Source organism: Hesperophylax consimilis, chromosome 1 (assembly GCF_061612785.1).
Source record: "Hesperophylax consimilis isolate HC1 chromosome 1, BYU_Hcon_1.0, whole genome shotgun sequence".
Classification (NCBI taxonomy): Eukaryota; Metazoa; Arthropoda; class Insecta; order Trichoptera; family Limnephilidae; genus Hesperophylax; species Hesperophylax consimilis.
The window spans coordinates 40,097,805-40,386,162 of NC_142836.1; the positions used below are offsets into that span (position 1 = coordinate 40,097,805).

Below are 288,358 nucleotides of genomic sequence, written 5' to 3' on the forward strand. Positions count from 1 at the left end.
AGTTCATTGTTAAACCTGTTTATCACCTGTGTTGAGGTGTTCTGTATAGAACTAGGTAGGTAACAATAATATCCGCGTTATAATCATTATTCCGCCATGCATCGCCGCCCAAGATGCGCCCGCCCACCCCGCCCTAGCAACTGCCGCCCCACTAACAATAAACACAACCGTCACTAGCAATCACCAGAACAAATGTTGACACAACACCCGCCGCCTACCGCCAGGACTATTGCCGGCTCCGCACACTACAGACACATACTCAGTACCTGAATAGAATACACACAGTAGGTAGATACACAAAACACACTACACACAATACACACGGCTGATGTTATTCGAATGGAAAATCGCAACGACGAATAGTTGTGTCAATAGTGCGGAAGGAAAATTCAATAAACGCTGCCCGTTTCACATCACTGATGAAATAATTCCATAAAGAATGTCCGATATTGTACTCATAAAGGTCCGTCTACACGCTCATCTTACTTGCACCCACTTTAATTTGCACAAGTAAGTATGTATTTTAAGACGGCAAAACGGCTTGCACTAACTTAATCTGGTCAAATTAAATTTGCTTCAATTTGCATAAGTAAGAGAATACGTCAAGACATCAAAACTGCATAATGCGCAAACAGCTTGTACATGCTTCAAATTATTGCGACTTTTGTACACGCTGCATAGTGCACCGTATTTTTGCCCATAATTTTGCACAAACTGGTTGCGCATGCATGTCGTTTTATGAAAAGGGACCATCCAAAGTTCTTTACGAACCTATAAAGTTTTTTGTTAGCTCAAAAACTCAAAAATCAAAATAATGCATGTAAATCTCCCTGTGTGATTTTTAATATTACAATCATATAATGTATTGAAACAATTTTAAACTTTTTTCTACACGGAGAAAATTCACGATATAAAATTTTGTTAATTTATTAAATATTTGTTCAAATTATTCGTTTTCCCGTATTGACTTCGTATTGACTCGAAGCCTATAACGAATAATTTGACCAATTCCATAACAAACTATCAGTAAAACACAAATATGTTATGAGGAACACGTGTTCTTCAAAATAATAATATTTTCGCATCTCGTCTCTTGTATTTATTCGGACAAGGCGACCTGCATGACCACGTGTTCAGATATATTCTGAATGACTACTAATTTACTAGGAAATTGTCATGAAGTTATATTTTAACTGTATCTTGATAGAAAAGCCGTACTAATTTTTCTCCGTGTACTTAATGCATTTCTAACCATTTTCAACTTATTATAGCCATTTTAATTTTGGTACAATTATTCCTTAAACCATGGTTTAAAAACAACCTAAAATAGGGGAGGGGGTAGGGATAAACAGGGATGGTATACGGTATACAAAGATTTTATTACAATTATATTTCTATCTTAGTTGTTATGTAGTGTTTCACAGCCGAATTTCAAATTATTTATTTATTAAACGCCCGTAGGCTTTTACAGACATAATACAGTTAAAATAACAAATAAATTTAATACCTAAGTAAATCATTTCAACTACATTTTGCACATCAGTCTTAACTCTGCTTGGTCTATATTGGTTTACATTTCACCAAATGAAACAGTCCTATTTGACGTCATAAAATGTATTAAATCGAACTTATATTGTAATATTGTAGAGCTAAATATATCTACAGCAGCTGAGTATGTGTGTGGATTTTAAATTTTGGATTCGTCTGATAGACGCGTAATACTGCGAAGTTGTAGAAGAATTGCTACAATAGTAAGGTAGGTATTGTCTTGTAACTGTCCTTCCAGGAACAGGGAACGAAATTAAATGACGCAACTCAGGGGTATTCAATGACGAATTAATAATTTTAAACAAATACATTAAAACGCAAATAATTCCAATACATATTTATTTAAATATTCTCTTAATAAATATACATATGAATAAAGACTGGTTAAGAAGAAGTTAAGGCTTGAAGAGAGTAAACATTTGTTCCAAAACCTGCAATTTTTTTACACACGCTAAGCCTTCCCGTCACATAAGACATTATGTATGTATCCACAGTTACCTTCGCAATATATGTATACATATTTGTGTAGTACAACTACTCCTTCCAGCGAGCACAAAGCCACCGTCAGCAAACCATTGTCCCGACAAACAAGCACGGCACCGACACACAACCAGTGGCGGCCGGTGGTCAAAATATATGGGGGTTCACCGGATTACATAAAATAAATTAAATAAAGGTACATACCTATTTATAAAGAAGTTCTATTCTCTGCTCCTTTTGTTTAGCGAAGACCTCTATCAATGCTAAACACTGATAGTGAGTTCAGTCTGTCCTGGCTCAACGTGTTTAAAAAAGATTTTATTCTTTTTAACGTTGAGAAACATCTTTAGCTTTCAACTGAGGTCATTCCAAAGGTCATGAATGGTGCACAAAAGTTTTAGTAATTTCAGTCTCGGGAAAGTCTTCTAATAAACAAGTACTATAAAAAATTTGTAAAATTGATAAAGGGCCGTTAGCTTTTGAAAAATCGTCGCGGGCGTAAATTCTAAAGAGTTCACTTTTACTGAACTTTATTTAGGAAGTCATACGTTTTAAACGTAACATTGAAATCATGTTCTGGGAAATTTGACCTGTATCGATTTTTATTAAATAGCTCATTATGGTGTTTAACTTAGGCACGGTAGCCAGAATCTAATTGCATTCTGATGTCAACTTTTCCTAAAACCTTTAAGCTCAAAACTTTTTGTAAATGTAAATGACAAGAATTATGTTTTTTGATTTTTTCAGAAAGGTGAGATACATCAGTAACACCGCTGATTGTCCAAACTGAATCAACTTCGTAAATTAAACACGTAAAACAAAATAAACTATCACATTCTTCGATCCAGATTTTCACTCTTGTTTTATTATCAGTTCAGGTTTTAGGTGGACCGGCATTTTTTATTATCACTTTGTTTTCAAAACTCGACCTATTGTTCTTAATGTATTCCACATTCAAACTCATTCTTAATTTATACTTTGAACAAACACAAAAGTAATCATAAATTAGTATAACCTGCAATTGATATGCCTTATTAATAATTGATATACAAGATCGATATAACCTGCAATTAAACTTCAAAACTTTCGCAGAGTAAGAAAAGTTTTAAATTCAACAGACAATACAATGCCCAGCAACGGCGAGTACTGACTGAACTGATAATAAGTAATCTGACCATCACTCATCTCTTAATGACAAATTTTATCTTAAATGCTTGTATCCAAGAAGCGAAACATTCGCTGAAAATAGCAGATGGTAAATTGAAACCACGATATCGACAATAACATTAAACATACGCGTTTTAGTTTAACTTTCTACTGAATAAACCGTTCCTTCTGATGTGGTGGTAAAACCCCGAACGCCGTCCATGATATGGTATTATTTGCAAAGAATAGTATGAACTGGTATGTACCCACGCTTTCGACTGTTCCACAGAATATGCGACAAAGCAGTTAAATTTTGGATCGCAATCGAAAACGAACTGCTACGAACATAGGCACAAGTCAAAGTCGGTCTGCAAGTTAAGCGCGCTTAATAAGTATGTACCTTTTGAATGAGATATTATAACCGAACCGAGTTTCGTATTGTGATTAGCCATGTCGGAAACCTTGTTGGTTGTTCGGCGCTCGGGAGCACATATTAGCTGGCCGCCACTGCACACAACACAGAGCTCACGGCAGTACGGTAGTAGGTAGTAGGTGGTAGGTAAGGCACTCGCGTGATGAATGCAAACGACAAAGGTTGATAAATTTTTAATCGCATCCCTCGAACTTGAACCGGCGCTCTTGTGCGGGCATAATGGTCCGTGTACGGGAAATGTTTTCCTCGATCAACTATTGTTGGAAAACGGATCTGACGAAAATTGCAGCGGATGAAAACAAAATTTATAAGAATTTTTGCTATCTGCATTCAGGGTGTCCAGGGGTAAAATTCACAAATTCCGGCAGATAATTAATTCTACATGATCGAAGTAAAAAAAGATAACTTTTTAGAAATTCCCTTATATTTTTTTCCAAACAAAAATATTATTTTCTCCTTGCAAACAATTCAACTTTTGTAAATGAAAACTTCCTTTAAATTGAATTTTTGAAAAAAATTATTTACCTTTTTTACTTATACTATCATGTAGAATTACCTCACAAAGTTTATGCACTTCACCCCCGGACAACCTGAATGTTTAAAAACTCCATAAGTAACGCATAGCCCTTATGGTGGGGAATGGAGTTAGCAAGGCAAATGGGTGTATTACACGATGATTTTTTTCAAACCGATCACCATATGGAAATTAAATTGGGACCCATATTAAAAATCGTTACTTTACACCATCATTGTGGTGCCATTAGAAGAGAAATAATATTTTGTACTCAAAATATGGCAACACCTTGAACATAACCGTAGATGATAATATGAAACATATGTCATTTGTCTTTATGGTATTCATTAACAAATCATCAAAACTACAAGCGAAATTCAAAATGATTAAATAAATATATAAATTACAGTATTTTTTTATTCATATTTTACATATTATGAAATGTAATAATGTGATATAATATTCATTTTTAACTATGAATTTTGTTCTGTGTTTTTTGTAAGCTTTTTTTCACTATTCTGTTGTGTTTTTCATTGTTCATATGTATTTTGTTTTGTATTTTTTGCAACCTTTTTTGTCATTATCTTTACATTTTTCTTTATTGTATTAATTTTGAAGTGTTTACTTTGAGCTTGTAATTTTTTAGAAAAGCCCACTGGGAGGTGTAATAAATAAATAAATAATATTTCATACTAAATTTCATCGTTGGGGATATTGTGTGAAACGTCCACAAGAAAGGGATTGTGGAAATATCCACTACCAATTCGTAATAATATACCTATCTATATTGTGCCCAAATCTTCAAAAGTCACTAAATACATGGACGTATGTGCATTAGGTACAAATAACGTCATAGTAGTTGTCATTTTATGAAACATTAAATAAAAAATAAATCAGTTTGAAAGAAAAATACATAGTTTTTAAAAAACTTTTGGAGACGGGTCTACGCATCGACATAAATTAAACGACATTAAACATCTCAAATTAGAGACCATTTTTTTTTCAAATTTGATCTATGAAAATTTCAAATTCGGAAGCGATTTACTTGAAAGGGAAACCTCAAATAAAAAAAATTGTATAACAAAACGACTCAAAGTGTGATGTAGATTCACAAATTTCTTGATTGTCTTGTGTTAACACTTATCTAAAATTAATATTGTATTATGTAAATCTTATATAATTACCATTGTACAGCGATACCTAATTCATGGATCGATGTGCACAACCACCGCCATCTTTTATTAACACATGCCGTGCTGTAGTATATGAACTGACAGTTAAAGAGACCTGTTTTCGGACCTTTGCACTGGTACAGGGCTTGGTACTAATCTGTGCCAATTACCTATACTAACTATAGGTACTACATATTAAAAATATACATAAAAAAAACCCAGTGCAAAAGTCCGAAAACAGGACTTTTTAACTGTCAGCTAATTTTCTACAGCACGGCCTGTATTAATAAAGACGGCGGTGGCATAACCCATAGTGATTCCAGAAATAACGTGAACATCGGAAATAGTAGTTGCCAATATAAAATCTGGAGGAAGGGCCTAGAATATTCGACTGTCGAACCCCCAATCTGACAATACACTCGCCTAAAGATGTTTTCAAATAAAAGTGAGAAATATGAATTCCTTTGTGGAGAAAGCGGAGAGATATTCGGAAGGGTGGGCTAACCTTATATCCCGTGGAGAATGCACGGTAAATTTTCAATACACGACTTTATTAGGTGAGGACACCCCGCGGATATTAGACGTTGTTCCACCCCTACTCCGGGCCTCCCGCCTTGCCGTGCGCGTGCTCAACACCAGGGACGTATTTAAGCCGAAGCCATATAGGCAGCTGCTTAGGGCGGCAAATTCAGGGGGTGGCATTTAGCCAAATTTCTAAAGACTATATAATTATCAAATTTTGCATTTGATTGCAAGTCATTCTAAATTGCAAAACATCTTGCTACCTTGTACTACGAAATATTTTGACCAAGAATATTAGGTACTTACCACTATTTATAGTTCTGATTTATACATATGATTATACTTTATTTGTGAAACAGGCAATTTATTTTGTTTATCTATTTATATTTTTGATACAGAAAATTATAAGTTACAGAATTAAGCCAAATAATTCAGACATGGATATTAGATATATGCATAATAGATTCACAATGATATACTTAATACAATTTGCATCGAGGATAAACAGCAATACACTTGTCAATATATAATGACCTAGTCAACATGAATTTCAAATTCTTTATTTTTATCTCTCTGCCGAGTGTCAGCTCGATCAGATGCTGGGAAGTTGGTTAATTTCCACTTCCAAAATTTGCATTAATTCATTCATTCCTGAAAACAAAAGTGAAGTTCAAATAGACGTATTTAAAAATTATCTAGAGTGCGCCTATTTTTGCAAGGGTTGTTCTGTTATTGATTTTTGTGAAAATTTTAAACGTGATAATTTAATATTTACCACCAGTGTATTTACATTTAAATCGACCTGCATATGTTAATACTTATATTTAAAACTTAATTCATATCTATGTGAGAGTGGAATATAATGTGTTTACGGTGTGTATGAGAATCTTTCAACACCTTTATTATATTTGAGACACCTTGCGATTAAAAATTGAATTATTATCCGGGTGACGCCGGGTACGCTCGCATGTACCTGCGGCCTGATGCGATTTTCAACTGGTATACAAGATAACTCAAAATCTACTTCTACCGATCTAACGATTTTGTTAAAATTTACAACACATGTATTTTTTAATAATATTATCTAACATGTAGAATAGGATTTTTAAGAGGGTTTGAACTTTTTAAACTCAAAATTTCGATAAAAATAGAGTCTTTCTTTCAAATACCTTTCATTTCTACAAAAAAATGTTTAATGTGAAATTCTAACTGTTTCGATTAAAGGGTTAGCACTCTTGCGTTTCAATCTCACAAATTATAAAATAACTATTTGGGTGTTGGCAAAATTAAACACGGCTTGGGCTACTTGAAACCTAAACCCGGTTCTGCCAATATCCAGTCAGCCGTGTGCCCGGGCTCGTAAAAATATGATAGGCCTTTAAGGAAACTCCGCCGGGCGAGGTGGTGAGGGAGGATAGGGGAGGAGTGATTGGAAAACGGTCACAGGAGTCAAAATCGGGTGGGAAAATTGAACTGAAAATTTGCACGTTTATTGTTATCGCATGTGACGTTATTGAACGACCAATGTTTTTGTCGTTTGGGATATATTCGACGTGTGCGTGCGTGCGAGTACTAACTGCGATATTAAAAAACTGATATTGATCGCAACTGGATTTGGAAGACAATTTCAGTATATTTGTATATTTTTCGCTTTACAACAAATTCAAAATCAGGGATTAGCTTCCACTCTCTCGGTATCGCCCTGGTGTAAGACCACCATTCAGAATTGAAACTTTGTCGTTAGCCGTGTTATGCCATAGTGTCACTGGCTCCGGGACACTCCAGGTTCATGTAAAAAAAATATTTATTCGAATTTTAAATGTATACTTCTATTTTTGTGTGATTACGCAAAAAAAAACCAACTGCCCGGAGTCAGACAAATTATTACTTCCCAATTCAAGGAATATTTGAATGGTGCTGTGAATGAATTTAAATTTGATTAATCTTTTTGCATTCTTTATTTTATACAGCATATTTTAATGCACATAAATTATGTTTTGTGAGGTTAGTCGCAAGTGCTTAATCCTTTTTACAGGATATTATATCTTTTTAGTAATCTTGATCTTAAATTTCAAAACGATTCAAAATTTTCTACTTATGTTTTAATTTTTTGTACAATTAATAAGCAACCATTTTCCATACACTAAAGGTTTTTTATCAGTTGTGTAAAATTTAAAAAAAAAATTATTATTTTGGCCCTTTAGCAATACAACCACTGTTAATGTCTGATAACAAAATAGTTTTTTCTTTACATTAGCTCCACATAGGAGGTTCAGAGAAAAAAAAATTCTCAGGGCCTATGTCATCTTTGGGGATGCTGTTTGGATGGTATAAGGGGTGGGTAGAAATCTTTTGGTCAATGTATCCAGTAGTGACGGACGTACGAATCTATCCCTCCCACTGCGGTGTAAGACGATGGGTTGAGAGAGAGTCCGACTGGAGAGGTCAAACTATCTGCTTCAACCAGTCTCTCCCGATCCGACCCGCCACGCAGTTGGTGAGAAAACGCATCCGCCTGCCAAGACTTAGACAAACCTTAAACTGGTTCCCGGGGGCGGCGGTACCTATACCCGCCTCCCAAATTGAAAACGTTTAGTAACTACCTATATACTTTACATGCAAGAACTGACTGAACGCAAAAAATATTACAATACCGATATTATGTACCTACTCCAAAACGTTTTCCCCGTATGCCACGTAGGGAAATGTGTCACGCAGCAGAGAAAATATTTGGAATTCGGAAGGGGTAGTTACATAGGTGCCATCAAGTAGCTAGTAGTGGCAAGTGGCAAGTGGCAAGAGGCAGGTGGCAGGTGAGGGTTAATCCTATATCCTGTACACTATAGACCCTACACCGTACAACGTACGCTGAATACGCTATACGGCTGTCGCAATCGCGATGGAAGTACTGGGTATTGGTAGCGGAAAGACTGAATGAGGGGGACCGAGTATAGTTTCCTTCCTGGGGATAACTTCACAGCTCCTCTGGGACCGCCTTTAGAGAAAGTCAGTGGTGTCAACCAATCAATGTAACTACGGGTTTCCAACTAAAATCTATCAATGATTAAACACACAAAATGAAGACTTTAAATAATGTTTATTTTTCATTTTATGACTAAATTTTCCCGTCAACATGATTGACTTTTCATGATCGGCTTCTATTTATCATGATTTAAAACCAGTGAATCATTCAATTTCTGTAACAACGGGTTTTCATCACATATTTGTAGTGACGAAAATCATTTGCAATCATTTAAAGACGATAAATTTAATGTGTAACTTGTTTTTTCCACGGAGCGAAGTGTATCTTATCAGTTTCAATATTTTTTTATAAATCTGTGGATCCATTATGTATGCATAGAAATTACCACAACGGAAGTTTTTCGATTGAAAAAACAGACCGAATTGAAACTGAAGAACATGCTTATACACTTAGCTTACATTTACCTTTTCTCGACAATAACGTAACTCTAATAAATTAATAACATTGCTAGCAAGCTAAAACTTACTACGAGTACAATAGGTTTTACAATATAGGTTTCCGGCAACTGGGTTACACTGTAACAGCACTAATTAAAACCTACCTCGTAATGTGTAGATTTAACCATTAAAACACTATTTCCGTAATTTTTCAGTCATATACACAGCATAAGATTTCCCGAAAGAATGGGTCTAATAATTTCACGAATCTTAAATTGATTCGGATGAACGTAGAACACTTGACTACATATTATTGCCAGTGATTTTTAATAAACTTAATGCTAGATAAATGGAGGAAAATGACAAGCCCTGCGCTAAAACAACAAAGTTGTGGATAATACATTAACAATCTAATTAACATTAAATATTTATCCATACCTAGGTAGGTACTTATAATAAATTTAAATATATTTTATTATAATACTAAGATAAGTTTATCATTAAAAACTAGATGTAAGAAGAAATATAAATGTACCTACATGTTATTACATATTAAGATATGATGTTTTGGTATAACCTTCTGACAAATTGTCATGTGACAGATTTGTAGGATTACCTATTGTAAACACAACAAATGATTCTAATATTTATATGTATGCAAACAATTTATTTATTGAAAAATTAATTTATGAGTTCCCAATGGGTGAATGAGGAATCAGGAAAAATTGTATGGTTGGTGTTAGCGAAATGATCATGTTAAGAAAGGGATGCTTTGTTGGTCTACTCAAGTGGGGAGGATGGTGGGAGAGAGAATATCGCAGGTTAAGTGATGTGCAAGTAGATGGAAGTAGAAGTCTAGGATGTTATATCAATTTTGAATCTAGTCGTGTAAAAAGTCGGAAAACGAAAATGTAGGAGTAAAGCGATGTATGAATTTGGATGCAGCAGCGTGTACCAAGATAGATTAGATAATAATTATTATGTTTCCATTAGCCAGTCGAACTTTTTAATTTTTTTATGAGAGTACCGCACAAGAGTCCCAACTACTCTCGCTGGAGCCAGTGAGATTATGGCATCCCCAACTGGTGAGGAAGGAGATGAGAAAGAGGAGGGCAGGGAGGTATTAAGGTCATTGACATCTGATCACCAAACACGGCTAAACCCTTTTTTACATTAGCTCTACACAGGAGTCTGCGAGGAAAATAATTTCCTAAAGGCCTATGTCGTCTTTGGGGATGCTGTGCAGAGGGTCTTTTAAAATGGTTTGAGAGGTGGGTAGGAATCTGAGGGTCAGCATATCCAGGAGTGACGAACGTATGAATCCATCCCTCTGAGGTAAAAATAATGGTTTACCTCAACCGGCCATTAAGACCTAGACAAACCTCACCCCATGAACATGAGCACTCCTGCTAAAGCACTCAACGTTGCGAACCACTTGGGTTGACCCATGGCAGAGGTGTAAGTTATCCATATTACATGATAACTCAACACAATTATATTACCTATTTAACCTAGTTTTTATTTCATCGAATCACCGCCGGAAATAAACTACATATTATTTTTAATTGTGAAATAACACAAATTAATCATATAAAATTTGCTTGCGAGATTCGAAGCTGCGACCCCCAGATTTGTAGCCGAGGATCGAAATCACTCAACCACGTTTGGACAAACTGTTTCTAGATTATTAGTTAATCATCAAATTTCAAAGTTGATTTTAAAGTTCTGTAAAGGTTTTATTCAAGTTCTGTTATTATATCATTATTGGCCAGTTGTTTTACAAAACTGAAATTATGAAAGAACTAGAATTTAACCTTCACAGAACTTTGATGAATTATTAAAATTCTTTGAAACTACCCGTCCTGAATGTTTTTATGAGAACTTTTATTTCATAATTCAAATATAATAACATATTCTTTTCAGCACAGTGCCTCTTCGTGTAATGGATGGTTTGAATTTCAGAACATATTTTATATTCAGGGCACATCCGTTCCCCTTCATCTTTTATTTCAAGTGGCGATATAGGATATAGGACATAGGTGTATCCCCGACTTTGAGTATGTACCTTCAGATTCTCCTTCTAAAATTCTGCCAACTCTTCGAACCTAGGCAATATACATGGATACCTAATATAATTCTTTTGTACAAGTAGTTCTGTGAACAGAACAACTTGCTTCCAAAAAAGCATGTTTCTAATTTTCACTTATTTAATAAATCAGCATCACAATTTCCTCTCAAATCATAAGATTTGGTAATAGGTACATAAATACCTACCTACTTAATTACAAAACATGTATTTTTTAAGTTATAACACAATTTGTCCAAAGAAACATCTCAATTACTATTATTTTTCAAACATTCTTCGGGTCGGTAGCTACCTACCACAATATTGATTTCTCCGATCTGACAGTTGGTAGTAGAAATCACGACCTCTGGCGGGATAAAAGGGTAGTATCCAACACGGACACCATCTTGAACCGGAACCGGAACGTGACAATTAATATGATCGAGTTTAAGCAGGACTTCACTATGCGCTCAGTCACTAAAAGAAAATAATCAAAAGAAATTTTCCACGAAACAACTAAGATTCTACATTCCCATGACTCAAATGAAGCTAAATTATCAAATGCTCCAATCCTCTGATGCAAATAGTAATTGTCAGGGTTCACGTCCGACTGCACACTTTGTGGAGATTGCAAGTGGAAGTAGAGGAGAGTGGAGGTCCTGGGGTCCCATGTGCCAGTCCAAAGGCCAGGTGGAGTGGGGAGGGGGTGAATGGGGGTCGCACCCCCAAGGAGAGACTATTAGATTTACAGAGGATGTCCTGTGCTGGTCGCCTCGGTACACTGGTGTCGGACAGGGGTGTATGGTATATGGTTTTTAGGAAGAACGCTGTCATGGTAAAATTTTAGTTTATCCACTGGAGCGGTACTACTAAGATATTGCGCAATACTTGCAAAAAATTGTCGCAAAGCACTCCAGTCAGAGGCGGATTTGCCCTTAGGCCTATGTAGGCCCGGGCCTAGGGCGGCCAGATATTAGGGGCGGCCAATCGTGACTAAAAAGTCACAGATGATAACAAGAAATGACTTCCTAAGTACCTAAATATTCTACGTACGAAATAGCGATATGCAAGAGCGTGTTCACACACAGCACACAGGGCGCCCCCACGCCCCGCAGCCGCCCTCGCCACACCTATCATGCTCCGTCGCTCGCCCGCTCGCGTATTTCCAATCCCTACCGTGTTTCAGTTGCGCTAGTGACTGAACCGCGTTAGGTATTGTTATGCATAATAGCGTGTTCACACACAGAGCTATAATATGCGTGGGATGGCGTATTTCAGCATATCGCTCGCCATACTTTCCAATTTGGAATGTACGGCGAGCGATATGCCGAAATACGCCATCCGACGCATATTATAGATCTAAGAGCGTGTTCACACAGAGCTATAATATGCGATAATACCTTACAAAAGCTATAATAAATAAATAAATCAGAGATCATAAAATAATACAATAATAAGATGTTATTTATGCCAATTATGAACTTTCCACTGATGATAGTGATTAATAAAGTGTGACATTATAAAGGTATTTTCTTTAAAAAATAAAAATGTATATATTTTTAGTTAAAATCTATGAAAAAGGGGGGGGGGGGGTGGAGGAACGTAAGAATAGGATTAAGAGGCAAAGGATTTTTATTTCTTTTTAGCATTGTTCTAAAGTAGCGAATGTTTTACGAATGGTAGGAAACGTGGTCCATTTTTGGACCGAAATCAATCGCAGAAAAATAAAAGTGGCCCGTTGTCCATTTTTTGACCGAAATCGTTCCAGAGGAACAAACCCGCGTAGGGATTGGAAATACGCACCCGCTCGCGACAGGCGACAGCAGTCAGTGCCGGCAGTGGTCAGTATGCCAGTGTGCGTACAGCAATTGCAACGAGTTGACGAGCGTTTTTCTAATTTCTCAAAGGTATTCGCGACGCGACGTGTATGTACTGCAATATTAACAAAAATCAAAATATTTTACAGGACGTGGATGATACCTCACGTAAAAAGTGTTATTTCGCATAATTAGATATGGATGGAAAGAAAAGTTTAAGTGGGGCTGAGTATCGCAAGCGAGCTAAAGAAAAAGATAATAAACATCAGGATGTAATTAAAAAAACGCGGAAATTAGATATTAGATTATTATTAAAGATTTCGATAAAAGTTGTCAATAAAGTAAATTCATTATGCAGTCTATAGTCTATATCAGGGATCTCCAAACAACGGCCCGCCAATGTCATCAATCCGGCCTGCGACAATCGACAATTATACAGTAATTGAACTAGCGAATTTAGCAAGCGTATTTTTTTACATTAATTCCACACAGGAGGCTTTCAGGAAAATATTTTCCCTCACGACCTATGTCATCTTAGGTGATGCTGTGTGGAGGGTCTTTTTAAGGAAGGGAAGGATAGGAAGTTCTGAAAAGGAAAATGTATGAGGGGTGGGTAGGAATCTGGGGATTAGTGTGTCCAGGAGTGACATACGTATGAATACATCCCTCCAACTGCGGTGCAAGGCGATGGGTCAAGATAGTCCGGCTGGAAAGGTCAAAAGGCCTCCATCACCCAGTCTCTCTCGATCCGGCCCGCCACGCAGCAAGTGGGCAGACGTATCCGCCGCCAAGACCTGGACAAATCTCACCCCATGAACCATGAATGATAATGGCAGGAAAATTAAAACTGTTTTGACCCTAGGAACTTACTGAAAAGTTTGGATACTCCTGGTCAATGTGATGGGTACTGAGAAAGGGGCGGCTACATGGTCTGGGGCCTAGGGCGGCCAAGACTGCAAATCCGCCTCTGACTCCAGTGGCTATATTTATTTATTGTTTTTTGTGAAAAACAGTGATTCCAGTAATATAAATTGCATATAACCATAATAACCCTTTAGGTTTTTAAATATTTTTACCAAGAAGTCCCAACGACATGGCGAATTTTCTTTGAATTGCGGAATGCTCCCTAAATATCCAAAATGTTCTATATATTACTATTGTTGAAGTTGTCGTTAAAAGAAATACTATTTTAGAAACTAGATAAAATTATCTTTGAAATATTTGCATTTTAAAAAATCATTGATCGTTCTGAAAAATATTTTTTTTAATATCAAATATGAAAATGTTACAAAAAAACTTACCACGACATTTTGACTCGGAACGACCATAATTTTGAAATAATTCGATATTTATAAAACATATTCCTTTTTTGTAGGTAATAAGTAATAAAACTGTCACTTCTCTTTTTATACCGTTTGCACAGTAAAAAAATATTATTATTTTTTTAACTTTCAACTGTCAAAGAAAAAATGCCGAAATCAGTAATCATGCACTTTGACAATTTTTTTAAAATTTTATCTATATTATAATGTATAAATATTTGATGCAAACTGTGAAGAATAATTATTTATCTTTCCAGTGACGAATATATCATATATCTACGCATTATAGAAAAAATAGATAAAAATACTTTTGTAAAGTATTGACGCCCCGGTCAGATCTGTCCTTCAGAGGCTATAATGGAATATGATGTTTGTGGCTAGTAATGTCCTTATGATGCCTGAAGGGTTAATTGTTTCAGTTGCGATGCAGTCTCATGTTAAGTTTGACTGAAAAATGTTTATCTCGGAAGAAAGGTGGTTTAATAGTGTAGTCATTCTCCCATGAGGCATGATCATTGGTAGGTTGATCTTGCCACTAGAAAAATAAAAAGCCTGTGATGCCTAACTCCGGTGAAGTTATCGGGGACATAAAACGCAAAACGTTCCAAAATATCAGAATTGCAAATATGTCCATTGAGCAGCTTATGTGCTACTAACCTTAACCCAGTGAAATACTTGAGTCCAGTCACGCTAAGAGTCACGAAAATGACATAAATAACAGAGGAATATGTTCGAGACAATGTTTTATACTAGAGCTGTGTGCTTTGCAGCTTCCATCCTCTCTGCATAAACCAATTAGTTAGTTAATTTTAAAAGATCAAACCCCCTACATAAGTACCGAATAGGAACCCAACACAAAACGTAACATTTTTTCTGCAACACGTATGTATACACAACCAATCAGATCACTCACTAACCAATATGCACGATCTAGGCAACAAGTTTATGATTACTATTGATTGGATTTACTGACTCTAGATATAGATGTGATGTATTCTGTTGGCGAGCCAATAAATAAAAAAAATAAAGCAGAATCTATACCAGCACTTTGATGAATCCTACTAATTATAGTAGCTTAATTGATGTAGTTCTAATGATTTATCTTATATTATTGTTTTAGTTTCTTTTTTATTATATGTTACTGTTACATGTTTTAGTAATATTTTTTCATATTTAGTTAATATGTTTTGCATTACTTTAAGCTTTAAAAACGTGTTTGTATAATTTTTGATAGCTCATTACGTACGAGTATGCAGATATGTAAAACCCCAGTTAGGTTTAAATAAAAAAAATCTATACTTATCAACTTTGGCATCCGATTTTTCCGCTCGCGATCGACATTTTTGTAAAGTTCCTTTTTCGAAATTAAAAAAAATGTTGCATAAATTATTTATGAATTATAATAATTAAGTAGGTGGGTATTTAAAATCTTATAATTTTAGAGGAAATTCTGCTTTTGATTTATAAGAAAATTAGAAACATACTTTTTTAAAGGCGAGGTCTACGCAAGTTCATCGAACTGCTAGTAATATAATGATCATAAATAAACCACTGATTATACAATATTAGACATCTAACTATGATTCACTTAACTTTTTAGGTGCGTGTATTGTTTTGTTCGTGGTATCGAGTGTCAATAATACATGGAAAAGTAAAATACCTTCCTACATACTTAATGATGTTTATTATTTTTAAAACTGTTTCCTTATATGCTTGGACCAAAACTTGCTAAATAAACAAGTTATTTCCAATTGCGAATGAACAAGTAACATGGACACGTGTCCCCCATGCGGTATTATTTTTTTTAAATTGATAACTGATATTATATTGAGCCTATATGTCTGCATATAAAGTGTCATACCGATGTCTAGACATATAATACATGATTTAAATGATATTAGGTTTTTCTGAAATGAAATAGTTTTCCCAATGCGGCCCTGTATGCCCAGTGTCCAGTAGCAGTTTCCCAGCATCTGCGCACCACCCATTTCAGGTTGTTAAAAACACTCTTAAAGGAATGGAAATGTATCGCTTTACATGGCAGACTTTCCATCTGAACATCCCTGTAGCTACAGGGTGCGCAGGAAATAATCAATAATAATACACTTATATGTTATTTATTTTTCATGGTCTTCACAAAACGGTTATACGCCAACGTGTCACAAACATTACAAATTTGAGGTACATGTAAGTATAAAAAGGTTATGGAGGAAGTGCATCAAAAGAGAGTTGCTAAACTATCTGTAAGTGACGTTAAAAATGTCGATGGTCAATACAGAATCTCCGTTGATTGGCGCGTTCTAATGCTACGTATACTCGTACATACGCAAGCCGAACTGCTGAACTGAACCTCAACTTACGGGAAAGGAACAAAGCAATCGCAAATGGCGCGAAACGACGCTCGCAGTTGCTTCGTTCCTTTCATTTAATTCGTGGCTCAGTTTAGGTTCGCAAATTTATACGTACCATAATAGGCAGAACTCGCTTTCGGAGTATAAAAAGTGCATGAGATCTCCCTCTAGTACCTATACTTGTAAAGCACATATAAGTTAAGGCGATGCACTACGTCGTGTAATATTTTAAATTGAGCCGCTATCAATAACAACCCTTACGTAGATGGCGATAAGGTTTAAATTCCCGCTTAGCACCATCCGCCAGTTTTGATTTATGTAAGAAAAACACATGGCCAAAAAGTGCCTTTTATTTTATTTTGTGGATGTTCAGGTATAAATATTAAATTTTTTTCGATCATTTTATAAATAACTTAATTTGCCACATTATAAAATAAAATCATAACCGAAAATGGGTTCGTAAGTAAGATTTTTAACTTTAAAGCAGTTTTCATAGGCCTTATAAATTATTTTTTTCTGGGCTTGTAAAAAGACTTATCTAAAAAATACTCGATAATTTCAAAGGCCAAGATGTATTCTACTCGCAGTATTAAATTAAAGCATCTGAAACATTTCTAGGCGACCAAATTTTCAAAACCAAAAACACATTATTTTGCATTACTACGTATGGCATCGCCTTAACCTCTTTCAACATAGCTGGATTAAGTACAGTTCCGTCAATGTTTGCCTAAAAATATTTTTCATTATTAATGTTTATTTAAATATGTTTATCGGCGGGATTGAAATCGAGGATTCCTGCTGAGAACAAGGATGGATACAAGAATTGGTAGTATGTATATTCCCGTATATACAGGTAACGAATAAACCTATTTTGTACTCTTTTTATTCAGGTTTTGTTCAGAAGGGGCCCAAATGATGGAGCTTGTTGATGAAACAAGTGCTTTATATTTGTTTATGGAAATTATAGGTAGGTCCTAAACACATTACGATATCAGACTGGTAATAAACCTTTTTAATTATTAATATTGTAGTTTTTTAATTTATTTAATTTTTTATTTAGTTTCAACACAAGAGCCTAAAAACAAATTATAAAGTTAAAAAAATATTTACAAAAATAATATTTTCTTGATTTAATTAACTATAGATCCGGGGTTTACTTTGATTTTCATAATTGCAGTTGATTGTGGGAACGATTTAGACAATCGATAAAGCAGACTCATGTTTTATTAAAACTTCATTAATATTTCTTTACTTGAAATATGTATTTCTTTTGTTAAAATTTTTGACAGATTGATGTCGTAATTTTTCAAGTTTACTAGCGGTGTTCATACGAAAGGTAAATTTATGATCGTCTTTTGAAAGGCAGGAGTGATCCTGAGGCAAATATTTTCAGCTTCACAAATCCTACAATTATAATATTTTGTGATTTTGCATGTGTCTGCACCAGTTCATAATTTCTTTCTTTTTTCTCCTGACTAAAGGTTTCTGTGCTGAGGTGGACTATATTTTAATAAAATACTGGTTGTTTTTTTTTCAAATTATATAATTTATTTATTTATTTACATGCTCTCCTTTGATTATTTCTTCAATCCAAGTTTTCATTTTTATTTTTATTTTATTTATCTTTTGCATTGTCCGTTTTCTTTATTGGATGAAAGTGAATTATAGAGCTAACTTCGGAAGATTGTTTTAAAAAAAATTTCATAACCTCTCAACTTTTGACTCTTTCTTCGAAGTAAATCAAAAATTTGTCAATAATATAATTTGTGAACCTTATCGTGTCCATCGTTTTTATCAAGTTTAATTTTATGAGATCCATTATTCTCAGCAGAACGTATAAAACAAAACGAAAACTCTGGGATAAAGAAAACACATCTATTTTTTATTATTTTTCGTATGATTTATTTAAATATTTGTTTTGATTTCATCCAATAAACAAATATTAAGAATCGTGTGTTTGTAAATTTGATTTGCTAAATAGCGGGTTAAGACGTTTCAATTTTAGTTCATCAACTTTTTTGTTTTTTGTCGAGTTGATCAACTAAAATTAAAAAGTCTGAACCCGATGAAAGTGATTAATTTTTTTGAGGGTGAAGATACACCAGATTGTGTGCGAATTAATTTTGTATGCTTTATTCATTCCAAAAGCGAGAACTTTATTTAAATAGGGTTGACCTATTATATAGGGAGGAGATCCTACGGAAGTTGCAGGTAAACCCTGTCTTATTATATTATGTATTAGCTGACGTGTACCCGGCGTTACTGGGGGTTATTCTTAGGAGATAGACATATAGGTACCATCGCAGACTTTTCTGTAGGCCTGTTAAAGATATACTATTCCTTAGTACATTTTTTGCTGTATCTTTTAAGGTTTATCCAGCGTTAGCAATGTAAGCGCCCGAAAATACTTTTTTTACGACTTGATTACAAAACATCGAATTTCTCTACTTTCTATAAATATAATTTACATGAATTATATTTATAAACCTTCTGGAAGAAATTCTATAAAGGATTGTGAAAACCCTATCTAAATCCGTAGCGTAGTTTAGAAAAACGAAGCGCACAAACAGACTGTCAAAATTCGATTGTTGCTTGTTTTGAAAACCCACAGATGGTGCTCATTTTTTTAAGTTACACTAATCCTGGTTCACGGAATATGAGTGATAAAATTGTCCACTTATAATTTTTGTAATTAAACAATTTTTATTATTTTCGGTCAATAATGCCTTTATGGCAAAGTCATTCATATTGTATTTAGATAATTTATAATTATTTTTAAATTTAATATAGTACATTGACATCTATTGACATAATGCCCAACTAATTAATAGGAATGCATCTCATGACAATGAATCAAACCTTTTCATATTATAAATTTTTTGGCAGGATCAAGGATGTCAATATTTTAGTACTGCGGTATTGTTATTAGTTTCTTCTACCGCTCACCAGAGGCTCAGCGCACCTTTGCTTTCCTCGGTTACCAAGCAATCTGCCCAATATCTATTGAGGTTAGGTTATGTTGTAGCTTTGTGTCAAAACGTAACGAAATATTATAAACATGTTCAGTTGATTTTAATTTGTTTGTGCTTCTAATTATTATAACCCCACGATGGCTGTGGTGATTGAAACTACCCTCGGTGATGTGACGGTGGACCTTTTCACCGAACAACGGCCTCTGACGTGTCTAAACTTTCTAAAGCTTTGTAAACTGAAATATTACAATTTTAATTTATTTCATACCGTTCAACATGGATTCATCGCTCAAACCGGAGATCCAACTGGAGAAGGAACCGGTGGACAATCCATTTGGGGCGTTGTGGACGGGCCTGACAAGCGGTACTTCGAGGGCGAAAAGATGCCCAGAATTAAACATACTGAACCCGGATTACTATCGATGGTGGCGACCGAAGAAGGTATGATAGGCTCACAGTTCTTTTTCACTCTGGCCTCTGATTTGAACTCTCTCGACGCACAGCATTGTGTGATCGGAGCAGTGACGGAAGGGCATGATGTGCTCCGGCAAATGAATGAAACTATCTGCGATGGCGGCCACCGGCCATACCAAGATGTTCGTATCACGCATACAGTTGTCTTGGAGGATCCCTTCAGTGATCCGAAAGGCTTGAGAGAGCCGTCCAGGTCCCCTTCACCATCAGCTGAAAGACTAACGGGGGGTCGAATTGCTCCCGATGAAGAATTGGATGAAACTTTAGGAAAAAGTGAACAAGAAGTTGCCGAAATGATTCAAGAAAAGGAAGCAAAAGCGAGAGCAACCATTTTGGAGATTGTGGGTGACCTTCCCGATGCTGAAATGGCTCCGCCTGAAAATGTCTTATTCGTCTGTAAATTGAATCCAGTCACGACGGATGACGATTTAGAGATTATCTTCAGTCGCTTTGGTAAAATAGTTTGCTGTGAAGTTATTAGAGACAAAAAGAGCGGAGACTCTTTGCAATATGCCTTTATTGAGTTTGACAATAAAAAGGCATGTGAAGATGCCTATTTCAAGATGGATAATGTTCTCATAGATGACAGAAGGATACATGTTGATTTCTCTCAGTCTGTATCTAAAATTAAATGGCAAGGTAAAGGAAGAGGAGTCATTATCTCCGACGGCGATGGTAACATGAGGAATAGTGACAACCATTTTCCTAAGAAAGCATTTAATAATGATAACCATATTCGTGATCATAAAAACAATGATGGACACCAACAACGAAGAGGGGGCGTGGAAGAAAAACGAGAGAATTACAGAAGAAATGACACACATTCCAACGATAGACAAAATCATCATGATTCAAGAAATAATCGAGATAGAGATACACATAATGCAAATCATTCATATGACGAAAATAGTAAGTTTGAAGAACCAAGAATGGAAAGACGTCGATCGAGGGAAACAAATACCTCATCCTGTACTGCAAAAAAAACAGATAGACCGAGAGAACGAGAAAGAAGTCCCGCAAGGCCTAGAGAACGAGAGCAGACTCCCGGTAAATCCAGGGGACGAGAACCCGCAAGATCCAAAGGACGGGATGCTGACAGACCTCGAGAAGAAGACAGGATTAGGGGACGAGATTCTGATAAGTTATCCAGGGAAGTTAATTCTGATAGAATCAGGGTACAAGACTCTGGAAGATCTAGAAATATAGACAGAAATGCTGATAGATTCAACAAACAAGATCCCGATAAGTCTAGAGATGGTGATAGATCTAATAGGCAAGATCCTGATAAATCTAGAGATGGTGATAGATCCAATAGACAGGATCCCGATAAATCTAGAGATGGTGATAGATCCAATAGACAGGATCCCGATAAATCTAGAGATGGTGATAGATCCAATAGACAAGATCCCGATAAATCTAGAGATGGTGATAGATTCAATAGACAAGATCCCGATAAATCTAGAGATGGAGATAGATCCAATAGACAAGATCCTGATAAATCTAGAGATAGTGATAGATCATCGTATAGACAAAAAGAACAAGAAATATCTTCAGATCGAAATAGAGATCGTAAAAATTCTCCTGTTAAATCTAGAAAACAGGAAAGAACTCCCGATAGAACAAGAGAGAAAGAGAGGTCTCCCAATAGGAAAAGGGAAACACCTCAAAACTCAGAAATTAAAAGTCATAGGAGTTCAGACTACAGAAAAGCCGCGTCTCATGAAGCTTCACTTGACATAAATGGATCCAAAAATGATAGATCTAGTAGAGAAGTTAAAGATTCCCATTATTCTAAAGCGAATGAAAACAACTATAGAGGTAACTCTTCTAAACAAGATAAAAAGGAATCATCGAACAGCACTCAACGATCCAAAGAGTCAAATAACGTTGCTTCAGATTGTGCCATAGAAAAATCACTTGATTCTGTGCGACATTCAAGGAAGGCATCTCACTATGATGCTCAATCATCTGAAATAGATAATAACAAAAATCTTTCAAATAAAAAGAGAAAAGATAGTTCCGAAGACGATGAAGTTGTTCATAAAGATGAACCAGCGAAAAAGAAGAAAAAGACGTCAAATGACAAAGAAAAAAAAATCAATAAAAATAAACAACCCAAGAATTCTTCAGATGACAGTGAAGGTACATCGAAATCTAAAAAGTCTGCTAAGAAAAAGAGAAGTGCCCCAAAAAAGAAGAAAGATTCCTCATCCAGTTCTTCTAGTTCATCATCATCAGAAAGCTCCGATAGTAGTGACGATTCCTCGGACAGTTCAGAATCCGATAGAAAGAAGAAGAAAAGCAAACGATCAAAGCGCTCCAAGAAGGTTGTCAAGAAGAAACGCAGTAAAAAGGATAGTTCTTCTAGTAGTTCTTCTGATAGTAGTTCCTCCAGCTCCGAGGATTCGTCTTCATCCTCAGATTCAAGTGACAGTGGCCATGAACGCTCCAGGAAGAAATCTAAAAACAAGAAATCTGTTAGGGAAAAGTTGATTAAGAAAAAAGCCAAAAAATGACGTCATGTGCTTTGAAAATTATTGTTAACCTTATATTATTTAGGTACTAATGTGTAAGATAATCGTACTTTGTTTACCTGATTCATTTTTCATCACATGTTTTGCATTCAATTATCAATGAGTAATTATTGTATAATGTAACTAATTTCTCAAGGAAGTCATGGAAATTAATAATTTCAAAATTTTTTCACATTATTTACATGTTATAATATGATGTACAATATTATTATCATACATTTCTTCAATTAATTTCTGCATCAAGCCTATTATGTATCCTACCCCATTAACGGAGATATTTCCCGCTGTGAAATTAGGAAGTACAGTTTATTTGGTAGTAAAATTTGTAAATTACATAAAGGAACAGTGACATTATTTGTAGTTCCTGATTTCACCATTGATAATCTCATCATCCTGGCACTATACACATATAAAGCCATACTTTGCCCACCTAATGTGTTTATTAACTCATGTGTGTGTATAGTTTTACAAAGTGTTGACTGTTTGTTACAGCATTCTCACAAAGTTTTCAATTTAACCGGTAGGGGCGGACGAGAAATTTCAATAAATAAAAATATATTTTTGACAGACAGGTAGACAATACCATATTTGATGAAGTGACATTTTTATTTTTGTCTCTAACCCAGTAAATGTAATATCCGAAACCAAAATGAGTGCATAAAGTTAACACTGCAATTGCAGTGCTTTGAACCCATACATTGTCAAATACAAATATCATCGCTATACAAATCATCCAATAAATAAATTGTCACAGTTCTTCAACACTGTAAATGCAGGGGTCCGGCCCGTACGGGTTAAAATTGGATTTTTAAATTTTCTTCTATATATAATTATTAAGTAAGTGTTTTTGTAAATATTTGTGACTAATGGAGTGAGAAATAAAATAAAGGCACTAATAATTATTATTGAGTTCATGAAATAAGAAATAAATAATATTATGATGTATTAAATTTACAATTATGTCAATAACTTCATCATATCGACGGTCCCGAAGAACAATGTCGGTTGTGCAAATTTGTAGTTTTGCAGCAGAGCTGTTTAAAGTTTTGTTTCTGCAGTTTTACTGTTTTTGATAATATATTTCTCCAATTAAATAAATAGGTGTTAATGCAAAATATCAAACAGTAAAATTTCTTGATCTCAAAAACAGTAAAAATGCAGAAACGAAACTTCAAACAGCTCTCTCTACTGCAAAACTAAAATACAATATTTGTACATCCAACATTTTTCTTCAGAACCATTAATATTATTATTATTATTTTATGACAGGTTACACTATAAGTTCAAAGCATTTTACATAACTCAGTATTGCTCGCCATACAATCCAACACAGACCTGTCACACCTAAAAAGATGATTTTTTATAAGTGTGAGCGTGGTGACGATTTGCGCTACGATCTGTTAGCCAGGCGATATTTGAAGATTATGTGTCAGATCAATTTACAGAGCGCCGTAATTACGCGGCTGTCATCTGTCAAAGTGACAGATCCCATACAAAGAAATGATATTCATCGGCAGTTCCCCAATTGATCTGACCCCCCTCTCCTGAGAAAGATTATAGCGTAGTGTGTCACCCCAACATATAATATGTATATGCCACGCCCAAATTATGCACGCATAATAAAGTGTAACGTGTCTTAAGGCTTAAAATATTTGAAGCACTAAACTAGGTAGGAGTGTTTCAAATCTGTCACATTTGATTGACGATCATTAGTGTTATTTTGTACATTTTACATTTGAACAGTCGTGCTGTTACGCTTGATGACTGACCACACCTTCATAAAAAGGTGAAACAGGCGAGAATTCGCATTTAATGAAAAAATTCAAAATGGCCCTGATCCTCGATTTGATCATCAATCATACGTGACAGAGTTTGGAACACCCCAACTTGAGTAATTTTAATAATAAGACTTCCTTCTTGATAATTTACATGTCAGATAAATTTTATAACAGTAAGTTCTTCCTCATAAGCCTTCTGGCTTCCAGCTTTGGACAGGCCTCCCTTAAATGTCTCCAGTTTTGCCGTTCCTTAGCCACTCGTCTATCTGATGCCGGCATTTCTCTTTTGGTCGTCAGCGCATTTCATCTGTGAATACCACCTTAGTGTTATTTAAAATCTTCCTATCATGTATCTATCTCGCAAGGAGATAGATAACCTAGCAAGGTTCTTTGCTACCTTGTTTTAGTTTCATGTTAATTGAATTGTATTGGTACATTTGTATCTACATAATGATTGTTTTATTTCTTAGTATTTAGGCAACATTCGTTATAATGTACCTACACTAAATTTAGCGATCTTTAGAATTCTATAAATTATTATCCCTCCTGATAGGTGCGGCTACATCACATTCGAGGTTTTGAAGACTTGCCCTTGTCTATTTTAAATATGAACAATTTTTACAGTCGTTAAGTCAGAATTCTTTGGCCGTAGTGAAAATCTAACTTGATTTGTTCATTTCATCACGCTAGCGACAACTCCATGTTTATATTTGTAATAATTGCTGAGAGAAGATGGTGGCTCAAAGGAGAGTTTGTGTATATGAATGTTTATTTTCATTCTGTTATGATAAATATCTAATATGTTTTGAACGCTTATGAATAACACAAACGATCTTTGTCCATACTATATCATATTCAATGGCTAAGATTATTTGAAATGTGGTATTTATATCTACTCTAATATCAATTAAAAACAGCTGCTTAGATCAAACTGATGAAGTTAAGCATTGGTGTCATAAATCATATTTCAATTACTCATTCCTCAAGTCATAGTTCATTATATTTTATGTACATTGAAATACATAATCAGCCACAGTATCCACTCACTTGTACAATCTAATCTGTTCAACCTAATTTTATTGATAAAATTGATAAAAATACAATCTCCTATGAAATTGTCTTCCATGCCATTTGATAGACCCTTTTTGATGGAGGTATTTCCACCATTAAATGAATTCTTGGCAAAAAAAACAACATTCATTTGCATGCTCTAAATTAGTGTTAAAATAAGGTATTGCCCTATGTAATGTTTTATCTATAATAAAGATGTTAGGATGTTACATAAAATGCAAATGGATGAAAGAAACATTGTTTTTTTGTATTGTTTCTAGGTGAGATATCTCTTGAGGTTTGCCAAAAAGCTTCCATGACTTTTCAATGCATCATTCAAGTACATACATAGAATAGATTCATTTGAGTACTTATTTCAAGATCGTTATTTATTTCAAGTTCAAGCTGTCCTTGAAGTAACTGTTTACTGTTTTATAATGTTACACATATAAATACAGTGGAGTTATTTTTATGAGATTCTTGGTTGTGTAGTGGTGTACTATATCGTAGGACTACTAGGAGGACTGCACGCAATGCAGGCGAATCAATTTGAACCACTATCGGTATGAACAAATACATCCAAATGTGCACCCTTTAAAATGATTTGCCTGTACATACTACTTTGTATTGTTTATAATAGATACTAGGTTACCTAAAACTTCTGCAGACAGCCGTAATAATATAAAATTTATTTTGTTGTACTTTTGTACTTGTAATGTAAATGTGTTCATTATTTTCTTTTTAAAATAAACTTATTTACAAATAGCAGTTTTCATTCTTGCCTCTCTGTGTTTATTTCTGTTGTTTTTTTATTGATACATTAGCAGTAATGATATGAATCTGTCTGCTCTGTGGGAATATTTTCATATCATGGGCTCCTTTGGTCCAATTTTATTGAAAATGTGTCAAAGGACAGGTTTTAGTTACAGCTTCATAATTTGACTAACACTTTTGGGATTGCATTGTTGATAGTGGTAAAAATGAAAAGGTTTTTTTTAATTTTTTTATTTGGTACAATATTTTTTTACATTTCAAAGTTTTCCAGTAATGTTGGCCTCACTGGGTGGCTTGCCCGTGCTGAGGCCTTCATTTTATAATATGAAAATATAATCTAAATACAATCTACAATATAAGATAAAATAATACATTTAATATATAATCTTGTGTGTTTGTGAGTGATATGTGTTTATATTGGTTTTGTGTGTTACATGTAGGTTTTATTTTATGCTATGACATTTTGGTAATATTGTCTTTTTTGTTCTTTAATCCATTTTGTAATTTTGTGTGTGAATTTATTTTTATTTTCCTCAATTTTTACACTGTTGAAAGCTTTTATAGCATGGTATTGGTAGTGTCTTTGTCCAAAGCTTGAATTTACTGTCGGAGTTTTTATGTTTTCTTTGTAAGCTTGTCTAACTGGTCTGTTAGTGTTATTTTGTGTATGTTGAAATTTATTTTTTTTGTTAAAAATGTAGTTAAGTAGTGAATTTGAATTTGCAAGTGAATTCGAGTGAAGTCAGCTTTTGACAAGAGGAATGACATCAAAGAGACACACACAAAACAAGATCTCATCTATTGACTTTTGTTAACGTTTTGATTACAACAATACCATTTGTTTATTATTTTTTAATGGTAAACTAATGTTTATAAGACAAGGTTTTTATGCATAGCACAAAGGATAACAAATTATCATAAGCGTTAATTACTCGCCTGAAATATCCATACAAATTGAAAATATCTCCCAAGTAAAAATAAATGCCGCCAACGGGAATTGAACCTATTGAAAATATAATAAGCAGTAATTGTCGATTGAAGTACTTGTACAATATTGAATTTTTTGGCGGGTTGGGAATAAGCCGACGTAGCTCAGTGGTCCAGAGCACCTGACCGGACATCAGAAGGTGCGGGATCAATTCCCGTCAGTGGCATTTTATTTTTACTTGGGAGATATTTTCAATTTGTATGGATATTTCAGGCGAGTAATTAATGCTTATAATTTTTTTTTTATTTTTTTTTTTTAGTCGGTTTTATTCATTACACTTCAGAGGAGTGTCCCTTATTCCTACATGTAATTTGTGTACATATAAGATATTTTAATTTCTTAGCTAGGTTTTTATTTTGTTGTGGTATTTCACGGATACTAGAAGAGTAGAAGAGGCAAGAAGAAGAAGTCGGGTTATATCGGAAGCCGTTACTACTGGGAAAAAATAATGAGACAGTGTATGTGTGTGAGGGGTGCGGGCTGTGTGCGGGACGAAGTGGTATAACGGCCCACTACGGGAGGATTAGTTAGTAAGATCCAACGAGATTCAGGAAGGCGGAAGAAGATGCAAGAAACAAGCTAGTCGAGCTAGCTAGAAGTCGAACACTGATTTTGAATACTTATTGAATAAAATCGGACCCTTCCATTGCAAAATAAGATACAAACTGGAGAATTTCAATACCTACCAAAGTGTGTATGTAAGATTTTTGGCAACTGGAGCTTGCAGCTACAAAAGTCAACATTTTTTATTTCATTTCATTCATTCAATGGAATCTTTTATGTGGAAATTAACCCATTTCCCAACATCCAATTGAGCTGAAACTCTGCAGATATACTCGTTGACGATGACAATGCATTCTATCAACTTTTGGTGGCACTCATGCACACATTCCTGAACAGAAGCATTTTTTTAAATTAGGTGACATTTAACAAATAAAAATTTACAACAGTTGTTAATAAATGTCAGTACTATCGAATTAGAATTTGGCTTAGCATTAGCTTTGTTGACTCCAGTCCCTGGGGAGGAAGGTTCAAGGTTCACGGCTCAGTCAAACCAAAAATTTATTATAATTTTAAAAAAACTTTGTTTTTTACTGGGTTGAGTTTTTATTCAAAATATCAAACCAAGCAATTTTATTTATTTTACCCAAAGTTTGAATGGCGATAAATGAAGTATTAAAGGATGCAAAGGTAATAACAACATTTATTTAATTATTGAAGAAAATATTAGCAATTCCTAAACGAAAATCTGAAACAGATACATCAGAAAAAAATACTGTCACATCTAGGACTCGAACCCAGGACCCTTGCCTTGCCGGGGCACCGCTCTACCAACTGAGCTAATGGGACCCTATCTGCTTCGGTCATATTTAACTGTATCGTACTTCGAATCATACATAAAGATAAATGTGCGGTGAAAAAAATGAAGGCAATGTCGGTAGTTCTTATTGTGACCCGTTTTTATCGGGGTTTGGCAGTTGTTGAACGCTACCACTGCCATTGTCACGGGTACAATTCCTGGAAGTGAATGCGACCGAGCAGAACGTGATGACGGTGTGCGGCCGGTTGGCTTACTCTCAAAAACCTGTCAGATTGCTTCCTCACTCCGACGTTTTATTTATTTACTTTTTACAAATACCACACAAAAATTCAGTTTTACAATGACAATAACAATGTTGAAACATAATTGGGAACCGAGCCTCGAGAGATGGTTCCCACTAGGCCGCCTTGGGGTCGCATTCCTTTATGTGACCATGCCATACATGCTGACATGGTCTTGTAGTCAGCACGTCCGTTACAAATTGTGTCATTGGCTTACAAGATCGTGGCCGACGATACAAAAAGCGAAACTTTTGCACACGACGAATCAGGGTCGCGGTCGACAAGGAGTGGGGGGTCCGAAATAAATACAGGTGCTCTTTATAATAATAATGCCCTTTGCAAATCAATCTCCAACTCACTCTTTTCACTAGAAAAAATCATCTAATTAATATAAGATTACTAATTTGACAAACTTTTTTACTATTTTTTTATTAATTAACCTTATAAATGTTCCGCGGAGAATAAATTAATAAATTTCATGGCCCCAGAAATCACCGTTTAAGAATTTTCACTGCCTGAAACAAACTTTATTTTTACATACTTAACTCTTTCCCAGTTGTTCCTCATTTATATGAGAAAAAATTGGTTCTATTTTTACCTCCCATTAGTCCAATTTGGCCTCCATCGCTCTAACGCCGAATGACCGAAACCTACCGAATCTGGTCCCCGCGCACATGATTCAATAGTAGATAATAGTATTCGTGAGATAATAGTATACAGGGTGTATCGGCACTAACCCGACAAACTTTAACCAGCTATTCCTTAGCACATTTGGACTAAAAAATGTTATGGGCACTTTGCTGTCCGGTAGCATTTTTTTTTCAATTAAAAACAAAAAAATTAAAAATTTCCACACTACATCACTGTCATTGGCATTGCTTTTCGTGTTCAACAGCTGTTATAAGCAAGTATGTCGAAAAGCGTCTTCGCTCTTTCGCACACACTAAATAATAATAGTTAAAAATGAGACGAATGGTGCCGTGCCATTTCGTTATGATTGTAAAAGTGCGCCAATATAGGTACACACGTGCATTATTCAACGGAATTCGAATAAAATATTGCCAGATGGGTTTTCAAACTTTGACAAACGATAAAACAGTGGTGACATGTGGTGAAAATATGAATAGTAAATTTTTTATTAAAAAAAAACGTTACCGGACAGCAAAGTGCACATAAGATTTTTTACTCCAAATATGCTAAGGAATAGCTGGTTAAAGTTTGTCGGGTACGTGCCGATACACCCTGTATAATAGCGCCTCTATGACTAACTCGTAACTTTTCAAGGATCTGCGCTAGTTAATAATAATGGTCATGTAAATGTAGTGAAACATTGATGTCGAAATGTAAAGCTTGCTTGTTCATTAAAAGTACCTACTTAACCCTTCAGGCCTCAAAGGGACATTACCAGCCACTACCCACCGCTCTTCTTCACGACCCTACGCCCTTTCCAACTGCTTACTACCTGCTCTACCCTGGACCTTGTTTGATTCTGCTGTTCCTTGGACCCCGACTTCTCTAGCTCTAAATACTTTAAATACCTGACGGTAGCAGTGAACTCGCACCCCAGGACTAGGCCCATTATAAGCACAAATGTAGTGGCAATTCCAGGACTGATCGCCGTCCTATGTTACAGTCTGTGTGATACAGGATGCCCATTAAAATATGTATAAGTAAAATTAAGTTAAAAGTAAAAGAAAAACAAAAACATAACTTTAAATATATGACATTATTACTTTAAACAATAATCACGCATGGGTTTTAATATTTATTTTAAAAAAATACATTAGTACATACACTTATGTCTTCAAGTGTCTTTTATGTAGCATATAAACATTCTGAACCCAATAGAACTTATCTTTGGAGTGTAATTAATACAGGTGATCTGGGCGGGCATGTTAATATTTCAAGGACATGCATTTAAACCTACCAAGGTAAAACCTTTCAACTGTGGTGCGGATGCTGTCGCGTTTGACTGGATATATGAAATATAGACGCACATTTAAAAAGGGTCTTGTAATAATAAAACTGCACTTAAATTTGCATAAATAATGAAAGAAATATTATTACTATTATTGTTAATAAAAGTACTGTTATAAAATTTATTGATGATTTTGAAACAGTTCTCAATATGCACAACAGCAAATTGCACTCTATGCAGATACATTTTGTGAGTTTCTCATTTTGGGTTTAAGTGTTGAAGTGGCGCAAAAATGACATCTTCACAAGGATTCGTGTTTTTTTTCTGAAGGGGGAAAAAATTATTGGAAACAATTTTTGATGATGCACGCATCGGGTTATGGCTTGTGTGACGTAAAATAATCGGCAAAGTTTCATAATATTACTCTACTAATTGACCAATCACAGCCGTAGACATCCAAATCAATAGACTTGTCCTAACATGAAATCTGGATACCATTTCAGAGAGCTGGAGGCACGTGACCATATTGCTGGCACCAGGATGGTTCAAGAATGCTTCGAATAAACTATGACATCAGTCGTACATTAATCACAGAAGAGCGCACATTGAAATAACCGGACCCTGCGCAGAAAAGTAGAGTTCGCTCAAGGCAAAGGTTTGCAGCGCTGCCCATCGTGGGACTTTTCTGCACATGATCATTCTTAAACGAATCACTTGTCGAAGCAATGTTAAAATTGAGTGAGATGGACATTTATAAATTTATAAATAATATTCGGGGAAAAATCAAATTTGTCCGTTTTTTACTTTTTGCAGATGATATTAAACTGTTCTTAAGAATAAGATCATTAGAAGACTGTAAAAAGCTCCAGGAAGATATAAATGCAATTATTGACTGGAGTATTGACAGCAAACTCGGTTTCAACTTCCAAAAATGCTCAGTTATGTGTTTTACGAGGTCACAAAAGATCGTATATTTTAATTACAAAATGAAAGACACATCACTGAAGCATACGGTGACTTATAAGGACTTAGGAATTGTGTATGATGCTCGCTTAATTGAATTTCACGCTCACATTGAAAAGATCTGTAAATCAGCTACAAGAATGTTAGGTTTTGTCATACACAATTCAAAGGAACTGACAAACCTTGCAATCATTAGGCTGCTTTACTTTAGCTTAGTGCGTAGCATTCTCGAGAGTGGATCTCAGGTATGGGGGCCAGAGGACACTGTCTACGTACTAATGGTCGAGAAAATACAAAAAAAAAATTTACGATACCTCTGTATGAGAGAGTTTGGTTTTTACCCATGGCTGTTTCCAACAGCATTTATCTCGGGAATGCTGAATATCTGCAGCCTTAGTTCCAGACGGGACGTCGCATTATTGTTGATGGCTTACAAGCTTCTGAATGGTTTACTATCAATTCCAGACATTCTGTCAAAAATAGGACTTTATGCCCCGGATAATTTCACGAGAGGCCGCCAACACAGGCTTTTAATTCTTCCCAGGTCCAGAACTAACTTACCAATGGTGATGCCCCTGGGAAGACTCACTAGGTTAATTAACTCCCTTCCAGCTAACTTGGATATTTTCCATATGTCCTACAATGACTTTAAGCGCGAAATATTGTATTTGTTCTAACTGTATACTTATGTATAAATTTTTTTTCCATATTTTGTTTACCGCTTTTGCATATGTTTTAACTGTATACTTATGCATAAAATTTTCTTCCATAATTTGTTTACCGCTTTTGCAATGTATTGGTTTTTGTACTGTTTTTGCAAATAAATAAATAAAAGTGTCTAACTAAATAGTGTAACAAAATATAAAATTTTGGAAACAAGCACAAACTTTTGTTTATCCGATTTGGGATATGTAGTTAACTTTTTTACGCAGCCAGCAATTTGTGCTCCATTGTAAAAAAAAAAGTTTTTCATAAGCAGATTTTAGTTTCGACAACTGAATGGTGATATTACAATGCGAGTTGCCTGTATACTGTCAGATACATTTATTGACAAATCACCGAAAGTGGGACCGTCATACTGTCTCCCGTGCTCCGGGCATGTTGGTTTGTTGCCTTTTCTCTGATTGGCTTGTCTATTCATTTGAATATTTAAAATCACAGCCATTGACTTTTTGATATATTATGTGTGTATTTAATAAATTATTTTGTATGGGAACCAACATATATTATGAAAAACTTCATTGGGCAAGAGAGCAAATGAGCGAAGAAAGAAGTGTAAGGAGAATATATGATGCAAATGTGAATGGTAGTAGAAGTCGGGGACGCCTGAGGAAGACATGGCACAACCAAGTGAATCAAATACTTGAGTTGGACCATGTCAAGAGAATAACAGAAGAGTATTATGAGAAGACGTATGAATTTGAATGAGGCAAGGAGTGTGTGGCAAGACCGAGTTGTTTGGCAGTCCGTCCTCTCTGCCTACCCCTGCGGAAAAACGGTGTGATGGTTAGTTAGTTAGTTAGTCTGATGAAAACTATATATTGTGGGCAAGAAATTGCGTTGAACGATCTTGAGGTTGGGCTAACTCAAGTAAGTATTGGCGATGATGATGGACTTTGATTTACTCTGGTACTCAAATGATGTACTAGTTATTTCATTTTGAGAATGATATCCTTTCTCTTGTTCTGGTATTTTTGAAGTGAAACTTCTTTAGGCGCGTAATGGATTTTCGGGGACGGAGTAAAACCGAGTCAGGATCGACACGAAAATGCGGGTACCCCCACCACCGCTCACCGTTCACTGTCCCTCTCTCACCATATGCGCTTGTTGAGGTGGGGGAGCCGCTCACGAACGTTCTCTCTCTTCTCTTCTTTCCTCTCTCTCAGACACCAGCGAACTGCGCCACGCCAAGCATCAGCTGCTTGGTTAGTATACTGCGTCGTGAGTGTAATACGAGTGAAATACGTAATTGATTGTGGTTCATACGGTTAATTTGAAAATAGAGAGAGAGGAATAAATTAAATTTGAAAATAGAGAGAGAGGAATACTAGAAGTTTCACTTCTGTCTTGCGTAGGCTTGACACACCCACTTTTTTTTGTAATTTGCTGGTCATAAATTTGACATACAAATCTCAATCCTCATTTTCTGCACTCTTACTCAAAACATTATTTAAAGTTGTTTATTAATGTTGTTTATTGTTTCTTTACACTGTATAATTTTTACGTTAGAATGTTTAACCTCACTAGGCCAAGCCTGTGTTGAGGTTAATAATTTTACAAAGTTATAAAAATAACACAAAGATTATATGTTGAGAGAACAATATTTTTACATTAATGTTTTTACAAATTAAGTACCTACATGGTACCTATTAAGTTAATTCCAGCCAATTCATTACAGTATAGTGTAGTAAACATGTAGGGTCACCATATCGAGCCATAATCGGCAGAACAGCGTAAGGGACAATTTGTAAATTATACAGGAGAAGGTTTTTTTTAATTAACTTTCTTAATTGATTCCAAAAAGGATTTAGGTTAATCAAGATTAATAATCTTTGGTTACTGCCTGTATGAAATGAAAATACTTTTTATTTGAATGCCTCCAGTTGTCGAGATAGTGGTGGTAACGCTGTTTTGCCTGTAAACCTAACAGATTTTTTCCCTCTGAAATGTCGCTTACGCTATTTTGAGTAGATTTTTTTAAATTTTTTATCATGCAATAGGCCATAAGTAACTACTAATAAAAAACATATATATTTTTAAAGTAATATTTTTTTTATTATCTTGCTTGTACTTTACAGGTAAAATTAAGATTAAATGTTATTTTCTAAAAACAATAAAAATAAAAATGTTATTTCCAAAACAATAAAAATAAAACAAAAATATTTTAACAAATAATAAACATAATAGATACAACGTATATATTTTTTTAATAATAGCCCTTATATCGGAAATTTTTCAAAACTTTGTTGGTTTGAGCCACATTTTTCAAAACTATTCACATGTCTTCCTGGTCGGATTCAGGTAAGGTATCTTCCACTGTGGATCCATGTGGCAGTTCCAAAAATTCATGCCTCATCCTCTCAGGAATAATATTTTTCTCGCAGAGACCTTTAAGATCGTTATATAGTTAGCACGATAGTTAGCACCTTCTCGAGGTCAAAACTTGCGCCCAAAATAACATTATCATTTTTGCTTTTAGCCTGATCATTAATGAAGATCTCTTTGCATTTTTCCTTTTCGCTGAGGTAACTTTTGTAAATATCCATTTCAGTTTGCTGAAGCTTTCCGTCGCCGGACAAATTTTTCACTTTCTCACATAAAGAACACTTGTCCTTTTTAGGTAAATGAAAACCCAAGTTGAAATTCGTATTAAATATATTTCTAAAAATATTTAGACTCACAATGTTACTATGCCCAGATTCATCTCTTGAATTAACATTTTCAATGTATATTTTATACACAGTTTTCACATTACGCAAATCGGCAGGAAGATATCTTTTCGAAGATTTATTTCGACAGTAGTGAGATGGAACAGCGGGCAATTGTGTAATAAACTTTATTACCATGTCCTTTTTTTCTTAGTCCGTTTTATTGGATGGTTCGTGCTTTCCTCTCATATCGGCTTTAGAAAAATTATTTTCTAAAATATTATTGCATGCATGCCTGATAGTCATTTGCCCGATGTCAAGAGTTTTCAAAATAAATTGCTGACAGACTTGAACTCTTTTCCTGTTCCAATTTATGAAATATTTATAAGATGTGTTTCTTCTGCTATCATTTTTAGCCCTTTTTCTTTTGATTGGCTGTTTGTTTATACACAAAAGAAGCCAGTCCCTCTGCCGCTGGTTGCTGGCCTTGCCCCAATAAAATGCATGTATGTTAAGGCGATCTTCTTCACTGAATTGAATGGCACAGTTGTTGCCACATTTTTTATAGACACGGATTTGGTTTAACATTTTTGTGCTGTCCAGTACATTTTTCTCCTCTCCTTCGCACTCTCTTTGGGACTAATTTTGATTTCCTTAACCCAGCATATCCAACAGATAAATGTGGATCACTAACACTGCCAATAAGTAAGCTTTCATCGCTCATTTCTGCATCTGCATCATCTGATCAGGCTTCCAAGACTCTTCAGATGGTTCGAAATCTAAACATAATTCAGTATGGGAGAATTGAACAATTGGACTTAAATGTGCTGTTGCTGAAGTGTTCCCATCACAAACATCTATTTTCTGATTATGGGGCTCCTCGTCAATACATAAAATTGTTCTTAAATTATTATCGGGGGGGTTCCAGAATGTCCATCGAATCACTTTCGCTATCAGTGTAATCTACTAGACGGACAGTAGTCAAAGGTTTCAGTAATGTAGGTGACATTCTTGAATCACTATCTATCTTTGGCAGAATAATCGGTGAACCTGAAGAGGTATTGGCTATAGACTGTAATGCTATTTCTACCATCTTACGCGTTCGAGTTTGTGGAGCCATCTGCACAAGAAAAGTATTTTGTATTAGTTTACTTCATAACACAATGACATTTTACCCCTTAAACGCACAGTGCGTAGTAGGTAACAGTAATTATACTAATATTATATAACTAATTATGCTAATATTTAAATACGTAACGTTAAATTAAACAGATTTACCGTGTAGAATTTCTGCTGACACGTTCGCACTGGTCATCCGATGGACGTTAACTGACAAAACTGGAACATTCTCTACCGTTCGGCGTAAGAACGTAACCGATCATATTGTCGCTTACGCTATCAAATGACGTCGGTTGCGCTGTTTTGCTCGCCCACAAGATTTTTAAGGAAGGTCATACGCTAAAAGGCACAGGTACCAAAAAAGCGTCAGGCGTATAAGATAGAACTGTTATATTTTTGTCGCATACCTATTAGGTAACATTGAACTGCTTTCGTTAAAAATCGTAATTTGACAAAAAACGTCGCTTACGCTGTTCTGCCGATTATGGCTCGATATGTTGATATTTGATTGTAAAAAAACATAATAAACCATTAATTTTAAAAGGACCAGAGAGAAGAAAAAAAGAATTACATTATAAAAGGACAATTATGTATAAAAAAATATACATTTACAACATATTATGCCATTAATCTAAAAGGACAAAGATGAAAAAAATGTGTTGGCAATCCTCGGCTAGCACAAATAATTTAACATTCTTTTTAAAAGTACACAGGGAATTAGATGACTTAGGACGGGTTATTTCACGGAATTTGAACAATTCATAAAGTTGATTTCCAAGTTCTGTGAAGGTTCTATTTCTATATCATTATTGGCCAGGGGCATAACAAAACTGAAATAATATTAGAACTTGAATAGAACCTTCACCGAACTTGAAAATCAACTTTTAAATTTGGTGAAAAAACCCGTCCATAATGTTCGGTATATTTTTGTTTAGTATATTATTGTATGAAAAAATCAGTGTTAAAAATACTTGTAAAATATTTTATTTATTTTCGCAATATCTAGCCGATAAACATCTGTTATTCTGTATACATATGTTCATAATTTCAAATTTTATATGTATGGTAGTGTTCCCAAAATGAAAGAAATTGTTACAAACTTAAAACGACACTCCCTCCTTAAACTCGAGTTGTTCTCAATCAGGGAAGTGTTAATTAAATAAATAAAAAATGTGTTCTGGGAGGCTATTAAATAGAAGTGGAGCCTTATACAAATAATTTCTTTGACCAAATGAAGATTTAGTGTGAATCATGTGTCACCAAGCTCAGACCAGGGTAGCGACTCTTCAAACCCTGCCGCTCGAAAGTACATAATTGGTCGACTTCCGTATTCGTGAGTCTAGTCGAAGGTACATACTTAGATGCTCAACATCAAGTCATTCCACTCAAACAACAAGTGGGTCGAACCAGTCGATACCGTCTTATCTTCGACAGCTGTCAAAATCTATTATATTGCATCCTAACCTAAGATCGTTTCCTGCGCGCTCATCGAAGGACAATCATCGTACATTTTTACAAAGTTGTTTTAAGGTCCCATATAACGGCTGATTTACTGGCTGTGTTGGCTGCAATACATAATGTAGAGCATAAATAAACCACTCACATGATGTAGAGAAAACAAATGATGTAGAGCAAGCTGAATCAGCTGCTTTGAGACCAACAAGAACGTTTTGCCAGAGGGTCGATTCTTTCGCTAATTTTCTTGGTCAGGAATTTTAGGCTTATCAAAGCCTTAGTATGTCGGCTTGTAGTAACTGTTTTAAAAATGAGATTCCGGTGCCTTTGTAAACACAGAGTTCTTCATTATACTCCCAACAAGGCATCCAAAATTATCAATGCATGCATAGTAGTTCACCTGATTGATCGTAATCTAGATTTAGGACTGATTGCTGGTGGAATGGCTGCTGAGCATGGGCCTGAGGCTGTTAACGGAACCAGATTTAGTAGCTGGTAGAGCTGTTCAAAATAGGTTCATTCAAAATTATTTCCGTTAGAATTTTAAAATAGTCTTTTTTTCCTTTTGTTATTCTGTTCACTTTACATTATTTACATTATTTATATACTTTAGTGTTTAATGATGACGAATTAGTCACTCACAAATGTTGAGTGGTAAAGTGAGGCTGCCAAAACACTTAAAATATAATATGTGCATATGATTATAATTGGTAACTTTGTAAGCACCACCTTAGATGTTGGAGTTTGTTTATCCTTTGGGGGCTTATCAAACAAAAAGTTATCATGAACAGAACTGTGATCCGCGTAACAATTAATTGGTGCACACGATAAAAGGTCATTGATGTACAAAAAATACAGACAGAACCGATCCCTGCATTTCGACGCCAGAATTTATCGAGCGTGAGAAAGAGGCGAAACAAACGGCAACTATCTGAATCAACCTTTCTCTCAAAAAGTCGGCAATCTACGTACACATGGATGCGGGAAGTCCTATCTATGTATTTTAGGTCTTATACATGCCACAAAGAAGGTTGTATTGGAAACTACAATTTTTTCATTATTTTTTAATCCAGTTGCTATGCAAATGGCAAGACTTGTCGCAAACAACCAATCTGTACAGACTCTTTTTTGTGGATCTCACCCCATAATTTGTATAATTTTCGAAGAGAATTTCAAGGACTTATATATTTGTCATAATGTAAAATTCAAAGCATAAGACAAATTTGTGTTTAAGAAAATAATGGTGTGATCATAAAAAAATGTATTTAACATTAAAAACATTGCAACTTACTAAATACAGAAAGCAACACAGTTGTCAACAGGGTCCAAGATGGAGGAAGGAACAGGGGCCGGGGTCTGTCTACAGGGATCTAAGAGGGAACTCAGTATACCTCTAGGAATGCACTGCACTGTGTTTCAAGCTGAGATGAAAGCCATCTTAGCCTGCGCACAGGAGAATATGAGTATCGGGTACAGAAATAAGAACATAAATATATGTTCAGATAGCCAGGCGGCCTTAATGGCACTGGAAAGTAACCGATGCGACTCCAGACTGGTGATGGAATGCAGGACTATCCTTATAGAACTGGCGACCATCAATAAAGTAACCCTGCTCTGGGTACCAGGACATAAAGGTATTGAGGGCAACGAGCGGGCTGACGAACTAGCAAGGAAAGGGGCGAAAGCACCACTTGCGGGATCCGAGCCGGCCGTAGGAGTAGCAGCTTGCCACACCAAACTACATATCAAGAGGTGGGTCAAATCCCAACACTGGAAGGAATGGAAGAAGGCACCCGGAATGAGGCAATCTAAAGTACTCATAAACGGACCGGACCCTAACCGAACCAGGCAACTACTCGATATGGACAGAAACTCACTGAGGGAACTGGTAGGACTATTAACGGGACACTGCCATCTCAGGAGACACATGCAACTGTTGGGAGTGGAAAACACCAACATCTGTAGGAAATGTGAAGAGGAGGAAGAGACTCCAATTCACCTATGGTGCCAATGTCCCGCTCTGCTGGGAATAAGGCTCAGATACCTGGGAAGACACAGTGTGGAACCAGAAGACATCGCCACATATCCAATGACAGCCCTGGTGAACTTCATTAAAGGGACCGGGTTACTGGCAAGGGAATGAGGTAAAATGGGAGATAGTACAATGGGCCTATGGCCTAAGTGCTCGCGGGGAACGTAAGTAAACCGCCTCCGACTTAAAAAAAAAAAAAAAAAAAAAAAAAATGCAAATGGCAAGACTTGTCGCAAACAACCAATCTGTACAGACTCTTTTTTGTGGATCTCACCCCATAATTTGTATAATTTTCGAAGAGAATTTCAAGGACTTATATATTTGTCATAATGTAAAATTCAAAGCATAAGACAAATTTGTGTTTAAGAAAATAATGGTGTGATCATAAAAAAATGTATTTAACATTAAAAACATTGCAACTTACTAAATACAGAAAGCAACACAGTTTTCAGTTGCACAATTTCAATACATTTTGTATTAAAAGCTCAAGAATGAATACACTGATAAGCAAGTCTGATATTTTCTAGTAACATAATTTAGAACATTATATTTATCCATAATAAAAATAAAACAATTACATTATTTTTTACGCTGAACAATATGACACTTTTATCAATGTATCAGTATTTGAACCAAAACATTTTTTTAAACAATATGTCGAACAATATCGCAATTCTTATATAATAGAGAAAATAATGTTTGCTTATAAAAAATGTAACATACATTGAATACGAGCTAAATACTAGGCACATGTTAACCACCATATTAGTATACATACCATACCATGGTTTGCATAACATTCTGATATATGATTGCATCACGTGGACATAATCACTATGCAAGTTTGCCCACGCAGACATAATCTCTATATAAGTTTGCTCACGCAGACATAATCACTATGTAAGTTTGGTCACGCAGACATAATCACTATGTAAGTTTGGTCACACAGACATAATCACTATGTAAGTTTGCTCACGCAAGCGTACACCTCACCATTGAACTGGAACCTTCGTTAGAATATTATCATTTAAAAAAAATAAAAAAATGTGCAAATAATGTGCTACTTGCTTTAATGACGAGGCTAGTAGACGAGACATTAAATTATTACTTAGATTTGGCTTTTAATTCTTCTAAAAGTTTTATTATTAAATTTAATTACTCAATTTAAATTAAATTGTGTACTTCAATTGAATCTGTTAGCATCGTCATTAAAGCCAGTAGCTCGTTAAAAAAAATTGACTGATTTAAAATTATCCCATCCGCAAATGTGTTGGATGCGTTTAAGGAATCGACAACTCTACGAGATGTTTGTTGCCTCCAAGAGTGGTGGTGCCTCCAAGAGTGGTAGGCCTCCAAGAGCCTCAACTGCTGCAGCCAGCAACAGGTAGTGATCCTCCGAGGGAAAAAAAGTTGAAGCTCATCTCTGATTTTGCAACTCCCATATAGCCCGTTATCAAAACCGACTTGTAGAATCATTTCGTCAGTTGCATTAAGGTTGGCTGCTGGCGCCAGTGGTTCACCTCCAGTCCTGACCACATGCCGCCTCAACGCGGAGTTCTTTAATTTGGCCTTTGACCTTAAATCTTGCAAAGTCTGAAAGCAATTTTGAATAATATTCATTATTTTCAGTAAATAGTAAAGTAAAGTAGAAGGAAAATAGTAACTACTATTACTATTTTCTTTTTTGTTTCTTTATTCATAAAAATTTAAATGATTATAGTTTTTTTTGTTGTCTTTTTGTTACTAGGCTCATGCCCATATTATGGTAGCCATAATTCTTTAGATTACAATGTTAAGATGTACAGAAATAAGAGAGAGAAAAAAAAGAGATAAAAAGAAAACATATGAATAGAATGGAATAAAAGAGCAGTTAATTTAATTTAATGACACGAGACATTCTTTGAAATAGTTCCGTCACTTTACCAATAGCCAATTCTGGATATTTTTTATATAAAGATGTTCAGTTTCAGATTTTCTGGTAATGGATTGTAAGTTTATGATAGTTTTGAGGGAGTTTGGGCTTACGTACGGAAAAAAGTAGGTATTTTGTTTTACCAATATTGAGAGTGAGGAGGTTGGCATCTAGCCATTGTTTTACGTAATTTATGCCATAGTTTGCTTTTTCAATGGTTGATTTCCAATTTTCATCTTCAAACACGATAACCGTATCATCGGCAAATGATAGTATAGTGCCACCAGTATCTAAATTGCATAGCGTGTTAATATATATATCAGAAAGAGAAGTGGGCCTAGAACAATGCCTTGGGGATCACCATAGGTGATTAGTAAACTAGTACTTCTGTGCTCTTTGGCGGAGTTGATGATAGTTGACTAGGACCTTTTTGTTAGATAGCTCTCAAACCATTTAAGGTTAAACGCAACGCTCGTTGTATTCTACGTGTTCACAGATGGCGTTAATTAATTAATTTTGTTTAAATACGCTTTTGCAAGGTATTGCTTTACAGTATTAAGACAAATTATTTGTTTGCGCCCTCATATACGCAATATGAATATGAATAAATAGTTTTGTCCATATAAAAACTCAATTCTATCGAGAAAGGCATACAAATACAATATTGGATTGAATCATCGGTAAAATATTGTATTTGTGTGCCTTTCTCGAAAGAATTAAGTCTTTAAACGAACAAAACTATTGATTCATATTCATATTGCGTATATACGGGCGCAAACAAATGATTTGCCTTAATATTGTAAAGCAATACCTTGGAAAAGCGTATTTAAACAAAATTAATTAATTAACGCCATCTGTGAACACGTAGAATACAACGAGCGTTGCGTTTAACCTTAAGGGGAATGAATACCTTTAATTCCTATCTGCAAGAGTTTTTTCAGAAGTATGCAGTGAGATACAGTACCTATCAAAAGCTTTAGCAAGATCCAAGAAAACAGCAAGGGTTTTGCGGCCTTTATCAAGATTATCAGAGACTAATTTAGTAAAAGGTGCAATTGCATCTGAGGCACTACGACCTTTACGGAAGCCGTACTGACTACTTGACAGGATTTCATTATCTTCAAGAAACTTATAGTGCCTTCTTTTAGCCGTTTTTTCAATTATTTTTGAGATCGGATTCAGCAAGGATATTGGTCTATAGTTATTCACGGATGATCTATCCTCTGATTTAAAGATAGGAATAATCATTGAATGTTTTAATGTGTTTGGAAAAAGGCCAGTTTGTAAACTTAGATTTGTGATATGTTCCAGAGGTTTAGCGATGATTGGTTTGAGATGTTTGATTAGTTTTGTGGGTATGTTGACAATTCCCGTGGAGTGTGTGTTTTTGACGGACGTGATGATTTCAGTAATTTCTTGTTCTGTTGTTGGAGTAAGTTTAAAAGATTTATATCTGAGATTAACGAGTGAGATATTATTTGCAAGATTATTTTCAGACATTCTATTTCTTTAAATATTATTTGCTAGGTCTGATCCGATTGTGGCATTGATGTATTGATTGTGGAGAAGAATTAGTTGAAGTGATTTGCGATTTTTTCTGGATTTTCAGTTGCATTTAGTGTTTTATTTGCAATGGTGATTTTATTTCTGGGTGTGGTAATTTTTTCGGTATAGCATATTTCTTTGGCTGTATTCCAAATTTGTTTATTGTCATCAGCAGCTTCCTCTATTTGCTTCCTATAGTAATATTCTATGGATGTGCAAGTTATTTTTTTACAAGCATTTCTGTATCATTTATAGAATAGGAGAGCTTTGTGATCATTGGGATTTTTTTTAACAATATTTGTGAAGCTTGTCATGCTTACGGATACAGTGTAAAATTCCAGTAGTTATCCAAGGTTTAAGTTTGATTTTACGACTACTTTGTTTATTGTTTGTGTTGGTTGTTATTATTGGTTGTGGCATTTTTCAGATGCTTATGAAGGGTTTCGATATGAGATTTGCACGCTAAGTTCGGGTCACTAAGTTTACAGAAATTTTACCAGTTTTCCTTGGAAACCAGTTTGAAGAGAGTGTCATACGAAATTTTATTTAGAGGTAGGGTAGGTGATGGTTTTTTTTTTTATTTCTTGTGAAAGATATGTGATAGTAGCGTAGTGGTCTGTAACAGTGCATTGATATATGAGAGATTTGATGTTTAACTTACATTTTGTAAATAAGTGATCTATGCAACTGACGGATGACTCAGATACACGAGTAATGGCTGTAATAGCTGGGAGAAAACCTTGCAGAGTTAGTAGATATATGGTGATGTATTGTGTTTATGATATTGATATTAAGGGCCAGCCTTGTAACACCCACAAAAGAAACAATATTTAATTTTAAAAGAATCCGAAAGAGGTGTCACTGTCTGAATTCGTGTTAGGAATAATTTTGGGATTAATTAATAATTAAAATGACGGAATTAAATTACAGACATCTATCGCAATTTTATAAAAACAAAACCATTTTTAGTTTTAGCACCGAGCAGATTAGCACGAAGGTCGAAATGAAAGAGATTCTCAAGATATGGGTTTTATTACGTATTTAATTAATTAAATATATATTTTTTAATTTTACATAAAATGTAATGAAAGTAATTTGTAGATATAGGTATACAAATTCCTACTTTACTTTATAAATTTTTAGAATTTCCATTTTTTTTCCACAAAAATTTATTTTCCGTAGAAGAAATTGCTTTTTCTATACAAAATAATAAACTTTTTTACTCGAAAACTATCTTAAAATGTTGGAATTCCAAAAAAGTTTTTATTTCGTTTTTACTTGTACTATCGTGTAGAATCACCTCCCGAAGTTTGTTAACTTTACCCCTGACATCTTGTGTAATATGCGCAATATAATATTTATACAGGGTGTCCGGAAACTCGTAGTACAAGCGGGAAACTGTTGAATCTACATCACATTTGGAGTCGATTTTGTAGTATATTTTTTTTTTATTTGAGCTTTCGTTATCGAGTAAATCGAGTTTGAAGTTGATTTTTTTTTTTTTTTTTTTTATTTTTTTAATCAAATTCTTATAAATTATTACTGAAGATCAAAGTACCCAACTAATTAAAACTATTTGAAAGTAAAACAAATGAAGAAACTCGGATTTGAAGCATTATTTTGAAATCACCCTTCATTTAACCCCGTGTAATCATAAAATATTTCTGCTCTGCAGGGTTAAAACATCTGTTATTCAACCCTAAACACCAGAAAAAACTTTAACCCTAAAATAGCCGAAAAATATTTTTTTTTGGTTTTTTTTTTTTTTTGAAAATGCTCAAATCAAAAAACTTTATGTTTTTTTGGGTTTCCCATGTGGTGTAGATTCTCCAGTTTCCCGCTTGTACTACGAGTTTCCGGACACCGTGTATACATGTAATATCTACTTTTGTATATTTATATAAATTATTTACATGTTTATATTTTATTTATTTATTTAACGCCCAGAGGGCTTTTACATGGTTGGTAGTATAATTTTAATTTGACAAATACTTTCAAACATAAAAAATAAGAATAAAATTACATTTGATAAAAGCTATGTAACAAGTCATACAATGTTAAGATGTATGTAATATTATATTTTTATGCTTATCAAATTTATTATATTATAAAGATAGATAGAAAGACCCTAAGTGCCTCCTAAGGACTTAACAATATAATATTTATATACATGTAATATCTACTTTGTATATTTATATAAATTTATTATCAAATTTATTATATTATAAAGATAGATAGAAAGACCCTAAGTGCCTCCTAAGGACTTATAAATCAGAAGACTTTTTTGTAATTATTTATTTATTCATTTAAACAATTCAACAATTATAAAGATTAATAAAACATGCATGCAACATAAAATCATATTCTAAAATGTATTTTTGTTTTTATAATTTCCTCTCATAAAAAGCAGTGTCTGTATGTTTGTGTGAAGGGGGCTTTATTTATTTACATTTTTAAGAAATTACTATTTTTAATAGTTTAAGCATTCAATTTTATTTTTAACTTCTCTAAATATTATTTGTTTAAATTCTCAAATATAATTTAAGCACAAACATAATACAAGATTCACTCAAAATGAAGTATTGGTGGTTCCGAAATGTCCAAATAAATACGTTGAAAGAACCCTAAACTATAAACTTATTACCCTAAACATGTTTCGAGCGAAATGCGGATCTGGAAACCTTATTGTCAATCTGAGAGTTGGCCTAATTTCAAAAAAATAGTGTTGGAGTGTGACATGTGTCGCATCAAATTTACAGTCAACACATGAGACCGAAAATCTAAACATACCATGGACTTCAATATAGCAACAGCCGTTGTTCTGCCGCAGTTTCATTAAATGCTGAGAGATCCGTTTACAGTCTCCAAAAATCAAAAAAAGTATTAAGGACAATCCTAAATGATTGGAATACAGAAAGATAAAAACACCCCATTGTCAAAAATATCTTCGCCGTAAATGATTAAATTAAAGTAGATTTATTCAGGAAGGCAAGCAATATGGTGATCGATGTTAAAAATCTAACATAGCCCAGAATAACTCCAGTATCTTTAAGAAACCTTTTTCTAAAACCTCTGAAAAAAACTTTTCATGACAGTTAGATATACCATTCTACAACAAGACCGCGTATGGCTGGAATTGTGATATCACTTCATAACCGTCTCAAACTTTGGAAATATTGTAAAAACAAAAATAAACAACTGGACTTTCAATCGTTAAAACTTTATAACACAAACATGACCTTTTTAAATGTACAATCCATGATACATGGTTTCGATAATGAAATGAAAGCTCTTAATCAGTTGTTATTGCATCTTGGTATTACCACGCCAAGTGGCTTATGTATTGATTGATAATATAATTATTATTGATATTCCATATTTGGCTTAGATGACGACGGTAAAATTGTTAAAACTAAGTGTCCATTTATAGCATAAAATTAGAGATCAATTGAAGAGTTAATACACCAAAAGAAATTTAACTTCTTTTAACTCAAAGGAGAAGAATTGTATTCTTACATATGTTCAAATGTAAGAATACAATCAGTCGCTTCCAAAATTTGAGATGATATCGTAGGTTTACTCCTTTTATCTTTACTTTCTGAAATAACTGTAGGGAAAAGTTCAGATGTTTTGTTTTTTATGACTGGTGGTTTGCAAATTGGTAAATTCCTCACGAGGCGAGGGTCTACCAACTGAGGCAAAACATATTCCATATAAAAAAACTTGGAGCTTAACAACCATAGTTTTCCTCCAAAATTCATCGTCCCGTTGAATCATCTCTACTTTGAGATGGTTTTTCTCACCTGACCATATTCCGAAAATAGAATTCTAAATATATATAAAGAAAACAATTTTAAACTTTTTCCACTTGTTTTTATTTGACCGTGACCGGTTTCAGCCTGTTAGGGCCATCTCCAGACTGGTACAATTTTTTCTTAAACTAGGGCTTATATACATAGGCAAATTACATTGAGGGGAGGGGTTAACATAATAGGTTGGTTTGAATTATGTGGGATTTTCGTGAAATATGATATTTCTCAAATAAGTATTGTATGTACTATCAATTTAAGGATTTGCCCAACATAAGGATTTACCCAACATAAGGTTATCAGCTAATTGTTAACTATTAAAATCAAATGAATTTATCTATAGAACTATGATAATTATGCCTATTAGGAATCTATTGTGTGGTTAGGTAAAAATATTTTAATGGATTTTATATAATTCAAATACATATTTAGGATAGGTGACATACCGATTATAATGGATATAGCAGCGGAGATTTAGCAACTGATTCTAATTTTGTGTTCATTACATTGTTGGAGTTTACTTTTTTAGTTAGACGGGTTATCTCTAATGACTCTAGCCTATCTAATTTATGACCTTTGTCGCAGGTATGTAAAAATTTTACGTCTCTATCCTTGTCAAACGAGTGTTTATTCTCAAGTAAGTGTGCCGCAACATTCGACATTTCGCCTTTGTCATTTACCCAGCTTGAAAAATGTTCTTTTATGCGGGTTTTCAATGATCTACCTGTTTGGCCTATATAGTAAGACGGGCAATTGGCACAGTTGATTTGGTAAACTCCTGAGTTTTCCATTTTATCCCTTTTATCTTTATTATTTATTAGGATTTTACCTAATGAATTTACATTATAAAATGCTGTTTTACAATTGTCCTCATTGGTTATCCTTGATATTTTTGTGGATATATCACCAATATAAGGTATTTTAACCCATTGTTTTTTTGTGACGTCATTTTCATTGTTGATTGTAAGACCCTGTGATATGATTGCCAGTGTGAGTTTTTTATCCTTTTTCTTTAATAATCTATCAATAAGTTCACTACTATATCCATTATTATTTGCTATGGTTTTAATAACATTGAGTTCATTATTATAATTTATACAATTCAGGGGTATATGTAAGAGTCTGTGAATGAGTGAGTTAAATACTGATAACTTGTGAGATATGTGGTGTCTAGATGTGTTATGTATAATGTTGTCGCTGTATGTTGGTTTTCTGTAAATTGTAAATTCTAATTTTTTATTAATTATTTCGATACCTATGTCTAAAAAATTAATTTTATTTCCCCCCATTTCCATTGTAAATTGGATGGCTTTGTTGATTTTATTAATTTCTTTTAGAAAATTATCTAATTGTCTGTGAGTTCCCGCCCAGATAATTAAAATGTCATCTACGTATCTACGATAGAAGGTAACATTTTTAAATGATTTTAATTTTTCTATATGTTCTTCCATGTGATCCATGAAATATTCGGCCAAACTAAATTGTTTTCTTTATATATATTTATAATGGAATTCCACCACGAAATAACAGTTACAAATATTAAAATATTAATACAATTCTCTCTTTTGGTAACGCGAAGTTGACCTTGGACCTGAAAAAAGAACAAATTTGTTACAATTAAAAATAATAATGTTTTAACTTCTGCATACTGTAATCATTATGAATGTTTGTCTTCAACTATTTACAAAAAAACGAATTTATTAAATATAGAAGTTATTGCTGAACTACACCACCCACCTGAAAGTACCAATCGTGATTCTTGTTGATAACCAATTCTTCTCCTTTGAGTTTATAGAAGTTAAATTTATTTTGCTGAACCAACTCTTTTATTGGTCTTGAATTGAATGCTATAAATGGACACTTAATCTTGACAATTTTGCCGTCGTCAACTAAGCCATCAGGCGTAGCACCTAAATATGGAATATCACAATCAATAAATAAGCCACACTGCCATATGGTAATTCCAAGTTGCAATGACAACTGGTTTAATGCTTTCATTTCATTATTCACACCATGTCTGATGGATTGCACATTAGAACGGTCTTGTTTGTATAGTAAAGCTTTAACGATTGAAGGTCCAGTTGTTTCTCTTTTTTTAATAATCTTTCCGAAGTTTGAGGCGGATATGAAATTTCTTCGTAATTCCAGCCATTCACTACAATCGCGTTGTAGAATGGTGTCTCTTTCTGTTTTTTTTCCTTTCTTCTTCAGTTTTTTTAAAATTTTTCAAAAACGTTTCTTTTAACTGCTGGAGTTGTTCAGGAGCCAAGTCAGGTTTTTGACATTGATCGCCATAATGTTTGTCATATTGAACAGACCGTGATTTGTTGAACAATTTACAACGAAGACACTTTCGGTTGAGGAAATTTTTTTTATACTTCTATTTGAAAATTCTTTAGATTTGCTACTAGGACTGTGCCCCAGCATAGCTTTGTGAAGGCTGTAAATTGGTCTCTTGATATTGAACGAAACGACTGCGGCTGAACAAAGGCTCTGGTAAGTCCTTTTCCCCCAAGAAATTTCGCTATAACATATATTGTTAAAGGATTCAACGCGATTACTATCAACATCATTGATCAAACTTCTTGCGTTTGATGCAACGGTCCCAACAATAAACTGTACTCTACACCATAAGGTAGAAGCAACAAGCTTTTTGACGAGATTATCATTCTTTTTACCACTCTGACAATAATGACTTTTGCAATTTTCATGTTCACTGAACGCGTGATTGTAACTGTTACTGACGTCTACGTACAAGTTATTAATTCTGTTTGATAAGTTCTCAGATCCTTGTTTATGCTTTCGAATGGCGTGACAAATCACCTTTCTTATGGCCAGTATCCGTTGTGTGGTGATCATCTTTCGCTGATATAAAGGATACTTTTTGTCTTTCGTTAGAACGGATATTTGTTGCACATATTTCTAAGCAAATGATTGCGACATTAAATTATTTCCATGGTGTCATTTGGATACGGACTCGTTTGGATTAGCTTATGATAAGTACTACTGTCGCCGTCCGCTATAAGCCGCCCATACATCAAATTATAAGATGCAACTGAAGTTTTGAACCCTTCTACGAGAATTTCAGCTTCCATTCCTGTTGAAGGTCCTGTGTAGTTCTTGTAGCAAGCATGTTCTTTAGGCAATATTCTTTGGTTCTCAGCTTTTGAACAAATGCAACAATATTTTTTTTTAACTCCGAGGTATAAAACTTCTCCAAATCTTCTGCCGATAATTGCTGCCGCACCGGAGAGGGCGGTATAATTTTTTCTATATGATCGCTTCGACCAACAGCCATTCGCGATCACGTCTATCACTGCCACTCCGTCCTGCAGAGAACCTTCTTCGATAGCTGCTTGACGCTCTCGTTCCGCTGTGACTTCTATGGCGACTAACGCGCATTTCTCCCACTCCCTTGACACTAACACATTTTTCTTGTTGAACAATTTTTGGGACATGGGGGTATGTTAACAGCCATCAAAAGCTCGCACAGTTGAGCAAACCGAATTCCTGCAGGAGTCATCCCCGATACTGCTGCTACATTGACGTCCATTGTATATTTAGGTTTTGGGTCGCATGTGTTGACTGTAAATTTGGAGCGACACATGTTACATTGAAACAGTATTTTGGACATAAGGCCAAATCTTTTCTCAGATATGACAATAAGGTTTCCAAATCCGCATCCAAAAGGAGGATGGTCCGAAATGGATTTCAATTGGTCAATAAAATAAAAAATGTCGACGATACGCCTTTCTTGTCCTCCTTCGGTTGTATCATTTTTATCCAACCTAGAAAAGCAAAATCAGCGTTAAAAATGAACATCGATTTATGAAAAAATACATTGATTTGGATACCAATATAAAACTATTATAAACTTTTGAATGTTTGTATTACTGAAGATTATTTTTTTCGTATGAAGCAGATATTCTTTTTTCCCATGAAGCAGATAGTTAGTAGATCAATAATTCATCTCTTCGGAACATATCTTGTATCGATAGTTAAATAACAAACATTTGTAAAATAAATCACTATAACATACCTTTTGTCAGTGCATTGCGAAAGACCACTTCCGTCGATAAGTTTCTTGTTTTTGGCCTTGTTTTGGTTCTTGTTTATGTAGACACATACATCAGATAAACTGTAAAGAAAAATAAAATAATAAATAACAAAATAATGCATGATTAATTGACGTAATTAGTTTTCCTGATACGAGTGGCTAGAAGAGACATTATTACCATTTATTCAATGCAAATTAGGTAGGTACTATTTTGGCCGAACTCTTGGCTGAAAATAAAATAAAGGTATTTATAAATAAAGAAATATTTAAAAAAAGTTTAGTTTGTTATAGGTTAGGTTCGGTTAGGTCAGTATAGGTTAGGTTAAGTTAGGTTGGGTTAGGTTAGGATAATATAGGTTAGGAAAGGTTAGGTTAGGTTAGTATATGTAACGTTAGGTTACACCTGAGAGGTTAGATTAGGTTAAGTTAGGTTAGGTTGTTTTACATACAAATATATTAAGCAATTATTAAAAAAACTTTCCTTAATACTCTAATTTTATTTTTTTTATTATTATATATTTAACTTTACAAATATAAGTCCCGATAAACTGCTTTTTAGCAGTTTGTCTAACGGGTTCTTTACATTATAAATCTTATTATAGTGAGTTTACAGTTACATTTTTACAATTATATGTATTAAACAAATTTTACAGAAATATAGCAAAATAAAATTATGAAAAATATAAATAACAATTTTAAAAGTCTTTAGAATAATAAAGTAAATTCCAGTGTTCCTCCAAAATAGTGCGTACCTAATATGCATGAATTAAATGGTACTAATCTTTTTTCTAGCCCCGCGTGTAGTATCGGGAATAACAACATATGAAAATATCGTAGACACTTGACAGAAATTATTGGAAATTGTTGTCATCCCATACAATTTTCATTCAGCATAATTTGAATGTTAAAATTTCCCAAATGCAGATAGATTCCTTTTGTAGTAATTAAGGTGAATCAAAAAGTTTTATAAAAAAAAATCGTGTTAAGCGTGAGCGAGCCCGAATAATTACCAAGTTTTCTTTAGTTGTTTTAATTAAAGAGGTTAATTTGTTCGTATATTTTTATAACATTATATTTTATAATCCTATTATTATCGAATTCACACTTGAAATATAGATAATCTTACCTCTGTTGAAAACTTCGATGTCTGTTATCCTTCTCGTATTGTAAAATAAACACGTAAAATCCAGTAAATAATACTTTCAACCATAAACGTCAGACGACGTGAGTCGAATTTGTAGAATTTAATTTGACAAGCCGGTTCCACAGTTCTGTTGGTCCTGTCAAATTTAAAAAATGCTGCCAGTAACAAAAAAACGTCTTCCAAAAATTTAAGTTGTGATGCTCAAGTACCCAAAAATAAAAATCTGAGAAGCCCTGGACAGAGCTACTACCCCATTCACACAGAGCGATTTTAGTTGAACGACAGAAATTGAACAAGTTTTAGTTCAGACGTTTCAATCTAACTCGAACCGATTTTGTTAATCAAGATGGCGTCAAGTGAAGTTATCGCTGCGTGCATCCCTATGATTTCGGACCTTTCACGGAACGAACTTGTTATAACTATCTATACTAAATGGAGTGTTTAATATTTTAATACTATTCATGTAAAAGAAAAAAGGAGGAACGAGTAAAAAAAAGAAGTTACTTAGTTGCAAACACTATTAAAATTTATTTAAAAAAATGTAAAAATAAGGGTTAGTCTTAATCTAGGCTTAATAATAGTCTTAAATTATAATTCTTATCTGGAACCGCGGATCTCCACGTTCGCACATATCACCGACAACACAAGCGGCAACTTGGGTTGGATCCGAAGAGCGGAATTAGTTCAGCCTGGGCCAAGGCTCCGAAGGGCGGAGTCGGCAGACAGCGACTCCTGAGAGGGCAGCTTCCTGGTAGAAAGATCCTCGGCGCCGCTCCAAGGGGGAGAGCAGGAAGTTTCTCGGTGGAGGCGAGACGGTAACTCCTGCTAGGGCATCTCCCTGGTCGGAAGAGCCTCGGCGCTGCTCCAAGGGGGAGAGCAGGAAGTTTCTCGGCGGAGGCGAGACGGTAACTTCTGCTAGGGCAATTTCCTGGTCGGCAGAGCCTCGGCGCCGCTCCAAGGGGGAGAGCAGGATGATGACTGTCGAGTGCGGAATGGGAACTGTCGAGAACTAGGCGAGATCGTGACTGCCGAGAGGGCAGCTTCCTGGGCGGAGGCGCCTCAGCAACCGCACCAAGGGGGGGGGGGGGCGAGATGATCACTCTCCAGTGCCAAAAAATCAACTGTTGAGGAATGGAATCTGTTGTCAGCTGCGCAATCCAGCGACCGTAGCGCGCCTGTCGTGGGGTGCTGGAACTAAAGTGGTTCCGCTTTACACCACTTTGGTACGTTGTCTGAGTCCGTGGCGCTGGTATCGCCATCCTCACCGCTAGAGTTATTATTATTTTAAAATTACATTTGTACAAAAGACCTTCAAACAATCACAATATAGCCTAGCCTTGGGCGAAGGTTTTTATTGCCGGGTCGCTGGTTTAACAATACACCAATTTCGGATTTACGACTTGAAGGGTGTATTTCTAAGTTGGCTTTCTAATTTTTTATTGCGGGACCGGTGAAACTATTCACTAAATATTTAAGGTCTAATAATATCCGAACTGCCGCCTCCATCTGCGTGTAAAATCACAGAGACAAATGCTGGAGCACGTGTTCACTTTGGTCTTTCTGTGAATTCAAGTCACGTAGATACCTAGGGACATATCAAAGTTTACAATATGAAAAAGAGCAAAAAACTTAGTACATTGGCTAAAAAATGGACTATAAGGATATAATTATAAGGCTTTAGAAGATTAATTATTAATTTGGTAGGCGGGAATGGGTACCGCCGCCCTGGGAACCATTTATTGGATGACCAACACCTCTGCCACAGGTCACCCAAAGTGGTTCGCTACGTTTGGTGACTTAGCAGGGGTGCCCGGGTTCATGGGTTAAGGTTTGCCCGGGTCTTGGTGGCGGGTGCGTCGGCCCACCTTCTGCGTGGCGGGCCGGTTGGGAGATGCTGGTTGAGAGAGACCCTTTACAACCGGTTACCGCTGTCCGGGCCGCTCGATAATTCAGGGGCCCGACCCTCAGGCTCTCGACTAAGGGTGGGCTGCCCCATCAGCGAGTGAAAAAACCCCGCCACTGCTGTTGTGCCGGTTCGTGACCGGAGGGGACCCAGCAGCAGCGTTTGGGGCGCATTGGATGCCCTCTCCAGCCGGACTCTCCCAGCCTATTGCCTAGCACCGCAGTGGGTGGGCTGGAACCAAACCCTCATCACTCCTGGACAGCCTGAACCCCAGATTCCTACCCACCCCTCATACCTTTCCTTTCCAGACCTTCCTTTCACCTCATACCCTTACAAAAAAAAAAAACTTAAAATCATGAACATACAAAATAAATTTAACATCAATACAGCGGCGAGTAGCAGGCGTCCCCGGTGCGGGCCAAAACTGTTGGTAAATTTTGCCAACATTCACGGCCTGCACACAAATTAAAACTCTGTTCATCACCATCTTTTGTCCCAACGTCCCAACCTTCTTTTCCCATCCGAAACTCAGATAGCCGAGCCGCCAGACTCCTCCTATCTGGACTGCCCGGGCTTTACCCTTGCAAGCAAGTTCCGACTCAAAGGAGGAGTCTGCCTCTATAGTCGAGCTGACGTCAACTGTGTACGACTATTGAGTCTGGAAAACTCCAGATTCGACGTAATGTGGGTGCGCGTCAATCTTGCCAATGCGACAAGATTCTACGCATGTTTATACCGCTCACCGAACCATAGCGAATCAGACACTTCCGAACTCTTCAAACATTTGAGCGATACTATTGATGATATCTTGCCCCGCTACCCTTCGGCCGAGTTTATTGTTCTGGGGGACTTCAATGTTCATAACGAACCATGGTTGAAGTTCTCAGGCCCAACGGACTCGGCTGGCCGACAGGCGGAATCCTTTGCCATTTGCTACGGATTAGAGCAACTGGTTCAGGAGCCTACAAGGATTCCTAATGTCCAGACTCACCGCTCCAATCTGTTAGACCTATTCTTAACTACTGTGCCACACGGTTATAAGATTGACGTCACAGCGCCTCTGGGATCATCCGACCACTGCCTAGTGACGACATCAATCCCCGTTAACCTCAGACCAACCAATGAGAGGCTGAGAAGAAAAGTGTGGCACTATAGGTCAGCAGATTGGTTCGGTATGCGGGTCCATTTCAACGCTTTTCCGTGGTCAGCTGTTTGTTTTCGGACTTCGGACCCTTCAAGATGTGCCCAGGAGATTGGTGAAGTCATCAAATCGGCGATGGATGGCTTCATACAATCGACTACTAAAGAAAATGGTGTGGGCTCAAAGCCGTGGTTCAGTCGACAATGCCCCGAAGCAGTTCAACGAAAAAACGCGGCTTACCGAGCCTACAACACATCTCGAACGCCCGAAAGCAGATCAGCATACAACAAATCGGTAAAGGAATGCAAAAGAATCATTAATAGGTCAACTGTGATAATACAACAAAGTGATATCGTGTTTTGCTCATCTCCCGAAATAATTATAAAAAATATTTGTTAAAAAGTGTTCTGTGAACCCAGAACGGATTAAAGTGGCGACTGTGCTTCATCCTACGTATAATCATCCAGCCGTCCCTAATCAAAAATACACGAATCTGTTCTAAATGATCTATTTAAAAACATCATTCAAACTGTGACATTTGACATTTATTTTATAAAGTGTAACAAAATCAACCCACATAAAAATATTTCCATATAGATATTTAAATCAAGACAGTGAAAATTAAAATATATAAATGAAATAAATTAAATTGTTATGTCCAGTGCATACCAGATCAGTTAAATAAGTTAAAAAAGCAAATTTCACTATAACCTTTATTTATTTATTTTCGTTTTAATTTAACGCCATCTGTGTCTGCGAGCAATAACAAGAACATTATTACAAACATTACAAATCTATTAGCTCGATCACCACACAGAGGCCGCACTAACCACCGAATCCTACTCTATTCCGAATATTTATTTTAAAAAAATTTAAAAAAAGCGAACCAACAATGAATTGCGAAGCCTGCCTAAACCTTATCACCAAAAATGACCATGCGCTCACGTGTGCCACTTGCAACATCGGTTTCCATAACAATTGCTTAAATATCACAGACATTAAAAAATAAACAAATTTGGAAATGCCCAAAATGCAAAAGCAGACCGAACTCACCTGCTACGTCGGCCGCGACATTCGGATCAGAAGCCGACTCCTTATATAATCGTCTCACTAAACATTTTGATGACAAAATTTTTGAAATAAAACAAATGTTTGAGGAGGAAATTAATGACCTCAAAAGAAGCAGTGAATTCATCTGTAAACAATATGAAGACCTGCTATTAAACCTCAAACAAGTACAGGACATTCATAAAGAAGCAAAATTCCTACGTGAGGAAAACGAAAAAAAAAACAACAGAATCTCTTCCCTGGAAAGTCGACTCGCGGATTTAGAACAAGTCAAACTCTCCGACAGCGTGGAAATAGCGGGTGTGGACTTACGGACGGGAGAACAACCCGCGGAGGCCGTTCTTCGGGTAGCTGGCTCGCTGGGACTGCCCCTGCAACTACAAGACATCCGCATGGTGACCAGGACCCAAGATCGCAGGCGGAACACCCCGGTCAAACTACACATTGCCTTGTACAGCCAAAAAACAAGGGAATCGTTGCTCTCGCTAAAGAAAGAGGCCAAAACCTTAAACCCAACCTCTCCTATCTTCATCAATGAAGTACTCTCTCCTTACTTCAAGGAACTGATGTGGAAAACGAAGCAAAGGGCCAAAGAAACCCTTTATCAATTTGTATGGTTCAAATCTAATAAATTGCTTGTCCGCAAAGCAACTGGGGAAAAAATAATTGAAATAAAACATGAAAATGATTGGAAAAAAATGGGGATTCAACTGTAGATAACTGAGCATTCTATTATAAACTTCCTGTATTGCAATAAATCATAATGGCAGAATTATTTAACACATTGCAATCATTGCAACTATATTATTCCCCTACAAGTCCCATTTCATTAATTATTTCTACCGATTTTGTTTACAAAAATCTTTCTAATTCTTTTTACTATCCAAATTATTTTAACACCAAATTTTACTGCTCTAAATGTTTTTATTACCCAAACCATTTTAATTATTTTAACATCAAACCTTATCATTCTAAATGTTTTTTTTACCCAAATTATTTAAGTAATCTTATCATAAAATTTGATTGTTTTGAATGTGTTTATTACCCAAATTATTTTAATTATTTTTCCATCATTTTCTATTATAACCCAAATTATTTTAATTATTTTTCCATCATTTTCTATTATAACCCAAATTATTTTAATTATTTTTCCATCATTTTCTATTATAACCCAAATTATTTTAATTATTTTACCATCATTTTCTATTATAACCCAAATTATTTTAATTCTTTTTCCTACATTTTCTATTATAACCCTAATTATTTCAATTATTTTTTCCATCATTTTCTATTATAAGTAACCCAAATTATTTTAATTATTTTACCATCATTTTCTATTATAACCCAAATTATCTTTACATTTTTACCTTCAAATTTTATTGTTTTAAAGGTCTTTCAAAGTATTTTAATTATTTTTACTTCAATTTCTATTTTTCCAATGGTTTTTATTACCCAAAGTATTTTAACTATTTTACCATAAAATTTTATTATTTTAAATGTCTTTACTACCCAAACTATTCTGATTATTTTATCATCAAATTCTATTATTCTAAATGTTTTTATTACTCTAATTATGTTAATCACTTTACCATAAAATATTATTGCTCTAAAGGTTTTTATTATCTAAAGTTTTTAAAGTATTTTACCATAAAATTTTATACCTTTAAAGTTTTTTATTATCCAAAGTATTTTAATTATTTTACCAACAAATTTATACCTTTAAAGGTTTTTATTATCCAAAGTATTTTAAATTATTTTACCATCAAATTTTATGGTTTAAAAGGATTTTATTATCCAAAGTATTCTAATTATTTTAGCATGAAATTTTATGTTTCAAAATGTTCTTATTATCCAATGTATTGTTATTATTATACCATCCAATGCTATTGTTTTAAATGTTCTAATTATCCAAAGTATTTGAATTATTTTAACATCAATTTTTATTGCTCTAAAAGTTTTTACTACCCAAATTATTCAACTTATTTTTCCATCAAATTATATTGTACCAAAGGTTTTTATTATCCAAAATATTTGAATAATTTTACTGTCAAACTTTATTGTTTTAAAGGTTTTTATTATTCAAAGTACTTAAATTATTTTCCTTTGAAATTTTATGCTTTTCAAGGTTTTTATTATCCAAAGTATTTTCATTATTTTACCATCCAATTTTATGTTTTTAAAGGTTTCTATTATCCAAAGTACTGTTATTATTTTACCATCAAATTTTACTGTTATAAATATTTTTTATTATCCAAAGTTTTTGAATTATTCTACCATCAAACTTTAAGTTTTAAAGGGATTCTATTTTACTATCCACAGTATTATAATTATTTTACCATGAAATTTTATGTTTTTAAGGGTTTTCATTATCCAATGTTTTTTTATTATTATACCATAAAATGCTATTGCTTAACATGTTTTAATTATTCTAAGTATTTGAATTATTTTACCATCATTATTACCATATTACTTTATTGTTCTAAAAGTTTTTATTATCCAAATTATTCAACTTATTTTTCCATCAAATTATATTGTACCAAAGGTTTTTATTATCCAAAGTATTTGAATAATTTTACTGTCAAATTTCGTTGTTTTAAAGGTTTTTATTATTTAAAGTACTTAAATTATTTCCCTTTAAAATTTTATGCTTTTCAAGGTTTTTATTATCCAAAGTATTTTCATTATTTTACCATCCAATTTTATGTTTTTAAAGGTTTCTATTATCCAAAATTCTGCTATTTTTTTACCATCAAATGTAACTGTTTTAAATATTTTTTATTATACAAACTCTTTGAATTATTTTACCATCAAATTTTATGGTTTAAAAAGATTTTATTTTATTATCCAAAGTATTCTAATTATTCCACCATGAAATTTTATGTTTTTAAAAGTTTTTATTATCCAAAGTATTTGAATAATTTTACTCTCAATTTTTACTCCTATATTACTCATTATTTACCACCACTAACAAAATGTGTGAACTTTGTATGGATCAACTTATGTATCTTCGCAACCGCAACATGATCACTCAACTTAATATTGATACAGAAACATTTAACAACTCAGAACACACTTTTCACAAAGCGACAGAATGTAATTCTCTGTTCACAGAAAAACACAACTTAAACATAATTTCCCAAAACATTAGAAGTATTCGAAAGAACTTCGATAATTTCTCGATCCTCTTAAACGAAATAAACATAAGCTTCGACATTATTATCTTGACTGAATGCTGGTTAGATGATTCGTACACAAACCTAAACTTAAAATACTATACAACTCTCCATACCACTAAACATCTAAATCAAAACGACGGTATAGTAATCTTTGCCAAAGATTCACTAAACCCATCAATAACAGAAATCAACCTAACCGAAGCAAACTGTATCCAAATCTCCCTCGGAACAGACATCTCCATATTTGCCGTCTACAGACCCCCATGCTATAACAATCTCTCACCTTTTTTCAACTCCTTAAATAAACTTCTCTAAAAAAATAAAAAAAACACAACAATTAATTATTGCAGGGGATATGAATATTAACTTACTAAACGGGCAACCAATAACCACAGAATACTTAAGTCTACTTACTCACTATGGATTAAATTCGACAATCAACTCACCAACAAGAATTACGTCAAACTCTGAATCCTGTATTGACCATATATTTGTTAAAACTAGGAAAAAAACATCTTCATCCATTATTCGATCAACGGTCACAGATCATTTCACTACTACACTAAGCATACATCATAACAAGAAACAAAAAGATGAAAAAAACAACTCCGTACAAGACAAAATTAATTTTAAGTGCCTAATAGAGGACATACATAAGGAATCTTGGTCAAATGTAATAAATGAACCCGACCCAAACAACGCGCTGAACACATTTATGAACACAGTTGGAACCTACATTGCTAAACATACAACAAAAAATACCCCGAAAAACTACTCAAATAAAGAAAAAAAAATAACACCCTGGATCACGAAAGGATTAGTAAACAGCATTCATAAAAGAGACACAATGCACATGCAAGTGCGCAAAAACCCATATGATGACAAACTAAAACATAATTACCTGCTATATAGAAACCTTTGTAATAAATTAATCAAACAAGCCAAATACAAGTACTACAAAAAAGAAATAAAATCCGCCAAAAATGATCCCAAAAAAATCTGGAAAATCGTCAAAGATATTACTTTCTCCAATCCGAAAAAAGATTCGAAGATCAAAGTACTGTTAATAAATGGAAACAAAACCCTTACAAAAAATGAACCTGGTAAAATAGCTAATTTTATTAACTCCCAATTTGCAAAAGTCGGATCTAACTTGGCTGAAAAAATTCTTCTAAAAAACGGCACAACAGAAGACTCTTTAACCAAACTATCCTCTACCATACAATCAAATCATTCGTTTTATGCTCACAAAATAAGTACAAAGGAAATCTCGGATTTAATTATTTCTCTCAAAACAAATTGCGCTGTGGGCCCAGATAACCTCTCCAATCATATACTGATTAGTCTCCGAGAACATATACTTATACCACTTCAACATATTTTCAACCAAAGTTTCAGCCTCGGCATTGTCCCCGATCACCTAAAAATAGGTTGTATTACTCCAATACATAAATCGGGAGACAAAACGCTGATCTTAAATTACAGACCAATCACTCTGCTAAATTCGCTATCGAAACTACTAGAAAAAACTATGAAAAAAAGACTGCTCGCATACCTTGATAAACACAAACTGATCTCCACCCGTCAATTCGGGTTTCGAGCGAAAATGGGAACAGAAGACGCCTTATCGGAACTAACCACCTACATAGTGAAAAACCTAGATGGCGGTTCAAAGGTGTTAGGAGTGTTCTTAGACCTAGCAAAAGCTTTCGACACCATCTCACACAAATTACTCCAACAAAAACTCAAAAACATTGGCATAACAGGTCCACCACTAAAATGGTTCATTAGCTACATTGATAATAGACAACGAATTGTAAAAATAAATAATCAAGAAAGTGACAAAGTAGGCAACAGGTATGGAGTACCCCAAGGCAGCGTCTTGGGTCCCATACTGTTTCTCATCTACATTAACAGTCTAACTGAGATAATCCTAGGGAACATAGAGTACAAAGTAATCAGTTATGCAGATGACACTGTAATTTTATTCAAAGCCCAATCATGGGAAAACGTCTTCAAACACACGGAAACAGGGATGACTGAAGTAAATAGATGGCTAATAAATAATCTACTGACACTAAATATTTCTAAAACTAAATACTTAACTTTCAGTAAAACATTAGCTGGTCAGCCAGATAGTCGCCCACAACTTCATCTTCACCCCTGCACAGTTACCTCATTAACTAACTCACGCTGTGTTTGTGACAAAATTGATTATGCGCAAAATATTAAATATCTCGGTTTAACTGTTGACAATAACTTAAAATGGGATCTCCAAATCAACCTAATTACAAAAAAAATACGGAAACTCTCTTACATCTTCAAAACAATTCGAAACATTATGTCACTACCTCAGCTAAAAAATATATATTTTGCACTCTGTCAAAGTATTCTTATGTATGGTATTTCAGTATGGGGAGCAGCAGCAGAGACCCATCTCAAATCACTTAAAATTAATCATAAAACAATAATCAGAATTATGTTTAGAAAGCCTTATCTACATCCGACAGAACAGCTAATGATCAACAATAACCTATTAGACATAAATAAACTATTCATAAAGAAGATCATCTACAAAAACTGCATAAAAATATCACCACACTTCATAACTCACTCGCAAAACACAAGAGCAAACACACACAATCAATTACAAGTACCATATATCAAATCAAATTTTGCAAAAAAACATGAATCTTACTTGGCACCACATATATTCAATAAGTTTGTAGCCCAAACAAAGACCTACGTCGCATCTAATAATTTGAATTGGGTATTCAAAAGATTTTTAAACTGGTTGAATGTCAAAGAAAGAAGAGAGATAAGTAATATTCTTAATATCTAAAATTATATATTTTCTTTTTTCTACTCTGTTTTTAAATTCTGATTTTCCTCTTATTTTATTATTATTATTTTTACTATAATATATATATATATTTTTTTACCACTTATTTGTTTTTATGTAATTAGAAATTGTTAGTTACCAGCCTCAGAACAGACTTTGTCTAGTGAGGAGGGTAAGGAGAAAAATCATGTATGTACATAACTAATAATAAATAAACGCCCGGGTTGCCGGCACTGAAATTTTTTTTTTTTTTTTTAGGTCAAAATTCGAACACGACCTGCAGATTAGCAAAAAGCTAGCTGCCTGTCCGCATGGCAGCAGAGCATTCTGGTCGCTTGCAGGCTCAATAGGTCGGAATTTTTGCAAACCCAGTTTGCCACCTCTTACCAGACCTGACGGCTCACTAGCAAACACCGCCACCGAAAAGGCTAACCTATTAGGGAAAATGTTTGTGAAAAACTCGACCCTCGACTACGGAGGTGCTGTTCCGCCGTCGGTTCATCACTGCGGCTCCTATATGAAAAAGCTGAGGATCCGGCATCGGGATGTACTCCACGCCATACGGGGGCTCGATGTTAACAAAGCTAGTGGACCTGATGGAATACCTGCCCTGGTATTGGAGAGGTGTGCTGCGGAAAGAGTTCCAGTTTTGACAAAGCTCTTCAAAATGTCCCTGAAGTGTGGCACTGTGCCCTCTGGTTGGAAAAAAGCGGTCATTCACCCTATTCCCAAGAAAGATGACCGCTCCAACCCGGCCAACTACCGCCCCATAGCGATCACATCAGTTCTGTCCAAATGATGGAACGTGTGATCAATGACAAACTGCTCACATACCTCGAGAAGAACAAAATTATCAACGACCGTCAATACGGATTCCGGCGGAACCGCTCGTGCGGTGATCTTCTCGCGTACGTGACGCATGTTTGGGGGCGGTGCCTGGAACGTCACGTTGAGACCCAAACGGTCGCACTAGACATATCCAAGGCCTTTGACCGGGTCTGGCACCGAGGACTTGGCAACAAATTGCCTTCTTATGGACTTCCCGCATCTCTGTGTACGTGGATTGCTGACTTTTTAAGGGATATGTCGATTCAGGCGGTTGCTGACGGTTTCACCTCTTCCTCACACTCCATAAATGCTGGCGTCCCACAGGGATCGGTTCTGTCTCCGACTTTGTTTTTGTTGCACATCAATGACCTTTTGACATGTGCACCGATTCATTGTTACGCGGATGACAGTACAGTTCATGATGGCTTTTTGTTTGACAAGCCCCCAAAGGGCACACAAACTCCAACGGCTCGGAGGGCTTTGAAGCAGAGAATGGACGGTTATCTCGAGAGTATTTCCTCCTGGGGTAACAATAATCTCGTCGAATTTAATTTTTCAAAGACCCAATCCTGTTTGATTACGTCTAAAAGGGACCCAAATGATAATCTAGTCTCCTTCAACGGAAGCAATCTTCCGAACAGGCATTCCATTGATATGCTTGGTGTAACTATAAGTGACCAGCTCAGGTACGGGGGCTCCATCGAAGCCAGAGTAAAGTTGGCCTCTCAGAAGCTGGGCGTACTGTACAGGGCCCGCAGACACTTTAATAGTACACAACTGCTGACCCTGTACAAATCGCAAGTGCGCCCTACTGTCGAATTTGGCAGCCATCTCTGGTCCGGAGCCCCTAAATACCTGAAAAAAACCCTTGACTCTGTGCAAAAACGGGCGGTCCGTTTGATAGATCCCCCAATCTTAACAAACGGACTGCAATCTTTAGAGCACAGGCGTCAGGTAGGTATGCTGTCCTTGTTCTATCGGTATTACAATGGAAGATGCTCTGAGGAACTAGCGTCATTGATCCCTTCGGCACCGGTGCGTAGTCGGGATACACGCCAAACGCGCGCCCAACATTTGTACACGGTTGACATTTGTCACATGAGAACGGGTCGCTTCTACGATTCGTTCTTAAGTTCAACAGCTCGGCTGTGGAACGAACTGCCGGCCTCTGTGTTTCCTCCCTCCTACAACATGGGACTCTTCAAGACCCATGTTCACTCCTTCCTCTCCACAAAGAGACCCACCACACAGCATCCCCAAAGATGACATAGGCCCTGAAGGAAATTATTTTCTTCAGGGCCTCCTGTGTGGAGTTAATATTAAAAAAAAGATACCGAAGGCTATCGCAATCATTTGCGAATTTTAGAAGACCAATCGAAAAACTACGTTAAAAATTACGCTAAGATACCTGGCAACGGGAAATTCTTTTTCAAGTATGGCTTATATGCACAGAGTTCCAAAAAATACGATTTCATTGTTTATAAAAGAAGTGTTCGTTACAATAGTTGATGCACTAAAATTTGTTATGAAGGTAAATTTTTTTTAAACATTCAGAGACGTGTTATTTAATAATAATAATTACTAAATTACAGTAACATTTCAAAAATAATATTTTTAATTTCAGTGTCACGGGGATTCTTATTTTTGTAAACTTCTTGCTTCTGATCCCAAAGATAAGAATGGCTTTGGTAAAGATCCATAAATCTAAACATCATATCATCCGACCACTTAAGGTTAAACGCAACGCTCGTTGTATTCTACGTGTTCACAGATGGCGTTAATTAATTAATTTTGTTTAAATACGCTTTTGCAAGGTATTGCTTTACAATATTAAGACAAATCATTTGTTTGCGCCCGTATATACGCAATATGAATATGAATCAATAGTTTTGTTCGTTTAAAGACTTAATTCTTTCGAGAAAGGCACACAAATACAATATTTTACCGATGATTCAATCCAATATTGTATTTGTATGCCTTTCTCGATAGAATTGAGTTTTTATATGGACAAAACTATTTATTCATATTCATATTGCGTATATGAGGGCGCAAACAAATAATTTGTCTTAATACTGTAAAGCAATACCTTGCAAAAGCGTATTTAAACAAAATTAATTAATTAACGCCATCTGTGAACACGTAGAATACAACAAGCGTTGCGTTTAACCTTAATACATTTTTCCATTGAAGTAGATGCCACGATGGTAGGAACTAGATACGCATAAATAAATTACTCAGTAGGGACGTCTAATGTCTACTTTCGACCGCACGTAACTAAAAATCGCAAGCGACTTGAAACATAATTCACACGTTTCGATTCGGCGGGAAAATCGAACGATGACTCATACTTGACCAACAAAAGTAGACGGGCTTTCAACTTTCGTCGATCAACTAAAAACTTGATCAACTAGAGGTATTACTGGAAAACATAAATTGTAACAAAATAATGTACCAAATAAAAAGCCACAAGGAGGAAATCCACAATAGGTTTTATTTTAGCTATATAATACTTATTTACAAACTGATTAAATGTAAACTGTCGATTTCCCGAAAATTAATAAAAAAAGAAAAAAACTCTGTTGAAAGGCCGTTCACACTTGTCGATTAGCTTTCAAGTGTCATTCGACTTCGACTTGATCAACTAAAATCGCTCTGTGTGAAGGGGTACACCATTTTGTACCATATTGCGTACAAATCATTCCAAAAGCTTGTCATACAAGATGGCTGCCGGACAATGTCCCATGGATAAGGCTTTTTGTCCCCTCACCGTAGATTTGGTTTGAATAGCATTCATTCAAAATCACACTAATGCTGTATTCACTATACAGTGCATTTAGGTTCATGCCCAAATATGAAAAGAAAACATTAATGGTATAGATCGCCGCTCACCTAAAAAGTCACATGTGATATAAACGATGTAAAATATACACATTGTTCCCTTTATTTTGTTAAAACCACAAAAAATGTTTCGAATGACAAAAACGGCTCGTGTTTGGTGATCAGGTGAGAAGGCACGAAATGAAAGAAAGTTGTGAAGGTCACATGTGTTTATTGGTGAGTCAGTGTAGCCGTAACGAGAGTTGACGCTGGACAGAAGAATACACCGGATGCTGGCTGATGATGGCAGGTCAAGCGCGGGTCTGTGAGTCGACGCCGGGCGCTGGTGACCGGGACTCGATGGAGGTCAGGCACTGGCGAAGAGCGTAGGTCTTCAGGCACTCCAGTGCTGACGAGACGGCCGAAGGTGCGACGGACCTTGTAGGCGGTTGAGCGGGAACTGCGTGACCAGTGAGGATGCTGCGTGTCCTCGTGGTGGTCATGGTTGCGTGGAAGAAGCGCTGGTCAGAGACGCTGGAACCAGGGCGCTTGTAATCCGAGTAGTGCTTGCCAGGAACGGCGATCTGGACAAGGCGCTAAGATGATGTCCCGATAGAGTCCATGATGGTACGGGCGAAGCCGGGTTACGTCCTTCGCGCTAGTAATAAGAGCGCGGGTGATCACTCGTGAGATTAGTACATCGTTGGCGGCAGGTTGATGAATAACAGACTGACTGACTGACTCGCTGCGTCGGGCTTATTTATACTACTCGGCCGATGGCGACAGTAGGTAGTAAATTGCAATTAAATCGAGACCACTCGCTCGGACTGTGTGTTTCGGGAACCTTCGACATTGCGGCGATTATGCATAGGCCGTAGACTCGAACCTTCTGACGAGTTCTCGTAATGTCCCAGACTGATTGCACGATAGTATTGTCGCGAGTAGATACTTGAAACAGGTAGGTTGCATTGTTTTGATTTCGGCTGCAAATATGTACCTAAGTAGCAATTAGCAAGTACGTACCTAAGTAGGTCGAGCGGTTTATTATTAATTATTTAATCTGGATTATTCTCGACGCCACACGTGTAAAGATTTTTGTTTTTGTTTTTTTTTTTATATTTACTCCACACAGGAGGCCCTGAAGAAAATAATTTCCCTCAGGGCCTATGTCATCTTTGGGGATGCTGTGTGGAGGGTCTTTTTGTGGAGAGGAAGGAGTGAACATGGGTCTTGAAGAGTCCCATGTTGTAGGAGGGAGGAAACACAGAGGCCGGCAGTTCGTTCCACAGCCGAGCTGTTGAACTTAAGAACGAATCGTAGAAGCGACCCGTTCTCATGTGACAAGTGTCAACTGTGTACAAATGTTGGGCGCGCGTTTGGCGTGTATCCCGACTACGCACCGGTGCCGAAGGGATCAATGACGCTAGTTCCTCAGAGCATCTTCCATTGTAATGCCGATAGAACAAGGACAGCATTCCTACCTGACGCCTGTGCTCTAAAGATTGCAGTCCGTTTGTTAAGATTGGAGAATCTATCAAACGGACCGCCCGTTTCTGCACAGAGTCAAGGGTTTTTTTCAGGTATTTTGGGGCTCCAGACCAGAGATGGCTGCCAAATTCGACAGTAGGGCGCACTTGCGATTTCTACAGGGTCAGCAGTTGTGTACTATTAAAGTATCTGCGGGCCCTGTACAGTACGCCCAGCTTCTGAGAGGCCAACTTTACTCTGGCTTCGATGGAGCCCCCGTACCTGAGCTGGTCACTTATAGTTACACCAAGCATATCAATGGAAGGCCTGTTCGGAAGATTGCTTCCGTTGAAGGAGGCTAGATTATCATTTGGATCCCTTTTAGACGTAATCAGACAGGATTGGGTCTTTGAAACATTAAATTCGACGAGATTATTTTTACCCCAGGAGGAAATACTCTCGAGATAACCGTCCATTCTCTGCTTCAAAGCCCTCCGAGCCGTTGGAGTTTGTGTGCCCTTTGGGGGCTTGTCAAACAAAAAGCTATCATGAACTGTACTGTCATCCGCGTAACAATGAATCGGTGCACATGTCAAAAGGTCATTGATGTGCAACAAAAACAAAGTCGGAGACAGAACCGATCCCTGTGGGACGCCAGCATTTATGGAGTGCGAGGAAGAGGTGAAACCGTCAGCAACCGCCTGAATCGACCTATCCCTTAAAAAGTCAGCAATCCACGTACACAGGGATGCGGGAAGTCCGTAAGAATGCAATTTGTTGACAAGTCCTCGGTGCCAGACCCGGTCAAAGGCCTTGGATATGTCTAGTGCGACCGTTTGGGTCTCACCGTGACGTTCCAGGCACCGCCCCCAAACATGCGTCACATACGCGAGATGATCACCGCACGAGCGGTTCCGCCGGAATCCGTATTGACGGTCGTTGATAATTTTGTTCTTCTCGAGGTATGTGAGCAGTTTGTCGTTGATCACACGTTCCATCACTTTGGACAGAACTGATGTGATCGCTATGGGGCGGTAGTTGACCGGGTTGGAGCGGTCACCTTTCTTGGGAATAGGGTGAATTACCGCTTTTTTCCAACCAGAGAACACAGTGCCACACTTCAGGGACATTTTGAAGAGCTTTAGAGCTTTGTCAAAACTGGAACTATTTCCGCAGCACACCTCTGCAATACCAGGGCAGGTATTCCATCAGGTCCACTAACTTTGTTAACATCGAGCCCCCGTATGACGTGGAGTACATCCCGATGCCGGATCCTCAGCTTTTTCATATAGAAGCCGCAGTGAGGAACCGACGGCGGAACAGCACCCCCGTCGTCGAGGGTCGAGTTTTCCGCAAACATTTTCCCTAATAGGTTAGTGTTGTGTATAAAGCTTCGGGCTTTTAGACACAGATGGCAGTGCTCGTAGTTTTAGCCTCCGACGACAGAGGGCGTCTCAGCTTCAGGTTAGGTTTCATTTGGAATCCCTCTGGCAGATCGAATCTAGCTAGTTCCGATAAAGGTTGACCAACGCGGTTATATTGTACACGCGATATTCTTAATAAACCAGTTAATAACAAGTAACCTATTTATTACTGAAAGAGGTATCTTCCATCCAAGGAGTGTTGGAAGTCTGTGGCAAGAAGTCCACGGCTGACTACCCTGAAGGGTAGAACATCACAGCTGGCGCAGTCGAAAGGATAACTGGAGAATTTTTTTTTTGTTGTCACACGGCAGCAAAATTTTGTCAACCGGGAACGTGAGGGCTAAGTCACGGGGTGACTTCCAATTGTGTTTTCCTTCGTGGAGAAGGGAGACAAGATTGGTTATCCAGGGCCGTGGAGGCCTAGGATCGACGATTTCTGTTCTAGGAATTAAGAGGCAATTTACCAGAGGACCATTTTAACAAAGGAAAATAATCCATTGCCAAGGCGAGCGGTGGAGCTAATTTGGAACAATAAAACATTGCCAGGACGTGCGGTGTTTGCAGCATCTATCTATTGCCAAGGCGAGCGGTGGATAATAACAACTTTTGAAGGAATTTCTGGAAGATTGGCGGCGGAGAGAAGAGTTCCTGAGTTAAGTAGTTGTTTTTTTTGTTGGAGGTTATTGTTCCGGGTTTTGTTTTTTTTCTTGTGTGTTTTTATTGTGGTCTGTGCTTCGGGTAGATATGGAATCGGGAAGAATTCCGAGTTTTAATCATCTCGAGGGAGATTGGTTCGTGTTTAAGCTTCGTCTAGAACAGTTTTTCGTTATAAATGATGAGATTAACGCGGATAAAAAAAGGGCGTTTCTGTTAAATCTTTTGGAGCCGGATACACTCTCTTTGTTGATAAATTTGTGTTTTCCACTTAGAGTTACGGACGTTTCATTTGAAAAATTATGGGCACTTCTTGAAAAACATTGTAGTAAAAAGCGTTCAGTATTCAAAGAACGCGAAGTATTTTTTTCAGCAAGACAAGAGGCGGGCGAATCCATTAAAGATTTTGGGGTTAGATTACGGTCTTTGTCAACTTATTGTGAGTTTGAAGCTAGGTTGGAGAAAAATTTAGTAGATATGTTTGCCATTGGATTATTACCGGGTCGCATTAAAGACAAGATTTACTTGGAAGGGCTGAAATTGTCACTTAGCGAACTAGAGGAAATAGCTAATAGTATGTCAGTTTTAGACGTTCCAAATAATTCAGTTAAATCAGAGGTTAACATCATCAGTAAGAATTCTAGCAATAGGCATTTTTCTAAGGGCAATAAACAAAAGTTTGCCGCGAGTTCATCTGTAAACAAATCGACGTATACAGTACCATCGAGTGCGAAAACCCAGTGCCGAATTTGCAAGAAAACGGGCCATTGTACTAATTCATGCAAATTTCGCAATGCGAGATGCTACAAATGCAATGAAGTAGGTCATCTGTAAAAATATTGTGTGAATAATAACTTTTCAAATAGTGTAAATCCAATTGTTGAGGATTTTTGTTGTAATAATCATGTGATAGCTTCAATAAAACCGTTCACAGCAGACATTATAATTAACGACAAGCATTTTAGAGCGATGGTCGATTCGGGATCTTCGTTAAGTGTAATGCAGGAAGAAATCTTTAAGCGTCATTTTGGTTCATTAAAATTATTGGCGGATAACCGTATCATTACTGGGTACGCAGGGAATCCTTTGAAAGTTATTGGCAAAGTTATTTTTGACGTGAAGTTCAAAAATAAAAACAATAATGTTACATTTATAATTGTTGCGGGAGGTTCAGATCTAATTGTAGGTAGAGATTTCATGGATATTTTTGGGTTAGAAATCGCTAATAATCATGCGGATTATTTATCGCGTTTGCCGTTGGAAAACTCAGAGGAAAAATCGGAAGACGATCTAGGTTCCGATTTCATAGGCTATATAGAAAAGTGTGAACACTTAGATGTAAAGCGTATAGTCGCAGCGACAGGCTCAGACCCAGAAATTCAAGGAATTTTAGGGCATCTTCGTAGAGGGTGGCCCAAGTGGGTAAATCGCGATAGTTTTTTATGGAAATTCTGGATGAAAAGGAATGAATTATCTATTGAAAATGATTGTTTGTTTTGGCAACATAGAATTATAATTCCAAGTTCGCTTCAGAATATAGTTTTAGATTTGTTACACAGATCGCATTTGGGCATTGTAAAAATGAAGGGATTAGCCAAAGGTTATTTTTGGTGGCCGTCAATGAACAAGGACTTAGAGAAAATCGTTCAAAGTTGCAAAGATTGTGCAGCAGTTAGGCCGTTACCACCTAAGAGTCATTTATCAGTCTGGCCTAATTCAGGATCAGCATGGAAGAGGCTGCATCTGGATTATTGTGGGCCAATTTCGGGGAAAATGTTTTTAGTTATTTGCGACGCTTTCTCAAAATGGGTAGATTGCGTGGAAATACCGAAAGCAGACTCAAGTCATACGATTAATGAGTTGAAGAGAATTTTTTCAAATTTTGGGTACCCGGACTGTATTGTAACTGATAATGGAACCGTTTTTACTAGTCAGGAGTTCAAAGATTTCTTAGAGTATAATAATATTGAGTTTTTAACAACGCCAGTGCGTCATCCCCAAAGCAATGGGCAGGCAGAAAACTCGGTAAAAACAGTGAAGAATTTTTTAAAGAAAATTCTTGTTAATAACGTTTTTAAGTCAAATTATAAAGATAGATTATATGAATTTTTAAGTGATTATAGAAATATTCCACATTCCACAACTGGAATTGAACCCTCAGTGCTAATGTTTGGTAGGAGATTAAAATCAACCTTTAGTAGCCTTTTACCTAAAACTTTTGAAGGAAACGTAGCAACCTCGACAGAGAATTTAGCGAATGCGAATATTAATAAAAGTCAAGAAAATCAGTTTAGGAATTTCGGTGGGGTTGTTTGTAGAAGTTTTCAGATAGGTCAGAAGTGTTTAGCGAGAGACTTCAGACAAGTGAATAAATGTTCTTGGGCAAAAGGAATTGTTGAAAAAAGACTGGGAAAAAAACTGTATATTATTAAAATTGTGGGGACACAGATGTCGTGGAAAAGGCATATTGATCAACTGGGAGGATGTCCGCAGCATAGAGAGGAAGAGGCAGAGAGTGAACCTTTCGCGTCTGATATGACGAAATGCTGGGCAGATGAGGTTGACACGTCACTCCTTTTGAGAGATTTTAACCGGAGTTCTCTTGATTTCAGGTCTCCAGGGAGAAACAGAAGCCCACCACAAAATGAACCAGCACCATGGGCGGGACGACTTCGTCCCAGACGTCTTTGAAATGACCTCCAGGGAAAGAATCAGCTACTTATAGAGTCAACATCTTTTTGGAGTAGAGTCAGTGCTTAATGAATTATTTAATTTTGTGTGTAATGATATATTTTCAAATATTTAGTTCTTGATTTTAATAATATTGATTTTAGTGACATCTGTTTGCGATTGTATAGATTCGTGATTTTAAAAATAATACTGTAACAATGAAATATCGTAGACAGGTTTCTAGTTAACAGGGGGAAGATGTTGTGTATAAAGCTTCGGGCTTTTAGACACAGATGGCAGTGCTCGTAGTTTTAGCCTCCGACGACAGAGGGCGTCTCAGCTTCAGGTTAGGTTTCATTTGGAATCCCTCTGGCAGATCGAATCTAGCTAGTTCCGATAAAGGTTGACCAACGCGGTTATATTGTACACGCGATATTCTTAATAAACCAGTTAATAACAAGTAACCTATTTATTACTGAAAGAGGTATCTTCCATCCAAGGAGTGTTGGAAGTCTGTGGCAAGAAGTCCACGGCTGACTACCCTGAAGGGTAGAACATCACAGTTAGCCTTTTCGGTGGCGGTGTTTGCTAGTGAGCCGTCAGGTCTGGTAAGAGGTGGCAAACTGGGTTTGCAAAAATTTCGACCTATTGAGCCTGCAAGCGACCAGAATGCTCTGCTGCCATGCGGGCAGGCAGCCAGCTTTTTGCTGATCTGCAGGTCGTGTTCGAATTTTGACCTATTAATGATTCTCTTGCATTCCTTTGCCGATTTGTTGTATGCTGATCTGCTTTCGGGCGTTCGAGATGTGTTGTAGGCTCGGTAAGTCGCGTTTTTTCGTCGAACTGCTTCGGAGCATTGTCGACTGAACCACGGCTTTGAGCCCACACCAGTTTCTTGAGTAGTCGATTGTATGAATTCCAATTGTTACAAGGACCCTTTTTCTGCAACAATTATTAAATTTTTGTGCAATGGCCTTTAGACATATTATAATAATATTAATTCCAAATTTCTACACGGGTGAATCCTGAAAATTAATAGAATTATAGTTTACACAATACACCTTTTTTTAAATTAAATCGTAGAACATTTTACGTTTTTATGTAAAATAACTTTAATAATAAATGTTTTTATAACTGTTGATATAATTTTTCATCGAATTGTCATCATTATTCTTGAAATCCAAAAGGTTCAGCCCAATCTATATTATAGAGCATGAGAAAACTAGATTATATTTAAACTACTAGCTGAACCCCGCCACGCGTTGCTGTATTTGTGCAGATATAGAAACAATAGCACGTGCTGCCTTTACGTCCAACGCTGTTTTTCAAAGAAGCATATCCGTCCAAAAGATAGCGCTGTTTTTCATAAAAGCATGTTTTTACCTGTTATATGTGACATGTATATAATATAATAACACACGCGTATTTCAATGCAACGTTGTGTCAAAAATTTCAAAGAAATCGGTGAAGGAGAACGGAGATATTAGATTTTGAACAAACGAACATTTACGTTTTTATTTATATGGGATAGATGGATAGAATATTGTATTTCTTTCCTGAACCCAAGGCTCGCATCATAATTCTGGTAGATTATATTAAGTTTTCAGAAAACTTACATAATTAATAAACTCCGCGCTCATAGATGGCGCTAATTTCAAAATTTTAGAAAGTTGACGGGTGCACGTGTACAAGAGTACTTGATACGGAATATAAATATAGTTTTGTACATAAAACTATTTTTTTCAATAAACATATAAATGCTTAATATTTTGTTGTATTCTGATGTTGATACAGTTAAATATTGTATTTTATACATCCCGAAGTGTACCCGGCGATGCTTAAAATTGATTAAAAAATGCGCTGATGATTGTGTGGGATGTGGGGATGTGGGGATGTGGAGATGTAGGGATGTAGGGTTGTGGGGATGTAGGGATGTAGGGATTTAGGGAAGTGGGGATTTGGGGATGTGGGGATGTAGGGATGTAGGGATGAAGGGATGTAGGGATTTAGGGAAGTGGTGATGTGGGGATGTTGGGTTGTGGGGATTCCCCACGTGTTATGGCGGGTAAAATTTACAGATTTTCATAATATCCATAATAATAGTTAGTAATTATACAATTCCGATTCAGTTAATATTTTGTGTGACAAATAAAAACTTAATAATCATTTAAAAATTGACATTTGTGAGAGATTTGTATATGAAGATTAGGAGGTTAAAGTATAGAATGTGTGGGTGTTGTGATTGAAATCTTGGTCGTACCATGTCTTCCTCGGACGTCCTCGACTTATTCTACCATTCACTTCCACGTCATATATTCTCCCTACACCCCTTGCTCCGTTCATCACATACCTACGCCTCATTTTACAACTATTTATTTATTTTATTTAAGCCTTGAGCTTTTAGCGTTGAGTTTTGAGCTATTGGTCTTTGTTATGTTTGTAAGTTTAACCTTTGAGTGTAAAGCTCTGAAGACGCATATTTGGCAATAGTCGAAGAAAGACATATGTCCCCGACGTTGCCCGGTACGGTTGAGATGGTAATGATCCTCTTATTTTTAAATCGAAATTCTGCTTTAAGGGATGTGAAAGGGGGATGGGATTAGTGTTTTGAAATTGTATGTAGATTGTGACCTTCCTCTAGTTTGGAAGGTTATGTGTGCAAAATTTCATCATCATCGGAATTTTTTTTTTTTTTTTTTTTTTTTTTTTAGTTACTATATTACATTTTTTTAAACATTTTTATAAGAATTATATATATTTATATGATTAATTGATATAGATTTTTATAGTCCTCCTCACTAGGAGATCCTGTGCTGAGGGGGACTAGGTTTTGAATAATTTTTCAGCGACTTCTATGGTTCGACTTCATGTTTTGGGTAAGGGTTTCCAGAAACTTCTACGAAGATGTTTTAAATATGCTAGTAAGTTCTTTTTCCGGTAATTCCTTAAGCCAAGATTTAATGTTCTTAATGCAGTTGTTTTTTGTTTTGATTTGTTTGATACTAAGTGGGAGTTTGTTATATACCTTTACTGCTAAAAATTCAGAGCTTCTTTGTCCAAAGGTAGAGTTACACTTTGGTATAGTTAGTATCTCTGTTTGTTTGGCTCTGGTATTATGAGTATGTGAGGTGTTTTCCTGAGAATTATTTTTGAGGTGTTGTACCAAAATGTTTTTGGCATAGATTTTCTGTATGCTTGGAACGTCAAATTGTTTAAAAATTTCTGTTGTTGATGTCCTTATGGGAACCTTTAGTATGGTCTTTATGATGCAATTCTGAGTTACCTTCAGCTGTTTTATATGTTTTGATACTGCTGAGCCCCATCCTATTATTCCATATTCCAATTTGGAGTGGCATAAAGCATAGAAAACTCTCTTTAAATCCCTAGCTGACAAAATGTTCCGTAATTTTTTGAAGAAGTAGATGAGTTTAGTTAACTTTTTTGAAGTTCGATCAATGTGTGAATCCCAGTGTAGTTTATCGTCAATTTCAATACCAAGATATTTTATGCTTTTGGTTTGAGTTATAATCGAGCAGGAACATTGAGGAATTTTTTTTTGACATTCATGTAGTTTGAGTATATGCTCATTCATTGGTTGTCCTCTTTTGTTTTTGGAGAAAATTAAATATTTGGTTTTATTCACATTTAATGTAAGGGAGTTTGCTTTAAGCCAGTTTTGAAGAACAGTTAGGCCATGTTCAGCCTCCTTATATGTGCTTGTCCAATCTTGTTCATGGAATAAAATTACAGTGTCATCGGCAAAGCTCATTATGTTTCCTTTGATGGGAAGATTCATAAGGTCATTTATGTAAATTAGAAATAGTATAGGTCCTAATACGCTTCCCTGGGGGACACCGTACTTAATTGGTAGAGTTTTGCTCCTTCTTTTACCAATTTGTACAAATTGTTCTCTTCCCGTTAAGTAACTTCTAAGTAGGTTTAGGGTTGTTTCGGTTATTCCATTTTTTTTTAGTTTTAAATACAGTATTTCGTGGTCAATGGTATCGAAAGCTTTTTGAAGATCAATGAAAACTGCTAGGCATTTTTTGCCTTCATCCAATTTTCTAATAATTGTATTTGTTACATTAGCTATAGCGTCACCAGTACCCAGGTTTTCCCTAAAACCATACTGCGTAGATGATAATATTTTATTAGAATCTAAAAATGTAAGCATTTGTTTTTTTATAACTTTTTCTAATATTTTTGATAGTGTAGTTAAAATACTAATTGGTCGATAGTTTGATACATCATTTTTGGGACCGTTTTTATATATTGGAATGATCGTAGCAATTTTAAGACAAGCAGGAAAAATACCATTTGATATTGACAGATTTATAAGATACGTCAGTGGGTGGATTAACTCATTTTGTAGATATTTAATTGATTTGCTTGATATCAGTTCATTTCCCGATGAAGTATTTATATTTAGGGAGGCTATAATATTTCTTATTTCATCACTTGTTATCTTGACAATATTGAGGCTGTTTTCTTGATTTACATCGTCAATCCTCACTGTATTTTCGATAGTACTAATTGAATTTTGTTTAATTTTATTTGCTAAGTTTGAGCCTATATTGCAAAAATAGTTGTTTATAAAGTCAAGAAGTTTGTCCGGGTGTTCTGTAAAAGATGTGGGAATCTCATCAATGTTTAATTCCTTAATGCTATTGTCATTATGTGAGGCTTTAGCATTAGTTATTTCATTTATGATCTGCCAGAGTTTACGTGAATCATTATTACATTCATCAATCTTGTTTTTATAGAATGTTTCTTTAGCATAACGTATTACATTTTTACATATCGATTATTACGATATCTTTTGTAGAATCGAAGTGTTAGGATATCATAAGGGTTGTTTTTGACTTTTTTGTGCAGTTCATCTCTTTTTCTGATTGAGTTTATAATATTCTGACTAATCCAAGGTTTAATGTGTAAATTTTTATGAGATAACTTTTTTTCTATGGTTTTGGTGTTTGATAGGATAATGTTCTGTAAAACTTCTATAAAATAACTCCAAGCAGTATCAGTATCATCTTTTTCCAGAAGGCTTGTCCAGTCATTCACTGTTAACTCGCATTTGACGTTTTCCCAATTTGTTTCAGATTTCGTTAGGAGTGATTTCTTTTTTTGGTTTACATATGTATTTTTTTTTGTAATAGATAGAATTATTGTATAATGGTCTGTCAGTGTGGTAGTACAAATAATGGCTTGAGTTTTTCTATTAGTTTTACAAAAGATATGATCAATGCAAGTTTTGCTTTCATTATATACACGTGTTGGTTCATCAATTAGGCTTTTATATCCATGGTATGCTAGTGTTTGCATATAATCAAATTTTTTTGGATGGCCATTTTCAAGAATATCAATATTTATATCACCGATGATAAATACATCTTTAGTTCTTTTTAGTAGACTTAGTTGATTAGATAAGGAGTTGAGGAATGGTTCTAGATTTTGTGTAGAAGGAGATCTATAAATTGCGAGTATTGTTGTGTCATTACCGATTGATATACTTAGACAGTTTGCATTATTGATACAGATCTCTCTGACATCAGCTTCTATATCTTCTTTAATATATACGATGACACCATCATTTTTTGTGTTGTTCATTATTGTAGAGTAAGGGACATAATTCCCAATTTGTAGGGGGTAGTATTTATCAGTTAGCCAACATTCAGTAAGAATAATAATATCCCATTTTAAATTTAAGCTTTTCATCAATATTTGTAGTTCATCAAAGTTTTTATTGATACTTCTAATATTCTGGTGCATTATGTTAAAATTATTGTTTATGGATGATATGTTTGGTATGTTTGTTGTTTGTGCGTTATTCATTTTCTCAATTTAAATTATTAAGTGGATTAAGTAATGTTGTTCATATTATTCACTAAATTATTTTCACCATATCATCAAGGTGCTTAATGTAGATAATTTTATCATCTTGTTTTTTGCGTATCATAACTTTACCCTGTTTGTACCATACATATTGGTAATTTTTTTCTTTTGATAATTGTTTTGTTTTCCATAGGATTTCTTTATGATACGGGCTTAATTCTTCCCCGATGAAGATTCGAGATGTCGCCAGATCCTTGATTTCATTATAATTTATTTCCTTTTTCTTATCAAGGAGGGAATCTCTTTTTCTTTTATCGGAAAAGGTCACAAGAAGTTTAGGAGGGGCTTCATTTCGTCTGTCTGAGACTCTCGTGACGTCAGTTATATCAGTGTGTAAGAGGTGGATTCCTGCTGCGGCAGCAACTTTTTTAACAATTTCCACAGGTTGTTCGCGGTTTTGTTGTGGAATTCCTGCTATTTCCAAACTATTAGATTTTGATAACGTTTCCAAATCAGAAAGTCGGATTTCAAGTTTTTTAATAATCATATTTTTTTCTATTTGGTCTTTTTTTATATTTTCAAAATCTGTTTGAATCGCTCGATTTAAATTATTTGAGACCTCAATTTTTTTTAACATCTCATCGTATTGAGCACTGATAAAATCAATACTTTTTGTAGTTTCTGTAGTTTGTAAATCAATTTTTGTAAATATATCTTTTTTCAGGGTTTCAAATTTTTTATCAATGTATTCAATAATCTTATCCATGTTCAATTTATCTTCCGAAATTATTGGGGTTTTGCTACGTGTGCTAGACATCACTATTTTAGTAAGTTCACAAATGCCCCTCTTTAATTATGCTTGATGAAAAATTGATGGTGGCAATCACTATTTAATATTTGTTTTATTGCATAGACAAAGTCACTCAACTTGACATTTAATATTTTTTTACTTTAATTAGTTTTTGCGCAAAAATCACTCACACTTTGAAATCTTAACTAAAACTTTTGATCCCACAAAACGTAGAAGGTTTAAACTTTAATTTAAATCTATTTATTGTGGCTTTAAACAACTCCTATTAATTTTTCGGCTAGTTTATAAGGGACGCGGAAATTTCAGATCTTAGCACTACAGTTAACCATAGACAATGTTTTGAACTGTTAACTGTTAACAATTAAACTGTACATGTGCATAAAAATAAAACCACACCAGGAGAGTTCTTTATATACACACTTGGGCTTCGCCAGTTGCCCCCCTGGACAAATTGATGAACAAAAATAATTATATTTGCAAAAAAATATATATATATATATTTTTATGTGAGCGGAAAATGTTGCTTGTGATTGCTTGATGGAGGACTTAGCTAGCAGTGCTTTGATCTCGCAATGCCTGAGGTTTTGCAAGGGTTTCCATTTTAAGCATACGTTACGATTGTATCACCCCAGCCAGGAGCACTCCTGTCCCGGTGCGACAGGTACACCAGGGAGCACTGATTTGTAAGGACTTGGAACACGTGCTTTGAGGATTGGTAGGAGTTTAACCGACCGGTATACAGGCAACTTAATAAGTCATTATTTGAATTTAAGATGGGCAGGAATAAAGGAATTTATTGAGCATTATTGTTTTTCTTTATTGGAGAAAACACAGATTCAGTAATAAAGTTGACAGTAAAAAATCATTCATTGGAGAATTAGCCTGCATCCTAACAATTTCTCACAGAATAACATTCTTCTTTATGACTTCCTTCTTCTGGCCTCTTCTTACGTTTCTATTCCTTTTTTGGCTCTTCCTGGTTCATCTTGTCTCTCCTTGTCTCTTCTTGTCTCTTCTTGACTATTCTTGTCTCCTCTTTTCTGTTCTTACCTCTTCTTGACTCTTCTCGCCTCTTCTTGTCTCTTCTTGTCTCTTGTTATTTACAGACTTGGTGGATACCAATAATTAGAACGCGTGTTCAAATATAATGTTTTATTAACAATTAAGTACGGATTGACTACGTCTATCTTCTGAGCTGTCGGTTGGGTAAAGAGAGCGAGCAGATGCATCCGTCATCTTATATACCTCTATCAGTCATCTCGCTCTTACACATTCAACAAGCAGGCGTACCACCTAAAACCTTTCTTACATCCTCCCCTACTAAAATTGAATGCCCCTATCTACATATATTATACCCTATTACTACATATTCACATTACAATTTTATTTTATATATTTCATTTTCTAACAAATTAACACAACATATTTTTTTTTTAATTTAACTATCATATGCCGCGTTTCTTTCTGCTTCCCTTCTCTTGTCTCGTCGTCCGTCCACTCCTCCTCCTGGACTGCGAAGTACCCTCATCTTGGACAAAGTCTTCCCTGCCATGGGTTAGACCTGAAACATGGAGAAACAGTATTAGAGTCACTTCTATTACGTAACATACCTGAGAGATTAACTTCATCCGTCGACAGTTCCATTGTGTCAGACGTACCGACTTCCGGCTTATCTCCCTCCTGCCATGAAACATGTAATCTTTTTATCTGGTCTAAATGTCTTTTCCACACCATATTAGACTTGTTAATTTTTATGAAATATATTTTGCTACCTTTTTTTTCAACAATAACCCCATGGACCCATAACCTATTACCCTGAGCTCTGAAATCTCTAGTCATCACTTTCTGACCTACATTCAAATCTGACTTATTTCTACCCTTATATTGTCTTTTCTGATTGACTTGACACTGAATAACCTTTTGCTTTACTTCGTGTTGTCGAGTAGAACCTGAACTATTCGTTCTTTCATCAACCTTCCTAGGAATCAGAGAGTCAAATACTGTTCTAATTTTCCTTCCCATTAATAATACAGATGGTTCACACCCTGTTGTTGCATGAACGGTATTTCTATAGTCAGTTAAAAAGTTACCTAACTTTTCTTTATAATCTGAAGGAAATCTATTATTTTTACAAATTTTTTTAAGAAATTTTTTACAGGTTTTAACAGCATTCTCAGCTTGCCCATTGCTACTCGGGTGGTTAACTGGACTAGTGATATGTTCTATCCCATTTTTCTTACAAAAATTTTCAAAATCCTCAGAACAAAAACACGTACCATTATCACTAACTAAAGTTGCTGGAAAACCAAATGGTGAAAATAATCTATGAAGTACTTCAATAGTTTTCTTTTGAAGACAGACTGTTCACTTCCAGACACTCGATCCACTTCGAAGAAGAGTCTACCACAATTAAAAAGTTTTTATTATGTAAGCTACCATGATCAATATGCACCCTGAACCATACTTCAGGTTCATAAGGCCATACTGCTAATGAACTCTTTTGTGATTCTGGTTTAATTTCTAAACAATCTCTACAATTTTCCGTCATTTTCTCCAAATCTTGATTAATTTTTGGCCACCAGACAAAGCTTTTTGCAATGCCTTTAGTCTTAAAAACCCCTAAATGAGATCTGTGTAACATCTTTAAAACTTCTTGTCTTAAAGACTCAGGAATAACAACTCTATGTTGATATAAAATACACCCATTTATCAATGACAATTCTAACCTTTTTTCCCAGAAAACTCTAATAAAATTAACATTTTGTACCTTTTTTACTGATGCTGGCCAACCCTCGATAAGAAATTGTTTTACTTGACTTAAAATTTCGTCCTTTTCGGTCTCACTTCTTATCACGTCTAAAGACAAATTAAACCCGTTATTTTCAAAATAATTAATGTAACCAGACTCTATATTATCTTCACAGCTAACCTTTTCAATTGGACACCTGCTCAGAAAGTCTGAACAATTATTTTTTTACTTTACGTATTCAATCGTAAAATTGAACGATCCTAACATAACTGCATAACGCTGTAATCTTGACGCCGCAATCTTAGGAATTTCTCTATTCTGACCGAAAATTCTGACCAAAGGCTGGTTATTTACAGCTAAAATAAATTTTCTGCCGTACAAATATTGATAAAACTTCTTAATCCCAAAAATTATAGCTGTTGCTTCAATATCCAAAATCGAATAATTCTTTTCCGCTTTATTTAAAGTTCTGCTTGCGAACCCTATTGGTCTTTCTACGCCATTCTTAAAGACGTGGATTAACGTTGCTCCGATTCCATTCATACTTCCATCCGTGACAAGTTTCACAGGAATATTCTCGTCGAAATGCGTTAAAATCCTATCCGAAGTTAATATTTTTTTTATTATCGCAAAACTGTTTTCTTGTTCCGTACCCCATTGAAACTTAACATCTTTTTTAAGTAAATCGTATAATGTTGACAATATATCTGCCATGTTTGGAATAAAATTACGATAATAACTAACCATACCTAACAAACTTCTCAATTTATTTAAATCACTTACGATAATAACTAATAAAATTACGATAATAACTAACCATACCTAACAAACTTCTCAATTTATTTAAATCACTAGGCGCTGACGCGTTTAAAATGGCTTCTTTATTCCGCTGACACGGTTGAACCCCTTTGCTCACTTATTTTATAACCTAAAAACTCAATAACTTTTAAATTGAATTCACACTTTTCACTGTTCACCGTTAAATTACAACTTTTTAACCTATCTAAAACGAGACACACGTTTTTTTCTAAGTCGATTTCATATTCTCCTATCACAATAATATCATCCAAGTAGAACGTCATGTTCCGTAATCCTGATAAACAATTTGCCATTGCTTTAGCAAAAACTGCTGGCGCTGGTGATAACCCAAACACTAACCGTTTATATTGAAATAATCCCAAGTGGATATTGATTGTTGTGAAACGTCTGCACTCCTTTTTCAAAACAAACTGGTTATATGCGGATTTTAGATCAATTTTAGCAAAAACCTTGCCTCCATTCACTTTGGTTAATAATTCCTCAATTCTAGGTAACGGATACTTGTCAATTAATAACTGATTATTTACTGTAGATTTATAATCACCACACAATCTAATGCTACCATCTTTCTTAATCACTGGCACGATTGGACTCGCGAAATCACTATATTGAACTTGCTCTATAATACCGTTAGAAAGTAAATTATTCAATTCGCTTTCAACTTTTTCCTTCAAAGCGAACGGCATTACTCTGTAATTACCAAATATCGGAACGGCAGAATCTTTTAAGGTTAAATTCACTTCGTACTTGTTAAACTTTCCTATTTTATCCGTAAAAACTTCTGGAAATTTTTTTACTAATCGCTCCTTTAATGTGTTTTGTTTTGCACAATTAACGATCCCCGTTATTCCCACGTTAAAGAGATTCATGAAATCACGTCCTAAAATCGATAGAGACGAACTACGGACGACAATAATTTTGAGTCGGTGTCGTAAACCGTTATACTCTAGTATCGGTGTGAAAGTACCTACCACACCAATGAGCGTATTGTCAAAACTCCGTAAGCTCACGTTTTCGTGCAATAACTCAATACTGCTGAATTTATTGAAATAACACTCTTCGGGAATTACGCTAAAAGATGCTCCAGAATCTACCATGAATTTATTATTTATTCCGTCGAGCGAAACTTCTATATAATATGGCTCAACACTTAGTACATCACCAACCATTCCATCCGATAACAAAATATTCACGTTTTTACGTGTTGTTACCCGTTTACACTGTTTTGCTAAATGACCCTTAGTACCACAAATTTTACATACATAATTTTTGAATCTACATTCTACCGCCGTGTGATTATTATAACCACAAACCGTACAATTACGCTTTGTAACTTGATGAACCGGCGATCGCGCACGATTATTACTACTGCTTCGCTTGAAACTATATCCATCTCTCTTTTTCACATGCGTATTAGGTGAGACACGACCTCCGCCGACTTTTAAATTAGCTAAAACTCTGTTATCAGCTGATTGAGATTGAATTGAAGCTACAAGTTCAATACACTCTGCTACTTGCACACATTTTTCGAAAGTATATGACTCACTATCGAGAAATAATTTTTCTCTAATCTTACCGGGTTTACAACCTAATACAAAGAAATCTCTTAATTTCTCTGATAAACTATTCCCGAATTTGCAATTGCAAGAAAGAGATTTTAATCTTTGATTTTAATCTACCAACTCTGACTTGGTCATTTTCCGAAGACAGCAGTCAAGGTCTCGCCTCCTCAAATACGGCTGCATCGAAAACTTTGCTTCAAGCAATGTCATTGATGGACTTACTCCAATATAACTGTATACCAAACCATAATGAAAAATACTTAGACCTCGTATTCTACAGTCGCGAAACAAATGTTAAACGTAGCAACAACCCTCTCCTCTCAGAGGATAGACACCACCCAGCCCTTGAATTTGATATATCCTTCGTAATTCAACCAAAAATCAAAAACAAAATACAGCGTAGGCGCAATTTCAGGAAAGCTAATTATGCTCAGATTAATGAGGACATTAATTGTATTGATTGGTTATCTGAAATCGCAAATTTACCAGCCGAAAAAGCAGTAGATCGATTCTATTTAAAAATAAACAGTGTAATTGATAAGTTTATTCCAGTATTGGCACGACGAAATGAAAAATTCCCCATATGGCTTACTCCAGAACTTATTAGGTTATCAAGGAAAAAAGATAAAGTCTGGCTCAAATGGAAGACATATAAAGGTCTTTCTGACTATCGTGAATTTTCCTTCTTACGTGCTACATACAAAAAATTGACTTATGAAACCCGAAGGTTATTTTTTGACAACATCGAAAGTTCATTGCAAAATAATATCAAAAGCTTTTGGTCATACATATCCTCATTAAAATCGTCTGATGGATACCCTGCTGCAATGTCCTTCGAAGGGCGCAAATCTAACGATGCCCAGGAAATTTGTGATATGTTCTCTGAATTCTTTAAGTCAACATTTGAACCTTCCTCTAACAATGACCCAATTATTAACATTGACCAACTCGAGGAAGTTCAGGACTCTTGACTTGCGCACATTCACACAATTAAACTAACGGAAAAAGAAGTGCAATCGAGTTTAAAATCGATAGACGTAAACAAGGGTGCGGGTCACGATGGAATACCGGCGTTTTTCCTTAGATCTGCTGCGTCGTCACTGTGTGTGCCGCTTACCATAATATTTAATAAATGCCTGAGTGATGGGGTTTTCCCTGATAGGTGGAAGTTGGCCTATATTATACCGGTCCACAAGGGTGACTCGCGTCAAAGAGTGGAAAACTATAGGCCAATATCCATTCTCTCGGCGATCCCTAAACTATTGGAAAGACTTGTCCATGACAATATATATCCCCAGCTTGCTGCCAAAATTACTGAACAACAACACGGGTTTGTAAAAGGCAAATCTACCACGAGTAATTTACTTATTTACTCAAATTTCTTATTTACTAGCATGGATCGAGGCCACCAGGTAGATGCAATATATTGCGATTTCAAAAAAGCTTTCGACAAGGTTGACCACCTTATTCTTATTAAAAAAATTATGTACAACGGAATTAGAGGAAATTTATTACGTTGGTTTATCTCATATTTAACAAAAAGACAACAAGCCGTATCATTACGAGGACAGACTTCTACATGGGAACCAGTTACTTCTGGCGTGCCACAGGGGTCAATCCTGGGTCCGCTGTTGTTTATTCTTTTTATTAACACTGTTACTAAATGTTTCATGCATTGTTTATATCTTTTGTACGCTGACGACATAAAAATATTTGCCATTGTTCGAAATTTAAACGATTGTCTTCTCATACAAAGCGACTTAGTAAGGTTCGAAACGTTTTGCAATGAAAACAAAATTTACCTAAGTTACAATAAATGTAAATAAATAAGTTTTACTAAAAATCACAACGCTATCAAACACAATTATTGTATTGGTAATTATTTACTCGAGCGCGTTTACTGTATAAGAGATCTAGGCGTACTTTTTGATTCCAAACTCCACTTCGATGCGCACATAGATAATATTGTGAATAAAGCTTACAGCATGCTAGGATTTGTCATCAGAAACAGCCGTGAATTTCGAAAACCTGAAACATATCTTCTTCTTTACCACACTCTGGTCCGTTCTCAACTTGAATACTGCACCTCCATATGGAATCCACTTTACGATATCTATAAAGAAAATATTGAAAATATTCAAAAGAAATTTCTGCGATGCCTCAATTACAGAATGAGCGCACCCAAACGTGGGTACATAAATATGCTCTCGAGTTATAACGTCTCCACTCTATCTAACCGGCGAACATACCTTGATCTCATGACTCTGTATAAAATCTGTAACAACGTTATTGACTGTCCCGACTTACTGAAATTGATAAACTTCAAAGTACCACCCAGAGTAACAAGGCTTAACGACTTATTCCACATTAGCAGGACGCGTACAAATGCTGGTGTCAGGGATCCAATCAGAAGAATGTGCGAATCACTTAATCAGAATCAAAACCTCAAGGACTCTGACTTATTTTTTGATACACGCACTACTTTTAGTAGAAAAATGAAGACTGTTTTCCTACAAAGTTCAAAGTAAACAACTTAGACATACTTCGTTTAAATATATTTATATATTTTTTACTTTCTGTTTAACATTGTTTATCTATTTATATATATTTTTTTTTGTTTTACCATCTAAATTTTTTCAAAGATAATTTGTAATTTCTTAAAAGGATATTGCGCATTTCTTTCATATCTCTATTTGTAAAATAATATTCTTATGTATATATTTTTCCCCTATTTATAAGTGAAAATATTTGTAAATGTTTTCTGCTGTTTAAGTTAATTCGTGAGAAATAGTTTGGATGCAGGTGAATTCTCTAGTTCAATGATACTCAACCTTTTTCTTCTGCGGGCCATATTCATATGTTTGTAAAGCTACGCGGGCCGCAACACTATAGTGGTATGACAAAAAATATCATGAAACACACCACCCCCGTTTTTTTGGAAATCCATTTGAGTAACCATCAGTGTTGCCAACGGATCTTGGCCTAATGTCGCCGTTTTTCAAACATTAAGTAGCCGAATTTCAGTTGCAGTAATTCTAATGAACTCACATAAATTCTGCCCACATATTCCCCACAAATATTCTACGTAAGCTTGATTCCCCCTTTATTATTCGAAATCCATGGGGGGGGGGTTGTTACAGAACTTCGCCGAAAAAAAAATCCGCACAGCCAAAAACATCATATGTAATTCCAAACAAAAATTTTCGAAATCCATGGTGAGGGGGGGTAGCTACGGAATTCCATTTCAAATAATTCCTCACATTTTTCCGGTCGCAAAAAATATTATATCAAATACCGGTGTATTTTTGTAAGGTAAGTTCAAGAGGTTTTTGTTATGTCTTCGTTGGCAACACTGGGAGCCATTTAACTTTGGAGCTGTCAAAAATTTATGTGTTACCACGAGCAAAATTATTTGCGCGCATATTTGTCTGTCAAATCTTTGTTTTTTGGAGATAGATCTAGCGTGTGCAGTAGCAACACTTTTATACCAGATCTGATGTTGACACGACAACGACTATCCTCTTCGGGTTTCAATGTCTGTACGTCAAAGTCGCAATTAATCTCAAATTAACGTGATATAGAATGCCAGATTTTGTAAATCATGTTCCTGATATTAAATGTATTGAGGGCCGCACAAAATAGCTTGGCGGGCCGCATGTGGCCCGCGGGCCGCAGGTTGAGTATGACTGCTCTAGTTGATGTTTCGTATATATTTTTGTCAATTGATATCTGTATCTGTTTTTTCTCCTTAATAAAAAAAAAAAAAATAAAAATAAATAAACGAACAGCAAAATCGCGAACTGATTCGTCATTCCTTTGTTTAGCTGAATAGAACTGTGATCTTTCTTCAAAAAAACATTTTGTCGTACAACAATATTCATTGAGCTTAGATATCAAATCTTTTAAATCAACCTCTGTTACTTTTTTGGAATGCACAAATTTACCAGTAGAGAAAAACAATCATCTTGCAAAGCATTTAGGAAAATAGCTCTTTTTTTAACATCCGATGCGTACTTTTCATCATTCACAAGGAGGTACTGCTCGAGACGGACCTTGAAGTTCTCCCAGTTACCGTCACGCAAACTGAAGGACCCCAATCCTGACTCCATGCTTCCTCTGCCCAGAAAGGTACCCACAAGACAAGAAAAGAAAAACAGAAAAAAACTTCCCAATGAGATTTCTCCGCTCTCCGATCTGCTCCTTGGACCCTCTCAGGAAACCGCTCCTTGACCCTTGTTGGCTGGATGGCTCTTCCCAGACCGCTCCTAAGACCTGGTAACACCGATCCTTGACCCTCGGTGCTGCTGATGGCTGCCCCAGACCACTCTTGTGGCCCGGACCCCTCCGATCCTTTGACCCTTGGAGATGCTGCCGCTTGACGCCCTGGACCCTTCCGTGCTTCCCCCTTCCGAGAAGCTGGCTGGCTCCAGTGGCTTCTTCTTCTTCACTCCTTTCAGTGAAGAATAATTTCGGTACGGCCTTTTTTTACCGACCCGAACAATATGTTGCAATCCGAGCTTATTCCGACAATATCGCGTATTTTTTTCGTGCGAAATCTCGAGCGTCGATTCTTTTAATCGTTGTTAATTTTTACGATTTCCGTAGGCTGCGCCACTGTTATTTACAGACTTGGTGGATACCAATAATTAGAACGCGTGTTCAAATATAATGTTTTATTAACAATTAAGTACGGATTGACTACGTCTATCTTCTGAGCTGTCGGTTGGGTAAAGAGAGCGAGCAGATGCATCCGTCATCTTATATACCTCTATCAGTCATCTCGCTCTTACACATTCAACAAGCAGGCGTACCACCTAAAACCTTTCTTACATCTCTTCTTGTCTCTTCTTGTCTCTTCATGTCTTTATTGCATCTTCTCACCGCGAATTGGCCAGTCTTGTTTCTTCTTGAATCGTCTTACTTCTTACCGCCGCTTTTCGTCTATTGTAGTGTCCTTTTAGCTCGTCACACATTGCATCTCCTCGGCCCTATTAGGTTCGTCTTATCCATTTTTGTTTCTTCTCTCTCTTCATTTCTCTTCTTGTATCTTCTTGTGTATTCTCACCCCTTCTTGGCTCATATTGTCTCATCCTGGCTCTTCTTGTATCTTCTTACTTCTTACCGACCCTTCTAGTCTATTCCTGTCTCTTCTTGCCGATTTCTTATTGTTTCTTCTTGCCTCTTCCTGACTCTTCTGGTATGCGTAAAAAATAAATCCTCACCAGAAAGTAAAAAGTTAAATTTCATCTATTCACAACTTTTGTGTACGAACAAAAAGCGCTCATCTCGACATGAAATCTTTGAGGAAATCTAAAAATCATAAAATAAGACACCGTGACACCTCGTACTACGTCTCGTGGTCCAACGATATAACAAATTATTCAACCAACAAACATATTCTCTTCATGTATGTCATCTGAAACAAAAACATAAATATTAAACAAAATATGGCTTATCTGGTTTATACGTAGATATCATTCGTATAAACCAGATAATTCTGCTCGCTGAAGAGGCCCCATAAATCCCAAACTAATTGCACTGCTTGATACTTGAGGGGCCGTCTATTCAGTCTCCTGCTGCATTGAGAGTCTTTGTTCGTGATTTTTTTTGTAAATCATTCCCGGGTTACGAATAACCTGACAATATTTGAAAATCTCCTACTACCACCACAGTAAACGGAAAATGTTGCTTGTGAAAATGGAGGACTAAGCCAGCCGAGGAATTGAATACATACGCCTGTGTGGGACCCAAACGCGTGTTAAGAGGAAGCTACAAGCCAAAAATGTGTATATTCTTGGTATACTTTATATTGTAGGTAATAGGCATTAAAATCGCTTGACAAACGGACTCTAGAAACGTTCGATTTCAAGCACAAAACTGGTTTTTATTTATTTTGTAAATAATTTTATAAGAAAGCAAAAACGTTAATCAACTGGAACTGTCACAGATAATCTTAGCTATAATACTGTATTTTTTAAAGTTGTTTCCTTTACGCGTTCATACATTTATATTGATAACATATATTTTTTTAGTAGTTTACATTTATATTTTTTATTGAGTCATTTATTTTTTTATTTGTATTCTACTTAAGCGAAACGATAGGAAAATCTTCAATTTATCTAAATCATATTTTTGGTATTCATAATGTACACCAATTTGTTATAAAGATTAATCAAAATCGTGATTTAGCATTAAGCTTCGCCTTAACTCGGCCAAATTTTATCGGTTTAAAATATTACGATAATTGAGAATTCTGACTAAACGAAAATAGTTACGCACATTTAGCTAGTTGAGAAGGTAAGCACTTCGTAACACTTTTGTTGAACACTTTTCAGGAAAGGAAACCTTCTAAACGGATTAAACGGAGCGATTATATCACGTCCGCTGTGACGGGGATATATAAAAATATTTCCGTTTAAGAAAACACTAAACGATTTTCGTCTAAATATTGTAGGTATACTCTCCGAACAATAAATATTTAAAACTTTTCTTGGTTTCCCCTTCGACATAGACCTTCTTTTTCCCTGTGTTTCACATTTCACACTTCCTTCGTCTCCACATCATGACTTTGTGGGAGTTACAACTAATTTCCAATTCCCTTCGCTCTCGTCACTTACTCCAATTGGGGTTGCCACAGTTCCGCAGGCTCCGAGGTTATTGAAAATAATGTGCGGTATTCGAAATACCTTTCGAAGTTTTAAATAAATTTATACAATTCATTTTTACATGACCTTTCCGAATGCAAAGGAATATTTTCATACTCATAAATTGTGTAATACACAAATCAAAATGATACAATAATGATTGATGTCACTGAGAAAAATCAAATTTGTCAATTGGTACAAATTACACTTCTAGTGATTTTTAGAAGTGTGATCTGTACCAATTTCAGTCATTTCGTGTAACATGGACCCTTTTTGGTATTTTTTTCAAAAAAAATTCCGGAAGGGTAAGTTGCATCGATTTTTAGATACTATTACCAAATCCATTTATTAAAAAATACTGGAAAACATGACGAAAACCCCATTTTTAAGGGTGGTCCAAGGTTAAATTGATATTTTGGAAACTTTGGATCTTCTTATGTCGTATTACTAAAAATCCTTGATTATAAACAAAATAATTTTTCTGGACAAAATTGGAATGTTATTTTTTTCCGGTGCCTATTCTGTTTGAGAATATCATAAACGGTATGACTTGCTGTCCATTACCCAGACTTACCATCTGGCATAAAGTATGGCACCTGTTACGATAAAATGAAAGAGCTGATGATTTTAAGTTTATCATTAGGAAAAAATGAGTCATTGATGATTATACACAAATAATAACATGAATTCACTTTCTAATTATGTTGAAAAAAACTTGCACAATTGAGAAAAAAACTATTCAAAAAACTTTACCCACTCCATACACTCAAAAATTACCTTCAATTAAATGTGCAGCTTCATCCTTGTGCACTCTGTCATCATTAATATCTTTTTTACATGTACTCCATACAGGAAGCCGTGAAGAAAATAATTAGGGCCTATGTCATATTTGGGAATACTGTGTAGAGTGTCTTATTGAGGAAAAGAGTCGAGTCGTAGAAACGACCCATTCTCATGTGACAAATGTCAACTATGTACAAATATTGGGCTCGCTTTTGATGTATTTCCCAACTGCGCACCGGAGCCGAAGGGATCAATGACGCTAGTTCCTCGGAGCAACTTCCATTTAAATACCAGTAGAACAAGGACAGCATTCCCACCTAGCGCCAAAGCTCTAAAGCACGTGTTCCCAACATGTGGGTCCCAACCAAATGTCTTTCGGTTGGATCGCCGCGAGGTCCGAAGTAGTAATAAAAAAATGTTTAGGTATAAAAAATGTAACAAAGTAAATTACATATATGTAATATCATGGTTGTGGTAACTGGATTTCTATTAAATTCGGGTGACCATTCGTACTGGTTTCACCAGAAGGTACTGTAGTGTAGAGTCCCAAGTTACACTGAATTAGGCTTTATCACACCCTATTCACGGTAATGGAAGATTTCGCTCATTATTTGAGACAATTTTGTGATATATTTGTTTGTAAGCTAAGAGTGAAGTATAAAATACTAGTTTTGAAGACAACTCACAATCTTGGCGTATTGTGATAACACGAAATGCTGAAATGAAAACAACCTCCTAATAATTCATACCACCGTTATGGCCATTTTTATGATTTTTTATAAATAATTTGACAGTTCAAAATGAATTGTTATATTCATTATTTAAAAGAAAAATATTGGTTGTATTATGTACAATAACCATAATTAGGCATTTTACCTACCCAGCAGCAAAAAATAAAATACCCCAAACTCAGGTTTTGTCCAATGATATTTAATATATATTTTTTTTTTTTTTAAAAAGAAAGACAAACATTCCTGGGTTACGAATAACCCAACAATGTTTGAAAATCTCCTACTACCACCACAGAAAGCCGAAAATGTTGTTGTGTTGTGATGGAGGACTAAGCCAGCCGAGGAATCGAACACGCGACGCTCGGGTGAGACCCAAGCGCTATGCCCACTCAACCACCCGAAATGCTATAAAAGCGGTATTTAGAATTTTTCTTAATTTTTTTAAACTTTTAAATGTTAATATATATCCAAATCACGATTAGGTGGCATAGATCTTGCACGAACCCCTTCAATAAAATTATATTTAATAATAATAATAATAATAATGATATTTTATTCCAGGATGCGGGGAGGTTAGTGCAATCCCACACGTTCCATATAGATATACATTTTTTTTGTACAATAGATATAATAAATTATCAAATAAGGAAAACTATGCAGGGTGTGGTCTTGAATGCGCTTGGGCCCAGCGCTCACTCAGGAGTGGCGCTTGGTGCTGGTAGGCTGCGGTCACCAGTGTGTTGGCGGAGGCCATTAGCCGCATCCTGGCTCCAGTGACCCGGTGTCTCATCAGGCCGGCAAATCCATTCAGTCCTAGTTCCGTGAACATTGTCGATGCGCTGCTGTATCTTCGGTATCCAAATATTATTCTACAGGCGTCATTATATTGAATTCGGAGTCGTTCCATCGAGCAAGTTCGGTAGTGACACCATGTCTCACACGTATACAGGCCAGTACAGAATGCGTTGAACAGTATTTTTTTTAACGGTATTGCTGCATTTGCAAAATCTGCGGGCAATCATGTTAGAAACTATGCTTAGGCTTCTCCTTTGTCGTTCGATATCGCCATCGTCCGATAGGTCTTGATTAATGCCCCAAGTATTTCACGTTGGAACATGTATTTATTTTTGCCTCGTTAAGGTATACGGGGAGCATCTTACTTGTATCTTGACTTTTTCCGTGGTGGAACGCAATCAATTCCGTCTTCTTCGGGTTGTACATCATATTATGCTGTTTTCCATATTCTTCACAAATGTTTAGGAGTAATCTTAATCCCTTGATCGACGGAGCTAGGAGGATCATGTCGTCCGCGTAGATTATATATTATGATTCATACATATACTGTTAACATGACAGCCCGCTCTGATGTCCAGGCGACTTTACAACTCGTCCATGTATACATTAAATAGAATGGGGGACATACACCCTCCTTGCCTTACCGCAAATATATCGGCAAATATATCGGCTGGGAGTATGTACTTGCCCACCGTACAACATTTTCTTGCTGGGAGTGCCATCGGGATAGTATGTTTATAAATAAGGTAGGTACATTCCTAGCTTTCAATTTATCCCATAATGTTTTATGACAGACCCTGTCGAAGGCTTTACTTAGATCTAAGAAGCACCCGTATACGGTAGTTTTTCGTTTCTTGTAGAATTCTATTATTTGCTTTGCAGTATATATTGCCATATTAGTGGATAGTCTACATTTAAATCCCATCTGGTTATCTTTAGACATTAGTTTATCATTTATCTCATTTAATTTTACCCTTTCAAATAATCTTGCAGTTATAGTTGCTAAAGATATTGGCCGGTAATTGCTGGAGTTAGTCATGTCAGGCTGTCCCGATTTCAGGATTTGAGTTATAATCGTTTTCGTCATTGCACCCGGTATATGGTTGTGTTTAAGTATTGCGTTGAACAGTATGTGTAGTAGTTTGGGTATGTATTTACCTCCGTATTTTATGTGTTCAATACTTAGGTTATCATGTCCCGGAGACTTACCAGCCTTAGTGCCTGTTATGGCCTTCATTATACTGCTTTCAGAGAGGTAAACGTTTTGTCCATCATATTCCATAATATCAGGGACAGACGGTACTTCATTTCCATAAATATCTGCAAAGGTTCTTCTATAAGTATTTGCAATTTCTTCCGTGTTTGTAGACCCATCAATTTGGCTGGCGATTCGATTTTTTGGTTTGATCAGGTTATTGCTTTTCTTCCAGAACTGGGCAAACTGCTTTGTGTCAAGTGATTTTACGATATCATCCATTTTTGTTTGTTCAGAAGAGCTTTGGCAGTGTTTAAGAGCTATTTTGAACTCCTTCCTTTTTCGTTTTCTTTCATCCGCAATGGGACCATGTAATGGTCTCCCATTTTTAATCCACTCCATCAACGCCGATCTGGAATTTTCGTAGTGTTCCTTAACTTGTTGATTCCACCCAGCAATGTCACGATGTGTTTTTGGTTTGTTTTGATCGCTCTCCCGATGAAATACGGTATTGGCAGCCTTACTTAGAGCTTCAACGATGTCTGTGTAAATATTTTCCATGCTTTGTATATGGTCGCATCTGTCACATATAGAATCCGAATTACAAATGGATTCGGAGTGTCTTTGATAGATTACACTAAGTAATGCTTCTGCTACAGACGTATATGCACTGATTTTCTTATTATTATTCCTTCTCCATATTATGTTATTAGGCTGTTGTGGAATATTAAAAATAGTTGCAGGTAATTTTTCAGCAGCGATTACGCAAGATAGACTTAGACTATCTATTTTGTTCTTAAGATTATTAGAACTTAGAATGTTCTTAAGATTATTTATTATTTTAAAACAATCGTGCTTTGTTGTTTGGGTTTGCGTCTTTTAAAATGAGCTCCAACCCCCTTTCAGAGCTTAAGACGGCCCTGTCCTTAACCCCTAGCAATGCCGGGTACAAGTCAGTTTGCATGTAAATATTTATTTTTTATCATTTTACCACAATTACGCTTCATTTAATATTGCCTTTCTTCCTCGGACAACCCCGACATATTTTAAAATTATAAACTGTTGACAAAAATGTATGTTCTAGCACATTACAAAGAACATTTCAGAACAAAAGAGCGTCCTGATGCACATTTGACCTGTCAAATGTTAGAACAACGCGACTGTAGAACGGAACTCGGATTTAAAGAGAAGCAACATTGTACCTACCTAATCAGTGTCTCACCAGTACAGGTGTGACAGTAACAAATCGTGTATGAACATATTTGTATTTACCTTTTACCCATTCTTATTTGTTATTTACTTGCATATTTAGCTTATTCATTTTGTTACTATTTTTGTTATTATTATGTATTTAAACATCCATGTATGTAATTTTTTGGGCACCATGCCTGTTTTATGTACTTAAATAAAAATAAATAAATAAATAATAAATAACTCGAAATTTGAACGTGCTGCAATTTAGCCGAATAAAATGGTGTTCAATTTTGAATACAAATTTAATCTTTTGCGGCCTCCGTTGACCTCAAAGGTCAAGTTGAAGTACGCAACAATGTTACTGCAGAACTACTTTATATTGACTTTAATTCGATCCCGTATCTCATTCCATTACTGAGGTAATGCGCAATAATTAATCATGTATAAATACAAACATCCAAATTTATATCTATGTAGGTATATTTCTGCTTTCACTTGACTATAGTACCCATCTGTGTTTTCTCGGACGTTTATTTATCTTTGAAAATTGAATACCGAATAGAAATATCGGAATTGCGGTGGAAAGCCTGCAGAAGGTCTGCGGTTATCTATTTACGTAGAGATCTTTTTGTTCGAATTAATACAAATTCAGATTATTGGAACGTAAACATTTTTTTCATGTTTACGTTCATAGTTTTCTTGATTTTTTTTTTCAGTTCTTCTAATGCTTTTGACCGTTTAATTGACGTCAAATTGCTTTCACGAAATGTTATGAAGTTACTTACTGATTCGTAAATTATGCGTTGGCTTGAACCGTTTACATTATTTTTTTTAATATCTGGTATAGAGTTAGTAGCCAGTAGAACTATTGCTATCGCATTTGGGGAATTTGGGTTAGGGAATAAATGGGGGAGGAGAAGATGGAGAAGAAGGAAGTATAAATTTGTCAGATCAACTGTTCGGGGGTTCAACGATTCGGAAGAACAACTGTCGGGAGACCTACTGTCGGGGGGTCAACTGCCGGTTGATCAAGAGTCGGGTCACGTCACCATATATATATACAGAGTGTTAAGGGACGTACTTGACCTACTTTAACCAGTGATTCCATAGACATATGAATATTAGTAGACCTGCCCTAAGTGATTAAAAGCGTATTATCCCCACTCCCCATACCGGTTCCATTGGAGCCGGCTGTGCTCGCGTATGACCTCAAGTGAAATTTGAAAACGTGACGTCATCATTCTTGTGCGAACTATGGTCGAGGCATCATCGGTTCTTTTTACGAAATAACACGGCAAAATGTTGACTTGTACTATGAAAACTTGTAAAAATAGATTTGAAAAAGAGAATAAACCCAATTGTCGTATTACATTCCATATAAATATAAGCATTATTTTACTTTATTTTAAGCATATTCACATCGTATAATATAGATCAGTTTTAGAAACATATACTATCACATCGAGAAACGTCTGGACGCGAAACACAAAGCTGGTTGGTTGCTGGGAAGTAAATTATGAACATTTATAAAAGTGTCTTAACTAAATACTTAAACGAAATATTCGACTCTGAAAATAGAACCGAATTTTTTTGCCGAATTTGGACTTCGCAAATTTGTTCATAACGTGGCGAGTAATTTGCGCTCCCATGTAAAAATGTCTATTCATTCAAAAGCAGATTTTACTTTTAAGAAGTAAATGGTGATATTATAATGCGAGATGCCTATTTACTGTCAGATTGATTTATTGACGAATCACAGTCAGCCTTACTCCCTTCGTTCTTCAACAGTTGATTTTACCCCTCACCATTATCTTCTCGTCTATTAATTCCTATGTCTGTGAGTGATTCGTATACGTATATTATTCAACGAAACTCGAATAAAATATTGCCAGATGGGTTTTCAAACTGTGACAAAGGATAAAACAGTGGTGACATGTGGTGAAAATATGAATGATAAATTTTTTATTAAAAAAAAATGTTACCGGACAGCAAAGTGCCCATAACATTTTTTACTCCAAATGTGCTAAGGAAAAGCTGGTTAAAGTTTGTCGGGTACGTGCCGATACACCCTGTATAAAATTGCCGTTAACCCGTTGCCCGCTTGTACTAAGAGTTTCCGGATACAGTGTCTAACATCACTTCTCTCAATATCAATATTCTCTCAATATCACCCTAGTGAAAGACCACCATCCAAAACTGAAACATCGTTTGAAATTACTTTAGCTATATTTACTGAACATAACCAATATTTGTATAATATTAGAGTGATTTCACTAGGGCAAGGCTGGCCCAACCTTTTTAATGTAAGAAGTAAATAATATTGTAGTAGTCATAGAAAATAATATATTAGGTATAAGATGTAAACTCTTATAACTAAATAAATATACATTAAAAAAAAAAAAAAAAAAAAAAAAAAACAGTTGGGCGAAATTGACGATTTTGAATCACTGGCGGGCCACTGAATACCTGACGGTTCCTATTTCCATGGGGGGGGGGGTTGTTAGAGAATTTCTATAAAACATAATTCCCCACAAAAAAAAATCAAAATGAGTGCTCCCCACAAAATATTTGAAATCCATGGGGGGGGGGCAACTTCGCTGAGAAAAGATTCCGCGCACCCAAAAACATCATATATTATGTGATTCCCCACAACAATTTTTCGAATTCCATGGGGGGGGGGGGTGGCTACAAGGTTCCATTTCGGACGCAAAATGTTTAAAAAGTAAGTTCAACAGGTTAGATTTTTTCGTCGCTGATTCTCGTTCTAAGTAGCCTAAATAGCGATAAATCGCCTTCATTGGCAACACTGGTGACCGCGCGCAAGCTGCATTGTTTGTTTTACCGCGGGCCCGCGACACTTTTTCAAATTGGCGGATTGGCGGGTTTTTTGAAAATGGTTCACGCGGGCCACTTATAATTCGTTCGCGGGCCACATTGTGGCCCGCGGGCCTGGGGTTGGGCAGTCTTGCACTAGGGTATCTACCACTATGATGTTATAAACGGTGTCCGGAAATTCATATTACAAGCGGGAAACTGATGAATCTTCATCTTGATGAACCAAAAAACACTTTTTCGCTAACTTTCATTATAACTCCGATGCATTTTAAAAGATATTAAGCTGATATTTAACCCCTAGCGACCGATTTTTTAAAACTTTACCTTAGTAAATTGTATCTTCGGACTCGATTTACACGAATACGAACGTTTAAATTGGATAAACCACAAAATTAACTCCAAATGTGATGTAGGGATCACCAGTATTTCGCTTGTACTAAGAGTTTCCGAACACCGTGTATAACACAAGAGTTTAAAGTTTTAACCTCCCGGAGCTAGCGGAATGTTCTGATGTTCACTGCGGTTAGGGAGGGGAAGGATAAGTGAAGAGTTTTTGGTTGAACCTACCTAGACACTAAACATAGTTAAAGCCATTGAGAGCACGTTTCAATTCTAAATGGTGGTCTATCTCCAGGTCGATGCTCAGACTCGTCCATACTAAAAAGATGTGCAAAATTAACTAAAACGAAATAATTTGAAATCAGTAATCTCGATGTTTCAAAGCAATGAGTTTTCTCATATTTCACGAAGGTCGCCAAATCACTCGAGCATTCAAATTACGCGCGAATGTGATAACATTTACCGAACTTAAATAAATGAAAATAAGTTTCCAAAAATAACAATGTGGACAATATTTACGAAGTGTTCCTGTTTCTGAAATACTCATTTTGTGAAGATACATGTCGTCCGTTCCACCGCCCACACTCTCCACCGCTGATAATATTTATTATGATGCTGATATAAGATAACATCATTATATTATATCGACGCGCGACGCTCTGATTTCGAGATGTTATTAGCGTACGGCTATAGGTAGTTCCCTAATGTCTAGCCTTCTTTTCATCGTCAACACTTTATTGCGGTCTATCTTGGCGACAATTCAAAAATAAAATAGCCCACCAAGACCCCGTAGTACAAAGTTACTCGCATCGTATATGACGCGGCGCGCGTAGACGGAGACGGGTGCGTGTGAAATGCTTGGACGTGCTTGGACGCTTGGCGCCCGCCGCGAACAACTGAACCCGCAGCCAACAGACTGCGAGCCATTTCAGTTCTGCGGTTAGGGGAGATCGTTCGCAATACTTATCTCTTGTATCTTGTATCTACCGGACCTGAAACCTGAAAGATATCGTAACGATTCTGAACAATCAGCTAAAGCTAATTGCATATCAAATGCACTGTCTAACATTGCAGTTTTAGTGTGTTTTAACGAATGTACGCAATTACTACTGGGATGTAAAGTTTAAACTGTGAAAGTTTCATTGATAACGTACCTCTTAGTTGCTTTGAATCCCAGGAGTTGTGAAATCGGAGTGCTTCTACGTGATACTGTTGTTTTGATTTGAAGCCCCATTTTTGAAGACTGTTTGACGTGTAGACTACTAGTATTTGTACATATTCAGAATGAGTGTTAGAATGGAGCGGATCGATGAGAAAAGGCACCACATGATGAGCAGCCGTAGTATGAGTGTGTCGGCAAATGACAAAGAGAGGGTGAGCTACATTTTTCTATCGTTACCATGCCCAGAGAATTGCTGCGATCAGGTAGATACATTTCTTGGATACTCTCTATGTTGTTCATCTCGCTTCCACCTGTAATCCCGCACTCCGCGAATCTTGTCATTCTTCTAACCTGCGCCGACATCCAAAAGCCTTCGTAATGTAAACACTAACACGCAATGTTCATCAGCAATGTTGAAAATATGCAGCAATGTAGCAGAGAATACGATCAAAATTCGATTTAAACAATACCTACAATCAATGCATTCGAGATTCAGTTGTACCCTATCATTATTTTTTCATATTATGTTAAGTTGTCCTAGACAGCAATCAGTTTGTTATGTAACAAGTTATATAAACGTGACAACTTGGTTTAACACCACTATTTGTTAACATTTAGATTGCTACCAGGTTTCACTTGGACCCAGTCCTCATCGTGCCTTAAGTTTTACTAAATTGAATTATAAACATCGAAATTTTATAAAATAAATTACACATAGAAGAAAACACAGTAACAATGTTTTTTGAAGTGCAGGTGAAGAGCGTCCTTGTTAAATAAGTACTTAACTAACCGCCGCACATTTTGCCTAAAAATATGGAAATTACACTTCGTTTCAACAATTACTACAAGAAATGACCATTTACACGAACAACGTAGGTTATCAAGTTCTTATTTTGGGTTTATTCGGTAATTTGCGCGTATTTAGATTGAAACGAAACTTTCAGAATCGATAATTCATACAAAAAAAAGTCCAAAGCAAACGGAAATTTTGAACTTTGATTGAACAAAAATTGAATTTTAATGCATCTTTTAAAATATTTCGTAATACGTAATTAGTTGTTTCTTGTAGTAATTGAAAGGAAGTGTAATTTCCATAATCTATGCCTATTAAAATAAAGGCTGCAAGGTGAACATTTACCCTTAGTTCTAAGTAGCGAAACGTTATTTTCTTCAGTAATAATGTACGTATTATCTATTGTCCACAAACAGTCCTTGCACCTAAACAAAACAGTCTTAAGTATTTCCTTACCTTCAGATTACAAAGATAAGTCATCAATGTCAATAGATTAATATAAACTTTATCACGCTACTGATAAAGTAATTTGTTGATTTGAAATTAAAGAAATCATTTTCTCTAGCGAGTGTCATCATCAGCAAAATCAGCCAGTTTGCTTTGTAGATTGTTACGAACTCTGATAATTGGTGTCAGCTTGTATGATGTCAGTTTATACGGATAACTGGTGTTTACTGCCCTCAATCAAGCTAATTATGCTTTAATTCTGCTACATTTCATACGAAAGAATCACATGAAACGATGAAATAACAACAGCTAGTTAGAGTCCTTGAAAGTACAGAAGGCGCGGAATATCGCAATATTTGTGTAACTATTAACTTTTGTGATTCTAGAATAAGTCGGTGTTATGTAAGATAAGGTGAAACCGTAGGTATGCCAAAAAAAACTGTAAAAAAAAGTCTGGAAAACACTCGGAAAACATATTTTTCTAAGAGAGTGCAGCCAAGGTGGTGACTGAAATAAATATTAAATGAACCTTTCAAGACGTGAGCGTATAATGCCACCTCTTTAATCATACGGTGTACATTCATTTATAATATAAATTGTGTTAGTTGCATTCGTAACCATATGTATACTACATGGGTTTACACGATCCATGTTGGTACTCTTAATTCTTCTTTTTCATAAGCCTTTTGGGATCCAGCTTTGGCCAGTATAAGCCTTACTCCTATGCAGAGATGTGTAAAATGGTTACCCAAAACCATTTGAAATGCAAAATGGAAATGGGTCAAAACTTTTCCATTTGAAAATGCAAAATGCAAAATGGGTTTTAGAAAAGCATTTCAAATGCAAAATGCAAAATACCTGTTTTCAAAATGCATTGAAAATGCAAAATGGTTTCTCAGGTCAAACAATTAAAATAATTATAGAATTTTTAAACAATTTTTTCATTTAATAATGGACATCAATGTAGAACAAACATATTACATGATGGTAAATCCAAAAACACCACGACTACAGATTATGAAACCACAAAAAATTTGCGCGGGACTAATGTTGCCAACGTAAAAACATATAAACTTTTATCTAACATTTAATATTACAGCGTCATGGCCCCATGTTCAGTACCTATTTGAATTAGTATTTTTTGTAATGGAGCAACTTGACAAATGTAAATTATCTCTCATAGCGAGGTTGAGGACCGACTGATATTTGGGGCTTATGAAAAAAAGACCAGTGGAGATAGTAGGAAGAATTTTGCAAAAAAGTATTTAAAATGGAAAATGCATTGAGAAAAGCATTTAAAATGCAAAATGGTTTTTAGAAAAGCATTTAAAATTCAAAATGGCAAATACCCATTTTGCATTTTGCATTGCCATTTGAAATGGATTTATTTGAAATAAAGCACATCTCTGCTCCTATGAGGTCTCTTGGCAGATTTTACCCATCCGAAATCAACAGTTGTAGCTTAGCAATAGTATGACCAGTCTTTTTTTTTCAGCCATTTTCAAACTGTGGTTAGTCCACATTGAGACGACGTAAATGTAAATGTCCCCTCAGTAAATGGTAATGAGTTACTGAGGGGAAAACATAGATTGGTTTAACCAACAATAGATCATGTCATCGGTTTAACCAGTAATAAATCAATGTATGCACCTTCAAAATTTACATTTGAAATAGTATAAATACGTCGTCTCAATGTGGACTAACCACAGTTTGAAAATGGCCTTGTAAGCCGAAACAGCTGTCACAATAATAAAAAACTAAAACACTTGCAGAACTTAATAATAATATTATCAAATTTAATCTAAATTAAATTTATAAAAAAAATTAAATGGAGTTCTACGAATTAAACACAAAAACAATAAATAAATATGACCAGTCTGCCTAGCTCATATGTGCACAGCTTCTGTTTTTTGCCTTTCAAGACGCCACATACTGCAAGTTTTTGAGTATTCACAGATCACGATTGCATTGTGCATATATCACTTAGCTTCACCCAACCTAACCTAAAGCGTTGTTCCTCTCTTGTTTTATCGCCCGATTCCACATTCCATCAGTTGGGCTAGGTTCGGTTAAGAGGGGCATCCACAATGTGATCATGACCGTGTAGATATAAAGCAGTTTTGTTTTATTACCTATGAACCCCTTTCTCCAACTAAGCCCTCACGGAAAAATACAGCGCTATTCAAAATTATAATTATTATAAGAATACCCTCAAATGTTATTTGAATCCCATTGCCCTCCCACTTGAATGAGGGGATTGGAGAGAGTTATTACTTCAATATTTTTTGCGTCACCTGCTTGAAGCATAAATTATAATCAACATGTCATATTAATGTTTTTAAATTAGAATTTCATCAGCAGCAAAATATAATATGATAGGTTTTTGAAAATGAAAAACTCGGAAAAGCTACAATGTTGAATTCTTGTCTATTATTAGACACTTCCTGTTAGTCTAAAAATTGTTTACTTTAAATATTTAGTTGTGTAAACAATCATTGGATACTTTGTTATTCTTCACGAGAATGGACCGATCTACTTAAAACTAACAACATGTTAATATCCTATATTAAGATTTACTAAGAATGACGTACTTTGCCTTCTGCCAATCAATAATACAGGATTAAATAGAATGTGGTGGAACTTATAAAAAACACACAATCCTTTACATGGCACAGAAAAATAATATTAAAAACAATTCTACTTAAACCATATTTTAACTCTTTGTACTCCGTTGTCGCCGCCACAGCGACATAGGAAACATTCTAACACCAATGGCGCCGCAGCGGCGACATAAAAAATAAGTACACATCTTACTGTTTAAAAAATAAAATAGTCATTTTACAGGTAGGTATACACATGATGTTATTTAGTTGTATACAGTACCCACTTACGATTGGTTGTGCTTTTTGCTCTGTTTTTCATACATAACAATAACGACGCATTCATTTTATTTCAATATTTTTTACTGGGCAATAAATATTCATACTCCATCAGAGACCAGGCTCAATGGAAAATTCCATATTTTAAGAAAATGTTCCCAGCGAGACTGTGTAGTCTGCTTGAAAAGGGCAGTAAAGGGTGGCAGACGGCAAACCAGTGAGTACTGTGACACGTGTCCTGCATTTGGGCGACTGTTTTCTAAAGTTAAAAGTTAAAACGTTATAAAGATTAGAATATGCAAAATTTTCTTTTATTTACAATCTTATACGAAAATAAATGAATATTTCTATCTGTATCATTTTATTTACTGCCTTACCAATTTTTAATTAATTAATATCTAATTTTCTAAAAATATCGTAATTTTTTTCATATTTTTACATTACACTCTATGGAGTAGCTGGTATACCATATAAAAAATAAATTGTAGTACAAAGGGTTTAAACCATAATCAATATCCAGAACTTCTCTTTAGAGAATTTAACGTCAGAAAACTAAATACATTATACTTCTAACAGTACAAATTTAAAAAGATAATATCCTAAATAAATATATTAGAAATCTCCGAAAAAAATTCTATTCTCTCAACTCCAAAACGTAAAAAACAATCGGGCAATTCAACTGTAAATATCTTGGAATTAAGGTTTTTAATGCATTACCAGAAAGTATCAGAAATATAAATAACATTAGAGATTTTAAATTTCATCTTAAAAAATACACTGAAAACTTAAACATATAAATATAAAAATCATGAAACGTGATAACATATCCCCCATATACATAAGCTTTATTATGGTGGTACATCAAAATTAATAAATTAATTATTTGAAATGCTTACGATTATTTACATTGTAAGATATTTTCTGTAAATGAAGTAACATTATTTTTTTAACAATAAATAAGCAGATTAATTACTGAAATTAGAAACTGTCTGAAATCAGAAAGTGTCTTAAACTATACAATGACTGAAATTATAAAATAACTGTAATTAGAAACGCTCTGAAATTATAAAATAACTGAAATTAAAAAAAATAGAAGTTGTCTGTAATAAGAAACTGTTTAAAATTAGAAACGGTCTCAAATAGAAAATACCTGAAATTAGAAACTGTCTGAAGTTAGAAATTATCTGAATTCAGAAATTGTCTGAAATGAGAAACTGTCCGAAATTAGAAACTGCCTGCAATTAGAAACAGTCTGAAATAGATAATACCTGATAATAAAATCTGTCTGAAATAAGAAACTGTGTGTAATTTTTTTTCTAATTTACACTAAATATATTTTATTACTAAATATACAGAAATTTTCTAATGTTTTAATTGCTACTGTTTATTCAATTAGATACATAGTCCGCTTAATTAATATTTGAACATCCATCCTTTAATATGTCGAACATGTAACTAGCATTCCTCTGTTTGAATGTCAGAAATAATGATTAGTTAATTAGTTTTATGGCTTCTTCCCACTGGCTATTTGTGCTCTACTGTTAAAGCACTTAATGAAACTTAATATCCACACATCTTCATTCTTGTATTATTAATTGAATCTCACCCTACCAACCAGGGCCGCTACAAGTAGCACTTACCTACAGACGCCCTTGGTTATAAATAGTCTACAAGTAAAAAACAATATCTCGCTATTTTATAAGTGAAATATTTCACAATGTTGTCGATATCCTAATTCTGCGGCTAGAATGATTTTTGGTGAATCGACTAAGTATTGTCGTATAACCCCACTTCTAAGGGATCGCATTCACTGGCTTCGATGCCCTGAAAGAATAGACTTGGAAGCATTGCAAGGAATGGCGCCGGCCTATATATCGGGACTATATGTTCGACAAAACTTAAGCAATAGCTTACTCTAAGGTCAGCAGATCTAGATTTTAGTAATCGTCTAATTGAACTTTCTAGGTCAAATCGAGCCGTTTACTATGATCGATCTTTTCGTAAAACTGGTCCTCTCATTTGGAATAAACTTCCCACAGCTCTTACTAAGCTCTAGAATTCGGCAGAATTGAATTTAAACGAGCTTTTAAAACAAAATCATTTAAAAAATCCTACCATTCATAAATCTTAACTTTTTTCAATATTTTATAATAAGCCATATTCTGAAACTGTTTGGTTTCGGTTGCCTTCTTAATGTACCTTTTTAAAATGTCTGCTTAGAAGATTCTCATTTCTGAGCACAAACTGCCTCCTGTTTTAAATTATGTTATAGTTTTAATGTTCTTGTTTTGTCCTGTCCTGCTGTTATTGTTATTCTTTGTTTTGTCATCGCTTTGTATAAACTATTAATGTAGTGTTATATTATTAGATCTGTATTGGGTAAACCGCACTGTAGAAAGAATTTGAAGAGCATGACCACTAATACTAAATTACCGTTTTTAAGTTTGTTGTAGTGAAGCGTACTTGAAGTGAAATGACACTAAACTGCGTTATATAAATGCTATATTATTATTACAAAAATATGTCTCTAATTCTCCCTTATTTAATAAATAAATACCAAAATTTTACTCCGAAATCAAAGTATTTGTAAGTAGGTATTTAAATATCTACATAATTGATTATAAACCATAAATATTTCACGTAACATTTTTTAAAATTTCAAATAAGGAATTACGCAATTTGTCCAAAGAAATGTCACCATCTCACTGAAAATTCTTTTTAAAACTTTCTTCAAGTCGGTAGGTATCATAATGGTGATGCGAATTTGAAAGCTCGTAGTAGGAACCACGATCATACGAATTCTGGCGGGATAAAAAGTTAGTATTAAACACTGCCACCATCTTGAACCGGAACCAGAACGTAACAAACGAATCTAAAGAGAGAATAAATAAATAAAAAAACAGAACTTCGTTACGGTCAGTCAACAAATTCTTATACAACGCTTTTCACAGTTGATTTTTTAATGTCTTGTTTGCTTAACATACAAATTACACTATAGGTTAGGAAATTAATATTTTTTAAGAAAAAATAATAATTTTTATATTACTTTACTTGATGTACCTATAACAAGCAAGTATAGATCAAGGCCATCGCTGAATGATCGCTCCATTGAAACCTTTGGTAATGTAGATACCTACAGCAGGTTGTTTTAATTGTCTTGTTGTTTTAAAGATTAACGTTTGCCAGAGGCGGATTTGGGGAGTGTTCAGAAAAAGATTAAAATTCTTGGTAGGTAATTTATGTAACGTGGACGTAATAATAAGGTTATAAATTAGACGGTGAAAACTTTGAAAACCTAATGCTAATAGCACTTACCAATTTATTTATTTATTAACACCCTTTCAAGAACTTTTACATTCGAATAGTAATTATACCTATATATTATTATAAATAGTTAATAATTATACATTACTGAACTGCTTCACAGAGAACATTTTGTATTTGCTTAGTGATAAATTGAAAGTGTTCACTGGCTTCAGAGGGGAATACATAATATGTAATGTTCTATTTCTTTCTTTCAATAGCTAGTATATTCAATAGCGATGTCGGAAAGTAATACTAACAGTAATAAGTAATTACCAACGCTGACATTACTATTTTTACTTTTTCACTATTTAAAAAAGGTTTTATGATCTCATTCTTATTTTCTTGAAACGGGCTCGCTAAAAATCTTTCATTTTTTATTATTCTTAATTTTTTGCAAAAATATTGTAGTCTTAGCTTATTTTATACTAAACTTTACAAAAAAATCCCACTCTCGTTCAATACTCAGAACAATATTATAACATTTAAATCTCAAATAAATAGCTGGATCCAAAATATAGGGAGATCAGAAATAAACAATATATTCATTATCTAATTTCAAACAGTTTCTGATTTCAGACAGTTTCATAATCTCACTCTCATTTTCTTGAAACGGGCTCGCTAAAATTTTTTTTTACTGTAATCTTAATTTGTAGCAAAAATATTGTAGTCTTAGCTTATTTTCGGAAAAGAAGGAAATTAGCCTAAGGATTCAAAATACTTTTCACATTAAAAAGCGTTTAGCAAAATCGAAAACTTTTAAACATTATTGTATAGCTGAGACCGAGGCTCTGAGGCCCTTGTATAGCTAATTTGAATTCACAATGGAACTTTAAAATATATATAGTAAATTGTACCTACCTATGTATGCTAAATATGGATATTCTTCCTATGTGACTCTTTCAACTGTACTTGTCTGATATATAACGCTTATACTGCAACTATATTTTTATATTTTATTCAAAAAAATTCTAAAATTCTAAAAAATATTTATTGCACAAAAGAGTACAAAGGGTATAACTTATAGGTTACATCCTTTTTATATTAACTTAACCGTGTTATATTAACTTAACCGTGTCATTGTATAAAGTGTTGTCTGCAAATTGTAAAATAAAAAATAGTAAAAAAATTGAAAAAGAAAACAAAAATATTTCAAATTTATTTAATAAATGGTCATTAATTAAGTTATTCCGTTGAAAATAAAACTAAAGGTATTATCTTGAAAGTCTTCGCTTACAAATTTGCGCGTCTACTTGAATTTGACGGAATGTATCTAAAGAAAAGGTTTAAGGACTGAATTACTAATTACAGAGCTATAATAATAATGAGTATTTTAAACATAATTTTGTTTGGTGGTGCACAGATAAAATTCTGAAGGCCGCCCCTTGGTTCGGACGCCCTTGTGCGTCGTACACATTATATACAGAATGCGCCGCCCCTGTACCTACCAAACTAAAAATAGTACAACACATGCCTCCTGACCCGAAAGTAAGAAGACTAACAAGGATTACTATAAAACATATATCTACGTTACCCTCCGTGTGTCTTTAAAGTTCTTGTGCCAGACGTAATGTGCGACACACAAGACTGTAAACAGGGCGGTGATCCCAATCCGTGGAGGCGTATGATGCCTTCCTTCAGTGGCGTGGAGGGGTAGAACGGGGCGTCTCTGTAGCCGTTGTAGCTGGTCCGATGCTAGTACTCGTCCTTGCTGTAGAGTCCGGGTCTTTCGTAGGGGCAGAGAGGTCCGGGGTGAGGCGAGGGTCAGAAGAAGAAGAGAAGGCGAGTAGAGTCAGAAGTCGGAGCGAGGTAGAAGGCAGAGCAGAGAGAAGTGTAGAGCTGGTGGAGGTTGCTGGATATCTAATTTTTCAAGGGACTGTTGCCCGTTTTATAGGACCCCGGCGGCCTTCGCTGGCTGAGCGACGCTCACACGGGCCCGCTTTCTCTTTGATTCCTGGAATCGAAGCCCGTGTTTGTGGCGCGCCCGCGGCTCGCCGCCGGGTTGGCTACCGCCTCTCGGCCGGTAATTTTGGGCTCGTGGTCGAACGCGACCACGGCCTCTCTTTGTTCAGACACGATCTTCAGAATCGCGCTTGGGGAACGTTCTGACGGCGAAGCACCTCGCACGCCACGACGGCGCACGGCCCCTTGCTTCGGGCCGGGGCCGAACGTTCCCTCTCGTATAAGCACGACTCTAATAATCGTGCCCGAATTAAATGATCTCATGATTGTACCAGCTCTAACAATACTTCTCTGCCCGTATACCTCTATCCAAGCTCCGACGTTTCATTTATTGATAACATTTTCATTTTACATTGCTTCATACATTTACATCTTTACATTATTACATACATTTTATACAATTTTATTTCTTTAGGACAGTTAGGATTCATTCAATTTTATTCCACAATTCTATATTTATCTTATTATCCTAATCGTGGGTGACCGCGGCCGAGCCCGGAGCAGTACGTCCGTCACACTCCCCCCGTGGAGCTCGGCTACACCCATTTTAGCGGGAGGCGTGCTGCGACTTGGTGCGGCGTGGTCCCCGGCGTCCAGTCCCCCTGAGGTGGCGAGTTCGTCGGGGCGGCGTCTGGACAGGTCCTTTGTATGTGTCCTTGGAGGCGGGATCACAGGCCGGCAGGAGGACCGCGATCTTAACTGCCGGTCTGACATAGGTCCCCGTGCTGGTTTTGACCTTCACGGTCCTGACCTGTCCGTCCGGGGCTGGAGTGGCCTCGAGGATCCGTCCCCGTGGCCAGCTGTTGCGGGGCAGCGCCGGGTCCGCAATCAGCACCAGGTCGTCCTTTTGTAGGGGCTGCACTGGCTGCTGCCACTGCTTCCTGGCGGCGAGAGTAGGCAGATACTCGCGGACCCAACGCCTCCAAAACATGTCCGCGAGCTGTTGGCCGATCCTCCACTGCTTCCTGAGGCAGACCTCTTCCTCGGCCGCCCCGTACATGGCCAGGTGGGGCCGCCTCCCCGTTGAGCCCATGAGGAAGTGATTGGGCGTCAGCGGTTCCTCGTCTCTGGGGTCGACCGATAGGTGGGTGAGCGGTCGGGAGTTAACGGTGTACTCCGCTTCAGCCAGCGCCGTTAGGAGGGTCTCCTCTCTTGGCGCTCTCGCTTTGAGCGTAGCTGAGAGCGCCCGCTTAACAGAGCGTACGAGCCGCTCCCAAGCTCCCCCCATGTGGGGACTGCGGGGCGGGATGAAGCTCCACTCCATCCCTTGGGTGGTCGCATAGTTTTGGACCCTTGGGTCCCGACAGATGTCTTCCACGGCGTCCCTCAGTTCCTTGTCCGCGCCGTGGAAGTTGGTTCCGTTGTCGGACATCAGGGTCGCCGGCTGGCCTCGCCTTGCCGACATTCTTTGAATTGCCATTATGGCAGAGTCGGCACTTAGTGCGGTGGCCAACTCCAGATGCACCGCCCTCGTCGACAGGCACGTGAAGAGGGCGACGTATCGCTTTTCCTTCCGGCGCCCGATGGTTACCTCTAGGGGCCCAAAGTAGTCCATCCCACAGTTGGTGAAGGGCCGCACATGCCGTGCAAGCCGGGATGCTGGTAGGGGTGCCATCATGGGGGGAGACGGCTTGCCCCGCCGCATTTTACAAGCGGGGCACATGTGTTTTATGCGGCGGAGAACTGAGCGCAGCTTTAAGATGTGGAAGCTGGTGCGCAGTTCGGCCATCGTCGTCTCCACACTCGCATGATCGGCTCGGGTGTGGTATTGTTGCACAAGCAGCCGGGTGTAGCTGTCACCACCGTCCAGGATTATGGGTGACTCGGGTACTCCCTTCACTCCCTTGACTCTCGAGCCCATTCTGAGCACCCCGTTGTGGATGTGGGGTGCGAGGGAGACGAGGCGACTGCTGCTGGGCACGGCCTGCCCCGAGTGGAGCTGGCGTAGCTCTGCTCCAAAGGTTGCTCCCTGGGAGTGCCTTATCCACCGCCATTCTGCGGCCCGGAGCTCCTGCAGGACTAGGGGGCCCTCGGCTGGCCTAGCGGGTCCCTGGCGGCATCGCCGAATGAACCGCAGCATCCATGCTGTGGCCCGGATCAATCGGTTCCAGGACGAGAACCGCAGGATGGAGGGCAGCCCATCCTCCACGGCGAGAGTAAGGCCCACGAAATTTGGCCGCCTTTCCAAATTCTCGTCACCCGGCTGTTGGCTCTGCCGTTCCTGGGGCCATTGGTTACTCGGCGCTGTCAGGAAGGAAGGGCCGGTGAACCACCTTCCACTCTGGGTGAGGTCCGGTTCCTCCAGGTCCCGGGTTCCGATGTCGGCTGGGTTCAGCTTGGTAGGGACCCAGCGCCAGCTGGCGATGTCGCACAGCTCGTCAATCTCCCCCAACCTGTTTGCCACAAAGGTGGAGTAGCTGCGGGGGTCCGTACGGAGCCAGCACAGCACCGTGGTGGAGTCAGTCCAGTACGAGGTGGAGGTGATAGGAGCCTGGCATTCCCTTCGAAGAGTGTCAGCCAGGCGGGCAGCCATGAGCGCAGCCTGCAGCTCGAGGCGGGGAATGGAGAGCGGTTTCAGCGGTGCCACCTTGCACTTGCTGGACAAAAATGTGGCGGTGCTGCTTCCCTCTCCCGTAGTCTCCACTAGATAGGCCACGGTACAGCAGGCTGCCTCAGACGCATCGCAGAAGAGGTGTAGAGCGAAGGAGTGGGCCTTGCTCAGCAGGCAACGCCGCGGTATGCGGATGCTCAGGCCTTGGAGCATTTTGATCCACTCGGCCCACCTTGCTGCGTGCGCCTCGTGGATGCGCTCATCCCAGCCGACGCTGGACCTCCAGACATCCTGCAGGAGAATTTTTGACCGCACCGTGAGGCAGGCCACGAAGCCCACGGGGTCAAACACCCTCATGACCGTGCTCAGCAGCTGCCTCTTGGTTGGGTGCCGGATGAGCTCGGCCTTCTCCGTCTCCTTGAACTCATACATGAATGTATCGTTGACGGGATCCCACGACAGGCCGAGCACCTTCTCGGTTTCACAGGCGCCGCTGCTGATGGCTATGGCCGCCTTGGCCCTCTTCTCTGCCGGCACGCTTTGGATTGCAGCGGGTGCGTTGGAGGCCCAGCTTGCCAGGTGGAAGCCTCCCCGGGATAGGAGGGTGCTGACGCCTTGTACCAGCGCCGCAGCCTCGCTCACGGAATCGGCGGCGTCCAGGTAGTCGTCCATGTAGAATTTAGAACGCACTGCTGCGGCGGCGGCGGGGAATTCTGCGGCGCCTTGGTCGGCCACCCTGTTGCGGACATATTGCGCGCTGCTGGGAGAGCAAGTGGCCCCAAACATCATTGAGGACAGCTTGTATGTGGTCGCTGCCTCTAGTGGACCGGCTCGCCATAAGAAGTATTGCGCTATTTGGTCCTCCGCTTTTATTTTGATGCGGAGGAACATCTCCTCTATGTCGGCGGCTATGGCGATCTTGCCCTCCCGGAACCTCAACAGGTTGCCCAACAGGGATGACAGCAGGTCGGGCCCGGTTAACAGCCGGTCGTTCAAAGAGGTTCCCCGGCAGCGGCTGGCGGCGTCAAAAACAACTCGCAATTTCCCGGGGCTGTTCGGGTTGGTGACCGCGAAGTGGGGCAGGTACCACCTCCGCCGTGACGGTACGCTAGCCTCGGCGTCGGGTACCTTTACTGCGTACCCGCGCTCTATCAGGTGCGAAGTTTTGGCCGCGTACGCTGCCGCCAGTGCGGGGTCGCTTTTCAAGCGCTTCTCGAGGGCGTTGAGGCGGTTTACGGCGCACTGCCGGTTGTCGGGCAGCCACACGTCGTCCTCTCTCCACAGCAGCCCGGTCTCCCACCGACCCGAGTCCAGCGGGCGCGTTGTTTGTTCCATTATGCGCTCGGCGCGGCGTATGTCGGCGGACACCCGGCTCACTGCGGTCACGCCCAGCGAGTCAACGGAAAAGTGCCTTCGTATGAGCTCGCTGATTTCGCCCATTTCAGCCGTCTCGCCGATCACGTTTAGCGTGGTACCGCTATCCACGTCCCGCCGGGTGCCCCCATGTTGAATCCAGCCGAGCGCCGTCCGTGACGTCATGCGGCCGCCATCCTCTTCTTGGACCTCCCGTGACACGATCAAATGAACATTGTCCTGGCCGATTAATAGCCGTGGTTTCACTTGCCGGCGGCCGGCCACTGTTTGTCGCGGGAGGTCTAGGTCGGACACTGTGTGAGCCACCATCGCGTATTCACAGCCGTCACCGCGCACTGACAACTTGACCCGCTGCGACTTGGCATCCGACGAACACATGCCGTTGGCGCCGTGAATGCGCAGGCCGCGGATCGGCCCCGCGGCCCCAACAATGTCTGCCACTTCGGCGTCAACGAGGGTCACCGTCGAGCCCTCGTCGAGCAGCGCGTGCACGGTCACTTGGCCCCCGGGGCCGCACAATGTCACAGGTAACACTTTAAGCAGCACCTTTCCCGATTGGTCCCAGGTGTTTGTCACTGTCTGCGCCTCGGGGCCGCGAGCGTAAGCGGCGTCGTGCAGTAGGCGATGGTGGGGAACCCGGCACGTTCCCACCCCGCAGTTGACACGGTATTTACACGTTTTAGTTTGGTGCACACCGTCCAAGCACTTAAAACATATCCGGGCCCCTTTCACCAACTCCCATCGCGCACCCACTGTTTCACTCGCGAACTTGGGGCACCGGAATAACTTGTGCGTAGCGTCTTTGCACAGTGTGCACTTCACTTCACTGCGGGGTTCCGGCCGCTCGTCGGTAACGAAAACGTTGTCGCGGTGCGGGCGGGCGGCCCGCGGATGCTCGGCCATGCTCGGACGCGCTGCTCGGCCGCTATCGGTGAGGCCCGACCGCGGCACCGCGTTGGTCAGCCGCTTCAGGAACCCGGCGAGCTGCACCACGGTGGCGGCCTGGGCCTGGTCGGCCACCCTGTCCAACCATGAGAGGCGGAGGGCGAGAGGCATCTTCGACGCGATCTCGCTGAGTAGGGCGGGGTTGGAGAGGTAGTCGCTCCTCAGATTTCCCAGTGAGGCGACCACGTTCTGTACCGCTCCGGAAAACTCTACCAGAGCTTCATCAGGTAGATGCATCCTCCGGCAGCCGAGTGAGCCGCCTTATTTTGTCAAACATGACAGTGGCGATGGAGTGCGCGCCCCCAAATCGGTGCTCCAGGACGTCCATGATTTCCGGCACCTGCGCCGGGTCCAGGAGGAGAGGGCTGACGGCTTCGCGCGCCTTTCCCTTCAAGGCACGCTGCAGCCGCATCAAATTCTCGGCCGCCGTCATCCCGCAGGTAGCCGTCGACTGCAGGAACTGTGCCTTCCAGGCCTGCCACTCTATGGCGTCGCCCGCGTAAGGCGGCAGGTCCTTGGCGCTGGACTGCCGGGCGATGAGCGACGCCATCCGCTCATCCTCGGGGTGGGAGCGGGGTGTACCGCCGGCCTGGGACTGCCGGAGGGCGTCGGCAAACATGGCCGTCACCTGGGCGAGAGGGACACTCCCCTGGTTCACCCAGTCCCGCGTCTGCCTTGCTGCCTCGTCTGCGCGGTTGAACGCCCCGTATCCGTCCATGTGGGGCTGCGGTGGCGAGTCCGTCACACCGGGATAGCCATACTGCGGCTCCGGTCCACCTCGCAGCGTCGCGACGCCTGGGGAAGCGCCGTCCGTGAGTGGATGCGTCGCCTGGTTGTCCGTCCCGGTTTGAGCCCTCACTGCATGGCCAGTGGTTTGCGCCTCCGCTGCGTAGGTCCGAGGCGCGCCCGGGGGCGTCGGTCCGTAACCCAGCTGCGGCGCAGTGGTGTGCGTCTCCGCTGAGTAGCCAGGACGCGGCGCAGTGGTGTGCGTCTCCGCTGAGTAGCCAGGACGCGGCGCAGTGGTGTGCGTCTCCGCTGAGTAGCCAGGACGCGGCGCAGTGGTGTGTGTCTCCGCTGAGTAGCCAGGACGCGGCGCGGCGGTGTGTGTCTCCGCTGAGTAGCCAGGGCGCGGCGCAGCGGTGTGTGTCTCCGCTGAGTAGCCAGGGCGCGGCGCAGTGGTGTGCGCCTCCGCTGAGTAGCCAGGACGCGGCGCAGTGGTGTGCGCCTCCGCTGAGTAGCCAGGACGCGGCGCAGCGGTGTGCGTCTCCGCTGAGTAGCCAGGGCGCGGCGCAGTGGTGTGCGCCTCCGCTGAGTAGCCAGGGCGCGGCGCAGTGGTGTGCGCCTCCGCTGAGTAGCCAGGACGCGGCGCAGCGGTGTGTGTCTCCGCTGAGTAGCCCAGGTTCCGCCCGAGGCCGCTAGATGGCGCCGCCGTCGGTGGGTACTCTGCCCGTGGAGCTGTGGCGCGCGTCTCCGCTGCGTGGTCCGGGTCTCGCCCGAAGCCGCTAGATGGCGCCGCCGTTGTCCGGTACTCCGCCCGTGGAGCTGGGGCGCGCGTCTCCGCTGCGTAGTCCGGATCTCGCCCGAAGCCGCTAGATGGCGCCGCCGTCATCGGGTACTCCGCCCGTGGAGCTGGGGCGTGCGTCTCCGGTTGCCAGGCTGCAGGGGAAGCGGTCCGCGGGAGGCCCTTCAGCGTGGCGATCAATTCGGCAATCTGTCGGGCGCTGTCCTCCTGCAGCTTCTGGTTGCGCCGCCTCTCAGCTCGTAGCTCGAGCTGCACCTGCCGGAGCGTGTCCTCGCTCGAAGCTTCGCTTCTCGACGAGGCGTCGGCCATGGCAGGGGGCGTCTGTGGTGGTGACGCGTCGGAGGGGCCAGCCAGAAGTTCCGCTTGGGGGTCAGAGGGGGCCAGGGGGGCGGTAGGCCGGAGTCCGGGGGGCGCGGCTGCGACCGCCCCGGTTGGTGTGGGATCATCGCTTCCTTGCGATGAGTCCCCGTCAGCGCTGTTCTTCCCAGAGCGCAGTGAAGGTGACATCTTCCACGGAGAGATCCGGCGGCGAAGGACCACTTATGTGCCAGACGTAATGTGCGACACACAAGACTGTAAACAGGGCGGTGATCCCAATCCGTGGAGGCGTATGATGCCTTCCTTCAGTGGCGTGGAGGGGTAGAACGGGGCGTCTCTGTAGCCGTTGTAGCTGGTCCGATGCTAGTACTCGTCCTTGCTGTAGAGTCCGGGTCTTTCGTAGGGGCAGAGAGGTCCGGGGTGAGGCGAGGGTCAGAAGAAGAAGAGAAGGCGAGTAGAGTCAGAAGTCGGAGCGAGGTAGAAGGCAGAGCAGAGAGAAGTGTAGAGCTGGTGGAGGTTGCTGGATATCTAATTTTTCAAGGGACTGTTGCCCGTTTTATAGGACCCCGGCGGCCTTCGCTGGCTGAGCGACGCTCACACGGGCCCGCTTTCTCTTTGATTCCTGGAATCGAAGCCCGTGTTTGTGGCGCGCCCGCGGCTCGCCGCCGGGTTGGCTACCGCCTCTCGGCCGGTAATTTTGGGCTCGTGGTCGAACGCGACCACGGCCTCTCTTTGTTCAGACACGATCTTCAGAATCGCGCTTGGGGAACGTTCTGACGGCGAAGCACCTCGCACGCCACGACGGCGCACGGCCCCTTGCTTCGGGCCGGGGCCGAACGTTCCCTCTCGTATAAGCACGACTCTAATAATCGTGCCCGAATTAAATGATCTCATGATTGTACCAGCTCTAACAATACTTCTCTGCCCGTATACCTCTATCCAAGCTCCGACGTTTCATTTATTGATAACATTTTCATTTTACATTGCTTCATACATTTACATCTTTACATTATTACATACATTTTATACAATTTTATTTCTTTAGGACAGTTAGGATTCATTCAATTTTATTCCACAATTCTATATTTATCTTATTATCCTAATCGTGGGTGACCGCGGCCGAGCCCGGAGCAGTACGTCCGTCACAGTTCTCATTCATAATACATACATAGGAAGGTAATGTAGTAAGCTTTCAAATATGGATTTGAAAGGGAGATATGTAAATAAAAATTTAAAAAACGATAATAATTGAGCGAAAATAGTGAAGATATATATTAAAAAACGACTAGTTTGAAATCGTGCAAAAATCTCTCGACAAATGTTTTAGAGTGATTTTTAAATAACAGAACAAAACGTGTTTTTATTGATTTTCTGAGCTTAATTTGCGATTTTGTTCTCTCTACAGAATTTCATGTAATTACAAAATCAACTTTTTTTTGGAACATTAAACTTAAAGAGTTAAAAAGAAATATAAATTGTGAATGCGTGGTATAATTTTGCACACTAGTAAATAAACAATGAATGCGTGTGGATGTCCATGTATACCAAATACAGAATAATTTATGTGATGAGAATAATTATTTGTTGACAAATGAATGTTCCTCAATTTTGGTGCGTGCCCAACAATGTCGGTTTGACCTTGACGTTCAGAGACACTGGGTAACAAATCTTTACAATGTTTAACACGCCAATAATTTCAATTTCGAATTAATGTGAGAGAACGGTGTAAATAAAATTGTGTTTTGTTTCAACATAATATTTACAACAACAAACAAAATTTGTGTTTTTTTTAATAATAGTTCGGTGAAATTGAACGTTTATTATTTGTAGATCATCTCTACAAGTCTAAAATGTTAAAAGGTACAAAGATCCAAAATTTAAATGACCAAAGAGCAAAATTAATGAAACTACACATTTGATAAAGCGCGGACATTGACACTACCGAATTTTATTTTTATCAGCTTTAATATAAGTATCAGTTGAACAACATTTTTTTCGAAACAACGTTTTGCTTTGCAACTGTTGTTTTTGTCAATAAGAAAACAGAGAGTGTTGCCAAAAAGATGTCATCTCCCCCCCCCCCCCCCCCCCACCTGCTCCGTAATGTTGACCAGAGATCATTACTTACTCTGTTAATCACCCATTTTATACTAATTGTGTTTGTCTGACCTAATAAAAACATATTACTAATTGATATTTTTCCCAGCATTTTTGTTTTCTAAATCTAGAGAATTTTGGGTACGAAGTTCATTTAACAAACTTGGTCAGGTTAGGATAGTTTAGGTTAGAATGAGAACTATTATTGTGTTTTCTGCTACTACGAAAACTGAATACTTACTTCTTACTGGATATATAATAACTAATAACTCTCAATTCAAAACATCAACAATTATTCGCCTTCTCATTTGTCTCTTTAATTCTGGAAGCGGTCTAAATAAAGTTATGGTTTATGTCGTGAATATAATGAATTATAAAAAGCTTTTCATTGTTATGAAAAGCTTTTTATGAACTGAATATTTGCCATTTCGCACATAACAAAATATAACAAACATAAAAAAACAGATGATACACAAATGTCCATTTTACTAATAACTCATTAGACTATTACTATGCAACATCGCAAATTTTTATGCGAAATTCGTCATATTTACGCGAAAACTCGAATATTTCCATTTCGCGAGACGTAAATACGCAATTTTCGTGCAAATTAGGTGAATTTTCGTATTTTCCAACAATTATCTGGAATTTTAAAATAATATGAAAGAGGCATTCTTAATAAAAAAAACTTGCTAACATTTAAACTAATTCATTTAGAAACTTTAATTATTATTAAGTTTTGTATTTTCATTGCAGAAACTTGTATTCTCATTACAGATACTTGTATTCTCATTGAAGATACTTATATTCTCATTGCAGATACTTATATTCTAATTGCAGATACTTGTATTCTCATTGCAGATACTTATATTCTAATTGCAGATACTTGTATTCTCATTGCAGATACTTGTGCTCTTTTTAATCGTAATTTATTTATTATCCTACTTTTACCCGCTTTTTTTGCACGTGCTTATCGCAAACAATATGGTAACACGTTTTGTAAAAAAAGGTAAACTCTTTGATTTTTAATATCATCTCAAAATTAATAGAAAATTAAAGAAACTATATATTTAACATAACGTTTGTTGCAAAATACCATCACTTTTGCTGAAAACTAACACCACTTTTCTCAAAACTTCCACAAAAAATAGCTGAAATTTATCCAAAAATTACAGGAAATTTTCATGTCCCTACTTATAAGGAATACACATGACAACAAAATAATTGCGTGGAGCTTAAAAAAAACTCAGTTCAATGTCTCACCATATACAATTGTCCTCGTCCCTAATAAGGTTGACAGGGGTTGTCATTATTAGTTATTTGGTGATATCTCCTTCCCAGTTACTGAGCTTTCTTACAATGAAAATATAGGCACTTAAAATATAGAAACAGTTTTCTTTTTCATGCATATAAATATTATGTATAAAAGACTAAATTATTTACACACTTTTCTATTTTTTTTAATTGTTGTTATGTAATTGTTATGTTTCTGTATACTTATCTTTGTAATGATCCGCCCTTTCTGCTTCAAACTTTTCCTTCTCTTCTTTCTACGATAAATTTCTTTAAAGTCCCATAGGTAACTTTTCCATAAGGCTTTGCATATGTGTTCGCAGGGATGGAAAATTTCTCCCCTGCCGTCTCTACAAGCCTTTGCTCCTCTCTTTATTACACACCCCTTCAAGTGTGTACATCCTAGTTTGTCCACGTGACGTACGACCTTGAACGTACTCATTTCACGTGACAGTTCAGTATAAAAAGGCTTCACCGAACGTTGTGTTGGTTTTTTGTTTCTCGGTTTAGAAACCTAGTTATCTATGTATGTGTGGTATCCCTTGGTTCTTTTGAGATAGAGTGAGTTGAATCCATTATCGCTGTGTTTTAAAGCCATTTCATAAACCTTATTTTTCTGAAGTCGCCTGCTCTTCAAACTAGCTACGTGATTCTACCTGTCATAGGGTAATGTGAGTATAATAAAGTGTTAGATTTTATATATGTGATATACATACGATAAATTTATGGTGTTAGTTGTCGGCGCCATCCATGTATATATTTTAGGAGGGGAAGGAGAGGAAAGGAAATGAATTTTTTTCAAGCTAAGATTGACTCCTCCTCTTACCAAACAAAACTGATGGATGATAATTTGAGCAAGGCGATCGATATCTGCGTGTCTGGATATCACAACCGGCCGGGTCTCCCCTTGTTCCAAATCGGCAACCGTCACGCCAGAATAAAGAAAACCAGGTCTCATCACCAATTTCAGAATTGCCCCAATCTCATACACCTCCAGGAAAATCTACTTTACTGAGTGTAGAAGGGGAAAACCATGACATCCCTTGTCACGAATCTAGTCGCGAAAATGTGACACGCAAGGTCCTAAGTTACGTGCCACCTCTAGAAAACGTTGTAACTCCCTCGCCGTCGGGGATTTACATCCCTTTCTAGGTCAATACATAGATAACACACGACGATCTTGTCGACATTTAGCCTGCTTTTTAACGATAGGTTGTGTGCCTACCCATTCAGCCAATTATCATGTGAGATATATGTAAGGTCTACTCGAAATGCCAAATTTAGGATGAGGACTGTCTGTATTTTAATATTCGGTTCTAGTAATTATTTTATGAGGTTACTAGCATCCTCGTGTATTAGGTATGGGTAACTCCTACTGAATACCTATCCTCTCAGGTAGGTATAAACGGATAATTGGTTTGATTTTTGCATTTAATTTAAAGAGGCTGCCTACCTCTCGAAAGGTACCTGTTGAGAAAAGTTGTTCGGTTGGTAGTTTTATTTCGGAGATTACCATCTCCCTCTTTCGACTTTAGATTTGTTTTTGTGCATCCCAATTCGTAACTTAGAAAGTCAAACAATAGATGAAAAGTATTAAATTAGAAAAGTCAAATAACAGACGAAAGATATTCATTTTGTTCTATCTGGTTGCATCCGATCGCTTTCTATTTGGGCGGTCATACGCTATCAAAACTCCCCCTTTGACTGACTATACACCGCGCCTCGGCCTATATATGAAAAGGTCATCGGCCCGTCTCCCTTTTTCAGCTGGTAGATAGTCTGATTGACACATTCCCTTTCGAAACATTATTTGGACGACAGGGGTTGTAAACTTGGATGCTGTATCCGTCCTTTAAAAGGGACTTCTGTTGTTTAATAAATAATATAAAAAAACTCACCCTGTTAGTCACCTCCAAATCCTAGTGTGAAGCTTACCTGGTTACACACTATATAGCTAAATCAGTTTAATTTTTCGGTCTACCCCCTACCGGCATTCCTTCTTCCTTTTAGTGAAATCCTGGCAATTTGTTCACTTTTGGTCCCCTCCCTAAGACTTTAAAAGGGTAATTAAATATTCCTGTAAATAAAATAGTACCTCCCTAATCTGTTAGGATTCGAACCCATAGTTAATGATATATTTGTTTCTCTGGTTTTCGGTCTCCGTGGATAAATGCCATCTCGCCAAATCAATAACCTAGCCCGATTAAACACTTCCCGCCTTTAAGTACATTCACTCTGTTTTAAAAACGCAATCATTATTTTTATTATTTTCATGTTTTTAAGACAAGCAATCTAGTTCGAACTGTATACGAAATCACGTTTAAATCAACACAACTTTATAACACAATCGCGATTGCACAACACCTGGCGCCCCTGAGGTGGGTTTTTACAAAACGGCGCTCTACAAATTATCCAATTATTATTATTGTCATTATTATTAATTGTTTTCTCACTGAGTCCAACCACTTTCACTTCACACAAAAACCGGTTCAATAATATTTCACTTTAATTCAGAAACCAACAAAGCTTTCTAACATCATCTGAATTCACTAATTAATTGTAATCTCACACATCACTTCTGGTTTGTATTCATTTCTCGGGGCTGTCAACGTATCCGAATTCAAGACTCGACTGCCTGTACCTGCGCCCTGTCCCGTGTGAATGTGTTTACTCCAGGCCTGTCAATAAATCTTCCGTCGTTGTCTAAACAAAAAATTTTTTTGAGCACGTTCGTTTATTATTTATCGTTTATTTATTTTCGTGATTATTCAAACCATCACATCTTTCAGAAGATGAAATATTTAAAAGTTTCCATACAGGGCGTCTTGTATAAGGCTAGCACATTCTTCAATAGTGACCAGCTGTTAACCCTCTACAAATCTCAAGTGCGCCCAACAATTGAATTTGGGAGTCAGCTCTGGACTGGGCCCCCCAATACTTGATTCTGTGCAAATGAGGGCGGCCCGTCTAGTTGACAGTCTTCAATCAGTTTCTTCGACTCGTTTTTGTGTAAGACGGCTCGTATGTGGAACGTGATACCGGCATCTGTTTTTCCTCCTTCATATAATCCGGGCCTCTTCGAGACCCGTAATAGTAAAAACTTTCTTACAGCCCTTACCTTAATCCCCCGCCACAAAGCTGCCCAACCAGGTGGCTACATATTTCCCCTGCCTGGAATTAACCTACTTTCCGGCATCCGATCAAGCTGAAACTAGGCAAATATAATTGTTGTCGATGACAATGCATTTTATCAGCTTTTGGTGGCAATCAGGTACACGAACGCGGAAATATGAAGTCGGATAACATTACAGCATTTACCATACGAAATAATTGTCGATTCTACCCGATCGGCATTTGACGTGGTTGTTAGCGCGATTGAATCCAGTCCCTGAGAAGGGAGGTGCAATCCTCAGTCAAACCAAAAAAACAACAATTTTGAAAGGCATTTAAAATAAAATAGATACAATGAAGAAAAAAAACTCTATTTTTTAGTGGTTGATTTTTTCTTATTTAAATTTGTTTTCACTCTACAGAACTTCTTCTGGAACGTGGCGTAATTATGCCATATTTTATTTTTGTTGTGTTCCCACAAACAGTTCTCCAACTCGTCGTGGAAGGAGATTTTAGAGAATAAGTTCTTTATTTATTTATATATACGCCTAAAAAGGCTTTTACATAGAAGTGATACATGATGCAGTACAATAAGAGAATATGTATTATACAGGAGATATTGACAGTAAATAGATGTAATCCATTTTAAAGAAGGTAAAAAATACACACTTGTAAAATTGTGATTACAAGTATAATGAGAAAATGTTAAAAAATATGAAGCAATATTAGTAAAACGTAAGAGTAACATACAGTAAAAAAGAAATTACAACAACACTACATATAAGACAGATCATTAAAACTAATTTACCAACGCTACTCTAATTTGTAGGATTCAACAAAGTGTTGGTGTAGATTATGCTTAATTCTATATATGGAGTCAATAAATAAATCAATAGCATCCCCATACTTGTTGCCCAGATCATACATCCTATTGGTCAGTGAGTGTGTCTGATAGTTGGTCGAGTATGTATTACAGAAGAATGTTATATTTTGTCTTGTATTCCTAGTTGGCACATGTAGTTTAATAGTGGCAAGGATGGCAGGACTATCAATTAAGTTCTTTATATTGTGACTTCGATGGTCGACCTAACTAGGAGCTGGCTAAATGAGATCTGCAAACACAATGTTTGTCTGGAAGCAGCCTAACTGGTCCTAGCGACTACTAGCTGCCATCTTGCGGACTTCCAAGCAAGCTCTTTGCACTGCCCTCTATGAGTGCATCTGTGAAGCTCTTAGCCAACTCACTTTCCAACAAATTTATATGAATGAATTGTGAAAAAACACAATTTAATCAATTAAATTTTAATTACGCACGTAGGGATTCAAACTCGCGACTATCATATTCGTAACCAAGTGTCGTAAGTAATAATCGATTGAATTGCATTGTGGGCAGTCCGAGTGGCAGAAAATATTCCTCGAGTAGGTACACAAATTTATTTCACCTGTCTGGAACCTAGGAGTCCAAATATTTTTATTATGTAACTATACTATACTATAATAATAATCGGTAAAGATCACGATTCTATTTCAAGTGTTACACTGAATACCTATCAACCGAGTCTGTTTATGCGTGAACCATAAATATATTTATAGGCTTTCAAAAAAGTCATTAAATGCGGAAGGTTAGTTTTTACCTTGAAAATAGTACTCACGTTTATCTGTGGCTAATCTCTACTTGTCAGACATCAAAAGTAATATTATTATAACGTTATTTACAATATTTCATAGCCAACAAGCCCTGGCAGTATTCATTGACTGAGATTAATATTTACGAGTATTTAACCGATTGCTTATTTCCGATAAATTATATGTTCATTGAAAAACAGAACCACATTGACAGCTAAAACTATTTACATTAGATGTAGGTACATTTTTACTTGCACTTATAATTAAACCAGTTGTGACTTGACTTCCAAAATGAAAGCAGAGAAATTTTGTTTCTACAGAATCAAAAAAATAATGCACTTTTCAAATACATAATAAAAATAATCATATCTAAATTATATAATATTGGTACCTCATCGTCTGTCTAGATTTGAAATGATTAATTCTATTATCTGATAATTTTCTTAGTATCTTTGCCTACCATCAGATCAATTTTATTTAATATTCACCTGTACGCACGGGAAAATTAATTTGTTAACTGGTAATAAGAATTGAAATATTATACATACATAAATATCGGTACGAGACCGCATTGTGTAATTGTGCAATGTGTATGCCCCTCCAAGACTAACCTAAACCTACCTGGCCGCATCTAACCCAACAGCGCTATTCTTCTTGTTAGTTACCCCAATTATTGGCCGTCCCACATAATAACTATCTATTTTAGGTTAGGTTAGGTTACATATACTATCTATCTGTTGGGTTTTTTTTTCCTTTTGGGTGTTCTCTGTTTTTTACCTTGTCTATTATTTATCAAGGTTTCTTTAAACTATTTGATTTTTTAAGGTTAGGGTCGGTTTGGTCGTCCCACATACTCTCTATCTGTTGGGGTTAGGTAAGGTTGAGTTAGATTAGGTTGCGTTAGGTTAGGTTAGGTTAGGTTAGGTTAGGTTAGGTTAGGTTAGGTTACTAATGTTAGTAGGTCGTCCCACATACTCTCTATCTGTTGGGGTTGTGGTAAGGTTGAGTTAGATTAGGTTGCGTTAGGTTAGGTTAGGTTAGGTTAGGTTACTAAGGTTAGTAGTGTTAGTAGTCACACATAAGACTTTCTTTCTGTTGGGGTTCGGTAAGGTTAGGTTAGGTTCGGTTTGGTCGTCTCATTTATAATCTATTTTTTGGGGTTAGGTTAGGTAGGAGTGGGTCGGGTTAGGTTCGGTCTCACATGCTATATAACTGTTGAGGTTAGGTTGGGATAGGTTAGATTAAGTCCGTCTATCTTTTTAAGTTAGGTTCGGTAGGGTTAGGTTAGGTTTGGTTTGGTTTGATTGTCCCACATACTCCCTATCTATTGGAGTTATGTTAGGTAAAGAAGCATGCATAATGGTACGTATTTGCGAACCGAAATGCGAACCGAGTCACGAATTACGGGAAATGTACGAAGCAACTACAAACGGCGTTTCGCGAAATTAGCGGTTACTTCGTTCCTTTCCCATAAGTTGGGGTTCAGCTCGGCAGCTTGGCTCGCGTATGTATATGTAGAATTATATGGTGATCATGATAATATTGAAACGGCTAAGAGAAAACTTGCAGTTTCATTTTGAATTGTATTTTGTGTCCGTAAGTCACGTCCAAATTTTCTTGTCGGAATTATTTCGGGGCTCGTAAACAAATTAATGAATTCATTGCAATATTTATTTTTAGGCGTGTTTTGAAATCATAACACGCCTCCAGCTTCTCGTGCGGAAATATTTAATCTAACAATGGGAATGGTCAAAGAACAATTTGACGTTACAAGTACTGTTACTGCGCACAACCAATTGGCAAGAAAAATATATTTATAAGGCAATGACTAAAGAAAATAATGCTATAAGGCCTGTAGAGTCAAGTGGGGTAATCGTAAGCAATGTGTGTATCAGTAAATATTTTATTCCAATTTTTGTTTTTTAATATGATTGATTGTAAAGGAATCTCAAAAAAAAATATAAAAAAAAGTTCGAATGCATGACAATCGCGCACACTTGTCCCATGGATGGGATAAGCATACGCATACATTAGTGTACACACTCTGTTTTTTAACATGCTCTTTAGTGCAAAATGACTTATTCGTATGTTATCTTACATACATGTTATAAGAGCAGAATATTTCACTGTAAAATACTGGAGATAAAACATGCATTTTTTTCTTGTTTATTCCAGATCTCGGGGAGGGTGGTACAATCCCACGAGCAATGAAAATATTTCACTATAATTTTTATGTCGAATATATGAAACCCAATAAAAAAGTAATTTACCTATCATTTTTTTATGTTTTACGTAGAGCTCTCTGTTCATTATACATTCGAACCGCTTTAAAGCGAAACAAAACGCCACAGAATAAATTGAAGGATTAGCTCGAGATTGAATGAGCGGTTATTTCGGTTCTTTTTAAGGATGGGGAATTGTCCTTAACCTTTAAATTAAGGACTTTTCGCTGTCATCCGAGAGAACTGCAATCATAGTTAACGAAAACGTCATTAATTTTAAGGTAAATGGTAATTCCATTTCCTTAAGTAAGACCCGAATCGTCTTGAATAAAATTTATCGCATCGCCCGTCTACTTACACACCGCGTATACTTACCCACCGCGTATACTTACCCACATTACTCTATACAAAATAACAGGCCAAATTAGTTCCAACGATATCTGCTACGAAGATGTGTATAAATTTTGTTGTGCAAGTGTAATTTAATTAAATTTTCAGGCTTCATACAAAGTTGAATGAATTTTGTGAATTACGTAAAAGATTTATTTCAACAATATTACTAAATGGAAGTTGTATTTTTGTAAACCAGTAAAATCGCTGTATTTTTTCATTTACGTTCTTGTTTTTTTTTTTTTTTTTTGTTTCTTGCATATATTATTTTTTAATGTAATTTTATTTTTATTATTTCTTTCTCATGTTTCAAAATTGTCTGTCATTAAAATTGTACCACCTACACGTAAAAGCCCTCTGGGCGTTAAATAAATAAATAAATTGCATTGACCTTAAAAATCCCACTATAAAAAATTGATGTGTTTACAAGTAAACTAGAGGTTCTGGGAAACATTGGATCTCGCATTCAAATGTTTCCAGTTTTCTCTTATTGAATAAATCAAAACCGAAATTTCCTATCAAATTATAAGATTTATAAGTGGGTACCTACTTATATACCACCATGCCTACATTTATAAACCGCATATTTTATCTGAGTAACATTTTTTTTATTTCAAATAAGGAAGTATACAAGTTATTAAAAAACGTCACAATCTCAGTGACAATTATTTTTTCAAACGTTCTGCAGGCAGGTAGGTACTAAAGTATTGATAAAGAAGTCCAAATCAACACGACGATTTCATATTTGAAAAAAATAATAATTTCTGAACCATTAAGACGGCCAGTATCTTGAAACAGAAACGGAACGTACAATCAAATTAACAAACGAAATTCAAAACGGTTAAAACAGGACTTCGCTAAGCTCTGATAATTAATTTCAGAGTGGTATATACCTACTTTAAAGACCCTAGCACACGTTGTGCCAACGCATTGGGCCAACGTTGGCGCCAACCCGCAAAAGTGTGAGTGTTGCGGGTTGCTGACAAGATTCTTTAGTTACATTAAAAAATATTGTTGTACCCAATAAAAAGTCAGTTAGATAATACCTATTTAGTTGTTTTCTCGAAATTTGAGCGAAGAAATAGCAAGGCATGAAAATAATATATAATATTGCCATCTACTGAAATTTTTTATGAAGATTTTTCAGTTTCAGGAGGCATATCCTTCCCAAAATTAAAATAAAATAATTTAAAAAAAAAAAAAAAAATTAGCTATAACAACATCAACAACGTTGGATTTTCCAATCTTTGCACTCGAGCTCACTGAAACGTCACGGACCGCCACTGTAATTAATTTACTTCTTATTTACCAATATGCCCTTGATTCATATCGTGTTGTTGCCTTTTTGTACTGATGTAAGTAAAACCTAAAATATTTAAAAAAAACTCTTTGTAGTATTTTTTTATTATTTACGTGAACACCACACGAGAGTCCCAACTGCTCCAAACTGTCTGGAGATGGAGCCAGTAAAACTATGGCACCCCCAATTCGGTTACATTTTGAGGCTGTAAGTAGTTGAGAGAGGAAGAAGATGGAGAAGAAGATTCTTGAGAAGTACGCGGCTAGTCAGATCTGGTTTCAATTTTGATCACCAGAGCGATACTCAGAGTATATTTCATTTTCGAACGTGAAAATGTACTTGCGTCCGCCGGGATTTGAACCCGCAGCCTCCGGATTCGTAGTCACGAGCCTTATCCCTCGACCACTAAGGCCGTCTAAAATTAACAGAAATCTGATAGTATCTTAATGTATCTTCATGATTGTACAGTTTTTAATTGTTGTAAACGGAAGTGGCGCCCTCTGTTATTTTCAAAAAGAACCGTTGAAGTTTTCAAACCGCGACAGCGGGTTTATATGTGCTAGTTGTGATGATTACATTACCAGCTTGTTTTTTTTCAACATAAATCAATAAAACTAAAACAATTTTACGACGTTGATCGTCAGTCATAACAAAACAATGAAAATGCTTTTAGTTTCACAATTTACGTTGCGGTAGGTACGTTGGTCAAATTTAAATTTAAAAAACAGCTTTTTGCAGATAATCCATCAAATGGGATTATCTTACACTCCACATGGTACACTAACGGAATAATCCCCGGAGATTAATGGCAGCTTATTAAATAAGTGTACACTATAATTATTAGTATTAACATCATTTCACTTTGCACAGCACATTAGTTAAGCTTAATCGTGATGTTAAAATTTTCCTTCATGCTAATTATTTTGCGAAAATTTTCCGTATGTAGATACAAATACTTATTTGGTTGCCTACAAAGTTAAATATGTCAAGCTGTATGATTAATATGAAAACAGGTATACAGATCGAATAATCAATGTGTGCAGGAGACAAAAATATGATTTAATCTTCTTCTTCTAATATATAAAGGAGAGTGTCTATTCGTATCGGGCTGGCGGGAGGGCAGCGTGGATTCGATTTGTATGCTGATGAAATTTTGAACACCTGACCTTCAAAACAAGAAGAAAGTCACTATCTACATAAGTTTTCTAATCTACATAAGATTTCTAAAAACTCGGAGTAAAGCCCAGGCAAAGCCGGGGACTTCAGCTAGTTGACGAAACAGTCAAACCAAGAAATAACGATCAAGCTGATGAAATATCTTTTGAATGAGTAGTCCCAATATATGTGCATACGAGGGTGGTCTGAAAAGTTTCCGACCTCAACGCAAAGATGGCGGTACTCGTCAATAAAAGCTAGTGAATGTAGTTGTGTACATTAGAGAAACTACCTGCTCAGATTGGCCAATCTAGATACGTTTAGACATAGATATGCAGTTTGCCAAAAAGGGAAAAATTGATTTTAATTTATTATTTTGGATTTACGAAATACATGAATAAATAATCGAAATATTACGAAAGTCACTAATCATTTGATTAAATAATTGTTGACTATAAAGTTATCTGCTTATATGCCTAATTTGTTATGTGTAATAGATGCTACCTGATATATTTTATGATATCAATCTGAGTCAAAGGTAACAACATATTGATTGAATGCATGTTTTTCATTTCTGATTAAAGATAAAATATGCAGTCACATGCTCATTGTGTACAAACGTAGGCAGTGTTGTTAGCCAGCTGATTTCCGGAAATCGTATTGTTTTATAAATCTGCAAATTACGTTTGTTAAATATAAAATATAAATTCGATTTCTCCATATGCTTCGAAATGGGTGTTGGTAAACAACAGTATTAATGAAACGATTTTTTGTTATTGTTGGAAAGCAGTTACTATTCGGTAACTATTATATTACAAACTTACATACGTATATAAATACTATGGATATACAGAGTGTCTGGGGACAAAGTGTGCTAACTTCGGAGGGTGATTCTATATGATGGTACAAGAAATAAAGTTCTTTTTCTTAATGTCAACGTTTTAAGATAGTGTTTAGGTTAAAAAGTTGAATTATTTGTATGGGAAGAAAAAGTTGAAACTTTGAAAAAGTTATTTATCTCTTTTTCATGTAAAATTACCTCCCACAGTTTACTCCCGGACGCCCTGTACATGTAGGTATACATACAGATGGTGTTAAGGGATGTACTTGACTTATTTTAACCAAAATTTTGTCTCCAGCAAAGATGTATTTTAATTTTTTTTTACAACAAAATACATTAAAAAATCAATGGGAATTGGACAGCTAGAGTCGATTTAAATGTTGGGCAGTTGACCAGTGACGACATGTAGAAGAAATTTTTTTAAATTGGTTTTGAAAAAAAAACATTAAAAAATCACCGGAGACCAAAATTTCATCCACATTTTTACTCCAAATAATGTAAGGAGTCACTGGTTAAAATAAGTCAAGTGCTTCCCTTAACATCCTGTATACGTTTGAAAATTTGAATAGTGTTTAAAAAGTTGTTCATAATATTGTTTTTTTTTATTGGTGCCCTTTTTTACTCATTTAAAGTACGCTCTAGCGTGTTTAAATCGCACTTTATGGAACGCGCGTTTTTTAAAGTTACCATGGCAACATCAACAAATCAACAAAATGTGAAGTCTAAATGTCAACTTTTAACTATAAATCTGACATGACAGATTGCAAATTAATGTTTGTGTTTTTCATTTCCATGACAACAAGATATTGTGATGTCACATCACGAATTCATTAATAGTTCTTATTTCCAAATTTTTAATAATAATATCAATATTTATGTTTTCAAAGTGTACCAATAAAAAAAAATAGCGTAAAGTATTCGTGGATAACTGGTCTTTAAAACACTTGCTTTATTTCGAGCACTCGGCTACGCCGTCGTGCTCGAAAAATCGCGCGTGTTTTAAAGACCTGTTTATCCACTTATACTTTAATATACTATTTTATCATAATTTAATTGTTATATTCCAATTCAAGAGATTAGTTTTTGGAGGGTTTGGGCTACGTTAATAAAGCGGTGTCCGTAAATAATATTATTGCTTTATCACATGATTGTAATATCTTCCCAATCATCTATCTGATGGTATCGTAAACAACAAACAACGTGCTTTATATATTTACCCATTATCTCCAAAGTATTGTTTAACTTTAATGCTACACCACATTACAGACAACGGCACTCGATAGTCGGCAGTCAGCAGTAAGTAGCCAATAGCTAGTAGCAGGCGATGTGGCATAATAATAGAAATAATGTCAACATCGCCATTAATCGCGAGCGCTCGAACTAATCGTCACCTTGAAATTAAAATGATTTCTCTTGATTGAGTCTTATATAATGCTCCACCAACTTAGTTGGCGAAAAAAAATGTCATTTGAAAATGGTTGTTAACAAAAAATAAATGCACGTTTAGGGAATTGTATTTAACTGAACGCCGAATTAAAAGTTAATCGATGTGATATTTATTTATTTATTTAGGAAACAAAACAGTCCTACATTAAAGTACAAACAATAATTATGCATATGTTCTAGACCAATAAAGTTCCATTAAGATAAATTATTGATTTAATATTTGTACCTACACAATATATTTTTACAAATGATTTTTTTTTATCAAATAAAGATTATAAAGCAATACATAAACAAGTAAAGAAAAACAGATTTCCCCTGAATATACAATAAAATACACAAAGGATAATAATATTCAATAATTACAATAGCGTATTATCTAAGGTTGATATTTTCAGTTGCGAACTAACCAAATACAAGAGGTCCATAAAAGAATATTTCTATGATGGTTTGTGAATAATGTTTATGTCTCTATTGTTTATATTGTTTATATCTCTATTATGATTTGATTTATATCTACAACCTCTCTCCATGGCTATAAATATATTGTTTTGTAAATTTTTCGTTTTATATAATCTTTTGTTTTGTATAATTTTTTAAATTCATATTCCTTTCTCACAAATTTAAATGATGCTGTCTTAGTTATAGTCACAAGGAGGAAATCCATAATTGGTTTTATGTTACTAAATAGCACTTATGTACAAACTGATTAAATGTAAACTGTCGATTTCCCAAAAAATGAATTAATAAATAAGTAAAATATAAAATAGTATAAGTATTTCATGTTATAAGTTTAGTGCGCTGAATTTTATTTGATTTCAAGTTACAATTGAAGATGTCTACATCTCGTAACGCATTGTGAGTTTTACAGATACGTCCTATTAAAGAGTTACGTTTATTTGCATTTTATTGCCAAACATTAAACAGGGTGCAGCAAAACAGACAGTGCAGTTTTGAAAGGCCAGTAAATTTCATGTGGTGGTGGCAGGAACCTGGTCTCATTGCGTCGGGAGGGTCGTGCCGTTTTCAGTCGCTACCATAGTTTGGTCCGGACAACACTGGGGCTTCGCCATTCACACGTTTCTTTAAAATTGCCGTTTCATCGTCACCCAGCGGGTTTTCCGGCTGGAATTTGCGATTTCTTCCTGTGAGGCTACCAGAAGAAAAATGTTTTTGAACATTGGCCTCACACCTTGGAAGAACTCAAGGATCAAATTTCGGAGGAAATCGCCGCTTTACCCGTCGAGATGTGCGAAAATGCGACCGAAAACCTCAGAAATCGCCTTCATCAATGTATTGCTGCTGGGGGCCATCATCTTTCTGATGTCATCTTCAGGACTTGATGCATTAAACAGCATGATGTAAAAAATAAAATAAAATACACCCCATTTCTGTAAGTTGTGGCAGTTTTTTTGATAGTTCTTGAAAAGTGCACTGTATGTTTTGCCGAATTCTGTATTAAAACACCAAAAGTACATGATTACATGATTATTTACGCGGATTATGAAAATTACACTTTGCTTCAACAATTACCATAAGAAACAACTATTTACGAGTACATGCACAAAATATTAAGTAATTTTTATGTCAGTTAAGTATTTTCTTAGCTATAATACTGTATTTTTATAAAGTTGTTTCCTTTATGCGTTCATATATTTCTGTTGAAAAAAAAAATTTTTTGTCGTTTACTTTTATATTTTTTATTGAGTAATTTATTTTTTATTTGTATTCTCCTCAAGCGAAGCGATAGGAAAACCTTCAATTTATCAAAAACGTATTTTTTGGTATTAATAATGTACACCAATTAGTTATAAAGATTAATCAAAATAGTGATTTGGCAATAAGCTTCGCCTTAAATGCTTTAAAACTTTTTTATTTTTAAATTGGTGATTATTGACAATGTCGATGGGTTGTTTCGCAGAATTTAAAAAATTCATCAAATTTAAACGTTCATTTTCGGGTTATGTGAAAGTGCTAATTACGTTCTGTTATTATATCATTATAGGCTGGTTGCTTGACAGAACTGAAATAATAAAAGAACTTGAAAAAATCTTTCACAGAACTTGAAAAATAACTTTGAAATTTGAAGAATTGTTCAAATTCTCCGAAACAACCCGTCTTTAATAATTTTACGATATTGCTACAGGAAATCATATTTTATCTACGAAATATCAGCTATAAATTCGTTAAAAAATATGCACACAATAATGTTAATAGGATACTTTTACTTAAAATTACCTAAACAACCGTATTAATACAATACACGTGACGCTTATGATCGCGTTCCGACAAATTTCTGAAAAATTTACGGAAATTCTACAATCGCTAAATTTGACTTCATTATTGCTCCACATTTTAACTAATGTTCAATGACTCAATTCTTTTGTAATGACAGAAAACAAAACAAGTTGAAGATTCTCCAAATCAATGAGAATAATACTAAGGCGAAATATATATAGACAAAGTTCTAATTAAGGCGATGCCATACGTCGTGTGACATTTTGAATCAAGCCGCTAACAATAACACCCCTTATGTAGATGGCGATAAGGTTTAAATTCCCGTTCAACACCATCCTACTTTTTTGAAAAATACAAGAAAAAAACATCGCCAAAATGTGGCTTTCATTTTATTTTGCAGACGTTCAGGCACAAATATTTAATTGTTTTACGATCATTATATAAAGAACTTAATTTTCCACATTATACAATAAAACCGTAACCGAAAATGCGTTCGTAAGTAGGAGATTTTGAAATTTAAAGCAGTTTTTATGGGCCTGATACATTATTTTTTCTAGGCTTATTAAAAGACTTATCTTAAAAATACTGGATCATCTAGTAGGCCAAGATGTGTTCTACTCGCAGTATTTAATTGAAGCATCTAAAACATTTCTAAGTGATCAAATTTTCAAACCAAAAAAACATGAATTTGCATTGCTACGTATGGCATCGCCTTAAGCCCCGCACACCCAATTTCTACCGATTTATGACATGTTTCTCTCTAACATGGCTCATACATGGAAATACTAATCATTACTATCAATCAACAGTTGTTATTTATTAGCATATAGATTTAGTGTTATTTTAGACTGTGTGCCAACAGTAATAATCTGAATATCTAATATGTAGCAAAAACATCATTTATATTTATAATTTGTAGTAATATTATGTGAAGACCCCAAGGCAAGAAGTTGTTAACTTACATTGAAGGCATTCTGAGATATTTAGACTTTTGCGTTTTGCCTTATAATTTTTTATTTGAATGTCATATACAATGTACTGATCCTTCATGGTGTAGTAAACAAACCAAATTTACATTACATCTAGTAATATTAAGTAGTTTTGCAGTCTAAAAGTTAAAATAAACATGTTTTCTACAAAAAAATGTAGTTAACATGTTCATGCCATCTTCAGGGATAGGTGAGGAAGATACAGAATTGAAAGGCAAGAACATGTTAAATTCTTGTTGTTTTATTTAATCAAACAAATTATACATTTTTTTATATAAAGTAACTAAATAATAATTATTATTGAAAAGAAAAGGTAGCAGAGCATGTGTCAATTTTTTTTTGAGACTTAAAAATCCACGAAAAACCTCATCCAGGTATGGCAACAATTTTTGGATATCATTTCATTTGGCCGCATCGATTTCTTTGTTATCTCTCACTTTTGATGACAGCATTGGCGGGAAAGATAATGTTTCACACCTTTTTTTTAAGATCCACTTCTTTCCAAGGCTCTTCTTCGGAGAGTGATTCGCGATATTTATAAATCCCGAATTCCTCCACTCTTATCCAGCGAATTCCTTTTTGAAAGTTAACCTTTTTTCCGATAGTGTTTTTTGTATTGTGTATAAAGTTCAATTGCTGCCCTAATTCTTTAATATTAACAAACTTATTAGCCATCATTGTCACGATGGGTATATTTTTTGTGTTAGCCGACATCATTAAATTTACATATTGGTCCACTGATTGAACGGACTGGCATCTATTAATTTTTTTACTACCAATGCAAAATCTCTATCAGAGTCCATATATGAGTGACCAACCTCAGGAAATTTATGGTCAATTATTTTGAATTTTTTTGCTAGAATTAAATATTGCCAGAACATAATAAATTATATTTTGACCGGCACAAGAGTCACTCCAAGCAATAAGGTGAGACTTGTTGCTCTGAAGTTGCATGGTGTTGACAAAGGCCATTAAACAACTGGCAATTTCCTCGCTCCTTCTGCCCCCTTCGTTTTCACTCCAAACATGGAAATATGACCTATTTAACTCCTTTGTCACACAATGTACTCCCAAATTATAGAGCCACAGTTTTCTTAAATAGAAAGCCACTTTGTGGATATCTTTGGGAGAGGTAGCGTCTTTTCCAAATCAAATGTGATGAAACAAGTTTCATCGCATTCAGATGCCTTTTTCTTATCATGTTTTTGCTAACGCAAGTCCCACAAGTCTGTCTTAGGCACACCAAACGACAAGTTGAAATCCTCTGTAAAGATTCTAGTGTAACGATTCAGCGAAACAGGGGCATACTCTTTTTCTCCACAAAACATATTATAGAGCTCATACAGTTTTGGGATTGACAAATCGGATGCGAGGTACAATTTACTCAATACTTTAAATCAAACTCACCAGTTTGATTTAAAGTATTGAGTATCTCATCTTGTTGTACCTATTCCAAAATTATATCTCCTGTACCAGTGGTAGTAGCGATATACTCTAGACTACTCTGATTATTTTTTTGTATTTCTTTGGCATTCACTATGTAACAATTTCTAGACATTTTTTGTTTTTAATTAGTTTTATTAATTCACATATTTCTGCACTTAAAAATTTAGTTTTAAAATAGCTAGTTAATGACACGGACGTGTCGAAACCGGTCGCTAATTTTATAAAAATTTATACGTAACAAATGTACATTGTGAATTAATAAAACTCATTAAAAACAAAAAAAAAATACTCTGATTATCTTCTGAAAATACAAAGTACAATAAAATAATCATTTTTAGTTCAATGTTCAAAAGAATTTAGTGTCACAATAAAGTATGTTTAAGTATACCTACCATTAACATGACATCATATTGAGATATTCCTAATAATATTCCAAACTCAACACCAGTCAAAGAGTCTTGAACACTTTCTGAAACGAAATATTGTAAAGCATTAATGAAGGAAATTAAAACATAAGAAAATATAAAAGAATATTCAGAGTCACAGAGTAAAACTTTTTTTTTTGCATTTACCATCCATTAAAATTACATTATTTTGAGGTATTTCTAAATGCTTCTCAGGTTGTACTAAATTAGTGGACTCTTGAACACTTCCTGAAACAAATTAATAAGCATTACAATAAAAAATTGTTGACTTTTAGACAGAAAAACACCAAAACAAAAATTATTCACCCATTTTCAAACTACTTTAAGGATAAATTAAGATGAAAAATAATGTTTTATACAGCTTACCTGATTTCCTGATCAATTTTTGACACATCTTCACCATTTTTTCACCTCTGGAACTCATTTTCGATGATTTTTAAATAAAAAACACGCACTGCAAAACTTTTTAAAACCACCAAAGTAAACGTTAAAGTGAGTGAATAACATGTTAACCATAGAAATCTAAACCAATGTAGATGGGAAGAAGTTGTTAATTACAGAATTACGGCAAGAACTTGCTAACTTAGTAGTTAACAAGTTCTTGCCCTGATTTTATCAACTTAATGTCACAGAAACACGTAGTTAACATGTTCATCACATTGATTTAAACATGTTCTTGCCGTTTTTAAGCTCTGGCATGGTTCATTGGAAAGAGCGTATGCGAATTAGTTTAGAGAGCATTCTAACTCATTTTTTACGAAAATGTAAGTTAACAACTTCTTGCCTTGGGGTCTTCATGTATACTTGTTTACATTGTAATTGAACATTTACATCATCTTGAAAAACTGCTAAGTTGTAGTTTAAGGGGGAAGAAACTTTAAAGAACAATAAAAAACTAAAGTTTTTAAGTTTCAAAATAAGTATATGTTATTTTTTAAGATAATATCCATACATTTGTTTTGCCGAAACGGGAAATTAAAAGCTCCGAAAATCATTAAAAACACGTTTTGTTCTGTTATTTAATATGTTATAGGCATGAAAAAATCACAGTGTATCTTTAAATGCAAGCATTTGCTCTATTTCAAACGAGTCGTGTTTTATTAAATATTTTCATAATTTTCGGTTAGTTATTATCGTATTTTTTTATAAAAATCCTAATATTTTGTCATTTCGTCATTTTATATATTCTCAAGGCAAATGCAGGTGCATGAACATGTGTTCCGATATATTTCTGCTACCCGGCTCAGAACAGAAATTGTCTAGTGAGTCGGGTAGCGCACATAATTTGTAAACAAATATTGATGTCAATAAACGCCCGGGTTACCGGCAATAAAAAAAAAAAATATATATATATATATTAGGAATTTACTAAAAGTTATTAGGAAACGGCCCACAATCTCGTTTTTAACCGAATTACCAATAATTTCTCAATAAGAGATTCTTAATAATTTAGCAGTACAAATTTTTCTCCGTTTGAAAATGCTTCTCAAAAAAAATTACACACAACAAGAATATTCATATACATAACATAAGAACGTGCAATGAAATTAGGCCACCAAAAAAGGACAAAGCCAATACACAAAACAGTTATACCAAGGAATAAAACATTATAATTGCTGCCGTAACTATAAAGTCTGCACCAATTAATATTCGTAGATTCAATCCTGCTTGGTTATACTATGCCAAGGGATGAATATTATAATTGCTGCCTTAACTATAAAGTCTGCACCAATTGATAGATTCAATCCAGCTTGAATATACTATGCCAAGGGATGAATATTATAATTGCTGCCGTAACTATAAAGTCTGCACCAATTAATATTCGTAGATTCAATCCAGCTTGGTTATACTATGCCAAGGGATGAATATTATAATTGCTGCCGTAACTATAAAGTCTGCACCAATTAATATTCGTAAATTCAATCCAGCTTGGTTATACTATGCCAGGGGATAAATATTATAATTGCTGCCTTAACTATAAAGTCTGCACCAATTGGTAAATTCAATCCAGCTTGAATATACTATACCAAGGAATGAATATTTTAATTGCTGCTGTAACTATAAAGTCTGCACCAATTGATAGATTCAATCCAGCTTGAATATACTATACAAAGGAATGAATATTATAATTGCTGCTGTAACTATAAAGTCTGCACCAATTGATAGATTCAATAAAGCTTAGTTATACTATACCAAGGAATGAATATTATAATTGCTACCCTAACTATAAAGTCTGCACCAATTGATAGATTCAAGCTGGATTGTAGGAGCCATATTATATATAAAAATAAAGTGTAACAAATAACAAAAATGTAATAATATGGTTATGAAAGTTATAATAAATTATCCATTTGTAAAAAATAGCTAAAATGAAATTAATAAAAAAATGTGTTTTTAAACTTAATAAATATATAAGCAAAAACTATTTTTAGAAATAAGTTAAATTTAATATTAACAAAATATTTGTTGTAATTAATGTACAAAAATAAAAATATGTAGTACATCATCATCTCCGTAAATTACAATTTTGTGAAAATTAAAATTGAAAGCCTTGAACAATAAAATTTTGTGATTTAAAAATATGTTTTTATTTCCATGCATATTATAGTATCTGTATCTGTTGTTTTGACATGGATTTACGCTTAGCATAAAAATAAAATATATGGTTATGGAGATACAATATTCTTGCTCCTAAAATAATAGTGGATTTACAATTTATTTTAATATGTCTATATTATTGGAGCGGTAGGTTTAGGAGATACAATATTAAAACATATAAAAGTGTAGACTATTGATTGTACATTTCTATACTTAACTTATTTTCGACCAATATTGTAGGTACAATATTCTGGCTCTAAGTCAGGGAAATCAAATATTATTGTATTTGACTTGGTGATCATTTATCTTTTCCGGCTTAGGTTACCATTTTCTTTAATACGTTTAGAGCAATATAGTGGAAATTAAACTATTTTCGCTTAATTATATTTCATTCCTAAAATACTGCAGGATATTTATTGTTCTTTCCACACAATTCCTTTGAAATAATTTCATTGTTTTAACTATTTCTATACTTAATAGATAGAATAGATCCTTAACTTAAATAAGGGTTGTTAGAAATCATTTCCACTGTCGGGAGTATGTTTTCATTCGATTTGTTTAGCAATGCGCGCGTATTGATTGAGGATAAGGCGAGGAAAACGTAGAAGTCACCTCTAAAGGATGCCAGAGAGAACAACACTTCCTTCCGGCGTCCAGTCCTTAGAGCGGGAAACTGAGCCGCGTGTGTATGCGAAGACCCTCTGTCACTGTGTTGGTGTGGGGCTGTAGGAAGTATTTACGAGTGTGTGTGGGTATAATATGCATGGGTACACAGTGAACACACACACTGAAGTATGCTATCGGTACTTGCTTAGGCGGCGAGTACGGCGGGACGGCGACTGAGCGCATTCCGCTATCCGCGCTCCCGGCATTCAGTCACATTCCTCTCAATTTCTCCCGGAAAGTTCTCTCTGACGATATATTATTTTCCCTCGCTCGTGAGTACAGAGTATTGAGTGCCACAGCTCTTTCGCTACCGACACAGACCTCACTGAAAGCATCATGCCCGGTACTGAAGAAAAACCGCACATGCAAGTGAGTCCTTTACCCTTATTTACAAAACATAATATTTACTTTGCGCGCTTCGCGGAGCAGCCTCTCAACAACGCCAAAACTTAATTGTGTTTATATGGCGCTGCCGCCGAGAACTCCCTTGCAGCTTCTCCATCTATTCCAAGCGTCGTTTATGTGAATGAGGGAGAAGTTATTAAAGGAGCTATCAGCGGTATGCATTTATATTAATTAATTTATTTTGAGGGGGGATGTCTGGAGCTTGAGTTTATAGCAAGATGACATTCGGGACCACTGTGACTGAGAGTTGGCATTAATTGTGGGAATAGAGACAGGTTGGGTGCAGTGATATTTGTGTTGGCGTCTAATTTAGGCTGGGCGGACTGGGCGGGCTGGGCGGGGTGAGGGCGGAGGGTGAGCGGGAAACGCGGGAAGGGCGTGGCGGGCGCGCGCACAGCACAACTCCGAATCGTAGGCACGAAACGTCCACCGCGCAACTGGACCTAATCATTCGCTTCCCCGTCCTTGCACCAGATATTCACTGATCTGACACTTTATGTAAGGGCCGCGTAATGTATGTAAACATTACATGTTACGCCGTACTTGTTCGCTTGAGTCGATTTGTTTTGGTCCATTTTTTTGTTGTTTTGGATGAATGACCAGCTTTCATTTAGGTACCGTTCTATTTATAATTATTCGCGTTTTCAAATGCACATATTATACTAAACGAATCATTTTGAAATGTTTGGTTTAGCTTCGGTCAGGTATTTCCAAAGCATTTTACCTAATATGTAAGATTCTATGCATTTTCAAATGAATATTTATTAAACGAATCATTTTAAAATGTTTGGTTTAGCTTAGGTTAGGTAGTATTTCCGTATCATTGTACCTAATATGTAAGAATCTATGCATTTTCAAATGCATATTTATTAAACGAATAATTTTTAAATGTTTGATTTAGCTTAGGTTAGAGTATTTTGGGTGGTATTTCCGTATCATTATACATAAAATGTAAGAATCGATGTTGGGATTGATTTTGTTGTTAGGTTAGTTTGGATAGTACAAAGGTAATTGAGGTAGGTGACGTTACCTACATGCTAAAAATAATGTTACCTAATTTTGAAAGATTTATTCTAGCAATACGTTATTAGCAGTTTCAATAATCGTTGCGAATAACACGTAACTGTCTGCCATATGTGGTTACACAGATATCAAAGAGAAAGCGAGTGAATTAAATTATTATAACAACTCCATTAAAGCCACTTTTTTTATTTCATTCATATAATAACTATAACGTTAGAAAGGTCAGTGGCACTGTTGTGTACTAGATACCGATTAAATGATTTGATTTCGTGTTAAGATTGGTAACCGGATAAATCATAACAATGAAAATTCATCACATCTTTAAAAAGTTATATAAAGTCATGGAAAGTGATGAAACAAAAACATTAGGAACTGAGTTATGTAGGTTAGGTTAGGTTAGGTTAAAAAAAAAAATCATCGATTCTAATGACTTTATATCACTTTTTAAAAGTGTGTTGAATTGTCACTGTGTTGAGTTATCATGGAACCGTTAAGATTATATGATATAATAATAATAAAAAGATAATTTCAGATTCAAATGGTAATAGAAGCAAATAAATCAAATGAAATTCTATCGTCGACTTATTGAGTAGTTATCAATGGGACACTGAGAACTTTTTATTAAGAATATCTTCAAATTATTCGTAATCCGGTACTAGATTGATAAGTTTCCTGTTAAACTTTTAGTAAAAAGGGAATGTTTAATCGCGATGTCGGAATACGTGTTCAAATGTAGGTGCATGAACACGTGTTCCGACATAGGATGTGTAAGATATCTCAGTTAGTTTCATTAAGGTGTGTAAGATATCTAAGATATCTAAGTTATTTTCATTAAGGTGTGTAATATATCTAAGATATCTAAGTTATTTTCATTAAGGTGTGTAATATATCTAAGATATCTAAGTTATTTTCATTAAGATGTGTAAGATATCTAAGATATCTCAGTTATTTTCATTAAGGTGTGTAAGATATCTAAGTTATTTTCATTAAGGTGTGTAAGATACCTAAGATATCTCAATTATTTTCATTAAGGTGTGTAAGATATCTAAGATATCTCAGTTATTTTCACTAAGGTGTGTAAGATATCTAAGTTATTTTCATTAAGGTGTGTAAGATACCTAAGATATCTCAATTATTTTCATTAAGGTGTGTAAGATATCTAAGATATCTCAGTTATTTTCACTAAGGTGTGTAAGATATCTAAGTTATTTTCATTAAGGTGTGTAATATACCTAAGATATCTCAATTATTTTCATTAAGGTGTGTAAGATATCTAAGATATCTCAGTTATTTTCATTAAGGTGTGTAAGATATCTAAGTTATTTTCATTAAGGTATGTAAGATACCTAAGATATCTCAATTATTTTCATTAAGGTGTGTAAGATATCTAAGATATCTCAGTTATTTTCACTAAGGTGTGTAAGATATCTAAGATATCTAAGTTATTTTCATTAAGATGTGTAATATATCAAAGATATCGCAGTTATTTTTACTAAGGTGTGTAAGATATCTAAGTTATTTTCATTAAGGTGTGTAAGATACCTAAGATATCTCAGTTATTTTCACTAAGGTGTGTAAGATATCTAAGATATCTCAGTTATTTTCATTAAGGTGTGTAAGATATCTAAGTTATTTTTATTAAGGTGTGTAAGATACCTAAGATATCTTAGTTATTTTCATTAAGTTGTTTTTTTATGTTTTTCTCTTTATTTATGTTTTTTTTTGTATGTAACATGAATTTTATGTGAAAACTTCACTGGCTAATTCAACATGTAAAATGTAATTATTTATATAAAATAGTAAAACTGTTTCCCCAACACAGATGTAATAAAAATTTTACAGAGAACGACCTTTTTCAACCTGATTTTAAGAAATCAGCATTACTCATTTTTGAGTGGTTCAAGAAAAAGATATTATATTTTATCATAATTTTTTTTTCATTAATTGTTAAAATTCTTCAGATCTGCTGAAAATCTTCGTATGACAAAAAAAAATATTACTGCAACAGTAAATTATCAATATTTGTTTCAGATTTTCAATATTTTATTTTTTAAATTCAGCCGCCAATATTAAATGACAAAGGGAACTATTGCAAACACCTTGAAAATTTTATTAATTATATTTCATGAAAAAAATGATTTTCCGGAAAAAAATATCGAGGCTATTGGCAATTTATCTATGTGCTCCTCTACGACTTGCTCATCTATTTACCTAGATAAACATGTTATTTAGTTATACACTTTAAATAAATATTATTTTACTGTGGGTAACTAAGTACAATTTATTAAATTGCATACTAGTTCAAATCGTATTACTTACAAAGATTACGCATTCAATGGACTGCCGTAGCACAATGGACGCCATTAAAATATAATTATGACTTTACGTTGCAACAGCACTAGTCCTTCCTAGCTTTACAAACTTATAGTTTTATATTGATTTGTCTTTGAACAAACTATAAAACAGACAATTGCCAACTAATAATGGCATACTTGAACGTGGCGTTGATTTAATAAATCATTATTTATCTACTGCAATATCACGACAAGCTACCAATCAATGGAAAATGACATTTCTGTAAATGAATTCGACGTTCTAAAATGAAGTCGGTTAAGCTCGCCCCGGGGGAAATTTAAACGGATGGGACATAAGCGTATCAAGACGAATACGTATTGAAACGTATACGCATGGAAACGTATACGTGTCAAGACATAACAAAATTGCGGTCGTTTAAATGGTTTCGAATGCCATGCCAAGATGGTACAAAGCAAAAAAAAACAAGTAGGTACCAAAAGCGCCATAGTCCAACTGAATATTTTTCACGTCAACATCAAACGCAGTTGATAAATTAGAGGGACGAAAATTTGTGTACACCGTTTGGGGCTGATTCTACGTCATATTTTATAATAATCTAATGTTTGTGCTTTTTATTTTGTAACACTTTCTTAAGCAAAATAATTGCTTGTAAAAGTTTTTTTGAAATCGCGCAATAAAAAAATAAAAAACGTAACAAAAAGTTGTTTTGTCATTTTTCTTGTTGTTATAAAAATGTCAATTTCTGGAATAAATCATAACCCTACATTATAATCTACGTTCTAAATTTTGTGTTACTCGGATTAAAAAAAAATGTACGTTTATTTAAATTTTTTGAATAATTTACTGACATATATGTGATGAATCACGTCCATAAAACGAGTATGCTAAGCGCTTTGTACCGCCGAAGCACATTACACACAATTTACATTACAGACACTAATTAAATGAAACAATTTGCCTAAAACCACACACAGCTCTCTTGGGAGACAGATAAATATTCATTACATGGAATGTTGGGAACTTATGATATCCCAGATTAGATGATTATGTTTGCGGTTCAAGATCCGTTTAATCATGAAAATGATTAGATTTTTTAAAATCATACACATATTACCTAAATTCATAAATATTCTAGTATCTTTTGAGCACTTTTTTATCAAAATTTTAACAAACAGAAAAACAAGAATACATTGAAATAAATGGAACCAAAATTGTAGCGTCTTTTATCTTTCAAACCTCGATAGCTTATGATGGAAAAGGGATTTCGAGCTTTATGGTGATGCCTAGAAATTGAAGGTAGACAAGTTGTGCAAATTTTACGACAAAACCAATTATATGGCTCACTGTATGATAAAATGATATTTTAAATAAAATAACACTTTTCAGAAACACAATAAATCTCAGCCGAAGATACATGTTACCGATTCCGATACTTATATAAACTTTAGGTCAACAAAACTACAATTCTTTAATGAGGAATAAAATACACGTTACCGATTCCGATACTTATATAAACTTTAGGTCAACAGAATTACAATTCTCTAATGAGGAATAAAATACATGTTAGCGATTCTGATACTTATATAGACATTTATTTTATTTATTTATTTATCGTTTCTTCAATTTTATAATTTTTTTAGATTAGAATTTTTAACCTCACTAGGACAAGCCTGTGTTGATGTTAATAATTTTACAAAATAATAAAAAAATAAAATTTAAAAAAATTAGGTCAACAGAACAGAATGAGGAATAAAATACATGTTACCGATTCCGATATTTATACATATAAACTTTAGGTCAACCGAACTACTATTCTTTAATGAGGAATAAAATTATTTCATGCTATAAATATAATATAAATAAATTAAATGAAAATACTTGATTTTAAGTCACTTTATTGATTTGTATTGTCTACCGGTTTCTGTACCTCCGCACCATCATCAGGACAGTTATAAAAATTATTAATAATTAACAGTCATGATGATGGTACGGAGGTACCGAAACCGGCAAACAATAAAATTTATCAATAAAGTGACTTAAAACCAAGTAATTTTATTTATTTAAAATGTCAAGTCACAAATAAAATAGGTATCCTTTAACTAATTTTCTTTAAATTCTTTACCGTTGTCTTTACAAGATTCAATAATAATAACTTAAGAATTCAAAACACAATTAAAAAAATATAACTTAAACAAAAAACAAACAATATATATATATATTTTTTTAAAGTAAAAAAAAAAAAACAAAATAAAACAACAAAAGTAATTATAAAACTTATTAATAATTAAATGAATAAGACACAAGCAGAGTCTTCATGGGGCTCAACTTTAAATCGAAATATTGAAAGGTGGAAAAGTAATACATATTGGAATTCATTTTTTTTTCAAAGAAAGGCAAACTTTTCCGGATTACGAATAACCTGACAATATTTGAAAATATCCTACCACCACGCGGAAAATTTTGCATGTGTTGTGATGGAGGACTTATCCATCCGAGAAATTGAACACACTACGCCTGGGTGGAACCCAAACGCGATGACAACTCAGCCACCGACCAACTCTATATCAATTATTTCCCAATGAAAATGAAAAATGTTCAATATTGCGATTATTATAAGAGTTTTATAAAACAAAAAATGAACTAACTAATAAATAAATGTTATTATGGGAAATGCGTCATTCTGTTATTCTAAATATATCACAGGAAAAACACCAAAATTAAAATTTAAAAAAAAAAAAAAAAATTTTTTTTTTTATTCATTCCTACCTAAATGAGTTATTTCAAATTCACACTAATGGAATCGTAACATAAACAAATTTACGTGACTTTGTATTTTTTACTCACGCGAATTTGTCACCACCTAATTTAGAAAAAAAAACAATAATAACAGAAAGAAAGGAGATACTGCAAATCTTAGAAAATCTAAGAAAACATCAAAACAGAAGATAAAAATAGTGTAAATGGAACGAAAAACCGAATCCTTTTCGGAAGACGTTATAAAGAACGATTGCGAAATCAGGGTTGAAACTTGCAAGGATATTCCTGGTCGTGAGGAACGGCCCCATGATGTGGACATTATGGGACTGAGAAACACGGAATACGACCTGAAGTACGGCTTGTCAGAGCCTCGGATCTCTCGCAGCCCTATCTTGCCTTGTCCATGTAGCTGCAACAGGACTTGTAAGGCTAAATGCAGTGACAGGAACACCAAATCAAGACACATCTATCCTGATATGCATTTCATTCAGGTTAGTTTCAAATCATTTTAGTAAAATTCTCGTATTTCGCTTCAATCTTAATACGCACGAATTATTGAAATAACAACTCGTTTCAACTTGATTACAGTAGTAACTTCTGCTTATAGAAAATTACTGGATTATCAAGTGAATTATTAATGATGGGTAGAATATAATGATAATAAGTCTGTCATTATCTTCCCTTTTGTTACAAATGGAGATAATGATATTCTCACCGGGATCTCCCGTGCTGAGGATTTCATTTATATATTATTCAATGTTATGGAATGGATAAAATTAAGTATGTAATTATAAATTTATTGTGTTGTGTATTTTTTCTTATTATTTTTTGTGCAGTTAAGTGATGTCGGTTTCAGTCTGTATTTGGTGTCAGTATATTATTTATGTTTTGTACCCAGCTTTTGATTTGAGATTTAAATGTCATAATGTTGTTTTGATTTTTGAATGAGAGTGGGATTTTAACAATTCGATTGTACAGACAATATACATATTATACAGATAATATTTATACTGTTTATGGTCGCATTGTGATTTGCGATACAAGTTAATATATGGAAGATGAATGGTAAAAAGACGAGGTAAAAGCAGACATACTCTTTTATACGCTCGGCGTAATCAGCACCTTTCATACTTTTAGAAATAAGTTTTTCACAATTACAATATTTATTTTATTTATTTAACGCCCAGAGGGATTTTACATGTAGGTGGTACAATTTTGATGACAGACAGTTTTAAAACATGACAAAGAAAGAATAAAAATAAAATTACATAAAAAAATAATATATGCAAGAAACAAAATTAAAAATAACAAGAACATAAATTAAAAAATACAGCGATTTGACAGGTTTAAAAAAATATAACTTCCATTTAAGAATAGTGTTGAAATAAGTCTTTTACGTAATCCACAAAATTCGCAAAGTTAATATTAAATATATCGACATCACCTAAGTATTGATTTCCCGTAGTGTGAAACCGTTGTATTGGGGAGTTCGCAATGTAATTGCGCTTATGTGTGTTACAGTGGAATAGTGTATTTTGTCGTGTTGTTATTGAAGCTATTCGTAAGTTTATGATTGCAGAAGTTCGCAACAGTCGAATTTAGAGTTTAGAATCTTGAATAAAAAAGTTAAGTCGTTTATTTTATTTTTGGTAAAGTTTTAGAGTAACTAGGCACGCTGAGAATGTTTATGTAAAGAACACTTTGATTCGACTTGATTACTAAAAGACATCTATAAAATACCCTATTTATGTACGGAAAATACTGCATTTCAATAGTTATTTCGTTAATCTTAAAAATATTTGTTCACTGAGAGGCTATTATTATTGTAGTGCGCTTTGTAAGGTTAGTTTTTTTTTTCAGTAAAATATTCAGTCAAATGTCCAGTTACAAAATTTTACCATATATATTATTTAAACCCAATCTAATACCATACTTTAAAAATGTAAGCTACGTTCTTTAGATAGGTTTTGTTTTAAAATAAACCCAAACTGAGAACCCAATAACCTAGTTTATATTTAATACAAAATATTTGGTTCTTCGGTTATATTATTTGTAATAAAAGTAATGTTAATTAACTGGGTTAGTAAACAGTACCTTTGCCCGCCTTCAACCCCTGGTTATGCAAATAACTTAACTAATTTATACGATTCATACTTCCGGCAAATGTCACATTATGCTAACAAGATTTTACAAGGCGTAAACTTAGACGGTAAATTCCGCTAATAAAAGTTTTTATCATACCTATATGAATTAAAATGCATTTTTTCATCTCCCCGGCGTGCGTAAATAGTAATTGTTTACAATAAATAAGTTGAAACTATGTGTTATTTCAATAATTTGGTGGGGAATACGAGAATTTTACTGGGATTTGTTGGCAAACGGATGCCACGTGCCGTCCGATAAAACGGTTTGATAACAAAACAGAACGTTGAAGGAAAGTGAAGAAAAATTTAAAATCTGATTTATATGTTGACCTGACATAACCTATTATTTTATCATTATCTGTTTTGTCACTGTTTTAACCAGTTACAAAAATATATTTAAAGCTCTCATTTTTCATACAGAGCCCCCAACCATAAAATGTAAAGAAGATTGTGCTAAAACGTGATGTTATTTTCCATTCGATAGTATTATGGCCACTGGTGCTATTTTCCATTCGATAATATTATGACCACAGGTGCTATTTTCCGTTCGATATTACAGGGTTTTCCAATAAGAGATGTTATTTTGATATTCAATCGTAAAAGATCAATGGTTTCATTGCTTGTGTGGCACGTAGCGCCGTTTTGTTGAAACTAAACGTTGTCCTGATCAATATCATCTAATTCCGGCCATAAAAAATCATTAATCATCTCTCGATCGAATCAGCACAATCCATTCACCGTAACTGTTGCTCCAGCCTCGTTTTCGAAAAAGTAAGGGCCAATGACTCCGCCGGACCATAAACCGCACCAAACAGTCACACGTTGAGGATAGAGAGGCTTTTCAACAATAACTCTTGGGTTTTTCGATCCCCAGATGCGACAATTTTGCTTGTTGACGAAGCCACCGAGGTAGAAATGGGCCTCATCACTCAAGATGATTTGCATTTGATTCACTCAAGTGAATTTTAATAATTTCAATGCGTTGTTGAAGCATGTATCGTCCCATTTTTATTAATGGCGTAGTTTCTACTTGTCAAATGTCAAAAAATTACAGCTTCAAAAGTAAAATCTACCGAAATAGCGGGCTATTCAAAATAACACCTCTTATTGGAAAACCCTGTATTATGGCCCCAAGTGCTATTTTCCATTCGATAATATTACGGCCACAAGTGCCATTTTCCATTCGATAATATTATGGCCACAAGTGCCATTTTCCATTCGATAATATTATGGCCACAGGTGCTATTTTCCGTTCGATAATATTATGGCCACAAGTGCTACTGTTTTTCTAGAAACTTAAAAAAACACGATTTTGTTACAATCATAAAAACCCATATTAATATATTGTATAAATTAGTGGGTAAAAAAGATGGTAATTATTCGGAATCGCTGGACAAGGATTATATGAAATATTTTTAAATAAAACCTTCTGATTTACCTTAATTACTATGAAAGGAATCTGACTGCATTTGGGATATTTTTAATTTTAGCAATTTAATTTTTAATTACGTAAATCGAAAATTCACTCTCGTTATATGGGATGACAGCTGGAATGGTTTCTGTTGATAAAATTTTCTTTTGTTTGTATTCCTGATACGAGTGGCTATATTTTTTACCATGTGCAAATACTAGGTAGGTACTATTTTAGCCAAACTCGAAAAATTAAATAAAGATATTTAGGTATGTTTTATAAAATAGAAAAATTAAAAAAGGTGATGTTATTATAGGTTAGGTTGGATTATTATAGGTTAGCTTGGTTTATTATTAGGATTTAGGTTAGGATAGATTGGATATTAAAGGTTAGGTTGGATTATTATAGGTTAGGTATGATTATTATTAGGATATAGGTTAGGTTGGATTATTATAGGTTAGGTTAGGTTAGGTTGGATTATTGTAGGTTAGGTTCGATTATTATAGGTTAGATTGGATTATTATTAGGATATAGGTTAGGTTAGATTGGATTATTATTAGGATATAGGTTAGGTTAGGTTAGGTTAGGTTGGATTATTATAAGGATATAGGTTAGGTTAGGTTGGATTATTATTAGGATATAGGTTAGGTTAGGTTGGATTATTATTAGGATATAGGTTAGGTTGAATTATTATAGGTTAGGTTGGATTATTATTAGGATATAGGTTAGGTTAGATTGGATTATTATTAGGATATAGGTTAGGTTAGGTTAGGTTGGATTATTATTAGGATATAGGTTAGGTTAGGTTAGGTTGGATTATTATTAGGATATAGGTTAGGTTGGATTATTATAGGTTAGGTTGGATTATTATTAGGATATAGGTTAGGTTAGGTTAGGTTAGGTTAGGTTGGATTATTATTAGGATATAGGTTAGGTTTGATAATTATAGGTTAGGTTAGGTTAGGTTGGATTATTATAGGTTAGGTAGGATTATTATTAGGATATAGGTTAGGTTAGGTTAGGTTGGATTATTGTAGGTTAGGTTAGGTTAGGTTGGATTATTATAGGTTAGGTTGGTTTATTATTAGGATTTAGGTTAGGTTAGGTTAGGTTGGATTATTGTAGGTTAGGTTCGATTATTTTAGGTTAGGTTCGATTATTATTAGGATATAGGTTAGGTTAGGTAAGGTTGGATTATTATAGGTTAGGTTAGGTTGGATTATTATGGGTTAGGTTAGGATATAGGTTAGGATTTAGGTTAGGTTAGTTGAGGTTTGATTATTATAGGTTAGGTTACTATAGTTTAGGTTAAAAAAAAACAATAATTATAATAATACCTAAATATAAATAATTTAAGTTTTTTAAGTAACATAAAAATATTTTATTTTTCGAGTTTGGCCTAAACAGTACCTAACTAGAATTTGCATTCTGAAATGATTCAAATTCTAGCTACTCGTATCAGGAATACCCAGAGAAAATGTCATCAACAGAAATCATTCCAGCTGTCATCCCATACAACGAAAGTGAATTTTCGATTTACGTAATTAAAAATTAAAATGCTAAAATTAAAAATATCCCAAATGCAGTCAGATTCCTTTTATAGTAATTAAGGTAAATCAGAAGGTTTTATTTAAAAATATTTCATATAATCCTTGTCCAGCGATTCCGAATATTTACCAAAAAGATTTCATACCAGTAGTTCAAAAAAATATGCTTATGTTTATCTTATTTAATAAAATTATATTTTTTGTAAGTAGGTACTTAAATACCTACCTACTCATTTAATAAGCACGACGATTAGATGATCGATCACATTTGAAAAAAGAATATTTACTGAACCATTAAAACGGCCATCTTTAACCGGAAACGAAACGTAACAAATTTAAAAAAACAAAACGAAACGCTCGAGCAGTCAGAGTTAAAACAGTACTTCGTTACGCTCATTCAATTATAATGTATTTGAAAAGTCGAATAACCGTGATTTTTAAATATTAAAATTGTTTGTTGCATTGCAAACTACTTGCAAATTATGTATAATGAACGATATGAATAAATTGTATACGAAGTACCTTGCAAAGTTAAGGTCACGTACGTCTTATGCAATTTACACATTACATTAAAAAGTATTCCGGTGTTAGTCTATTTTTAAGTTATCCTATGTGTTCGATAACAATATACCGGATTAAAGTGTAGATTTAACGAGATAAGCGTTATTTGTGTACATGTACTGTGCAAGCGCCAATAAGCAATTTGTTGGCGGTATGATAAATCGTACTGTTTTGCATTGAGGTATTTTGTGCACGGCACATCCCACATGTTGACATGTTATAAATACTAAATACTTCCTTATGTTACAGCATTTATTTTGTTTGTTTTGAAAGCGGGTATTATGTCATTTTATTGTATTTTTTGTATTTTTTAATATTTTTTACTTCCTATACCTAGCAGCATATAATTTCGGTTTCGTTCGCTTTCATGAAGCTTGTGACAGACCACGCTAGAAGCGCGCTATATTTTCACGACTTAGCATATTTCAGTATATCGCTCGCCATACATTCTCATTGGGATTGTATGGCGAGCGATGTTTTTGAATAAGCCAAGCCATGATGCGTATAGCGTAATCTGTCAGTCCCATTATTCTTCTTTATTTCAGTACCTACATATAATGAATTTATGTCGCCGTTCCTACAATAGTTGGTTATGTAAGTATCAGCATATTGCTTTTCAAGCAGTTGATTGGGGTTCAATTCTCGTACATCGTAATTTTATTTTTTAAATTGTTTTACCTCTCAAATAAATTAAATTCATTGACCATTGCGCTATATTTTTTTGCTCTTAATACCTCACAAGAGTTGCAACGTTGCCAGCTGTCTGGATCCAATGGCAACATGGCATACCCAATAAGCAACTCTAGTCCATTATTTTATTATATTTTTTGTCAATAATGGACCTTCTAACTTAAATACCGGCACATTTTATAATTACTATAGTTTATTTTACTAGCTAAAATAATGTTAAAAGTTTTAAATTTTCGGCTCTACCAAAATCGCACCAAATCTATGGAAGTGAGACCGGTCTCAAAAAGCATATTTTTTCAATCAGCGCTGTGTTTTGTGCGGCAGTCGAAACATCTTTTATTCAAATTACACGCTTTTAATATTGAAGAACATTAGAGATTTTTTTTAATTACTGTGAGACAGAATATTAACTCATTTACAGTACAATCTTCTCAAACATCTGGGAAGATAGGTATACAGGAATTAAATGTTGATTTTCACTGTTTTAGAAATTTCATTCAACAGCGCCATTCCCCGAGTCATACTATGTTGTGCTTGAACATCCTGTTCTTACGTGTGGTATTTTGAACTAGTCATGTTTGTTAGCATCTCTTCACTGATGTTATTGTATTGAACCAAAGTGCAAAAACACATCAATGACCGAACCTGATAAATAATTCAAGGGTGTTTAAAAACCTTCGACTGTGGGTCTTGAAGACCATAAATACATTACTCACGTTTATTTGTTTTTACATGTTGATACATATGAATTTGTTTAAGCCATTATATTTTTCACTGTAGTTCCTTATTGGGCGAGTTGGGAAGGGAAGTAAGAGTATATAAGTGTGGAGAGGGAGGCTGGGAAGTACCTACCTTGCCATTCATATTTGATCACTAAACACGGTTAAAGCCATTTAATGCAACGTTTCGATTCCGAATTGTGGTCTTTCACCAGAGCGTCTATATGTCAGATTCGTCATGTTTACTCACACGAAGGTTTATTGATGTCTATTAAAAAAAATAATGTTACATAATTTACTGAAAATGAATAAATCTTTTCCCCTTTTTTATAGATATCATGAACCACCATAATAAAAATAGGCTTCTGTGTATGGCGGATGTGTTATTTTGTTCGTTATTTTTTTTATTTATATGCTCAAGTATTCAGTTTATATATGTGTTTTTTAACGTGAAGTTTAAAATCTTTAATGTTATTTATATATTAGATACTTTCTGGTAATGCATTTAAAAATGTTACTTCAAGATATTTATAGTTCAATTTTTGTAAATTTTAGAGTTGGGAGAATTGAAGTTTGTCTGAGTAATCTATCGATTTTAAATGGTGTAGTTTAATTTTTTAAAAAAACCCATATGATAATTAATTATGATATCATTTAGTTATCAAAATGAATTGCCTCATAAGAAACCGGCTGAGATATCAGCAGACATTATTTTATTTTATTTTAAACATATGAGAGTACTTTAAACACTGCAAACCTTGTTGTGAGAACTGAAACGACTGAAACCGAATCGATTAGGTATGGACGTGTTATCAAGATTTTTTTATCAGTGCGCGTTACGTGGGAAAAATTTAAATTCTTAAAACGTGTACAATCTTCCGTATTAAACTTGATATCAACAGTGATTTCTTTTCGTGTTATTTGTTGTTGTGAAAAAGAATTCAGTCAGCGTTATTTTAATTCAACAATGTTTTGTACTTTGTGAAAATCTATGATTCAGCGAAGCGTATCTTTATTCGTACGTATTTCAAGGATTTTTGGTTATTTTTAATGTTTTGTTGATTTAGGTGCTCGTGAATTTGGTCGATATTCTTGATTTTATAACGTATAACGTCTTTTAATGGACAAACAAAGTTAGTTATGGTGTTTAGATGTACCTATTTATTTTGTTTAAACTTATTGTAAAATTTTAGTATTCTACTAATACCAAACGATAATGATAGCCATTTTAAGTGAGGCTTATTCGGGAGATTTAAGGTATACCGGGGATTCATTTATGGCAAATCGCCCACTTTACATCGATTGGCTGACACTATTTTCGTAATATTTTTTTTTTGTAAAATGATGTTCAAAACAAATGTGGTATAGAAATTATTTTTATTTATTTACTTATTGTAAAATTTTAGGTTCCCAAATTCTACCAAACTAATGATAGCCATTTTAAGTTAGGTTTAACCCTTATAGTGCCAGCTAACACTATTTTTGTAATAACTTACTTTTTTTGGAAAATTGTGTTTTTGTAAATTTCAATCAGAGAGTGTGTTTATATATTTATTAAAAAATAAATATTTATCTCATCTAGTTTCCCGAGGATAGCTACTTATATTCAGACGGCCGGCATAGTCCAGTGGTAACGCATTGGACTGCCATTCCGAAGGTCGCGGGTTCGAACCCGGCGTGCGCAAATAAATTTTATTTGATTAATTTGTGTTATTTCACAATTAATTAATTAAAATAATGTATAGTATATTTGCGGGACGTTCCAGAGTGGAAGATACTACCAGTATCGCCCTGGTGTAAGACCACCATTCAGAATTGAAACGTTGCTCCAAATGGCTTTAGCCGTGTTTAGTGACTAGATCTGAATAGCCAGGTACTTCCCCACCTTCCTCTTTCCCTTCCCCACTTACCTTCAGCCTCACAACATCCCCCAATTGGGGATGCCATAGTCTCACTGGCTCCAGACGGGAGCAGTTGGGACTCTTGTAAGGTATTCACTATAAAAAAAAAAAAAAAAAGAGAAATGTGTTTTGTTCTTTTAAATGTTATAAACAAATACGATGTAATGAAGACGTATAAAATTATTCGTGAGAAGTTTTTAGTTGAGGCTTTCCTTTAAATAAATACAGTACTTGTAAAATATGGCACTCAATCCCATATAATTTCCAATTCCATTATTTGTGAAATAATTATAACACAAGGGCGCAGTCACAAGCTGTTTATTGTAGAGTTAGAAAATTGATAGAGAAATAATGTAACAGAAAACAAAAGAACTATCATTACCATGGTAAAATAGGAATCTACTAAAATGACAAATAGAATAAACTGGTTGCTATGGTAACAAATAGAAGAAACTAGTAACTGTGGTAAAGGAGAAATCTACTAATATTGTTCTAATGATCAATTAAATGTCAAGAGACATCTATTGACATTATTAGAAATTAGAAATAATTACTATTATATCTTTAGATTACTAATTTTAGTAAAATCTTTGGTTAAATAACGAAAAGCGCCCACTTATATTGTACACAGGTTTCTATTTTTATAATTTTGTGATAACCTACTGTTACCAGCTCTGTACCGTTTATGTTAAGTAAATGTTATGTTTGGTTTATTTGTGTTACGTTATGTTATGTTTATGGTGTGTAATCAATTATATTCTGTAATTAATTGTATTTTTTAATAAGAAAAATGTTAATTGTGTATGGCCAAGATTACCCCCTAATGGGTGAAAGCCAAAATAAAAAATAATTAAAAAATATATCTTTAGATAATTTAGATAACCTGATACATAAATATGATATTTAAGGCTCGATCAAATACATTTGTATTTTTTCTAAATGAAGCAATCCAAAAAAGCAACCTTTTTAAAGTCGCCCTAACCTGCTTCACAGCAGAAGATAATATATTATAAAGAAAAAAACCTTGATCTCAGAATCATCGGTGGATCTCAATATAAATTAAATATATGTAGGTAGAATGGTTCCAATAAAATCGGTGCCATAAATTGACAGCATTCCATTCAATGGAGCGAGGAAATCGTTAAAATTCCAGTGGATAAAATAGCGTTTGACAAATTAATGAAAACACTGAAAGAAAAAACAAGAGATATCTAATTTAATCATTTTAGTCTATATACCTATCTGGGGAGATATACAATGAAAATGGTATGCTTAGAATTCATCGGAAAAAAAAGAAATAATAAATAATATAGCGAGTAATTAAAATATAATATGGCGAATGAAATTGGATAATAGCTAGGCACCTCTCTTACACTCGGTATATCGGTTGGTTTAAAGCTCGGCTTTGTTGGAATATGAAGCTTAGTGCGGGTTGGAACCTAATTCGTATTTAGGTCGGAAGTCTAGATATCAGCAATATTACACGTACTGTCTATGATTGTATTAGAGGAAAGTAGATGTTTTTCTATGTTGCGTGAGAGGTATATCTATGGCTCCTACGTCATCGGCAGATCGCGAACTTTCAAAATGTCATATGTTTTGGCGGGCTAATTTACGAGTTGATTTTTTGATAAAGTTCTCCACTTCAATCAGCTTGGTGCAATGCACTATGTATTCACGCACTATTCTTACAAACACACCGCTAAAAACACTGTCCTGACGTTGTAAAATTGCTGGTATAATACCTTACCACGCTGTTCGTCTATTTTAGATTTATTATCAATTAATAACATCAACAATATCAACATCCCACATCGCTCGATGAATGCAACAGTCCATGCTGATAAAATTAACGTATAAATTTAAGTATATTTTGGTGAGATTGGAGTACGTAAATACTTACGTAAACGTCATATTTGACATTTGTCACTGCTTACACCTCGGTGTCTAAGAGGGAACTATTTTACGGCTTAAAAAGGCTTAAGCGGCCGATTTAGTCCGCTTAAATTTGCGCGAGGAATGTTGCACATAGCGAGAATACGGATTGACTGGTATACCGGGCCTAAAATAGTTTAATTCGAAATCGGTTGAACCGGGCCTAAAATAGTTTAATTCGAAATCGGTTGAACTTAACTTTACAATAGATAATATATTTCACCAACACCAAAACTTTCACTTTACTAAGTAAACGCTGTATACAAACAAAAGCTCTTTGTAATAACAATGCGTATTAATAATAAATACTTAGCTAATGTTTGCGGCCGGGCCAAAGTTTGATAATGCCTTCGAAAGGCGAAACAGCTGCTACGCGTAAATGTAACACTATTATAACAGTCTAAAGAAAACCAACAAAAAATATTATTACAAATCTAATAAAAGGCTAACTTTGTTTACAACGTTTGAACAAGTACACGCTGTTAAATAAAATTACAATATTTTCTTCGAACTACATAGATTCCTTTTATCCTGACACTGTAAAAAGTATAGAGTTAGACTATCCCTCGGTTAAGAAAAAGGGGAATAACCCAATATCACGGTAAGAATGAATACAACAAAGGCGTTTGATTCGGAATATGATAATATTTACTAGACTCTGATTAGAATAACCAGTTTTTTGGTGATGCAACACTAAAATTGACGCGTCAAATTTATGGTTTAAGTTTTTATGCATTCCCTAATTGGATGGCAATAGCTAGATAATAGTTATCTCTAAGCTGGGTATTTTGCCAAATAAAAATTTTTCACACTTTAAAATAACAGTTTTCAATTAAAAAATAAATAATATTACATTACAAGCTAGAATGGCTAGTAGTTATATTTTGCAAGGATAAAGTTTTTAAATAAATGAAACAAAAATACTTGGTTTTAAGTCACTTTATTGACATCAGAAGGTGCCGGATCAATTCCCGTCTGCGGCATTTATTTTTACTCAGGAGATATTTTCAAGTAATATTGATATTTCAGGCGACTAATTATTGCTTATAATAATGTGTTATCCTTTGTGCTATGCATAAAACCTTGTCTTATAAATATTTGTTTATCATTAAAAAATAATAATAGTATATGACAAGTCAAAATATTTCACCAACAAATATGTAGATATAATATGTCTCGACGCCATCTAGTGTGAAATTTAGCACTAACAAAGCCTTTCCTACAAAAATAAAGTTGTTTGTTTACAGGTGAAAAAAATATAATAAGCAGTAATTGTTGATTGAAGTACTAGTACATATTGAATTATTTGGCGGCTTGGAAATAAGCCGAAGTTGCTCAGTGGTCCAAAGCATCTGACCGGACATCAGAAGGTACGGGTTCAATTCCCGTCGGTGGCATTTATTTTTAATCGGGGCATATTTTCAATTTATATTGATATTTCAGTCGACTAATTATTGCTTGTGATAATTTGTTATATATTTAATATTATTTTTATTTATTAGTTTTAGTTACAAAACTCATTCTAGGATGGGAGGAACTTACAATACATATGCGGTAGTTAATAGGTACAATTTTACATTGTATATTGATTTCAAAATTATAAGTTTCACATACGAAACAGTACAAAAATAGAAAAAAGGGAGGTTAAGTAGAATAAACGAAAAAAACAAAAAAAAAAGAAACTGACAGGGATATACACATAAGCACAAAGCCAAGGAATTAATACATTGGTAAAAATAGATTACGATCGATTACAAATACAGGGGATAGGAAAGGAGAGAGAAAGAAACAAGACAAAATACAATACGATAAGTATTACAAATACAGGGGATAGGAAATGAGAGAGACAGAAATAAGACAAAATACAATACGATAAGTATTACAAATACAGGGGACAGGAAAGGAGAGAGAAAGAAACAAGACAAAATACAATACGATAAGTATTACAAATACAGGGGATAAGAAAGGAGAGAGAAAGAAACAAGAAAAAATACAATACGATAAGTATTATTACTTTGAATGTTTTTTAAGTGCTGACGGTTTTCTTGTATATATTTTTTTTTGTAATTTATTCAATCACCCAATAAAATTAATCACAGTTTATAAATTTTAAATTGCACTCCCGAAAATTTGCTGTTTTCGACATTTACTTTTAATACTTAGTCGTGATAGAAATATTTATTTATTTATTACATGCCCTAGTGGGCTTTTCTTTTAAAAAAAATACAAGCATTTTGTATCAGAGTAAACACTTAAAAATTAATACAATAAAGAAGAATGTAAACATAATGGCAAAAATGAATCCTCAAGCATATAATTGAATTTAAAAGATTCAACAAAATAGTAGAAGCGGAGAAGTTATATGGGTACATAGGTCTATTTGTGTCTAGAAGAATAAAAGTGATAGAATATACAATATTTATACTGATTAGTTTTCAAATGAAATATATCACCCAGATCAGAATATTTGTTTCCGAGACTTCACAATCTCGGAAAAGTAAAAAGATAAGAAATGTCGGCATGATTTTTTGGGAACATGGATATTGATACATTGAAGTAATTCGGGACAGTGAATTTTAAAATGTAGTATTCTTTGTAACAGTATTAAATCTGTGCTTATTCTTCTTTCTGAAAGTTTCAATAGAGACATTTTATCCAAGAGGTAATTGTAATTTATGTTTTGTATAGGAATATGCAATTTATAATTTATAAACCTTAGAAACTTCCGTTGAATCTGTATTATGTTGTCTATAGTGTTGAGATTCGTTAAGTTTGGATTTTCTTCAATTTCGTGGCTACATCTGAGTGGTGCAGCTCTCCTCTCAATGTAACTATGATTACAGATGATGGGGACCATCCTGATACATAAAAAAATTGTTTATTATTTTTGTTACTGTTTTTATTTTTCTTTTCACGTAATTTGTATCCTTATTGAATTTGACATGGCAAACTATGTTTGCTATATCCACTATCCCCCATTCACACTGGAATAAAAACTTAAATAACAAAATGTTGGTAATTTAGGTCATATAAAATGACATTACAAATATGACTAATATAGACTTCAACTAACAAATAGGACTTATTTTTATTACCTAACTAAGAAGTTGTAAAAAAGATAGATTCATTATTTTTAACGATTTACTAATGTTTATAAGACAAGGTTTTTATATATAGCACAAAGGATAGCAAATTATTTTAAGCAATAATTTTTCTTCTGAAATATCCATACAAATTAAAACAATCTCCAGAGAAAGAATAAATGCCGCTGACGGGAATAAGTTAGCTGCTCTAACTATTAAGCTAGGTCGGCTTATTACAAACCCACCAAATAATTCAATAAGTATGTAGGTACTAGTATTTTTCATTCAACGATTATTGCTTTTTACACTCCTAGTACGTATTGAATTATTTGGCGGGTTTGTAATAAGCCAACGTAGCTTAATGGTTAGGTTAGGTTAGCAGCTGACTGGCAATCCGAAGGCTGCTGGTTCAGTTCCCATCGGCGGCAATTATTCTTTCTCGGGAGATTTAACAAAAAATTGTATGGGTATTTCAGACAAATTATTATAAGTTATTAAGCAAATTATTTTAATCAATAATTTGTTAAGGTGATTCTGATTATATATATATTTTATATTGTGCCTAACTTTGTGATTTAAACATACCTAATAATTATAATAACCATTTCACTGAATAAAGAAAAATAAAAAATAAATGTATATATTTATATATGTGACTAGAATAAATAGATGCCCTTGTGACTTCTCAAATAATAATTTAATTTTACAATGATTTATTTATTATTTATTCCGTGCTTGTAGTTCGTGCCATTCTTTGTTTTATATTTATGTTGTTTTCAAGTGATATCCGCGTTATCTGACTAATGAACAGATCATAATCTCGAGTAAATAATGCGAACACTAAAAAATATTTGTTTTTTTTCTTTCTATCGTAAAATCTTGAACACTATCTATGTATGCCTAGCGGTAAACATATTATTATTAAATAAAATTATTTGTTTCTGCGGCGAACGCCTAAATACAAATGTGAGATTAGTTTAATTCATCAAAATGATGATTACCTCATTCACAAAATAATGATGCAGAAACGCCGGCGTGAACTTATCATCAGCTAAATAAAGCAATCAACTCATTAGTGCACACCTCATTTTATCAATATACCCAATTACCCAATAAAGCATCAGTGGATAATAATAATAATAATAAATGACACACGCACTTAAATAATGTTTCCCAACAGAATGTCTATCTAAATACATAATCACCCAATTAGGGATGCCTTAGCCTCATTGGCCCCAGACGGTTGGTAGCAGTTGGGACTGTTAAGCGGTAATCACATAATAAAAATAAAATAATAATGCCATAATATTTTTGTATCATGCTAATTAAGAGGAAGGTACAAGCCAAAAATGTGTATATTCTTGGTATACCTTACATCGAAGGTAATAGGCATCAAAATCACTTGACAAACGGAGTCTAGAAATGTTCGATTTCAAGCACAAAACTGGTTTTTATTTATTTTGTAAATAATTTTATAAGAAAGCAAAAAAGTTAAACAAGCGAAACTGACACAGATAATCTTAGCTATAATACTGTATTTTTTAAAGTTTTTTTCTTTATGCATTCATAAATTTCTATTGAAAAAAAAATAATTTAGTAGTTTACATTTATATATTTAATTGAGTAATTTCGTTTTTTATTTGTATTCTACTCAAGCGAAACGATAGGAAAACCTTCAATGTATTCAAAGCATTTTTAGTATTCATAATGTACACCAATTCGTTATAAAGATTGATCAAAATAGTGATTTGGCATTAAGCTTCGCCTTAATTTCTGCTCAACACCCTTCTTTGTTTATTTCTCGAGAATCCTCGAAGTCATTTTATTACACCTCTTTTTATGTAGCGTTACGGGAACCGAACTCCCACTCACTGCATTCATAGTATATCTAATCACTAAGCCACAATTCTCACCACAGTAGTTACGATTCCCTGCACAGTAAGAACCGTCGCATAAGATTTATGTTTTTGTCTGTAACTTTTTTTTGTTTATTTCCCGTTTCTTGGCGTTGCTATCTACCGTAAATCTTCAGCTGACATAACTACTGTATAAAACAGGTAATAAAAAATATAACATAACATTAAATTCCCTAAGTAACTAAACTCTTTCTCAGAGCCATGAAAGATGTATTTATTTATTTTTATTTAAAAACGATTTTATTTCGGTTCTCTTCTATTTATTTATTCTCTAAAATGTTACGTTATACAATAAGGATTTAAAACATCAACATCATTATTGACGCTAAAACCTTCGAAGTCCTAGCACAAGCACATCGATAACTAAGCAAAATCTGTAGGAAAAACTAGGCTGATCAAATTTTGTTTATCTATATTTTGTTTATTAATATTTCTACACACTCCCTCTTACTAATAAATGTGTTTAAATTTTACACAACTGATTAATAACCATTTACCCTTCATCGATGGTTAAGTGTACATTATTAAAGTTTTTCCTTCAGCCACTACCTTAACCCGCCTGCCCAACCGGGTGGCAACATAACTCCCCTGCCTTAACACTGTATAGACAGGAGCGCCCCTGTGAGGTGTTACTTAAAAAAGAGAAGAAAAAACAATAAAAACCAACAGAATAGCAATCATGCGACAAAAACAAAACTGTATAGTATTGAGCATGAAGAACGACATTTTCAAAACTTTTTGTGTTTAAATAATAAACAATTATTGATATATTTAGTATTTAGTTTTATTTAGCTTAAACATTATTTTTTTACTTATTATGCTTTCAAGCCAATTATAAGAATGAATGAAATTTACAGGGAAAGCAGATGATGAAATTGGCAAGTTTTTAATATAGGTCTAGGCGGAACTTCAACTAACTTTGGGATTTAAACATTATTTTATGGCGCAATTATATCAGATCTGTCAACAATTGTTTTTGTGTCTGCAAGACATACTATTCACCTAATTAGTTAAAATAATCAATCATGTATATCAATATGGCGCAATGGTATCAGATCTCTCAACAATTGTTTGTGTGTCTACAAGACATACTATTCACCTAATTAGTTAAAATAATCAATCATGTATATCACATAATTCACGTCTCTTTGACTAATAATAATGTCTTGTAAATCAAGGTTTCAGAAAAAATCATTAGTCGAAAACTACAAAAAATCTATGAACACACATGGAGGTGATTTGGGTATCCCCAAGGGGTGTTCAACCTCTGGACTTTCGCTTGACGCGTGTAAACCTTAACAACTTTTTTTGTTCTCTGAATAATGCACTTAATCTTGAAAATGTAAATAATGTAACAGCCCACCAGGGCATTGATAATTTATTTAAATAAATAACCCTGACACGCCCGGCTTCGCAATATATTTCGATAATATAATCAATGTCGGGAAAAAGAAGGAACTACTTTGTTAAATTTTGTTTTTTGCGAAAACGTTTTCAAACTTTTAAATCAAACGTGTTCGTTTTGCAAATGTGATTTAATGTATTAATTTAGGCATTTTTGCTGACTATTTTTTAACCGATAGTCGTTACCATCATGAATATCCGTCATAATTTTCTTTTTCTTTAAAAAGCAGTCAACAATGTTAATTTCTGCACGAAATTTTAGGCGCGATGTGTATCAATACGGAACTGTTGAAAAGTTGGCAAATAACCGATATTATTTATAAAATCTTTTATCGTTTCGACGTTGTGCTTTCCATTCTGAATGATTTTACCAGGGATGCTGTATTCAACTACGAGTATGTACTCGAGTATGTACTCAAGTCACCTGAGATGAAGGACGGATAGTTTCACAGAATCTGAACAATTCATCAAATTTCAAAGTTGATTTTCAAGTTCTGTGAAGGTTCTATTCAAGCTCTGTTATTATATCATTATTGGCAATAATTTCAGAACATGTACAGAACCTTCACAGAACTTGAAAAACTACTTTGTAATTTGATGATTTGTTCAGGTTCTGTGAAACAACCTGTCCTAAGTCTCCTTAAAATTAAAATAAATAATTATATTTGATCGTGATGCATCATTATGCGCGCATTCATTTCAGCTTTTTTAAATGATTTATGCACTCTACTTTGAGTGGCGGATAATCTGAGTGGACGTGCAAGTCGCACGTCGCTTCTGCCAATATATAGAGTCATTTTTGTGCACTACAGAATTTGAACATTAAAAAGATAATTAATTACAGATAGCAAAGAGATTAACCGATAGACGTGTGTGGTGTGGGCATGACCGTGTATCCGAATTACGACGCAACAATAAAGTCGGAATCTTAACGATGTAAGTGGAGAAGCCATGCACGAAAATAAGCGTCACACGGCCCTGGTGTATTGAACAGACCTATGGTTGAATTTGCCCTAGCAAAATTTCTAAAATAGAATAGTAATCTTTCCGTGGCTTTTATTTAAATTATTTCTGATGAACCTATTACTAAAACCTCACTTTCATCTAGAACAATCCCTCGGGAAGTTACTAATTACCGTCTAGAAAAATAAAATCTGGTGCTTACCATTAATTTTAACGTTGAAAAACATTTTATTAAATTTTCAAACCGTTTTGCATAAAATATTTTAATGGTAAGGTACTGTTTTTATTAATCTTAAATATAAATTACTTCTAACCGTAGAGATTGCTCTATAAAAATATATGTTATCGCTACGAATTCGTAGGAATTAATTAAAATATGAGGTTCAAGAAATACTCGATTATTAGAGTCTTGTCTGGCCCTCAAAAGAAAGCTTAAGAAAATTAGTAGATATAGATATCAAAGATATTAATCGATGAAAGTGTATAGCCGTGTCCGTGTGCCAGAATTAAGCTATTTTTCCCTTACTTCTTGTGAAATTTATTGATAGTTCGCGGACGTGAATGATACGTATATAGATAATGGGTTATTGATTTAATTTTTCGGTTACCTATAGATTTCACTGTGGATATGAACCGATAGAAATGTGTTTTGGGCGTGTCCGTGTGTTCTCAGTAAGCAAATTCCTTAATTCTACTCAAATTGATCAACATTCTAGTTTGAGAATTTGTGCGAACGTGAACATTTGTTCAAGTATGTCAATCATTTGAATATTAACAAAGCAAATTGGGCTAATTATTTTGGCAAATTACTAAAGGATGGGTAAAAGGGGACAACATGTTTAAAAAATAAGAATTTAAAAAAAGTTATTGGTAAATTATAACAGTCTATTCTTTTTCAACACATCTTTTTGAATGTCACTTTTGTTTTCGCGAATAAATGAATGAATGAATGCATATCTCAGAAGTGGAAATTAACCCTATTCCCGACATCTCATCAAGCTGAGACTCAGCAGACAGACTCGTTGTCGATGACAATACATTCTTTCAATTTGGTGGCTATCACGTACACACGCGGACACATCAATATACGAAATAAATGTCGGGACTACCCGATCGACATTTGGCGAGGTTAGTAGCGTTGTCGACTACGATTCCTGGGTAGGAAGATTCAATCCTGATACAACACAAAAATATATATTTTAAAATAGATATATATTAGGTTGATTTGTTATTGAATTAAATACATTTTTTTCTTATATATTTACAAAATTTTCTTTTCCGAAGTCGAATAACAAGATTGAACCTTGATGTATGCCAGCAATGCATCTATTTGTGTGCTGTGCTCGTGTCAACTCTGGCTCTGACATCCAATGATAATGCCATTATTATTATTTCTAAAGTAGCACAGTTAACTTGGCATAAATTGATCCATAAAATCCAGTCCACACAAATTTCCACTGAAATATTTAATTTCCTAGATTTAGGAACTCTGCCGATTGAGCAACGCTATTGTGAAATCCAATAAAAATATTTATAACTCGTCTAGACTTAGGCCGGTCCACTGAACAATCCATTCGGTCGAACGAATACACTTCTACGTAGATATTAATAATATTAATGTTGTGTTTATGACATAGTACAAAAAGTGGCTTCATATTAATGCCAAAGTAATTATTAATGCAGCTGCTGTTAATGTATTCGAGACTAAACTAGTAGATACCGTAGTATTATTTTAAGCAAATCGCCTCCAACGAACTGAACAATTTAGGGCTTCAGGAAAAAAATTGAAAGCGGTGGAATGAAATTACCAACGGAAGATCCTTAAAAAAACACTAGTAACTAGAACATATAATGAAATAATCATAACTGTTGAGCGGATTATCTTTAATTAGGTATGTCTGTATAAAATTAATATAGAATAGAGAGCTATGGCGTCACGAAATTTTGAACAGTTTTATTTTTGTGTAATTTCTCGGGTCAGCAAATGTTTTCAGTTCTCAACGTCACAATTTCCGTGCGGCATGGAACTTTGATATATCCATTTAAATCATTTAGTGTTAAAATTTATTCAGAACAAAATATTTATTAATTTATTTATTCCCGTTAAAAAGGTATTAAAATTAACATTTATTAATTTAATTTGTGTTTTTTCACAATGGCGAAGCTTAATGCTAAATCACTATTTTGATTCATCTTTATAACGAATTGGTGTACATTATGTTTACCAAAATCTATGCTTTAGATACATTGAAAGTTTTACTATCGTTTCGCTGGAGTAGAATACAAATAAATAAAAAAAATACTGAAAAAAATATAAATGTAAACTACTAAAAAATATTTTTTCAATAGAAATGTATGAACGCGTAAAGGAAACAACTTTTAAAAAGTATAGTATTATAGCTAAGATTATCTGTGACAGTTTCAATTGATTAAATTTTTTGCTTTCTTACAAAATTATATACAAAATAAATAAAAACCAGTTTTGTGCTTGAAATCTTACGTTTCTAGACTCCGTTTGTCAAGTGATTTTAATGCCTATTACCTACAATACAATACCAAGAATATACACATTTTTGGCTTGTAGATTCCTCTTAAAAATAATATATAGTGCACTTGGGGCATGTTCCAGAGTAAAAGATACTCTCAGTATCGCCCTGGTGTAAGGACACCATTCATAATTGAAACGTTGCTTGAAATGTATTTAGACGTGTTTAGCGACCAGATCTGAATAGCCAGGTTCTCCACCACCTTCCTCTTACCCATTACCTTAATTTCCCCACTACCTTCAGCCTCACAATACACCCCAATTGAGGATGCCAAAGTCTCAGTGGCTCCAGACGGTAGGGAGCAGTTGGGACTCTCGAGCGGTATTCACACAAAATAATATTTTATACAATCTACTCATTAAAAATAAAAGTACATAGGATGAAATATTGAAGTTTTTTTAATAAATGCTCAACCACAGATAAACAATTTCACCAAATAAATCAGTTTAAAAAAAAATTATTAGTGATTCTACTAAAACATATGAACATGAAAAATGTTATGATCTATTTAAGAATAATTTTTACGGTTGTGTTGATGTTAGCTCCTGTTAACAAAATTTATAAATGTGGAAAAAGTCTGCGTTTTTAATTTTTTTTGTGTAAACACGTTCAGTTTTTTCCCCCTTGCATCTTAACGGCAAGTGCTTTAAAAGTGTTAAAATCTTGTAATTTTTTTCTACGGATACCATTGCCATTGACTCGCCCAAATGTTTTATTTGAATTCGAGATACAAAAGTTTACCAAACTGACTCAGAGTAATTTAAAAATTCATAAAAATTTACTCGCCCAAATGTGCTTGAATTTGAGATACCTATTTACAAAACTGACCCAAATTACAATCCAGGGGAGGAAAATCTGTTGGAAATATGATCGCAGGAAGCAGTTACAATCGAAAGAAGAGACCGGTGCTTTATGGATAAACATTGCCGTCAAATTAAATTTTCCAACAAAATGATTATATTGTTTATTTCTTTTAATGTATTTATAAAATAGTTTCCATTTAACTGTGTTAAGTCTATCTAGTCTGTTTTAAAACCTATGTACACTGTTCATTGGACTCCCTAATTAATTTCGTTTTCTTATGTAAAAATAAGTTTCTTTTATTTTAATAGTGTTAATGAATGTTGTCATTGTCGAAATGAGTTTTTTTAAACTCACTGGGAATAATATATTAAAAATAGTATTGTTATTATTTTGTAATAAATTATCACAAAATAATTAACAATGGTATTTATTGGGTGCGTCTTCTATATCGTTTTTTAGTATTTTTTAGACTTTTTTCATTGATCTCTTTTTGCCAGATTTTAATTCTTGAATTTTACTAATTAAACTTCATTTCTACTTCAAACGAAGATAAAACATTATTTTATACGGTAAATAAGGTTCAGAAAAGTTTTAAAAATATTTTCAATTACGTGGTAATAATAACATTATCAAAAATGTGTTTCCTAAATGAAACAACCATCTCAAAAATATATTGTCTCTCTACCGGCGTTAAAATTAATTCAATTCATCATTCAAGTTATTTAAGTTCTGTAATTAATGCTTTCTCTTGGAATACAATGGAAACTTTTAAATGATAATTTACGGTAATGTATTTTCGTCAAGATTTCCGTATTGTTGGGCAATATAGCCCAACATCTACGCATTGCCCTATCTTGCCGGTTAGTTCGTGCGGGTACCGATATTAGGACAATATTATAGGGACAAATCTGTTTCCTACTCATTCTGTTATGTATGTGCGTCTCTGTTCTGTCATAATTTCAGTCTCGATTTATAAATAAATTATTTCGCCATTTTATACAAGTTTAATGGAGTTATGCAGGATATCGTGTTTTGTATTGTGAATTTTTCTTGTGCATTTTGGCTCTGTGCTCCTGCAATACACGACAAAATCTGGCAAGGCCGTTCTAGGGCTAGACAATTGCTAGGTAATATAGGAAAAATAGGCATGTATCTTGCTTGTTCACGGGTATCGGAGCTTCTGTCGAACTCAAAGATATTAGAAGAACGAGATGTGCTATGAGTAGTTCATACTGTGTGGAATTGTTTGGCCGAGTGTCGCCGGTTTTTTCACCAATACTACTGCAAACCTTCGCTTACGCTAAGGTATCCGCACTAATACATAGAACAGATTTCTGTACGTACACGTCCCGATACCGTTCAAAGTACCCTAATTAGGTAGTACTCCGGCTACGGTCCGGCGGCCAACATAGCATATCTCGTTCTTCTAATATCTTTGGTCGAACTCATTATATATTGCTAAAATGAACAAAATTATGTTTAATGTTTTTTTATCAACGAGAAACTTGGCGATCGAGATCTGAGGCACAGTTGATGTTGGCAGCAATAGAACGGGACATTTTTAATAATCGAGTCACCGATGCTAATTCTTCCTCTATCGCTTATCCGGGCCCTTTCAAGACACGCTTCAACTATAATCTCTTTCTACTTGCCCTTCGTCAATCCGCCTCACCACCCAATCAAGCTGGGTGGCGATATAGTTCCCCTGGCCAATACACAGTATCTACATACTCTATACATGAGAGTACTTGTGAGGTTTCACACAGAAAAACACGAAAACATAAAAAAAATCCAAGGAAAGAACCATAAAAAATAACTGGTTATTCTGACAACAAATAGATAACTACGCTACTAAGTTACCTGTAATTTGATAATTTATATAATTTGATAATAACGGTTATTTATGGGCTTGTGGAGATCGGCATCAATGGAAAATAATTTATTAACCTTTTGTATTTATATATTTTTTATACACTTTATACTTTGTACTGATAACTTTTTAACTTTATATCTATGTATGCGCATTGAATAGTTTAATTTATTGACATGATGCCACGATTGAATTTGGGAAATGAATCCGAAAAAATGTCAATGTTAGAGTTAAACAAATATTATTTAGAGTGTGAAGAGCTCGGTTAATTGGCGAACTATATGCTGCATTTGTTTCTGCACAGCCTCCATGTTCAAGAGGTAAGGATCTTGACTACGATCTCTTCTAATTCCGGCGTGAGCAATCAAATTAATCTAATGAGTTTGTGTTATTTCACAATTAATCTGATGAGTTTGTGTTATTTCACAATTAATCTGATGAGTTTGTGTTATTTCACAATTAATCTGATGAGTTTGTGTTATTTCACAATTAATCTGATGAGTTTGTGTTGTTTCACAATTGATCTGATGAGTTTGAGTTGTTTCACAATTAATTAATTTCAAATATTTTGTATATCATGTTGGCTGCACGTTCCAGAGTAGAAGATACTATCAGTATCGTCCCGGTGTAAGACCTCCATTCAGAACTGAAACGTTGCTTCAAATTGCATTTGCCCTGTTTAGTGACGTAGGTACTTGTTTGACGCAATTGCCAGGTTCTTACTGACCTTCATCTCCCCCATCTCCTTTATATCCCCATTACCGCCTGCCTCACAATATACCCCAATCGGGAATGCCATAGGCTCACTGAATCCAGGTTGGGAACAGTTGGGACTTTTATGCTGTATTCATATAAAAAAAGGGTTTCGGTGCAACCGTGCTTTTAACATGACGAATATATTCGTATCTGATAACGACGAAGCCGTGTTGCACCGAAACTGGTCTAAACGTATAATTTAAGAGATGAAGAAGTCTTCATGCATAACTTTTCTAATGGATCCGAACGGTCATTATTAGGTGAAGGTGCGTGGTTACAATTAATTCCGTCATTGGTTTCAAGTTTAAAAGGGGTTATTGTTATTTTATTACTAAGAATCTTTTTTGCATGTACCCTAAGGAAAACAATATTACGAAACCGATTGGTGTGTTCGTAAAAATAAAGCTAAATGTAAATATCTACAGTATTTCATTTACAACATCTTAAATATTACGTTCATTGGATATCAATTTGGTCCACTAGTGGTGCTTTTCTATTGAGAACAATTCAAACATTAAAAAATCTACACTTAAAATATAAAGTTTTTTTACTATTATACATTTATTTTTAAATGTCTTTTAAAACTAAAAGAATAAAAATAAAATTGATTTAATTTACAAATGAACCTTTCTACACAGGAACTGGAGTCGACAACTCTACCAATCTCACCAAATGCCAATCGGGTAGGACCGACATTTATTTCGTAAATTAACTGCTTTAATTTCATCCGATTTCAGAAAAATGCGTATATGTCCGCGTATGTGTGCGTGATTGCCACTAAAAGTTGATAGAAAGCATTGTTATCGACAACGAGTCTATCTGCTGAGTTTCAGCTCGATCGGAAATCGTAAAATGGGTTAATTTCCACTTTCAAGATTTGCGTTCATTCATTCATCACCGAAAACAAAAGTAAAATTCAAATAAATCTATTTTAAAAGTTACGACGTAGAATGATGTGAGCAAACATTTCATTATTTGCGAAAAGAAAACTAGAGAGAAATATAAAATTAATTATTAAATAAAATACAATTTCAACATAAATAAATATAATAAGAGTACGGTACAAGTAATTTAATGGTACAGATGTTCAAACGAAGAGGGCATGATGCTAGGAAGATAAGGTTATATTAAAAAAAGTTTCGGAGGAACGAAACACATTTATCTTAGTCGCAGAAGTTCTGCCCTTTAACCCTTGTCGGAAATAATCTCCTGCCACGCGGCCCACCCTAGGACACCCTCGCACCCAGAGTTTATGATGAGGTTTTTCTTGGGTAAATTTTTATATTTGTCGTCTTGTTTTACTATTTGTGTAGAATTTATATATTATTTCCATATACGTCAGTGATGCAAAACCTTTTTAATGATCGGGTCAAATTATTTATGTTGATTTATCGATTGTTCACGGGTCGCAAAGGGAATAAGTGTTGCAGATAATAATAAATTTTCTCCACAGCCAGACATATTATTGTTATTATAAATGATTGCGCTCCATTCTGTGTCACATACATATTTCTAAGACGTGATGAGATTGCTGACACCATCAACGACGGCTTATAGTTAAAATATTGTATCTCCTTAAAACATAATATTGAGAAAACTGAATTTTAAGATTTACAAACCTATTTGAAGTATTTAGTAACATATTGCAGTATTTGTATTGATGTAAATACAATATTTTGGCATGGACTTTTTTTAGCATAAAGCTAAATAAAATTGTTAAGGAGATACAATATCTGTGATTATAAACACTTTGTTTCGAGGATTTACATTTTTTTCAAATGTTTAAAGCTTTGGGACGGTAAGTTTAGGAGATACAATATATTTACCCATAAAAATATAAGCTGTCTTTGGCACATTCTAGTACATAACTAATTTTTTACCAAAATTTTGAGTTACAATATTTTAACACTAATTCATTAAAATACCATATCAGTACCGAATCACTCTGCGCTAAAATGGCTAATTAATTATCTTTAATGAATTAATTACCGTGTTGGTCTTAATTATTATAATTATAAGTGGCTGATTAATTATAATTTATCGATTATTGAATAGCAGTATTTGTGAAAAGGAGTAGGTATGAATTAAAATCATATTACTTAATAATTGCTAAATTAATAATCTTTTAAATGATTTTAAACCATAAACCATTTGCACATAAAGGTCTTCACGAAAAACTTTTACACCTGCAGATAGATATATTTAGCAAAATTGGCAGCAATAAAAAATAATCAGATCTCATACCGAGGGTTGTGTATCGCCGATTCAGGTCAACTCACCCTAATATACATTCTCCCAAAATTCAATGATGAAGTTTTTGATTAGATCTTAACGTTCTTAATGTTATGTTACTATAACATTTTAAGTAAAAGATATTATCATCGTTTTCATTTGCAGAATTTTATGTAAAATAATACTAGGATAAATTATGTATTGTCATTATTGTGAAAGATCTACTAAAGGGCGTGTATGTCACTTTGTGTTTTTGAAGTTTCCCGTAATTAATACGTCCAAAATCGCCGCTATGTAGGTACCCACATTCCAAATTACACAACTAACAAAAGCATGGTTAAACAGAGACATAATACGCCGTTGCTGTTTCAGAGTGCCAAAATTTTACCTGTTGAGGCTATTCTATGGCAAAAAATCATAATTCAGTATATATTTACCCCGCAGCATAAAGAAAAATTAGAACATAAATACAGTACTAGATTCACGCGCAATGACGGATTAATAGTTACGAAATTTAATAATAAATACGGACAGAGAACGTTTGAATACAACATACCGAAGATATTTAATTTATTACCTGACACTATAAAGCAATGTAAGTCTATGAATAAGGTTAAATATATTGTGAAAAATTGGCTATCGGAAAAAAAATATTTACTTTAATATGTATGAAAAATTGTATGAAAAAATTGTTGATTCTGTAGATATAAGAGGTAAATTATAACTTAAAATTAAAATGTATATGTAACTAAACTTTAAGCACCTGTTGACAAGCCAATTCAATTGGCTTAGAAGAACCTGTTTGTTGATATGTATTAACTATTTATTCAATAAATAAAATTAAAAAAATTAAAAAAAATGTAAGGTTAAAAAATCGAATTTAATTTAAATATCTCTAGTAAGCGTTCCAAGATGGTTTGAAAGGGAGATATGTAAATACAAATGCTAGAAGGAGCGCGCAAATAAGCGAAAATGATGAAAAAATTTAATAAACACGACTTGTTTGAATTAGAGCAAAAATCTCTCGACAAATGCTTAAGTTGCATTTACAGAAACAATGTGAATTTTTGCATGCCTATAACATATTAAATAACAGAACAAATCGTGTTTTTAATAATTTTCGGAGCTTACTTTGCAATTTATTTCTATCGAGAGAATGTCAAATAATTAACATTTCGGCATAACAAATGTGTAGATATTATCTTCAATAATAACATATATTTTTTTAGAACTTAAAAACTCAAATAATTAAAGAGAAACTTGCTATAAATCGGTAGAAATTGGGTATTCGGGGGCTTAATACGCACATTATTTTGTAAGACACTTTGCATCAGTAAGATAATAAAGAGAAGTAAGTATTTCAGTTTTACTGAAAATGGAAAATAATGCATTTTACTAATAGTTTCATTAAAAAACGGAAAATTTGACGTCTTTTCTTCACGCCATGTTTTGATATAACAGTATCAATATAGCATTTTGGCTAGTTTTTTTTTTTAATTTTTGTCTTAATTAAATCCAATCTAAGAACCGAAGAACCCATTCTAAGATCACAAGAACCTATTCTAGGATCATAGGCTTAAGTAAGAGAGAAAAGACCAGCCTTAAAACATTCGTATCAATAACTATGGCTAGCAAGTGAACAATCGATTTTAATTTTAACGAAATATCTATTAAAATCAATCATTTCCCTGAAACTGAAATATTTACTTCTCATTATTAACTAATTTTGTATTAAAAAGTAATTGTTTTAAATAAAAGTGCGCGTATTAGAGCTATATTTTCTGTATATTTACCAACATGTATAACTGAATTATAAATCTGATGTTTAAAGGTTGCTCTAAAAGTGCATGAAAACTAGCGATGAGTTATGGACTCATTTTTATTAAGAGCAGGAGCCGCGGTACCAGCTCAATATTTTCGTACGGCTCTATTGAACGAGAGCCGTGAGCTCACATCTAATAAGAATACTGTGCTTTCCCTATACGACTTGCCGATGCGGCTCCCCCGGTACGGCTCCCCCTCAATCGCTCCCCCTATACGGCTCCCAGCGTAAGCGTATGAAAGATCGTACGTGACTTAGTACCGGTTCATAGCCCATACCACGAGAAAAATAAGATGTTAGATAGTTATTAGGTGGAGGTACATAAATCTGACTCTGAATATGTAACAACAATTGAAACTTGGATAATATTAAAATATCTCCAGATAAAAAAGAGTAAACGTTCAATTGAGCCGTTGTACAGTTTACCGGGAGTCTTACGAATACGGCTCATCAAAAAGAGCTCAATTGTGCGGCTCGTTCATGAACGACTCATCGCTATTGAAAACATCTGTCAAATGTATTAGAAAAAATATGCGAAACAAGAAATGCGAAATTTAAATTTCCGACTTTATGTCTGTGTTAAATCTTCCCCATAGGAAAAACTAAGCCCTTCCACACACTTTTCCACAAATGATCACCTAGTCAATCAACATTATGCAAGTGCATTATATAAGCAAAATAAATACAAAACAATGCAAGAACAACACGTCAACTCACCAGAGATCATATGGGAAAATAATTCACCGACTCCAGATATTTTCATATCAGAGGGTTTGGCTCGGTAGAACTCCTAACAGGGCCTATAAATCCTACTGATCCCTCAACATAAATATTTAAAAAATCTTTCGTTATCCTACATGTATTTAAAATGACTGATTTTTGCATTTTTATATATAAATTTTTTGATAGATCTAATACGCCTAAATTTTTAATGAGAGAGCTAGGTATAATACCAGTAGCCGAAATAACGAATGGTAATATTTTTATAGTCTGAGAATGCCAAATTCTTTTTATCTCATTTCCTAAATCTGTGTATTTTCTTATTTTTTCATTAACAGATTTTTGAATATTACAGGAATTTGGAATAGCGACATGAATGATAAAAGTTATTTATTAAACATTATTATTTTTATGTATTAATAAACAAGTCTTCATTTTCAAGCTGTTTTCGTGCTTGCACTCATGTGCAAATTTGCAGTGGATAATAATTATATGTAGTGCTTATTTTGTGTGAAATTAAATTCTGTCAGTGTGGCCAGGCTAAAATCGAATCTCCTTTGTTGCAGAAATACGTCGTCAGCACGGACCGCAGCGGAGACATACATGTGCACGTGCAGGTGAGACATACCCATACCCACTTCATACCCCATACATACCCAATACACCCATACTTCCACGGCCTGCTTTACATGGACCTATGGACCATAACTTCCATTAGCGTGGACGACCGCGACGCAGACAATGGACAAATGCACAGGAAGTGCATGCTCTACTTCTGACGAGTAGGTACCTATCTACATGAGTGTGTGCAAATAAGCTATAATGTATGAACTAGTTAATGGACACTTACAGGAAAAGTAAGTTTTTGCAGTTAATCTACTTACGAGTATAATGTCTGAAGCTAACAATTTTTATTTATCTAACACTATTATATTTTTTGCACTACGGTGCATAGGATGTGCCCAATTTAGAAAGCGGCTATGGGTACCGCCGCCCCGGGAACCATTTATTAGATAACCAACACTTCTTCCATAGATCACCCCAAGTGGTTCTCTACGTTTGGGAACTTAGCAGGGTTTCCCTGGTTCATCGAGTGAGGTTTGTTCAGGTCTTACCGGCAGATGCGGCTGCCCACACGGAGAAAACTTACTGATATAATCATTGCTAATTTACTGTTAAAAGCGGGACTGCAGGCCTTTAACGAATAAATTGACAGATTTACTAACAAACTATAAGTAAAACACTAATGTGTTATGAGGATGTCGGAACACGTGTTCATAAAAATTCCAATATTGTTGCATTTGGTCACTATATTAGTCAGAAAAAGCACAGCTGCATGAACACGTGTTCCGATATGTTCTGAATGTACTAATAGTTTATTAGGAAATGGCTTTGCCATCACGGATTTTAACAGGATTCTAATAAATCAGCCATACTCATTTTTCTCCGTGTACCAGCTGCATTGCGGGCAGGATCGGAAGAGGACGGATTGGGGAGACACTTTGACCTATCCGACTGGTTTCTCTCGACCCATCTTCTTGATAGCAGCAGGTTTGGATGGATTCATACGTCTGTCTGGACACACTAACCTTTAGATTCCTACCCATCTCTCATACCTTTTCCTTCCCAGAACTTAAAAATCCTTCACACAGCATCCCCAAAGATGACATAGGCCCTGAGGGAAATTATTTTCCTCGGGGTATACTTAGTTGTTGAAAAATGATACAAAATATTTGGAGTTATTTGAGTGGATTTTTCAAAGAGCCTTCGCTCACCATGGTGATGATGTTCCGAACTGAAAATATAAATTAAGTTTAAGCGAAGCCTCTTTTACTGATAAAATACTTTTTAAATGCGCAAAAAATGAGATAGTAACTACGTACGCACAAATCAGATTATCGGTAAATTTTTATTAGATTTTAATCCACGGTTTTAAAAGAAAAAAGTTTATCCCTGTAAAGGTTTGAATATCAAAGAAGAAGACTAGGTACATAACTTTCCACGAATATATATTTTTACCAATAGATAATCGAATAAATTCTTTCTTATATCAAAGCGTATGAGATGAGAACAGTATTCTGTAGATGTTTAAATATATTATAAATTTTGATGATCCTTACATACATAATATAAATAAGAGAAAAATTTTAAACGTTTTTTCTCACAGCATCATTAAGTACATAGTTACTATTAATAATAAATTGAAATTGTTATGTCGTTAATAATAAATTGCAGTTAGCACGGAAAACGTTTTGTCTTAATGGAAGTGAATTCCTTTACAAATTGCTTTGTAAACAACACAAGTGTAAGTTGTTTGCTAAACATAATGAAGGCAAAAAGGACATCAAACAGTTTCAGTAGTAAAGTGGTCTCATTTGTCGGGTTCTGACACTAATAATAGCCTAGCCAGCTCGCTATCATGAATAAACCGATAGATATAACCGCAGTTTTGTTTGTTCCTCTAACAATGGAAGCCTTACCCAATGTTATGAACGGTGTGTACCTTTGGTTGGTAAATTTGTTTTGGTTCGAGATCCACACCTCCTTGAATGAATTAAATTATATTAGTAATGCGCGCAATTCGATGCGCAATTATTTACACAGTTCACAAAAACAATTTCCCTTTCCTATTAAAGCATCTCCACTTTCCTTCCGTGATTCGTTTATAAAATTAAACCGAATTTAAGAGTCCCGACTGCTCCCTGCTGACCGGAGATAGTGAGACTATGGCATCCCCAATTATTGGGGTTATTGTGAGACTGAAGGTAATGGGGAGGGGAAGGAGATGGAATAGAGGAAATACCTGGCTATTCAGATCTGGTCACCAAACATCAAACAATTTTTAAAATCTGAATGGTGTTCTTTCTCCAGGGCAATCCTGAAAGTACTTTTTTACCACTGTGGAAAGTGCCGCAAATATTGCTTCATTGTTTTTTTTTATGAATAAATTAAGAAGTAAAACAATTTAATCAAAGTACATTTACTGGCACACACCGAGATTAGAACCCGCGACCTCTGACTATATTCGAAAGCCTTTTATTTTTTTTTATAGTGAATACCTCACAAGAGTCCCAACTGCTCCCTTCTGGAGCCAGTGAGACTATGGCATCCCCAATTGGGGGATGTTGTGAGGCTGAAGGTAAGTGGGGAAGGGAAAGCGGAAGGTGGGGAAGTTCCTGGCTATTCAGATCTAGTCACTAAACACGGCTAAAGCCATTTGGAGCAACGTTTCAATTCTGAATGGTGGTCTTACACCAGGGCGATACTGGTAGTATCTTCCACTCTGGAACGTGCCGCAAATATACTATATACTATATACTCGCACAACACGATACTAATCACTGCCAACAAAAATGTTCACTTCTGAAAATAGCGGATAAAATTACATATCTTGGAATAATCATAGATAAAAACCTAAAATGGAAAGATCACATCGACCATACAATAAAAAGAGTTAGGAAGTTAATTCATATATTCTTACGGATACGAAACTTTTTATCAACGAAAAACCTATACTCAATATACTACGCATTAGTACAGTCTATTCTTCAGTATGCCATTATCAGTTGGGGAGCAGCTTACAAAACTAATCTGACCCCCATAGAAATTGTTCAAAAACTAATAATAAAAATTATACTAAAAAAACCTCCAGACTTCCCAACTGACAGCATATTCGAAGAATTCAAAGTTCCAACATTTAAAAACTTATTTATAAAAAATTCAATTATACAAATTATAAAAGAAAAAGATAAATACGCATTTATAACTGAAAATCGTACTAGACTTTGTGCCCCAAATTAAACACTTCTTTTGCACAACACCATTATACTCACCAAGGAAAATTCTTTTTCAATAACCTACCAATAGAAATCAGAAGCATTAGGAACAAAATTCAATTGTTGAACTCCATCAAAAAGTATTTTAGAGAATGTCACACTAAAAATCTTACTTGTTTTTCTTCTTACTGAATACATATATGTTTACATATTTTAGTTAACGGGTCTGATTGCCATGTGTCTATATTACCTACACATACATATATATTGAAATACATGATTATAGTAAATAGTAATTATAATTATATGAAATGTATTAACTGTATTAACTGCATTGTATTAACTGTACACGTGACTTTATTTGTACATAATATGTGAAATGTTAACTCTTCTTCCATCCACAAGCTAAGGCTTTTAATGGAAGACCAGTAAAATTATAATATAAAAAATGTAACTAACTAAAAAAATAATAAAATAAAAAAATAAAAATAAAATATTATTTTAATTAATTAATTGTGAAATATTATTTTAATTAATTAATTGTGAAATAACACAAATTAATCAAATAAAATTTATTTGCGCACGCCGGGTTCGAACCCGCGACCTTCGGAATGGCAGTCCAATGCGTTACCACTGGACTATGCCGGCCGTCAAAGAAAAGCCTTACCCATGGACCAGATTTACTTTAGTTTTAAGTTTGATAGTAATTGATCTCGCTTCTCATAGAAAGCTACTTGTCTAAAGTCTTACCAAAACTGTGATTACCGTTAAAAATGTGTAGAAAATGAAGATTATTTTTCTGACTCTGACTATTGTACTAAAAATATTATTGATTTTAAAAACAACCTTAAACCGCACATGCCAAAACGGTTTCAACGTCATTATGACATATTATGTAAAAACGTCACTGCCTGGTAACATGGCTGTCACCAAAGTCGCCCGGCGTAATGTCAACGCCGCCATTTTCGAATAAAAACGAACATCTCGTTTTGGCGGCAAATCGAAAATGGCAAACTTGTTCGTCAACATAAAAATAAATATAACATCATAATTCTTTCGAGAACAAAAAAAAACTGAAAGTACTTTGATTGCGGAACAAGAATCCCAGCTGCCCAGAAACAAAGAGACACTATAAGATTCCCATCTTTGAAATTGTATGAGAACACAACTGCTCTTAACCGCCTTAAGCCAGTGAGGCTATGGAATCCCCTATTAGGGTATGTTGTGAGGCTGGAAGTAGTGAGGAGGGGAATAATATGGATAAGATGATAATTGGAAAGTACCCAGTTATTCAGTTTTAAAATAACCTTTCGATGTTTAAGAGGAAGCTACAAGCCAAAAACGTGTATATTCTTGGTATGCCGTCTATCTTCACCAATATAGGTTCAATATCGCACCAATAACGCTCGATTTCAAGCACAAAAGTGGTTTTTATTTATTTTATTTTGTAAATAATTTTATAACGAAGCAAAAAAGTTAATCAAGGGAAACTTTCACAGATAATCTTAGCTATAATATTGTATTTTTTTAAGTTGTTTCTTATATGCGTTTGTATATTTAAAAAAAATTGTAGTTTACTTTTATATTTTTTATTAAGTAATTAAATTTTATATTTGTGTTCTGCACAAGGGAAACGATAGTAAAATGTTCAATTTATCTAAAGCATATTTTTGGTATTCATAATGTAAACCAATCCGTTATAAATATTAATCGAAAATGCCGATTTAGCATTAAGCTTCGCCTTAATTGTGATCTCTCATAGGGCGACTTTGATAATTACAATCGTACGCAAAAAGTGCCAACACTGAATTATGAACCCACCAACTGGGGTCAAGAATTTCCTGAGTTGTTCTGGAGCCGAAGACTCTAATACCTACAGGGGGTCACCTGAGTAAAATCTCTAAATTATCCTTAGCCTTGTGTCCGTGTTAAATGTATTTTTAGCCCCAACCCGAGATGAAAGACGCACTATTAAAGTGTTGATGGACGCGATGATAACTGATCTACGCTAATTCATCTCACATAATCCTTTATCTGCCAAGTGCGATGAATGCATCAACTCACAACTGGCAAAGCGACGTGATGTTATTTCCTCTCAAACAGCACGCAAGCCTCGAGCAACCTGTGGGAGTGACGTGCGCATCACATTGCTTTTAGTATTTTACTATCACAAAATTAATACTGAATTGTACTAGCAGTTAGCATTACGAGTATATTCTGAAAACGCAAAAAAATTAAAAACATATAATGCATATTTTAAAGCAATAATTATTAGCCTGAAACATCTTCATAAATTGATAAAATCTTCTTAGAAAAAATACATGAATTGAATTAAAAATACATCTACATATTGAATAATTTGTCGGGTTTTGAATAAGCCGACGTAGCGCAATTGGTAGAGCACCTGACTGACAGTCAGAAGGCTGCGGGTTCAATTCCCGTCGGTGGCATATATTTTTTCTCGGAAGATTTTTTCAATTTATATAAGTGTAATACGTTATCTTTTGTGCTATGCATAAAAAAACTTGTCTCTTAATTAAATATTAGTTTATCATTAAAAATAACGTATTACGCAGATTAGATTTGGCGCAGCATTTCTGGTATAGGTAAACCTAATTATGTAGCAGCTTTGTGAATATTTAAATTTGGAAGAAAACCGAATAATCTTCATAAAACTGGCAGATTTGAAAATTATACAAACATACGCCTGTACGTGTACGTGCTCAATGGCTAGCTTCCAATTTGTAGTACATTATTTAATCGTTTAGCCAAGGAATTATTGTGAATGAACCTGATCAACGAACAATTTTGTTTCTCGTATATACGTGTTACAAAAATTATCAATTAATTATTTAAATTATATTTGCAAATCCATAAACTAGATAAAGAAGGTACCGACTAATAATATATATTTTTTTAAATTTTATTCCAAATCTAAAATATTCTAAAAAACATCGGGTCGGGACCTGTTTTTGTTTTCTAACGGCCACAGAAAACAAAAACATTGTGGCCCTGCCCAAATGCTTGATGTTTGCAAAAACATTTGATTCAATAATTGTGGTAATATTGTCGCTAGTAATGCGGTTTTACATGGGTAAGTACAGTTATATTCCGTGAGCTTTAACGAATGACAACTAGTAAATCATATGAATTTTCAGCGGACATTAACATTTCAGGGGGCTATTCACAGTACTTCGGGGCAGCATCTACGGTCTCTTAAAATAAAGAATCTGCTCAAACAGCGGTTGATATTCAGAACATCGGGAATGTCATTAACATAACAATGTGGAATGAGTTTCGTTTGGCAGCTGAGAGCTCGTAAAGTGCGACTACAGGCTAAATCAGTCTCTGTTGCTTCGTTACACTGTTTGTACACAAATATTCAATAGGTTATTTTTGTATATCGTTGGATACCACTTCCCTGTTCCAAGGATGACACTATTTCCCCCATAAACTTGTTTATTTATCTGTTGCTAGTGGACACCTAAAATATATTACAAAATAAAGCAGATTTTTGTTGTGAGAAGAAAAATATTATGTGAGTAAAGACGTGAATAAAGTTTAAAAAATCTGTTGTGTACGTCTTATAACCAATACAATAAGGAAAGCATAAATGATTCGCGGAAGGTTTATCAAAAATAAATATTTTTCTTTGATACTCAAATCTTCACAGGAATAAATATCAACATTTTCTTGGAAATCCCTGATACAAAAATGTCATGAAATTTTGAAAATCTTCAGCATAAAATCGATGTGTGTGTCTGTGTGTCCCGCTAAAAACACTATAAGGACAGGTTGTTTCAGAGAATTTGAACAATTCTTCAAATTTAGAAGTTAATTTTCAAGTTCTACTAAAGATTTTTTAAATTTCTGTTATTGTTTCAGTTCTGTCAAGCAACTAGCCTATAGTGATATAATAACAGAACTTGAATAGGACTTTCACAGAACCCAAAAATTAAGGTTGAAATTTAATGAATTGTTCAAATTCTCCGAAACAACCCGTCCTAAGCTTTGGCATCATTAAATTGTCTGGATCAATTATTTTCAGGTCGCTAGTTAATCTATATTGTGAACTATAGAACTATATAGCTTTAAATAACCGTTGTTCACTGTCAAAAAGTACGAAATTATAATCGTATTGTTTGCTCCATATTAATAAACGTATAGTTGAAATGAAAAAACTGTGCAGAAACTAGGACAAACCAGGAGAGCAACTGTGTAGTGTAGTTTTAACATAAATACACGACTTCAAGAAAATCATAGTTACAAACGGGAAACTGGTGAATCTACGTCAGGGATTCGATCTTGTAGTATAACTTTTGATGAGCTTTCGTTTTCGAGTAAATCGAGTCCGAAGATAATTTTTTTTTTACAAATTTGAAAAAATCGGTCTCTAGGAGAATATTATCATCTGTTTGTTTGTTTGTCTTTTAAGATGCGTCGAAGTGTGAACCCGACACAAAAGTTTTTTTTAACCTTGTAGTTAAATTGAAAAAATTAAAAAAAGTTCAAGGAAGAATCGAAATGTTACGATAAAAAAAATGGGTTCTCTTTGTGATGTAGATTTACAGACACCGTGTATTTTCGGGTAACTATTCCTTAAAGCTTATTGCGTAGTAAAATGATGTTTGAGTAGAACTTCTAGTCCGCAAGTCCCTTATAATAAGCAAGGCATACCCACTTGTGCCGGCAAAATGGATCGTTTTGTCCAGTGCCTACCTAACTGTCTACATAATACATAGTCAGGTACCAGTTAGATGGCTTTACCTAGATCTATTCATGCGCTCTCAATAGTTTCAATGGAGGTCGACTTTCTGGGTAGTGTGTAGCCTATGTAGGCTATGCAGTCTATACACTACGCAGGAAGGCAAATGATATTCTGATCACAAGCGCAAAGATCTTGTCAATAAGATCTGCCGTTTAATGAAACAATGAGCTGTTTCTAGGTGAGACATGGGAGTCAGTTAAGGCTTTGCATTCTGTGAAGTTTATTGTGTACCATCGTAATTTATTTTTATTCACGAAATTTTAATCCTTAAAAATTATAGTAATCATCTGACTTCATAGCTCGTCTTTAGAAATATGTCGGTAATGTAATTTTGTTGTTGCGGGGTAGGAAGGAAGCAATGGCCTATTTTTGGAATACCTTCGCATTTGACAAGTAAATATGGGAAATCTGAAGGGAAATCAAAAATGAATTAAAATTCTCGTCGCGGGGGAATTTTGCTGTCTTGCTTGAAATCGTAGACGTTGTGTTTTCCGATTAACCTTTGGTATTATGATCAGGTATAACAGACATTATGCCTACAAGAAATATATATAAAAAATTCAAATTCTCTGTACTATTTTAAACTTCGAAGGTCCGTATTTCATTTGGTATTTATTAAGAAATAATTTTACAATTAAAAACTTTATGCATTGTGTATGTTTTTAAAATAATGCGAAAAAGGGTAAATGCAGATAACTCCATTAATGGAGGACTGAACGCAGTTGGTGATAGCAAAAAAATGTCCAAAGAAGCGAAGCTTGCAGTCCACAATGAAGTGCTAGTACCTACCCTGATGCATGGCAGTGAGGCATGGAACTGGCATAATAAAACCATGTATGATCGTGTGAGAAATGTGGATATGTAAGCGAAATGAGTACAATTAATAAAAGGAGGCTTAGATGGTTTGGGAATGTAGATCAAATGAGCCAAGAAAAGAGTGTAAGGAGAGTATATGATGCAAATATGAATGGTAGTAGAAGTCGGGGACGCCCGAGGAAGACATGGCATGATCAAGTGAATCAGATACTTGAGTTGGGCCATGTCAGAATAATATAAGACTATGTATGAGACGATGTATGAATGTGAATGAGGCAAGGAGTTAACGTCAAGACCGAGTTGTTTGGCGGTCTGTCCTGTCTGCTTACCCCTGCGGAGAAATGGCGTGATGGTTAGTTAGTTAGTTAAGACGAATTAGCAACAACGATACCCTTTCGATTTATTTCCCAAACTTTTTAACCAACTGCTTTACCCATTTCAGTGCTTGAGAGGCTTCTTTCTACTTAATTTTAATTTCATTTTTTGTTTACAATCTTTTCCTTCAGTACTTTTGAAATCGTTGATGATGTCTATTGTCTTTTTCTTATCAAAATCCAGATCGATTGAATCAACAACATCTCACATTGATTCACCACAGTTTCCAAGCCTTTCATCATCATCGATGTTTGTTCCCTCCGGGGATACGTCATCAGGGAAAGTCCTCCATAAGAAATAAAGCTAGTAGGTAACTGGTATTTAACGATCAAGCCGCGACTGGCTCCCAGTGGAGTTGTGGACAGAACGCCACAAAGCTTCACTTAACCCAAGCCTCTTGTTTCCTCTATATCCCCAAGAACAAGGTGGGCCAAAAAAACATTACTGCGCTTTGGTGGGCCACAGAAGAAGAGAACTTTCGAAATTACGATTTCACTCCAACATGTCGAATCTTAGAGGGATAGCTAGGAAATTCCGAAGAAAAAATTCACCAGGATTATGTGTGTCCTTTGCACTCGCCCTCCATTTACTAAAATCAGGTCAGTTGCCTTCGATCTTCCGATAAATATGCGGAAAAAATATACCGATTTATAAAAATAATTGATTGCGAAAATAAATTCTTTATTGCTTTTCAAGCAATAAATCAAAACCCCCGAGTCTGTGATCTAATAACGAGAATGTTCTAATTTCACAAAATATAATATAAATGTGATAAATTAACGATTTTTTTTTGCATGAAAACCAAAATTCAAAACATAGAAAGCTAAAAATATTTGAGCCGCAAAAAATCTTCGATTGGGCCGCAGGTTGGGTATGCCTGACTTATACACTAAAGTTAAGTACTACACACTTGTCTGTATTTAAGAATATCCTCAGCAAATACCGACAAAGAAATTAAGATTTTTTTCACAGGTAGGAACTCTCTTTGAAAGCCAATTCTAAATTATAATATTATGATACACGTAGAACTTGAAAAAATATTGAACTAAATATTCATCTCAGGCTCTGCTACGCATACAATATTTGGATCGAGCTAAAAAAATTCTACTTTTAATACGTATCATAAAGGGAAATCATTTTTAACAGGAGTGATGACAAGGTCAATGGGGATTTTTAATGCTGTTAAATACGTATGTAGGGAATGAATTTATATTGTAAAATTGTAATTAAAAAACTTTGTAACTTTTTTCATCTTACTTTTTTTTAAACAAAACGCTGAGACTTTTCGCACTCACTGTTACGGTCATCTTCAGACCAGTCTGAAACTAATGTTTTCGGTAGTAATATTACAAAGGAATTCAACCGTTAAGTTTCGCAGTTGCATAATTTGAATGCATTAAAAATACACTTTAAGGCGAAAAGTCACAAGATCACGAACACGGAGACACGTGATTTTTATATATTAAGATTAAATTAAGCTAGAGAGAGAATGGTTCCCCCTTGAAACTCTAGTCTTAAAACAAGAATTTATATGTTCTGCCGTGGCAGTGGGAGTTAATATTGTCGTGGCATACCTAACCTACGTTAAGAGGAACTCGGAGGTGTCATTCCGCGTGACAGGGCTGCTTCGACCCTTTGCTCCATATTACACAATATACTGAAATACTCGGGGATTCCGACCATGACTGTTGATTGGTCCCCATTGAACCATCTATCTTCTGAGCGAAATTCTGGTTTCTGGGTCGGGTTCTGTCTTTTACCCAACTTTCTCGAGATTGGGACAACCCTGCTGGTCTTTTAATGTACCTATGTTTATTATTACAGTTTGTTATAACATATTAGGCATGGTAAACATGCGTCACATATTACGCGAGAAGATCTCTTCACGAAATATTATTTTAGCACATTTATTACTGTCAGGTAAGTACATTATGAGATTTAATAAAATGGTGTATGGGAAATAATTAATTACAAATAATATTTTTTTAATTCAGATAATTTTCAACAATGACTTCGTACGAAAACATCAAAGGCAGTGCAAAATAGTCAAAAAAAAGATGTTGTAACCGAGCCACAGGTTTAGAAAATATATATTTTTAAATTTGTTAGTCTTAATAATCACGAAAAAACCTTGCGATTTGGTGTTAAACATTGCGGTGTTCCACCTTTTGTCATAAATAACACCAAATGCTATACTTTCATAACGGCTGTTTGCACACATTCAATTGCCAGTCCCAAGAGACAATAACAAAAAAACAGCGACATAATTTTCCAACAACGCAGATTCTGATTATCTATGTCATGTAACGGATATTATGTGTAATGGAACATCATTATCTTACTGTATGATTATACACACCCTTGTATGAGAATAATAGCTTCATCAGGCGATGGTGACTGGTGACTATGGCAAGTGACGCAGTTGTAAGACTAATTGACCAGCGACACATTGAACACTTAAACAGCCAACGCACTATGACATTGAATGAATGCTAAACAGAGCCATCTTCTGCTTAAGTGATTATAATATTTTTACTGGGTAACTACAATCTTCCATCTAAGAGAGCAAACTGGACTGGTAACATCTGTTGGTATTCATATTTAAAGGTGTTCTTGCTTTGCTAATTATTGTACTATTTCTTCCTTTCACTGCTACCTCAGGGACCGATACCAAAGTATCACCAAGCTGCAAATCATCAGGTGAGTTAAACATCTTATTCATTTTATCCTGTAGTGCGACCTTCCATATTTCAGAAATGACTATCTTTTGATCTGCCGAAGGGGGCAACTAGACACACTTTGTCTTATAACCAGCTTTCTCATCCTTGGAATATCTAAAAATGTTTTGCCGGAATCTAAACATCGAAACAATTCTTTTGAAAATTTTGAAACAAATTGTAAAAATAAAATTTTCAATCGACGGATAACATCATTATTGAAACGCCAATCGCCACGTTATTAATACCCGAGATTTATCTAAATATTTGGTTCCACCAGATTGGTAAAATCAGTCGTTTGAATTAAAATTAATTCATCATCCGCATTCTTTCTCCTCCGAAAAAACCAGGACTCTTTTTAATTGAAGTTGCGCAAGCTGCCAAGGTCACGACCTTATGGTGGCATTGACTTTATCGTTCCCCAATCGCAATCTAATAAATGATCAGGGTTAGTGTTCATCTCATCAAAATACTAGAAGACCTTTATTAGATTTAATTTTTCGAACACCATCGGCAGCAGCCTCCGGCAATAATTCATTTTAATGTTGGCGGTCATAATTTTTTTTTAAATGTATGTTTGCCAGTTCGGATGACATTGGATTTATACACATTTTTTTGTTTTTAGAAAAAAATAACACAAAAAGGCTTATCTCATGTGCTAGAGTATAAATAGATATTCCATCGTACAACATTTTTTCAACAGGTGGCCTAAAAATGGATTAGAACATTTATAAACCGTGTAACGCCCATTCTTTTGAACACATGTGTGAATTCTGACATGTACCGTGATGAAGTATGTAATTACTTTTCCTTAATTATTTACATGTTGTGTAATGCCATCTTCAGTTTAATCGCTCAGTTACGATTTCAAGCCATCTTATGCTCATATTGCTTATATTACTGAAAAGCTTGAATAAGTTTATCATAGGACTAGTATCGTCTATTCTTAGTATGATATACATATATACAGAAAATTTTTGTGTTATTGCAGACTTCTTGGACTGTTATATGTATAGGCTACTATCGAACATTGTGTAGGACAGCAAAATTATAATGCATATCCAATTTGAAAATGCTTTAACAAGTGACTATGTTAGTCTTGAAGCAGGAAATGTAATACCGCTAGATTTAGCGTTTTATTAACTCTTATTAAATTTCAAGCACACTAGTTATGTCATTCCTGTAGGTCAGTATCTAATATTGCCGCTTTATCCCACAAACACATACGAAGTGCATGTGCATACGTCTACGCTTTTGTATCTACCTAATATTATATCGTAATATCCCACAGAGTCGGGTCAAGCACCTACTCCTTGAATGTACTGTGTAGTATCTTATAACCTGCTCCTACTGCCCAGTGTCCAGTCGAGTGCAGTAGGTCAGAGCTGATGAATCGCCAACCTTGATCACAGAGCATAAATTGAAGCATAATATGCAATGCCCACGATGGTTCCGATAGAACTGAGCGGCGGCACATTATACAATGTGTACATACTACTACATCTCTTATCGAGGACAAATTCATAAACAGTCGTTAGTATTCAACATTCTGAGAGATTCCGACAGGCTCCTCGCGGCACTGTCCTTAGCTCCCAGTTTTCATTGCTCATCAGTCCCATCACCAGCGTAATACGCCTAATAAGTGATTTCCCATTTTAATACCGGAATGTCAAGTGGATGGTGTTTGATGAGTTTTGACTCGCTGAGTATAATAAAAATAGGAACTTGTACTATTTCACTCATCCCTGAAAAGTTGAAGAGCTTCTTTGTATTTTCACGCTGTGTGGAGTCTTTGGATAGGAAGGAATGAACCTGACCACATTATTTCCAAAGAAGAGAAGTATAAATGACCAGTTCTAATATGGTTAAAATATGGTTGCTCCAGACCAGATCTACCAAACTCAAGTATACGATGAACTTGCAACGAGTTGTGCAGGGTCAACAGTTGCAATTACTACTATGATAACATTTCTTTGTTTAAATTTTTTGAATTAGTTTCTTCAATTCCAATTTCACGCATCAAAAGAAGTCGTGGTTTCTGAAGAATCAATATTAAAACCCAACTGTTCATGCATTTTCTATTCAATCGAGTTCATGAAACGTTTCATATTTTTATAATCACATTGAAAAAAGTTTCTCTTTAACTTTCCTTCGCCCATAATGAATAATATTCATGAATCATTTCGTGCGATGATTGCGCTACATTATATTTAGAAACTCGATCACCTAATATTTACAACAATGAACCTTGCTTCTTGTTTCCAAAGATTAAAGCAACAATAGGCGTATCATATTCATTATGTTTTCTGTTGAATCATTTATCCTCATTTTATACGATTCCTTTCACAAAGTTGCGAACACGGTAATAACCAGTAAATAATCCTTTTAAGTGTAAGATTTTATCTAATAATGAAAGATCATACCATTACCTGTTCTGAATAACATTGTAAATCTAACGTGCAAGCTTACCATCATCGTTTAGTATGGTAGTCAGCAATGGTCAGTATGTTAGGTCAGTGTTGATCAGTAGCGTGTTCAACTTCACTTCCTCAGCCGAAAGGTTAAGTGACTTAAGTGTACTTATGTACGTAATACCTGAAGAGTCAAGTACTGACTGTGTTGTGTGCCTAAGAGTACTAAAGATGAATAATTATCGTACCATTGTCGGCATTAAAAAATACATTCATAATTGATTACAGTTTAAAAAAAAACATCTTTAACCTTTTTTCATTCAATCTTTTCATCAATGGCCACTTCCAAATATTATTCTTTTCTTTGCATTAATGATTCAAAAAGTATTTTGATGGTATAAAATAAAATTACACATGAAGACATATTTCGTAGAAATTTTATTAATGTTTATGTACGACCATAAGCAGTAATGTCGGTGTTTGTGGTGAAGGCTGAACAATATATTTAAAATGATAATCGATGTGGGAGCCTTGAAATAATTTATCATATTATAGAGATGTTGCACATGGCAGTTAAACGATGCCGCCTCCTTCTGTACGATAAAGGTAGGTAAACCAACGCGAGATATTGATTAGTGGTCGGAACTTCCCATTCTACTAGATCTTGGTTTTCTTGGCTTGTATTTCTTGGACCCGCGGGACTGAGTTACGGCTGTCGGAAGTCAGGAAAGGTCTTTCTTTATGTGAGCTGGGTGTAAGGTAAAAGGCATAAAGGATTGTAACTAACTCACTACCCGGCTGAGTAAACGTGACCGGCGTTTGTTTGTATTTCAGGTACTTTGCTTCTTGGAACGAATGGAGCGATCATATGTAATTTATTAACGTTGTTACGATACCACCCCTTCAAGTAAAAATCCTTTTGTTGAATTGGTAAAAAATATACATTTGATGTTTTCTAGGGCGACTTAAGCCAGCAAGACAAGAGGTGTGTTTTCCTGACTGTCCATGACCTGGGAACTAACCGTAAGTATTCATAAATAAGTAATAATTATATTCAATCAAAGTCTCGGTTAAACAGCCGACAGCCACTGGACGACCTCTTTGAGATAATGTTTCTTTAAATATATCAATAATACGATGATGTGACCTCAGACGGAGGGACGGGATTAAGCAGAGATTGACTTTCACATTCAAAATTGATCGAAATGATGATTTTTTTTTCGTTTTTAAGGCTTTCCCAGTAATCGTAAATATTATTTAAGTCTCGTTCGTATGAAATGGTCGAAATTTGATTGGTTCCCACTAGCATTTAAAAAAGAACAAACACTTTTTAATTCCCGCTGTGTGTTCAAAAGGTTGATAAAAAAATCGAAATTTTTATTTATATGGTGAAAGTGGAAATAAAATACGATTTTGTTTCCGACATTTTACTTTACTTCTCGAATTGTCTATATTTCATACCAAAATATTGGAAACCATCCGGTGTTTGTAGTCAAGATGGCATTACATAAAGTTTTAAGGGCGTATTTTTGGTTTTTCTAAAATTAAAAAAAAGGTTATTGCAGTAATTTCTTAAAACAAATGTTTATATGATTTCAAAGACAATATTGGTTTTGTGTACAGATTTAGTATAAGAAACCTTAACCGAAGCTTTCAAATACAAGACAATTTATTCGGAAATAGAAAGGAAAATAAACAATATCATTCGAGTCGCTGTCAAGCGTCTATAAGTCTAGGTTTTATGTCAACTCCAATGACATGGAAGACTTCAGTTAACAAAATTAAGGCAGCGGTAAATTCGGTTTGATTCACCAAAAAACTAATCAACTTTATCGTAACACGCGTTTGTTGATGTTGATGTCATTTATCAGACAGTTTGTAAACAAACAACTCGAATTGTGGATAAGTTTTGGGACGAAAATCTGACCCTCTGAATTCTTTAAAAATTACTTGGCTGTCCCAGTTAATCATATACATAATTCCAAACCACAAAAACAGTGTAGGTACCATTCTCTTTATTGGATTGTGCCAATACAAATATATATATTTATGGGATATATGATACATTTATGGGATGTGTGGAATTGCACAAACCTCCCCACATTCCCGAATAAACTCTTTATTATTATTAAAAATATTTCAACATAGAAAATCTTAGGCACTTCTTTAGTTCGAAGTCAACTCGAGTGCAATTTTTCTATTTGGTCTCCTCACTTTAAAATACACTGTGATTTTGTTAAAAATATATTCACCACAAATTTCTGAGATATATAACAATAAACTCGGTCTACCCATAGATACCATAAATTACAACCAATTTATGAAATATTAAAACTCTCGGATAGAAGACTTGTTTTATTTTTAAATTGTTAATAATAATGTCAGCCCTGATTTACTCAGCACAATAATCTTCCATACACCAAACTAGAAATACTCGATCAAAATTTATTTTTAATTTCAACAATATCAGTTCATTTAGATACTCCCTTATAACTGCGTGCGGTTAACAATATTTCTAAAAAAATAGATGTATTCAACTGCATGGAATTTAGTTACAAGAAGGCTATAATAACAGACCTCATCAAGAAAAATTAATTTTAGACTTTATAATTATTTTGCATGTGTTATATTTTATAATATTTTTTAACAAATGTTACTTCTTTAATAATGTTGCAATAAATTAATATATATATCACGGTGATATAAAGTCATGGAAAGTGATGAAACAAAAACTTTATTAACTGGGTTAGGTAGGTTAGGTCAGGTTAGATTAGGTTTAAAAAAATCATCGTTTCTAATGACTTTATATCACTTTTTAAAGGTGTGTTGAATTGTCGATGTGTTGATTTATCATGGACCCTTAAATCACATGTTTGTAAAAGCCCGTATGGGAGTATAATATAAACTAATAAATATTATTAATTTCGCAGATACCTCAATCCATGAATTCGTCAATAGTCCTTGTATGCTGGAAATCCGTGATCGCTCCTGTTTTATCCACGTTGATGTTCCTGGACATGAGGATAATGCCCCCAATCTACCTGACTCGTAAGTAATTATTAATTACTTACATAGGGAAATTTTTGTAAGCATTTGAGGATCTGCAAAACATTTATTCGCTGAAACAGTTTTCAGGAATGTTCTAAATAAAAGAAATCCCAATAATTAGGATTAGATTTTAGTTCACGTAATATGGATTTATAATTAAATCCACAACATAGCAATATCGTGCACCGTGATTTAATGAATACCGATAATTTATAACTAGTATCAATAAGATTTGTGTAAGTGTGAGTAGTCCAGAGTTCAGATTAAGAACCATTTCATTATTATTTACTGAATAAATCACTTATCCAAAAAATAAACAAACATCTTATTTCTAACATTGGCTGATGTGTTTTGATTCCTACTTAAAATGGATTTATATTTATTGGTTAATTGCCGTATATAATATATAATCTCTCAACTGGGAATCGAACCCAGGATCTAATTATTATACGTCATTTTTGATTTTTGGCAACTCTATTTTTGAATGGACAAAGTACCAATGAATTGGTTTTTTTTTTTTTATTATTATAAAATTTTCACATGTTACATTTTTAGACATTTTTTAACTTCCATACTAGGCTAATGCCCGTGTTGTGGTAGTTATACATGAAATAATAATAACAATGACATAAAAGAACTAAAAAATACTATTTTATAGTTTAAGTATAAATCATAATGGAGTAATAATAAAAATAACTTGGAAGAACTAAAAAATACTATTTTATAGAAACATAAGAAAGAAGTAAAGAAAAAAAAAACAAATTTAATGATAAATAAAACTGAAAACAAATATATTAAAATTAATAGTAAACTGAAAAATAAAGAAAAAGTATATGTATATTTAAAAAGATACAAATACAAATTAAAAATTTTCAACATTAAGATTAAAATATAAACATAATTAATATGGATTGTTTAATGCATATAATTGTTTGTGTGCAAGTTTATTTATCGTAGGTATTATCTATAAGACAATATGTTTATGTTCAACACTTAATTTTAATTTTCGTGATATGAGACAAGGTGGAAAGAAGTTTTGAAAGTTTTTTTTTTTGTTTGTGTTAGGAACTCATATAATCTTTAAAGAAAGGTCGTCCCCTTTCAAATATCCACTGATGTACACGTGCAGTAAATATGGATATAGAATTACTTGACTTTAAGTCGGTACTCAATGCATTGTATATTTTAGGCGCGTTGAACCAGAATTGCCGTTTGTTTGTAACCTATATACTGTCTCAAGATATCCGATTTTTATTTATATGGGATACCTATTGACGTTTTTCTAAACTTCTAAATGATTATTCAATTTTTTTATTGGTATAGCTTTTCCTTACTGACTTTTAAAGGTCATACCCATCAATGTAATATTTCATTGAATAATTTTAATATATCATTTGGAGATGAACCTGATCACCGTAATAATAATAATAACATGGCATTTATATAGCGCAGTTTAGTGTCATTCCACGTCAAGTGCGCTTTACTAATAACAAACTTAAAAATAGAAATTTAGTATTAGTGGTCATGCCGGAATTACTACGCTAGTTTCTTTATTATCCATGTTTAAATCTGTCTTTCTTGCCCAGTTACCAGTTACCCCCGTTGCAGACGCTGGGAGATGGTCCGGATCTCCATGACGGACTTACTGCGCTAGTTTCTCTATCTCCATGTTGAAATCTGCCTTTCTTGCCCAGGTACCAATTCCTGCCGTTGCAGACGCTGGGAGATGGTCCCGGTCTCCATGCCGGACTTACTGCGCGAGTGTCTCTATCTCCATGTTTATATCTGCCTTTCTTGTTCAGGTACCAGTTTCCCCCGCTGCAGACGCTGGGCGAGGACCTAATCACCGTGCTGGACTTCCTGCACGTGAAGTACGCGGTGGGGCTGGGCGAAGGCGCGGGCGCTAACGTGCTGGCGCGCTGTGGCCTCGCGCATCCGCGCCGCCTCCTCGGACTCGTGCTCATCAACTGCACCGGATCGCCCACCTCCGTCATGGACGCCTTCAAGAACAAGTTCATGAAGTGGCGCGGCGGGGAAGTCACGCAGTCCGAGCAAGACTTCTTGCTCTACCACAAGTTTGGACATGTAAGCAATTATTTATCGTGAGCCTATACCATCGCTTCAACCAGTGTTTCCCCTGCCATCACATACTTGGACGTACAGGCATCGATATGTTTGTCCGATCCCATTCAACATTGGTTGAACATGACGGTTCTTAGTAGTTTACAGACCGCTCTCTACTTAAAACGTTGTATGTGATAATGCTAAAGTACCGACTGCTCAGAGCCAGAGAAGTCATATACACTATACAGTCAGTTCATGGAATAAAGCAGAACTTCTCGTTGTGCCACAATTATTAATTTAAGACCGAACGTTTTTTTACCGTCCTCTTCATCATTGACTAAAATTTCAACTTCTTGGCGGTTCTGGAACTTTTCTTTTATTATTTTTGTGTGATATGGTCCTACTGGTGAAAGCTCCATTTTATCCTCTCTTCTTTGCCTTTCTATTATAAAAGTTTTTTGAATCTCTGTGTCTTACAGACTATATCAGTCCGCTCTGCCGCTGGTGTCATATTTGTCCTTCTTAGTTTTCAAAATTATTTTTAGTCGTCATCATATTATTTGTGCCTTCTTCATACGAGGACCTTTTAGCCTCAAGCTGTTTCCTACAGCTGTCCCCATATCTCTCCGTGTTTGACAGCCAAGAACCATTCACTCGCTAATTAATATTTATAAGAACAAGCAGACAATAAACCATGCCATCTAAACAATAAGAAAAGCATTCAATAAACTATAGTTGATGTGACACCTGACATTAATTCCACAGCACATCGTCCAAGAAACAGACTCTGACAAGGAGCGCATTCTACAAGAGTTCTTGGCGCGCCTACGCGGGTCTCTCAACAGCAACAACCTTAAACTCTACGTCAGGGCATTCCTCAAGTAAGTCTCAACCACACTTCCATCATTATTTCCATATATCACCTAGAATATTGTTACTATTATGTGTGGGGTAAGTACATTATTCCACTGTTGTACCGCTTAATGAAGCAGTGAGAGCTTTGATTTCAGCTTGAATAAAATTGTGGTTTCATTTTTTTTAATTAATCAAAAAGTCAGGCATTAGTCAATACGAATAGAAACACACTAAGGATAAGGGGATTGGTAGACAAGGTGGTTAAAGGAATACTACCAACTCAGGAAACATGTATTATAATATATATATTGTATGGTATCTGTTGGGAAAGGATGGCACCAATGTCTGTATTAGTTAAGAGTTTTATGAAAGATAATTTCATATTTGTCTCCAAACTTTTTAGTCTTGTTGCATCGCCAAACATCAGTAAAGTAGTTCGGGCTAGTGTCAAAAGAATTAGGTGAAACATGATAAATACATCCATAAAATAATGGACATATCCTATGAACCATTTCCATGTCAGAGATTTTAACAAATTTGTGGCCTAGTAACGCTTATACATCTCCTTTGTGACCCACAAAAATTTCATCGTCTGTACTAGCCACGGAATAAATGTCAATAAACTTTTCGTACATAAAGAAAATTTTACTCTAAAGCTTAGTACGCACATTCGTTTTTAGTCAATCGAGTAAAAGCGACGGGTATGTTTTTATGTCCATATGGTTTTAATCGACGAGATTGGCTCGACGTTCAGTGTACGCCAAACAATTTGAACCTCGGCAAATCGGCAATGCGGAAGAAGCAGTGGCTTTGTTTAGCAAGTGTCGCATTGCTCGCTCACAAAATTAGTTTATAAGCGAAAGAAAAGATACTGGGCGAAGAAGTGGTTGAAACGACACGCAGATTACAGTTACGTAATGCTTATTTCTGCATTATAACCTACCGTTTTTTAAATTATTTAAGAAGATTAGAGGAATGTTCACGTAACTTTTACAAACGGTACCCTGTTAATTAGAAAAAAACGACACCCACATGTGGTAATCAACTTTATCTCGTGAAAAATTATCTGTAACGTTGGGATACCTAGCAACTGGAAGAACTTACAGAGAACTTCAATATACAGCAATAATTTCAAAGCAAGGCCTAACGGCTTCTCACTACTAACTTACTCGACGTAATATACACAGTCTAGAGCCCTGCTCGATGGCTCTAAGCGAGTAAGAATGAAAGATTTTAGGAGTTTCTAATCACTTCGAGCCGGCTCGAAGCCAGCCTTACTCGATATCGAGTAAAACCGTCAAGTAAAATGAGTGTGCGTACGGAGCATTACCAAAATAAAATAAAAAATTATCTTAAATCCGAATGACTTTTTGAGTAGTCCATATTCAATTGACTTACTTGTATTTTAGAGTTTCGTGGAAAATCAAAAAGCCTAACCTAAAAACCTAGATTTTCGGGAGTTTTTTGTTGGCGATCCGGCATTTTTCGTTAGTGGCCCGGTGCCGGGTCACTACCCGCCATCTGGGAAACGCTGGTGTAGTGTACGATCATTACAAATAACGTGAATAATGTAAATAATGAGTTTCAAAGGATAGCGGATTTCGAAGTAGGTAGCAATAATCACGGCTTTTGATCATTTGATGATGTATTTCACCGATCAAAGGAAAACCTTCGCGTCGTACCCAAATTATAGTCAGTCGATTTTTCAGCCTCGCTGGGTGTTTTTAATCAAAGGATTCTATTTCAGCATATGAAAGTAGGTTTTTTATAAAATTAATTGTATTCAGTAGCTGAAATTTGTAACGATCGGTTTTGATTAGTGAGCAAAAACAAAACTAAAAACTTTTTATAAAATATACTTCAATACCTCGCATAAGACGGTGGAACATTTCTTAACCCTTATAACGTACGATGTTGAAAATTTTTTTTTACTATGCATTGTTTTGGATTTCTTCGGAAAATTAAGAAAACTTTGATGTAGGGCCTATACCACCAGTAAAAGAAGAAATTAAGAAAAATATTTGCCCTCACAGACCCTTACAGTTCTTCTTTGGGGGGCATCCGTGCCCCAGGAGAACGGGTTATTTATCACCTGCGCCCGAGAGAATTTTTTTTTAATATATTTACTCCACACAGGAGGCCCTGAAGAAAATAATTTCCCTCGGGGCCTGTGTCATCTTTGGGGATGCTGTGTGGAGGGTCTTTTTTTGGAGAAGAAGGAGTGAACATGGGTCTTGAAGAGTCCCATGTTGTAGGAGGGAGGAAACACAGAGGCCGGCAGTTCGTTCCACAACCGAGCTGTTGAACTTAAGAACGAATCGTAGAAGCGACCCGTTCTCATGTGACAAATGTCAACCGTGTACAAATGTTGGGCGCGCGTTTGGCGTGCATCCCGACTACGCACCGGTGCCGAAGGGATCAATGACGCTAGTTCCTCAGAGCATCTTCCATTGTAATACCGATAGAACAAGGACAGCATACCTACCTGACGCCTCTGCTCTAAAGATTGCAGTCCGTTTGTTAAGATTGGGGAATCTATCAAACGGACCGCCCGTTTCTGCACAGAGTCAAGGGTTTTTTTCAGGTATTTTGGGGCTCCGGACCAGAGATGGCTGCCAAATTCGACAGTAGGGCGCACTTGCGATTTGTACAGGGTCAGCAGTTGTATACTATTAAAGTATCTGCGGGCCCTGTACATTACGCCCAGCTTCTGAGAGGCCAACTTTACTCTGGCTTCGATGGAGCCCCTTAAAAATAAAAAATAAACTTAGACTAAGCTCATAATATATGAATATTCCAGCCGCAAGGATTTGTCCCTGCGCAACTGCCAGCCTGACACGCTGCTCATCACGGGATCGCTATCGCCCTATGCCGCCGTGGTGGAGAAACTGTACCGCGACGGCAACAAGGAGAAGGTGTCCCTGCTCAAGGTTGACCGCTCCGGAGACGTCCTATCTGAAGAGGTATTACTACTTTTCCTACCTTTCAGCAGTCAATAATGACAGAACCCATTGCACACGGCCACCCGTCGTCTACAAACCGTCTCTCTTTAACACAACAATCACATGGAGATAATCTTATCTATGTTGTTTATCGTTACGTTACAGCCGGCCAAGGTAGCGCAGAGCCTGCTGCTGTTCTGTCAAGGCCAGGGTCAACTGACCTCGCTCAGCCTGCCGGGCGTGGAGCGTCGCATGTCGCGCGCCATGAGCATGGAGGATTATGACACCCCCAACGTGCGTCGCCTCTCGCTCACCCCTGCCTGCCCGCCCTCTCCCAGCAAGGTCTAAGCGCCCTGGGCTGGCGGCTGGCGGCTGGAGGACCCCGGCTCTTACAGACCCTGCAACCAGACCACCATATCATAAACATAGACTACCACTGGGCTCTCTACGGGAGACGGTGTGTCGGTATTCCTTATACCTTTCCAAGTGTTCATTTTGTACCAATTTTCTAAATTGTCGCTGTCAATCCAATGACATTGCGACCTTATTACAAGCGGGGTCAACCTTGACAAATGCGTCTCACCTAATTATTGTTAATTTTACCACAAAACTTTAACTGTTTGGCCAAAATTGTGTTCGTCTGTGATTTTACTTTAAAGTAATCTTATATTGTTCGCCAAAAATTGTTTCGTCTGTGATCAATCAAAAAATAACTATTGTCAGATTCGAAATCGGATTCATGACCATTTCCAAGACGGCAATTTTACTATGCGTCTCCGTTTCATGTAACTACTTACATACTTACTCTTACAAGTTACTCATGATGACCCTAACTCCTATTTCGCCTTATTTTTTATAGAGTGTATCAGCGTGTACCCGGAATATTGTGACTAAGATTCCTGGGCGTATTTGGAGTAAAAAATATACAAATTTCTACCACACGTCGCCACTGCACTAATCTGCTACAAAATCGCAACGGATCACGTGATACGCCATCTGTTCCGTCTATATGGTGCTGCTGGAACGAGACGGAGTCCATATCACGAGATGCATCCAGTGGCGTCGTGTGATGGAAAAACAATTTTGTATTTAATTGTTTAAAAAATTTTGATGGGACAGCAAAATGACATCTTCATTTTTAGAAGAAATATGCTCAGGAATTGCTGGTAAAAGTCTTTCGTGTACATGCTGATACACCCTGTGTAAATTTAATTATCTGTTTGAAACAACAAAAATGGCTTAGTTAAAAAGTATTGCCATGATCATTTAGCTTTCTAGTGTAGAGTTCGCTTAGAGGCGCCCGAGAGGGGCCGAGCTTCCCGTACCGTGGTACGTATTCTGTGTAGGCAGCACCTCGTGCTGTGCGCAACGGTAGTCAAAAGTAGGAATTCATTACGTAGTATTATACGAGTATTACCATTACTTAAACCTAAAATGAACTTTCCACATTGGATTGTCACTACCTAAATGTTAGTGCATTCATCGCAGTCATTGGGCCAAGAACGGTTTGAGTGCATGCGGAAGCTTTATTATTAAAATAATTAAATATTTATCAAAATCTTCTTGTTCTAACGATTAGTAACTAAGCGATATTTTTAATAACAATAATAATTTTCTTTCTATTTTTCATTTAAACAATATGAGATAATGATATCCTGAGGATTTCATTTACATACTAAAATTGTATTATTTGAAAAAAAATAATCAATGCTGCTGAAATAATTATTCTATACTAGTGGAAAAGTATCCGGCGTTGCCCGGGTTTTAAACCAAGTTTTTTTTTTAAATGAGATGTGTACTGTAATTTTCCTCTTATTTTTAATTTGAAGAGAAAATGGGATTGGATGCTTTTTTCGGAATAGCGTGTATACAGCAACCATCCTCTTATTTTGAACGCCAAGTGTGCATAATTTCATCAGTCTCGGAATAAAATTGTGGATTTGTATAAAAATCAAATCCAGGCCGTCACCCCGGTGTCCGCCCGGTGTCCGCCCGGTGTCCGCCCGGTGTCCGCCCGGTGTCCGCCCGGTGCCCGCCGGTGCCCGCCAGCCACAGACACAATTCTTTACATAAATAGTTAGATAATACGTAGCGTTTTTAGTGCAGTTATATGTTTCCGTTATTGGATCACTTGTAATTAGATTTCTTGTAATCAGATCGCTTATAATCAGATCACTTGTAAACAGATCACTTTTAATCAGATCACTTGTAATCAGATTACTTATAATTAGATCTCTTGTAATTAAATCTCTTGTAATCAGGATCAATTGTAATCAGATCAATTGTAATCAGATCACATGTAATCATCTCTTGTAATCAGATCATTTGTGATCAGATCTATTCTAATCAGATCACCCATAATCAGATCTCTCGTAATCAAATCATTCGCAATCAGATATATTGTAATCAGATCACCTATAATCAGAACACTTGTAGTCGAATCATTTGTAAAAATATCACTTGTAACCAGATCGCTCGTAATCAGATTACTTGTAAACAGATCTCTTGTAATCAGATCACCTATATTCAGATCACTTGTAGTCAAATCATTTCTAAAAAGATCATTTGTAATCAGATCACTTGTAATCAGATCACTTGTAATCAGATCACTTGTAATCAGATCATTTGTAATCAGATCACTTGTAATCAGATCTCTTGTTCCACTCTCAATAAAACTATGTATTCATTTTCATCTAATTAATATTCATCTCGAGTTTAGAAAGATAGCTCAAGAAAGAATTATTAAAATATTATAATGTTTACCTTTCACTATGCACCGTTTCATGTTCTGAGATCTTTTTGGATCAAATTCTGCAATAATATATTTACACAATTAAAAGTAATGCCCAAAAAAACAGACTGCAAATCAAAATTATTTACAACACAATATATTTCATATTTATGTGTAGTTATAAACAAACATATTTTTATAAAACGTTTATTCGACCAAAACATCACGTCAAAAAGTCACGGGCATTTTTTTTTCAGATTTCCTCTAAAGGATATAATACATTTTAATGGTTGCGGAAAATGTGGTTTTAAATCGTTCCCATTTTTAACCCGTAGATGCCTTTCTCAATAATTATGTTATTATGGTAGTTTTAGTTACTGTAGAACTTTATTAAAGAATAATTATGTATGATGTTAGCCGGAGATTGTGGAAAACGATTGCGTTTTGAAAAATATGAAATAATTAAGTTTTATTAATTTAACTGAATGTTATTTGAACGATTTCCTTGCAAAATAAAGTATATTTATTATTTCAATGAATTTGTTGTTTTTTATTACCCCTTTACAAGTGTTATTACGATATTGTGTATTATTTGTTGATGTACTCACAATTTCTTTTACAAATTTAAAATAATAATTTATATTTTAAAATTTTAAATTCTGTTTTCAATAGCTTTTTCGTACACACGCAAAACTCGCGTGGTCGCTCCGAACTAGCAAATAAAAAATAAGCAGTCAAAGGGGCAAAAACAAAGTGTATAAAATCAATTGGGACTATAACATAGTATTCGGACCTTCTCATCGATGTTCAAGTATTCATAAACTTGCTTCAGTTGTTTTAACCCTAATAAATTAAACTAAAAAAAATTTTAACTTTAATAAATTAAATTTCGAGATATAAAGTCGCGTGTGTGTATTTTGGTTTTTCATGAAAATCTCGTTTCCAGTGAAATTTCGAGAAAAATTACGAAAACTAAAATTAGTTATAACAAAATTGTAAAACATAAAATTTCGAAAAAGATGGGCGCTTTTTATGTGTTGTTTTGTAGTTTTTTATTATATAAAATACAAAAAAATATATTGTACGCACAGAATGTCAAATTTACTATACAGGCTTTTTCAGGCAGTTCGATCTAAACTGATTGATGTACTGAAAATTTAAAAGTAAATGGATACTTCCCAGCTGTAGGTTCAGTACTTCCAGATCCCTCCACACAGCATCCCCAAAGATGACATAGGCCCTGAGGGAAATTATTTTCTTCAGGGCCTCCTGTGTGGAGTTAATATAAAAAATAAAAAAAAGATGACTATACTGATTGAGCTGTATATTGAAACGGAACGTATTAAAAATTGGGAGCTTCACCTCGCAACGGTCCAAAAATGAAACCTTTCTTTCAATTCACTCACTTCAATTATGCCAAAAGGGCACCACTGTATTTTCAAGACTCGTTGACATTGAAAGGTAAGATGGATTCCATAGAGTTCGTTGGACTGCTTGATTTATTTATCTGCATAACATTTGTGAAGGTATCGAGTCATTCTGTGATGACGAGTGAGCACGTGGTGATGAGACCCACAGGAATTAAGAGAGATAAACTCTCATTGATTGGTTTGCTTGCCCTGAACCATTTCCTAAACAAACTTGATTATGTCTATAAGCAGTGGCACGATCGGGGATGGCAAAGTCACATGGCTGAAAAGATGAGGAAACAATCTCTAAAGTTATCAACCAGAATTTTGGAGATCTATCTACCCTTAAAATATAAGGTTGCGGTTGTTTCTCTGACGGCAATGACCAAAAATAGTATCAAAATTAGGGTATGACTGTGACAAAAGATCCAATAATGCATATCCATCGTACATGTATTGCGAAAATGTCTGTCCCATTGTTTCTTTTCTCAGAGAAAGGAATGCGCAAAGGAACGAAGTCGATATTTAAATCATCTCTCAACCCTCTATCAAATAACACAGAACTGGGAAGCAGTAAAATATGGTATAGTAAAGCATGTACCCAATGGTGCCACAGGAAAATTTTCTGGGAAATGAGATGTACGTCTCATTTTATTTCATTACTCAGAACGCCATTTGAACGATCGCATATAATGACAATATAAGCTGAAGATGATGCTGGCATTCTCGTAGTAACCACAGCAAACTCGCTGTCGCGGTCGTCTCAACAATCTTGAACTTCAAATTCATGAAATTTATGGTAATGTTGCATGTGCAAGTTTTGTTTTTTTTTTTAATGGAAAGTACTCGTAAGTCAGGTCTTGATTAAACAATCTGGGGTAAGAAGAGTGACCCTATATTTATAATTGTGTATTTACAGCACATTCCAGAGTATTAGATACTATCACTATCAGTACCATTTATAATGGAAACGTTGCTTGAAATGGCATTATATTGACAGCGTTTAGTGACCAGATCTGAGTAGCCAAGAACATCCCTGCCTTCCTCTTACCTATCTTCTTCCATTCCCCACTCTCTTCAGCCTCCAACACAGCCCAATAACTGAGATTGCCATAATCCCAGGCTGCGAGCAATTATGCGGTGTTCAGATTTTATAAGTGATAATTTGACATAATATGTAGACAATAATAGATAATAGTAAGTATGCGTTGTATACATAACCACGCAAATTAGAAATGCCCATAAATGTGAAAAATTTACTGTTGAAACATGAGCTAATAAGGAACCATCGCACATCGCAACCTTTACATATAAAATTATGTCTTTTGTACGACCGATTATGGTTGTTGCAATATGAATGAATTTCGTAAATTACTTTGATATTTAGATTAACACAATGTGCAATTTTAATCAATAGGCATCCTTGGAACTAAATGGGAAATTTGGAAACGCCATCATAAATTCAGACCAATAAGAGGTAGCAATTTTTTAAAGGTTAAAAAAATATTGAATATTTATTTGTATATGTTATTTATTTAACGCCCAGAGGGCTTTTACATGTAGGTGGTACAATTTTAATGACAGACAGTTTTGAAACATGAGAAATAAATAATAAAAATAAAATTACATTAAAATATATACAAGAAACCAAATTAATAATAACAAGAACATAAATTAAAAAATACAGCGATTTGACTGGTTTACAAAAATATAACTTCCATTTAGGAATAGTGTTGAAATAAGTCTTTTACGCAATCCATAAAATTCGCAAAGTTAAAATTAAATTTATAGACATCACCTAAGTATTGGTTTCCCATAATGTGAAACCGTTGTATTGGGGAGTTCGCAATGTAATTGCGCTTATGTGTGTTGCAGTGGAATAGTGTATTTTGTCGTGTTGTTATTGTAGGTATTCGTAAGTTCATGAGTTGCAGAAGTTCACAACAGTCGAATTTAGAGTTTAGAATCTTGAATAAAAAATTTAAGTCGTTTATTTTACGCCTGTCTTCCAATGTGTGTATTTTTAGAGTATTTATAGTAATAAATGATATTGTAAGTCTTCTAGTGGGAAATTTAATTTAAAATTTATAAAAAAAAAATTCTATTCGCTCAATGTTATTAATGTGAATTTTGTAAGGGGGAATTTGTTAATTGTTTATTATGCATTATGTAACTCTAAAACAAATTCCTATTTACGTTATACAGGGTATCCGGGGGCAAAATGCGCTAACTTCGGGAGTTGATACCATATCATGGTAGAAATATTTATTTTAGAAGTAGAATATTTATTTTCCCACACAAAACAAGTAATCTTTTTTACCTAAAAACTACCTTAAAACATTGGAATTTCGATAAAATTTATTTGATTGTTTTACTTCTAAAATATGTAGAATCACTCAAATATGTTAGCACTCTTTATCCCCGGACACCCTGTATACTTTATGTAAAATTATTGGCGTTTAACGGCGTCAAATAAAAAGGCTTATTCAAGAATTTCTATACATTTCTTGATGGAACGTACAGTGGGTTGCCATATTAATAGGGACAGTTCTAATATTTCCTGATTTTTATGTTTACGTTGTCTCTACTTCTAAATAACTTGGATATGATGGCCATTCCTTCGTTATTTTTGTTGCTGGTATCACCACTGATACTTTTAAGAAGTGGCAACACTCGCAAAATGCCACATCCCTCGAAAATTTAAGGTTTTTTGTATGTGGTAAGCATTTTTGTGAAAATTCGTGATTGAAGTTCTGGTAAATAAATATACATAATAATTATATTTAAGAGTTTTAACAGTTTAGCTGTACAAAATTGTAAGTAATTATTAATTATCTATTAATCTTGTAATTTTTTTTTTCATATCTTATTTCAGTGAATAGTTTTTCCATTTTGAGTCCAATGTTCTGTTTTTTTAGTATGGCTTGGTCTTCAGACACGTCTCAAAGAAAATGTGCGGAAGTGAAGTCACTATTGTTTAACACTCAACATTTCCAAAGGGAAATAGCAACCATTACAGGCATTTTAAAGTCTGTGGTTAACAGGATAAATTAGAAAATCAATCAAAACCTGCCCCTCGAATTGAATCACAATGGGAAATGTGGCAGAAAACGAATCACTACACCTCGTACTGACCGCAAAATCAAAGACGTCTGTCTCCAAAACCGCAAAAAGAGTGTGGCTCGTCTGACCTTGATGATCAACAAAGATGATATCGAAGTCTCCCAAAGGAGAGTCCAAAGGAGATTGGCTGAGGAGAACCTCATTGGTCATCGGCCAGCTAAAAAACCTCGCCTCACAGTAGATATGAGGAAAAAACTACTGGAATGGGCCAACGCACACCAAAACATGACTATAGAGAACTGGAATATGGTAATTAACAATTTTGTGGTTATCAAACTTAAAAAAAATTCCATTAGTTTGATTATGGCCTTTTTTTAGGTGTGCTTCTCTGACGAGTCCATATTCCAAATTTTGTTGGATAAATCATCGTTCGTCCGACGACGCCCAGGAGAGAAATTTCATCCGGACTGCCTTGTAGAGACGATCAAACACCCTACCAGTATCATGGTGTGGTCAGTCATCTCTTTCAAAGGGATGGGGCGCCTCCACATCGTGCAAGGGACTATGAGGCAGGATCAGTATAGACAAATACTGGAAAATCGATTACTGCCTCAAGTCGGAGAATGGTTCCCTGGTGGCCAGGAATACGTTTATATGCACAACTCCGCACCCTGTCATAAAGTCAGGACTGTCACTGCACTCCTGGCTGAAAAAAAATGTGCCGGTTTTACTTTTTTGCCGGGGAATTCCCCTAACATGAACCCTATTGAAATCCTGTAAGAGCTCACCAAGAGGGAGATTGCCAAGGATGTGGTCAAAACGAAGCAGCAGCTCATCGAAACCCTCATCCGGGTGTGGCATCATTCTCCTGAACTAAAGATTACTGCAAAATTGTGCATTGAGAGTATACCACGGCGTGTACAAGCTGTTATTGCGGCCAAAGGCGAAATTACGAAATATTAACTTTTTGTTCGATAATGTTTAAAAATAATAAAAATAAAAAAATAATCGCAGATTAAGGACCAATACGGTGTATATAATTTTTAAAATTCAATGTCCTTGTTAATAAATAATAATAACCGCACCTAAAATTATAAACATCTTTGTTTTATGAACACAAAGTATGAAAAACACATTTTCCATAAGTGTCCCTATTAATATGGCAACCCACTGTAGAATTAGATAGAACCGTCACTGAAGAGGTAAACAGATATAAAATAGAAAGGGGTTGTGGGCTTTTCTTATAGGGCTGAAGGTAAATTTTACCTTAACTTCATGCGAAAATTATCATTTTTTTAAATATTTAATCAAGTTCTTTCTTGAACAGATAATCAATTTTACTAGTTATCCATGTCTAGTTTTTTCTTGAATTATTTATTATCATAACAGGTGCAAATACTCGTTTGGTATAAACCACCTCACTAGGCCGAGTCTGTTCCTAAGATCAAAGACCGGCGTGACAGAATTTTAATCTAATTTATTAAATATAAATTGAATAAATAAAAATTAATATAAATAGAAATTTAAATAATAATAAAAAAAATAAAAAAATTAAGTTAAAAGAAAAAAAAAAAAAAAAAAAAAAGGATAATTTGTAGAGCGCCGTTTTTGTGAAAAATCACCTCAAGGGCGCTGTACAATTTATTTCCTAGGATCTACCTTAGTTATTTAGAAAAGATACCAAAACATACTTACCTGGCAAGTCACTTCCGACAAACAAACTTATATTAAAAAGTTTTTGCTTATAAAAGATAAAACTGCACGCAGAGGACACTATATCAAAAAACACTGGTCATCGTATGACCTTAAGTCTGCTATAGTTTTTATTTTAATTTAACTGTATTTTCACTGTCTTAAAAAGCCCACAAATTGATAGTTATTATCATTTTTATTTATTTATTTTTAATTATTATTTTTATTTATTTTATTTTATTTTTAGTATTTTTTTACATTTTTTTAATTTAAATTGCCGTCGACTGTGAAAGTGGAGGTTTCTGAAATTATGGATACGACTGTCTGAAAAGGTGCGTTTTAAGTTTAGACCTAAATTCTGTCGAGTCTGCGATCATTCTCAAATCATGCGGCAGTCCATTCCAGGCTTTAGGTCCTGACACGGCGAAAGCACGCTCACCGAACTTAGTATCTGGTGTGCGCTTTGGTTCCTTCAACCTTCCGATAGCTGATGACGTTGCTGACCTAAGGGTTGACTGTCGGGAATTGGAATCTTCTGGAATATACAATTCTGATAAGTAAGCCGGAGCCATTCCGTTAAGTGACTTAAATACCATCCAGCATACCTTGAACTGGATTCTTTCAGGACATTTGAGCCAGTGCAGATTTTTGAGATGCTCTGAAATGTGGGAGTATTTAGATACTCCGGTGATAAGCCTTGCCGCGGCGTTGAAAACGGATTGTAATTTGTTGATTTGACATTTGGGGAGACTTGCATATATTCCGTTGCAATAATCTAGACGTGAAACAACATAGGAATTGACTAACAATTTAGTCGCCTCTGTTGGCAGCTTTCTCCGCACTGCTTTAATTTTCCTTAATTGAAAGAACCCCGTGCTTACAGTTCTGTTCACCTGAGTTTTAAGGGAAAAATTAGCGTCCAGATTGACACCCAGTAATTTGATGCACGTTTTTGGAGTGATGTCACTTCCTGAAATGGTTATTGGGGAGTTTTCAATGTTATGCTGACGTCTGCTTTTTTTTTTTTTTTTAGGGAAAGAGGAAGGTGGGGAAGTACCTGGCTATTCAGATCTAGTCACTAAACACGGCTAAAGCCATTTGGAGCAACGTTTCAATTCTGAATGGTGGTCTTACACCAGGGCGATACTGGTAGTATCTTCCACTCTGGAAAAGCTGCTTGTAGCAGTCCACAGAAACTCAGTCTTTGAAACAAATAAAAATAAGTAAATGAAAAGAAAAGAAATTAGAGAAATAGAAAATAAATAAAAGAAATAAGAATAAAAGATAGGCGTGTATGTTACATGGGCGTATAAGTTTTGCAGTAGATAATGCCTTGCCAATCATATGTTCTTCGTTGCGGACGTGTTTTAACCGCTCCGGTTTGTTTGATCCTTTCAGAAGGTTTCCCTTGCTAAGAGATCGCTGAAAATTGTTCAGCATCCGTGTTTTATATAGTGCTTACCTTCTTATTTCACGAAATGTGCGTAACTTCTACCGTTTAGCCGGAATTTGCAATTATTATAGCATTTTAAACCGATTAATTTTTAAAAGTGAAGCTAGAACGAAGATTTCTCAATGCAGTCGAAGATTTTATACCTGACTCAAGTGTCAAGTGGTGTTGGGAATTACGGGACCTTTTCAACCGAGGATGTCTGCATGGAGGACAGATAAGCCATATTTTGTTTAAAGTTTTTGTCTTTGTTTTTATTTTCTGTTTTTGTTTATGTATTTTGTTACAGATGACACTCATAAACTTCACTTTGACTTTGGTTCAAGATTTTGCTTATGATAGCCTGCGATAAGCGAGCCCTAAGGGTCTGAGACAGAGGTGTGAAATCGTCGGATCACGACAATAGAAAGAATGTATTGGAGCCAGGAAGGAGTCTGAAAGGGTCGAGAGGATGCACTAGGTGGCATGAAAGGCTGGGAGGTGACTGGAGAGACTAAGGTAAACTAGGATGAGGTGATTTTGCACAGCGGTGCTGCCAAGGTCTGTTATCTATGTGAGGATATTGTGTCGGCGCTCTTTATTGGCAGCAGACACATGTCAGCGCTATATTAGCGGCGGACACATGCCTGAACGGATGACGAGCCTCGTGCTGGCACAGTTGGTGGACGGGGTAGTCTCTCTCCCTGCAGCAGCTGGTACAGTTCCTTCGCTACCTAGGACTCTTGCAGCAGAGTCTCCATCTTCTGTCTTCGTCGAGCGTCACAGCGGTGCTGCCAAGGTTTGTTGTCTATGTGAGGATGTTGTGTCAGCGCTCTTTATTGGCAGCAGATACATGTCAGCGCTATATTGGCGGCAGACACATGCCTGAACGGATGACGAACCTCGTGCTGGCACAGTTGGTCTAAATAACAAATGTAGATCCTAGGAAATAAATTGTACAGCGCCCTTGAGGTGATTTTTCACAAAAACGGCGCTATACAAATTATCCAATTATTATTATTATTATTATTATTATTATTTATTGTCTATCCATGTGTGGATTTTATGTTTTGGATTTACATTATTTAGGTTTTTTAATGTCGTTTTCAATTAAATTAAACATTTTTGGAGTCTTTATATGTCCGTATATGGGTTTGCAAAATCGGTACCCACATTGCCCACGAGCGAACGGCACGTCCCTATATGGGTTAAGAAGAAAGAAAGCTATGTCATCTGCGAACTCGATAATTTTTATTTGTGGGGGAATAGTGACATGCATATCATATGTGTATATATTATACAGTAAGGGGGACAATACATCGCCTTGTGGTAAACCCTTCCAAATAGACCTACTTTGAGGAGAAATATCTGGAAGTTCAATGAAAATTTTTCTATCTAGAAATAGATTAATAATTGATTGGACAAACATGGGGGGAAGGCCAAGGCCTAGAAGTTTTTTTTTCAGGATTGGGATGGAAACATTGTCAAAGGCGCCTTCTATATCTATAAAGACGGCAAGACAAACTTCCTGTTTAGAAATTGATAAATTAATATCAGTGCTGATGATGGCAAGGTTATCCTGAGTGGATTTTTTTTTCCTAAATCCAAATTGAGATGGAGAGAGAAGCTGTTTACTCTCGACAAAAAATTCTAATCGGTTTTTAATTAATTTTTCATAAAGTTTACTGAGGGTGGATGAAAGAGCGATTGGCCTGTAGTTGGATCCAAAATTTGGAGATTTGTTTGTTTTTAAAATATGGATGATTATTTGAGAACTCCAGTCATCAGGCATTATACCAGTCTGGAAGATTTTATTTAAGATGCTTAAGAAGTGGTTTAGAACATTATCATTACTATTTTTGATTATGCTGTAAGGTATACCATCTCTGCCTGGAGATGAGTCCTTGACTGTTGATAAACCATTTTTTAGCTCAATTAAGGTGAATGGAGAGTCTAGCCAATGATTAGACATGGGAGTATTATAGATGGGCGTTATTTCATCTAAGTTAGGAACAGAAGGGGGGGCAATTTTGTCCAAGAATTCATCTATCCATTTAGAATGGGACGCTCGAGGAGATGGTGAACTGAAGGAGGATCGAAATCTTCGGATCATAGACCAAACTTCCGAAATTGGAGTGTTCGGAGATACTGAACTGCAGAAGTTGTACCACCCGGATCTTTTTTTTGACCTCAATACCCTTTTGGCATTGGATTCAGCGTTTTTGTATATAAGATAGTTCTCCATAGTCATATTGTAACGATAGGAAAGAGATTTATCTTTCCGAATTCTTACTACTTTGGAACATTCCTCATCCCACCAGGGAGTTGGAGGGAGTTTTTTGAGAGATTTAGTTTTAGGGGGAGGATTTGATTTATTTATTGCAGTTATGAGCATTGATTTGAAGTTATTATAATCATCTTTGACGGAAAATATATCGGTGGCGGGTGAATTTAGTAGGAACTTGTCCATATGAGAGTTAAATTCATCCCATTTGGTGTGTTTCGTTTTAATCTTTGTCGAAATATGAGACTTGTCCGATTGGAAAGAAGTTTGATAAGTAATGATGATCGGGAAATGATCACTGGAGCAAGGGTCGGGGGACACCACCCACGAGGAGAGAGAAGACAGACTAGTAGAACATATCGAGAGATTCACTGCACTGGGGTTTGTGCTGGGGCGTGAGATCCTAGTAGGAGATCCGTCATTCAAAAGGAAAAGGTTGGATTGATCTAGGAAATCCATCACACTTCGACCATCTCGGTCGGAGAAAGCAGAACCCCAGACGGGGGAATGGGCATTAAAATCGCCAAATATAAAGAAAGGAGGGCTTAGTTGACTTACAATTTGCAACCAAGTTTGTTTATTGAAGTGGGCTGTTGGGGGAAGATAGACTGAAATAAAGGATGTGTCCTTTATTTTAGCTGCAACCATTTGGAAGTCAGCATTGGGGGGTTTGATATTATTTATTGGGGAAAATGATATGGATTTTTTAATAAAAAGGGCAGCACCGCCGCCCGAACCTTCCGGGCGATCGTCGCGGAGACAGGAATACCCTCCCACATTAAAGTGGGTGGATGGAGTAAACCAAGTCTCCGAGATAGCAGCCAAAGAAATAAAGTTGGAATTTAATAGGTTAAGGAGATCAGATTTGTTAGAAATAGCACTTCGGCTACTCCACTGAAGTATTCTGACATCCTGAAGAGCCATTTTGAATAAATGATTTTAATGTGGAAATAATAGTAGCAGCGTTGGACGGTAGATTAGTTTGAGAAGAAATAAGGTCAATTAGAAGAATAATAAGAGTTTGGATAAATGAAGAATTGTCTTGGGAGAGTTTTTCAGAAAGTTTAAGAGAGTTCATTGAGGACGGATTATAATTATTTGCACACCCATTTGTGGCATTTGAAAGAGGTGAACCATTGGGATTTAAGAGCAGTGAGTTGTGTTGTTGCTGATCGTATCCAGGAGCCGGTTTAGAGATAGCGTTTTTGTATGTGAATTTAGTTGAACGAGAAGAAGTTGTTGTAGTGGAGGGAAGAGGGTTGGATGAGGAGTTGCTGGATAAAGCCTCAGCAAATGATTTTTTGACAGGCGGGAATAATTTAGAAGCCTGCAGAAAAGACAAGTTCTGAGAGGCCATAGAAATTTTAATATTTTTTTGGCGAGATTGTTCTGGGCAAGATGTGTTGATGGCTGTATGTGAGCCTGAGCAGTTAAAACATTTAGGTGAGGAGGAAGAAGGACATTGGTCAGCTGCGTGGTTTTCTCCACATTTAAAACATCTGGGTTGAGATCTGCATGCAGCTTTGGTATGACCAAAACGGCAGCAATTGAAACATTGAGTGGTGGGATATGTATACATTTCAACTGGTAATGAGTTGAAGAATAAATATATATGGGAGGGAAGAGATTGACCTTCAAAGGTGATAACAACAGATTGGGAGGGCTTCCAGGTAATTATACCCTCAGAGGAGTCCTTGTAATTTAGCCTCCTGGCTTTTATGGGATTGCCAATGTGTTGGGGGGTTGAAAGTGAAGACAGAATTTCTTCGATGGACAGATCGGTCGAGATACCTCTGACCAGGCCCATGCGAGTGACATTGAAAGTAGGGATATATGCCTTGAACTTTGAATTAGATGAAATGAAGATATTTTTGATGAAACTGTTGGCAGCTGGCCCTGAGAGGAATTCGACGGAGATTCGGAAGCGACCCTCGGCTTTTACACCTCCAGGTTTGATTGAAAGATTCTTGCTATTTGATAGGAATTTGCCAAATTCAAGAGGGTGGATGGTTTTTCCTTGCTCAGTTTTTTGGGCGTATGCTATGAATGGGCCACGGGAATGAGGAGAATAAAAGTTTGTTGGAGGAAGTTGAGAAAGTGCTGGTGGGGACAGTGAAGTCGAAGGCGAGTCAAGTTTTATTGGGGAAGAAGGAGTAAATTTCCTTTTTTTGGTAGAAGTCAAGATGACAGAATCACTGTCAGAAATTTCTACATTTTCCCCGTCTGGGGGGTCTGGAGAGGGATCTGGGGGCTTTTTAGGGGGTCCAGGAGGGAAATCTTCCTCCATTATTCACAACAGTAAACAACTACAATAATAGTATGAAAAATGACAGAAGTAAAAAAGTTTATAAATATCTGGAAATCAGCAGCGAAAAGTGACTCCTGGAAGATCAGGAGGGAGAAGAAACCTCAAGGCACAACACACTACACTTTTTTTTTGCCAGAAAACAAAAAAGAATGGTAAAAAATTAATTTTAGATAGAGCAAAACAAAACAACTGATGACAGCCAAATGTTATTGTTGCAAATCCTATATCACATTTAAATTATGATATTTTGGCGGTCCAATTTTATACGATTCGCTGTTCGAATTCAGACCGCGGTCAGCCAGTTGGCTTATTCTCACAATATCTAAAACATTACGTTTCGTGAATGCGGATCAATGATTATAATTTCAGTGATAGATTCTCTCAATTAGGCCAAATAATGTACACATGTTTATTGGATATGAGTACAGTGAGAATACATGTAAAAGTACAATGTACGTCGAGGATAATCTGTAATACGGACGTGAAAATTATGTTCCAGTCAATATTTGCTTCGAACTAATCCGTGCCAGTTCTAATAAACTAATCGAGACATCATTCTTCGTTGTTGGGTGCACGATATCCAATTATAAAGGTTTTTTTAAATTATATTATATTTGTACAGGTACTGAAAAGAAAAATTGAGATAAAATAATTAAAGGCGAAGATACAACTAGGCGCTCGTAATAAATTATGGAAAACCACTACATTCTGGAAAATGTCCATTTCCACTGTCCAGTTCGAAACACATGGTCAAACTATTCCACATCCCACACTCAAAAACTAACTACACAAAACATTCATTTTTCAGAAAGACATGCACAAAAAATAATAATATATTTTCTGATGCCGATAAATGACAAATGGAAAACCATTTGTCCTTATTTCAGTTTACTAAATGCTAATTGGAGAAAATAAAATCAAATTGTTAATTACGTAACCTCTCCCCCTGCTGTGTGTAAGACACCTAAGATATCTCAGCTATTTTCATTAAGGTGTTTTTTTTATGGTAAGTTTTTAGATTCTCACGGCCAAAAGCATTTTTGTTGTTTGTTTTTGGGGTGTTATGCCGTGTTGCGCTAACTCCTTCTTTAGCCGACGTTTCGGACAGCGTTGCAGTGTCCATCATCAGGGCAGATCCGGTAGATCCGAAGATGTGTATCTTCGTATAACACCCCAAAAACAAACAACAAAAATGTTTTTTTCTGTATGTAACATGAAGTTTATGTGGAAATTCAATGAAATATTCTGTGGTTAATACGACATATAATTATAAATATAAAATTTGAAAACTGTTTGTTTCCCCAAAACACCAAACTAAAATAAATCCTCACGTGACATTTTTGAATAACATTTCCGAATCTGTCCTGCCTAAATGTACCAATCATTTCTTTATTGTTGGGCCGAAGGATGACAATTCAGACGATTTCAGTTGTGAAGGTAGGTATTTTATTTTTATATTTTTGGTCTAAGGTACGAGAATACTTTTGATATGTCGCTGTGTGGCTGGTTGGAACAGAAAGGACATTTCTGCCTTACATGACATGTCTGACTGTTTTCATTTTGAAGGACCATTATCAGATCTGAATAGCCAGGTACCTACTTACCCACCTTCCGCTTTTCAACTCATTCCCTTCTTCACTCCCACCAGCCTTACAACACATGAGATGCCGTAGTTCCACTAGCTCCGAAGAGTCGGCAGCTTTTGGTACTCTTGTACAATATTCACACTAAAAATACCAGGTAATGACTAGTTATAGAAGAACAACTTTATATGTAAGTAATAATTAACTATGTAAGCAATTATAGACATGGTAAAATACTTATACATATTCCTCCATTCCGACCTTGAAAAATTATTTTCAATAGTAATTTGTTGTTATTTTCATGATTAAAAATATTGTCAATGTCAGTCCAATAATATCTATAAGAATTTAATGGGTTTCTATCTTTAACCAGTTTAAATATCGTTAAGGTCAACTTATTAAGACAACTATTACTCCAAGAAGGAGTTTATTTATTATATGAAGGTAAAATTTCACACTCACGCGATACAAAAAATATAATAACGCATTAAAAAAAGCTTTAGGGAAATCAGAAAACGTCTCTGTTTCTCACGTTTTAAAAGCTTATTAGACCGCCAAAAGATGAACTTACGAATTTTTTGCGCAGGTAGCCATAATACTTACAGTAGCGCCGCCTCATTGTGCGTAGATGAGCTTGCATATGAGTAACAGGAATTTAAAATCATTTCTCTAACATAGCCTAGAGACATAGACTAGGCACTGGGCAGTAGCATACTTACTCTACCGTTTCTTGGCTCGGTCACACGGGACGATATTATCGCTGCTACGTTTTGCCGTGGCGAGTGTTCGCCACTTTTAGATACTGGAACTGCGAGTAGATATTAGCGAGCGACGTGTAATATGGTCACTACAGTTTACATTGTTAACAACATGAGAAAGCGACTAGCAATTTGAAATGTCAAATAAAACGTTAAGTATGTAGCTCTTTGTGGCGGCGACTGTGTCAGGTGATTGGCAAGTAGGTCACGTGACTGGCGTTTCTGGCGACTAGAATTTCATTTATTTATTAATTTACGCCCGTACATAAAACAATTTTAAATTTATTTTATATAATAGTGCATTCAAATTAACATAATTATAATAATGCAAAAACTTCAACAAAAAAGAGAGAAAAGAGAAAAAGTTATTAATACCTGTAAATAGTAAACATTTCCTTAAAAAAGTAAGTTACAGATTATACTATATAACAATTGTAAAGATACAAAATGTTTTAAATTTCTGATATCAATTTAAGTATGGCATATATGAAAATATATTCCATACTAAAATTTGTATAGCCTTTGGACTGTGGAATTAATAAAATAGATGGTTTTATATGAATGAACAAAGAACAACTAAGGAAGTCACGTATTACGATTTCGTACTCGGAACGTTATTAGCTTAGTTATGTCAGGTGCATTCATTAAGCCATTAACTAATTTGATTAAAAGTACAAAATCGCACATGGTTCGTCTGTAAGACAAGTTTGTTGATTCAAGTAATTTCATTTAATTAGCTAATTAATTTAGTCAATGGGTATGGATAGTATGAAATCGATGAATCTTAAAAAATTGGGTCCAACTCTCTCAATTTTAATTTGATGTGCTTTTATAGTATGAGGACTTGAATTGAATTGAAAATTGAGAAATGAACATATTCTAAGGCCAGTTTCACATTGGAGACTTAGGGCGAGGCGATTAACAAAAATTAACAATTCATCAAATATCGAAGTTAATTTTCAAGTTCTGTAAGTTCTATTCGAATTCTGTCATTATTTCAGTTTTGTGAAGCAACTAGCCCATACTAATTTAATAACAGAACTTGAATAGAACATTCACAGAACATGAAAATTATGTAACTGTGAAATTTGAAGAATTGTTCAAATTTTGTGAAATAACCTATCCTTAGAGCTGTGTGATTTGGCAGCCGCATAGGGACATAATTTTGTACTTAAATAGCAGGGCTACACACATTAACGACGTAACCGGACAACTCAAAACATTGATGAACAAACAAGGTTGAATAAAAATGTTAATTGTGTATGGCCAAGTTCACCCCTAATGGGTGAAAGCCAAAATAAAGATTAATAAAATAAAAATAGGTTAAATAGGTTACGTTGCGTTAGTTCTATGGACCATGTTTTTTCATCACTTTTAATAAATTTACATCACTTTTCAAAAGTGAATTGCCACTATCCTGAATTATTATGAAACAGTTTATTAGCTGTTAGGTGAGTCACTCTCAGCGAGTTCCTTATAACTACTATTTAGGTGGCAGTGACAAAATCGCCTCGTATGAGCGAGGCTTTAGTTAAAAATGTGAATGCACTTTTAAGTATTTCAGTCAAGATATATTCAATATTTAAATTAAATATCACTCCACATCAACCCCTGTGTATTTGCCACTTCTCCGTCTCATACTCAACGAGCAAATCATATTATAAAAGGTTTTGTATGTAGCCATATATTTAATATAAATATATAAACTTTTCTCCCATGATAGAATATTGATTTCGCTCCTGTATTTATGAAAATAAATTAAATTCCTTTTTTAAATGTTTCGAAATTTTATTTTTTACCAATTAAATATGTTAGGTAAAAAAATGACAATGCTTCAAGGACACTTCATTAAATTTAAGGTAGGAATAAAGTATTATTTCATTATAATGACACCGACTAAATAAAATATACATATATATAAAACGCATTATTGTGTTATGATTTTTTTTAAATTAAATTTGCTCTGATTCAGCTTCGCGATAGTCCATTTCCAGGGTTGCCAGATCGTAACGGGCGTCTTTGAAGTCTTCCTCCTCCATTCCCTCCCCGGTGTACCAGTGGACAAATGCTTTCTTGGAGAACAGCAGGTCAAACTTCCTGTCCAAAGCCTCCCATACGGAGCGGATGACTGTGGTGTTGGCCAGCAGCGTGGAGGTGCGCTGGGCGCTCGCCAGGTCGGACCCGGTCACCATCGCCGGTGTGGAGTTGTTGATGGCTATCTTAAAGCCCGTTGGGCACCAATCCACAAACTTGATGTTGGATTTTAGTTTTACGTTGGCGATAGCGGCATTCACATCCTTGGGCATCACATCCCCACGGTACAACAGGCAACAGCCCATGTACTTGCCAGCATTCGGATCACACACCACCATCTGGCTCTCCGGCTCAAACAGCTGCGAGGTTATCTCCGAAACGGTGACCCCTTCATGGAAGGACCGATCTCTAGACATGATGGGCGCGTGTGCCGTCATAGGAAAGTGGATCCGCGGGAATGGCACGAGGTTGGTCTGGAAGTCGGCTAAGTCTGCATTGAGGGTTCCCTCGAACCTCAGTGAAGCCGTGATGGATGATAAGACTACGCTGATCAGTCTGTTGAGGTTGCTGTAGGTCGGCCGCTCTATCTCTAGTCTTTTCTGACAAATCCCATAGATCGCTTCATTATCCATCATGAAGGAGCAATCAGAGTGTGGCAAACAGCCGTGGGTAGACAAGACAGAGTTATATGGCTCCACCACGGCAGAAGACATCTGGAAAACAAGACTTTATTTAATCGCGAAATAATTTCTTCAGATAGTAACCGTGCCATTAATTTTTCTGCTTAATCAAATACAATACCTTTGGCGATGGATAAATCGTTATTTCCAGGGTGCTCTTCTGTTTGAATTCCTCATATAAGGTATTTAGGAAGAGCGTTGTCAGTCCTGATCCTGTACCGCCTCCCAAAGAATGGAACACGAGGAAGCCCTACAAAAAGAACAAAATTACATGAGTCAGCTACCTATTCTCGGCTGTCAGGTCAAAAGGTCAATCCTCCTTCCTTTCTTTTTTGGATGGATTCTCTTTATAACGGATAAAAGAGTCCCATCTGCTCCCGGAAGCTCTTGTGTGATGTTTTATAAATACTTAATACTGCAGAGATGTAATGTATGAAGCACCTGCAGGCTGGAACAGTTGTCTGCTAATTTCCTGATTCGGTCCATCAGAGGAGCGATTATCTGCCGGCCGGTGCTGTACATGCCCCGAGCGAAGTTGTTGGCCGCATCTTCTTTGCCCGCGATCATCTGTTCTGGGTGGTAGAGGTGGCCGTATTCGCCCTTACGCACCTGGTCTGCAAGTGCAAAAGAAACATAGAACTAAAACATCTGTATAGGATATGGCAGATGAGTGATTGGTTGGTGTATGACAAACCGATGACGGTTGGCTCCAAGTCCACCATGACGGTACGCGGCACTAGTCGGCCCGCCTTGGTCTCCGAGAAGAAAGTCTCTCTGGAGCGGCTACTCTGCCCTGGGTTCCCGGCCTGCTCATCATGGAAGCCTCCGTCCCTGTCCACATTGTGCTCTCGGCAGTACAGCTGCCAGCATGCGTCGCCCATCTGCACCCCAGCCTGTCCGAGGTGTACGGAGATACATTCCCTCTGAGAACATGTCAAAAGATTTACATAATAGATTCACTTCAATTGTAAGTTGATGGTTAGCAGCATGCTGAATTATCAATGGATACAATTTTAAAAAGCGGATATTTGAATAATTTTATACCATTATGAATTGTAACGAATCAAAAGAAATTCCACTGTATTAATTTACAAAAGCCACCAAAAATTTTGCACCAAATAAAAAAAAATTAATCAAAAACAAGGATATTACTTTCACATAACAATTTTCCTAATGAACTGAAAATAATTTTATTTAACTCTCTTTTGTTAATTTCATATTTCTTTTTTCATTGTTCTGTATTTTTAAATTCATTCGAATGGTTGTGTTTTCACTATTTTAGCAGGTAAGTACTGTTTCTAGGTTTTCAGTTCTGGAGAATAATGAATGGAGAATAACACATTTCAAACGTTTCACATTATGTCATAAAATTTCAATATTAACACAAAAGACATATGTTGTACTTACGTAACTTTTAACTCGGTATCAATTTATTTTGAATAATCGGAGTAATAAATACTGATGCTGCGATACTGGGAGTCTCTCACACACATTCATTTACCTACACACTTTCACACGTTGCTCGTTATTTCTATGTAAAATATTTATTTTTCAAACAAATCGATATAATTTTGAGAATTTTGTTCAATGCCATTTGTCTATTGATTTTAACTCGTTCGGTTTATCGATTCTTCTGGAATATTTGAACCTCTATTGACTCCTTACTTATCAGCTTATTGGAATGATTATTATCACGATTGATTTATGAACGCCGCGACGGAACTTGTGAGATTATTAATAATTTCAGCTTAATAGCAACTCAAAAACCAGACCGGGAAGATGAAAGGGTTATTTTATTGTATAGTATTGCATTATGCACAACGTTGACTAAATTTACAAAATAAGTTGTTTTAGGGGTTGAGTGTTCAATTCTTCGATTGGGCCGATGTTTTAGATAGCTACCTCCCTATTTCTACAAAACACCCAAGGGGATCTAAGCTCCTGGAGATGTTGAACAATGGCTATTTGGTTTGTTTATGGCATCATAACAATTATTAATGAGTGGGAACGCACAAAGCCAGTGGCCAGTCTGAAAGGAATTGATTAGGAAGGGAACTGGCATTTTGGCGCAGATTGAAGCTTATTGAAGGTGCTGCCAGTTGTAGAGCATGGTGGCCTTATCTGCAGGTACTTGAAACATAACAAGTGTAATGTAAATACGACGGCAAACTAAATATTGCAATAAATGAGAGAAAACAAATAACTATCCATGCTAAAACGACAACGCAAAAACAATTGTGCAAACAAGGACAAAATCCCACAGAGTTCCCCATGGCTTTATTGAAAATACCGTGTTTGCTTAAGCTACTGCTTTTATAATAAATAATGTTTGGTTTATTATACTAAAACGCCATTTAAACACATAGCCAAAACCGGGCTACGGAAAATTAAGCCCTGGCTCGGGAAAACATAGCGTATCAACTATCACCCGTTGACTCGTTCCCCCAAAACCGGCAGATTAATAAGCCAAAGTGATTGCCCAACTTCACCGCCACACTTGCCATCAAACAAACAAAACCACTCTTGATGCCCTTTAATACACCTTTTCAAATTATCCACTACGACATTGTATCAACATATGAACATGGCTGTATGCTTAACCTGGCTGTATTAGCGTTGAGAAATAAGAAGCCAACGTTATCCAGTATGGAGGTAATAGAACCTCCGAAACAAGAAGAATGTTTTTTTTTCAGAAAACTCCTTTCATATTTACAACACCTACCAGACTTTTTTGCGGTTACAATTTTTTCCCTATTCAGTTTAATATCATAAATAACCGCTTCTTATTAAGTTTTGATTATTCGTTAGCTTGGTCTTGTCCTTGAAGAATTCGTATAATTTAATAGCACTCAATCGTATTCATAAAGTAAATGCGTTCCTCTTATAAATCTTACAGATTGCTTTTTAGCAGAAGACAAAAAATCAAAAGCCATGTAGGTACAAACTTGTGAAAATCGTGAATTTCTTAATCTTCAATAAATTAAAGAAAATATGTTATAAGAAAACTGTCTGTTCCCCTAATTCCATTTAAGCACAACGAAATATATAACAATATACAGCAACTTCTCCATCAAAATAATTAAACCACTCTTTAGATTCAGGTGCATGCAAAGATCAGGGCGCAATGACACACGTGTCATTTAGCAAAACTTCTTTTTGTGTTTTAGGATAGTAAGGAGTTCAATAATGACTTTATTACTATATAAGAAAGGGATTTATTTCGTAAAGTGTTTGGAACCGTATTTAAGCAAAGAAGCTTTTACCTAATCTTTATTTGAATAGTAATAAAAATATTTACCCAGGTTTATTTTTATTTGTAAAAAATTCCATGTAGTATCAATATTTGTTTAATAGTAATAAGTAATAAGCCACAAACAAAAAATGTTTCATGTAAGTGTATCAAATCCGCGCTTATGCCGTTGTGAATAATGGATTTGAACCCTTTAGCGAGTTCGCTCCGCAGCGACCGTGCTAAAAGGTTAAAATATGAACTGCGCGGTGTCAGTGCATTTTTACAGTTTAAAAGCTTTCAAAGAGCCAGTTTGTCGAATTAAAATACTGACAATGGGATTAAGGGTTTGTATCGGACCCCAACCTTCCTCCAGAGCCTCTAAAGGGGAGTTTTATTTTCTGATGCACCCCTCCTAGAGTTTGCCAATAAATTTTGGAGAGTTTTTTGAACAAATAAACAGGTACGTGTAGTTGGGTATTATTCATTCATAACCCTTTTATATGAGGGGGTTGAAAGGGTGGAAGGGTGCGAGGACGCGTGTATGGACAGGGTGCACTTAACCATTGAATTTCTTTCCGCTAAACATTTAGCTTTCGCTATACTTTCTGATCAATTTTATACTAAAAAGGATATCGATTTTTATGCATTGTGTTTTTGTTTTCCATTGTGCTCGAATAATATCTTGCGTTAAATGTCTTTTGACAAATTTTCGGTTCGTTTGATGGAAACATAAACGAACAAAGCGTTTTCCGATATCTTTCCGGAACCAATCGAGAAGGCAATTTCTATATCGAAAAGTAATCGATTTCATCTGTCGACAGTAAAAATTCTGACGCCTTTACGCCATTAAAAACATACCGAGGTGAACCTATACAATATAACTCTTCTGGAACAAAATGTGTAGAAAAATCGGGCTAGGGTTAAAAAAATTGCAGATTTCGATAAAATAATGTGTAAACAACATTTTTCGTCTTCTGATATCACTTGGTTTCATCATAACAGTACTTGTACTAACAACTGGTCCTGTACACCATGGTCAATTGATAATACACTTCCCTGATGAAGCTAAAATGCAGCGTAGCCGGAATATCACATCCTTCATACCTGTATTAAAAATTAGCTGTCCAAATATTTAAGTTTTAAAATGTCAAACCACAAATTGATTGATGTCCACGAAAACATTTAAAAAATAATTATTAAATTATTGATGTAAATAATTGGCATTTGGCCACGAAATCCACACTCGAATATCTTTAATCGACAGTGTTTATTCATTGTATTAAAATATTTATCCGTGTTCGATTATGCAATTCAAATTAAGATCAGTGGCAATAAGAGGAGGTAACCAGAAGAAGGTCAGAATTATAATATCGTGAATTTGTGGGCACCCATTTAATAAAGCGGTTTCTTTTATTGGATCTCCGATACATCTATGTGATGTAATCTGAACATAAATAATTGAAGAAATCAAACAACGCTCTTCAAATAAAACAAGTTCACTAAAAAGACTTACTCAAGATAACATTTACATTGCATTTATAGAAATTTCTCAATAGTTAGTAATAGTGTCAGTGAAACAGATACTGACTTTTAACGCGATGATATTTATACATAAAATAATAAACATCCTATTACCGAAATACTTTTCACAGAAAATTATATTAAAGAAGGATAAGAAAGTATAATGAAATTAGGCTACCAAAAAGGACAATACCAATACACAAAACCGTGTACTACGCAAAGAAAGATCGGCGTAGCGTGTTCAATTCCTTGGCTACCTAAGTCCTCCATCACAAAACAAGCAACATTTTCCGCTTACTGTGGTGGTATATAAATATAGTCAGGTTATTTGTAATTTGAGAATATTTGTCTTTCTTTTTAATTAAAAATAAATTATTGAAACCATAAAGTGTGCACCAATTAATAGATTCAAGCTACATATAAAAATATTATAATGCATGTAAAAATTAATTGAATGTTCATAAGTGGATTTCAATATGTTGGTAATTCGTTGGTGATTCCTCCGAAATATGCGGATATTTGATACCCGTACATTTTAAGAATCTCTAGTTGCAAGCATTGAATACGTCTATCCAGAAACTATTAAATGTGCATTTTGAGCACCTAGTGCTGGTTCGTTTTTGAAACTTCAACGTATTATTTAATCGTCCTGAATATTACTAAATGGTATCATGATCTGTCAGTTAGAAGAACAGCAAAATAAACTAACAGCGAATGTTATACCAATGATATTTGATTAATTTTAAGAAACCTGACTTAACGAGTAGGTACTGCGATGCTTTGGAGTAAACTTTAATAATATCTCCACTTTTTGGCAAAACATGATGTAAGAACTACTCTACCAAGGAAAACTCATAATTTCGTTTTATAAAATATCTCTTCATTACAAAATTGCAATGATATTACCGAGAACTCAAAATTTTTGCTTCAGCTATCTCAAAATAATGGCTTATGAACATACAATGTCGGTACTCCAAGTCATCACACTGTTTGTACGTAGATTGCACGTCGTAGAACCATGCTCCACCTATATTATTTTGTAAATTTTAAATCATTCTTAGTTTTATTACCTTAGTAAATATTTTGTTATACGGCAATGCACCACAAAAAAAAATAAATTGGATGAAATTAACGGTAAGTACACAGACGTGAATTTCACGTACCCAATATACGCTGCAAGAATTACATACAGACGAAACTACATTGATAAAATTACATTAAAATATTTTGTGTGCACCACTAATGGTTGCTTCGTCAGGATAAACAAAATATTATGTATGACGAAGAAACCATTGGTTTCGAAACATGTCGATCCTTTTATTTAAATAGTCATGTATAGAAATTATTTTATTTGCATATAATTAAAATGACACCCAAAGTAATTTTACACATATTGGAGATGTTTTTGATAGGTTTAAATTTTAAAGTGCTTAAATAAATTACATTGAGAAAAAAAAAACAAAAGTAAGACTTGTTATGATTAGTTGAGGTTATATTTGTTGACGTGTGTAATATAAAAAGGTGTAATTATCTTTTTTTTTTTTTTTTTATATATTCAATAATATTGTTATTGGGTTTATAAAAACAGTTTATTTTTGAACAAGTTCTGCTGTGTAATTATTAGAACTTGTTCAAAAATAAACTGTTTTTATAAACCCAATAACAATATTATTGAATATATAAAAAATAAAAATTAAAATGGAGTTCTACAAATTAAACTTAATAACAATAAATAAAAAAAAGTGTAATTATCTCTTCATCCATGTGTAATTTCATCAGTGTGTAATGCTGTCAATGTAATATTGATACGCGAAATTCACGAAGGAATTTTAACAGAAATTAACTTTATTTTTATAAACTTTAAAAACTGTACCCCAATGGTCATGGGGTTAAAATAAACTCTGAATATGACAAAAGCAACGCTACTCGTAGCAAGTTACATATTACATGTGTCGCAAGTGGCGGCAATCAGTCCCTACTGTACTAGCTATAAAGCTCTGTATTCAGATTTCAGCCTGCAGGAACAGGCCAAAGTTTGTCCTGATTTGTAGCTATCAAATCACGTGTCGGGTCTGATAAATAGGGTGCATATTGCGCGAGGGAGTTAGTTGTAGGCACGCGCCAGGGTTGTGAGGCGGTCAACCCGCCACGCTCCGCCATCAAATAATACCAACCAACTATTTACCGATCAAATTAGTTACGTTCAATATTAGTGCTTCATTTGTGATTGATGTTAGATTAATTGAATACAAAGCTGGACTTAAACTTATAACTGCTGTGATTAAAACTGTTTGCTGTTATTTTACGAGAGATTTAAAAAAATACATGTAAGTTAATCACATTTTATATTTTGCGAGTTGCGAGTTTAGTGATAAATAAAATAATTAATGTATTTATAGTAAATTATTATGTGACTCCGGTAGCTAAAGGGTTGACCCGGTTGTCTTTGTCGATCCGGAATCTACGCAAGACGCTACGCACGTTAAATATATTTAATATCTACGACCTACGACACGTTTCTTAAGGTTGTCTACAAGCGATACCGCGTACCGTTGTAAAACCTCGTTTTTATTTATATTTCTGTTTACATAACGTAAAGCGCTTAACTGAAGGAGGAAGCACTGTTGTTTTCCCTGTTTCATTCTGTGATTTTACAAAATAGAGATACATCGTATCTAATATTAATTCAAATTATGCTGGTAAAGCGTTCGGGAAACAGATCAAACTAAATTAGTCTTAACTTTGTGAATGTAAATTTAACTGATTCCCACGGGAATTTCACATAGGGTCACAACTTAAGCAAGATGATAAAGTTAAACTTAAGCTAATAAACTTAATACATTTTAACTACGTCAGGCTTATTCCGTATCAGAAGAATTTCATCACAGTCCCTATCCCGACATATTCTTTGAGATAACAGTACTTTTTGTGGAAAATTTAAAGCTGTTTTCCTATTACTATGTGTGTTCTTATAATCATTTCTACTCGGTTTTTAATTTTTTTTTCCATTAGTATTTTCAAAAAAAAAATTAAAGTTTATTATCTGCTACGATTTCGTTTAGACAATATACACTTTTCTCAATTTTTTTGTATAACACAATTTTCAAATGCTTAACTGTTTTTTTATAAATAAGTGTTCATTATTTAAGTGAGAATTGGTAAGGATGCAAGTGATTTCTCCAGATTTTTTTGTTAATATTGCTTTGGTAAAAATTACCAAATTATTACTGTCCACCTGTGTTTTCTCTTCAAATAATAATAAAAATACGAGTATTTTCAATTCCAAAATTTCGCCGCCATTTTTTTTTAAATTATTAGACAGAACATGTTAAATGTGATGTTTTTTCAAGCAAATCGGAATGGAAGGTGGGGAGGGCAGAACTCTGTACAGGTTAGCTTCGTCACGGTTGCCTGCCTAAGCCACCTGACTTCCAACAAATATCTGATTGAATGTAAAAACAAGGGGGAACCTTTGTTATTTTTTATAAAATCTGACAAATAACACCCTTCACAGGTGCTTATGCTTAAAATCACGAATGCATTGTTTCCAGTTCAGATATCTGAAGATAACGAGAAAAAAATCATACTTACCTAACATTCCAAGAATGACATTCGATCTTGATTGTTATTAATGCTAGTAAATTTATAACCCTTGTATCTACTTATATAATATACTAAATGGGACTTTGTTTTGTTATAGATATCAACCTGTACAATGGATCTCAACGACAGCATCTGTTCTTCGGACTCTGGATTCGAGAAGAGCTTTGAAGACGTCTTCCTGCCGAGTTCTTGTGACACAACACCCATCAAACACGTACTCAACTTCTCCGACCACGGAATATCTCTGTCACCTGAAAAGAAAAAACCCACCAGTAGAAAACTCTTCCTGTCAAACGATTCAAACGAAGACTACAGATTGAAAGGACAAGAAAATGTATCATTTACCGAATTTACCGCTGAAATAGGAGCCACCGTTTTGACTTCGTCGCCGTCTAAGAACGCCGGTAAAACAAAGGTAAAGGACGATACTAAACCAAAGAGAAAATATGCCCACGGAAAAAATCGCATCACACGCTCCAGAAGCCCGTCGCACGTCCTGCGGCTGAAGAGAACCAGGCGGATGAAAGCCAACGACAGGGAGAGGAACCGGATGCACATGCTGAATGAGGCCCTCGATAAGCTGAGATGCGTTCTGCCAACCTTTCCGGAAGACACCAAGCTCACCAAGATTGAAACCCTTCGTTTTGCCCACAATTATATTTTTGCTCTGAGCCAAACACTCGATTCATTGGAAAGTATAAACAATGGAGAAAACCTGGTACACAACTTCGAAAACTCAAAGAATTATTCAATCTCCAGAAATAAAAATACCAAAGACGCATTCCAAGAAATGTTCCTGACTCAAAAACGAATAACGGATACAGCAAGCAACATATCTTATAATGAATATGGAGGTGAAATAGATAATGGTAACTACCCTTATCACGGATTCAACCGCAACATTTTTCCCAACGGAGCGAATTTCTGCCAGACGGTCGATGGGATTCTAGTCAATGTGGGCAATGTGACGGTTTCTATTAGCAACAAGGGAGGAAACTGTATAGCCTCGACCACAGGCTGTGGATATATCTCTTCTCCTAGATACCTGCTTGACGACGCAGAAACTAAGAAATACGAAGAAGGACACAGCTACTATCCTAATCAAAGAATCAAATCAGAAATACCGGTAGACCACACATTCGAAAAATTAAAAGAAAACTACCATGACCAAAACACAAATGTATATTCGAATATACTCGACAGTTCGTGCGGTTATGCAAATAGCAGTTATATGAAATTTCCCCAAGTTGACTACTTTGCAGAAAAACCGGGAGACGAAATGCCGGGATTCTGTAAGGAGAAATTTGCAATATTTAAGGATGCATTTGAAACAGCCAGAAGAAGCAAGTTGCCCGCGATGGCAGCTTGTAGCGGTCTGGAATCTCCATACAGTCAAATGTCACAAAGCAACTACGAAACCCAACAATACAGTCACACATACGTGAACGATTCCTACGAACCGAATAATTACTACTCGTACTCTGGGGGGTACCCGCTGTATCCAGATAACAGAGTAGTTACTACTAATGGACCAACGCGGAGGTGGAATGAAGGGGGATCTTATCCGTTAATCTTCCATTAATTTGGGTACATTTACTCTATTCATTACGAAATCCTGTATCTACTACCAAATAAATAAATTTAAATATGTTTTATATGAATAAAGATTTATAAATATTGTGAAAAATTTAAAGTTTTTTTTATATATTATATTACTAGCTGTAATGTGTCCGCCAGGCGTTGCTGTGGTTCAGTCTTTTACCTCTAACAGATGGCGCTGTTCAAAAAAAGCTTGTTTTTACGTGCCACAGGTGACATCTATATAATATAGGTATATAAAAACGTACGAATCGAATGTAACATTAACAAACGAACATTATTTTCATTCATATATATTATGCAAGACCTTATCATTAACGTTATCTGTGAAAGAAGTCTGCCAAAGTTATCTTAAAATCTTTTAAATTATTGATAATTTTTGGTTTTATTTTAACGTAAGTACGCATAATTTTACGACTTGAATATTCAAAATTAATAAGCGCACTTGACACGATTTGCACTATCGACATCTCTGGGCATTCAACTAAATTGATCACAATGTTAAAATTTTACAGCTGCAATATAGATTAGTCGTTTAATTTCCTTACTTGCCTCTGGCTAAGGTCGCGGAGAACTTCTCAACCCACATATTAGATTAAAAAAACCTGTTCTTATTGTTTAGTGCTTAAAATCTTGTGACATTTTCAGTGAAATATTAGTATTTTTGGAAATATCTATACATTATCTTAATTCACTAATAAAATTCGAAATGTTAATTCGTTTAAATATCAGGTTTTACGATTAAATTCAGCCTTGAAAATGATCTGGTAAAATCTATTCTAGAATGGATAAAAATGTGGATCCTGCTTGATTAAAATTGCCATATTTTAATTTATTTTTTTAAGACCGGTAAACAAAATAATAAACTTTTTTTTCCATTTAAATTTTTAACTTTATGAATAAAAGATAGTCTACGTTGAAATAGCTCAGCTTGTGAAGGCTTCTTCGATTAGGTATGTCTCTGGAAGCCCAGGGGAGCAAGTTATTCAAAGCTGTGGTGCGTTATAAAAATCCGTACACCTTTCGCTGCGTCTATTTTCGTTGAAATCTGTAAATCCGTTTTATCATATCAAAATGACAATGCACTCTGTTAGACTATGAAAGAGGTAGTGAGATGGGGGTAGGAACGGCACAGGGGTTGGCACGTGGTACTGCTACATAAACATAATTGAATGCATTATAAATGGTGGACGACTGTTAAGGGTGCATGGTGGCAGTACGGTAATGAGCGCCCCATTGTCTCGCCTCCCCCACGGGGCCTCCACCCTAGCCTACTACCCTAGTGCTTGCCCCTTGCCTACCCTCTACTCGCTCCTGCCCCCTCCGGCTCTACGCATAGCCCAGAGCAAGGTGCAATGCTTGCGCAGCTGTCGCTAGCTCAGATTTTTATGTTTTTCTTTTTTATTGTGTTTCTGACGAAAACGAATGAATATTGATTTGGTTATCCCTCGCAATTAGGACAAGGGCTGTTTGCTCGGAGTTCGGACATCCTAAAAAGTTAACCATCCCACTGCGTTGTTTGGCGGCGGTCTCTGTTTACATGTGTGACAACCGGATCAAATTCCCTCTGAATAGCAAATTGGAATTATCCGCTCTTTATTTGTGTTCGTTTCAGCGGTCGTATTACCCCGGGCGTTATGAAACAATAGCTGCATGGTTTCAAATAATTTTGCAATCCAACCAATAATAATTTGTAAACCGGTGAATTAAATCTCCCTTGTATGCAAACCAAACATTTTTTTTAAACAAGCGTTAGTACATATGTTTGATGATATATTTATCTGAAAGCTGCAAAATATTTTATCAGGAATATGTAATTAAAATTCAGCACCCAGATATATTACAGGAGTTATTTTTAGCCAAGAATTGTAACTAACTTGAAAATTAAATTTTAATTTCTTCCACCTTATTCGCCAGATTTGACTAGATCCCAAATTAAAACAATGATTTGTTACGTGAAAAGATATTTTATAAAAATAATTCATAGACATTGGTACATTGATGCGCTAAATTATAAATATATATATTGAGTATCTTGAGCAGTCCTTCCATTAAAGTGGTCAGAGGCATCGGACTCATAGATAAAAGACCCGAAGTGTGCCGATTGGCGCGGAGCTATGACCAAACTGCACGGAGTATGAAAGCAGCGGAGCCAATGAAAGTTATGCGTTTGAAGTATAGGTAGAAACAGACAGATTTTCGCTCGAATAAAATGGTTCATGTTCGACGGATTGTTGTTTTTATAAGAAAACAGCTGTCATTTTTCTACTAAAAGTACAAGTAAAAGTATTTTGATTAAACATTTCCCACATTCTTCTGATTGGATCCTAGACACCAGCATTTGTGCACGACCGGTTAAAGTGTTACCATTGTTTCTATTACCTATCTATGATTGGACTAGATATACAGATGCAAAGATCTAAATGTACTGATATTGTAAATAAAATCTTTTTGTCTAATACGAGTACTTAGTGTTTACAATTTTGTTTCGGAAACCTGTCAATCAGTCCTTGCGTTGCAAGGTGGATTGCTAAACAAACGCTAAATGCTAAACGATTAACTCAATAGCACGTGTCACACGAGATAGTATCAAGCCACGTGTGCGCCACGCGCTGGTCATTCTTGATTATTATTTAGTTGACATATCCCTACAACACCCGTTTTTCCTGTGTTTGTTGCTCTTGAGAACTATTTTAAAATGAATAAAAAAATAAAAATAAATTATTAAAACGAATCATTCAAGAATTTTACCACGCATAATTTTTGTTGAATAATGAATAGTGATATTATCATCTGCTTTGAAAATTGAACTCATCCACATGGCTATTGATTTGAAAATTAAAGTGAAGACAAAATTTATGAATGATGAAATATTTATAAAATGTCCAATTACTATTTGTTTAACGTATTTATACAGGTCTCCTGGGATAAAATGTTCAAACTTCGGGAGGTGATTCTATCCAACATTAATACTAATCTATGTGATATTACAAGTAAAAAAATATTTAAAAAATTCAAATCTTTAATTTAGTTTTTAGATACAAAATTCTGCGTGTAAAAATATTATTTTTTCGATGGAAAAATATTTTTGAGTTTATTAAAAAAAAACAACGGAATATCGATAAAAGTTATGTGTCTTTTTTCCTGAGGCAGCATAAATGCTATAATTAAAGATAAAATAGGCATATCACTATCATTTTCATCTTGTTCAATATCAAAAAAAGTTATGACAAGAGAGTAGCCGGGTAATCCACAATAGATATTTCAGAAAACATATATTCAATTCTTATGAAAGTCTTTGAATCTCGGGAAACTCAAAGGTCAGGGTTCGGAAAATGTATTGTTAGGTAGAGGCATTTAATATTAGACGACTAACCCCGTTTCAAGTCCTCAAAGGACTTACAAAGGACATCGCTATACCTCTAACTCTAAATCTACCTCTTTACCCATTCTATTCCAGGATCTTGTGAATAATGTGCATTTTTGATCGTTTCAAATGAAGCACCGAAACATTCTCGAAATACGTGAAGGTTTGTGCCTTCTGGATAATGGTATTTGAATTGTCTCTTTTTGGGAGGCGGGTATGGGTACCGCCGCCTCGGCAACCATTCATTGGATAAATAACACCTCTGCCATAAGTCACCCAAGTGATCAGATACGTTTGGTGACTTATCAGGGGTGCCCGGGTTCATGTTGAGATCCTTTGAACACTCCAGTCGGACTCTCTCGCCTTGCACCCCAGAGATGGGTTAAAACGTCATTCTTGGACACACTGACCCCCAGTTTACTAACCACCCCACATTTAATTTTCCTTTTCAGAACTTCCTCTCCTTCTTTTACTTAAAAATACCCTCCACACAGCATCCTCAAAGATGTCATAGGTCCTGAGGGATATTATTTTAGGGCCTCCTGTGTGAACTGAATGTTAAAAAAAACTTCTCTCATCGGCAGTTGATTATCATCAGGCAATCCACACCATTCGGTCTGCTGCCCGGGACAACTCAGTGGAACTGTACTCGTACCAGTCACATAAATGTCGAAGCCATCGGGCGTGGTATCTTCCTCAACTCCCTTCTTCAGTGACCATACTTCCCGTGGATTGTCGGATAGGTAAGGTTGTATTAATTTGTCCCTAGTCATAACGTAATCAAGAAATAATAGTTTTTTCTTTACATATTAATCTCTATTAAAATTAAAATCAGTAAGTATATCGCTCTAGACCTATGGATGTTTTGACATTGCATCTACTTATTTCGCAATTCAAAAGTTTGTTGTCCGCACGTAGTTCCTAGTAAAAATCTCGTCAAATTATTTGTATTCCTGTCAAAAATGGGACTGTAGGCCATTAACGAATGAATACAAAGGTATCAACTTTAAGTAAATTACCAATGTTTTGTCACGATATCCTAACGCATGTTCTTAAAAGTCAACATTTTTGCATTTCGTCATGGTATATATTATTAAGACAAATGCAGGTGGATGAACGAGTGTCTTTGTAAACAGTGAACACTTTATCAGGAAGCGGCTTACAGTCCCGTTTTTACAAGATTATTTATAATTTGAAGAGATTTTCAATAAAGACAGTGGCAATTCAACACACTTCAAGAAACCTCTTGAAAAGTGATATAAAATCTATATCTACAAGCATCGATGCTTGTTCGTGATTATTTGGCCAAAAACAACACCGTAATCATGCCTCAACCACCGTATTGGCTCTCTGCGACTTTTTTCCTATTCCCGAAACTGAAGAGACCAATGAAAGGAAAGCGAATTGATAAGATAATGTCAGAATCGAAGAACAAGCTGATGGCCATACCGAAAAGTGCATTCCAGAAGTGCTTCGGTATTGGAAGAAGCTCTGGCATAAGTGCATTATTTCTGAGGGGGATTACTTTGAAGGGGAGAAAATGGATATTGATGAATAAATAAATATTTTTCGAAAAAATTAGAAATTCACCTTTTCTTTTGAACAAACCTCGTATAATGTAATATCTAAAGTAAATAGGTTACGTTAGGTAGGGACTTTATATCACGAATTCAAAAGTGTGTTGAATTCCCACTGTCATGAGTTTCCATGGAACCCAAAAGTTTATATCTACATTGTAAATGTTTGGTTAATTACTCTGGATTCTGTGCCATACCTACATAGAGAAGATCAGAGAAAGCATAACAACGATCCAATCCGAATTTCAATCAGTGTTTGGTATCGTTTCCGGAAAACTTGCTTCGTCATAATGAAGGCTTTCTTGGCCTTTTCAATACCGACCATTAGGTAGGTACTTCTTTAGATTTAAATAAAATCCTTACGTACATAAATATTTTATTACATATCACCAAATTGAAAAGATAAAAATAATTCATTATTATTTATTGTTTTTGTGTTTAATTCGTAGAACTCCATTTCATTTTTTTATAAATTTAATTTAGATTAAATTTGATAATATTATTATTAAGTTCTGCAAGTGTTTTAGTTTTTTATTATTGTGACAGCTGTTTCGGCTTACAAGGCCATTTTCGAAAATGGCCTTGTAAGCCGAAACAGCTGTCACAATAATAAAAAACTAAAACACTTGCAGAACTTAATAATAATATTATCAAATTTAATCTAAATTAAATTTATAAAAAAAAAAAAAAAAAAAAAAAAAAAAAAAAAAAAAAAAAAAAAATAATAATAATAATAATAATAATTCATTATGTTTTTCTTATTCGGGTTATTTCACACAATTTGAACAATTGTTTTTTTTTGACTATATAAGTTTGGAGGAAATCCATAATTGGTTTTATTTTGGCTAAATAATACTTATGTACAAACTGAAATAAATGTGAACTGTGGATTTGCTGAAAATTAACAAATACATAAGTAATTTGTTAAATTAAAAAAAAAAAAAAAAATAAACAAAAAAATTCACCATATTTCAAAGTTAATATTCAAGTTCTTTGAAAGATCTAATCAAGTTCTCAATCTTGGATAGTGACAGAACTTAAAAATGACATTCATTTCTGCTACTAGTGGTTTCTGTGCTATTTAATAATGCCTAGGTTTTATAAAAATACTATTAGTTTCAGATACTATGACATTTTTTTTCAAACGATATATAATTCCTCTTCTTTAATTTCTTTGAGCCAGGTTTTTTTTTAAATCATTTACATTTTCCGTTTTCTTTTTTTATTGTTGGAAGTGAAATATAGAGATTAGTGGGGCGATATTTTTAGTTCCTTTTTCCATTAGCAGTTTTAAATTTATATATATATTTTTTTAAATAGTACATTACAATTAAATCATTCGCCTCTCATCTCACTGTGGAATTACTGTGTCGAGATATGAAGCTTCACAAATATAGTAAATAAAATAATATAATATTGAAAATATTAACCTTCAAAATAATTTCAAAAATAAATATTGCTGTTATTCAAAATAAAATTACAGCTGGACAGCACGTTTAAAGTTTGCAACAATAACATTCTACAGACTAAATAAATATTACGAGGTACACATTATGTTGGCTTATCCGCCACAATCATAGGGAATTGTAAGAATACCTCATTTTTCGTTATAGTTTCCAAGTAAATATATTGAAAACACATTCTATAGACGAGATAAGTATGCATCCTCTCTAATTGATATTTCGTGGGAAAATTAACCACTAAAGGATCAGTTACATTGATAGTTATGGGTGTCATTTTTTAGTACGTACTTCATATTTCAAAATGTACTTCAGTATATTGTTATAGTAACTATTATAACCCTAACGGTATGGGAAAATTTACAGAACGAAAACATAAACTTTCTCACATAGATTATACCCTGCTAAATACTGTTTAGTAATAGTACTAAAACCTCATAAGTAGTTAATTCGCAAAGTGTCATCAATGCGGATTAAAAAAATATAACACCGAAATATAAGTGGTTAGCAGGGAAGTACCGGGTCCCATAATGTATGGCAAAACCACGCACTTAAAATTCATCGAACTATGTCAACAGAATGCTTAGCCGACGTCGTTTGGTGAATTCCCATGGCGCCCTCTTAGTCACCAGAATTAATTTTATGCTGAATTTTGAAGGACGACTTTTTGTGCAATTGGGGGAGGAATAACCGCCCTTTCATCCACTCTATTCCCCTGGTACAGGGTACACCGAGCCGAGGGACAATGTATTAAATAATTATCATATCATTACGTGAATATCTACAATCTTACACATTATAAAATAAGTCACTAAGGTAAGTCAATAAGGCACTATTTCAACTAAAATATCGATAAGTGCCGATCTATACACTATCGACCATATAGTTATTTTATTTATATGTATAGTAGACTACTGAGTACTGTTTCTCTGAAGAGAAATAATACTCTTTACATACCGACCAATGTCTCAATTTCTCCATAGAATAAAAATGAACTTTAGAAAAGCGATGTGGGCATGTTTCGTGGTTCAAATGTCTCGCCAATCGGTACTTAAATATAAAATATAGAACAGTGTTTAATCAACATTACGAAGTCCAAATGCGATGGCTAGAACCAAAAGTCATTGGCGACATTGGTTTCTATTCAAATCAATCATATATATTACAACCAGATATATTCCCATTGCAATTTCATGTGTATTTTCACTTGTTTTTATTTATTGTCATAATATTTCTAATATATTTGTATTACAACAAGAATATGTGTAGCAATACCTCTATTATTTTTTAATGCATTTATTTAAATTTCCTGTAATATACCTACATTGTGTAGATGTCTCCTGTGAGAGGTAAAACATGCGTTAATAAAAAAACAGCGCCATCTCTTTTTCTCTGTATACAGCTAGTTATTATTGAAAATTGTTGTTATGTAGTAAAAAATTAAATTTGTATATTTGCTTTATAATTTCCAATTAAAATATATAATATATTATGGAACTCATTTCTAGTAGTTGTATTCAACGAATGTCTCCTACCTCTTTACAGTACAAATATCGTTTTTTTTTATTTACATACCTACCTATCGACTCATGCTTCTTTATGCATTAAGATTTACATATTAGGTGAATAAATTATTTTAAGATTTACGTGTATAATATATTACATCATTCCTCATAGTTTATCAAAATTAGCACATTGTACATTCCTGCTCCATTAAAAAAAAGAAACAATCAGTCTCGGGTTACGAATAACATGACAATATTTGAATTCCTCCTGCATTCATAAGTAAAAAATGCTTGAGCAATGATGGAAGACATAATTAGGCAGGGGACCCACAGCGGGTGAGAACCCACCGCATTAAACTACTCTACCATCAAACCAAGCAATAAAATAATATTTTTTATAATACCGGGAATACCATATGCATTAATTATATTTTACATAAAACCGCAACATTCAGAAACACAACAGAATATACAAATACCTAGAAATAAATTAACAGATTAGATAAGATTTCTTAATAATAACTTAAATAAGTATACCTACTTAAACAAAATAAATAATAATTTAAAATTTGAATTAATATTATTGTATTCACATGAATTAATATTATTGAATTCACTGTGTACCAATTATGTAAAACCAACCTCGTAAAGAGGCAACTTTTTTAGTATTATTTCCGAAACAAAAAAAAAGATTTGTAATAAGTAATTTAAAAAATAAGAATAATTTTTTAGTTCTTGTTTAAAGGAAACTTATTTAAATTCATGGATAAACGAATAATTTGTTTTCTTTTTATAATGTAAATAAATAAAAAATTTCTGTGCACCACTATTTTAATCAAAATAATCAACTTATTTCGAAAGCAATGGTTTCTACGTCAGGGTAAAGGTATGATGAAAATATACAAACATAACAATAGACAAACAAGTGTAGACGGATAAGTACCTATAGACAACATAATATAACAATGAGCGGTGATTAATTAATTAAAACTATAAAAAATATTAAGAAAATAATTTTAGCATTTATGTGTATATCAAAAACTTTTAGAAATTAACGCGAAAAGCCTATTTATATTTATCTCCGAAGAGTGTACGAGTATACTTTTAAAAATAGGTACCTACATAATATGAGATATCATTTATGAAATCATTATTATTGATAAGAATAAATATTATTAATAATAAATAATATTAATAATAAATAATAAATAATAAATATTAAATATTAATAATTAATATTATTAATAATAAATAATAATAATTCTTATCAATAATAAATCTCTTATTATTGATAAGAATTATAACATATTTTATGAAAATTGTAATATATTTTATGAAAATTGTAATATATTTTATGAAAACGTAGTTTTCATTGATCAGTGTTGTATCGATTGTTTCTCAATCGAGGTTTTTGCGACTTGCGGCTGTAATGGCATATTCTGAAAAAAGTCTAATAAATCTATGTCTTATATCCATCTGTTTAGAAGAAGATTGTTTGTTGCAGGTGGCGTTTGCTTGATTTAACAACAAATCTACAGTTTAATTCCTAGGTTGACGAAATTATGCCACACTTGACCTTCAAAACAAGGGGAAGGTCACTGTCTTAATTATGATTTAGAATAAATTTTAAAGCCCGGGCAATGCCGGGAACGTTAGCTAGTTAATTAAATTAATAATAGGCTGAATAAAACAGTTTATTTACATAAGAGTACCTATCAACCGCTCGTACTTATTTACTTCATAAAGTAAATATTATTATTTACATACTTACCGCCTTACCGGTGACCCGCACCACGAGGAGTATGTCTCAATATCAGTTGGCACGTTTCACTTAAAACTCTCGAATAGTGAGCTCCGGCGTCATTGCCCAACTTTTTTTTGTTTGGACAGGTCAGCCGTGAAATGTGCTATAATGCTTGCAAAATATTTAAAACAATATTGAGGTATTTTTGTTATTTGTTTTTGGGGTGTTATGCCGTGTTGCGCTAACTCCTTATTTAGCCATCGTTTCGGACAACGTTACAGTGTCCATCATCATGATCATGTCCATCAGACACGGCATAACACCCCAAAAACAAATAACAAAAATACCTTTGGCCGTGAAAATCTTAAATCATAATATTGAGGTGATTTATAAACTTCTAGTTCCTAATTAGTCATAATATTCTTCGTAGTACTTTTTTATTTAATACATTATGTTTGGGTTTCAAAATTGTGCAGGTTATACGAGATACCATAAAAATAATTATATTTTTAATCCTAAGCTGTTATGTAGATTCACACGCTAGATACAAGGCTCACTAAACAGGCACTAACTCGATTCTCGTGAATTCTCTAATGAGCAGTTGAGTGCTTGAATGAATAAAACAGATTCATTATTCTGACATCTGTGGGCGATCTGATAAAAAAGAATAAACATTTTTTTAAATCCATCATAAATCACCAAGCGGATTCCAAATAATCTTCTCCAACTAGTTTTTTGTTTATTTTTTACAAATTTGCGGATATTCATCTGAAAGTATATGGTTATTGAACCGTGTATTGTGTTAAATTTCCAGAAAACTGTATTTAAACATTCTGAGAATAAACTACTGTTCGAACAACTATATTTAGAATAAACTTTTTTACGACCAACTACATATAGAATAAACTTGTAGCAGAAGAATCCAGATTAATTCATTAATAATAAGCAGCTCGACCGTACTTAGGTACGTACTTGCTACTTGCTACTTAGGTACGTACTTGCAGTCGAAATAAAAACAGAGCAACCTACGTACTACAAGCACCTACTTGTCTATCGACGACAATAACATCGCAAGTCCGTCTTTCACATTACGAGAACTCGCCAAAAGGTCCGAGTCTACCGCCTAGGCATAATTGCCGCGCCGCCGGAAGTTCGCGAAAGGCCCAGATTGAGCGAGTGCCTCGAATTTAGTTGCAATCCAACTACCTGCTGTTGCCACCGGCCGAACAGTATAAATAAGCCCGCAGCGAGTCAGTCAGTCAGTTATCTATCAGCCGTTAGTCAACGAGGCTCAACGAGTGATCACCCGCGCTCCTCTTACTAGCGCAAAGGACAACGTACCCGGCTTCGCCCGTGCCATCATGGACTCTATCGGGACATCATCATAGCGCCTTGTCCAGATCGCCGTCCCTGGCAAGCGCCCTGGTTCCAGTGTCTCTGACCAGCGCATCTTCCATGCACCATGACCACCACGAGGACACGCAGCATCCTCACTGGTCTACGCCGCTCCCGTTCAACTGCCTACAAGGTCCGCCGCACCTTTGGCCTTCCGTCAGCACTGGAGTATTGATTCCCCAGATCGCCAGTGCCTGACAGTCATCGAGTCCCGGTCACCAGCGCCCGGCGTCGACTCACTGACCCGCGCTTGACCACCACACCATCGCAGCAACCGGAGTATTCAACATCTGTCCTACATCATCTCCTCGTCACGGCAACTGACTCAATAAACACTGTGAACTTCACGACACGACTTTTATTTCGTGCCTCTCCACCATTGATCCCCAAAAACTATTGTTCCAACAACTATATTTAGAATAAACGTTTAATCGAACAACTACATTTAGAATAAATTATTATTCGAACAACTATATTTTGAATAAACTATTGTTCGAACAACTATATTTAAATTTTGTCATTTTTCCGCTAATCTAAGATTATATTACTGAGTATGATATAAAGTACTTTTTAATTTCAAAAGAATAAATCTACGTTACCCGACATGTTATTGTTATTTTTTTCACTCATGTTATTGTATGTTATCACTTATACATTCACAAGTTGTCGTAATATGTATTTTATATGAAGTGAAGTGATATTTTTTTAATTAGTGATAATAATAATTAAATATTTATAAACAATGAAAACTGGTCCCTTTGGTTAATTTTTGTTCAATTATCTTCACATTTAAACAGTATAACGTATGTAGCAGAGTAAAATATTTCACAAGAGTAAAGCAAAATGCAAACATTTTTTAACCCCTTGAGTATTTTGAAATTTTCGTTTTTTTTTTAATGTTAAACTGAAGAAATATCCTATAATATAATTACGCAAACGTATTACAAAAGTTACCGTCAATCCACTTTTTTCAATCTACATAAAAATTATTTCTAAAAAAATAAGAAACTTCTTGATAAATCTTTAATATTTTAGATTAATGACTTTTTGGAATGTAAAGTAAACATTGAGATCAAAATGCAAAGCGTGGTGTTTCCCCTTACTAACACTGCTTAAATCATATATAAAAAAACCCTTCACAGCTGAAACTGTGAATTACCATCCTTCGGTCCAAAAATAACATAATGGTTATTAAATCTAGGCAGGACTGATTCAGAAATATTACTAAAAAAAATATTTATCACAAAACGCCTAGTTGTATCTTCGCTTTTACATACTTATTTTCTCTTATTTTAAATTTTTTAGCCAATTTGTTATTTTTCTTATATTCGGCATTGGTGTATTACCTACTCAATTTGCTTGTCGAATTATTTAACAGGTTACTGTTACTATTATGTAGTTGTGTTACTATTATGTAGTTGTGTTACTATTATGTAGTTGTGTTACTATTATGTAGTTGTGTTACTATTATGTAGTTGTGTTACTATTATGTAGTTATGTTACTATTATGTAGTTGTGCTACTATTATGTAGTTGTGTTACTATTATGTAGTTGTGTTACTATTATGTAGTAGTGTTACTATTATGTAGTTGTTTTACTATTATGTAGTAGCGTTACTATTATGTAGTTGTGTTACTATTATGTAGTTGTGTTACTATTATGTATTATGTAATGTTACTGTTATGTAATTGTAATTGTGTATAAGTATGATTATTTGCAACCTGTTAATTTGACTGTCCTAAAACGGGAAACCTTCATATTTGGACATTCAAAAGCTTCCTTCCATATAATGTAATGAATCTTTTCAAAATGAATAATTATATTTTTTCAACGTAATGGATAAATTATAGGATAGTAATTTGACTACCTCTGTGGTCGAGTGGTTAATCAAAGTGGTTGGTCAAAAATTATTAGTTAAAATAAAAATCAAACAAATTATATTAGCTGCATGTCGTAGAGTGGTAGATACTTTCAATATCGCCCTGGTGATAATCATCGTTGCTTAAAATTTCTTTAGCCGTATTTGGTGACCAGATCTGAATTGCCAGGTACCTCCCCGCCTTCTTTTTCCCTATCTCCTTCCCCTCCGTACTACCTTCAGTAACACAACCTACTCAACTGGAAATGTCTCGGAATCTCACTGGCTCCCAACGGTTGGGAGCAGTTGGGACTCTTGTGCAGTACATGTTAAATAAGAGTGTCAGGTTAGCTGGACTGTTTTTCGTCTTGGTACAAGTATTTAGTCGCTGGTGTGGAGTACCGTTAATCGTAAAATCAATTATCTCACTCCATTGTCGGCTTCAAAGCTAAGTCCAACAATGATTGAACCTTTTCCGTCCAATGAAAAATAAAGTTACCCTCCCACTCCCGTTATTTTCATTACTCCACCACACTCTATTTATATCCCACTGATGCACAACCCGTGGCCCGCGATCCCATTTCATAAGGCTCGCGGACCATATTCACACGACCTACTTGGCAAATAGTATTTGAAACGATCACTGAGAATTTTTTTTGTTAATCCATCTTCTAAATGAATTCCAAAATAGAGCAAATTTTTAAATGACTCACTAAACGTTTATTCTTTTATATATAATATTAAATTTATTATTTTTATATTTATTGTCTTTTATTTGCCCTTGTTATGTCATATTTGGTTTTAAAATCATTGATTCCCTTAATAATAATAATAATAATATTTTGCTAATTTATATAAAAACCGCCTCAAGGGTCACCTCACCTCACCTTATTGACGGCCATGCATTATTGCTACTAATTTCATTTCATGTTCCTAATAGAATCAGTCACGCGGACTAAGAGCCCCTATCTTAACCTTGACAGTGCATTATATCAATGGTGTCAATCACGTACACAAACACGGACATATATTTCTCTGAAATCGGACGAAATTACAGCACACGAAATAAATATTAAAAGCTTTTTTTTTTGTATGACTGAGAATTGAACCTTTCTCCTCGGGGATTGGAAACAACGACACTAAAGCCAAATCCAGATAAAATTTCAGATAAATGCGTGTGAGCCTGAATGCCACCAAAAGATCATAGAATGCATTGTCATCGACAACGAGAATAATATATCTGTTGCAGCTCGGTCGGATGTCGGGAAGTGGATTAATTTCCACTTCTAAGACACTTCATTCTTTCATGCAATCAAGAAAACAAAATCTAAATTCAAATAATGTTTGGCTAATTTATATAGCGCCGTTTTCGTGAGAAATCACCTCAAGGGCGCTGATAGATGTATTTAAACATAGATATTGAACAGTTTTGTGCACTCCAGGAAATGAAAATAAAAATAAAAAACTTGATGTTCACTGCATCTTTACAACCTAAACGCAACTCGCGAATGTTTAAAAAATTGATTTAAAAAAAGGTTTTGCATCACTGCTATACACTACCATACAGAGTGCACAGTAGTTGGTGTGCTGATATTTAGGGCGAGCCAATAACAAGTGTATCCCTCGGCCGCAAAATCCCTTAATACATAATGCCAGGGGTGGCAAGTGGCAAGTGGCACTGCCAATACAGAACGACATAATACTCGTAGCTAACCACTGCTCAACTTAAACCGTGATGTTACTAGTCTTGTGTCAACATGGCTGCCGAAGGACCATGTTAGTTTTGCCACATCACTACAGTTTGTTTTGTTTCATTTTTAAGCCAGCTTTTATTTCAAGTGACTTTATGAGAATTAAATATCTTTCCAAATCATACATGCTACCAATATAAACATATTTTTTTAAATAATATATTATACATACACGCATAGAGCTTTAAAATTACAAGTACCTATTTATGTGTTTCAAAATAAGCTAAATGTTGATTAAATTTTATTAAAATAATACAACATAAAAGAACTAACCAACGTTTCCCGTAGGGGTAGACTGTTGGCAGAGAGGATGGAACACACACGGAGAAAATTGAGTATTGCTAATTTATTATGAATATCTTCAAATTATTGGTAATCTGGTTAAAAACGAGATTGCTGGCCGTTTCCCGATAAACTTTAAAATCCTAATATATCGGAAAAATGCACCTGCCTTGATAATGTATAATGACGAAATGCGAAAATAATAGGATTTTTATGAACATGTGTTCCGACATCGTGATAATTTATTCGTTTTTTACTAAAAGTTTATCAGTTGACCTATTAATTCATTCGTTAAGGGACTGCAAACCTGCTTTTACCAGATTACCAATAAATAGAAGAGATTCTTAATAAATTATTATTACTAAATTTTATCCGTGCAGAACTCTGCTCGGCATGCACCCCTTGCTTTATCCACATTCATACATCATCTCATTCGCAGATTTAACGCCAGTGATGATGATGATGATGATGATGATAAGTTGAAATGATAAACGGACAAAACTTACTAATGTAAAATATTGCTAATTTATTAAAAATCTGATTAAATTATTCGTATTCCTGTTAAAAACCGGACTGCAGGCCTTTAACGAATGAATCGACAGATTTCCTAACAAACTCTTAGTGAAACACGAATGTGTTATGTGGTGTCGTATGATGTCTTCATAAAAATTCTAAATGAAAAGCGCAGCTGCATGAACACGTATTCCGTTATATTATGAATGGACTAATATTTTATTAGGAAATGGCTTGCCATCATGTTTTTAACAACGTTTTAATAAATCATCAATACTCTTTTTTCTCTATGGAATAGTATTCGAGGATTGTAACTGTTTCCGCAGAGTCCTAATTTTATGAAAATTTTAATGTAAATGTCTCTATTTTATGCAACAAGTAATTTAAAATACTTAACCATAGTTAGAAAACTCTTTTCATATATAATTATTTCTAAAATACATTACTGTTATCAACCGCCAAATTCGCGTGAAATTGTTGGACATGCACCAACCCAATAAAAGTTTGTGAATAAACGTTTATAACTTTTTTTATTCCGTCCCCATGAATGGAATTTTGACGTTGCCATTTAGGTACCATTCACACTTGTATAGAATAAAGTTTAGCGGGCAATCCATTTGCCGACGTTGGTGCTCAGAGCAACAAGAAGGGTGGCAGATGGCAGTTGAATGGCACCAACCCCTAACCAATATATTTATACCCAACCACCCCTCGGTTCTGCCATGCTACTAGCTCATTCCTCCCCCTCCCCCACCCTTACAGCCAAACTATCAGTCAATATAGTTAAGTAGCCACCGACTTCATGGATATTACAAATCCTTGAACGTAATGTAAATATTAATTTCATGGTTTTAATTAACAGGAATGAAGAAAAACAGCAATTTGTTTATTTAAATTTAATTGTTTTATTAAATTAAATTGTTTTATTTAGATATGCTGTGTTTTTAATCATTCATTTTGCAATGAATGATCAATATTCACGGAGAAAAATGAGTATTGCTGATTTATTAAAAATTTCTTCAAATTATTCGTCATCCGGTTAAAAATGGGATAATACATTCCTCTTTTACTAAAAGCTTAACAGAAAACTTACCAATTCATACCTGCAACCTGTTTTAAACCGGATTACTATTAGTTTGTTGGATAGTTATTAATTTGAAGCGATTCTTAATAAATTTGCAAAAATCATTTTTCTCCGTGTAGTTGGTAGAAAGTTTCATTTCCAAAAATGTCTTTATATTTTTTAAATAAGTTATATTTATTTTTAAAAAATAATATATAACAAAGCAATTTATTTTTATGAGGATAGAAAAAATGTTAGTTGTGAGATTTTAGATTATATTTCAGTATATGTAATAGTACTACGCGAACTTTGAATCATAGTGCATTATCCATTATGACTATTTATTGGAGGTTTTTACAAACATTGTAAAATACATTTATTTATTAGTACAGCATGAGGTGGTTTTTCACAAAAACGGCGCTATACAAATCAGCCAAATATTAATCTTATTATAACAGAAATATAATGGAAAAATAGATATAAATAAAATCTAATAATTATATTTTCAGTATCTACTATAATTAAGTAGGTACATTATTTAATAATACAAGTTCCTGCGAGGAGTTAATATCAAAATAAGCTATATTATACCAATTCAAACCCAAATTTTCAACAGTAAATTTCTCTTATAAATTTTACTATCGGCCCCCGAACTAAAATTTCTATCTTCGAAGTTTTAAACAAAAAGGAATACCTGCAAGATCTAATCAAACATCCTGGTATATATCAAGCTCTGCATAAAATTGCATTTTACCCCTAAAAAATTTTCACTCCATGTATATTCACTTAAACAACATTAAAAAAAAAAGTACCCAATCCCTTTCCCGCACTTTTAATCGATGGCTATGAACACCCCTTAGTAAAATTTAAAAAATAAATCTGTTAATTTGTATACCGCTACAATCGCGTCCCATTGAAGAATTTTGTAATAATTACTTTTTTAAATGAATAGGTACTTTTCAATACCTAAACAAGATTCTTAAAAATTGACCCACGAGTATAATCCTTGACCATCTCCATTCTATGAAACGAGTTTGCAATTAATAATGGGCATTTGATATTATTTATGAACCGGTACGATACAATCATTAGCGAGAAGCAGGATTTACAAAAAAAAATCTTTTTCAAGCGCACAAGTGTTTGAACTTTGAAACACAAGTTGCATAAAATAGTTCTGAACTAAACGTTTTACTCAGATGAACACAACTTTTAATAGATTGAGGAATTCCTTATAACACGGAATGGAATATTTATTTTAATTTTCGGCCCGGGCACCATAAATCCGTATCCTTGCTTAATTTCATCTATTGTAATATTCTTGGAATGATTTAGGTTGACTTTAGTGTCAAAAGTTTCACTCAGATTTTTCTTCAATTGATTAAAATCACGATTTTCCTCAAAAGATTTATCGGTTATATTGAAAAACGGAGAGTTTTTTATGTTCAAATCGTCTAAAATAATACCTGTATCCATTCTTTTGTACATTTCTTTATCTGTTTGATGTTCGATGACTTTTTTTTGCGGATATAAGTTTAGATATATCAACATTTGAACTGGCGTGTTACTGTTAACTTTGGGAGGTTGGTTGCGATGATCGTTATATGAATTAATTTGTGGATTGTTTTGCGGTGGATGGATAGCTTGAGGAATGTGAACTGTGTTGGGCTGCACGGTCGGCTGATGGTAATCTGGATAGTGACTGTAATGTTGGTAATTAGGATTTGAGTACATATTGTATGGGCTATTTTTGGGGTAAAAAATAGGCTTTTGTTGAACGCTCGCCTGGGTGCTTGTGGTGATGTAAATTACTTCTTTCAAGTGTTCTGGGTATTCCATGGCCTTCTCGTCTTCGTGGGATACAGGATACACGTCGAGCAGTACGCTGAAAGGCCTTTTCTTTTTTGGCTGTTTGGGTTTTCCGTGCGAGAAGTGACTGTCGTAAAATGCTGCCTCTGATCCGCGCCGTCCTTTATCTGTCGATGACTGAATGAAGAGTCCGCTATTATTGCTTTTTGGTTTAACGATTCTTTGATAACTTTCTGCGGGACACCTGGTTCCGTAACAAGTTTTTTTCCTAACTCTGTGTTGTGCTAACGATGGAGAAAATCGAAATTCATGTTCCGCCAGCAAGTTGATATCTCCTAATTCCGCCGGTTTGTACTGGAAGAGCGGGTCCGTGTTATAAGCGTGACCATTGACGGAAGAGACCCGATCGAATGGGTCCAACTTCACTACCCCGATGTCTTTATCCCCCGAGTCCCGGTGGCCTTTATTCGGGTTATAATAAACACCTGAGAACTTAACTCGCCTTTTTTTGTTTATCTTCATCACTCCATCTTCAAACATTTTCTGGCTGATTAGTCTAACGATTTGTTCAAGATTTCTAATTTGCACGCTTTGGTCTTTCTTTAATTCAGATAAGTCTTCTGGATTATTCTGAAATGGCGTGGGTATCGGACCTTTGTGTTCGTATCCAAATGGATGAGAGTTTCTTGTTCCGCCTGCCGGCACATCCATGCGTTTTGTAGCATTATTCTGTAGGTAGGAATCATTCATCAGATGAGAATCAGATATCATATTACCACCGCGCCTCGTGTAATTATCTCCACTTGTTTTGTTCAGAAATGAAGGCAGATCATCTGTTGTGTGACGTTTTTCTTGAGCATTAAGAATGCCGGGGTATTTTATTGTTTGTTGCAGTTCAAATGCGGGCGTTGTTTTATTCTCCAAAACAACATTTTCTTTTATGGCCGTTGTGTTCCCTCTGGATAAAACGAAATCAGCAAGAATCACTAACAAGAACAGCGTAAAAATCTGAAACAAAACATTTCCAATAAAAATAAGAATTCATATTTATTTTATGTTTTCGCAAGACCTTTATAAGTATTTCTTGAGACCTTTAAATTAAAACAGAAAGTCCCAAAAAAAACAAGCAAGGGACAAGCCGGTTACACGACAGATGACCCTGAGACGAGTTCTTAATGCTTTTTACATTGGTTCTAGAGAGATGATCTAATGTTAGATGCTAATCGATTGTATAATTTTTACGACAGTTTTTGTTACATCTTGTTTTTCTAAACAACTTGACCATAATATTATAGAAACATAGTTCTACCAATCTGTCAGAAGTTTCTTACTGCCAAAAACTCATTAAAGCAAGTACACAGAATTTCAAAATAAAACATGTTATATGCTTAATTTTTGGTATCTATAAATTAATTTAAATAACCAATAGCTGTAAATTAGCGTAATTAGTGTTTCTGTATTTTTTGTCCCAAAAAGCCTGTTTTAGAAGCCTCACCAATCATTTGGCACGAGTCTTAACTCCTTAACATCATTGAATAATCTTTCTGCATACTATGCAGTGTGTTATATTGCTGTTATTTTGTAAAAGAATAACAAAAGTTTGATAAATGATCATCTTTTGCGAAGGTAATTCAAACAATCTAAACACTTTTAAAGTCTACATTAATCAAATAGTAAGCTTACCACAATACCTGTAGCTGATGACATATCTTCTACTGCCACACCGGTAGTCCATTACAAAACTACACCCAAAATTCAAACATTGATAGAACTATTAATGAAATATCGTACTTTCAGCCAAGGTAAGTCAGAGAAATTCTTGATTTGCAAAATGTTAGCATGTGACAAGACGAATGGGTGCTTCACCACGCGTGTTTGTCGAAGAACTATTCCTGTGGAACTTTCCACTCTGAAACCACACGGTTTACCATCTCTCTTAGAAGAGATGTAATTATTTATCTTCTCTCGGTAAAGCATGGCGTTAACCCTGATAAACCCATGCTTTCTGTTAAACCATCAGTTAAATACCCCTTAGAACAAATTAACTACACTTTCTCATCAAATACCTATACTTGAGGACCGACGTAGAATAAGAATATTTAAAATAAAAAAAATTTGTAACTCGAAAGTTGTGAACTTCTGAGTCTAGTCACTTTAAGAGTACCTACTCGACACACTAGGAATAAGGACATATTTCAATGTCACCATTCACAAACATGTTACGTAAGAAACTCGCCGATTCTTCGCCTACATAGTTTAGCAAATGATATCGAAATTTGTAATTTAACAAATTCGATTTTTAATACATACTTACAACAACAAACAAAAGAAAATTATGTCAAGATGTGATTATTATTTCTGATAATTTCAGAGTAATATTATTAAATATATTTTTTTATGTATATTTAATATAAAAAACTATTTTTGGCAACCATTGTTTATGAAAAATTGTAAGTATTTCAATGTAGACTATGTTGCACATGTCAACGTACACAATGTACACAATGTACATATTTCAATGTACACTATGTTACACATTTCAATGTACACATTTCAATGTACACAATGTACACATTGTACACATTTCAATGTACACTATGTACATATTTCAATGTACACTATGTTACACATTTCAATGTACGCAATGTACACATTTCAATGTAGAAGCTCCATAGGCGTATAAATAATTATAATATACTGATTTTGCGCGATTTGGTCAGTTTTTTTATAATATGTTAAATATAGTGGGATTGATGATAGTGATACATAAAATGTTATATTTAAACGTAACATGCTTCAGAATTCGTTTTCTTTTTTGAGTGGCGGACCCTCTCATTACTTACCTAAATACTTTGACTAGATCTGATAAAACGGGTATACCCCTTTTCTCCTGCCACCCGCCCGCTGAGCTAACACCAACATAAAACTTTCAACTCGGTTTTATATGTCCGGTTATATTTATTTTTTTAAATAATATTTTTAGTGATTTATCATTGTGTTCACCCTTTCAATTTGCCAAATGAAAATGTCGCCATAAATCAAGAATATTTGTAAAAATAATTTATTCGAGGTATTTTTGTAGCAAGCAAAGTAAATTATTATTTTTAATTATCTCTGACATTTTTATTCTGCATATTTCTTCAAAATATTGCATTCCAAAGTTTAATTCAATAACTCCGATCACCTTTATGAAAAGAAATATTTTTTTCTTCAAATAATATTGGTATCTGTCATCTATAATTCTCTAATCTGTCAAACTTCTTCAGTGCCTTCCGAATTTAAGTGTAAAAATGGTAACAATACTAGATAATAGAAGATCAAATTAACTCTCTATAGTGTGAGGTCCTCCGTGGTCGAGGGGTAAGGCCTTGTATTTTTATAGCTTTGTGTAAGACTCTTGACTAGCAAGCTGGAGGTCGAGGGTTCAAATCCCGGCGAGCGCATCAAATTTTATTTGATTAATTTGTGTTATTTCACAAATTACTCATTTAAAATAAAATATAGTATATTTGCGGCACGTTCCAGAGTGGAAGATACACTTGCTTTAAATGGCTTTGGCCGAGTTTGGTGACCAGATCTGAATAGTCAGGTACTTCCCCACCTTACTCTTCCCCATCTCCTTCCCCTCTCCACCTTCAGCCTCATAACATACCCCAATAGGGGATGCTATTGGGGTATGTTATGAGGAGTAATAAGTACTATGTTTAGGAGTAAAAAAATTTGAAAACTGGTCGAAATGTGGGCAGGTCTCACCAAATTATCTATGGAGTATTACAATCTTGAAATCAAAGAAAAAGTAGGAGAAAGCACAACACGGCATAATAACCCATCAATTAATTACGATAATGAACGGAAATTTATGAATATATTATTACAGTCACAAATGATTTCATACTTTTTTTCCTATTGACAGCTAAATTATTAATGTTGAGAATGTGTATTGTATTGTGCGGACTGTCTCGACGCAGTTATTAAGAAAAATAATCAAAATAGTTTGAAAATTGGGGCGTAGCCGGTTATATGTAACATACTCAAAATACATATTTTTATACTGGCAATTTACATCTAAGTTGGTGAGTGTGGCTACCGCCGTCGCAGTAACCATTCATTGAAGAACCTGTTACCATAGGTCAACCAACAGGATATCATACATGTACCAACCTATTCCATAGGTCACCCTAAGTGGTTCGCTACGTTTGGTGTTTTAGAAGGGATGCCCGCGTTCATGGGTTAGATTTGTCCAGGCCTTGATGGCGGATGCTTGTACCCAGTGGCGGGCCGGCCACCTTGCAGTGGGAGGGGTGAATTCTTACGTCCCTCATGCTCTGAGCTTCAGATTTCTGCCCACCCCTCAAAACTTTTTTTCCTTCCCAAAACTTTCCTTACTTCCTTTCCTTAAAAAGACCATACATAATTCGTAGAGTTAAGGCGATGCACTACATCGTGTAATATTTTAAATTGAGCCTCTATCAATAACAACCCTTACGTAGATGGCGATAAGGTTTAAATTCCCGCTTAATACCATCCGCCTGTTATGATTTATGCAAGAAAAAAACATGGCCAAAAAGTGCCTTTTATTTTATTTTGTGAATGTTCAGGCATAAATATTTAATTTTTTTTCGATGATTTTATAAATAACTTAATTTGCCACATTATACAGTATTTTTTTCTGGGCTTATAAAAAGACGTATCTAAAAAATACTCGATTATTTCAAAGGCCAAGATGTATTCTACTCGCAGTATTTAATCAAAGTATCTGAAACATTTCTAGGCGATCAAATTTTCAAACCAAAAACACATGATTTTGCATTACTACGTATGGCATCGCCTTAATGTAAAAAAAACGAATATATTTATTAGAATAATTATTTCTTTTCTCTGTCAAAATACCCGTCATTGTCACTTATTCTTTGGTACATTTTCGCACGTGATGGTTAAACTAGTTTTGTGTGGTAATTAGCTCTAGCAAGATTCAGCTCAAGCAAATGTGTGAGTGTGTGCGTCCAGTCATTACCGTGCGGATATGGAATATGGAGGTTATTCTTCCATAGAAAGCACAAAAGATTTTTCATTTTCTAATATTAAACCCGCTATATTATTGTACCTATACTGTGTCAAAGTTTTGAAATATAAATAGGGAAAATACATCTGGGCCAGAATGACTGAATTGCATTAAATTTCTCCAAATTATATGCCATGAGTATGGATGATTCATCGATATTGAAAATTATGCAGTTATTTAATTAAAATTTCCTACTTTTTACTCCAAATTTAACGCTTAAATTTTCCGCATACCTGTATTTCCCCTGAGTTGTCAATCCAAGTGATAATACTCAACATAAACATAAACAACTGATTATCCGTAGGTGTGGCTATTATAATGAAATAATCAACAATATTTTTCCATTCAATTTTTCAAATTGATAAATACTTCCCTCAATCTTTCGCACATTCGAATAAAAATGAGATTGATAATTTACTAAAAATCTCTTCAAATTATTCGTAAAACGGTTAAAAACGTGATCTGAATAAATTTATAGGTTTCCTGATAAACTTTTAGTAAAATACGAACGTATTATCATGATTTCGTCATTATTTATATTATCAAAGCAAATGTAGGTGCGTGAACACGTGTTCTGTTATATTAGGAATTTACTAAAAGTTTATTAGAAAACTGCCCGCAATCCAGTTTCTAACCGACTAACCAATCATTAGACTTATAAATAATACAGATTCTTAATAAATTAGCACTGCTCATTTTTCTCCGTGAATACCTTCAGTACTAAAAATATGAACTAAATTCTAATGTTTAATGATTAATACTTTTAGTGTACACATAAAATTGTTATAAATAACATACATAAGGTAAACTAGTGTACCTGTCCTTTGGCTTACAAATATGTTTAACATTCTTATTATAAATATGTAATAAAAATGTTAAACATATTTATTTATTGTGTTTAACATTCTTATTACAAATATGTAATAAGAATGTTAAACACAAGCGCAATTTAAATTACACGTAGACACTATGACACTATAAAACGTATAACACTGGAATTCTTTTTAGACTTTTCATACTAGATATGAAATTAAGAGCAGAAATTTTGTAACAATTTTTTGCAATAAATCGGAATCAAATCTCTCAGTAAAAAGCAATGTTTTTGTCCCTGCATCTACTTCCGCCGATAAAATCAGTTTCAACAGTGTAGCGTTACGTCAAACATGTTTTCGGGTTTTTTTGTTCGATTAATATTACTACCTGTAAACTTGTAGACCACCGTTCTCTGGTCCACCGCAAATTAGTTCATAACATTATTACAGTGTTGACTGCAGTTGTGCAAATTTTTTGTTCATTGGCCCACTACTTCCGAGTTATTTTTAAATTGGTGAAAGGCTAAGTATCTATTGGGAAAATTGAGAAATTGTTTTATTTTAAAACGTATCTGTTAATGGACTGTTGGCGCACAAGCAGAATGCTCACGAATCTAAGTAGTGATGTAATTGACTACTAGGCTTTGTCTGATTTTCCTTTTTAGCAATAGATATATGGAACAAATCATAAAAGGACATCTTGTCTTATTTTTGACGATAAATTGACTTTCAATGCACATTCTCAAAATGACATTGCTAACAGAAACTAAAAAAAATTGCTGCTTTTTGTTTATTTGTTAATAGTAGTTAGGTACCATAAATATATGCACATTTTACATGACAAAATGAAAAAACGCATCTCAATATCAAAATAATGACCCAAACTAAATGAAACTTAGCATTGACCTCGATCCCTCGATGGGATTAACTTAGGTAATAGTATTCCTGAAAATTTAAGATTAATAAAAAGTACAACATTTTACATTTTTTTGTATTTAAAACGGTCGAACTAAATAAGAGAAAGCTTGAATATTTGTAGTTTTTTACAGGTTGCAATTTTCTCTTGCTTGCTGCTTTTTTAAAAATATTTGTTATTTTCGTTGTTATATACTTATAACTTGTCATTAATTCACAAAGCCCAATCAACGGTACCTACAATATATTGTAAGAAAGTTCTAGAAATTTCGTGTCATAATCTTTTTTTTTTTTTGGTTTTAGGCATTTCACCCTGAAAAGAGTGCTTTGTGCATAATCTTTTTGTGTCAATAAAACTCCAATGCTACCACCACGGGATTAGCATTCTGTAAAATATCTAAATAAATGTTACAAGATTTTTATTTGAAACTTACCTACTAGAACTAGACAAAGCATCGAATAGATGATATATGAAACAAAAATGCATGGTTATTATCGCAATAAAATTGTATTGCATTAAATAAATAATTCAATTCATTTGCAATAATTTACATAATACAGTTATGTAAGCAAAGTTCGCCGGTATAATGTTCCGAAGCATTCTTACAAGAATAGCTTAGCATTCTGATACAAAGAAAGTGTGACAAAATGATTATTATTCAAATTTCAAAGCTGTAAGTACATATTTACTGACTTACGATTTCTGTCACTGAGAGTTACACAATGTAGAGTCATCCAATTTCCATAAAAAAACTGGTTTCCAACAAAAGAAATCTTCCAGTACATTCTGTAGATACAAAAATTGTGTTTTCAAATATGCAGCTAAACCCATAACACTTAAAAAAGTATTTACAAAGACTTAACAACAGGTTTTCAGAAATTATTTACAATACTTAAGCGGAAGAAGAATTTAATTAAATTTATTATTACAGGTTTTCAGAAAATATCTGTGAAGGCGGTTAAATGCAAAAAATGTAAAAGATGTATATTTTGTTTTTAAATACTGAAATCAACGAATGAACTATTTTTAATACTCTATACATAATATATATTTACACGTTTTTGTTTCTGTAAAACATCAATCAAATTAATAGACTTGCATGGAAAATCAAAAACAAAGTTTGGAATTAAATTTATTGTGAACATAGTATGGAAACAATAACAATCAATCATTTTATTTATACGAAAATAAAAATAAAATCACTAAGACTAAATATTCCCTTATATAAAATTTAATACAAATCTACATTCAACAAATAGCCACACAAAAATGTTACATTACAATAACTTCTTAAAAGTGTATGTTTTAATGATGTTTGTACTGAGCATCAATCATCCATTTATAAATAATCCGAGGTGTGAAGACAAAACGCGGAATTGTTGAATAATTCCTTTGACAGTCAAACATTCGTTTTGAAACAAATATTATATAAACAGCAACCTTGACCTCTCCAAAACAACCATCGGTGACTTATTAGCATATTACATCATCAATAAAACTTTCATCACCATCAATCGCCATGTTTACTGTTCAAATGAGGTTCTCTAATCTATTCCTACATTTATGTATTTATCAGTTAAACTCTAGCGAGAAAGTTTTGATTAGATTTGAGGATAAGAAAATAACAATATCGTAGTTGCTTTGTTCACATCTAGATCGAGCTATTATTATGTACGGATTGTGTTACTTTATGTCTGTTCATTAAAAAACCTGCACTGTTTCTAATTACTAATAGAAACTCATAGAAAATAATGCATGCCGAAATCAAAGTTTTTCAAGAGGGGGTAATATTATTTTCGTTCAGATAGATTTTCTATTGTTACCTTTTTATGAAAGTTTCAAGTTATTTTTTTGATTGACATAATATCTGGACATTTGAGGTGCTAAGTTCGTGAATAGGTAACACAAACACGACTGAAAAGAATTGTTGTGACACGCTGCTCTAACTGAAGTCAACGGGAAATCACTGCAGCGTTAGTTTATAGTTTTTTAGTGATGTCACGGTATTTTTTTATACTTGATACAGCGTGGTTTTTTATGCAAAATGTGGCGGAAATAAAAACTGAATGGCGCTCGTTTATAATGTAATAATCGATTGAAACGTTTCCCGCAGCTTTCCCATGCAAGTGACAATGCCCCGAGATACAACAACATTACATTATTATTGTTTATTTGTTTTACTGACTCAAGACTTAGATTGCGCTATTTCAGGAATGAAGTTGTTGTACTCTGACCTGTGTGTACTAGGATGCTAGAAGTCATGCTGCACATTTCATCAGAAGCTGTCCGCATAGTGATCATAAACCATACATTATAGTATGTACGAACTTAAGGTAAAATTTTGCAACTTTAAATATTCGAGTTACTTGTGTAATGGCCCTTTTATGAACGCCTGAAAAAACTCGCTTTTATGTTCTTTCACAAATTTTAGCAAAAAAATATTTAAATGAATTAAGTTTTTTTTTCAGTTTCTCAAATATTGATCTTGCAAAACTGCCATCAATGCATCAAATCGAACATCAATATTTGAAGTTTTTCAAAATATTATTTTTTCGCCAAAATTACTGCATTATTGAAAGTTTTTCCATCCGGTATAAAAAAAGTTTCTTGAGAAAATAAATTCTGTTATAATCTTCACAAAATAGGCAATCCCAATATATTTTTTTAAATTCTTAGATGTTTGTGAAATGTATGGTAGCATTTGAAATTATGCAAATTTTCAACAAATGTGGTGATTTTACATAGTAAAGATGTGAAACAAGTGGATATTTCTGCATTTCAATCCGAAAACCCAATTTCTTCGAATATTCTAAATAATATGGTTCTTTTGCACTACTAACTATGAAGGTCGATATTATGCCGTTGTGATTTTCTCACACATATAATTTACATTTAGAGATTAATTTACACAATCTACTGGGAAACATACTCAATACATCAATACATTCGTGCATGTCAACTTCTGAGGCGGCTCTTGATTCACGGTAAAACTGGACATTTGATTAATTTATGAAACTGGAATTTCTCAAATTCCCAGTAGGATAATATAATGAAATGTTTTTAAAAAGACTTCTTAAAATGAGCACACAGTGAGAAAAATACAAATAAATCCATGGATAAATTATGTGCATTTTAAGAGTTTATATGATTTTTTGAGATTTAGAAATGTCTGAGAGCATAGTCCATTGCAAAATTATGTCAAACTGCTAAATTATTTTATTATTATCTAACATCGAATGCATTGGCAAACTGCATATTTAAATGAGGAATTCACATATATTATAATAATAAAAATACAAAATCTCTCATACTTAGGTGTAGGCACCTCAGCATAACCAATCATTGTTGTATAGTATGTCATCTGTGTAAAGGATGTCCTTTTAAGAAATTATTATTATATAATATAACTAGAACTGTCTCACAATGTAAAAAGAAAACTTGAATACAGTCGAATCAGCCCAACATAGAATTATTAATGTATTACACATGTATTTTCATTGTGCATGGATTCATTCAAAGTTACTTTAGAAAGGCAAGAAGAATAAGTCAACGAGAATAAATTAGACAATTTGCTGACTCGATTAAACTTTAATAAACCCCTATTGTAATTAGTGTAATGACCATGTGGCTTTGACATATTCATATATTTTTTTAAATTTTGGCACACATCTTGATAATAAATGAATTATTAACACATTCGGCGCTGCTTGCTTTAACACTACTAACTTTCATCAACGTAAAAATACAGTCTTTCACTCGGATTTTTTTCGAAATTTGGTTTGTCTGTTATCGTGTCCATCTTAATTAAGGAGGCAAAAGTATCCAGGATGCGAGCAGACATCCCTTCGTCATTCAGAACGCTCCCCCCGGCCCTTGTTCTTTTATTGTTAATGTTCTCCGTATTGAAGGAGTCATCAACTGGAAGACTAGAACTTGCATCGTCATTGTCATAACTGTGGTTTAACTGCTCACTATCTTGGTCATGAGTTTCTTGCTCGGGCTCCTGTTTATTTACTGTTTCCGACGAGAAACCTTCGGCTTCGCCATCATTTCTGAAGGACTGTTCCTCTTCGATTTCTGAAAGGTCATTTATCTTTTTCGCTAATGCTGGACCATGATACGGAGTCGACCTCTCTTGTATTATTTCTTCTTCCTCAACATCTTCTTGATACCTGCTTTCCTCCTTCACTGGCCGTCTTCGTTTTTCACCTCTGTTCCTGCCTCTATGAGGCTTTTTAGCGGTTGTATCTCTTTGGGTAAAGACTGCTCCTTCAGCGGGACCGCTGGGCGTATCCCTGTGGTGATTCACTGATTCGGATTCTCGGGGCTCTTCGGGTAGATTTTCACTATTTTCTTGATTATAAATGATAGTGGATTGTTTTTCAATGGGTGCATCGTAATTTGGTTCGGCGTTCCCGTTGTTTTCGTACCTCTTAGAATTTGTTATCACTGTGGTTTTTCTCTTCGTTGAAGTTTTTTCTACAATTTTTGGTTTTCTCGGAGTGTGTTCATAAGTAGAATCATTTTTTTCGTGTTTGTATTGTCTCTGGTATGGCCTCTGCGGCCGCCTTCCGCGCCTTGAATGTGTGGTAGTGTGTCTCTCTGTTGTTGTAGTAATTGGAATGATCACAGTTGTTGGGATAGTTTCAGTATTACTATAAATATTCTTACTGGTTTCATATGCTTCTCCATCTTGGTCGTTGTATAACTTTACCCGATAAGAAGGGGTGTTGACAGTGGTTGTGGAGGTTGTTGTTACTTTTGGTTTACGTATCCTTATTCTTTGACTGCTTCTACTTCTGATATTCGTTTTGATTCTTCTAAGTGGCTCCGAATATTTTGTGGTATCCTCGATAGGTGGAATGTACCTTGAAGTTGTTGTTGATCTTGCCGTGGATGTAACAAATTGTTTTTCATGAGGTTTAGTTACTCTTTCCTGTGGTCGAACAGGAGGGATGTCTTCTTTGCCATGAACTTTATTTTTAAAATTGTTTCGAGAATTGACTGGTTCAACTGCAACTCTTGAAATAGCCACTGTTGGATTAATAATTGATTGTTCCGAAGAAGCTATTTGTCTTTCATTTTCTCCTATTCGAGATGTATGAAGTTTGTCATCCGTTTGCGTGTCTGTGGGAATTAGCAAACTATGTAAGTTGTATTTACTACTTATATTATGCCTGGAAGGTTGGAGGACTGGAGGAAGGGTTGGAGGAAGGGTTGGAGGTAGGGTTGGTAGGAGTGTTGTAGGGAGGGCTGGAGAAGGGATTGGAGGTTGAGGTTCGAAGTAAAATTGTTGGGGAAGATATGCTGACACGTCAAAAATAGATTCGCTGCGGCGGCTGTTCACATTTTGAAGCCCAGGACTATGAAAACTGCTAGAATTATACTCGGTATTCGCCAAACTGGTGAAATTAGATGCATTTATGAAATCGTTTATTGAACCACTATCATTTGGGTCATCAACTGTTTGAGTGGAATCATTGTTAGAAATTGACTGTTTAATATCCGCATCCTTAGAGTTTGAGGACTGATCCTTTCCTTCAACTATGAGCTCTTCGGGTGAAGTTGATTTTGTAGTGGTGGTTAGTAAATATCCTCTTCTTTGATTTCTTAACTGGTTTGTTTTTTCACGTTCAAATGTTGCTGCCTCTAAAATGTCCTCTACTCGCCCGTTTGGATAATTTTGTCTACTTTTTCTGTTCACGTCTGAATATGGCTTACCGGTGGAGGATTTTCTATTGCCCGGTTGATCGTTCAAGTCAAGTTTTTTCTCAACAGTTACCGAAGGCTGTAACACCTCAGTTACTGGTTCCAATTCAACGACATCCGTTATACTTGAAGTATCTTCATTGCCTTCCGCTGTAGTGTGAGGCAGGTCGAGAATCAATTCAGTTTCTCTTTTAGTTCGAACTCGTTGACTGGGATTATGCTTATTTTCTTTCCTCGTATAAGTTTGGTAATTTGCATTATTAAGGTTGGGTTTTTTATATTTGTATAAATCTCTTACAATGGGACGAGGCGCAGACCCAGCTCTTGTTTGTTCAACATTTGCATTCACTTTTAAATTCGATCGTATATTTCCAATAATGTCGCCGTATACTCGTGTTTGGGGGTCTGTACTCTGCGTGTACTTATTGAATATAACAGCTGGTAATGATATCATGTTCCGATTCGTAATAGCTTTATTTTGAGTAACTTTATTATCACCATTCGATGTGGGATACTTCTTAGCGATATTGGCATAAAATGTCGGTTTGTTTAGATGATAATTATTATTGGTGTTTGTTTTTTTCAAAGGATAATCATTTTTATTTTGTACCTTATTCGGATTTACCCATAATCTGCTTTGTGCTTTTGCAGGAGCTGGTTTTTGGGCTGGTGATTTCGAGTTTAAAGCGATGGTTTTCAAAGGAATGTACTCATGTGTATCTCCATAATACTTTTGGGACATTTTTTTCAGAGAATTGCTCATCAGGAAGGGGGGTTGTATCGGCTCTGGAGTTTCGATTGTATCCTCATAGAAAAGGGGATTGTCCAGTGGATTCGTACCGAAATATTTGTCCTTGAAACAGTCTATCTTGTCCCCTAGTCCTTTCAGGCGAGGCTTTCCTCTGTTTTCTTCAAAGTTCCTTTTAGCTCGAGGTAATTGTCTTTTGCTTCTATCGTCTCCCTCCGCATCATATTCGCCATCGTCTTGGTCACCATCTTCATCTTCTGGCATTTTGTTTTTAATTCTATCTGGAACTGCGTCAACATCCGACTCTACTTCAGAGCAATAGCGGAGTCTTTTTGAGTCATAAAATTCTGTACCACCTTCTGACTTAAGGGGAATGTTTTTCACATTTTCAGAGTACTTCAGTGGAGAGTCCTTTAGTAGGTCTCCCGTTTTAAAGTAATTATAATAAGGATATTTAAGATTACTTTCATTATCTCCTGATTTTCGTAATTTCGGTAAATTCGAATGGGATGAGAACGTCTTTTCTAAATTGAGAGCGCTTCTTTTAAATCGAGGGTGGTCGAAAGGATTATTTTTGAACATCTTCAAAAAGTTTTTTTCAAAATCTTGTGATTCAGACAGTTTCGAGCTACTGTGGGTCAATGACACTTTTCCATGGGGATATAATATATGTTTTTCCAAGGTATAGAGATTTATCCTCTCTTTGGGTTTTTCGTATTTTAAAAAATCACCAAATGTATGAACATCATTAATTGTTTGATAAGTATTTTTCATTTTCTTTGGAAAATCTGGAGTTTTTTCATTGCCATAACTCTTTCTAGTAAAGGGTTTGCTAGGTTTATATTCATCTCGTTTGATATCATATCTCCTGGCAGGCAGGATGTAGGTTGTTTGACTCAGCACGGGCCTTGAGTGAACTATCATGTGTCCATGATCCTGTCTTCCTGCGTTTACATCAGCTTCACCATCACCATATGGTAGGTAAGTTTTACGACTCCAATCATATGTTTTTAAAAGTTCACCATCACGTCTGTTTGTGTGAAGATCTGTAGTTGTCATATCGTTTGTCTTATAAAATAACCCCCATGAAATTGGAGTTCGTTTGAAATAATCATTAATTTTACTCGTTGATTGATATCTTATTTTCTGTCTACCGTTATATAAGTGGGACTGGTAAGAGTCAGAATATTCAGGCACAGAAAACGATTGTATAAAGTGATCCACTTTAAAGTCTTCATTTCGTCGTCTGCTTGGAATCGTATCCTTCACAATATAGTTTGGAAAGAAAAATTGACGTTTTGTTTGGGGCTGATACCTAATATTCTCCTGCCTAGTATTGAGTCCAGTGTAATATCTATCGTAGGCTCGAGGTGTCACTGGGTTGTCGAAAGCACTGCCTAGTCTAATGAGCCAATCTTTGATGTCATTTGCTGAACTTTGATACACTTGCAGGAGTATAATGAGCACCTTGAAACAATGCAGCGGTTTCATCTTTACGCCATTCAAACACTTGAAACACAATGAAATTTAACTTCTTTTCACTTTCATTAAGGTTTGCCACTGCACAGCGTTACGCGGACATTTGCTAAAGAAGTAATTGGTGCTGCCAAGCGCCACTTTCACAACGCTTCAGTAAAGCTTGGAGCGACTGACCATCCGCGACTGAACCGAAACCGAACTGCAGTAATGGTTTATATTGATCTAGAAATCAGTCAAAGAAATATAATTGGAAGTTACCAAATAATAGGAACACATTTCACCTGATTTCTCGGCCGTTGAATAACCACTCCCGAAGATACAAATACTTTATTTCCTCTCTCTGATTATTCGGGTAACCACCGCGCCGTGTTATATCATACAATGTTGCGTATTTTACTGTGTTTATTCCAATTATTACATTCTATTATTTTAAAAACAAAGTGCTTATATTACGAGAACAATTTGCTATAAATAAAAATCCGTCGCTTGAATAACTTGCATTTAATTTTATTTTAACAGTAAAAAACATTGAAGACATTCGCAGCACGTGTTAAGCAAATTGCATACAATAGGCGTAGGCACATAATATCAACCTACTATTATAATCTTACCTAGAGTTAATAACATTTAAGTATTTTCCTTCTCTGAATCGAATTTCCTCTAAAACTAACCTGAAGGAACTAACTCAGAAGTATTTGCAATACCTATATGTATATTATCAAACATACTAATTTCGGTAGTGGGTCTGTCACTCTGGTTCAATATATGGATCTATTACAGAACTCGAAAATTAACTATGAAATTTAATAAAATGTTCAAATTCTGTGAAACAACTGTGAAATACAACGCTTTTATATTTATGTGTCATATGTATCTTCGTAAAATGTCAAAATTTCATGTGTCTGCTAAAACAAAACAAGGTTTTACAAACAAATTAATCGAGTCATTTGGGTAATTTTGTATTAGTCATTGTCCAATCGTAGATTTTACTAAAAAATATAAATTTAATAATCAAAAAGTGGATAGATAGACCTATACATTAAATAATCAACAAATTAATAGATAGACTTTTAAATTAAATAATCAACAAATAGATAGATAGACTTTTAAATTAAATAATCAATAAATGGATAGATAGACTGATATAATTATACTCTTACAAAATGAATTTATAACCATATGTACGACGGGACATAGAAAACTACTACAAAATCGACAAAATACATCTAGTATTTTGTGTTGTGAACCTTGTTATTTTACTGTATCGCCTCTCATTTAACATCTATGCAGTATTCTCTCAGATCCTGTTCTAAGTTAATGACGATAAAATTAGTATTGATACAAATAAAGAATCTAATTAGTAAGCATATATAATATGTTTATAATAAAAAGCCGTTTGTTAACAACTACTTTTCGTATCCGGTTTCGGGCAAGATTTGTTCCCAGTTATATATATGGTCCTCAAATCATCAAAATACGTAATATCCGTTGTGACCTTCTGTAAACCATGGTGCTGTAATTAATATCCTAACATAAGCTTTACATTTGACAGTTTTAAGATGCTTTAAACTGTAAACAGGTTTAATATCAATTTCAAACATGATACAGCATATTTTATAGATTTTCGGAATAATGGAAATTTGTTCCACCAATATGATTGAGAGATATATGAGTTTTAGGAAGAGAGAACATATTTGCATTTAAAAGTTTACCACTGATGCTTAATAACTCCACCCAGGAGGCCCCGAGGAAAATAATTTCTCTCAGGGCCTATGTAATATTTAGGGATGGTGTGTGGAGTGTGTCTATTTTAAGGAAAGGAAGAAACGGAAGTTCTGGGAAGGTAAGGGGTATTAGGGGTGGGTAGGAATCTAGGTATCAGTGTGTCCAGGAGTAAAGGACATATGAATATATCTCACCAACTGCAGCACAAGGAGATGGGTTGAGAGACTAGTTGGAAATAATTCATTATTGATTTCAAAAATATTTTTTAAATTTTGTAACCATCAATGTTGTCCGATATTAACTCGGAAATCAATAATGGCGTATGTAAAAAAAAATCTATTTGTTTTTATATAAGTGTCTATACGGAAATAAATAAATATAACGTCTGTAGGAAGTAGCTTCACCACAGTTTGATAATGCTGATGACGAAACAGTTATCACGCGTAGTAATAATTACACAGCAGAACTTGTTTAAAAATAAAGTCTTTTTTGTAAAATTAATAATTATCCTATTGAATGTATAAAAGAAATACAAATATATACTCGAGTTTTATAATTGCCTTGCCTAATTAAATAGGTTTTTTTTTAGTTTCTTGTAATGTGGTAATTACACTTAAAATTTTAATATTTTTGATGGCACATTTCGATTTGTAATAAATAAAATCTAAAAGAATCTTTCAATTGCTTCCAAAAGCAGCGAAGTTATCTAGAATCAAAAGTAATGCGAAAATATTTTTCTGCGCAATCAGTATTTTGACATGGCAAAATATTAGAGGCTTTAGGGGTTGTAGGAAAACAATGTAATATTCTCTTCAGTATTGGTATTGGCTGATACGGTTATATAAATCTACATAAAAGCCAGTCATTAAAAGTTAAGGAATCATTTTTAAAGAAAAACAATTTTATTTATTATTTATTAATCATTAACGTGCTATCGGGCTTTTACAGAAGAAATTGACAATTTATGTATCTAAGTGTAACATAATACATGAATAATAGCATAATTATATACAAAAAAAAATAAAAATCAAATGCTAATACTAAGATTAACAACAAATCCAAATAATAACACCTAATATTGTAAATAAAGCAAAGTTTCAAATATAAAGTAAGTATGTACAAATGTACATTGTACATTCGTATGTGCATGTAATTATTCATGTTTGTTGCAAACCAGTAAGACTGAAAACAGGAAAATAATTTACTCGTAAGATAAATAAAAAATAAATATATATAATATACTCATACGTATTATAAAACAAATGTTTAAAAAAAAGAAGAAAAATAATGTCTGTTGTATCTATAGAAAAAAAAACTAATAAGTGATGGCAAAATACCAACGCCGTAATTAATATCGAATTGTATTATATTTTGCGATTAGATAAAAGTTCTAGGGAGAAGAATAAGTATATGAAAATTATAATAATAAAACTTCGATAATAACTACGACATGCATTATATCGTCACCTTAATTAGTTAAAATGGACTTCCTCCTGAACAACTCTACTAGCTTCATGACTCTCAAGCTCGGGAGTTATCGCTTCAGACAGATCTGTGAGCATTATTAACGATTTAAAATAATATCAAATAGGTATTACAACGATACTTCTGCGGCGCTATAGCAAAACTTTATATATCTTATTACCGAACTTTGCAGGAGGGGAAACACTGAATTAAATCATCGATGAAAAATCAGAACCAAAAGATATATCTAGACCGTTCAGTGACTGAGTTGACATCGCGTTTCAGTCCTACCCAGGCGTCGTGTATTCAGTTCCTCGGCTGGATAAGTCCTCCATCACGACACAACAACATTTTTCACTTGCTGCGGTGGTAGTAGAATATTTTAACATATGGTCAGGTTATTCGTAACCTGAGAAAGTTTGTCTTAATTAAAAATATTTTCTAGCTGTATCTAAGAATGTAAACACATATTACACTTTTGACTAGTTTATGGGATCAAGCTATAAATTGCAGATTTGTGACTTATCATGCTTTGCCTCCAAATGCTTAGTTCCTTATTTGATGAATCTCTTGGGGTTAAGTTTGATACATCGTTAAACGGAAATCTGTTTAGTCCGGTTTGAATGCATATTTTATATTAAATTCTGTACTGGAGTTTTAAAAACGAAAAAGGTGTGTTGCCAAAAGTTAACATGTATCCATGTCAAGTATTGCCACCACATATATAGGAATAACATTTCTGTATGACATACATTGTACGTGATGGCAAAAAACTATATGTAACAATATCGTATTTGGACTACTCATCCTTTTTAAGAAATTTACCAAAAATAACTGAACATGAAAATATCTTATGAATGGATAATGATAGAACTTTGAAGTTTAGCCACCACACTGCAAATACTGTTCTCTATGAAATGTGAGAATGAACCAAAATCTTCAAAAAAAGTCACAATATTACGCCACAGACTTGTAGGCACCTAATAACTTGCCTTTTTTATTTTCTGGTATGTTTATTTATCATTAGTCACTTCCCTTAGATTTTGGGTTGATTGCGAGAAATTTCCACCTTACAATAAATTTTTCGGTCATATGTATACAAAGAGTAAAAAAAACAATTAACTAAATTACCATAATTTTCTTGATCTCCGTTGTATTTTTAAGGCCTCCCATTACTCTGTGTTGCGCAGTAACTACCTGTTTTAAATTTATATGCAAACTCATTATTACACACTTCTTAGAACAATGAAAAGGAGAAAATTACCTTCCTAGATAGGCTAAACATTTGCCGGAAGGCGTTGTTGTCACTTTCATCATAAATACGTTTGGAAATATTTATTTAAAAATCAAATGTTTGTATAATACGAGTAATTTAAATTTTGTATGTAAAAACCCATATTTAATAATCATGTTTCATTTACCCCCGCTGGGATTCGTACCCTCGACCTCTGGGTCCAGAGCCAATGACCACTCAGCAGTAGAGGTCATCAATGACCAATCTAGGTCAATAATCATTACACTTGTGAAAATTAGATTATTTACGTTTTCCACTTTGCATCTGTTTGCATTATTCGTGACTAATTTCCGCCCGGAAAGCATTTCCTAACTAGGCAAATCTTTCTAAAAGGAATTCATGCCAGCAGCTGCCAACTGCAGGTAGCCAGTACCTACCAACAGGTACGCAAGTAGCTATAAGTATCAGGTACTCAGGTAGGTACGCCAGTTAATCAGTGGATATGCGTACCATTAACTGTACAGATTTCTTCATTTCTTATGCTATTGAATTGAATGAAAAACTTATATGACTGTATTATTTCCCAAGCGACACGACAGTATCAATTAATAAATATTCATGATCAAATAAAGCAGTTGGTTATTGGTTATTAGTTTTCTCGACACTATGTAATGTGCGTAGCGTAAATAATACATCTCAACATACGAGAGTAGATGAAGATTGAGCCTAACGAGGTTTATGTTTCTATGGTGACAGGTTTTAGCTTAGAATCTTCCAATACTTGGTTTTTTTACGCAATATCATCTCAAGGATATTTGGCAAATCTTAGAAATAACGTAAATTATAGTAAAATTACCATAAAAATACTTAGTAATTCACATCGATAGACCTCGTTAAAGGTGTTGTAATATAAATATTTAAAATGTGATCATTCAAGAAGATAATATCAACAACTTTTAATGAAATTTTCAAACCGACAAATACACAAAATAAAAAGGCAACTTTCGCAACTGGAACTCGAACCCAAAACTTCTAGTCCAGTAAGAGACGCCAGTCCCGGTAAGAGTTGTACATATTATCTCTTGCAAGCTATCCCTAATAAAATTATACGCAAGAATTGTACATATTATCTTCCACAAGCTATTCCTAATAAAATTATACGTAAGATTGTACATATTATCTTCCACAAGCTATCCCTAATAAAATTATACGTAAGAATTGTACATATTATCTTCCACAAGCTATCCCTAATAAAATTAAACGTAAGAATTGTACATATTATCTTCCACAAGCTATCCCTAATAAAATTATACGTAAGAATTGTACATATTATCTTCCACAAGCTATCCCTAATAATATGATATGTAAAAATTGTACATATTGTCTTCCACAAGCTATCCCTAATAAAATCATACGTAAGAATTGAACACATTATCTTCTACAAGCTATCACTAATAAAATATACATTTGAAAAGAAAACATTGTTATTTTCCAGTAGGTTTTCGAGGTTTTCTGGAGCCCTATGCGAAAACATGATTTTTTGAAAAACTGTTTTTCAATATATCTTTGCTGTCAAGCGCTCATCAGCAAAGTGATTTTGAAATGTTGGTAATTAATTAATAAACGTTATATTTATATAATATTGTAATCCAAAAGAAAAACTTTATTTGTGCCAAGTGTTTTTGGAAAGTTATTTTTTTAAAATATAATAATTTACCGATGAAAGCAAACACTTTGTGGCTTGACATTATATAAATGAAAAATGTTTTAGAATGTTAGTTATATGAATGGTTTATACGAGTATTTCCATTGTCCTGAAGAAGGTTTAGTGCAATCCAAACCGGTCGACCAAATAAAGTGTTCTATTTATTAAAAAGGTTAAAAAATCATTCGTAAAATATTTTTTAACTTAAATTAACTTGTTTTTACAAATTAATATTTATAATAATAATGAATTGCACATCCGGAATCGGTCTACGTTATTACTTAGTTGATAGATAATGGATGTTTTATTGGAAACCCGTTGTTACTGGAATAGGATGTCACCGCTGGGTACAGATGAAAGTTTTCTTTTATTTTCAATAGACAATATTAACGACTCTCAACCGAAAGATGTGAAACAGAGAAAGGTTCAGTCGCATCTAAGAATTGAACCCAGAACCTCTGTCTTGCCGGGAAAGAGCTCTGTAGATGTGTAATGTCTGTAGAGGGTTCCCCAAATCTATTTTCTGTTTCATATCTTTCATTTGACAGTAGATTATATTATTTTCATTTATTAAATATTCCAATTGTTAGTTTTACTCATTAAGTTATTCCACTATAAAAATAATAATATTAAAAAAAAATTTACAAAAATACAGTTTATGAACAAGTTCTGCTTATTATGCTTGACAGCTGTTTCGCCTTCTGGAGGCATTCCCAAACTGAAAACTCCATTCAAAAGGCGAACCATTTGCAACGCGTAATTATAATTACATAGCAGAAATTGTTCATAAACAAACTGTTTTTTTTTTATGATATTCAATATACAGGATGTCCGGGGGTAAAGTGTATTAACTACGGGGGGTGATTCAACATGATTTTAGAAGTAGAAAAGAATAATAACTTTTTTCGAAATTCCAACGTTTTAAGGTAGTTTTTAGGTTAAAAAGTTGAATTGTTTGTAATAGAAAATAAATATTCTTATATGGAAAAAATATTTTAGTATGGGAAAAAAAATATTTTTTACTTCTACCATCATGTAGAATCACCTCCCAAAGTTAGTGAACTTTACCCCCGGACACCCTGTATAAAAATACTTTAGATTAAATTGGAGTTGAAATGTTTTTGGATAATCTGTCACTACAGAATTAAAGATGCAATAAATACCCAACAACAAACGACCAACGCATTCATCATTTAACATAACTTAACTATATTATGAATTGATTTATTTATGTATTTTTGCATTGCATGCTTATTATAATAAATTATTGATTACACAACTTGTTTTATTTTTTATGGGTTTTGTGTTTAAGGCTAAAATTTGTATTTACAATAGTAGTAAAGATTAGTAGTAAACTCTAATTTTCTTAATTATAATTTAATAAATATGTTCACCAATTAATTGAATAAATAATTGAAAAGATGAAACATCTTATTTACAGCAGTGGAATGCGATTTTACTACTTCGATTAAATTATATTAAACAACAAAAACAATGAACTGTATATTATTTTTCTGAGATATTTTAATTCCACCTAATATTTACTTTTTTTCTTGATTATTTTTTTTTACTGAATAAAATATCTCAATGTTGATTATATTAACATTTACATCGGAAGATTCCATGTGTGCCCACACGTTCTTTAAATAATGTAGCCTTGATAAAAATAAAGAGAATATAAAATCAAATCATAAACAGGCAACAGGACATTAAAAAAATAAAATATGGCGCCAATTAAATTTAATCTTTAAATCAAGAAAATGAAATAATAAAAAAAACTGTCATATTCATATAAATAATCCCACACCATTTGACCGACTTACACCAAAATGTTAAATGTTATTTATTCTCTGGGATGCTAAATACTCGTATATACACATTCTCTCCAGAAAGCTCCCGCATTCCCAATTTTTACCGATTTGTAATTTGTGTGTAATTTTTTAATATAATATCTATTCATTTGTTATGCCGAAACGTTAATTATATGAAATTCCCTCGATGGAAATAAATCGCAAAAGAAGCTTCGAAAATTATTAAAAACACGTTTTGTTCTGTTATTTAATATATTATAAGCATGAAAATATTCACAGTGTATCTTTAAATGCAACTAAAGCATTTTTCGAGAGATTTTCGATGTATATCAAACAAGTCGTGTTTTATTAAATATTTTCAACATCTTCGATAAATTCTTATTGTTTTTTTTTAATATCAGCGCGCTCCCTCTTACATTCGTATTTACATATCTCCCTTTCAAACTATCTTTGAACGCTTATTACGGGGCCTTAACCTAATTACGCCAACAGCATATTGAAATTTGGCGCCTTTTGAAACGTGTATTGAATCGGAAAAATCAGAAATGGATATGGTCTCATCTAGGAACTGAACCCAGGACCTTAGCCTTTGTGGGGCGCTGCTCTACCACTGAGCTAATCTGACCCTATTGCTGCCAATTAGAACTACCAACATTATAATAATTTTTAACGCATATTTTTTATTGGCTTCTTTCCCGCTTCCAGCACTAAATGCAACCTAGAAGGTGTCTTGGATAAATATATGCATTTTAATTTTAATATGCGACATCTATTGCCTTTTCTGCAAGTCTAGGATGAATATTTTTTTGTAAGTTAATGAGTAAAACTCAAATTTTAATAATCATTAATATTGTCTTCAATGATTAGATTTTAATCATTGACGGTAACAATGAAGGAAATATTTAATCATTAAAGACAATATTAACGATTCTAATCGACTTAACGATTTAATTTAAATCTAATTGATTTAAAGACCATAATAAGAAACGAAACCCTGCTACTATTTATAGAAAAGTCACAGATACCTTAGACATGATCGTGTACTCAGAATGCTAGATGACCGAATTCTAGAGGGAAGAAGTTCAGTGGGCCGCAACAGGCAAAAGCAACTCCAGGGACCAGAGGCTGTGTTAAGTGCGGTAGCCTGGAACAGGTAATCACGGAAGCCCTTTATCGAAGCGATGGATCCACGTTCTCAATAGGACAAGGGGAAGAAGATGAAATGATTGAATGATAATGATACAATCTCCATGTCCACATAGACCCTTGATAAATTTATCAGATGATTTGCAAACATAAAAAAGCCTTTTTGTTATTTGTTTTTGGGGTGTTATGCCGTGTTGCGCTAATTCTTTCTTTAGCCAACGTTTCGGACAGCATTGCAGTGTCCATCATCAGGGGCGACACACATCTGCCCTGATGATGGACACTGCAATGCTGTCCGAAACGTTGGCTAAAGAAGGAGTTAGCGCAACACGGCATAACACCCCAAAAAAAAATAACAAAAATACTTTCGGCCGTGAAAATCTTAAATCATATAAAAAAGCCTCTTTTCAATTACATGACTTATCTATAGTATTGTAATTTTTTAAATTTAAATTTAAATTCTTCAAGCCTGTGTCATATTTGGGTTTGCTGTGTGGAGGATCTTTAAAACGAAAGGAAGGAGAGGAATTCAGGACAGGATAAAAGGTATGTATAAATAGAGTGACAGGCGTATGAATTCATCCCTCCACTGCGGTGCATGGCGACGGGTCGAGAGAGTCCAGCTGGAGAGGTCAAAGGGTCTCCCTCAACCGACCCCCCCCCCTATCCGGCCTTCCAAGCAGCTAGTAGGCAGGCGCATCCGCCATTAACACCTGATCTGGACAAACCTCACCCCCCTTGAACCTAGCTTTTTTACATTAACCCCACACAGGAGGAAAATAATTTCCCACAAGGCCGACATCAACTTTGGGGGTGCTGTGTGGGGGGTCTTTTGTAAGCAAGGGAAGGAGAGGAAGTTCATGGAAAGGAAAAGGTATGAGCTAAGGGTAGGAATCTAGGTATTAGTGTGTCTAGGAAAGACGGAGGTATGAATATATCCCTCCCGCTGCGGCACAAGGCAATGGATCGAGAGAGCAGTTGGAGAGGCCAAAGGGTCTCCCCAAAGCAGCCTCTCCCGATCTGGCACGCCACGCAACTGGTGGGCAGACGTATCCCGAACATACCTCACGCAATGAACCCGAAACCCCTGCTGAATCACCAAAAGTAGCGAACCACTTGAATCGACCTATGGCAGAAGTGTTGGTTATTCAGTAAATGGTGTCCGGGACGGCGGTACCCATACCTACTCTCAAATTGTACTAGTTATATTGCACAATAGTTATAAAGTAGAGGCGCTGTAATACTCACTGGATATTTATATTGGTCTAGGATAAACGTTGCGGATTCGATTCCAGAGAACAAGCGCTCAGACTTTGACAAATACGATGCCTCAGCAGCGCGCTATTCAGACCTACCTGTCACATTTATCACCTGTTATATTTTAGGATATTTCGAACAAATTCTTTGGTAACCTCTAGAATTCTTGAGGACTTGATGACATTGGATAAATGAAATTACTTTACTTTCCGTAGATTTATTTAAGGTCTCAACTATCAACATAATTCACCTTTATCCGAGATCTACTCCCTCCTGCTTTTTTACAGACCCGTAAAACCTGTTGACTTAAATTATGATACAGTCTCAAACTAAAGTTTAAAAATTATGATATTATGCAGAATTAATTGTCAACTATGAGGTCATCTTCCATTTAAATTTGCATCATGAATTTTATATGTACAGTACATTTTGGACAAAGAAAGAATAAAATCTTTTGAATTAGGTTAACACGAGAAATGTTTGCAATTTTTGTGAACACCACATATAATTTTCAACAGCCCAATCAATATTGTTGATTTTGCAAGAGTAGAGGATATTGGGAGAGAAAGGAGAAAAGGAAGAGGCAGGTGAAAATTTACCTAGGTACAGTATGTACCTATGAGAATCTACCTATTCTTTTCTGAATCGTGGAACAGTACAGTTTCGTACTGCTATAAATCGGTGGTACAGCTTTCAAAAATATTATTATACCTCTTCCCTACATCATAAAGATGAACTTCAGAGTGAAAGTCATTAGAGGTTTATTTATTTCCAAACAAATATGAAGACATCTGTCATTTGTATAAAGAAATGACTTTAAAGGTTGACCCGTTAGCAATAACAATAACTTACTTTGGACTAAAAGATTTCATCTCTATTTTTACAACACCCATGAATTCGCCGACCTGTCATAACACCGATGTCCACAATAATTTGTTAAAAGTCAAATCGTTGAGCAATTGCATATTTTATATTTTTTAATACCTGCATATAACTTGTATGTATGTATTGACAGAGTACATACATTAATAAGTAATGAAATTAAGCTGGTTATTTCTGCTGTATGGTACATACCAATCTAATAAGACAAACGCTTGAGGAAAATTAGCTAGAAAATACTGCTTCTCATAATATTCCTTTTTTATGAGCACGCCGCACAAGAGTCCCAGCTGCCCGAAGCTAGTGGGACTGTGCCAGTATGCTTTGGCTGAAGGGTTGGGGAAGATGAAGGTCGGGAAGTATCGGCAAATCTGGTCACAAAACACGAACAATATAATTCCCCGCTGCCCTAAGCCAGTGGAATTATGTGCATTCCCAAAAGGGGTATGTTGTGAGAATGAAGGGGGAGGTGGGGTTGATGAGGAAGGGGAAGGCTTGGAAGTACCTGGATATTCAGATCTGGTGACCAAACATGACTAATCTCATTTCTCATCTGTACCAACAAGTGCGATATGAGAATATCTACCACCCAGTAATGGAAATAAGACAAATAATTCAACTTGAAATCGACGACAAGCGACGTTGAAATTATTATATCATACCTACATTTCATATTATATACCTGAAAATTTAGGGGAAGATTGGTGGAGAACGACGCACCCCAAGAATTTAAAGCCTGCATGACTGGTAAAAGTGCAGTTCCGGGCTGTGGCTTAGAGGGTAAAAATTTCCCTAATTATGGTCAACTTTCCATAGGAAAGTATATCTGAAATAAAACATGACAATGTAAACGGAAATGGCAAATGTCATTATTTATTATGCTAAGCACGATCTTGGTAACCTCTCGCACAGGGTGTGAATTATTAAAACAAACCTCTAATGACAATGAACTCATTGATTGATCAATATGGTATTAATGAAATTGCATTGAGCAGAATTCAATGGGTAATTTCAGGAAGCTATGAATTAGATATGAATAAATGTCGAGGAGAAGTTGAGTATATTCAATGGTTTCACATTAAACTATAAGTTACGTATTCCTAAAATATTTATAATTGTATTAATAATAAGCCATGATATGTAAATTATTATAATCATTGGGTTACTTTTACAAGTAGCATGTATTAATACATCAAGTACCCACCTATACATGTTGTATTATTATCGAAGAAGTAGATAATAATAATAAATCTAAATGAAACATGAAACAGAACAAGACACAGAAAAGTGAAAAAAAGTAACGGTCTCAACTGTGAATCGAACCCAGGATCTCTGTCTTTCCGGGACAACGCCTCTAACCACTCGGTCATTGCGACCTAAATATTAGTATTATCTTCTTTTTTAGTGATATATTACATAATATGTATATATTTAATATAATCAAAACTGAATTTTCATTTGGACTTGCAGAAAAAGTCAATGGTTATCCCATATGTTTATCCGAGACACTTTATAGGTTACAAACCCATTCTTTAGAACTATGTTATCATTCAAAAAGATAGTTACCAAAATATTGTAAAAATTAGTTGCAAGATAATACTGTTAATTCTGAATTTGAAATGAGACGAAAAAAATTACATAACAGGGTAAGACTGTGATCCTAGGTTCGATTACCAGTTGAAAACGTTTTCTTTTTATTTTTCTGTGTATTGTTCTGTATCTTGTTTCATTTAGATTTATTAGTATTATATTCTTCTTCTATGATATATTTCATTGATGAGTAGATGAGTTGATGGGTATACATGTAAAAATACAGTTATAACTTCAATTCAAATCTCTTCGAACAAAATATTTATGAAGTGTGAAAAAAAAAATATGTATACATATATTAACGAAAAACCTCAGCTTTCCCGATGGGGGTCAGGAGTGAGGATAGACTGTAACACCACTATGAGGTCAGGAGTGAGGATAGATTGCAACATCAATCTGGGGTCAGGAATGAGGATAGATTGCAACACCACTCCGGGTCAGGAATGAGGATAGATTGCAACATCACTCTGGGTCAGGAGTGAGGATAGATTGCAACACCACTCTGGGGAAAGGAGTGGGGATAGATTGCAATACCACTCTGGGGTCAGGAGTGAGGATAGACTGCAACACCACTCTTTTTTTTAATTCAGTATGTAATAGGTAACAATATGTAATGTTTATATTTTGTGTCAAGAGCAGATACAAATGTACATGAATAGAAGTTGGTGCTTTTACATGAACTGTTTACAGCTAATATGACAAATATAGGTAATAAATCATTACAATTCCACATAATTCATTAATAATAATTCGTCATAATGAAGACGTCGGAATTCCTGCACAATAAGTGACATGTTTTACGGATGTGTGGGCCTCTGCAGAAGATGAAACCGAAAGTGATGTGTGAGGTGTACAGGTGGAGGTGAGGTGACCATGTCTGTGTATTGACGCACACAGTCACACCTCACAAGGAGGTTGCGTATGAAGCCACTTACCGAGCTGAGTCCTAGCCAGCTTATATAAGCACTAGCAGAATTGGGATTCGAGATATTGAATCTTTGCTTTACGCAGAGGTATCTGCTTGAGCCTCTCTGGTTGCAGGTGAAGACAGTATATTGTTAGTGACCTCAGTGCCTGAACTCTAATAGGGGTGTTAAATACACTTTCCCGTTTTCGTACGTGTTTCTCTGGTGCAAATGGATTGATATTCACTAAATCGTGAGTGGTTTTTTATTATTAAATATTAATTGGGGATGTAGGGGAGCAATTATGCTATCGTTAATAATGTGAAAATTTAAGAATTTTCCGCATTGTGAAGCAAATAAAAAATCGATCATAATATCTAATAATATTTTTTTTATTTATTTGCAAAAACGGTATAAACCAGTATATTGCAATAATTAATTTCATTAAAGTATTTGACGTAATCCGTTGTTTTGTAATAAATACAAATAACGCAGTATTAATTTTAAATACAAATAAATACGTGATGCTAATTTAAAAGTTTACTCATTTTTGTTTTTTGAACGTAAAAAAATATTCTCGAAAACATGCACATAAAAAATTATTAGTCTGCTTCGTATGTTTTAATTGTCGTTTTAGTATACTCGGTTTTAAAGCTTAACGATATAGTTTTTTTTAATAGTTTCACATTATTACAGAAATTTCGTTTTCCAAAAAACCTGAAAATGGTTTCCACGAATTTTCCAGTGGAACCAATTAAATTAGAATTAAATTAGAAAAAATATTTTTTTTAGGTTGTCTTAAATTTGTTAAAAATTATAGTTCGTTCCGGTTGTATGTTGACTTCACGCATTTATTCGCAATTTTTTCCTCCAAAAAATAAAAATAAAATAATTACATTCGAATGTGGGAAAAAATTATTCTAATCAAGATACAATATTTTCATATATTATTATGATCTTCTTTTTTATGTTTATTTTCATGAACATTAATTTAATTTACATACACATATATAAATAGATTCATAGAGAGAAGATTTTAAAATAAAGTTTTTTTATTACCTATTACGAAACAAAAAATAAATAAATATTTGTGATTGTACAAATTTAAAAAGCGTTTTTCAGTATTTTTAATCTTGAAATGAGTTGAACACGAAATTAATCAAAAATATTGCTGATTTTGATTAATTAATATGCATGTATTCCTCATGTCACTCAACCCATGAAATTTTGTGTTTTTCAAACGATTTTTTTAAACAACATCAATAAAAATATTTTTTGTAAAACCCGTTGACCTCTAAACTCATCAACTTAATTGTAGTCTCCAATGGAATTTCTCAATAATTTTGTTAATTTTATTGCGCTGTCTTTAGAATTTATACTGCTAATCTGAACATTTCATTGAAAAATATGTATATTAATTCAATAATAAAATATTGCCTCGAAATATTTGCTTCATAATAAAATTTAAAACATCTGTGAAACTTTAACCTTTTCTCTCACTCGTGTTACATCATAAAACGGAGATTTGAATTTGACTCCCGACGGTGTCATCATTGAATAAATAAATAAATGATTTATTAAGTTATTGGCAAATAACGTAATATTATACCAATCGCAGATGGTCCTCTTATAGACTTTATGTCAAGCTAGATGATTATGTTTTTTACATAGGTATAGGAATTATAAAGCTCCGCGTTGTAGCAAACTTTCGTCACTTTGTCATGTGTACCAATTAACGTGTTTCGGGTAGCTAAATAATAATCAAATCAACTTCTATTATCTAATTGGCGTATCTTATCCTTGGCAGTTCAATGCCGTCATGTCTTCAAACAAATTAATAACACGCGCGTGAATGCATATTTTTTGCTGCACATTAGCTAGGTAAATTAATTTGTTTTATTCCCCAATTATAATGTCTGATAATGTAATTAAAAGGAATTTAACAAAATATATATAAATGAACTCAGACGCTAAAATTGATGGGTAAAAAATCATCGAAAGGCCAGTCACCTAATGTATTTGACCTTTCGCAAAGAATTAGCTAACCATTATGCAGGTAGTTTGAAATGTTCTTATTATGAAATTTGTGTTATTTTGAGATTACACGAAAGAGACAAAGAAAATAATACGAAAATATGTGATTAAATTAACACAATAATAGATTATGCAAGTGCTATAGTGTCGTATCGTGTGTAACTTTGCCGCTACCTGACTGATTACTTCATCTAAGTTTGGTGTAATATCGACCTAATGAAATATTCAGATATTGCTACAAATGTAAGAGTTGAAGGTTCGACACAATCTGCATATCTATTGGTGTGATGTATTTATCAATGTGTACTTTGCCCGACCTTTAGTTTGTGGAGCCCGGCGCTACTTTGGATAAAATTCTTGATAATGTATTACGGTGGCATACTGAGAATGTTGTCTTGTTATTTCCATTAAAACTTTTCAAATAATCAGTTCAAGACTTGAGATAAAATCGCTTTATTATTTTTTGTAATAAGTAGTTTTTGTGTTTCCGGAAGCCTCAAGATTTTGCACTAGCTTTCAGGCGGAGATACCTTGAGGTCAGAAGGTCTATATCCTAATTTCCATTTTTTGCTTGTGTACGTGTATCTATAAACTTACTCCGTCATTTCATATCACGTGGGTGTCCAAAAAGGCGGAAAAAATCGCTGTTTAATATGTTTGCAAGTGCATGTTTCGAGAATGTCTATTTTTTTTTAACTTTTCGAACGTTGCCTTGTTGATTTTTTAGATCAAATATCAAATTGAGGGCCCATTATGATTTTGATTTAACGATTGATGAATTTATAATTTAAATTATTTAATAGTTAATATACTTGCCAAAACCTGTCATTGGTCAGAGATCAATGCACGCCACTGGGGTTATTTGATGCGGGCATAAACCAGCTCCAAATAATGATTATTTTTCCCAACAAATTCTAGGATTTTAGGAGACATTAGATAGAACAAGAGAGGAGAGTGAAGTCATTGAACCCCTCGTAAGTTCGGAGACGGGGATTTTACTTGTCCGTGAAAACCAACAGACTGCTCTCAAATCTTCCAAGAATTAGAAAAATCCCACATTTTTAATATAAATATATTCATAAATTTAGTAAGACATCCCACACAGCTCCATGATCATTGACAATAATTCACACGTTATCTGACCGTGACATTTGCGATCTAATAGTGCTTAAATCAATTCAAAATTTGATACGCACTTCAAATAAATTTATATCGAAATTGCTTGGTTTCCTTATGCGTAATTTATAATGTTAACTTTGAAATTATTATTAGAAGTTATTGATTATGCCAGCTTAAGGCCGGTCATCCTTTGAGTGGTTTTGGTAAAACAAGTTGTCTTAGAGTGGCAATGCACAACTATAGTTGTAGATGGTTCTGTTTACGATTTTTCAATTGCAATAAGTTCATTTTTACGAAAAGAATTTAAACTCTTACATTCATACGAAATAAATATTTACTACTATTATTCCAAGTGCATGAAATGCATAGTATAAAATATGTTATGAAATAATATATAAATTCTAATAAATTTTTTAAACACAAAAAGATGTGCTCATCCATGTTTACTTTTTCTTACCGTAAAAACGTTCGTCAAATTTGTACAGCATGACCTTGAAAATAATATTACATCGTTAACAGTGTTAACACAGGCTTATTTGCTACCGCAATGAGAGTTGATACTAACGTGACTGAACCCTGAAACTCTAACTGAAAGATGTCTAAACCGTTTATTTTTATTAAGTATTTCAAGGTCATCGCGTCGGTTTCTTGTGTACCAACGCGGGTAGTGGTTACCATTAAGGCGAAGCTTAATGCCAAATCACTATTTTGATTAATCTTTATAACGAATTTGTGTACATTATGAATACCAAAAAATAAGCTTTGGATAAATTGAAGGTTTTCCTATCGTTTCGCTTGAGTAGAATACAAATAAAAAATAAATTACTCTATAAAAAATATAAATGTAAGCTGCTAAAAAAATATTTTTTCAATCGAAATGTATGAACGTATAAAGAAAACAACTTTTAAAAAACACAGTTTTATAGCTAAGATTATCTGTGACAGTTTCACTTGATTGACTTTTTTGATTTCTTATAAAATTATTTACAAAATAAATAAAAACCAGTTTTGTGCTTGAAATCGAACGTTTCTAGACTCCGTTTGTCAAGCGATTTTAATGCCTATCACCTACGATATAAGGTATACCAAGAATACACACATTTTTCGCTTGTAGCTTCCTCTTAATTTGAACTGTCACTCGTATTTATTTACAACTTGCTACCCACCCCAGCTTCGCACGGGTGCAATGCACTAATCACATAGAAAAGTGTCCGAGCGACCCATGTACAATCCGATTCATTTTTAGCGCTTTGACATTATCAGTTTATAGTTCCAAAAAGTACATTTTTTAAACATACATTTTTTAACACAGGTTTTTTTAATTATATTAGCTGTATTAGTATTTTATTAATATATGTAAAAGATAAAAATGATTACTGTGGGTTATGCTTAAGAGATAGACATACACAGCGATAGACTTTTCTGTAGGCCTTTTTAAGATATACAATTCTGTGGTACATTGTTTTGTTGCATCTTCTAAGGTTTAGCCAACGTTAGCAACGTAAGCGCCAGAAAAATTTTTTTAGGACTTGATCACAAAACATCGACATTTCTCTACTTTCTATAAATATATTTCGCATGAATTATATAAATATATATATATATATATATATATATACAAGCCTTCCGGAAAAAATTCTTCTAAACTAAGTGCACAAACAGACAGATGCGGAAAGCGACTTTGTTTTATATTATTTGCAATCGACGTGTAGTATTTATTTACTGGAATCGTGACAATATTTTGTACAGTTAATACGGTACCTGAAGCTATTTTCACATTTTTGTAAAGTAGAAAATAATTATATTATTATATACAACAGCTCAAGTTCGACTCTATCATAAGATTGTAACGATTAAACATCACAAATTAAAACATTAATGAGATATATTATAGACATAGACAAATCACACACTTACTTTTACATATTTTTTGGTTTCTTGGAACGGGCAATTTGCCTAGTTAGGAACCAATAATTTCGACCTGATAAGGTACAATAATCAATAACCACAAAATATATTTTCATTATATCTTGTATATAACATATTGTACTGTGTGTAAATTTAAATGAATGAATAAATAAATAAATAAATTTATTTTTTTTAACTTCCGATTTAGTTGTCCGGGTTAAATCTTCCCCAAAGGAAAAACTTAACCCTTCCACTCACTTTTCCACAAATGATCATCTAGTCAATCAACATTATGTAAGTGCATTATATAAGCAAAATAAATACAAAACAATACAAGAACAACACGTCAACTCACCAGAGATCAAATGGGAAAATAATTCACCGACTCCAGATATTTTCATATCAGAGGGTTCGGCTCGGTAGAACTTCTAACAGGGCCTATAAATCCTACTGATCCCTCAACATAAATATTTAAAAAATCTTTTGTTATCCTACATGTATTCAAAATGACCGACTTTTGCATCTTTATATATAATTTTTTTGATAGATCTAATACGCCTAAATTAGAGAGCTAGGTATAATGCCAGTAGCCGAAATAACGAATGGTAATATTTTTATAGTCTGAGAATGCTAAAATTCTTTTTATTTCATTTCCTAAATCTGTGTATTTTCTTATTTTTTCAATATTACAGGAATTTGGAATAGCGACATCAATGATATAAGTTATTTTTTAAATTTTGTCATGTAAAACTATATCGGGTCTATTATGACTAATCGCTCGGTCTGTTAGTATAGTTTTATCATAATATATTTTATAAAATTCGTTTTCTAAAAATGAATTTGGTTCGTATTCATAATATGGTACTACATTACGGCAGTCAATCAAGTTATGTTTAATTACCAAATTTTGGTGAATTATTTTTAAAACTTGATTGTGCCTAAATGTATACTCGGACGGTGCTAATATAGAACATCCCGATATAATATGTTCTATAGTTTCCGGAAAAGCCAAACATTTTCTACACAAATCATCAATACTCTCCAATACTCAACCATTTGTTTGACGAAATTTTGTCAACATACGTTTGGTTGAGATAATTGAAGTGTTTTGCGTGTAAAATTTTATTTGACCAGGAATCTAATAATTCCTGGTTGGGATTTATAAAAATGTTGGCATTCTCATCGTATAAATTTAAAGGTGTAATATTTATATCTGCCTTGCAAATTATTTTGTGCATTTCTGAGCTATGAGCTTTCCTATGGAAAAAAGTTCTTAGCATTTCTACCTGATTATGTTTCAAAGAAGTTATTTTGACTATACCTCTACCTCCTAAATTTCTAGGTAAATTAACTCGTTCTATAGCTGAATTTGGATGATGACAATTAAACTTTGTTAGCGTAGTTCTAATTAATCTTTCTAAGTTATCTAAATCTGTATTAGACCATTTAATTATGCCAAATGAGTACGTTAATAGAGGTATTGCCCAAGTATTTATTGCTTTTACTAAATTTTTAGCAGATAGATTGCATTTTAAAATTTTCCTGATCCTAGTTTGATATTTAATCCTAATATCATTTTTAATACTACTATGGTCTAATCTATTTGATTGTGGGTATCCTAAATACTTATAAACCTCATCCCTTTTCATACTAGTAATTTGGAAATTTCTAAATATACTCTCGTCCCCATGTACAATTTTGCCTTTCTCTATATGGATCGTTCTACATTTATCTAAACCAAAAGTCATTTTAATATCATCTGAAAAGTTTTTAACTACCTCGATCATTTTCTCTAAATTTTGTTCAGAATTCGAAAATAATTTTATTTCATCCATATATAATAAATGCGAAATTATATTACTCTCCCTTGTATTACCCTTAACTTTTATTCCAAACTTGCTTTTAATTAACATTTTAGATAGAGGATTCAATGCTAAACAAAACCAAAGAGGACTTAATGAGTCTCCTTGAAAAATTCCTCTTTTAATTGAAATGCCCGGTATTACTATTTTCTTACCTTTTAAATTGATAAGTAAATTGGTATTCCAAAAGGACATAATATTTTCCAAAAAGCTAATAATAATGGGGTTAATTTTATATATATTTAATACTTTGATCAGCCACGAGTGCGGGACACTATCGAAAGCCTTTTGGTAGTCTATATAGCAAGTATTTAAATTACGTTTTCGAGTTTGAATCTGTTTTAGAATTACAGAATCAATAACTAATTGTTCTTTACATTCCATATGTTTTCTGCGACAACCTTTTTGTTGTTCAGATAAAATATTTTTTAATATTTTACACTTTCAATAGGCACAGAGTTTGGAAATTACACAACTTTTCAACGTAATTATTACACTAAACAACGAATTACTTTTGAATACATTGTAAAAGATGTATTTCAATTCTATTTTTATTAAATTAAAGTTTAAGTATTTTTTATAGCTATCATTATTATAAAGTGCTTTCGTCTAGATCATGTATTATAAATAAACCTTATGGAAAAATTCTCAAAATGATATTGAAAACCCTATCAAAATCCGTTGCATTGTTTAGAAGAACCAAGCGCACAAACAGACAGACGTGGATAGTGACATTATTTTATACTATTTAGAGATAACTACATCATTGTATAGTGCTGTTCGTTAATGCTTATACTTAAGATCATGACTTTACCAATAGACAATATAACATTCCATGCCTGTAATTATTTTAGGTAGTCTTCTTACATTTAGCAAAAAGGTTTTTTAAATAGCTAAGATTTAGTGCATTGCCTTTAAGAATGTAAAAGCCTTACGGATGTATTTTAATGTATTCCTGAATCCAATCCCGCATATTTATCAAGAAGCCATTACTTGCTTTGTCCATTTTTAGTATACGATAAAATATTCCTTTAGACTGGTATTCTAAATAAAATTCCTTGCTAATAATAATTCATTGAATGACTGACAATAATAATAATTTTGTATATTAGAAGATAATTATAATTATATAAGTTAATTAATTACATTAATTTTGTGTAATTATTTAGAAGATTTACCCTTGTTAGAATATCGATAAATCTTTCTTAATCGTGGGAAGTTTGTAAGATAGATTGAATCGATAAAGTTGTAAACATTTTCAATACGTGATGTATGTAGGCTTTTTTAATTATACCTCTGATATGGGTATCAATAACTATGTAATGAATGGTTGAAACACTTTTTTGTAATTTGGTTGTAGACGCAATATGTTAACAATGAGATCTGATGTGATCAATCATTCATACTTTATATTGCAGCTTCATTTGAATGTAAAGCCAATTAGTAGTTATGAATGATGACGACCTCAGGTAGAAAATAAAAATATTTAACTCACATAACAAAACAATTTTTTATGAATAATTCTAGTTGATTTTTATAATGTTCCCTCACAATATTAACCCCTTTAGCGTTTGAGGGTCGTATTTGGCCATATTTTATAAAAGTATTTTTATCTTTTTTCTATCAGGCGGAAATACTTATTTTTGAAGTTAAGAAGAGAAATAATAATTCTTTCAGATTATCTCAGATATTTAAACTGGAATCCATTAATAAAAGCCTAAAAATAGTAAAAATTAATCATCTCGAATTACTATCGTAACAATCGGACTGACTTTAAAAATTATTTTTTATGTTTTATTTTATAAACGAGATAAAAGTTAATATACAGTTTTCTTAAAAAAATTCCAAAAGAACTAATATGTTTTCGAAATATCGAGTTGTCTCAATTATTCTATGATTATTTTTTCACAATTTAAACCTGCTAAACTGCTTTTGCAGTTTTTTAACAGGTAAATACAGACATCACTTCATACAATGTCACGGTTGAGTTAATAGAACAGAATAAAAAAAATAAAAATACAAAATAAAAATATATTTGCAGTATACAGCGTTATTTATCAGACAAGTACAATCGAAACAGTCACATCGAAAGAATATCCATATTTAGCATACATGGGTAGGTACAATTTACTATATATTTTTAAGTTCCATTGTGAATTCCAATTAGCTATACAAGGGTCTCAGTAGGGCATCAATACATATCATCTGTGTCCAATAGCCATTTTCTTAGATTATATTTGACTTTAGCGCTACATAAGTTATTATTTTTTTATTGAAATTGGTAGATTATTAGATATCTTGGGCACAATGAAGTTTAGAGTTCTTTCTCCGTACTTATTGGTACATTTCGGAACCACTAATCCATCATTTTGAGTGAATCTTGTGTTATGTTTATGGTAGACTCTTTCCTTATACAAGGAATCCCACGATAAAATTTGTTTACTTATGATATTATACAAAAATAATCCTCTAACAGGTAAAACATTCAAAGGCTTGTACATTATTTTGATGTTACTTCTGTGTGCATTTTTTTATTTATGGATGAATAATTTAATAATGGAGTTTTGCAACGTTTTTATACAGCTTATATTTTTTTACATGAATGTCCCTAAAACGTAATTCCATATCGGATAGTGGATTCGGCCAGAGAGTAAAAAAATATTGGAGTCAAAAATTAAATAAAAATGTAGTTAGCGTTTTTGACCACATTTTTCACGTTTGATATTAAAATTGTATTATTTAGAAATAGTACTGTCTATTTTAAATGCATACACCGGAAAGATAATTTTATCTTGTTTCTAAAAATGTATTTTTTTACGGAAAATTAAAAAATAAGATTTATATAACGCATTTAAAATAAACAGAAAACTTTGCAAACTGAACAAATGTGATGAAAGTACTGAAGGGTTTACATTTTATGAACTGCATCTAATTCATACATAGTTCCTAGATTTTTTTGAATTGGTATATACAGCCGCCTTCGCCATCATTTTTTTCTATTCTATTCTTGGAAAGGTCGCATCATCTGTGAACTGCCTACATTCATGGGTTTAAATAATTGTGTAGATCGCTCTCATGAGTAATACCTGCTCAAATGTAAATAAAGAAGTGTGATCTGTACAGATTTGAAAGAAAACTTATGTCACCATTCGACACTTCTGCCGGCTTATCTGTTCAATGATGGGAATTAAATTATAGGTTGAAACTCAAACAATACCCGCTATTTAAAAAAAAAGTACTTTTCCATTTTTTTAACGAATTTTTTTTTCCGAAAAAAAACACTCCCATTTCCCTGCAAGTTCGATAAATTTTAAAAAAATGAACAATACGAACCAACAATTTCTATGAAGTAAATTTCAATGGGGAGGGGTTTAATTTAGAATGGCAAAAACGATGATAAATGCATGTAGGTAATAAAAAAATTGTTACAATGTTTTTCATACAAAACAGATATTTTGTGATGTGACATTATTATTTAAAATACAACAATAAAGTAGAAAACACCAACTTATGTAAATATGTTAGTTTATGTAAATGTAAAAGTGGTGTTTACTAAGTTACTGTTTTATTTTTTAATGTTCGTTACATTATGAAAATATATTTATTTGACCCTGACATATGAATTTGTTACTTTAATAGACAAATATTTAATTATGTAATAAATATTATTATTCTGTTTACTTTAAATAACATCGAAATAAATAAATCATTTTTCGGTTATACAAATTGAAAAACAAATTTTGTTTTAATAAAAAGGGTATTATTTAATTACGATTACGTTAGAATTTATTATGATGGGATTGATGACCCGACTTCACAAATATCCTTATTCATGATCCGCGACTTCTGGCGAATTAATTATGCAGATGAAATAAATATAACTCTTTAACACAGCATGCATGTAATTTTCCAAAAAAAAGGCTTATGCCATATGGACATATTTAATTAAATAAACTTACACAATGATCAATAAATATAAAAATAACTTGTTCAATTAAATTCTTTCGCAAAATTCGCGAATTCGCTGATATTTGACAATGTATATGAAACGTAATATATTTGGTTCATGGGTTTCTTTCTGGCTCTTCCCATATTACCTAAATCGAACCAGATTTAAAACAAATAAATACACTTTTATGAAATTATAACGCCGTTTGATTTTTACTAATTACAAAATCTATTATTTTATAATAGGTTAAGATTTCCATTGTGTTAACATTATAGTTATTATCCATAATTTCATGGAGTGGATACCATAATGTTTGGCCACTATTCAACAAACTGCATCAATCTGAGAGCCGTTCAAGCATTTTTTAATGGCCCGAAACGCTGAATACTAGATGCGTTTCAGCTTTGTTTAGATATAGTTGTTACTGTTATAAAAAAACAAAATGATGTATGTATTATGGTAGATTATGCTCCCTGCAAATACTTATGAATACCCTGCGGAGAAAATTGGATTATTATGCCGTTTTGCACTATCTCCGACTTTAGCCAACTTTCCTGATAACGTCGGTTTATTCAGCACACACAGAGTTACTAAATATTCTCCACACTTTCAATAGGCACAGAGTTTGGAAATTACACAACGTTTCAACGTAATTATTACACTAAACAACGAATTACTTTTGAATACATTGTAAAATATGTATTTCAATTCTATTCTTATTAAATTAAAGTTTAAGTATATTTTGTAGCTACTATTATTGTAAAGTGCTTTCGTCTATACCATGTATTATGTATAAACCTTCTGGAAGAAATTCTCAAAATGATATTGAAAACCCTATCAAAATCCGTTGCATAGTTTAGAAGAATGAAGCGCACAAACAGACAGACGCGGATAGTGATATTATTTTATACTATTTAGAGATTCGTATAACTACATCATTATGTAATGCTGTTCGTTAATGCCTATACTTAAGATCATGACTTTACCAATAGACAATATAACATTCCATGCCTGTAATTATTGTAGGTAGTCTTCTTACATTTAGCAAAAAGGTTTTTTAAATAGCTAAGATTTAGTGCATTGCCTCTAAGAATGTATAAGCCTTACGGATGTATTTTAATGTATTCCTGAATCCAATCCCGCATATTTATCAAGAATTCATTACTTGCTTTGTCCATTTTTAGTATACGATAAAATATTCCTTTAGACTGGTATTCTAAATAAAATTCCTTGCTAATAATAATTCATTGAATGACTGACAATAAATATAACCATTGAATTAAATATGTTAGAATACATAAGTAGGCACTTATTAACCTTCATTTAACAGACTTTACATAAATATCATTGAAAACGAGATACCTCAGTCGGCTACTTCTTTTATTAAAAAATCGTCCAAATGTGACATTTAACGTAAGGAAACGGGACCGGTTCTATGGACATACCTGTGGCTTTTATACTTTTATCTTGTCGTAAAGAAGATGGGCAATCTCGCTGACCATGAACCAAAAATGAGAACATTACGATTTCATAATGTAACTTTAATAAAGACTGCCCCATTCTTGTCGCGCAGGATCATGCAATACAGCAGACTCTCGATTTAATATGACCTACCAGATAGTGATCTTGTTTTGCCAATGTATTAAAGAAATTTAAATTAAATTAAATAAAACTCACATGAAATAAAATACAACAATGATGGCGGTTGTATATTATGATGATGTATGTATTGTGTATTACGTATATGTATATGTTTTATTCTTTTACGTCATAAAAAAAATTAGCACGAGTTGTTTCGGAGATTGTGAACAATTCTTCAAATTTCAAAGTAAGTTTTC

General features: G+C 34.9%; 5 protein-coding genes and 1 long non-coding RNA gene across 12 annotated transcripts in view; 4 read left to right on the forward strand and 2 right to left on the reverse strand.

Annotated features, from left to right (window-relative positions):
* The first annotated feature begins 19,796 nt into the window (after positions 1 to 19,796).
* On the forward strand, positions 19,797 to 22,928 carry LOC149426878 (uncharacterized). Its single transcript, XM_089638954.1, has one exon. The coding sequence runs from the start codon at positions 19,900 to 19,902 to the stop codon at positions 22,750 to 22,752; it is 2,853 nt and encodes a 950-aa protein (XP_089495080.1). The 5' UTR covers positions 19,797 to 19,899; the 3' UTR covers positions 22,753 to 22,928.
* A 26,934-nt stretch (positions 22,929 to 49,862) lies between these two features.
* LOC149426879 (uncharacterized) lies at positions 49,863 to 52,355 on the reverse strand. The gene is made up of 3 exons (XR_016303013.1): positions 52,267 to 52,355; positions 51,123 to 51,221; positions 49,863 to 50,871 (listed from the first exon to the last, which is right to left on the reverse strand). It is a non-coding gene; the product is annotated as an uncharacterized LOC149426879 (long non-coding RNA).
* A 47,115-nt stretch (positions 52,356 to 99,470) lies between these two features.
* Positions 99,471 to 202,229, forward strand: LOC149426880 (uncharacterized protein ZK1073.1). Of its 6 annotated transcripts, none has more exons than XM_089633888.1 (9): positions 99,471 to 99,991; positions 175,754 to 175,804; positions 187,584 to 187,622; positions 191,010 to 191,073; positions 192,981 to 193,098; positions 194,901 to 195,183; positions 195,928 to 196,043; positions 198,818 to 198,980; positions 199,125 to 202,229. In XM_089633888.1, the coding sequence occupies exons 1-9, from the start codon at positions 99,851 to 99,853 to the stop codon at positions 199,305 to 199,307; spliced, it is 1,158 nt and encodes a 385-aa protein (XP_089490014.1). In that variant the 5' UTR covers positions 99,471 to 99,850; the 3' UTR covers positions 199,308 to 202,229. The 6 variants fall into 6 exon arrangements, with proteins under 6 accessions (XP_089490014.1, XP_089490029.1, XP_089490021.1 ...); XM_089633903.1 differs by having other exon boundaries at positions 99,472 to 99,940; XM_089633916.1 differs by lacking the exon at positions 99,471 to 99,991 and adding an exon at positions 139,833 to 140,031.
* Positions 202,230 to 218,168: 15,939 nt separating this feature from the next.
* On the reverse strand, positions 218,169 to 225,513 carry LOC149426881 (tubulin alpha chain-like; the record flags this gene model as incomplete). Its single annotated transcript, XM_089631129.1, has 5 exons — positions 218,169 to 218,963; positions 219,052 to 219,180; positions 219,372 to 219,544; positions 219,625 to 219,853; positions 225,493 to 225,513. Coding segments are annotated over 5 exons (1,347 nt in total), but the record flags the coding sequence as incomplete, so codon positions are not given.
* Positions 225,514 to 225,925: 412 nt separating this feature from the next.
* tap (Basic helix-loop-helix neural transcription factor tap) lies at positions 225,926 to 228,868 on the forward strand. Its single transcript, XM_089631241.1, has 2 exons — positions 225,926 to 226,010; positions 227,384 to 228,868. The coding sequence occupies exon 2, from the start codon at positions 227,399 to 227,401 to the stop codon at positions 228,866 to 228,868; it is 1,470 nt and encodes a 489-aa protein (XP_089487367.1). The 5' UTR covers positions 225,926 to 226,010; positions 227,384 to 227,398.
* A 46,854-nt stretch (positions 228,869 to 275,722) lies between these two features.
* Positions 275,723 to 288,358, forward strand: part of LOC149426883 (uncharacterized) — a 29,826-nt gene continuing 17,190 nt past the window's right edge. For both annotated transcript variants that reach the window (XM_089633851.1, XM_089633857.1), the window contains exon 1: positions 275,723 to 275,901. The gene's annotated coding sequence lies outside the window, so the exon portion shown is untranslated. The remainder of the gene's footprint in view (positions 275,902 to 288,358) is intronic.

Bases quoted from the DNA above. Each gene is read 5' to 3' on its own strand.
- tap (XM_089631241.1), top strand. From the start codon at position 227,399: ATGGATCTCAACGACAGCATCTGTTCTTCGGACTCTGGATTCGAGAAG.
- LOC149426878 (XM_089638954.1), top strand. From the start codon at position 19,900: ATGGCTGTGGTGATTGAAACTACCCTCGGTGATGTGACGGTGGACCTT.
- LOC149426880 (XM_089633888.1), top strand. From the start codon at position 99,851: ATGAGTGTTAGAATGGAGCGGATCGATGAGAAAAGGCACCACATGATG. The intron at 99,992-175,753 runs GTAGATACATTT...CCTTTGTTGCAG, and splicing joins CAGAGAATTGCTGCGATCAG to AAATACGTCGTCAGCACGGA. The intron at 191,074-192,980 runs GTAAGTATTCAT...TTAATTTCGCAG, and splicing joins CCATGACCTGGGAACTAACC to ATACCTCAATCCATGAATTC.